The sequence below is a fragment of the Gossypium hirsutum genome, chromosome D13 (genome assembly GCF_007990345.1).
Source record: "Gossypium hirsutum isolate 1008001.06 chromosome D13, Gossypium_hirsutum_v2.1, whole genome shotgun sequence".
Classification (NCBI taxonomy): domain Eukaryota; kingdom Viridiplantae; phylum Streptophyta; class Magnoliopsida; order Malvales; family Malvaceae; genus Gossypium; species Gossypium hirsutum.
In genome coordinates, this window is record NC_053449.1 from 554,160 (window position 1) to 808,523 (window position 254,364).

The following is a 254,364-nucleotide window of genomic DNA, read 5'->3' on the forward strand; positions in this document are numbered from 1 at the left end:
CAATCTCTTTCACCCTATTGATTGATTGCTCCCTCAGCTTTTGAACAAGGTTGTGAGCAGCTCCTTTCGCGGATACCTTGAGGTGATAATACATTTCCGAGTGGCGCGTCAAAACAGACATCACCACATCGTCTATGTAATCCCAATACTTTTCGCTGAGTTTGATAGGGAGATACGATATCCTCTCGACTTTTCTCCGTAAGATACGAAGGACTGCTTCACAGGGAAGGAAGTTCGGTAGTTCGATCCCCCTAGCATCTTCCAAACCCTTGATCTCTTCTGTTAAAAAGTCTTTTGATAGATTACTTTCCTCGCAGTTGTGAAGCTCATCGGAGAACCGGTTCAGCATTTCAACAAACCGAGCAGTCCCGTGCTTCGTGTTGTCCTCGGGGTATTCATCAAATTCCCCCCTCCAAAGAAGTTTCTTCAGGGATTCTTTAGCTGCTTGAATGATCCTCATCATAGCTTGAGTGGCATCAGCAATAGAAGTTAAGGCCTTTGGCATTTTCTCTAGCTCTGAAACATTTGCATCCAGCTTTGCACTAATGTTTTTAACAATCTCTGGCAAGCACTTTGCAATTGCATTAGCTTGAATTCGGACAAGCTTTTGAGCCAAAACATGAACACCCACAATTGATTTATCAATACGTGACAAATGTGCATTAGTTTCGAACAATCTAGCCTCTTCCTTCCTTGCTTCTTCATAGGATTCATCACCAATCCGATTCCGAACACAAACATAACCAAGTCCTATATTCACATCATCTGCAGTAACCTTGTCAACAAGCCCTTCGGGGGCCCTATCTACTTTAGTAACCACGGCAAGAGTTCTCTCACCATTCTTGTCCACTTGTTGCGACATCCTAATGGATTCACAAGTTGAAAAATCAACCGTAGCCGACAGAACATTAAGGATAATGCTTTCCTTTGGTGTTATGTACTGCATGATGATGTCCCGGATCTGCTCATATATGTTGTCGGGCTGACCATGGACAGGAACTCTGGTAATTCCAGGAAGATCAACCATGGTAAGATCAGGAACCCCATCTTTTCTCACCACCAAAGTCAAAGGGATGTCAGATATGCTCTTACCCGGGCCTGCAACCTCATCAGTTGCAATGTTTATGGCTGTTGCAATCTGGGGTTCCTCCACTGGGACCGTTTTGCCATTGTACTCCAAGTAGAGCTCTAGCCCTTGCCTTGCATGGTTCTGCAACCTGATTATAAGAGGTACCCTGGTGCAAATGCCCTGGCTACGAGGAAGGTTAACACCAGCCAAGGATTCAAGAACACTAGACTTGCCTGATGACTGGTCTCCAACCACAACAATTGTGGGGAGCTGTATGCCTTCTTTCATCACCATGAGCAGCCTGAGCCTGTCGATGACATCAAGCAAAGGTCGGATTTTGTCATTGTATGATGAAATAATTGGGGCTTGGGCTGCTGCTGCTCCCACCACCTTAGGTTCTTCCATAGGAGGAGTTGCTGGTTGAGAATCTTCATAATCATTGATGACACCAATGCTCCCTGAATCAGCTTCATCATAGCTACCCATTTTTTAGAAGTCGAGACAGGATGGGAATTGGCCAAACTTGATGTTTTAGATGGTTTTTTTTGTTGGAAGTTGGAAAGCAATAAACTTGAACTAAAGTGAAGACAAATTCAATGAAGCATGTTTGGCTTTATAATGAAAATTAAAATAGGGTAAAGCACCGAAATTAGGAACAATAAAGCGATAGCATCCTATACCAAACCCCAAGAAACAAGCAAACGAAGCTACAATGGGAATGGAAAACTTTATGTTATACTTTGAATTGTAGAAAATAATGATACAAGGACAGAAGAGAGGAAACAGAACAAAATCAAATCGTGACCAACCAAAAGATGAGTGTGTCGATGACAGAAAGTTCGAAACATAAACAGCCCCACAAGTTCCTACAGGAACTAGACAGCAGAACTATATGAAACAATGTATTCACATTGAAGTTTCGGATAGATGCCACGTACAAGCCATGTTGCCATTACCTCATATGCTCTTTGTGTCAAATGAGCTCCATCCCAACTAAGCTGTTCATTAGGGTTTTCGCATACCGGTACTTTTGGATCTCCGCACCAACTTGATAAGCCAGAATTGTAGTCTTCCCCAATTCCGCAGCAAGCTTTTTGCAATGATGTTGGATCAAAACCAGATGAGATTTTTCGAAAACTCAGAACATGACTAGAACCATTCACAGTACGATCACATAAACTTATGGATGCAAATAAATCAGACTTACCAAGCAGATCAGCTTTGCTCAAAAGCCACAGGAATGCATTGTAGTAGTCACCGTAGACAACGATTACATCTGGATGTTTTTCTTTTAGCTGATCAGCAATAGCTTGTTGAAGAAGATGATTATGATAGATTGAAAAAAAGGCTTGACTTCGTCCCTTTCGTATACCTACTCTAAGACAAAAAAAAAATCATTTTATTAATTAAGCTTTTTGTTTATTAATAATTTGTTTTTTTTTCAAATTCATTAAATACAATTAAAAACATTTGGAAGAAAAATCTAATGGTAGACTAGATATAGTTAAGATAATATCTAACAGAGAGATCGATGTTCGAGTATTTGTTGAAGTTCTTACGTAACTTTTAATAATTTTACAAACGGATAGAGATAATAGTTTATTCGAACATTTATTTTTAATAGAGTGAAGAAACCCAATTATTTAATTTATGGGTAAACTACATAAAGGGTAACACAAGTATAAAAAGTTACAAAATGTTCATCTAACTATTCAATATTGTTTTTTTAGATCACCCGGCTAACGGTGGCTACTTTTAAAATTTGAATAATAGAAATTTAACCCTCAACACTTATATATTGTATCAATTTAGTCTTGATTCTAAAAAAAAAATTTAACTCTCAACATTTACACATTGTATAATTTGGTCTCTCTTTTTGTAATTTTGCTTTTCTTTGTGACATTTAGTGTTAATTTTAAAAGAATAAGAAAAGAAAAAAATATTATCTTAGATTTCTGGGTGCTCCTATTTTTTATATATTTTTAATCAAATTTAACTGATAAATTTATTTTTAACTTTTTAAGTGAAAGGGTAAAGAAAAACAAAGTTGTACTAGAAAAAAGAAGATCAAACTACCCAATGTATAAATGTTGATAGTTAATTATTTCTGGAATCAAGATTAAATTGACATAATTTATAAATATTGAGGGTTAAAGTTGATATTATGCGAATATTAAAAGTTGCCACCGATGATCAGTAACCAAAAAAGACAAAACTGAATAACTTAGTGATCATTTTGTAACTCTTCATAAATTTTAGTACAAAATTAAGTGAATGTTAACGTGTTTGAGGCAAATCTCGATGAACATGTCATGCAACGCATAGCTAAAGGGGTAGATAAGAGCTTTAGACCTCTTTTAGTTAAATGGTATCATTATGATTATAGTGCCTCTTAAATGTCAATTGTTTAATTTAGTTCCTTTCTAGCTTTTATTTAAATGGAACAATTGTAATTTAGACCCTTTTCAAATGTTTAAATTTAATTTCAGTTATTTTAACGTAAAATATTTTAGCTTTGTCCCCTATTTTTTTAATTTTATCTTGGCTCTTCATCACATAATTCATGACTGACATATATGCCATAGGTCATAAGATTGAGTCAAACTATGCAAAAACTCTTTAGTTTCACCTGTTTGAGCACTTCAAGGCGTTCTCACTCTCTAAACCCACCAAGGATCTAGACAAAGTCGGGAGACAAAACTCCGACTGGGGACAATACTGGACTTGCTTATATCTGCTTTATAGTTGTATTTGTAGCATACAATGTATATTTTGTCAAATTTGAATACTTCTTGTTTGCTTGTCTATTATTCTTTTGATAGAAGATACAACTTTCTTTATTTGTATGTCCATATAATTTGTTACATTCGATCTGTGAACCATATTTGACCTTCATATTGTCAACCATGCCACTTGTTCAATGGAAAATTACCTTTGTTGATTTGTTCTTGGTTGACATTAAGTTCAAGGTTCGAATCAGGAAAACCAATCTCTCTCCCCTTATTATATTTATGTATATACATGTATTTGACCTTCATGTTTGTTGGTGAGAAAATGGTACAGAGTAAATTGAATTTTGCTTTTTGTTTGGTGTGTTTCCTAGGGAAAGCTTTATGGAAGCCAACAAGAATGGAAATTTGGTTGATGTTGATCGGAAGGCGTTCGAAACTTGGAAAAAATGAGCGAGGAGGTATAGGTCCCTTGCTCCTCCCACTTTGTCATAACTTTTCATTGGAAGTTTTCTGTTGTAATTTTGTATTGAGTATCGTCCCGAGTATTTTCTTTAATAGGAGAGGAAACCATATGTTACTCAGCCTACATGAAGGATATGACTGAAGCGGATAAAAATATTGTAAAGGTAACTGGGATTCAGAGTTTATGGATGCTAATTTCGTATAATTTAAACTTTCTAGAGCGACCTAAATATGTTGTTGGTGTAATTGGTGAAATTGTTTGTTGTGCTTTCATAGCAATGCTGATACATTCTGAATATTTGATCATGGAACTTGTTCCGTAGATTCTTAATTCAGAACTATGAATAGGGGCATACTAAGGCATACTAAAGATGCATGATTTTGAACTCATGATCCTCTCATCTTTACATAATCTATGTTGCCACTCGGTTTTCTCCCTATCGTTGTCAATTATTGTCATCACAATTGCTTTTCAATGATTTTTTCAGTTAGAATTAGTATCTTTTCCTTGTTTTGTCCACAAAAGCAAGGATGATATATGATAGCTGTGATTTATCTGACAATTAGCTTCTCTAAATCTTTCACCCTAATCAATTGTCAAAAATTTGCTGTTCTAGTGCTTATTGGCTTCTCGTTTTTAACTTGAAAGTTAACTTATCTATTGTTCAAACATCAAAATGGAACAAAGTTTTGCATCATATTCGAAGTTATTAATGAGTTATTTTCTTTAGGTGGATGATGAGGCTGATTCAGCAATGGTTGGGAAATTTGATGAGGTTTGTATATATGTTTGGAGCACAAAAAACATAGCAAATATAGATAAATTTACGTATTGTATATCTACTTGTGCTTAAACTAAGTCATTCCCCTGCCAGTTGAGGCTCTGAAACCTTTGGGCACTGAAGTTCGAGTTTCACTATGTAAATCATGTGTTGGTTCTCCCCCAGATTTATTTTGTTTACTTAGTTAGAGTTGAGTTAGCTTCAGTGAATGTAACGATTGATTATGTTAGTTCCCCCCTCTTTTGCCACCTCTTCTTCGTTGAATTTACAGTTCTATGAAGATTATGGGTACTATGAAACATCTGATGATGATGGTGAACCATACCACTCTGGAGGATTCAAGAGCTTAAACACAACTGAACAGTAATCGAAGTCTTCCCCACATTTCAGTTCAATTACCTAACTTAACCGCAATCATATATTGTGCACAAGACCGATAAGTTATGGCTTTCATGAAGCAGGGAAACTGCTATCGAGGGCGGAACTTGAAGATGTTCTGGTTTTTGTTTCATGTCAATGGACCTTATCCAACTGGCAATGGTGGAAAAAAAAAGTTTGCCATTTTGATTCATTTGTTAAGGCAAATCATTTGGCTATTGTAAAGTAGTTATAGGGGTTTTAGCCTTCGAAGCAGATTGGTATTTGTTTTGCTATTTGGCAGTGGCAGTGGCAATGGCAATGGGGGTTTCACAGGTGAGTGGCAAGGGCTATAGAGGAAGCATCATTTTGTCTATATTTTTTTAGTTTTATGGAATTTGGTTGATGGAATAGGTGATATGTTGGGTTGGATAAAATAATCTATATTTTATTGAAGTTATGTTTGTTTTTATCTGTTAGAAAATTGAAGAATGATATTAGAAAATATTTAGTCAAATAATTTGTATTAATAATAGTTAATTATGCCTTTGTGGCTAAGCTCATGGAAATCATTTAAAAATAAAATCTAATAAATAATTAAACATATGATTTAAAATTAATAATAATAACAAAGTAATATGTACGAAATTTAAATAGGTAAATACATTTGATTAAGCTTTATGTTCTGTTCTAAATTTGGTTTCTTAATACTTCTTCTGAATAAGTTGGTGTCGAGTTGATTCATGATACCAATTTAGTCACATGGTTAAATAACTATATAGATACAAAAGTTAAATATTTAAGATGATTGATGCCTTCTGAACATAACACCATTTAAATTTATATAAATGTATGAAAATACGAAAAATACTCAATAACAATATTTATTAATAATTTAAATTTTGATTTTTTTTAGTTTTCTTTTATTCAATTGGTGTCAAGTTAAATCGTGACGCTGATTCAGTTACAATATATAGAATATGACGTGAGTGACAGACCAATTTTATTTAAAATTTTAATATAAAATAACAATAAAGGTTTGATTGAAACGGAAAAATTAAAGATTTAAGTTGCTTGATGTCTTATGTAAAGGTTTAAATCGCATCATTTGCTTATTTCCTTAAGTTTAAGTTGTTCCTTATAACTTTTATAAAAATGTGTGAAAATACAAAAACACCCTATGATAATGTTTATTAATTGTTTAAAATTTGAGTTTTTAGTACTTCTCTAATTAAATTAGTGTCGAGTTGATTCGTAACATCAACTCAATCACACTTAAATTAAAGTTTCCATACATAGAACACCAGGTGGGTGAGAGTGATAGACGAGATTTATGAAAAAAATTCATGTAAAATAACAATGAAGTTTCGGTTAAAATAATAAATTTAATTTGTAATATTTATAATGATAAATTTACACAGAATACTTGCCATTTGCATATTTTTTATAAGTTTATTTTATTTTTTAAAATAAAGTTTATATAAAGGTATGAAATGCAAAACTACCTTATAATAATATTTATTAATCGTTAAAATTTTGATTTTTTTAATACTTTGTCTAATCGAGTTGGTGTCGAGTTAGTCAATGATATAATTTAGACATATAATTAGACAACAGTGTAAAAGTGTAGATACATAGATCACAATGCGCGTGATAAGCAAATTTTATGTAAAAAAAAACTCATATAAATATTATATTAATAGATGAGAACATCTGTATTTAATAATTAGACAACAGTGTAAAAATGTAGACACATAGATTACAATGGGCGTGATAAGCAAATTTTATGTAAAAAAACTCATATAAATATTATATTAATAGATGAGAACATCAGTATTTAAAAAAAAAATCCAGAAAGCTGATTGCATACCAAGGCTTGGAACATGGCAATCATGGTACACAAAAAAGCCAAAAAAAATTTAGCAATAAGATTTCATAAAGATATAAATTGTTTACAACAGTAAATTAACACAAGAAAATAAAAATAAAACAAAGTAGAAAACTAACCCCCACCCCCAATTTGCCGTCCACAGTAGTTGTGACCTTATTATATAATCTTCAATCCTTAATAATCTATACTATATATATAGAACACAGACACTTAAAACATGCAATAAGCAAACCATGATAATGACCCAAATTTTATGTGAAAATATTAAACCAAGCAAGCATCATAAGCAACAATCCCATCCATGATCTTGGCCACACTATCTTTGGACTCCTTTAACACCTTGATGCTGTTTTTAAGCTTCTCACGCTTTGCAACAATGGCAGGAGATTCCACCAGCATCATCTTTATCCCATGTCCATCTGGTCCCATCAGCTCCTTCACAATCTCATCAATGTCATTGTGTACAAGATTATGAACATGGTATCGTAAATGCAATGCCATGGAATCAACCAATCTCACCTTAAATACCTTCCAATAAGCAACCATTCTCATCTTCAGGTCGAAAGCTTGTTGCAGGATCGAAACATCCGAGTGTTTTCTAAGATGTTCGATTTGGATTTCCCCTAAACCTTGGAGATCCACACTGCAAGGCAGCGGCCACATGTTTGTTCCAGATATTTGGTTTATGAAATGGTCTTGTTGCTTCATGAGCTTATTCCACTCCATCATGTAATCAGGGTTACATGTATAGCCTGTTAGCTTCTCCATTTCTACAATCTCTTTCACCCTATTGATTGATTGCTCCCTCAGCTTTTGAACAAGGTCGTGAGCAGCTCCTTTCGCGGATACCTTGAGGTGATAATACATTTCCGAGTGGCGCGTCAAAACAGACATCACCACATCGTCTATGTAATCCCAATACTTTTCGCTGAGTTTGATAGGGAGATACGATATCCTCTCGACTTTTCTCCGTAAGATACGAAGGAATGCTTCACAGGGAAGGAAGTTCGGTAGTTCGATCCCCCTAGCATCTTCCAAACCCTTGATCTCTTCTGTTAAAAAGTCTTTTGATAGATTACTTTCCTCGCAGTTGTGAAGCTCATCGGAGAACCGGTTCAGCATTTCAACAAACCGAGCAGTCCCGTGCTTCGTGTTGTCCTCGGGGTATTCATCAAATTCCCCCCTCCAAAGAAGTTTCTTCAGGGATTCTTTAGCTGCTTGAATGATCCTCATCATAGCTTGAGTGGCATCAGCAATAGAAGTTAAGGCCTTTGGCATTTTCTCTAGCTCTGAAACATTTGCATCCAGCTTTGCACTAATGTTTTTAACAATCTCTGGCAAGCACTTTGCAATCGCATTAGCTTGAATTCGGACAAGATTTTGAGCCAAAACATGAACCCCCACAATTGATTTATCAATACGTGACAAATGTGCATTAGTTTCGAACAATCTAGCCTCTTCCTTCCTTGCTTCTTCATAGGATTCATCACCAATCCGATTCCGAACACAAACATAACCAAGTCCTATATTCACATCATCTGCAGTAACCTTGTCAACAAGCCCTTCGGGGGCCCTATCTACTTTAGTAACCACGGCAAGAGTTCTCTCACCATTCTTGTCCACTTGTTGCGACATCCTAATGGATTCACAAGTTGAAAAATCAACCGTAGCCGACAGAACATTAAGGATAATGCTTTCCTTTGGTGTTATGTACTGCATGATGATGTCCCGGATCTGCTCATATATGTTGTCGGGCTGACCATGGACAGGAACTCTGGTAATTCCAGGAAGATCAACCATGGTAAGATCAGGAACCCCATCTTTTCTCACCACCAAAGTCAAAGGGATGTCAGATATGCTCTTACCCGGGCCTGCAACCTCATCCGTTGCAATGTTTATGGCTGTTGCAATCTGGGGTTCCTCCACTGGGACCGTTTTGCCATTGTACTCCAAGTAGAGCTCTGGCCTTGGACTTGCATGGTTCTGCAACCTGATTATGAGAGGTACCCTGGTGCAAATGCCCTGGCTACGAGGAAGGTTAACACCAGCCAAGGATTCAAGAACACTAGACTTGCCTGATGACTGGTCTCCAACCACAACAATTGTGGGGAGCTGTATGCCTTCTTTCATCACCATGAGCAGCCTGAGCCTGTCGATGACGTCAAGCAAAGGTCGGATTTTGTCATTGTATGATGAAATAATTGGGGCTTGAACTGCTGCTGCTCCCACCACCTTAGGTTCTTCCATAGAAGGAGTTGCTGGTTGAGAATCTTCATAATCATTGATGACACCAATGGTCCCTGAATCAGCTTCATCATAGCTTCCCATTTTCTAGAAGTCGAGACAGGACGGGAATTGGCCAAACTTGATGTTTTAGATGGTTTTTTTTGTTGGAAGTTGGAAAGCAATAAACTTGAACTAAAGTGAAGACAAATTCAATGAAGCATGTTTGGCTTTATAATGAAAATTAAAATAGGGTAAAGCACCAAAAATAGGAACAATAAAGCGATATCATCCGATACGATTACATCTGGAAGTTTTTCTTTTAGCTCAGCAATAGCTTGTTGAAGAAGTTGATTATGATAGATTTAAAAATTATTCAACTCCTTTAAAATTATATAATTTAATTTTGGCCTAAAAAAAAAAAAGTCTTGACTTCGTCCCTTTCGTATACCGACTCTAAGACAAAAAAAATCATTTTATTAATTAAGCTTTTTTGTTTATTAATAATTTGTTTTTTTCAAATTCATTAAATACAATTAAAAATATTTGAAAGAAAAATCTAGTCGTAGATCAGATAATTAAAATAATATCTAGCAGAGAGGTCGATGTTCGAGTATTTGTTAAAATTCTTAGGTAACTAGAGGTAATAATTTATTTGATCATTTATTTTTAATAGAGTGAGGAAACTCAATTATCTCTATTTTTAATAGAGCGATTTTTGTTTTTACATGAAGAATTTCGTGGAATTTTGTATCGTGGAAAATGGAAATCAATGGAAAAGGACGATAAGGCTGGGTTTGTCTGTCGTACGGCCTGCCTTTGTCTGAAACTTGCTTACGAAGGAGTTAGTGGGGTTATCCGCTGTGCTCAATCTTAAAAAACAATATTTAACACCTGCATTTTCCACTTATCTCAGTGATAATGCGATAATTGGAAAATTTTACAAATTTACAAAAAAAAATATAAATAAAATTATAAAAAGTATACATAATTTTGAAAATAAATGATCATTGGCTTCATTTTGATATTTTAACCTTTAATCATTTTATTTTATATAAAAAAATTAAACTGATAAAAAATTGATTTCAAATTATTTTTATTTTTATTTTTCAATTTTTAGTGTAAATATTGATTTTTGTGTAATTTTTTGTACTTCAATTGTTAAAGTATGTAGTTTGATACATAATTATTGTTGTTAATTTATGATTGCTATGAATGGGATGCATTGGGTTTGAAATATTTTAAGTAAATTATCAAATTTTATAACATTAGTTAAAATTAAAAGAATATATATTTACTCTCTTTTTTTTCTTTGGATCTTGCTTTGTGGATTAGATAACAAATATTGGTGTTTGATTATGTTTGATAATATCTACTTTTTTTTATACAATTTCTAGAAGTACTTGTAGCCCCTCTTAAGCCATAAGTAGAAGGTTAATATGCTTCAGCGCACAAAAACTTACATGTCTTCCTGCATTGGCAATTGAGTTTGTAATAGCCAATTTTTGCCCGACCCACTAAGAAAACAAACAATAAAACAAACAAAAAAATAAAGTCCCAAAATTACAACAAACAAAACCAGGCCTAAAATTAAACAAACCCAACAGGCCCAAAAATTTTAAAAAAAAACTTAGCCCAAACAGCATTAACATTTGCAGCAGAAAGGAGCAAACCCTAGCCCCCAAGCCTCCAGCGCCGCAAGAACCAAGCTCCCTCACGCACACCACCACCGCTGCTAGCCAATCGTTGGCCTTCCACGCGCGTCAGACCTCTTGCAAAGAGAAATCAATGCAAGACGGTAGAAACAATAACAAAACGACAAAAAAATATAACTTATGAGTCTTGTAACTTGGCTATAAAAGCCGAAGTATCCTCTTTGTAACTTTTTTACACACACTAGAAATCAAAAGCCGAATAGAAATCTTAAAAGGTTGACCCTTTACTATTTCTACTACGTTTTCTTGTTTTTCTTTTCTTTTCTTTATCTATTTTCTTTTATTTTATTTTTTACAAATCCATTTTAAATAATTATAATAAAAATCAAAATAAAGAAAAGGAAAGGAAAACCTTACCTGGAACCGCCGCGTGGCCCTGTTGACGGAGGTCCCTTTGCCGTCGTCGGAGTCGAGCTAAAAGGGGTGGTTAGATTCCTCCTTTTTCTTTCGGCCTCTCATCACCGGTACCGTCCACCGGACTTAAAAGGGGGTTAAAAGCCCCGTCTTTCGCCACTGCCCGTCGACCATGGCGGCAGCGCTCTCTGCTAATCAGAGAAAGTGAGGGGAGAGTAGAGAAAATGAGAGTTTTAGGGTTTTTTTTAAGTTTAAAAAAAAATTGATTTTATAAGACATTGAAAAGGCGTCGTTTCAGCAGGCCTCCCCAGGCGCCAAAACAGTGTCGTTTTGGGGAGGCCAACCTGTGACCCGACCTGCAGCCCACAGGATCCGAGTGTTTTTGCAGTGAATGGGAAAATTGTGCGCGAGGTCCCTCCATCTTGTGCCTGAAGTGCAATTTGACTCTTTTTATTTTTTTTGATTTGGGCCGCGAATTTTGTGTCTATTTCAATCTACCCTTTTGGCCATATGCGGTCTTTTGCATTGAAACGCTGCGCTCTAGGACTGGGGCATATTGCACGATCAGTCCTCCAGCCTTTAAGCGCATTCAATTTCAGCCCCCATAGCAACCTGTTTTATTTATTTGCAATTTATACCCGAATTTCGTTTCAATTTCAATTCGATCCTTAGTCATTTAGTTATTTATTTTTTAAAATAAAAGGGGGCTGTTTTATTTGATTTTTTTTTTACTTATTTAGTAGATTTCAACCCTTTTTAAGTCAGATTTATATTAGTTTATTTATTTACTTGCTTCTTATTTTCCTTTTAGGTTGGCTTGTTATTTTACTTTTTGCCCTTCTTCTTCTTCTTCTTCTTCTTCTTCTTCTTCTTCTTCTTCTTCTTATTATTATTATTATTATTATTATTATTATTATTATTATTGTTGTTGTTGTTGTGGTTATTATTATTATTATTATTATTATTATTGTTGTTGTGGTTATTATTATTATTATTATTATTATTATTATTATTATTACTACTGGCACCATTCTCATTATTGTTTATGCTTGTTAACTTTATGATTCGTTAACATTAGTGTTAGGTATGTTACATTTTATTATGAACATTACGTCATGGTTATTTAAAATGAATGTTGTACTATCATATTTAGCCATGTATAACTCCTTTTACGTATTAAACGATTTCTATAAAAAATAATAAATTAAACGTACATTTTTATCCAATTCAAAAATTTCAAAATAAGGTAATATTTAGCGTTTGAAAATTTGAGAAAACGTGCCCTAACGTGCTGGGTTTCGATTTTTCGTTCGACCAAATCACTAAATATTCTCTTAAATTTTCAAAGTACAGGTTTTGGGAACTATAAGGTAATCTTGGTTTCGAGGATTAAAATATTGTATCCTAACGTGTTGGATGTAATATTCCTTCAAAACAAGAGAATTCTAAATTTCAACCCTTGTTATTCGAGTTTTATTTTTGGATCGTATTTTAAAAAAAAACTCCTCAAAGTTTTCAATCTTCGACATTTAGACATCTATTAATTGATTAGGTACCAATTTTTGGGCGCATTGAGGGTGCTAACCCTTCCTCCTGCGTAATCAACTCCCGGACCCGATTTCTTAAAATATCGTAAACCAAAATCATTGTTTTGATAAAATCGAATTTTTTTGTTAAAACAACTATTACGAGGTGATCCGATCACATCTAAACAAAAAGGACCGGTGGCGACTCCATTTTCGTTTTCACAATTTAAATCGACCCTATTTTCAAAAAAATAGTTTCGACAATGTTTGTTTTTATCTGTTAGAAAATTCTATTAATATATTGAAGAATGATATTACAGAATATTTAGTAAAATAATTTGTATTAATAATAGTTAATTATGCCTTTGTGGCTAAGCTCATGGAAATCATTTAAAAATAAAATCTAATAAATAATTAAACATATGATTTAAAATTAATAATAATAACAAAGTAATATGTATGGAATTTAAATAGCTAAATACATTTGATTAAGATTTATGTTTTGTTCTAAATTTGGTTTCTTAATACTTCTTCTGAATAAGTTGGTATTGAGTTGATTCATGATACCAATTTAGTCGCATGGTTAAATAACTATATAGGTAAAAAGTTAAATATTTAAGATGATCGATGCCTTGTGAAAATAACACCATTTAAATTTATATAAATGCATGAAAATTACAAAAAATACTCAATAACAATATTTATTAATAATTTAAATTTTGATTTTTTTAGTTTTCTTTTATTCAATTGGTGTCAAGTTAAATCGTGACACTAACTCAGTCAGTCACACACTTAAAAAATAATATAAATACATAGAATATGACGTGAGTGGTAGACCAATTTTATGTAAAATTTTAATATAAAATAACAATAAAGGTTTGATTGAAACGGAAAAATTAAATATTTAAGTTGCTTGATGTCTTATGCAAAGGTTTAAATCGCATCATTTGCTTATTTCCCTAAGTTTAAGTTGTTCCTTATAACTTTTATAAAAATGTGTGAAAATACAAAAACACCCTATGATAATGTTTATTAATTGTTTAAAATTTGAGTTTTTAGTACTTTCTCTAATTAAATTAGTGTCGAGTTGATTCGTAACATCAACTCAATCACACTTAAATTAAAGTTTAGATGCATAGAACACCAGGTGAGTGAGAGTGATAGACGTGATTTATGAAAAAATTTCATGTAAAATAACAATAAAGTTTTGGTTAAAATAATAAATTTAATTTGTAATATTTAAAATGATAAATTTACACATAGAATACTTGCCATTTGCATATTTTTCATAAGTTTATTTTATTTTTTAAAATAAATTTTATATAAAGGTATGAAATGCAAAAGCACCTTCTAATAACATTTATTAATCGTTAAAATTTTGATTTTTAAGTACTTTGCCTAATCGAGTTGGTGTCGAGTTAGTCCATGATATAACTGATATGAGCCAAGGAGGTGACACTCAAGGGGTTATTTTTCCTTGTGGTCCAATCACTCGAAGCAGGGCACGACAATTAAAATAAAAAATGAATGCTTTTGTCCAAGACTTTGTTGCTACAAATTTAAGTCTTCATGTTCGTGAGTTGACAAATACGGGAATGCAATTCACTGGACCAATCTTGGAATAGTGAAAGCCCATAAATTGGTGGATTAATCTTTTATGTATCTTATTATTATTATTTAACTAAAACTTATGATATTTTACATGAGCATTTTTATTGGCCTAACATGCGAAAACTTGTTGAGAAAATTTGCTCTACTTGCATTACATGTAAACAAGCTAAATCCACCGTGATGCCTCATGGTCTATATACTCCTCTTCCTATTCCTAGTTCACATTGGACTGACATTTCAATGGATTTTGTAATAGGTCTACCAAGGACAAAGCGTGGACGAGATAGCATCTTTGTGGTTGTGGATCGATTTTCTAAAATGGCTCATTTCATTCCATGCCACAAGACTGATGATGCAACCCATGTTGCCGATCTATTTTTTCGTGAAGTTGTGAGATTACATGGAATCCCAAGGACTATCGTTTCCGATAGAGATGCAAAATTTCTTAGTCACTTTTGGAAGGTGTTATGGGGTAAGTTAGGTACTAAACTACTTTACTCTACTACATGCCACCCTCAAACTGATGGTCAAACCGAGGTGGTAAATCGAGTTTTGGGATCTTTGCTTAGAGCCATAATAGGTAAGAATGTTAAATCTTGGGAAGAATGGATACCCTATGTTGAGTTTGCTTATAATCGTGCTGTTCATTCTTCCACAGGTTTTACTCCTTTTGAGATTGTATATGGCTTTAATCCACTTACTGTTTTAGATTTGCTTCCTTTACCTTTAAATGAGATTGCTAATTTAGATGGTGAAAGGAAAGCTGATTTAGTGAAAGAGATCCATGAGAAGGCTCGTAAAGCCATTGAGAAAAAGAATGAGTCCAATGCACATCGAGCTAATAAAGGGCGAAAGCAAGTCTTGTTTGAACCTGGAGATTGGGTATGGGTGCATATGAGGAAGGAACGATTTCCTTCTAAGAGAAAGAATAAACTTGATGCACGAGGAGATGGACCATTCCAAGTACTCGAGAAAATAAATGACAATGCTTATCGCATTGATCTTCCTGGTGAGTATAGTGTTAGTGCTACTTTCAATGTTTCTGATCTTTCTCCTTTTGAATTTGATGTAGGTTCAGATTCAAGGACGAATCTTCTTGAAGAGGGGGAGAATGATATGAGCCAAGGAGGTGACACTCAAGGGGTTATTTTTCCTTGTGGTCCAATCACTCGAAGCAAGGCACGACAATTAAAATAAAAAATGAATGCTTTTGTCCAAGACTTTGTTGCTACAAATTTAAGTCTTCATGTTCGACGTTGACAAATACGGGAATGCAATTCACTGGACCAATTTTGGAATAGTGAAAGCCCATAAATTGGTGGATTAATCTTTTATGTATCTTATTATTATTATTTAGTTAATTTTATTGGATTATTATTTATTTATTTTCTTATATAATTTTAAAGAAATTTATTAGGATTCAATTACTATTGAAAGAGTTTTATTAGGATTCAATTACACTTGTAATTTGCCTATAAATAGGCTTACTTTCTACACATTGAAGACAGAATGAAAAAAGAGATAATTTATTTTCTTCCAAATTTGTGTGAGGCAAATTTTTGTGAGTAGAGTGATTCTTCTCTTGCTATTTAGTTTGGAGTCTGTTACTTTCGAGGGTATTTCGGAGTTACAAATATTCAAATTTCTTTCCCGTTCATCGGTGTTTCTAGAGGTTCTTCTTCTAGGGGTTTCGTAGGGAGCCGCTCAATCATTGGCGTTTTTGGTTACAAGTTAACCAAGGGTTCCATAAGGCAAATCTATCATTTTTATTATTTATTTATTATTATTTTAACTAATTTTATTTATTCTCGTTTTATTTCTAATGTTTCTCTTGTGTCTAGATCCAGGATTCCGCATCAATAACTTAGACACATAATTAGACAACAGTGTAAAAGTGTAGATACATAAATCACAATAAGCGTGATAAGTAAATTGTATGTAAAAAAACTCATATAAATATTATATTAATAGATGAGAACATCTGTATTTAAAAAAAAATCCAGAAAGATGATTGCATACCAAGGCTTGGAACATTGCAATCTTGGTACACAAAAAAGCAAAAAAAAATTAAGCAATAAGATTTCATAGAGCTATAAAATGTATACAACAGTAAATTAACACAAAAAAAAAAAAACAAAGTAGAAAACTAACCCCCACCCCCCCAATTTGCCGTCCACAGTAGTTGTGACCTTATTATATAATCTTCAATTCTTAATAATCTATACTATATATGTATAGAACACAGACACTTAAAACATGCAATAAGCAAACCATGATGATGACCCAAATTTTATGTGAAAATATTAAACCAAGCAAGCATCATAAGCAACAATCCTATCCATGATCTTGGCCACACTATCTTTGGACTCCTTTAACACCTTGATGCTGTTTTTAAGCTTCTCACGCTTTGCAACAATGGCAGGAGATTCCACCAGCATCATCTTTATCCCATGTCCATCTGGTCCCATCAGCTCCTTCACAATCTCATCAATGTCATTGTGTACAAGATTATGAACATGGTATCGTAAATGCAATGCCATGGAATCAACCAATCTCACCTTAAATACCTTCCAATAAGCAACCATTCTCATCTTCAGGTCGAAAGCTTGTTGCAGGATCGAAACATCCGAGTGTTTTCTAAGATGTTCGATTTGGATTTCCCCTAAACCTTGGAGATCCACACTGCAAGGCAGCGGCCGCATGTTTGTTCCAGATATTTGGTTTATGAAATGGTCTTGTTGCTTCATGAGCTTATTCCACTCCATCATGTAATCAGGGTTACATGTATAGCCTGTTAGCTTCTCCATTTCTACAATCTCTTTCACCCTATTGATTGATTGCTCCCTCAGCTTTTGAACAAGGTTGTGAGCAGCTCCTTTCGCGGATACCTTGAGGTGATAATACATTTCCGAGTGGCGCGTCAAAACAGACATCACCACATCGTCTATGTAATCCCAATACTTTTCGCTGAGTTTGATAGGGAGATACGATATCCTCTCGACTTTTCTCCGTAAGATACGAAGGACTGCTTCACAGGGAAGGAAGTTCGGTAGTTCGATCCCCCTAGCATCTTCCAAACCCTTGATCTCTTCTGTTAAAAAGTCTTTTGATAGATTACTTTCCTCGCAGTTGTGAAGCTCATCGGAGAACCGGTTCAGCATTTCAACAAACCGAGCAGTCCCGTGCTTCGTGTTGTCCTCGGGGTATTCATCAAATTCCCCCCTCCAAAGAAGTTTCTTCAGGGATTCTTTAGCTGCTTGAATGATCCTCATCATAGCTTGAGTGGCATCAGCAATAGAAGTTAAGGCCTTTGGCATTTTCTCTAGCTCTGAAACATTTGCATCCAGCTTTGCACTAATGTTTTTAACAATCTCTGGCAAGCACTTTGCAATTGCATTAGCTTGAATTCGGACAAGCTTTTGAGCCAAAACATGAACACCCACAATTGATTTATCAATACGTGACAAATGTGCATTAGTTTCGAACAATCTAGCCTCTTCCTTCCTTGCTTCTTCATAGGATTCATCACCAATCCGATTCCGAACACAAACATAACCAAGTCCTATATTCACATCATCTGCAGTAACCTTGTCAACAAGCCCTTCGGGGGCCCTATCTACTTTAGTAACCACGGCAAGAGTTCTCTCACCATTCTTGTCCACTTGTTGCGACATCCTAATGGATTCACAAGTTGAAAAATCAACCGTAGCCGACAGAACATTAAGGATAATGCTTTCCTTTGGTGTTATGTACTGCATGATGATGTCCCGGATCTGCTCATATATGTTGTCGGGCTGACCATGGACAGGAACTCTGGTAATTCCAGGAAGATCAACCATGGTAAGATCAGGAACCCCATCTTTTCTCACCACCAAAGTCAAAGGGATGTCAGATATGCTCTTACCCGGGCCTGCAACCTCATCAGTTGCAATGTTTATGGCTGTTGCAATCTGGGGTTCCTCCACTGGGACCGTTTTGCCATTGTACTCCAAGTAGAGCTCTAGCCCTTGCCTTGCATGGTTCTGCAACCTGATTATAAGAGGTACCCTGGTGCAAATGCCCTGGCTACGAGGAAGGTTAACACCAGCCAAGGATTCAAGAACACTAGACTTGCCTGATGACTGGTCTCCAACCACAACAATTGTGGGGAGCTGTATGCCTTCTTTCATCACCATGAGCAGCCTGAGCCTGTCGATGACATCAAGCAAAGGTCGGATTTTGTCATTGTATGATGAAATAATTGGGGCTTGGGCTGCTGCTGCTCCCACCACCTTAGGTTCTTCCATAGGAGGAGTTGCTGGTTGAGAATCTTCATAATCATTGATGACACCAATGCTCCCTGAATCAGCTTCATCATAGCTACCCATTTTTTAGAAGTCGAGACAGGATGGGAATTGGCCAAACTTGATGTTTTAGATGGTTTTTTTTGTTGGAAGTTGGAAAGCAATAAACTTGAACTAAAGTGAAGACAAATTCAATGAAGCATGTTTGGCTTTATAATGAAAATTAAAATAGGGTAAAGCAACCGAAATTAGGAACAATAAAGCGATAGCATCCTATACCAAACCCCAAGAAACAAGCAAACGAAGCTACAATGGGAATGGAAAACTTTATGTTATACTTTGAATTGTAGAAAATAATGATACAAGGACAGAAGAGAGGAAACAGAACAAAATCAAATCGTGACCAACCAAAAGATGAGTGTGTCGATGACAGAAAGTTCGAAACATAAACAGCCCCACAAGTTCCTACAGGAACTAGACAGCAGAACTATATGAAACAATGTATTCACATTGAAGTTTCGGATAGATGCCACGTACAAGCCATGTTGCCATTACCTCATATGCTCTTTGTGTCAAATGAGCTCCATCCCAACTAAGCTGTTCATTAGGGTTTCGCATACCGGTACTTTTGGATCTCCGCACCAACTTGATAAGCCAGAATTGTAGTCTTCCCCAATTCCGCAGCAAGCTTTTTGCAATGATGTTGGATCAAAACCAGATGAGATTTTTCGAAAACTCAGAACATGACTAGAACCATTCACAGTACGATCACATAAACTTATGGATGCAAATAAATCAGACTTACCAAGCAGATCAGCTTTGCTCAAAAGCCACAGGAATGCATTGTAGTAGTCACCGTAGACAACGATTACATCTGGATGTTTTTCTTTTAGCTGATCAGCAATAGCTTGTTGAAGAAGATGATTATGATAGATTGAAAAAAAGGCTTGACTTCGTCCCTTTCGTATACCTACTCTAAGACAAAAAAAAAATCATTTTATTAATTAAGCTTTTTGTTTATTAATAATTTGTTTTTTTTTCAAATTCATTAAATACAATTAAAAACATTTGGAAGAAAAATCTAATGGTAGACTAGATATAGTTAAGATAATATCTAACAGAGAGATCGATGTTCGAGTATTTGTTGAAGTTCCTACGTAACTTTTAATAATTTTACAAACGGATAGAGATAATAGTTTATTCGAACATTTATTTTTAATAGAGTGAAGAAACCCAATTATTTAATTTATGGGTAAACTACATAAAGGGTAACATAAGTATAAAAAGTTACAAAATGTTCATCTAACTATTCAATATTGTTTTTTTAGATCACCCGGCTAACGGTGGCTACTTTTAAAATTTGAATAATAGAAATTTAACCCTCAACACTTATATATTGTATCAATTTAGTCTTGATTCTAAAAAAAAAATTTAACTCTCAACATTTACACATTGTATAATTTGATCTCTCTTTTTGTAATTTTGCTTTTCTTTGTGACATTTAGTGTTAATTTTAAAAGAATAAGAAAAGAAAAAAAATATTATCTTAGATTTCTGGGTGCTCCTATTTTTATATATTTTTAATCAAATTTAACTGATAAATTTATTTTTAACTTTTTAAGTGAAAGGGTAAAGAAAAACAAAGTTGTACTAGAAAAAAGAAGATCAAACTACCCAATGTATAAATGTTGATAGTTAATTATTTCTGGAATCAAGATTAAATTGACATAATTTATAAATATTGAGGGTTAAAGTTGATATTATGCGAATATTAAAAGTTGCCACCGATGATCAGTAACCAAAAAAGACAAAACTGAATAACTTAGTGATCATTTTGTAACTCTTCATAAATTTTAGTACAAAATTAAGTGAATGTTAACGTGTTTGAGGCAAATCTCGATGAACATGTCATGCAACGCATAGCTAAAGGGGTAGATAAGAGCTTTAGACCTCTTTTAGTTAAATGGTATCATTATGATTATAGTGCCTCTTAAATGTCAATTGTTTAATTTAGTTCCTTTCTAGCTTTTATTTAAATGGAACAATTGTAATTTAGACCCTTTTCAAATGTTTAAATTTAATTTCAGTTATTTTAACGTAAAATATTTTAGCTTTGTCCCCTATTTTTTTAATTTTATCTTGGCTCTTCATCACATAATTCATGACTGACATATATGCCATAGGTCATAAGATTGAGTCAAACTATGCAAAAACTCTTTAGTTTCACCTGTTTGAGCACTTCAAGGCGTTCTCACTCTCTAAACCCACCAAGGATCTAGACAAAGTCGGGAGACAAAACTCCGACTGGGGACAATACTGGACTTGCTTATATCTGCTTTATAGTTGTATTTGTAGCATACAATGTATATTTTGTCAAATTTGAATACTTCTTGTTTGCTTGTCTATTATTCTTTTGATAGAAGATACAACTTTCTTTATTTGTATGTCCATATAATTTGTTACATTCGATCTGTGAACCATATTTGACCTTCATATTGTCAACCATGCCACTTGTTCAATGGAAAATTACCTTTGTTGATTTGTTCTTGGTTGACATTAAGTTCAAGGTTCGAATCAGGAAAACCAATCTCTCTCCCCTTATTATATTTATGTATATACATGTATTTGACCTTCATGTTTGTTGGTGAGAAAATGGTACAGAGTAAATTGAATTTTGCTTTTTGTTTGGTGTGTTTCCTAGGGAAAGCTTTATGGAAGCCAACAAGAATGGAAATTTGGTTGATGTTGATCGGAAGGCGTTCGAAACTTGGAAAAAATGAGCGAGGAGGTATAGGTCCCTTGCTCCTCCCACTTTGTCATAACTTTTCATTGGAAGTTTTCTGTTGTAATTTTGTATTGAGTATCGTCCCGAGTATTTTCTTTAATAGGAGAGGAAACCATATGTTACTCAGCCTACATGAAGGATATGACTGAAGCGGATAAAAATATTGTAAAGGTAACTGGGATTCAGAGTTTATGGATGCTAATTTCGTATAATTTAAACTTTCTAGAGCGACCTAAATATGTTGTTGGTGTAATTGGTGAAATTGTTTGTTGTGCTTTCATAGCAATGCTGATACATTCTGAATATTTGATCATGGAACTTGTTCCGTAGATTCTTAATTCAGAACTATGAATAGGGGCATACTAAGGCATACTAAAGATGCATGATTTTGAACTCATGATCCTCTCATCTTTACATAATCTATGTTGCCACTCGGTTTTCTCCCTATCGTTGTCAATTATTGTCATCACAATTGCTTTTCAATGATTTTTTCAGTTAGAATTAGTATCTTTTCCTTGTTTTGTCCACAAAAGCAAGAATGATATATGATAGCTGTGATTTATCTGACAATTAGCTTCTCTAAATCTTTCACCCTAATCAATTGTCAAAAATTTGCTGTTCTAGTGCTTATTGGCTTCTCGTTTTTAACTTGAAAGTTAACTTATCTATTGTTCAAACATCAAAATGGAACAAAGTTTTGCATCATATTCGAAGTTATTAATGAGTTATTTTCTTTAGGTGGATGATGAGGCTGATTCAGCAATGGTTGGGAAATTTGATGAGGTTTGTATATATGTTTGGAGCACAAAAAACATAGCAAATATAGATAAATTTACGTATTGTATATCTACTTGTGCTTAAACTAAGTCATTCCCCTGCCAGTTGAGGCTCTGAAACCTTTGGGCACTGAAGTTCGAGTTTCACTATGTAAATCATGTGTTGGTTCTCCCCCAGATTTATTTTGTTTACTTAGTTAGAGTTGAGTTAGCTTCAGTGAATGTAACGATTGATTATGTTAGTTCCCCCTCTTTTGCCACCTCTTCTTCGTTGAATTTACAGTTCTATGAAGATTATGGGTACTATGAAACATCTGATGATGATGGTGAACCATACCACTCTGGAGGATTCAAGAGCTTAAACACAACTGAACAGTAATCGAAGTCTTCCCCACATTTCAGTTCAATTACCTAACTTAACCGCAATCATATATTGTGCACAAGACCGATAAGTTATGGCTTTCATGAAGCAGGGAAACTGCTATCGAGGGCGGAACTTGAAGATGTTCTGGTTTTTGTTTCATGTCAATGGACCTTATCCAACTGGCAATGGTGGAAAAAAAAAGTTTGCCATTTTGATTCATTTGTTAAGGCAAATCATTTGGCTATTGTAAAGTAGTTATAGGGGTTTTAGCCTTCGAAGCAGATTGGTATTTGTTTTGCTATTTGGCAGTGGCAGTGGCAATGGCAATGGGGGTTTCACAGGTGAGTGGCAAGGGCTATAGAGGAAGCATCATTTTGTCTATATTTTTTTAGTTTTATGGAATTTGGTTGATGGAATAGGTGATATGTTGGGTTGGATAAAATAATCTATATTTTATTGAAGTTATGTTTGTTTTTATCTGTTAGAAAATTGAAGAATGATATTAGAAAATATTTAGTCAAATAATTTGTATTAATAATAGTTAATTATGCCTTTGTGGCTAAGCTCATGGAAATCATTTAAAAATAAAATCTAATAAATAATTAAACATATGATTTAAAATTAATAATAATAACAAAGTAATATGTACGAAATTTAAATAGGTAAATACATTTGATTAAGCTTTATGTTCTGTTCTAAATTTGGTTTCTTAATACTTCTTCTGAATAAGTTGGTGTCGAGTTGATTCATGATACCAATTTAGTCACATGGTTAAATAACTATATAGATACAAAAGTTAAATATTTAAGATGATTGATGCCTTCTGAACATAACACCATTTAAATTTATATAAATGTATGAAAATACGAAAAATACTCAATAACAATATTTATTAATAATTTAAATTTTGATTTTTTTTAGTTTTCTTTTATTCAATTGGTGTCAAGTTAAATCGTGACGCTGATTCAGTTACAATATATAGAATATGACGTGAGTGACAGACCAATTTTATTTAAAATTTTAATATAAAATAACAATAAAGGTTTGATTGAAACGGAAAAATTAAAGATTTAAGTTGCTTGATGTCTTATGTAAAGGTTTAAATCGCATCATTTGCTTATTTCCTTAAGTTTAAGTTGTTCCTTATAACTTTTATAAAAATGTGTGAAAATACAAAAACACCCTATGATAATGTTTATTAATTGTTTAAAATTTGAGTTTTTAGTACTTCTCTAATTAAATTAGTGTCGAGTTGATTCGTAACATCAACTCAATCACACTTAAATTAAAGTTTCCATACATAGAACACCAGGTGGGTGAGAGTGATAGACGAGATTTATGAAAAAAATTCATGTAAAATAACAATGAAGTTTCGGTTAAAATAATAAATTTAATTTGTAATATTTATAATGATAAATTTACACAGAATACTTGCCATTTGCATATTTTTTATAAGTTTATTTTATTTTTTAAAATAAAGTTTATATAAAGGTATGAAATGCAAAACTACCTTATAATAATATTTATTAATCGTTAAAATTTTGATTTTTTTAATACTTTGTCTAATCGAGTTGGTGTCGAGTTAGTCAATGATATAATTTAGACATATAATTAGACAACAGTGTAAAAGTGTAGATACATAGATCACAATGCGCGTGATAAGCAAATTTTATGTAAAAAAAAACTCATATAAATATTATATTAATAGATGAGAACATCTGTATTTAATAATTAGACAACAGTGTAAAAATGTAGACACATAGATTACAATGGGCGTGATAAGCAAATTTTATGTAAAAAAACTCATATAAATATTATATTAATAGATGAGAACATCAGTATTTAAAAAAAAAATCCAGAAAGCTGATTGCATACCAAGGCTTGGAACATGGCAATCATGGTACACAAAAAAGCCAAAAAAAATTTAGCAATAAGATTTCATAAAGATATAAATTGTTTACAACAGTAAATTAACACAAGAAAATAAAAATAAAACAAAGTAGAAAACTAACCCCCACCCCCAATTTGCCGTCCACAGTAGTTGTGACCTTATTATATAATCTTCAATCCTTAATAATCTATACTATATATATAGAACACAGACACTTAAAACATGCAATAAGCAAACCATGATAATGACCCAAATTTTATGTGAAAATATTAAACCAAGCAAGCATCATAAGCAACAATCCCATCCATGATCTTGGCCACACTATCTTTGGACTCCTTTAACACCTTGATGCTGTTTTTAAGCTTCTCACGCTTTGCAACAATGGCAGGAGATTCCACCAGCATCATCTTTATCCCATGTCCATCTGGTCCCATCAGCTCCTTCACAATCTCATCAATGTCATTGTGTACAAGATTATGAACATGGTATCGTAAATGCAATGCCATGGAATCAACCAATCTCACCTTAAATACCTTCCAATAAGCAACCATTCTCATCTTCAGGTCGAAAGCTTGTTGCAGGATCGAAACATCCGAGTGTTTTCTAAGATGTTCGATTTGGATTTCCCCTAAACCTTGGAGATCCACACTGCAAGGCAGCGGCCACATGTTTGTTCCAGATATTTGGTTTATGAAATGGTCTTGTTGCTTCATGAGCTTATTCCACTCCATCATGTAATCAGGGTTACATGTATAGCCTGTTAGCTTCTCCATTTCTACAATCTCTTTCACCCTATTGATTGATTGCTCCCTCAGCTTTTGAACAAGGTCGTGAGCAGCTCCTTTCGCGGATACCTTGAGGTGATAATACATTTCCGAGTGGCGCGTCAAAACAGACATCACCACATCGTCTATGTAATCCCAATACTTTTCGCTGAGTTTGATAGGGAGATACGATATCCTCTCGACTTTTCTCCGTAAGATACGAAGGAATGCTTCACAGGGAAGGAAGTTCGGTAGTTCGATCCCCCTAGCATCTTCCAAACCCTTGATCTCTTCTGTTAAAAAGTCTTTTGATAGATTACTTTCCTCGCAGTTGTGAAGCTCATCGGAGAACCGGTTCAGCATTTCAACAAACCGAGCAGTCCCGTGCTTCGTGTTGTCCTCGGGGTATTCATCAAATTCCCCCCTCCAAAGAAGTTTCTTCAGGGATTCTTTAGCTGCTTGAATGATCCTCATCATAGCTTGAGTGGCATCAGCAATAGAAGTTAAGGCCTTTGGCATTTTCTCTAGCTCTGAAACATTTGCATCCAGCTTTGCACTAATGTTTTTAACAATCTCTGGCAAGCACTTTGCAATCGCATTAGCTTGAATTCGGACAAGATTTTGAGCCAAAACATGAACCCCCACAATTGATTTATCAATACGTGACAAATGTGCATTAGTTTCGAACAATCTAGCCTCTTCCTTCCTTGCTTCTTCATAGGATTCATCACCAATCCGATTCCGAACACAAACATAACCAAGTCCTATATTCACATCATCTGCAGTAACCTTGTCAACAAGCCCTTCGGGGCCCTATCTACTTTAGTAACCACGGCAAGAGTTCTCTCACCATTCTTGTCCACTTGTTGCGACATCCTAATGGATTCACAAGTTGAAAAATCAACCGTAGCCGACAGAACATTAAGGATAATGCTTTCCTTTGGTGTTATGTACTGCATGATGATGTCCCGGATCTGCTCATATATGTTGTCGGGCTGACCATGGACAGGAACTCTGGTAATTCCAGGAAGATCAACCATGGTAAGATCAGGAACCCCATCTTTTCTCACCACCAAAGTCAAAGGGATGTCAGATATGCTCTTACCCGGGCCTGCAACCTCATCCGTTGCAATGTTTATGGCTGTTGCAATCTGGGGTTCCTCCACTGGGACCGTTTTGCCATTGTACTCCAAGTAGAGCTCTGGCCTTGGACTTGCATGGTTCTGCAACCTGATTATGAGAGGTACCCTGGTGCAAATGCCCTGGCTACGAGGAAGGTTAACACCAGCCAAGGATTCAAGAACACTAGACTTGCCTGATGACTGGTCTCCAACCACAACAATTGTGGGGAGCTGTATGCCTTCTTTCATCACCATGAGCAGCCTGAGCCTGTCGATGACGTCAAGCAAAGGTCGGATTTTGTCATTGTATGATGAAATAATTGGGGCTTGAACTGCTGCTGCTCCCACCACCTTAGGTTCTTCCATAGAAGGAGTTGCTGGTTGAGAATCTTCATAATCATTGATGACACCAATGGTCCCTGAATCAGCTTCATCATAGCTTCCCATTTTCTAGAAGTCGAGACAGGACGGGAATTGGCCAAACTTGATGTTTTAGATGGTTTTTTTTGTTGGAAGTTGGAAAGCAATAAACTTGAACTAAAGTGAAGACAAATTCAATGAAGCATGTTTGGCTTTATAATGAAAATTAAAATAGGGAAAAGCACCAAAAATAGGAACAATAAAGCGATAGCATCCTATACCAAACCCCAAGAAACAAGCAAAGGAAGCTATAATGGGAATGGAAAACTTTAGGTTATACTTTGAATTGTAGAAAATAATGATACAAGGACAGAAGAGAGGAAACAGAACAAAATCAAATCGTGACCGACCAAAAGATGAGTGTGTCGATGACAGAAAGTTCGAAACATAAACAGCACCACTAGTTCCTACAGGAACTAGACAGCAGAACTATATGAAACAATGTATTCACATTGAAGTTTCGGAGAGATGCCACGTACAAGCCATGTTGCCATTAACTCATATGCTCTTTGTGCCAAATGAGCTCCATCCCAACTAAGCCGTTCATTAGGGTTTTCGCATACCGGTACTTTTGGATCTCCGCACCAACTTGATAAGCCAGAATTGTAGTCCCCAATTCCGCAGCAAGCTTTTTGCAATGATGTTGGATCAAAACCTGATGAGATTTTTCGAAAACTCAGAACATGACTAGAACCATTCACAGTACGATCTCATAAACTTCTGGATGCAAATAAATCAGACTTACCAAGCAGATCAGCTTTGCTCAAAAGCCACAGGAATGCATTGTAGTAGTAACCGTAGACAACGATTACATCTTGATGTTTTTCTTTTAGCTCAGCAATAGCTTGTTGAAGAAGATGACTATGATAGATTGAAAAATTATTCTAACTCCTTTAAAATTATATATTTTAATTTTAGCCTAAAAAAAAAAATCTTGACTTGGTCCCTTTCGGGCAAATTACACATAAAAGCATTATTTTTTTAAAATTTACGGAAATAAGCTCGGTATTTTATTATTTACTGGAATGAGTCATTTTCCCCAAAATCGCGTCTACGTTAGCGCGATGTCAGGGGACGTCAGCAAATCGCGCCTCAAAAAAAAAATCTTGACTTGGTCCCTTTCGGGCAAATTACACATAAAAGCCTTTTTTTTTTAAATTTACCGAAATAGGCCCGGTATTTATTATTTACCGGAATGGGCTATTTTTCCCAAAATTGCTTCTACATCAGCGCGATGTCAAGGGACGTCAGAAAATCGCGTCCTCGTAGGCACAATTTGCTGACGTGGAAGCAAATCGCGCTAACGTGGACGCGATTTGCGCCGCACGTGAACAGTACCCTCCGGTCAAAAAATTGACCGTTTATGTTTTTTAGCTTGGAAAACTTTGAAATGCCATAACTTTTCGCTCGGTTGTTCGATTGAGATGATTTTTTTATTTCGAATAACTTTTCGAGATCTACGCGCTGACGGTTGAGACGATTGAGGCGGTTTGCCGCAGTTTTCGTCGAAAAAGATCCTTTTTTACCTCTAAATTTTTATTTTTTTCGGTTTAAAATTAAATTTTGAAACATTCAAATCATTATTTTCCTTATTTATTTGAAGTAAACACCGGATTTTTTTTACAAAATTATTGTATTATTTTTCTGATTTGACACGTGTATGGAATAGGTCCGATAAATCATTAAAACGTAAGTAATATAATTAAGATAATAACAGTATTTTTATAATATGTTAATTAATTAGTTTAGCTTAGTTGGTTAATATGCTTGCTTTTTTCCTTTAGTACCTTGGTTCAAATCTTGTTGGTAATAATTTTGAATCTTTTTTGTACTTGTTGCATTTATTTTTTTAATCAATTAACTCTTCAATATTACATTAATATATATTATTAGTACAATAATATAGACAGATTGACAATTTGAGCTACAATATTATGAATATTAACTACAATACATAATTTGAGCTACATATTACAGTAATACATATTGGGCAAAATACCAAAAAACCCTATTTTTTTAAAATTTACCGAAATGGGCCCGATATTTTATTATTTATCGAAATGGGTCATTTTCCCCGAAATCGCGTCCACGTCAGCGCGATGTCATGGGACGTGTCAGAAAATCGCGTCCTCGTAGGCGCGATTTGTGTTCACATAAGCAAAGCGCGCTGACGTGGACGCGATTTTCTAACACGTCCCCTGATATCGCGCTGACGTGGACGCGATTTAAGGGAAAATGGCCTATTCCGGTAAATAATAAAATACCGGGTCCATTTCGGTAAATTTAAAAAAAATAGGGTTTTTTTGGTATTTTACTCGTCCCTTTCGCATACCTACTCTAAGACAAAAAAATCATTTTATTTAAGCTTTTTGTTTATTAATAATTTTTTTTTCAATGTGATTCATTAAATACAATTAAAAATATTTGGAAGAGAAATCTAGTCGTAGACTAGATAGTTAAGATAATATCTAACAGAGAGGTCGATGTTCGAGTGTTTGTTGAAGTTCTTACGTAACTTTTAACAATTTTACTGATAACACTCTAGAATACGTATTTTTATATATTAATTATGTATTTATTCTAAGAATGATGCTACTAATTTGAGCTATTTATGATCTTTTATCTCATAAGGACTAAATTTGAGGTAAAAACAAAATTAATGGCCAAGAACGTGAATTTAGAGATACAATAGGCCAATGTGCTACACAAGAAAAAGTTGTTGCCAAAAGTGCAAGTGTGGAGGACACAAGGGTTGAGATGCAAAAAGAAGAGATTTTATTCTATCAGACTCTATTTTAATTATATTAGGATAATTAATATTAAGATAATTATTAAAGATTATTTAATTTTAGGATTTAATTTTATTTATCTTTATTTATCTTTAATTAAATGTATTTATCGTTTGGCAATTTAAGTAGGATTAGACTATCTCCCCTAGCACTATAAATAGGGGTGAAGTGAGTCAAAAGAGGATCCATCTTTTTTGTAAACACTCTCTCCTCAAAAGTCTAGGCTTTTGTTCTTCTCATATTTCATTTAAATAAAATCTCAATTTTTATTTATTTTCTTTTCTACCACAATCATGAGCCACTAAACCTATCTAGCCAAAGGTTGTCGAAAATCTCCAAAATAGTTTATGAGGCTTAGAATTCGTACTTAGCTTTCTCAATGAGTGTTCATCGTTTCTCTGCACTACGAGACTGACGCTTTCGTCGATGTCCCTTAAGAAGTAAGCTTTTCAATGTATGCAAAGGTGGCCACTTTGTATGTTTTGGGAAAGTTGCACAGTCGGTTTGTAAAATAGGGTAAAGCACCAAAAATAGGAACAATAAAGCGATAGCATCCTATACCAAACCCCAAGAAACAATCAAAGGAAGCTACAATGGGAATGGAAAACTTTAGGTTATACTTTGAATTGTAGAAAATACATCTTATATTCCGTATTGGATTGTAGAAAATAATGATACAAGGACAGAAGAGAGGAAACAGATCAAAATCAAATCGTGACCAACCAAAAGATGAGTGTGTGGATGACAGAAAGTTCGAAACATAAACAGCCCTACTAATTCCTACAGGAACTAGACAGCAGAACTATATGAAACAATGTATTCACATTGAAGTTTCGGATAGATGTCACGTACAAGCCATGTTGCCATTAACTCATATGCTCTTTGTGTCAAATGAACTCCATCCCAACTAAGCCGTTCATTAGGGTTTTCGCATACCGGTACTTTTGGATCTCCGCACCAACTTGATAAGCCATAATTGTAGTCTCCCCCAATTCCGCAGCAAGCCTTTTGCAATGATATTGGATCAAAACCTAATGAGATTTTTCGAAAACTCAGAACATGACTAGAACCATTCACAGTACGGTCTCATAAACTTATGGATGCAAATAAATCAGACTTACCAAGCAATCAGCTTTGCTCAAAAGCCACAGGAATGCATTGTAGTAGTCACCGTAGACAACGGTTTCATCTGGATGTTCTTCTTTTAGCTCAGCAATAGCTTGTTGAAGAAGATAATTATGATAGATTGAAAAATTATTCAACTCCTTTAAACAATGAAGTTCATCATAAGCAGTAGAATCATCTGTTTGGTATTTGGTGAGATATACAGGAAAGCAGCCTATGGGGAAGTTTCCAGGAACAACTAACCGAGTAGCACCATATCCGATAACTCTCTACACAGTGGAACTTATGAGAAACAGGGTTTCAATGATTAGAAGTGATATAATCAGATGTCTCTTGAAAGAAAACTTACTTTGGTAGCTTGTTTTATCGTTTCTACTACCTCGGGCACCATGGTCTTAACCTCTTCTATGGTTTTTCCTTGCCAAAAGGCGTAGTTATAGTCATTTCCTCCTATCTCCCCAACCATGAAAAGAGCTTTCCCATTTTTCTTGAAGCAATCTACCAAATATAACACCTCAAGTGGTTATTTGTGTTAATCCATTCTGAACATCGTTATTATACCTGATTACCTAACCAGGAGGCCTCATTAGACCAACCGCTCCATCATGGAGGTCTCGCCTGCATGATAGCTCAACCAACTAAAGACACTCATGTGCCTTGTCACACGAGCCACCACAAGGTCATATCAAGATCCACTCAGGACCTGCTCCTGTCACATCTAGTACAGGCTCTATCACTCGACCATTAAGTCTACAAGAATAATCTATCTTCAACCTCTGCTAGCAGCTCTTGACACTCACGTGTGAGCCACCTTCAACCTCTTCCACCACATCCTATATCAACAAACATATATATATGTTGTGCGGAAGCGTGTAAAAGAGTAAAATTATTGTATTAAAAAATCACACTAAGTTCAATTCCCAGGAAAGAGAGGTGGATCACAAGGATCGCTTAAGTACCAGGTCTTTCCTAGCCAGAATATCCCTCAATCGTAATTTAATAGCACAATAAATCACTATAATCACACACACAATTCATGCAGAATAATACAATAAAGAACACAAGAATTTAACGAGGTTCAGCAAATTTTGCCTACGTCCTCGGGCACTACCAAATATATTTCACTCTAAAATACAAGTGAGAATTTACAAAGAGAGAGAGAGAAAACAATGCCTTAAGTAGAGAATGGCAAGTTTGAGATACAGAATGAGAGATGGTTATGCCTATTTATAGTTGAGGTTCAGGGATCAACTTGCAAAGTCACTTTACAATTAGGGACCATATATTACAAATATCTCAGATTTTATTATGCCAATATCTCGATACCCATATCTTTGACTTTCCAATATTTGATACCCATATCTTTGACTTATTATTTGATACCCATATCTTTGATTTTCCATAAATATGGATAATTCCCAATAATCTCCACCTTGAAGATTTGATTCGAGTAATCTTATCTTCACACAATTCTCTCTGCCTTTGTCAACAACACTTGATAGTGCCTTCTTCAACTGTTAAACATGCAGAATATTGATCAAGTTCAAACAATGTTCGAACTTGATTGTTGTTACCACCTTGGTCATCATATCTGCGGGATTATCTGCAGTCTTAATCTTCTGAAGGTGAATTTTCCCCTCATCAATAATTTCCCGCACAAAGTGGAAACGTACGTCGATATGCTTTGTACGTGCATGATAGACTTGATTCTTTGCTAAATGAATAGCACTTTGACTATCACAATACACATTAATATGCTCCTGGACCAATCCCAAGGTTTTAACCATACCTTGTAACCAAATAGCTTCCTTTACAGCCTCTGTTACAGCCATGTATTCAGCTTCTGTGGTTGACAACGCAACTGTAGACTGCAGTGTAGACTTCCAACTTATTGGTCCTCCAGCAAGAGTAAACACATAACCAGTGGTTGATCTTCGTTTGTCCAAATCACCGGCATAATCAGAATCAACGTACCCAACAACACCTTTACCAAGTGTAGTATCCTGCTTGAACAGTAATCCAATATCCATGGTCTTATGAATATACCGTAGAATCCATTTCACAGCTTGCCAATGTCCTTTTCCAGGATTATGCATATACCTGCTCACTATACTAACTGCTTGTGAAATGTCGGGTCTTGTACACACCATTGCATACATCAAGCTACCTACTGCATTAGAATACGGAACTTGTAACATGTATTCTTGTTCCGTATTTGTCGAAGGAGATAGTTGAGCAGAAAGCTTGAAATGAGAAGCCAACGGAGTACTTACAGCTTTAGTCTGCTCGTTCATGCCAAACTTCTGTAGTATCTTCTTTAAATATTGCTTCTGAGATAAACTAACTCTGCCATGAGCTCTATCCCTACATATTTCCATGCCAAGGATCTTCTTAGCTTCACCTAGATCTTTCATCTCAAACTCAAGGTTGAGTTGAGTCTTCAATCTCTCAATTTCAACTTTACTCTTAGATGCTATCAACATATCATCAACATATAAGAGCAAGTATACGAAAAATCCTTCTTGTAGCTTCTGAAAATACACGCAATGATCAAATTTACTTCTTGTATACCTTTGCCCTTTCATGAACTGATCAAATCGCTTGTACCACTGCCTTGGAGATTGTTTCAATCCATAAAGCGACTTTGTCAGTTTGCAAACCCAATTTTCTTTATCAGCAACCTTGAATCCATCTGGCTAAGTCATATAGATTTCCTCTTCCAAATCACCGTGTAAAAATGCGGTCTTCACATCGAGTTGAACTAGTTCAAGATCATATTGCGCAACCAAGGCTAGCAAAATCCGAATAGACGAATACTTCACAACTGGAGAAAATACTTCATTGTAGTCTATTCCTTCTTTCTGAGCGTAACCCTTTGCTACCAATCTAGCCTTGTATCGAACTTCATTTTTATCAGGAAATCCTTCCTTCTTTGCATATACCCATTTGCATCCAATTGCCTTCTTTCCTTTAGGTAGTGTCACCAACTCCCAAGTCCTATTTTTATGAAGAGACTGCATTTCTTCATTCATAGCTTGCTTCCACTTTACACTATCAGAGTTACTTCTTGCTTCTGTGTAAGTAGAAGGAACATCATCATCTACAATTGGAAGTGCTTAGGCCACCATATCATCAAAGCGAGCAGGCATACGAATCTCTCTTCTTGGCCTTCTATATGCAATTGAATCATGTTGCTATAGAAGTTCTTGGGTCGAAACTTCTTCATCATTTGTTCCTTCAATATTAGCTGGATCATCATTAACCTTTTCAAGCTCCACCTGCTGCAAAGTGCCACTAGTTGTGTTATCCTTTTGTGAATCATTGTTCTTCATCATGGTTGATTCATCAAAAGTCACATCTCTACTGAAAATTATTTTCCTTGTATCAGGACACCAGAGACGGTATCCTTTTACTCCACCAGTTATACCCATGAATAATGCTTTCTTTGCTCTTGGGTCTAACTTAGATTCTTTTACATGATAATATGCAGTGGAACCAAAAATATGTAAAGAATCATAATCAGTAGCAGGTTTACCAGCCCACCTCTCCATAGGAGTTTTTCCATTTATTGCAGCTGATGGCAACCGATTAATTAGATGGCACGCATATGTAACTGCCTCAGCCCAAAATTCTTTGCCCAATCCAGCATTGGACAACATACATCGAACTTTCTCCAGTATAGTCCGATTCATACGTTCTGCCACCCCATTCTGTTGTGGTGTATCTCGAACAGTGAAGTGTCGTACAATACCTTCATCGTGACATACTTGTAGAAATGGATCATTCTTGTACTCAGTACCATTGTCTGATCGAAGTCGTTTGACTTTTCGACCAGCCTGGGTCTCCACCATCTTCTTCCATTTCAGAAATACATCCAAAACTTCATTTTTCCTTTTCATTAGATACACCCATACTTTTCTTGAATAATCATCAACAAAAGTAACAAAATAGTGCATACCTCCCAAAGAAGCCACTTTAGTAGGTCCCCACACATCACTGTGAACGTAGTCCAGAATTTCTTTTGTATTGTGAATTGCTGAACCAAATTTTATCCTCGTCTGCTTGCCCAGAACACAATGTTCACAGAATTCCAATTTTCAAGAATTTGCACCTTTCAACAAGCCTTGCTTCGCCAAACTCTGCAAAGCTTTTTCACCAGCATGTCCCAATCGCATATGCCATAACCTGGTAGCCTCTGAATCTGCATCTTTCGTAAAAGCTGTTGATGTTGATCCAATAACTGTACTTCCATTTAAATAGTACAGATTATTCCTTCTTGTGCCTTTCATCACCGTCAATACCCCTGCTACTACCTTTAGTAATCCATCTCTCAAAGTGATTGTGAGCCCTTTAGATTCTAGGACCCCTAATGAGATAAGATTTTTCTTCAAGCTAGGTATGTAGCGAACATCTGTCAAGACTTGAATTGAGCCGTCGTGATTCTTCAATTAGATTGTACCTACTCCCATTGTCTTACAAGCGCTATCATTGCCCATAAAAACAACTCCACCTTCTAGTTCTTTAAGACTAGAAAACCAGTCCTTATTAGGACACATATGGTAAGTACATCCCGAATCCAAAATCCACTCATCTGTATGACATGCCATTGCCATGCCAACCAAGCTAAAGTCTGACTCCTCATCATGCTCCGCTACACATGCATCAGAAATAGCTTTACCCTTTTGTAACTTAGGACAATTCTTTTTCCAATGCCCTTTCTCACGACAAAAAGCACATTCATCTTTGGCAGGTCTCCCTTTGGACTTACTCCTTCTACCAGATTTGTTGCTGCGCGAACGACTTCTTACTGTTAAGACTTCTGTAGTTGTATCTCTGTGATCTTTTTTATCTTTCTTTCGAGTCTCAGATCTATACAACGCACTACAGACTGCATCAAATGTGATTGTATCCTTCCCATGAAGCAATGTGGTGGTAAGATGATCATATTCATCAGGAAGAGAATTCAACAACAGTAATGCCTTGTCTTCATCTTCAAATTTCTCATCCAAATTTAGCAAGTCTGCTAAAATTTTATTGAATGAGTTCACATGGTCATTCATCGACATACCGGGTGCATACGTAAATCGATAAAGTTTCTTTTTCATATAAAGCCTATTTTTAAGACTTTTTGTTAGAAACTTTTCTTCCAGTGTATCCCACAACTTCTTCGCTGATGTCTCCCTCATGACAGAGTGCTTCTGCTCTTTGGCCAAACATAGGCGAATTGTTCCACATGCCTGTCTATTGATCTTGGCCCACTCCTTGTCATCCATCTTGTCAGGTTTTTCTTTAAGGGCTATATCCAGCTCTTGCTGACATAAGACATCCAGGATCTCACATTGCCACATACCAAAATTATTGGTACCATCAAATTTCTCTACTTCAAATTTCGCATTGGTCACAGTAGTCTTTGACGATGACTTTTCCATTTTTTTTCTCCTCAATCCCAACTACAGTACGTGAACAGTGCCGTGAACGATCGTATTCCCCAAGTACGAATCTAGCTCTGATACCAATTGTTGTGCGGAAGCGTGTAAAAGAGTAAAATTATTGTACTAAAAAATCACACTAAGTTCAATTCCCAGGAAAGAGAGGTGGATCACAAGGATCGCTTAAGTACCAGGTCTTTCCTAGCCAGAATATCCCTCAATCATAATTTAATAGCACAATAAATCACTACAATCACACACACAATTCATGCAGAATAATACAATAAAGAACACAAGAATTTAACGAGGTTCAGCAAATTTTGCCTACGTCCTCGGGCACTACCAAATATATTTCACTCCAAAATACAAGTGAGAATTTACAAAGAGAGAGAGAGAAAACAATGCCTTAAGTAGAGAATGGCAAGTTTGAGATACAGAATGAGAGATGGTTATGCCTATTTATAGTTGAGGTTCAGGGATCAACTTGCAAAGTCACTTTACAATTAGGGACCATATATTGCAAATATCTCAAATTTTATTATGCCAATATCTCGATACCCATATATTTGACTTTCCAATATTTGATACCCATATCTTTGACTTATTATTTGATACCCATATCTTTGATTTTCCATAAATATGGATAATTCCCAATAATATATATATAGGAAAGATGCTAACCTTTGTTACCACGACAAGTTGTATTGAAATAGCTAAACATCCAGTCAAGTTGTCTACTTAAAGATATGCTGGTAGGCACAAAGGAAACATTCCACTTGGCTAAATCTTCTGCAGACATGGCAGTAGCTCCGGCAAACGCGAAATTAAGCCCATAATCAAATAATCCATCTTTGTTTAAGTAAGGATCAAGAAAAGGAATTCCAGCAGATAGTGCTGTTCAAATGTTCAAAACACGAAACAGTAAACACACTGGTTAAAAAAAAGTTAATTAAACCAACAAAAATCAATACAAATATAATCATTAATCATCTTCCTAAACCTTTCTAGTATGGGGTTGACACTTTTTTAGAGAAAAAAGAGATTGATTCTTCTCCAAGCAATGCACCCAACGTGTATGGTCTCAGTGAAGCTTTTGATTAGAATTTAGTATTTTACCTATATAATCAATCATCAACAAACCATCGGAGCATCTCCCAGTTGCTTTCTTGAAGGTTTCTCCATATGGTAACCTTGCAAATTTTGATGAAGGGTTGTCTTGCACATCATTACCCGTATCTGCTATGGAATCCCCGAGCTGATATATGGCATCGAAATTGCAGCTGCTAAGGATATGTTGATTGTTGCATGTAACGAAGTTGAAGAAAGAGATGATAATTAGTATAGAGAACACAAAACCTGGTGGTGAAGATTTACTAGAAGCCATATATGGAGAAATGGTATTACTGGGTATTTAGCATCTAAATCTTAGCTCCCCCTAAAAAGGTATATAGTTGTGCTCCTACAGGTAGCTTTGAATCAGGGACGGCACCAAAGGGGCAGTCAAAGGCCTTAGCACCCCCCAAACGAAAAATTATTATTTTAGTCCCTTGAAATTTTTTAAATTATAAGTTAGGTAAAAATACACTTTGACCCCACAAGATGATTTTTTTTAATTTAATTCTTTTAAGATTATAAATAACAAACATATAGAAAGATAAAATTATATTTTAACCTTTTTAAAATTATATAATTTAATTTTAGCCTCAAAAATAAAGTCTTGACTTGGTCCCTTTCGTATACCTACTCTTAGACAAAAAAAAATCATTTTATTTAAGCTTTTTGTTTATTAATAATGAGTTTTTTTTCTCAATGATTCATTAAATACAATTAAAAAATATTTGGAAGAGAAATCTAGCAGTAGACTAGATAGTTAAGATGATATCTAACAGAGAGGTCGATGTACGAGTGTTTGTTGAAGCTCCTATGTAACTTTTAACAATTTTACAAACTGATAGAGGTAATGGTTTCTTTGATCATTTATTTTTAATACGAGTAAAGAAACCTAATTATTTAATTATGGGTAAAATACACAAGGAGTCACCCAACTATGAAGAGTTAAAAAAAAGACAATGGTGGTAACTTTTAAAATTAGCATAATAGCAATTTAACCCTTAACGTTTATATATTGTATCAATCTAGTCTTGATTCTATTTTTTTTAACTCTCAACATTTACACATTGTATAATTTAGTCTTTCTTTTTGTAATTTTGTTTTTCTTTGTGACATTGAGGGTTAATTTTAAAAGAAAAAGAAAAGATAAAAAGTATTATCTTGGATTTCTGGGTGCTCCTATTTTTTTTATATATTTTTAATCAAATTTAACTGATAAATTTATTTTTAACTTTTTAGTTAAAAGAGTAAAGAAAAACAAAGTTGTACAAAAAAAAAATCAAACTACGCAATGTATAAATGTTGAGAGTTAATTGTTTGAGGAAACAAGATTAAATTGACATAATTTATAAATATTAAGGGTTAAAGTTGATATTATGCTAATTTTAAAAGTTGCCATTGATGATCAGTGACCAAAAAAGACAAAAGCGAATAATTTAGTGATCATTTTGTAACTTTTTATAATTAAATGACAAAAAAATTACGTAATTTAATCTTTAATTATTTGTTTTGGACATTGATTATTTAATAACTAATAACATTCAATAATTGACGTTAAAAAATTGTTTGTATGATGAAGTCATTGTCATCACCCAAAAGATGTACATATAAAAGGAGTCACAATCGGCCTCTACCAAATTGATTTTAGAAAGTAGACGCTAACTATTTGAAATATAATTGTTGTATCTTAATTTATAAGTTATTATATTATTATATAAGCATAATTTTCTTTTGGTAGATAAAGATTATTTCTTTCTAAATAATCTTTCAAAGTTATTAAATAATCGTTGAATTTTTTTGTAATTTGGAGTACAAAATTAAGTGAATGTTAACGTGTTTGAGGCGAATCTCGATGAACATGTCATGCAAATGCAACGCATAGCTAAAGGAGTAGATAAGAGCTTTAGACCTCTTAAATGTCAGTTGTTCAATTTAGTTCCTTTCTAGCTTTTATTTAAATGGAACAATTGTAATTTACACCCTTTTCAAATGTTTAAATTTAATTTGGGTTATTCTAATGTAAAAAGTTTTAGCTTTGTCCCCTATTTTTTTTAATTTTACTCTTGGCTCTTCATCACATAATTCATGACTTCGCCTGATACTGTGAGACCCAATGTTAATATTTTAAGTATTCAAATCTCGGATCGTTTATGAACAAAATTTTGAAAGAAAGATGATGGAATATTGACCTTGTAGCTGTATAAGAGCTAGAAAGTAATATTATAAAAAGATTGGAGATTATAAGTTAAACACTTGGAATTATCGAAAAGTTGTTGCAGGAAGTTCGGTAGTTTGATCGCCTTAGCTAACCTCCAAAGATTCTTCATCAATTTAGACACCGAAATCCCCACACTGTCAGATTCGCTTTGAAAGAAGAGTATGTGAAATCCATTATACTCTAGAGCTCTCAAAGGGGCCATGCAAAGAGGCTTCGAAAGAAAATTGCATGAAGTTCCCACAATGTGTCATTGGTTTCATTATGATATTTTAACCTTTAATCATTTTATTTTATATAAAAAAATTTGAACTGATAAAAAATTGATTTCAAATTATTTCTATTTTTATTTTTCAATTTTTAGTGTCATTATTAATTTTTGTGTAATTCAATTGTTAAAGTATGTAGTTTGATACATAATTATTGTTGTTAATTTAGGATAGCCATGAATGGGATGCATTAAGTTTGAAATATTTTAAGTAAATTATCAAATTTTATAATATTAGTTAAAATTAAAAGAATATATATTTACTCCTTTTTTTTTTCTCTTTGTATCTTGATTTGTGGATTAGGTAACGAATATTGGTGTCCAATTATGTTATGATAATATATACTTTTTTTTATACAATTTCTAGAAGTACCTGTAGCCTCTCTTAAGCCATAAATAGAAGGATGATATGCTTCAGCGCACAAAAACTTACGTTTTCCTACATTAGCAATTGAGTTAAAACTCGATCGGTAAGATTTTAAAGAAAACAAAATAAATAAAAACTAATCCCCCAATTTACCGTCCACAGTAGTTCTGACATTATTATATGATCTTCAAATCTTTATAATCTATACTATATATATAGAATACAGACACTTGCAGCATGTAATAAAGCAAACCATGATGATGACCAAAATTTTATGTGAAAATATTAAACCAAGTAAGCATCATAAACAACAATCCTGTCCATGACCTTGGCCACACTATCTTTGGACTCCTTTAACACCTTGATGCTGTTTTTAAGATTCTCACGCTTTGCAAAAATGGCAGGAGATTCCACCAGCATCTTCTCCATCCCATGTCCATCTGGTCCCATCAGCTCCTTCACAATCTCATCAATGTCATTGTTTACAAGATTATGAACACAGTATTGTAAATGCAATGCCATGGAATCAACCAATCTAACTTTAAATATCTTCCAATAAGCAACTGTTCTCATCTTCAGATCGAAAGCTTGTTGCAGGATCAAAACGTTGGAGTGTTGTCTGAGATGTTCGACTTGGATTTTTCCGAAACCTTGGACTTCCCTGAGACATTGGATTTCTCTGAAACCTTGGAGATCCTCAGGGTAAGGTGGCAACATCATGTCTGTTCCAGTTATTTGGTTTATGAAATAGTCTTGTTGGTTCATGAGCTCATTCCACTCCCTCATGTAATCAGGGTTACATGTATAGCCTGTTAGTTTCTCCATTTCTACAATCTCTTTCACCCTATTGATTGATTGCTCCCTCAGCTTTTGAACAAGATTGTGAGCGGCTCCTTTCGCCGATACCTTGAGCTGATAATACATTTCCGAGTGGCGCGTCAAAACAGACGTCACCACATCGTCTATGTAATCCCAATACTTTTCGGTGAATTTGATAGGGAGATACGATATCCTCTCGACTTTTCTCCGGAAGATACGAAGGAATGCTTCACAGGGAAGGAAGTTCGGTAGTTCGATCCTCTTAGCATCTTCCAAACCCTTGATCTCTTCTGTTAAAAAGTCTTTCGACAGATTACTTTCCTCGCAGTTGTGAAGTTCATCGGAGAACCGGTTCAGCATTTCCACAAACCGAGCAGTCCCGTGCTTCGTGTTGTTCTCGGGGTATTCATCAAATTCCCCTCTCCAAAGAAGTTTCTTGAGGGATTCTTTAGCTGCTTGAATGATCCACATCATAGCTTTAGTTGCATCAGCAATTGAAGTTAAGACCTTTGGCATTTTCTCTAGCTCTGAAACATTTGCATCCAGCTTTGCACTAATGTTTTTAACAATCTCTGGAGAGCACTTTGCGATTTCATTAGCTTGAATTTGAACAAGCTTTTGAGCCAAAACATGAACACCCACAATTGATTTATCAATACATAACAAATGTGCATTAGTTTCGAACAATCTAGCCTCTTCCTTCCTTGCTTCTTCATAGGATTCATCACCAATCCGATTCCGAACACAAACATATCCAAGTCCTATATTCACATCATCTGCAGTGTTGCGCGGAAGCGTGTGAAAGAGTAAAATTATTGTACTGAAAAATCACACTAAGTTTAATTCCTAGGAAAGAGAGGTGGATCACGAGGATCGCTTACATACCAGATCTTTCCTAGCCAGAATATCCCTCTATCGTAATTTAATAGCACAATAAATCACTACAATGACACTTGCAAAATATGCAGAACAAAAAATAAAGAACACTAGAATTTTAACGAGGTTCAGCAAATTTTGCCTACGTCCTCGGGCACTACCAAATATATTTCACTCCAAAAATACAAGTGAAAGTTTACAAATAGGGAGAGAGAACAATTGCCTTAAGTAGAGAATGGCAAGTGTGGGATGAAGAAAGTAAGAAATGGTTAGGCCTATTTATAGTTGAGGTTTAAGGATCAACTTGCAATGTCCCTATACAATTAGGGACCAAAATTACAATTATCCCATGCCAACTAATCTTACTTTCTACTTTCGGTGCCTTTCGGTGCCAACTTTCTGTCACTATTCATCTTTGAAAAGTCAAAGATTGTAGGTATCCAATAATCTCCACCTTGAAGATTTGATTAGGATAATCTTATCTTCACACAATTCTTTCTACCTTTGACAACAATACTTGATAGTGCCTTCTTCAACTGTTAAACTTGCAGGATATTGATCAAGTTGAAACAATGTTCGAACTTGGTTGTTGTTACCACCTTGGTCATCATATCTGCGGGATTATCTGCAGTCTTGATCTTCTGAAGACAAATTTTCCCCTCTTCAATAATTTTCCACACAAAATGGAATCGTACGTCGATATGTTTTGTACGTGCATGATAGACTTGATTCTTTGCTAAATGAATAGCACTTTGACTATCACAATACACGTTAATATGCTCCTGAACCAACCCCAAGGTTTTAGCCATACCTTGTAACCAAATAGCCTCCTTTACAGCCTCTGTTACAGCCATGTATTCGGCTTCTGTGGTTGACAATGCAACTGTAGACTGTAGTGTAGACTTCCAACTTATTGGTCCTCCAGCAAGTGTAAACACATAACCGGTGGTTGATCTTCGCTTGTCCAAATCACCGGCATAGTCAGAATCAACGTACCCAATAACACATTTACCAAGTGTATTATCCTGCTTGAACAGTAATCCAACATCCACGGTCTTCTGAATATACCGTAGAATCCATTTCACAGCTTGCCAATGTCCTTTTCCAGGATTATGCATATACCTGCTCACTATACTAACTGCCTGTGAAATGTCGGGTCTTGTACACACCATTGCATACATCAAGCTACCCACTGCATTAGAATACGGAACTTGCAACATGTATTCTCGTTCCGTATTCGTCGAAGGAGATAGTTGTGCAGAAAGCTTGAAATGAGAAGCCAACGGGGTACTTACAGGTTTGGTCTGCTCGTTCATGCCAAACTGCTGTAGTACTTTCTTCAAATACTGCTTCTGAGACAAGCTAACTCTGCCATGAGCTCTATCTCTACATATTTCCATGCCGAGAATCTTTTTAGCTTCTCCTAGATCTTTCATCTCAAACTCGAGATTGAGTTGAGTCTTCAATCTTTCAATCTCAACTTTGCTCTTAGATGCTATTAGCATATCATCAACATATAAGAGCAAGTATATGAAAGTTCCTTCTTGTAGCTTCTGAAAATACACGCAATGATCAAATTTACTTCTTGTGTACCTTTGCCCTTTCATGAACTGATCAAATCGCTTGTACCACTGCCTCGGAGATTGCTTCAATCCATAAAGCGACTTTGTCAGTTTGCAAACCCAATTTTCTTTTCCAGCAACCTTGAATCCATCTGGCTGAGTCATATAGATTTCCTCTTCCAAATCACCGTGTAAAAACGCGGTCTTCACATCAAGCTGAACTAGTTCAAGATCATATTGCGCAACCAAGGCTAGCAAAATCCGAATAGACGAATGCTTCACAACTGGAGAAAACACTTCATTGTAGTCTATTCCTTCTTTCTGAGCATAACCCTTTGCTACCAATCTAGCCTTGTATCGAATTTCATTTTTACCAGGAAATCCTTCCTTTTTTGCATATACCCATTTGCATCCAATTGCCTTCTTTCCCTTGGGCAGTCTCACCAACTCCCAAGTCTTATTTTTATGAAGAGACTGCATTTCTTCATTCATAGCTTGCTTCCACTTTACACCATCAGAGTTACTTATTGCTTCTGTGTAAGTGGAAGGAACATCATCATCTGCAATTGGAAGTGCATAGGCCACCATATCGTCAAAGCGAGCAGGCTTACGAATCTCTCTTCTTGGCCTCCTATATGCAATTGAATCTTGTTGCTGTAGAAGTTCTTGGGTCGAAACTTCTTCATGTTCTTTCAATATTAGCTGGATCATCATTAACCTTTTCAAACTCCACCTGCTGCAAAGTACTACTGGTTTTGTCATCCTTTTGTGAATCCTCGTTCTTCATCATGGTTGATTCATCAAAAGTTACATCTCTACTGAAAACAATCTTCCTTGTATCAGGACACCAGAGACGGTATCCTTTTACACCACCAGTTATACCCATGAATAATGCTTTCTTTGCTCTTGGGTCTAACTTAGATTCTTTTACATGATAATATGCAGTGGAACCAAAAACATGTAAAGAATCATAATCAGTAGCAGGTTTACCAGTCCACATCTCCATAGGAGTTTTTTCATTTATTGCAGCTGATGGCAATCGGTTAATTAGATGGCACGCATATGTAACTGCCTCAGCCCAAAATTCCTTGCCCAATCCAGCATTGGACAACATACATCGAACTTTCTCCAGTATAGTCCGATTCATGCGTTCTGCCACCCCATTCTGCTGTGGTGTATCTTGAATAGTGAAGTGTCGCACAATGCCCTCATCTTGACATACTTGTAGAAATGGATCATTTTTGTACTCAGTACCATTATCTGATCGAAGTCGTTTGACCTTTCGACCTGTCTGAGTCTCCACCATCTTCTTCCACTTCAGAAATACATCCAAAACTTCATTTTTTCTTTTCATTAGATGCACCCATACTTTTCTTGAATAATCATCAAGAAAAGTGACAAAATAGTGCATACCTCCCAAAGAAGCCACTTTTGTAGGTCCCCACACATCACTGTGAACATAGTCCAGAATTCCTTTCGTATTGTGAATTGCTGAACCAAATTTTACCCTCGTCTGCTTGCCCAGAACACAATGTTCACAGAATTCCAATTTGCAAGAATTTTCACCTTTCAACAAGCCTTGCTTCGCCAAAGTCTGCAAAGCTTTTTCACCAGCATGTCCCAATCGTCTATGCCATAACCTGGTAGCCTCTGAATCTGCATCTTTCGCAGAAGCTGTTGATGTTGATCCAATAACTGTACTTTCATTTAAATAGTACAAGTTATTTCTTCTAGTGCTTTTCATCACCGTCAATACCCCTGCTACTACCTTTAGTAATCCATCTCTCAAAGTGATTGTGAGCCCTTTAGATTCTAGGGCCCCTAATGAGATGAGATTTTTCTTCAAGCTGGGTACATAGCGAACATCTGTCAGAACTTGGATTGAGCCGTCATGGTTCTTCAATTTGATTGTACCTACACCCATTGTCTTACAGGCACTATCATTGCCCATAAAAACAACTCCACCTTCTAGTTCTTCAAGACTAGAAAACCAGTCCTTATTAGGACACATATGGTAAGTACATCCCGAATCCAATATCCACTCATCCGTTTGACATGCCATTGCCATGCCAACCAAGCTAAAGTCTGACTCCTCATCATGCTCCGCTACACATGCATTAGAAATAGACTTGCCCTTTTGTAACTTAGGACAATTCTTTTTCCAATGCCCTTTCTCACGACAAAAGGCACATTCATCTTTGGCGGGTCTCCCTTTGGACTTACCCCTTCTACCAGGTTTGCTGCTGTGTGAACGACCTCTTACTGTTAAGACTTCTGCAGTTGTATCTCTGTGATCTCTTTATCTTTATTTCGAGTCTCAGATCTATACAACGCACTACAGACTGCATCAAATGTGATTGAATCTTTCCCATGAAGCAATGTGGTGGTAAGATGATCATATTCATCAGGAAGGCAATTCAACAACAATAATGCCTTGTCTTCATCTTCAAATTTCTCATCCAAATTTAGCAAGTCTGCTAAAATTTTATTGAATGAGTTCACATGGTCATTCATCGACATACCGGGTGCATACGTGAACCGAAAAAGTTTCTTTTTCATATAAAGCCTATTTTCAAGACTTTTCGTTAGAAACTTTTCTTCCAATGTATCCCACAGCTTCTTCGCTGATGTCTCCCTCATGACGGAGTACTTCTGCTCTTTGGCCAAACATAGGCGGATTGTACCACACGCCTGTCTATTGATCTTGGCCCACTCCTTATCATCCATCTTGTCAGGTTTTTCTTCAAGGGCTATATCCAGCTCTTGCTGACATAAGACATCCAGGATCTCACACTGCCACATACCAAAATTATTGGTACCGTCAAATTTCTCTACTTCAAATTTTGCATTTGTCACAGTAGTCCTTGCTGATGACGATGCTGCTGCCATTTTTCTCCTCAATCCCAACTACTGTATACGTGAACAGTACTGTATACGTGAATAGTGCCGTATACGTAAATAGTACTGTATACGTGAATAGTGCCGTATACGTGAATAGTGCCGTAAACGGTCGTATTCCCCAAGTACGAACCTGGCTCTGGTACCAATTGTTGCGCGGAAGCGTGTGAAAGAGTAAAATTATTGTACTGAAAAATCACACCAAGTTCAATTCCCAGGAAAGAGAGGTGGATCACGAGGATCGCTTACATACCAGATCTTTCCTAGCCAGAATATCCCTCTATCGTAATTTAATAGCACAATAAATCACTACAATGACACTTGCAAAATATGCAGAACAAAAAATAAAGAACACTAGAATTTTAACGAGGTTCAGCAAATTTTGCCTACGTCCTCGGGCACTACCAAATATATTTCACTCCAAAAATACAAGTGAAAGTTTACAAATAGGGAGAGAGAACAATTGCCTTAAGTAGAGAATGGCAAGTGTGGGATGAAGAAAGTAAGAAATGGTTAGGCCTATTTATAGTTGAGGTTTAAGGATCAACTTGCAATGTCCCTATACAATTAGGGACCAAAATTACAATTATCCCATGCCAACTAATCTTACTTTCTACTTTCGGTGCCTTTCGGTGCCAACTTTCTGCAACTATTCATCTTTGAAAAGTCAAAGATTGTAGGTATCCAATATGCAGTAACCTTGTCAACAAGCCCTTCAGGGGCCCTATCTACTTTAGTAACCACAGCAAGAGTTCTCTCACCATTCTTGTCCACTTGTTGCGACATCCGAATGGATTCACAAGTTGAAAAATCGACCGTGGCCGACAGAACATTAAGGATAATGCTTTCCTTTGGTGTTATGTACTGCATGATGATGTCCCTGATCTGCTCATATATGTTGTTAGGCTGACCATGGACAGGAACTCTGGTAATTCCAGGAAGATCAACCATGGTAAGATCAGGAACCCCATCTTTTCTCACCACTAAAGTTAAAGGGGTGTCAGATATGCTCTTACCCGGGCCCGCAATCTCATCAGTTGCGATGTTTATGGCTGTTGCAATCTGGGGTTCCTCCACTGGGACCATTTTTCCATTGTACTCCAAGTAAAGCTCTGGCCTTGGACTTGCATGGTTCTGCAACCTGATTATGAGAGGTACCCTGGTGCAAATTCCCTGGCTACGAGGAAGGTTAACGCCAGCCAAGGATTCAAGAACACTAGACTTGCCTGATGACTGGTCTCCGACCACAACAATTGTGGGGAGCTGTATGCCTTCTTTCATCACCATGAGCAGCCTGAGCCTGTCGATGACATCAAGCAAAGGTCGGATTTTGTCGTTGAATGATGAAATAATTGGGGCTTGAGCTGCTGCTGCTGTCACCACCCTAGGTTGGTCCATAGGAGGAGTTGCTGGTTGAGAATCTTCATAATCATTGATGAAACCCATGCTCCCTGAATCAGCTTCATCATAGCTACCCATTTTTTAGAAGTCGAGACAGGAGTGGGAATTGGCCAAACTTGATGTTTTAGATGGTTTTTTTGTTGGAAGTTGGAAAGCAACAAGTTTTAACTTAAGTGAAGACAAACTCAATGAAGCATGCTTGGCTTGATAATGACAATTAAAATAGGGTAAAGCACCAAAAATAGGATCAATAAGGTGATAGCATCCTATACCAAATCCCAAGAAACATTCAGAGGAAGCTACAATGGGAATGGAAACTTTATGTTATACTTTTTATTGTAGAAAATACAACTTATATTCTGTATTGGATTGTAGAGAATAGTGAAACAAGGACGCAAGAGAGGAAATAGAACAAAATCAAATCGGAACCAATCAGACGATGAGTGCGTCGATAACAGAACAAGTTCCTACAAGAACTAGATACCAAGTATATTTTTCTCTTTATTCCTTGTTTTGTGGATTATATAACGAATATTGATGTACTATATTTTTCTCTTTATTCCTTGTTTTTGGATTACTTAACGAATATTGATGTACGATATTTTTCTCTTTATTCCTTATTTTTGGATTATTTAACGAATATTGATGTACGATAATACTTTGGTATTGTTTATACGTCAAAACAAATATGATATTGGACTTCTTCCCCCAAACATTTAGACTGATCAGTTATTATTCGAAAAATTTTACCTAAATACCATATTAATAGATGAGAACATCTGTATTTAAAAATAAAAATCCAAAAAGATGATTGCATACCAAGGCATGGAACATTGGAATCTTGCTACACAAAAAAGCAAAACATGCAATAAGCAAACCATGATGATGACCCAAATTTTATGTGAAAATATTTAAATTTAATTTGGGTTATTTTACTGTAAAATATTTTAGCTTTGTCTCCTATTTTTATAATTTTATCTTAGCTTTTCATCATATAATTCATGATTTCGCCTGATATCGTGAGATTTAATGTTAATATTTTAAGTATTCAAATCTCGGATAGTTTATGAACAAAGTTTCGAAAGAAAGATGATGGAATATTGACCTTGCAGCTGTATAAGAGCTAGAAAGTAATATTATAAAAAGATTGGAGATTATAAGTTAAACACTTGGAATTATTGAAAAGTTGTTGCAGGAAGTTCGGTAGTTCGATCCCCACACTGTCGGATTCGCTTTGAGAGTATGTGAAATTCATTATACTCTAGAGCTCTCAAAGGGGACATGCAAAGAGGCTTCGAAAGAAAATTGCATGAAGTTCCTACAATGTCTCATTGGCTTCATTTAGATATTTTAATCTTTAATCATTTTATTTTATATAAAAAATTGAACTCATAAAAAATTTATTTCAAATTATTCTAATTTTTATTTTTCAATTTTTAGCGTAAATATTGATTTTTGTGTAATTTTTTGTAATTCAATTGTTAAAGTATGTAGTTTCATACATAATTATTGTTGTTTCAATTGTTAAAGTATGTAGTTTCATACATAATTATTGTTGTTAATTTAGAATAGCTATGAATGGGGGATGCATTGAGTTTGAAATATTTTAAGTAATTTATCAAATTTTATAACATTAGTTAAAATTAAAAGAATATATATTTACTCTTTCTTTTTTCTCTTTGTATCGAATATGGTGTCCGATTCTGTTTTGATAATATCTACTTTTTTTGACATAATATCTAGAAGTACCTGTAGCCCCTTTTTAAGCCATAAATAGGAGGATAATATGCTTCTGCGCACAAAAACTTATATCTTCCTACATTGACAATTAAGTTAAGACTCGATTGGCAAGATTTTAAAGAAAACAAAATAAAGAAAAACTAATCCCCCAATTTACCGTCCACAGTAGTTCTGACATTATTATATAATCTTCAATTCTTTATAATCTATGCTATATATATATAGAGTACAGACACTTGCAGCATGTAATAAAGCAAACCATGATGATGACCTAAATTTTATGTGAAAATATTAAACCAAGTAAGCATCATAAACAACAATCCTGTCCATGACCTTGGCCACACTATCTTTGGACTCCTTTAACACCTTGATGCTGTTTTTAAGCTTCTCACGCTTTGCAACAATGGCAGGAGATTCCACCAGCATCATCTTTATCCCATGTCCATCTGGTCCCATCAGCTCCTTCATAATCTCATCAATGTCATTGTGTACAAGATTATGAACATGGTATTGCAAATGCAATGCCATGGAATCAACCAATCTCACCTTAAATATCTTCCAATAAGCAACCATTCTCATCTTCAGGGCGAAAGCTTGTTGCAGGATCGAAACATTCGAGTGTTGTCTGAGATGTTCGACTTGGATTTCCCCGAAACCTTGGAGGTTCACACGGCAAGGCAGCGGCCCCATGTTTGTTCCAGATATTTGGTTTATGAAATGGTCATGTTCCTTCATGAGCTTATTCCACTCCATCATGTAATCAGGGTTACATGTATAGCCTGTTAGCTTCTCCATTTCTACTATCTCTTTCACCCTATTGATTGATTGCTCCCTCAGCTTTTGAACAAGGTTGTGAGCAGCTCCTTTCGCGAATACCTTGACGTGATAATACATTTCCCAGTGGCGCGTCAAAACAGACATCACCACATCGTCTATGTAATCCCAATACTTTTCGGTGAACTTGATAGGGAGATATGATATCCTCTCGACTTTTTTCCGTAAGATACGAAGGAATGCTTCAAAGGGAAGGAAGTTCGGTAGTTCGATCCCCTTAGCATCTTCCAAACCCTTGATCTCTTCTGTTAAAAAGTCTTTTGATAGATTACTTTCCTCGCAGTTGTGAAGCTCATCGGAGAACCGGTTCAGCATTTCGACAAACAAAGCAGTCCCGTGCTTCGTGTTGTCCTCGGGGTATTCATCAAATTCCCCCCTCCAAAGAAGCTTCTTGAGGGATTCTTTAGCTGCTTGAATGATCCTCATCATAGCTTGAGTGGCATCAGCATCAGAAGTTAAGGCCTTTGGCATTTTCTCTAGCTCTGAAACATTTGCTTCCAGCTTTGCACTAATGTTTTTAACAATCTCAGGCAAGCACTTTGCAATTTCATTAGCTTGAATTCGGACAAGCTTTTGAGCCAAAACATGAACACCCACAATTGATTTATCAATACATGACAAATGTGCATTAGTTTCGAACAATCTAGCCTCTTCCTTCCTTGCTTCTTCATAGGATTCATCACCAATCCGATTCCGAACACAAACATAACCAAGTCCTATATTCACATCATCTGCAGTAACCTTGTCAACAAGCCCTTCGGGGGCCCTATCTACTTTAGTAACCACAGCAAGAGTTCTCTCACCATTCTTGTCCACTTGTTGCGACATCCTAATGGATTCACAAGTTGAAAAATCAATCGTAGCCGACAGAACATTAAGGATAATGCTTTCCTTTGGTGTTATGTACTGCATGATGATGTCCCGGATCTGCTCATATATGTTGTCAGGCTGACCATGGACAGGAACTCTGGTAATTCCAGGAAGATCAACCATGGTAAGATCAGGAACCCCATCTTTTCTCACCACCAAAGTCAAAGGGATGTCAGATATGCTCTTACCCGGGCCTGCAATCTCATCAGTTGCAATGTTTATGGCTGTTGCAATCTGGGGTTCCTCCACTGGGACCATTTTGTCATTGTACTCCAAGTAGAGCTCTGGCCTTGGCCTTGCATGGTTCTGCAACTTGATTATGAGAGGTACCCTGGTGCAAATGCCCTGGCTACGAGGAAGGTTAACACCAGCCAAGGATTCAAGAACACTAGACTTGCCTGATGACTGGTCTCCAACCACAACAATTGTGGGGAGCTGTATGCCTTCTTTCATCACCATGAGCAGCCTGAGCCTGTCGATGACATCAAGCAAAGGTCGGATTTTGTCATTGTATGATGAAATAATTGGAGCTTGAGCTGCTGCTGCTCCCACCACATTAGGTTGTTCCATAGGAGGAGTTGCTGGTTGAGAATCTTCATAATCAATGATAACATCAATGCTCCCTGAATCAGATTCATCATCGCTACCCATTTTTTAGAAGTCGAGACAGGAGTGGGAATTGGCCAAACTTGATGTTTTTTATGGTTTTTTTGTTGGAAGTTGGAAAGCAATAAACTTAAACTAAAGTGAAGAAAAATTCAATGAAGCATATTTGGCTTTATAATGAAAATTAAAATAGGGTAAAGCACCAAAAATAGGCACAATAAAGCGATAGCATCCTATACCAAACCCCAAGAAACAATCAAAGGAAGCTACAATGGGAATGGAAAACTTTAGGTTATACTTTGAATTGTAGAAAATAATGATACTGTTAAGAAATGGCTTAAAATTGGTAGTGGATTGTTGTTGTTGGTAGTGGGTTGTTGGTGGTAGTGGATTAGTGGATGGTTGTTGGTGTCCATTTTCAACCACAAATCTTTGCCAAAGTTTTGGACAATTATGTCCTTGAACTCTCTTATAAATAGAGAGGTTCATTAGCCATATTCATCATCCCAAACCAAGAGAGAGCAAAGCTTGTTCTTTGAAAGCTAGGATTTTAGCTTTCGGATTTTCTATAGGGGTTGAGAGTTGTGAGGTTCTCGGGTTGTGTCTTGAGTGTAAAACACTTGTAATCTTCATCTTGTTATAGTGAAATTTCTTTTCGCCTCTGCCCGTGGACGTAGGCATTAAAGCCGAACCACGTAAATCCTTGTGTTCACTTTATTTTTCGTTTCGGTCAATTTACTTGTAGTCATATCTGAGTTCTCGAATCGATCCTTTCCGCAACAAATTGGTATCAGAGCGTAGTTGAAGGAGTGATAATATTTTCTGAATTGCCCTGTGACTGCAGCTTTGTCTGATCTTTCACATCAGGAAGAAAATATTATCATTCATTCAAAGGTTCCAAATTATGGCTACAAGTGTTTCATCGACTAAGTATGATGTCGAGAAATTTACCGGGAAAAATAGTTTCAGTTTATGGCGCATCAAGATGCGGGCAGTGCTGGTTCAACAAGGATTGCTAAAAGCATTGTCTGGTAAAGATAAATTACCAAGCACGCTTTCGGAAGAGCAAAAGGATGACATGCTAGAAAGAGCACATAGTGCTATTCTGCTATGTCTAGGAGATGAAGTGCTACGAGAAGTAGCGGAAGAGAAAACCGCGTCCGGTTTGTGGCTCCGGTTAGAGAGCAAGTACATGACGAAGTCATTGACGAACCGGCTCTACCTCAAGCAAAGACTCTATGCCCTGAAGATGGAGGAAGGTACACCTGTTTCCCAGCACCTGGATAAATTCAATTCCATTATCATGGATTTGAATAATATCGATAACAAAATCGATGATGAGGACCAAGCAATAATTGTTTTGTGTTCTTTGCCTCCCTCGTATGAGAATTTTGTTGATACAATGATGTACGGTCGTGATGACCTGACTCTAGAGGAGGTGAAAAATGCCTTAAGTTCCAGTGAGTTGAGGAAGAAAATCACTGGTAAGGTGGTCGAAAACAATGAAGGCGAAGGCTTGGTTGCTCGAGGAAGATCCAAGGCAAAGGGTGGAAGTTCAAGTAAAAGCCATCCTAGATCGCAGTCCAAGAAGAGAATACAGTGCTACTACTGTAAGAAGTACGGGCACATGAAGGTAGATTGTCCGAAAAGGAAGGAGAAATCAGAATCACAGGAGCAACAAAATGATCGTGCGAATGTAGCTGATGCAGATTCTTCAAGTGATGCCGAGATCGTTCTTGCAGTATCCGACTCTTACGCTGGTGGGAGATGGATTCTTGATACGGGAGCTACATTTCATATAAGTACTTCGAAAGATGCATTCTCAACATACGAGAAGCATTCTGGTTCAGTACTAATGGGAAATGACCACGCATGTCAAGTCATGGGGATTGGCACAGTTCGTATAAAGATGTTTGACGGTATTGTTAGAACTCTAACTGATGTTCGGCACATTCCAGAAATGAAGAAAAATTTGATCTCTTTGAGTACGTTGGACAAGAAAGGCTTTCGGTACTCTGCTGAAGGTGGAGTTCTCAAGGTATTCTCGGGTGCTTTGACTGTGATACGTGGTAATTTGGAGCGGGGCCTTTACTTCCTCGATGGTTCCTCGGTTACAGGTGTTGCGGGAGTGTCATCATCAGATGATCTAGATTCTGACACCACGAAGTTATGGCATATGCGGCTCGGGCATATGAGCGAGAGAGGCTTATCGGTGCTAAGCAAACGAGGATTATTGTCTGGGCAGTGTACAGGAAAGTTGAATTTCTGTGAGCACTGCGTCTTCGGTAAGCAGACTCGGGTAAAGTTCAGCACTGGGATTCACAAGACAAAAGGCACAGTGGATTACTTCCATTCTGACCTTTGGGGGCCTTCTCCGACAATTTCTAAAGGTGGTTACAGATATCTGCTTACCTTTATCGATGATTACTCGAGAAAGGTTTGGGTGTATTTTCTGAAGAGCAAGTATGAGGTTCTCATCAACTTCAAGCAATTTAAAGCTTTGATCGAAAATCAAACAGGAAAGAAGATCAAGCGATTCCGGACGGATAATGGCTTGGAGTTTTGCTCAGGTGAATTCAATGAGTTCTGCAAAAATGAAGGAATAGTGAGACACCGCACTGTTCGTCGAACACCACAACAAAATGGAGTTGCAGAACGCATGAATAGAACTCTCTTGGAGCGAGCTCGTTGCATGCGATCAAATGCTGGGCTCGGTGAAGAATTTTGGGCTGAAGCTGTTAATACTGCTTGTTATTTGGTTAACAGATCTCCGTCAACAGCTATTGAGCTGAAGACTCCTGAGGAAGTATGGTCTGGTTCTCCTGCTGATTACTCTGGTTTAAGAGTGTTTGGCTGCCCTGCGTATGCTCATGTAAATGAGGGAAAACTCAAACCGAGGGCGAAGAAATGCATATTTCTTGGATACGGCCAAGGGGTGAAAGGATACAGGTTGTGGTGTCCTGATCCGGTTTCGTCCAAGTTCATCATCAGCAGAGATGTGACTTTTGATGAGTCATCCATGCTTCGATCCACCACAAATTCCCGGGAAAAGGAGGAGTCAGATAGAATGGGAGATCACGGTGTTGAGAAGCAGGTGGAGTGTCAGGTGGACGCTCCAATTCCTACGGAAGGTACTTCAGTCCAGGATGATCAAGTTGAGGTGCAAGATTCCGATGAAGATGAGTCACCTCAAGAAAAACCATATAGCATTGCCACTGGAAGAACGAAGAGACAAATCAAACCAAATCCGCGTTACGCTAATCTGGTGTCTTTCGCGCTCAGTGTGGCGGAGTCCATTGGTATAGAACCTTCCAGTTATAATGAGGCTGTCACGTGTGATGAGTCGGCACAGTGGGCAATTGCTATGAGTGAGGAGATAGAATCTCTTCACAAGAACCATACTTGGGAGTTGGTTAAGCCGCCAAGTAACCAGAAGATAGTTGGTTGCAAATGGGTCTTCAAGAAAAAGGAAGGCATCCTAGGGGTTGAAGCAACTAGATTCAAGGCACGATTGGTTGCTAAAGGCTTCACTCAGAAAGAGGGGATTGACTACAATGAAGTTTTCTCCCCAGTCGTAAAGCATTCTTCCATTCGTGTATTACTTGCCATGGTGGCCAAGTCTGATCTAGAACTTGAGCAGCTTGACGTAAAAACGGCGTTCTTGCATGGTGAGCTCGAGGAAACAATCTACATGCGTCAACCAGAGGGTTTTACAGTTCCTGGTAAAGAAGACCATGTCTGTCTATTAAAGAAGTCTTTATATGGATTGAAACAATCCCCAAGGCAGTGGTACAAGCGGTTTGATAGCTTCATGATTCAGCATGGTTACACAAGATGTGACTATGATGCTTGTGTCTATCATCGGAAGCTCTCAGATGGTTCGCACATTTATTTGTTGCTGTATGTTGATGACATGTTAATTGCTTCCAAAAACATGTCGGAAATCAACAAGTTAAAGTCGCAGTTGAGTGGTGAGTTCGAGATGAAGGATCTGGGTGCTGCCAAGAAAATTTTGGGCATGGATATTCACAGAGATCGCAAGGCGGGCAAGCTTCGTGTGTCGCAGAAGAACTACATTGAAAAGGTTCTTCAACGCTTCGGCATGGATAAAGCGAAAACTGTGAGTACTCCGTTGGCACCACATTTCAAACTCTCTGCAGAGTTGTCACCACAATCTGATGAAGAAAAGCAGCAAATGTCTCACATTCCATACTCGAGTGCAGTTGGAAGCGTGATGTATGCAATGGTTTGCACTCGTCCAGACATTTCACATGCAGTTAGTGTGGTCAGCAGATACATGAGTTGTCCTGGCAAGGAACACTGGCAGGCCGTGAAATGGATTCTCAGGTACTTGAGAGGTTCTGCAGATTTATGCTTGGTATATGATCAGAGTGACTGCACTAGCAGTGTCACGGGCTATGTGGACTCTGATTATGCTGGAGATCTGGACAAAAGAAGATCTCTGACGGGTTATGTTTTCACTTATTCTGGAGGAGCCATTAGTTGGAAAGCTGTGTTACAGTCTACCGTAGCCTTATCTACGACTGAGGCGGAATATATGGCGTTAGCAGAAGCAGTGAAAGAAGCATTGTGGATGAAAGGTCTAGTAAGCAGTTTGGGTTTACAACAGGATTTCACTGTTGTATTTTGCGATAGCCAGAGTGCCATACATCTGACTAAAAATCAGATGTTTCATGAACGGACCAAACACATTGATGTCAGATATCATTTTGTTCGGGAACATGTTACGCAAGGTGACATTGTTATCAGCAAGGTTGCTACCGAGAAGAATCCTGCAGATATGTTAACTAAGGTGATCCCTGCATATAAGTTCAAGCATTGCTTGGACTTGATAGGTATTCGGGATTGATTAGCGCCAGAGAGGCGTTTGGAAGAGGTGATCCAGTTCGAGGAATTCACTATGATGTTCAGCTTGGTAAATTTCAAGCCAAGGTGGAGATTTGTTAAGAAATGGCTTAAAATTGGTAGTGGATTGTTGTTGTTGGTAGTGGGTTGTTGGTGGTAGTGGATTAGTGGATGGTTGTTGGTGTCCATTTTCAACCACAAATCTTTGCCAAAGTTTTGGACAATTATGTCCTTGAACTCTCTTATAAATAGAGAGGTTCATTAGCCATATTCATCATCCCAAACCAAGAGAGAGCAAAGCTTGTTCTTTGAAAGCTAGGATTTTAGCTTTCGGATTTTCTATAGGGGTTGAGAGTTGTGAGGTTCTCGGGTTGTGTCTTGAGTGTAAAACACTTGTAATCTTCATCTTGTTATAGTGAAATTTCTTTTCGCCTCTGCCCGTGGACGTAGGCATTAAAGCCGAACCACGTAAATCCTTGTGTTCACTTTATTTTTCGTTTCGGTCAATTTACTTGTAGTCATATCTGAGTTCTCGAATCGATCCTTTCCGCAACAGATACAAGGACAGAAGAGAGGAAACAGAACAAAATCAAATCGTGACCGACCAAAAGATGAGTGTGTCGATGACAGAAAGTTCGAAACATAAACAGCACCACTAGTTCCTACAGGAACTAGACAGCAGAACTATATGAAACAATGTATTCACATTGAAGTTTCGGAGAGATGCCACGTACAAGCCATGTTGCCATTAACTCATATGCTCTTTGTGTCAAATGAGCTCCATCCCAACTAAGCCGTTCATTAGGGTTTTCGCATACCGGTACTTTTGGATCTCCGCACCAACTTGATAAGCCAGAATTGTAGTCCCCAATTCCGCAGCAAGCTTTTTGCAATGATGTTGGATCAAAACCTGATGAGATTTTTCGAAAACTCAGAACATGACTAGAACCATTCACAGTACGATCTCATAAACTTCTGGATGCAAATAAATCAGACTTACCAAGCAGATCAGCTTTGCTCAAAAGCCACAGGAATGCATTGTAGTAGCAACCGTAGACAACGATTACATCTTGATGTTTTTCTTTTAGCTCAGCAATAGCTTGTTGAAGAAGATGACTATGATAGATTGAAAAATTATTCAACTCCTTTAAAATTATATATTTTAATTTTAGCCTAAAAAAAAAAAAATCTTGACTTGGTCCCTTTCGGGCAAATTACACATAAAAGCATTATTTTTTTAAAATTTACGGAAATAAGCCCGGTATTTTATTATTTACTGGAATGAGTCATTTTCCCCAAAATCGCGTCTACGTTAGCGCGATGTCAGGGGAGTCAGCAAATCGCGCCTCAAAAAAAAAATCTTGACTTGGTCCCTTTCGGGCAAATTACACATAAAAGCCTTATTTTTTTTAAATTTACCGAAATAGGCCCGGTATTTATTATTTACCGGAATGGGCTATTTTTCCCAAAATTGCTTCTACATTAGCGCGATGTCAAGGGACGTCAGAAAATCGCGTCCTCGTAGGCACAATTTGCTGACGTGGAAGCAAATCGCGCTAACGTGGACGCGATTTGCGCCGCACGTGAACAGTACCCTCCGGTCAAAAAATTGACCGTTTATGTTTTTTAGCTTGGAAAACTTTGAAATGCCATAACTTTTCGCTCGGTTGTTCGATTGAGATGATTTTTTTTATTTCGAATAACTTTTCGAGATCTACGCGCTGACGGTTGAGACGATTGAGGCGGTTTGCCGCAGTTTTCGTCGAAAAAGATCCTTTTTTACCTCTAAATTTTTATTTTTTTCGGTTTAAAATTAAATTTTGAAACATTCAAATCATTATTTTCCTTGTTTATTTGAAGTAAACACCGGATTTTTTTTACAAAATTATTGTATTATTTTTTCTGATTTGACACGTGTATGGAATAGGTCCGATAAATCATTAAAACGTAAGTAATATAATTAAGATAATAACAGTATTTTTATAATATGTTAATTAATTAGTTTAGCTTAGTTGGTTAATATGCTTGCTTTTTTCCTTTAGTACCTTGGTTCAAATCTTGTTGGTAATAATTTTGAATCTTTTTTGTACTTGTTGCATTTATTTTTTTAATCAATTAACTCTTCAATATTACATTAATATATATTATTAGTACAATAATATAGACAGATTGACAATTTGAGCTACAATATTATGAATATTAACTACAATACATAATTTGAGCTACATATTACAGTAATACATATTGGGCAAAATACCAAAAAACCCTATTTTTTTAAAATTTACCGAAATGGGCCCGATATTTTATTATTTATCGAAATGGGTCATTTTCCCCGAAATCGCGTCCACGTCAGCGCGATGTCATGGGACGTGTCAGAAAATCGCGTCCTCGTAGGCACGATTTGTGTTCACATAAGCAAAGCGCGCTGACGTGGACGCGATTTTCTAACACGTCCCCTGATATCGCGCTGACGTGGACGCGATTTAAGGGAAAATGGCCTATTCCGGTAAATAATAAAATACCGGGTCCATTTCGGTAAATTTAAAAAAATAGGGTTTTTTTGGTATTTTACTCGTCCCTTTCGCATACCTACTCTAAGACCAAAAAAAAATCATTTTATTTAAGCTTTTTGTTTATTAATAATTTTTTTTCAATGTGATTCATTAAATACAATTAAAAATATTTGGAAGAGAAATCTAGTCGTAGACTAGATAGTTAAGATAATATCTAACAGAGAGGTCGATGTTCGAGTGTTTGTTGAAGTTCTTACGTAACTTTTAACAATTTTACTGATAACACTCTAGAATACGTATTTTTATATATTAATTATGTATTTATTCTAAGAATGATGCTACTAATTTGAGCTATTTATGATCTTTTATCTCATAAGGACTAAATTTGAGGTAAAAACAAAATTAATGGCCAAGAACGTGAATTTAGAGATACAATAGGCCAATGTGCTACACAAGAAAAAGTTGTTGCCAAAAGTGCAAGTGTGGAGGACACAAGGGTTGAGATGCAAAAAGAAGAGATTTTATTCTATCAGACTCTATTTTAATTATATTAGGATAATTAATATTAAGATAATTATTAAAGATTATTTAATTTTAGGATTTAATTTTATTTATCTTTATTTATCTTTAATTAAATGTATTTATCGTTTGGCAATTTAAGTAGGATTAGACTATCTCCCCTAGCACTATAAATAGGGGTGAAGTGAGTCAAAAGAGGATCCATCTTTTTTGTAAACACTCTCTCCTCAAAAGTCTAGGCTTTTGTTCTTCTCATATTTCATTTAAATAAAATCTCAATTTTTATTTATTTTCTTTTCTACCACAATCATGAGCCACTAAACCTATCTAGCCAAAGGTTGTCGAAAATCTCCAAAATAGTTTATGAGGCTTAGAATTCGTACTTAGCTTTCTCAATGAGTGTTCATCGTTTCTCTGCACTACGAGACTGACGCTTTCGTCGATGTCCCTTAAGAAGTAAGCTTTTCAATGTATGCAAAGGTGGCCACTTTGTATGTTTTGGGAAAGTTGCACAGTCGGTTTGTAAAATAGGGTAAAGCACCAAAAATAGGAACAATAAAGCGATAGCATCCTATACCAAACCCCAAGAAACAATCAAAGGAAGCTACAATGGGAATGGAAAACTTTAGGTTATACTTTGAATTGTAGAAAATACATCTTATATTCCGTATTGGATTGTAGAAAATAATGATACAAGGACAGAAGAGAGGAAACAGATCAAAATCAAATTGTGACCATGTGACAACCCAAATTAGACCCTGGTCGGAATGTGGTTTCGAGACCACATTACCGAGCCAAAAATTTATTTTCGTGTTTTAATTGCATAAATTGTTGTGTGACAGTGAATGCATGAGAAATTAAATGCTTAATATTAGCATTAGGATTGTGAATTCATTCAAAAAGGACCTAGTTGACGAAGTTAGGAAAGATGATAGATGAATTATAAGGATTAATTAATAATAGGTTGAGGAAGCATGGTTTTGCATGTCAATTTGCCCATAAAATTTATGGTGGCCGGCCAAGGAGTGATAATGCTCCACTCATTCTAATTTAAAATGTTTCTTTGGTGAACAAATGATGGGATTAATAATAGAAAAGGGAACAAAAAAAAAATGGGTGTCATACTTGCCATCACCTAGCCGAAAAACCAAGAAAAAAGAAGGGGAGAAAGGAACTTGGGAGGGATTCGGCCATTGCTTGCCTAGGGAGAGTGTTTGATGTTGTGGCATGAAAAATGAGGGAGTTTGAATGCTTAATAAGGAGGGAAGAAGGAGTGTTCATATTTTCTTTCTTTTGCAATTGTTCTAACTAGAGGAAGAAGAGGAAGCAAGATTCGGCCAAGGTGGTCCTTTAGACCAAGGTATGTTCAATGATATTTTGGAAGCTTACCCTACCTTTGGGGTGATGAGTCTAGATTCTATCTATTCCATGGTTGGGTTTGGGGTTGTTGGAGAGTTAGGATTCGGCTAAGGAGTTTAAAAATAAAAGCTAGTTGATACCTTGATGCTATTAGCATGCTAGTTATATGGTTGTGTTAAGTTGCTTGTTATGTTAGCATGAAAGTTGAAAATTGTTAAGCTATTTTGTTGGAGGTGCCGAACTTAGGACTAGGAAGAGAATGAGTATTCGGCTAACATAGTGGAAAGGTGGTGTTGCCGATTGCTAGATTTAGACTAGGGGAGTGGCTGTAATGGGCATTAAGATGTGGGACTTAAGAAATGTAGTTATATGTGGACTTACATGATGTTACAAATAGATGTGAAAATATGCTAGATTAGGAAAACTCGATTAAGTGTTCATGAGATGAAATTAGGTGTTTAAATGATGTTATAGTTGACATTGTACATGTATACATGCATTTCGGCCATGGTCTTTGCTTGAATTTGAGATTTGTAATGTGATTTTCCTAAATTGTCTATGAATTTTTGGTTGTTGATTCCATGGTAATGGTATATTGAATCCATGAAAATTTAGTAAGGTTGCATTCGGCAACTTGCTTGGAATTAAAAATTGATGTCTAAGCTTAGGTGATTTCGATGATGATATATATATATTCATAAGTATATTTAGTTGATTCGGCTTTGGTAGTTGCATGAGGCTATTGGCCGAATATACTAACATACATATACATGTGAAATTGGATTGTAAATATTTAGCAAGGTGGTTAAACTAGTTAAATTATTGATTTAGCTCAAGGAGTTAAAGGAGGTGAATCGAGCAAAGGCAAAGAAAAGGTTATCGAGTAGCCGAGTTGGAACCGTCTTACCCAACACGAGGTAAGTCATTAAGCATGTAGTTGGTATTGTTTTAAATGGTCATAATGTTTATGTATTGATGCTGAATGGAATGAATAAATATACATATATATATGCATGTACGTATGTGATGATGAAATTGTTGAATGAAAAGAAAAGAGGTAAGATGTACTGAGTTGTTGATCTCGGCACTAAACGTGCGGGTATAACCATTTGTGACCATGAGATTGGCGCTAAGTGCGCGGGAGTAAATTGTACAGCACTAAGTGTGCGATTTGACTATGTTGCACTAAGTGTGCGAAATGAATATGATGCACTAAGTGTGCGAATTGACCATGCGGCACTAAGTGTGCGAGTCTAACTATGTAGCACTAAGTGTGCGATTTGATTACGTAGCACTAAGTGTGCGAGTTGATTATATAGCACTGAGTGTGCGGGCTCAATATACATTCGTGAATCATTATGGACACTATGTGTGCGACACTATTGAGTCGATCGCGGACAGCGGATCGGGTAAGTGTCTTGAGTACATGGCTAATAGGTGCTATGCTTATACTTGGTGTTGAGCTCGGTAAGTTGAACCTATGTGACAAATATACTTGAAGTCACGTACATAAAATTTATCATAGAATGGGTGAAAGGCCGTTTAGTTGTATGTTTGTAACGAAAATAAAATGATTTATGAAAATGCCTCGAATATCCTATTGATGAGTATGTGGATTGTGAATGCATAAATTGGTATGAAATTGAATCGATAGGTTGGAGGAACTATGGTATGGTTCGGTATGGATGGAGTAAATTGTCTCATTCCATTTTGTTTCCTCTTGTGATAATGTTATTGATGTATAGTAGTGCATTGCTTATGACTTACTGAGTTATAAACTCACCCGGTGTTTCCTTGTCACCCATTATAGGTTGCTTGGACTCATCTATTTTTGCGGGGTCGGGCCGTCATCGAAGTCATCACACCGGATAGCAAGTTTTGGTACTTTCTTCTTAGTGTGTTTAGAAGATCATTTTGGCATGTATAAGCTAGTACGTTGTGTTTGAATTATGGCATGTAAACTTTAAGCCATGCGAAAATGGCACGAATGTTCGATTGAATTGGATCAAGGGTAGGCATGAAATGGACCTAGTTACTTTCGTAACAGATGCTGGCAGCAGCAGTGTCATGAGATTGAAAAATCACTAAAAATAGTAGGAGTGGAATTAATTGATGAATAAATTATGTAATCGAAGCTCGATGAGTCTGCTTTCATGAGGAAGTAACGAAAAGATCATATGGGCAGTATATTAAGAGATAATCAGATTTTTGTGGGACAGGGCCAGAACGGTTTCTGGATTCCCTGCTCCGACTTTGGAATTTCATTAAAAATTAACCAGAGATAATTAGGGGTCGTACCATATATGTACAGATTCCTCTCTGAGTCTAGTTTTCATAGAAACAAACGGCAACAGTATTTAAGCCCTGTGCAGGGAGATATCCAAGTCGTAATGGGCAAAGGTCAGTGTAGTCGACCCCTGCAACTTGGGGGACTTTGACTAATAAACTGTACTAATTGGCCCAACCAAAAATTCTATAAAAAAATACATAGATGGGCACATGAGTCTAGTTTCTGGGAAAAATTACGAAACTGATTTTCGAGTTACGAAACTCAAGATATGATTTTTAAAACGACTAGTACACAGATTGGGCAGTGTCTGGAAAATAAATTTTGTAAGAGGTTAAAGCCAGTTAACACCTCGTGTTCGACTCCGGTGTCGGTTTCGGGTTCGGGGTGTTACAGACCAACCAAAAGATGAGTGTGTCGATGACAGAAAGTTCGAAACATAAACAGCCCCACTAATTCCTACAGGAACTAGACAGCAGAACTATATGAAACAATGTATTCTCATTGAAGTTTCGGATAGATGTCACGTACAAGCCATGTTGCCATTAACTCATATGCTCTTTGTGTCAAATGAACTCCATCCCAACTAAGCCGTTCATTAGGGTTTTCGCATACCGGTACTTTTGGATCTCCGCACCAACTTGATAAGCCATAATTGTAGTCTCCCCCAATTCCGCAGCAAGCCTTTTGCAATGATATTGGATCAAAACCTAATGAGATTTTTCGAAAACTCAGAACATGACTAGAACCATTCACAGTACGGTCTCATAAACTTATGGATGCAAATAAATCAGACTTACCAAGCAGATCAGCTTCGCTCAAAAGCCACAGGAATGCATTGTAGTAGTCACCGTAGACAACGGTTTCATCTGGATGTTCTTCTTTTAGCTCAGCAATAGCTTGTTGAAGAAGATAATTATGATAGATTGAAAAATTATTCAACTCTTTTAAACAATGAAGTTCATCATAAGCAGTAGAATCATTTGTTTGGTATTTGGTGAGATATACAGGAAAGCAGCCTATGGGGAAGTTTCCAGGAACAACTAACCGAGTAGCACCATATCCGATAACTCTCTACACAGTGGAACTTATGAGAAACAGGGTTTCAATGATTAGAAGTGATATAATCAGATGTCTCTTGAAAGGAAACTTACTTTGGTAGCTTGTTTTATCGTTTCTACTACCTCGGGCACCATGGTCTTAACCTCTTCTATGGTTTTTCCTTGCCAAAAGGCGTAGTTATAGTTTTTTCCTCCTATCTCCCCAACCATGAAAAGAGCTTTCCCATTTTTCTTGAAGCAATCTACCAAATATAACACCTCAAGTGGTTATTTGTGTTAATCCATTCTGAACATCGTTATTATACCTGATTACCTAACCAGGAGGCCTCATTAGACCAACCGCTCCATCATGGAGGTCTCGCCTGCATGATAGCTCAACCAACTAAAGACACTCATGTGCCTTGTCACACGAGCCACCACAAGGTCATATCAAGATCCACTCAGGACCTGCTCCTGTCACATCTAGTACAGGCTCTATCACTCGACCATTAAGTCTACAAGAATAATCTATCTTCAACCTCTGCTAGCAGCTCTTGACACTCACGTGTGAGCCACCTTCAACCTCTTCCACCACATCCTATATCAACAAACATATATATATATATATATAGGAAAGATGCTAACCTTTGTTACCACGACAAGTTGTATTGAAATAGCTAAACATCCAGTCAAGTTGTTGTTGAAGTCAGCTCCCATGTAGCAGCAAAGGTGGCCATGCAAGGAACGTGCTTCAACAGCAAAATTGGTGCAGCAAGCTGAAGCTATCCATTTAGTTTCCTTAATTGAATGTTTTGTATTTAGTTAGGATCAAACTTGGTTGGTAGCTGCATTTTGATGTAATTAGGTGCTGAATGACAAGTTTAGGTAGAAGTTTTTTGTTTTTCAATCAAGTTTACCAAGTTACTAGGCAATTTAGTGGTGTTAGGTATGTTATTAGGTGATTACTTGTTTGTTTTACTTGTTGACTGATATATGTAATGGCTTAATGCCTTGTTGATTGGGTTAATGAAAGATATCAGCTCATTTTTCATTCAATCTTCTTCTCTCTTTTCTGTTTTTCACTTGCTAGTTTCATCTTTCTGTTTTCTGCTTCCGAGTTTGCTTCTTCACCAAGGCTCGAGGCTTACTTCTCAAGCAAGACTAGAAATAGCTTGTTGCTGCCTCTTGCACCAACAATTGGTATCGAGAGCTCTTGTCTTAGTGGACCTGTTGCTTCAAAACAAGGAACTTGATGGCTTCTTCAGGATTTTCACCAGCAGCCCCACCAGTCTTCAATGGAGAAGGCTTTCACATATGGCTGGTCAAGATGAAGACTTACCTACAGGCCTTCGATCTGTGGGAAGTTGTCAACACAGATACTGAGCCAGCACCACTGAGGGCTAATCCCACAGTAGCTCAGATTAGGCAACATGCTGATGAGAGGACCAAAAGGCACAAAGCTATGTCCTGCATCCAGAACTGTGTGTCAGATGTCATCTTCACCAGAATCATGGCCTGTGAGACTCCAAAACAGGCCTGGGATAAGCTTAAGGAGGAGTTTCAAGGCACTGAGAGAACAAGGCAACAGCAGCTGTTAAACTTGAGAAGGGATTTCGAGAATTTGAAGATGAAGGAAGAAGAAACAGTGAAGCAGTACTCAGATAGAATTATGGCAGTGGTTAACAGCATAAGGCTCCTAGGTGAGCACTTTGATGAGGCAAGAATTGTGGAGAAAGTCCTCTCCACTTTGCCTGAGAGATATGAGGCCAAGATATCCTCCCTAGAGGACTCAAGAGACCTTGCTAGCATCTCTTTGACTGAGTTAATCAACACCTTCTATGCTCAGGAACAAAGGAGAGCTAGCAGAGCTGAAGATCACCAAGAAGGTGCATTTCAAGCCAAGGCCAGAGAAACCTCGAGCACTAATGCTCAAAGAGGCAAAAAGCCTTGGAAAAATAGGCCTAAGCCTGATGCTGCAAGATGCAATGACCAGCCCTGCAGACATTGCAAGAAGCCTGGCCATTCAGAAGACAGATGCTGGTTTAGGCCAGATGCAGTATGCCAACACTGCAAGAAGAAGGGCCATGTTGAAAGGGTCTGTAAAAACAGAAGTAAGCCAAGGCAGAATCAATTTCAGCAGTCAAAGGTTGAAGCTCGAGTAGCTGAGGACAGTAGTGACCAAGAAGAACAGGTCTTTGCTGTTTCCTGTGTAGCTTCTGAGAAGAAATGCTCTAAAGGCTGGTTGCTGGACAGTGGTTGCACTAACCACATGTCACCAGATGCCTCCTTGTTTAAAACCTTGGACAGAAGTTATAAAACCAAGGTCAAGGTTGGAAATGGTCAGTTTATAAGGGCTGAAGGAAGAGGAGAAGTGCTGATATGTACTCCCACAGGCAACAAGATCATTCCAAATGTGCTGTTGGTACCACAGATTGACAGAAACCTTCTCAGCATAGCTCAACTGCTCGAGAAAGGTTATTCTGTTGTGTTCAAGGATAAACAATGCCACATTACTGATCCAAGTGGATCAAGCCTTATGACAGTCACAATGACTGATAAATGCTTTGAGGTTCACTGGGCAAATGACTCAAACTCAGCATACACAGCCTCTGTTGAAGACTCCAAGCTTTGGCATCAAAGGCTTGGACATGCCAACTTCAGATCAATGGCTCGATTGGCCAAAGAGGGCTTGGCAGAGAACTTCATCAGCTCAGTGGAGCATGATGATGTGTGTGAAGTTTGCCAAATGGGGAAACAGGCAAGACTGCTATTTCCTACAAATTCAGCTTGGAGAGCTACTGAAAGACTGCAGCTGGTGCACTCTGATGTATGTGGCCCGATGAGGACTGAATCACTCAGTAAAAACAGGTATTTCATCCTCTTTATTGATGATCTTACAAGGTTTTGCTGGATTTTCTTTTTAAAACACAATTCTGAGGTAGCTCAAGTGTTTGTGAAGTTTAAAAATGCTGTAGAAACAGAAACAGGTTGCAAGCTGAAATCGATAAGGACTGACAATGGCACTGAGTACACTTCAGCTCAGTTTCAAGCCATTTGCAATGATGCTGGTATCAAACATCAGCTTACAAATGTCTACACACCTCAGCAGAATGGGGTAACTGAAAGAAAGAATAGAAGTCTGATAGATATGGCCAGATGTCTCCTGTTTGAAAAGAAACTGCCCAAGACCATGTGGGCTGAGGCAGTAAACACTGCTGTTTACCTTCAGAACAGGCTTCCTACCAAAGCTCTTGCATCCGAGACACCCTTCGAGGCTTGGTTCAGTTTCAAGCCTTCCCTGGCACATCTGAAGGTGTTTGGTTGCCTGTGTTATGCATAAATACCAGCAGCAAAGAGAGACAAACTCTCTAAAAGGGCTCAACCAGGTGTTCTAGTAGGCTACAGCTCAGTCAAGAAGGGCTACAGGATTTTGGATCCCTTGACAAACAAAGTCCAGGTGAGCAGAGATGTCATCTTTGATGAAAAAGCCTGCTGGAATTGGGAGAAAAATGAGCCAGAAGCAGTTTCAGAAGACCTAGTGCCTAATCAAGCTGAACTTGAGCAGCTAGGACCTGAAATGGATGTTGATGATGTGCCTGTGAGAGGCACAAGGCCCCTAGAAGATATTTATGAAAGGGCACAGGTTGCAATAGCAGAACCTAGCAGTTTTGAAGAGGCTGAGGCAGATGAAGGTTGGAAACAAGCTATGGTTGATGAAATCAACATGATTGTAAAGAATCAAACATGGGAATTGGTTGAAAAGCCTGCAAACAGAAAGACTATCGGTGTAAAATGGGTCTATCGAGTGAAGCACAATGCGGATGGAAGTTTAAATAAGTTAAAGGCCAGACTAGTTGTAAAGGGCTTCAGTCAAAGGTATGGTCTGGACTACATGGAAACATTTGCTCCAGTAGCCAGACTCGATACAATCAGATTACTGATTGCAGTTGCTGCTCAGAACCAGTGGACAATCCACCAAATGGATGTCAAGTCTGCATTCCTCAATGGATTCCTAGAAGAGGAGATATACATCGAGCAACCCCCAGGTTTTATAGTGCCTGGTAAGGAACATTTGGTGTATAGGCTAAGAAAGGCCTTGTATGGCCTAAAACAGGCCCTTCGAGCCTGGTATGCTCGAATTGACTCATATTTGGTCAGTTTGGGATTTGAAAGGAGTGCTAGTGAGCCAACACTCTATGTTAAGAGGAATGGAGCTGAAACACAGCTTATTGTATCACTATATGTTGATGATCTTCTAGTGACTGGAGGAGACAAGTTTATGATGGCTGATTTCAAAGCAAGAATGAAGAAAATGTTTGAGATGTCAGACCTGAGATTGATGACATATTTCCTAGGAATGGAAGTCAATCAAGTAGAAGGAGGAATCTTCTTGAAACAAAAGACATTTGCCTTGAAAGTGCTGGTTAAATTCTCAATGGAGAATTGTAAACCAGTGAGCACACCAATGGCTATTGGCATAAAGCTATCGAGCCAGGAGGAACATGAATCTGTCTGTGAAACAGATTACAGAAGCCTTGTTGGGTGTTTATTGTATTTGACAGCAACAAGACCTGACATTCTGTTTGCTGTGAGCATGCTATCAAGGTTCATGCACTGCTGTAACCAGCAACATTACAAGGCTGGGAAAAGGGTGCTAAGATACATCAAAAGTACCTTAAACCATGGAATACAGTTTAGAAAGGCTGAAGAGTTGAAACTGATTGGCTACACTGATAGCGATTGGGCTGGTTCAAAGGATGACATGAAGAGCACTTCTGGCTATGCTTTTACACTTGGCTCAGCTATGATTTGTTGGAGCTCAAGAAAACAAACAATGGTGGCTCAATCGACAGCAGAAGCAGAGTATGTAGCAGCTGCCAATGCTGTTAATCAAGCTATGTGGCTGAGAAAAATTTTGAGCGACTTGAATCTACAGCAGAATGAAGCAACTGTGATACATTGTGACAACAAGTCAGCAGTTGCTATTGCTAAAAATCCTGTCTTCCATGGCAGGACAAAACATTTCAACATCAAACTCCATGTGATAAGAGAAATGGAACAAGCTCGAGAGATCGAGCTAATCCATTGCAGTTCTGAAAATCAGATTGCTGATATCTTCACAAAGCCTCTTGGTGTATCAAGATTTCTAAGCCTGAAGAGGGAGCTAGGAGTCTGCTGCATAGAAGCTGAGGAGGAGTGTTGAAGTCAGCTCCCATGTAGCAGCAAAGGTGGCCATGCAAGGAACGTGCTTCAACAGCAAAATTGGTGCAGCAAGCTGAAGCTATCCATTTAGTTTCCTTAATTGAATGTTTTGTATTTAGTTAGGATCAAACTTGGTTGGTAGCTGCATTTTGATGTAATTAGGTGCTGAATGACAAGTTTAGGTAGAAGTTTTTTGTTTTTCAATCAAGTTTACCAAGTTACTAGGCAATTTAGTGGTGTTAGGTATGTTATTAGGTGATTACTTGTTTGTTTTACTTGTTGACTGATATATGTAATGGCTTAATGCCTTGTTGATTGGGTTAATGAAAGATATCAGCTCATTTTTCATTCAATCTTCTTCTCTCTTTTCTGTTTTTCACTTGCTAGTTTCATCTTTCTGTTTTCTGCTTCCGAGTTTGCTTCTTCACCAAGGCTCGAGGCTTACTTCTCAAGCAAGACTAGAAACAGCTTGTTGCTGCCTCTTGCACCAACAGTTGTCTACTTAAAGATATGCTGGTAGGCACAAAGGAAACATTCCACTTGGCTAAATCTTCTGCAGACATGGCAGTAGCTCCGGCAAACGCGAAATTAAGCCCATAATCAAATAATCCATCTTTGTTTAAGTAAGGATCAAGAAAAGGAATTCCAGCAGATAGTGCTGTTCAAATGTTCAAAACACGAAACAGTAAACACACTGGTTAAAAAAAAGTTAATTAAACCAACAAAAATCAATACAAATATAATCATTAATCATCTTCCTAAACCTTTCTAGTATGGGGTTGACACTTTTTTAGAGAAAAAAGAGATTGATTCTTCTCCAAGCAATGCACCCAACGTGTATGGTCTCAGTGAAGCTTTTGATTAGAATTTAGTATTTTACCTATATAATCAATCATCAACAAACCATCGGAGCATCTCCCAGTTGCTTTCTTGAAGGTTTCTCCATATGGTAACCTTGCAAATTTTGATAAAGGGTTGTCTTGCACATCATTACCCGTATCTGCTATGGAATCCCCGAGCTGATATATGGCATCGAAATTGCAGCTGCTAAGGATATGTTGATTGTTGCATGTAACGAAGTTGAAGAAAGAGATGATAATTAGTATAGAGAACACAAAACCTGGTGGTGAAGATTTACTAGAAGCCATATATGCAGAAATGGTATTACTGGGTATTTAGCATCTAAATCTTAGCTCCCCCTAAAAAGGTATATAGTTGTGCTCCTACAGGTAGCTTTGAATCAGGGACGGCACCAAAGGGGCAGTCAAAGGCCTTAGCACCCCCCAAACGGAAAATTATTATTTTAGTCCCTTGAAATTTTTTAAATTATAAGTTAGGTAAAAGTACACTTTGACCCCACAAGATGATTTTTTTTTAATTTAATTCTTTTAAGATTATAAATAACAAACATATAGAAAGATAAAATTATATTTTAGCCTTTTTAAAATTATATAATTTAATTTTAGCCTCAAAAATAAAGTCTTGACTTGGTCCTTTCGTATACCTACTCTTAGACAAAAAAAAATCATTTTATTTAAGCTTTTTGTTTATTAATAATGAGTTTTTTTTTTCTCAATGATTCATTAAATACAATTAAAAAATATTTGGAAGAGAAATCTAGCAGTAGACTAGATAGTTAAGATGATATCTAACAGAGAGGTCGATGTACGAGTGTTTGTTGAAGCTCCTATGTAACTTTTAACAATTTTACAAACTGATAGAGGTAATGGTTTCTTTGATCATTTATTTTTAATACGAGTAAAGAAACCTAATTATTTAATTATGGGTAAACTACACAAGGAGTCACCCAACTATGAAGAGTTAAAAAAAGACAATGGTGGTAACTTTTAAAATTAGCATAATAGCAATTTAACCCTTAACATTTATATATTGTATCAATTTAGTCTTGATTCTATTTTTTTTTTAACTCTCAACATTTACACATTGTATAATTTAGTCTTTCTTTTTGTAATTTTGTTTTTCTTTGTGACATTGAGGGTTAATTTTAAAAGAAAAAGAAAAGATAAAAAGTATTATCTTGGATTTCTGGGTGCTCCTATTTTTTTTATATATTTTTAATCAAATTGAACTGATAAATTTATTTTTAACTTTTTAGTTAAAAGAGTAAAGAAAAACAAAGTTGTACAAAAAAAAATCAAACTACGCAATGTATAAATGTTGAGAGTTAATTGTTTGAGGAAACAAGATTAAATTGACATAATTTATAAATATTAAGGGTTAAAGTTGATATTATGCTAATTTTTAAAAGTTGCCATTGATGATCAGTGACCAAAAAAGACAAAAGCGAATAATTTAGTGATCATTTTGTAACTTTTCATAATTAAATGACAAAAAAATTACGTAATTTAATCTTTAATTATTTGTTTTGGACATTGATTATTTAATAACTAATAACATTCAATAATTGACGTTAAAAAATTGTTTGTATGATGAAGTCATTGTCATCACCCAAAAGATGTACATATAAAAGGAGTCACAATCGGCCTCTACCAAATTGATTTTAGAAAGTAGACGCTAACTATTTGAAATATAATTGTTGTATCTTAATTTATAAGTTATTATATTATTATATAAGCATAATTTTCTTTTGGTAGATAAAGATTATTTCTTTCTAAATAATCTTTCAAAGTTATTAAATAATCGTTGAATTTTTTTGTAATTTGGAGTACAAAATTAAGTGAATGTTAACGTGTTTGAGGCGAATCTCGATGAACATGTCATGCAAATGCAACGCATAGCTAAAGGAGTAGATAAGAGCTTTAGACCTCTTAAATGTCAGTTGTTCAATTTAGTTCCTTTCTAGCTTTTATTTAAATGGAACAATTGTAATTTACACCCTTTTCAAATGTTTAAATTTAATTTGGGTTATTCTAATGTAAAAAGTTTTAGCTTTGTCCCCTATTTTTTTAATTTTATCTTGGCTCTTCATCACATAATTCATGACTTCGCCTGATACTGTGAGACCCAATGTTAATATTTTAAGTATTCAAATCTCGGATCGTTTATGAACAAAATTTTGAAAGAAAGATGATGGAATATTGACCTTGTAGCTGTATAAGAGCTAGAAAGTAATATTATAAAAAGATTGGAGATTATAAGTTAAACACTTGGAATTATCGAAAAGTTGTTGCAGGAAGTTCGGTAGTTTGATCGCCTTAGCTAACCTTCAAAGATTCTTCATCAATTTAGACACCGAAATCCCCACACTGTCAGATTCGCTTTGAAAGAAGAGTATGTGAAATCCATTATACTCTAGAGCTCTCAAAGGGGCCATGCAAAGAGGCTTCGAAAGAAAATTGCATGAAGTTCCCACAATGTGTCATTGGTTTCATTATGATATTTTAACCTTTAATCATTTTATTTTATATAAAAAATTTGAACTGATAAAAAATTGATTTCAAATTATTTCTATTTTTATTTTTCAATTTTTAGTGTCATTATTAATTTTTGTGTAATTCAATTGTTAAAGTATGTAGTTTGACACATAATTATTGTTGTTAATTTAGGATAGCCATGAATGGGATGCATTGAGTTTGAAATATTTTAAGTAAATTATCAAATTTTATAATATTAGTTAAAATTAAAAGAATATATATTTACTCCTTTCTTTTTTTCTCTTTGTATCTTGATTTGTGGATTAGGTAACGAATATTGGTGTCCAATTATGTTATGATAATATATACTTTTTTTTATACAATTTCTAGAAGTACTTGTAGCCTCTCTTAAGCCATAAATAGAAGGATGATATGCTTCAGCGCACAAAAACTTACGTTTTCCTACATTAGCAATTGAGTTAAAACTCGATCGGCAAAATTTTAAAGAAAACAAAATAAATAAAAACTAATCCCCCAATTTACCGTCCACAGTAGTTCTGACATTATTATATGATCTTCAAATCTTTATAATCTATACTATATATATAGAATACAAACACTTGCAGCATGTAATAAAGCAAACCATGATGATGACCTAAATTTTATGTGAAAATATTAAACCAAGTAAGCATCATAAACAACAATCCTGTCCATGACCTTGGCCACACTATCTTTGGACTCCTTTAACACCTTGATGCTGTTTTTAAGATTCTCACGCTTTGCAACAATGGCAGGAGATTCCACCAGCATCTTCTCCATCCCATGTCCATCTGGTCCCATCAGCTCCTTCACAATCTCATCAATGTCATTGTTTACAAGATTATGAACACAGTATTGTAAATGCAATGCCATGGAATCAACCAATCTAACTTTAAATATCTTCCAATAAGCAACTGTTCTCATCTTCAGATCGAAAGCTTGTTGCAGGATCAAAACGTTGGAGTGTTGTCTGAGATGTTCGACTTGGATTTTTCCGAAACCTTGGACCTCCCTGAGACCTTGGATTTCTCTGAAACCTTGGAGATCCTCAGGGTAAGGTGGCAACATCATGTCTGTTCCAGTTATTTGGTTTATGAAATAGTCTTGTTGGTTCATGAGCTCATTCCACTCCCTCATGTAATCAGGGTTACATGTATAGCCTGTTAGTTTCTCCATTTCTACAATCTCTTTCACCCTATTGATTGATTGCTCCCTCAGCTTTTGAACAAGATTGTGAGCGGCTCCTTTCGCCGATACCTTGAGCTGATAATACATTTCCGAGTGGCGCGTCAAAACAGACGTCACCACATCGTCTATGTAATCCCAATACTTTTCGGTGAATTTGATAGGGAGATACGATATCCTCTCGACTTTTCTCCGGAAGATACGAAGGAATGCTTCACAGGGAAGGAAGTTCGGTAGTTCGATCCTCTTAGCATCTTCCAAACCCTTGATCTCTTCTGTTAAAAAGTCTTTCGACAGATTACTTTCCTCGCAGTTGTGAAGTTCATCGGAGAACCGGTTCAGCATTTCCACAAACCGAGCAGTCCCGTGCTTCGTGTTGTCCTCGGGGTATTCATCAAATTCCCCTCTCCAAAGAAGTTTCTTGAGGGATTCTTTAGCTGCTTGAATGATCCACATCATAGCTTTAGTTGCATCAGCAATTGAAGTTAAGACCTTTGGCATTTTCTCTAGCTCTGAAACATTTGCATCCAGCTTTGCACTAATGTTTTTAACAATCTCTGGAGAGCACTTTGCAATTTCATTAGCTTGAATTTGAACAAGCTTTTGAGCCAAAACATGAACACCCACAATTGATTTATCAATACATGACAAATGTGCATTAGTTTCGAACAATCTAGCCTCTTCCTTCCTTGCTTCTTCATAGGATTCATCACCAATCCGATTCCGAACACAAACATATCCAAGTCCTATATTCACATCATCTGCAGTAACCTTGTCAACAAGCCCTTCAGGGGCCCTATCTACTTTAGTAACCACAGCAAGAGTTCTCTCACCATTCTTGTCCACTTGTTGCGACATCCGAATGGATTCACAAGTTGAAAAATCGACCGTGGCCGACAGAACATTAAGGATAATGCTTTCCTTTGGTGTTATGTACTGCATGATGATGTCCCTGATCTGCTCATATATGTTGTTAGGCTGACCATGGACAGGAACTCTGGTAATTCCAGGAAGATCAACCATGGTAAGATCAGGAACCCCATCTTTTCTCACCACTAAAGTTAAAGGGGTGTCAGATATGCTCTTACCCGGGCCCGCAATCTCATCAGTTGCGATGTTTATGGCTGTTGCAATCTGGGGTTCCTCCACTGGGACCATTTTGCCATTGTACTCCAAGTAAAGCTCTGGCCTTGGACTTGCATGGTTCTGCAACCTGATTATGAGAGGTACCCTGGTGCAAATTCCCTGGCTACGAGGAAGGTTAACGCCAGCCAAGGATTCAAGAACACTAGACTTGCCTGATGACTGGTCTCCGACCACAACAATTGTGGGGAGCTGTATGCCTTCTTTCATCACCATGAGCAGCCTGAGCCTGTCGATGACATCAAGCAAAGGTCGGATTTTGTCGTTGAATGATGAAATAATTGGGGCTTGAGCTGCTGCTGCTGTCACCACCCTAGGTTGGTCCATAGGAGGAGTTGCTGGTTGAGAATCTTCATAATCATTGATGAAACCCATGCTCCCTGAATCAGCTTCATCATAGCTACCCATTTTTTAGAAGTCGAGACAGGAGTGGGAATTGGCCAAACTTGATGTTTTAGATGGTTTTTTTGTTGGAAGTTGGAAAGCAACAAGTTTTAACTTAAGTGAAGACAAACTCAATGAAGCATGCTTGGCTTGATAATGACAATTAAAATAGGGTAAAGCACCAAAAATAGGATCAATAAGGTGATAGCATCCTATACCAAATCCCAAGAAACATTCAGAGGAAGCTACAATGGGAATGGAAACTTTATGTTATACTTTTTATTGTAGAAAATACAACTTATATTCTGTATTGGATTGTAGAGAATAGTGAAACAAGGACGCAAGAGAGGAAATAGAACAAAATCAAATCGGAACCAATCAGACGATGAGTGCGTCGATAACAGAACAAGTTCCTACAAGAACTAGATACCAAGTATATTTTTCTCTTTATTCCTTGTTTTGTGGATTATATAACGAATATTGATGTACTATATTTTTCTCTTTATTCCTTGTTTTTGGATTATATAACGAATATTGATGTACGATATTTTTCTCTTTATTCCTTATTTTTGGATTATTTAACGAATATTGATGTACGATAATACTTTGGTATTGTTTTTACGTCAAAACAAATATGATATTGGACTTCTTCCCCCAAACATTTAGACTGATCAGTTATTATTCGAAAAATTTTACCTAAATACCATATTAATAGATGAGAACATCTGTATTTAAAAATAAAAATCCAAAAAGATGATTGCATACCAAGGCATGGAACATTGGAATCTTGCTACACAAAAAAGCAAAACATGCAATAAGCAAACCATGATGATGACCCAAATTTTATGTGAAAATATTTAAATTTAATTTGGGTTATTTTACTGTAAAATATTTTAGCTTTGTCTCCTATTTTTATAATTTTATCTTAGCTTTTCATCATATAATTCATGATTTCGCCTGATATCGTGAGATTTAATGTTAATATTTTAAGTATTCAAATCTCGGATAGTTTATGAACAAAGTTTCGAAAGAAAGATGATGGAATATTGACCTTGCAGCTGTATAAGAGCTAGAAAGTAATATTATAAAAAGATTGGAGATTATAAGTTAAACACTTGGAATTATTGAAAAGTTGTTGCAGGAAGTTCGGTAGTTCGATCCCCACACTGTCGGATTCGCTTTGAGAGTATGTGAAATTCATTATACTCTAGAGCTCTCAAAGGGGACATGCAAAGAGGCTTCGAAAGAAATTGCATGAAGTTCCCACAATGTCTCATTGGCTTCATTTAGATATTTTAATCTTTAATCATTTTATTTTATATAAAAATTGAACTCATAAAAATTTATTTCAAATTATTCTAATTTTTATTTTTCAATTTTTAGCGTAAATATTGATTTTTGTGTAATTTTTTGTAATTCAATTGTTAAAGTATGTAGTTTCATACATAATTATTGTTGTTTCAATTGTTAAAGTATGTAGTTTCATACATAATTATTGTTGTTAATTTAGAATAGCTATGAATGGGGGATGCATTGAGTTTGAAATATTTTAAGTAATTTATCAAATTTTATAACATTAGTTAAAATTAAAAGAATATATATTTACTCTCTCTTTTTTCTCTTTGTATCGAATATGGTGTCTGATTCTGTTTTGATAATATCTGCTTTTTTTGACATAATATCTAGAAGTACCTGTAGCCCCTTTTTAAGCCATAAATAAGAGGATAATATGCTTCTGCGCACAAAAACTTATATCTTCCTACATTGACAATTAAGTTAAGACTCGATTGGCAAGATTTTAAAGAAAACAAAATAAAGAAAAACTAATCCCCCAATTTACCGTCCACAGTAGTTCTGACATTATTATATAATCTTCAATTCTTTATAATCTATGCTATATATATAGAGTACAGACACTTGCAGCATGTAATAAAGCAAACCATGATGATGACCTAAATTTTATGTGAAAATATTAAACCAAGTAAGCATCATAAACAGCAATCCTGTCCATGACCTTGGCCGCACTATCTTTGGACTCCTTTAACACATTGATGCTGTTTTTAAGCTTCTCACGCTTTGCAACAATGGCAGGAGATTCCACCAGCATCATCTTTATCCCATGTCCATCTGGTCCCATCAGCTCCTTCATAATCTCATCAGTGTCATTGTGTACAAGATTATGAACATGGTATTGCAAATGCAATGCCATGGAATCAACCAATCTCACCTTAAATATCTTCCAATAAGCAACCATTCTCATCTTCAGGGCGAAAGCTTGTTGCAGGATCGAAACATTCGAGTGTTGTCTGAGATGTTCGACTTGGATTTCCCCGAAACCTTGGAGGTTCACACAGCAAGGCAGCGGCCCCATGTTTGTTCCAGATATTTGGTTTATGAAATGGTCTTGTTCCTTCATGAGCTTATTCCACTCCATCATGTAATCAGGGTTACATGTATAGCCTGTTAGCTTCTCCATTTCTACTATCTCTTTCACCCTATTGATTGATTGCTCCCTCAGCTTTTGAACAAGGTTGTGTGCAGCTCCTTTCGCGAATACCTTGACGTGATAATACATTTCCCAGTGGCGCGTCAAAACAGACATCACCACATCGTCTATGTAATCCCAATACTTTTCGGTGAACTTGATAGGGAGATATGATATCCTCTCGACTTTTTTCCGTAAGATACGAAGGAATGCTTCAAAGGGAAGGAAGTTCGGTAGTTCGATCCCCTTAGCATCTTCCAAACCCTTGATCTCTTCTGTTAAAAAGTCTTTTGATAGATTACTTTCCTCGCAGTTGTGAAGCTCATCGGAGAACCGGTTCAGCATTTCGACAAACCGAGCAGTCCCGTGCTTCGTGTTGTCCTCGGGGTATTCATCAAATTCCCCCTCCAAAGAAGCTTCTTGAGGGATTCTTTAGCTGCTTGAATGATCCTCATCATAGCTTGAGTGGCATCAGCATCAGAAGTTAAGGCCTTTGGCATTTTCTCTAGCTCTGAAACATTTGCTTCCAGCTTTGCACTAATGTTTTTAACAATCTCAGGCAAGCACTTTGCAATTTCATTAGCTTGAATTCGGACAAGCTTTTGAGCCAAAACATGAACACCCACAATTGATTTATCAATACATGACAAATGTGCATTAGTTTCGAACAATCTAGCCTCTTCCTTCCTTGCTTCTTCATAGAGTTCATCACCAATCCGATTCCGAACACAAACATAACCAAGTCCTATATTCACATCATCTGCAGTAACCTTGTCAACAAGCCCTTCGGGGGCCCTATCTACTTTAGTAACCACAGCAAGAGTTCTCTCACCATTCTTGTCCACTTGTTGCGACATCCTAATGGATTCACAAGTTGAAAAATCAACCGTAGCCGACAGAACATTAAGGATAATGCTTTCCTTTGGTGTTATGTACTGCATGATGATGTCCCGGATCTGCTCATATATGTTGTCAGGCTGACCATGGACAGGAACTCTGGTAATTCCAGGAAGATCAACCATGGTAAGATCAGGAACCCCGTCTTTTCTCACCACCAAAGTCAAAGGGATGTCAGATATGCTCTTACCCGGGCCTGCAATCTCATCAGTTGCAATGTTTATGGCTGTTGCAATCTGGGGTTCCTCCACTGGGACCATTTTGCCATTGTACTCCAAGTAGAGCTCTGGCCTTGGCCTTGCATGGTTCTGCAACTTGATTATGAGAGGTACCCTGGTGCAAATGCCCTGGCTACGAGGAAGGTTAACACCAGCCAAGGATTCAAGAACACTAGACTTGCCTGATGACTGGTCTCCAACCACAACAATTGTGGGGAGCTGTATGCCTTCTTTCATCACCATGAGCAGCCTGAGCCTGTCGATGACATCAAGCAAAGGTCGGATTTTGTCATTGTATGATGAAATAATTGGAGCTTGAGCTGCTGCTGCTCCCACCACATTAGGTTGTTCCATAGGAGGAGTTGCTGGTTGAGAATCTTCATAATCAATGATAACATCAATGCTCCCTGAATCAGATTCATCATCGCTACCCATTTTTTAGAAGTCGAGACAGGAGTGGGAATTGGCCAAACTTGATGTTTTTTATGGTTTTTTTGTTGGAAGTTGGAAAGCAATAAACTTAAACTAAAGTGAAGAAAAATTCAATGAAGCATATTTGGCTTTATAATGAAAATTAAAATAGGGTAAAGCACCAAAAATAGGCACAATAAAGCGATAGCATCCTATACCAAACCCCAAGAAACAATCAAAGGAAGCTACAATGGGAATGGAAAACTTTAGGTTATACTTTGAATTGTAGAAAATACATCTTATATTCCGTATTGGATTGTAGAAAATAATGATACAAGGACAGAAGAGAGGAAACAGATCAAAATCAAATCGTGACCAACCAAAAGATGAGTGTGTGGATGACAGAAAGTTCGAAACATAAACAGCCCCACTAATTCCTACAGGAACTAGACAGCAGAACTATATGAAACAATGTATTCACATTGAAGTTTCGGATAGATGTCACGTACAAGCCATGTTTCCATTAACTCATATGCTCTTTGTGTCAAATGAACTCCATCCCAACTAAGCCGTTCATTAGGGTTTTCGCATACCGGTACTTTTGGATCTCCGCACCAACTTGATAAGCCATAATTGTAGTCTCCCCCAATTCCGCAGCAAGCCTTTTGCAATGATATTGGATCAAAACCTAATGAGATTTTTCGAAAACTCAGAACATGACTAGAACCATTCACAGTACGGTCTCATAAACTTATGGATGCAAATAAATCAGACTTACCAAGCAGATCAGCTTTGCTCAAAAGCCACAGGAATGCATTGTAGTAGTCACCGTAGACAACGGTTTTGTTGCGGAAAGGATCGATTCGAGAACTCCGATATGACTACAAGTAAATTGACCGGAACGAAAAAATAAAGTGAACACAAGGATTTACGTGGTTCGGCTTTAATGCCTACGTCCACGGGCAGAGGCGAAAAGAAATTTCACTATAACAAGATGAAGATTACAAGTGTTTTACACTCAAGACACAACCCGAGAACCTCACAACTCTCAACCCCTATAGAAAACCCGAAAGCTAAAATCCTAGCTTTCAAAGAACAAGCTTTGCTCTCTCTTGGTTTGGGATGATCAATATGGCTAATGAACCTCTCTATTTATAAGAGAGTTCAAGGACATAATTGTCCAAAACTTTGGCAAAGATTTGTGGTTGAAAATGGACACCAACAACCATCCACTAATCCACTACCACCAACAACCCACTACCAACAACAACAATCCACTACCAATTTTAAGCCATTTCTTAACAAATCTCCACCTTGGCTTGAAATTTACCAAGCTGAACATCATAGTGAATTCCTCGAACTGGATCACCTCTTCCAAACGCCTCTCTGGCGCTAATCAATCCCGAATACCTATCAAGTCCAAGCAATGCTTGAACTTATATGCAGGGATCACCTTAGTTAACATATCTGCAGGATTCTTCTCGGTAGCAACCTTGCTGATAACAATGTCACCTTGCGTAACATGTTCCCGAAAAAAATGATATCTGACATCAATGTGTTTGGTCCGTTCATGAAACATCTGATTTTTAGTCAGATGTATGGCACTCTGGCTATCGCAAAATACAACAGTGAAATCCTGTTGTAAACCCAAACTGCTTACTAGACCTTTCATCCACAATGCTTCTTTCACTGCTTCTGCTAACGCCATATATTCCGCCTCAGTCGTAGATAAGGCTACGGTAGACTGTAACACAGCTTTCCAACTAATGGCTCCTCCAGAATAAGTGAAAACATAACCCGTCAGAGATCTTCTTTTGTCCAGATCTCCAGCATAATCAGAGTCCACATAGCCCGTGACACTGCTAGTGCAGTCACTCTGATCATATACCAAGCATAAATCTGCAGAACCTCTCAAGTACCTGAGAATCCATTTCACGGCCTGCCAGTGTTCCTTGCCAGGACAACTCATGTATCTGCTGACCACACTAACTGCATGTGAAATGTCTGGACGAGTGCAAACCATTGCATACATCACGCTTCCAACTGCACTCGAGTATGGAATGTGAGACATTTGCTGCTTTTCTTCATCAGATTGTGGTGACAACTCTGCAGAGAGTTTGAAATGTGGTGCCAACGGAGTACTCACAGTTTTCGCTTTATCCATGCCGAAGCGTTGAAGAACCTTTTCAATGTAGTTCTTCTGCGACACACGAAGCTTGCCCGCCTTGCGATCTCTGTGAATATCCATGCCCAAAATTTTCTTGGCAGCACCCAGATCCTTCATCTCGAACTCACCACTCAACTGCGACTTTAACTTGTTGATTTCCGACATGTTTTTGGAAGCAATTAACATGTCATCAACATACAGCAACAAATAAATGTGCGAACCATCTGAGAGCTTCCGATGATAGACACAAGCATCATAGTCACATCTTGTGTAACCATGCTGAATCATGAAGCTATCAAACCGCTTGTACCACTGCCTTGGGGATTGTTTCAATCCATATAAAGACTTCTTTAATAGACAGACATGGTCTTCTTTACCAGGAACTGTAAAACCCTCTGGTTGACGCATGTAGATTGTTTCCTCGAGCTCACCATGCAAGAACGCCGTTTTTACGTCAAGCTGCTCAAGTTCTAGATCAGACTTGGCCACCATGGCAAGTAATACACGAATGGAAGAATGCTTTACGACTGGGGAGAAAACTTCATTGTAGTCAATCCCCTCTTTCTGAGTGAAGCCTTTAGCAACCAATCGTGCCTTGAATCTAGTTGCTTCAACCCCTAGGATGCCTTCCTTTTTCTTGAAGACCCATTTGCAACCAACTATCTTCTGGTTACTTGGCGGCTTAACCAACTCCCAAGTATGGTTCTTGTGAAGAGATTCTATCTTCTCACTCATAGCAATTGCCCACTGTGCCGACTCATCACACGTGACAGCCTCATTATAACTGGAAGGTTCTATACTAATGGACTCCGCCACACTGAGCGCGAAAGACACCAGATTAGCGTAACGCGGATTTGGTTTGATTTGTCTCTTCGTTCTTCCAGTGGCAATGCTATATGGTTTTTCTTGAGGTGACTCATCTTCATCGGAATCTTGCACCTCAACTTGATCATCCTGGACTGAAGTACCTTCCGTAGGAATTGGAGCGTCCACCTGACACTCCACCTGCTTCTCAACACCGTGATCTCCCATTCTATCTGACTCCTCCTTTTCCCGGGAATTTGTGGTGGATCGAAGCATGGATGACTCATCAAAAGTCACATCTCTGCTGATGATGAACTTGGACGAAACCGGATCAGGACACCACAACCTGTATCCTTTCACCCCTTGGCCGTATCCAAGAAATATGCATTTCTTCGCCCTCGGTTTGAGTTTTCCCTCATTTACATGAGCATACGCAGGGCAGCCAAACACTCTTAAACCAGAGTAATCAGCAGGAGAACCAGACCATACTTCCTCAGGAGTCTTCAGCTCAATAGCTGTTGACGGAGATCTGTTAACCAAATAACAAGCAGTATTAACAGCTTCAGCCCAAAATTCTTCACCGAGCCCAGCATTTGATCGCATGCAACGAGCTCGCTCCAAGAGAGTTCTATTCATGCGTTCTGCAACTCCATTTTGTTGTGGTGTTCGACGAACAGTGCGGTGTCTCACTATTCCTTCATTTTTGCAGAACTCATTGAATTCACCTGAGCAAAACTCCAAGCCATTATCCGTCCGGAATCGCTTGATCTTCTTTCCTGTTTGATTTTCGATCAAAGCTTTAAATTGCTTGAAGTTGATGAGAACCTCATACTTGCTCTTCAGAAAATACACCCAAACCTTTCTCGAGTAATCATCGATAAAGGTAAGCAGATATCTGTAACCACCTTTAGAAATTGTCGGAGAAGGCCCCCAAAGGTCAGAATGGAAGTAATCCACTGTGCCTTTTGTCTTGTGAATCCCAGTGCTGAACTTTACCCGAGTCTGCTTACCGAAGACGCAGTGCTCACAGAAATTCAACTTTCCTGTACACTGCCCAGACAATAATCCTCGTTTGCTTAGCACCGATAAGCCTCTCTCGCTCATATGCCCGAGCCGCATATGCCATAACTTCGTGGTGTCAGAATCTAGATCATCTGATGATGACACTCCCGCAACACCTGTAACCGAGGAACCATCGAGGAAGTAAAGGCCCCGCTCCAAATTACCACGTATCACAGTCAAAGCACCCGAGAATACCTTGAGAACTCCACCTTCAGCAGAGTACCGAAAGCCTTTCTTGTCCAACGTACTCAAAGAGATCAAATTTTTCTTCATTTCTGGAATGTGCCGAACATCAGTTAGAGTTCTAACAATACCGTCAAACATCTTTATACGAACTGTGCCAATCCCCATGACTTGACATGCGTGGTCATTTCCCATTAGTACTGAACCAGAATGCTTCTCGTATGTTGAGAATGCATCTTTCGAAGTACTTATATGAAATGTAGCTCCCGTATCAAGAATCCATCTCCCACCAGCGTAAGAGTCGGATACTGCAAGAACGATCTCGGCATCACTTGAAGAATCTGCATCAGCTACATTCGCACGATCATTTTGTTGCTCCTGTGATTCTGATTTCTCCTTCCTTTTCGGACAATCTACCTTCATGTGCCCGTACTTCTTACAGTAGTAGCACTGTATTCTCTTCTTGGACTGCGATCTAGGATGGCTTTTACTTGAACTTCCACCCTTTGCCTTGGATCTTCCTCGAGCAACCAAGCCTTCGCCTTCATTGTTTTCGACCACCTTACCAGTGATTTTCTTCCTCAACTCACTGGAACTTAAGGCATTTTTCACCTCCTCTAGAGTCAGGTCATCACGACCGTACATCATTGTATCAACAAAATTCTCATACGAGGGAGGCAAAGAACACAAAACAATTATTGCTTGGTCCTCATCATCGATTTTGTTATCGATATTATTCAAATCCATGATAATGGAATTGAATTTATCCAGGTGCTGGGAAACAGGTGTACCTTCCTCCATCTTCAGGGCATAGAGTCTTTGCTTGAGGTAGAGCCGGTTCGTCAATGACTTCGTCATGTACTTGCTCTCTAACCGGAGCCACAAACCGGACGCGGTTTTCTCATCCGCTACTTCTCGTAGCACTTCATCTCCTAGACATAGCAGAATAGCACTATGTGCTCTTTCTAGCATGTCATCCTTTTGCTCTTCCGAAAGCGTGCTTGGTAATTTATCTTTACCAGACAATGCTTTTAGCAATCCTTGTTGAACCAGCACTGCCCGCATCTTGATGCGCCATAAACTGAAACTATTTTTCCCGGTAAATTTCTCGACATCATACTTAGTCGATGAAACACTTGTAGCCATAATTTGGAACCTTTGAATGAATGATAATATTTTCTTCCTGATGTGAAAGATCAGACAAAGCTGCAGTCACAGGGCAATTCAGAAAATATTATCACTCCTTCAACTACGCTCTGGTACCAATTTGTTGCGGAAAGGATCGATTCGAGAACTCCGATATGACTACAAGTAAATTGACCGGAACGAAAAAATAAAGTGAACACAAGGATTTACGTGGTTCGGCTTTAATGCCTACGTCCACGGGCAGAGGCGAAAAGAAATTTCACTATAACAAGATGAAGATTACAAGTGTTTTACACTCAAGACACAACCCGAGAACCTCACAACTCTCAACCCCTATAGAAAACCCGAAAGCTAAAATCCTAGCTTTCAAAGAACAAGCTTTGCTCTCTCTTGGTTTGGGATGATCAATATGGCTAATGAACCTCTCTATTTATAAGAGAGTTCAAGGACATAATTGTCCAAAACTTTGGCAAAGATTTGTGGTTGAAAATGGACACCAACAACCATCCACTAATCCACTACCACCAACAACCCACTACCAACAACAACAATCCACTACCAATTTTAAGCCATTTCTTAACAGGTTTCATCTGGATGTTCTTCTTTTAGCTCAGCAATAGCTTGTTGAAGAAGATAATTATGATAGATTGAAAAATTATTCAACTCCTTTAAACAATGAAGTTCATCATAAGCAGTAGAATCATTTGTTTGGTATTTGGTGAGATATACAGGAAAGCAGCCTATGGGGAAGTTTCCAGGAACAACTAACCGAGTAGCACCATATCCGATAACTCTCTACACAGTGGAACTTATGAGAAACAGGGTTTCAATGATTAGAAGTGATATAATCAGATGTCTCTTGAAAGGAAACTTACTTTGGTAGCTTGTTTTATCGTTTCTACTACCTCGGGCACCATGGTCTTAACCTCTTCTATGGTTTTTCCTTGCCAAAAGGCGTAGTTATAGTCATTTCCTCCGATCTCCCCAACCATGAAAAGAGCTTTTCCATTTTTCTTGAAGCAATCTACCAAATATAACACCTCAAGTGGTTATTTGTGTTAATCCATTCTGAACATCGTTATTATACCTGATTACCTAACCAGGAGGCCTCATTAGACCAACCGCTCCATCATGGAGGTCTCGCCTGCATGATAGCTCAACCAACTAAAGACACTCATGTGCCTTGTCACACGAGCCACCACAAGGTCATATCAAGATCCACTCAGGACCTGCTCCTGTCACATCTAGTACAGGCTCTATCACTCGACCATTAAGTCTACAAGAATAATCTATCTTCAACCTCTGCTAGCAGCTCTTGACACTCACGTGTGAGCCACCTTCAACCTCTTCCACCACATCCTATATCAACAAACATATATATATATATATATATATAGGAAAGATGCTAACCTTTGTTACCACGACAAGTTGTATTGAAATAGCTAAACATCTAGTCAAGTTGTCTACTTAAAGATATGCTGGTAGGCACAAAGGAAACATTCCACTTGGCTAAATCTTCTGCAGACATGGCAGTAGCTCCGGCAAACGCGAAATTAAGCCCATAATCAAATAATCCATCTTTGTTTAAGTAAGGATCAAGAAAAGGAATTCCAGCAGATAGTGCTGTTCAAATGTTCAAAACACGAAACAGTAAACACACTGGTTAAAAAAAGTTAATTAAACCAACAAAAATCAATACAAATATAATCATTAATCATCTTCCTAAACCTTTCTAGTATGGGGTTGACACTTTTTTAGAGAAAAAGAGATTGATTCTTCTCCAAGCAATGCACCCAACGTGTATGGTCTCAGTGAAGCTTTTGATTAGAATTTAGTATTTTACCTATATAATCAATCATCAACAAACCATCGGAGCATCTCCCAGTTGCTTTCTTGAAGGTTTCTCCATATGGTAACCTTGCAAATTTTGATAAAGGGTTGTCTTGCACATCATTACCCGTATCTGCTATGGAATCCCCGAGCTGATATATGGCATCGAAATTGCAGCTGCTAAGGATATGTTGATTGTTGCATGTAACGAAGTTGAAGAAAGAGATGATAATTAGTATAGAGAACACAAAACCTGGTGGTGAAGATTTACTAGAAGCCATATATGCAGAAATGGTATTACTGGGTATTTAGCATCTAAATCTTAGCTCCCCCTAAAAAGGTATATAGTTGTGCTCCTACAGGTAGCTTTGAATCAGGGACGGCACCAAAGGGGCAGTCAAAGGCCTTAGCACCCCCCAAACGGAAAATTATTATTTTAGTCCCTTGAAATTTTTTAAATTATAAGTTAGGTAAAAATACACTTTGACCCCACAAGATGATTTTTTTTTAATTTAATTCTTTTAAGATTATAAATAACAAACATATAGAAAGATAAAATTATATTTTAGCCTTTTTAAAATTATATAATTTAATTTTAGCCTCAAAAATAAAGTCTTGACTTGGTCCTTTCGTATACCTACTCTTAGACAAAAAAAAAATCATTTTATTTAAGCTTTTTGTTTATTAATAATGAGTTTTTTTTTCTCAATGATTCATTAAATACAATTAAAAAATATTTGGAAGAGAAATCTAGCAGTAGACTAGATAGTTAAGATGATATCTAACAGAGAGGTCGATGTACGAGTGTTTGTTGAAGCTCCTATGTAACTTTTAACAATTTTACAAACTGATAGAGGTAATGGTTTCTTTGATCATTTATTTTAATACGAGTAAAGAAACCTAATTATTTAATTATGGGTAAACTACACAAGGAGTCACCCAACTATGAAGAGTTAAAAAAAAGACAATGGTGGTAACTTTTAAAATTAGCATAATAGCAATTTAACCCTTAACATTTATATATTGTATCAATTTAGTCTTGATTCTATTTTTTTTTTAACTCTCAACATTTACACATTGTATAATTTAGTCTTTCTTTTTGTAATTTTGTTTTTCTTTGTGACATTGAGGGTTAATTTTAAAAGAAAAAGAAAAGATAAAAAGTATTATCTTGGATTTCTGGGTGCTCCTATTTTTTTTATATATTTTTAATCAAATTGAACTGATAAATTTATTTTTAACTTTTTAGTTAAAAGAGTAAAGAAAAACAAAGTTGTACAAAAAAAAAATCAAACTACGCAATGTATAAATGTTGAGAGTTAATTGTTTGAGGAAACAAGATTAAATTGACATAATTTATAAATATTAAGGGTTAAAGTTGATATTATGCTAATTTTTAAAAGTTGCCATTGATGATCAGTGACCAAAAAAGACAAAAGCGAATAATTTAGTGATCATTTTGTAACTTTTCATAATTAAATGACAAAAAAATTACGTAATTTAATCTTTAATTATTTGTTTTGGACATTGATTATTTAATAACTAATAACATTCAATAATTGACGTTAAAAAATTGTTTGTATGATGAAGTCATTGTCATCACCCAAAAGATGTACATATAAAAGGAGTCACAATCGGCCTCTACCAAATTGATTTTAGAAAGTAGACGCTAACTATTTGAAATATAATTGTTGTATCTTAATTTATAAGTTATTATATTATTATATAAGCATAATTTTCTTTTGGTAGATAAAGATTATTTCTTTCTAAATAATCTTTCAAAGTTATTAAATAATCGTTGAATTTTTTTGTAATTTGGAGTACAAAATTAAGTGAATGTTAACGTGTTTGAGGCGAATCTCGATGAACATGTCATGCAAATGCAACGCATAGCTAAAGGAGTAGATAAGAGCTTTAGACCTCTTAAATGTCAGTTGTTCAATTTAGTTCCTTTCTAGCTTTTATTTAAATGGAACAATTGTAATTTACACCCTTTTCAAATGTTTAAATTTAATTTGGGTTATTCTAATGTAAAAAGTTTTAGCTTTGTCCCCTATTTTTTTAATTTTACTCTTGGCTCTTCATCACATAATTCATGACTTCGCCTGATACTGTGAGACCCAATGTTAATATTTTAAGTATTCAAATCTCGGATCGTTTATGAACAAAATTTTGAAAGAAAGATGATGGAATATTGACCTTGTAGCTGTATAAGAGCTAGAAAGTAATATTATAAAAAGATTGGAGATTATAAGTTAAACACTTGGAATTATCGAAAAGTTGTTGCAGGAAGTTCGGTAGTTTGATCGCCTTAGCTAACCTTCAAAGATTCTTCATCAATTTAGACACCGAAATCCCCACACTGTCAGATTCGCTTTGAAAGAAGAGTATGTGAAATCCATTATACTCTAGAGCTCTCAAAGGGGCCATGCAAAGAGGCTTCGAAAGAAAATTGCATGAAGTTCCCACAATGTGTCATTGGTTTCATTATGATATTTTAACCTTTAATCATTTTATTTTATATAAAAAATTTGAACTGATAAAAAATTGATTTCAAATTATTTCTATTTTTATTTTTCAATTTTTAGTGTCATTATTAATTTTTGTGTAATTCAATTGTTAAAGTATGTAGTTTGACACATAATTATTGTTGTTAATTTAGGATAGCCATGAATGGGATGCATTGAGTTTGAAATATTTTAAGTAAATTATCAAATTTTATAATATTAGTTAAAATTAAAAGAATATATATTTACTCCTTTCTTTTTTCTCTTTGTATCTTGATTTGTGGATTAGGTAACGAATATTGGTGTCCAATTATGTTATGATAATATATACTTTTTTTTATACAATTTCTAGAAGTACTTGTAGCCTCTCTTAAGCCATAAATAGAAGGATGATATGCTTCAGCGCACAAAAACTTACGTTTTCCTACATTAGCAATTGAGTTAAAACTCGATCGGCAAAATTTTAAAGAAAACAAAATAAATAAAAACTAATCCCCCAATTTACCGTCCACAGTAGTTCTGACATTATTATATGATCTTCAAATCTTTATAATCTATACTATATATATAGAATACAGACACTTGCAGCATGTAATAAAGCAAACCATGATGATGACCTAAATTTTATGTGAAAATATTAAACCAAGTAAGCATCATAAACAACAATCCTGTCCATGACCTTGGCCACACTATCTTTGGACTCCTTTAACACCTTGATGCTGTTTTTAAGATTCTCACGCTTTGCAACAATGGCAGGAGATTCCACCAGCATCTTCTCCATCCCATGTCCATCTGGTCCCATCAGCTCCTTCACAATCTCATCAATGTCATTGTTTACAAGATTATGAACACAGTATTGTAAATGCAATGCCATGGAATCAACCAATCTAACTTTAAATATCTTCCAATAAGCAACTGTTCTCATCTTCAGATCGAAAGCTTGTTGCAGGATCAAAACGTTGGAGTGTTGTCTGAGATGTTCGACTTGGATTTTTCCGAAACCTTGGACCTCCCTGAGACCTTGGATTTCTCTGAAACCTTGGAGATCCTCAGGGTAAGGTGGCAACATCATGTCTGTTCCAGTTATTTGGTTTATGAAATAGTCTTGTTGGTTCATGAGCTCATTCCACTCCCTCATGTAATCAGGGTTACATGTATAGCCTGTTAGTTTCTCCATTTCTACAATCTCTTTCACCCTATTGATTGATTGCTCCCTCAGCTTTTGAACAAGATTGTGAGCGGCTCCTTTCGCCGATACCTTGAGCTGATAATACATTTCCGAGTGGCGCGTCAAAACAGACGTCACCACATCGTCTATGTAATCCCAATACTTTTCGGTGAATTTGATAGGGAGATACGATATCCTCTCGACTTTTCTCCGGAAGATACGAAGGAATGCTTCACAGGGAAGGAAGTTCGGTAGTTCGATCCTCTTAGCATCTTCCAAACCCTTGATCTCTTCTGTTAAAAAGTCTTTCGACAGATTACTTTCCTCGCAGTTGTGAAGTTCATCGGAGAACCGGTTCAGCATTTCCACAAACCGAGCAGTCCCGTGCTTCGTGTTGTCCTCGGGGTATTCATCAAATTCCCCTCTCCAAAGAAGTTTCTTGAGGGATTCTTTAGCTGCTTGAATGATCCACATCATAGCTTTAGTTGCATCAGCAATTGAAGTTAAGACCTTTGGCATTTTCTCTAGCTCTGAAACATTTGCATCCAGCTTTGCACTAATGTTTTTAACAATCTCTGGAGAGCACTTTGCAATTTCATTAGCTTGAATTTGAACAAGCTTTTGAGCCAAAACATGAACACCCACAATTGATTTATCAATACATGACAAATGTGCATTAGTTTCGAACAATCTAGCCTCTTCCTTCCTTGCTTCTTCATAGGATTCATCACCAATCCGATTCCGAACACAAACATATCCAAGTCCTATATTCACATCATCTGCAGTAACCTTGTCAACAAGCCCTTCAGGGGCCCTATCTACTTTAGTAACCACAGCAAGAGTTCTCTCACCATTCTTGTCCACTTGTTGCGACATCCGAATGGATTCACAAGTTGAAAAATCGACCGTGGCCGACAGAACATTAAGGATAATGCTTTCCTTTGGTGTTATGTACTGCATGATGATGTCCCTGATCTGCTCATATATGTTGTTAGGCTGACCATGGACAGGAACTCTGGTAATTCCAGGAAGATCAACCATGGTAAGATCAGGAACCCCATCTTTTCTCACCACTAAAGTTAAAGGGGTGTCAGATATGCTCTTACCCGGGCCCGCAATCTCATCAGTTGCGATGTTTATGGCTGTTGCAATCTGGGGTTCCTCCACTGGGACCATTTTGCCATTGTACTCCAAGTAAAGCTCTGGCCTTGGACTTGCATGGTTCTGCAACCTGATTATGAGAGGTACCCTGGTGCAAATTCCCTGGCTACGAGGAAGGTTAACGCCAGCCAAGGATTCAAGAACACTAGACTTGCCTGATGACTGGTCTCCGACCACAACAATTGTGGGGAGCTGTATGCCTTCTTTCATCACCATGAGCAGCCTGAGCCTGTCGATGACATCAAGCAAAGGTCGGATTTTGTCGTTGAATGATGAAATAATTGGGGCTTGAGCTGCTGCTGCTGTCACCACCCTAGGTTGGTCCATAGGAGGAGTTGCTGGTTGAGAATCTTCATAATCATTGATGAAACCCATGCTCCCTGAATCAGCTTCATCATAGCTACCCATTTTTTAGAAGTCGAGACAGGAGTGGGAATTGGCCAAACTTTATGTTTTAGATGGTTTTTTTGTTGGAAGTTGGAAAGCAACAAGTTTTAACTTAAGTGAAGACAAACTCAATGAAGCATGCTTGGCTTGATAATGACAATTAAAATAGGGTAAAGCACCAAAAATAGGATCAATAAGGTGATAGCATCCTATACCAAATCCCAAGAAACATTCAGAGGAAGCTACAATGGGAATGGAAACTTTATGTTATACTTTTTATTGTAGAAAATACAACTTATATTCTGTATTGGATTGTAGAGAATAGTGAAACAAGGACGCAAGAGAGGAAATAGAACAAAATCAAATCGGAACCAATCAGACGATGAGTGCGTCGATAACAGAACAAGTTCCTACAAGAACTAGATACCAAGTATATTTTTCTCTTTATTCCTTGTTTTGTGGATTATATAACGAATATTGATGTACTATATTTTTCTCTTTATTCCTTGTTTTTGGATTATATAACGAATATTGATGTACGATATTTTTCTCTTTATTCCTTATTTTTGGATTATTTAACGAATATTGATGTACGATAATACTTTGGTATTGTTTTTACGTCAAAACAAATATGATATTGGACTTCTTCCCCCAAACATTTAGACTGATCAGTTATTATTCGAAAAATTTTACCTAAATACCATATTAATAGATGAGAACATCTGTATTTAAAAATAAAAATCCAAAAAGATGATTGCATACCAAGGCATGGAACATTGGAATCTTGCTACACAAAAAAGCAAAACATGCAATAAGCAAACCATGATGATGACCCAAATTTTATGTGAAAATATTTAAATTTAATTTGGGTTATTTTACTGTAAAATATTTTAGCTTTGTCTCCTATTTTTATAATTTTATCTTAGCTTTTCATCATATAATTCATGATTTCGCCTGATATCGTGAGATTTAATGTTAATATTTTAAGTATTCAAATCTCGGATAGTTTATGAACAAAGTTTCGAAAGAAAGATGATGGAATATTGACCTTGCAGCTGTATAAGAGCTAGAAAGTAATATTATAAAAAGATTGGAGATTATAAGTTAAACACTTGGAATTATTGAAAAGTTGTTGCAGGAAGTTCGGTAGTTCGATCCCCACACTGTCGGATTCGCTTTGAGAGTATGTGAAATTCATTATACTCTAGAGCTCTCAAAGGGGACATGCAAAGAGGCTTCGAAAGAAAATTGCATGAAGTTCCCACAATGTCTCATTGGCTTCATTTAGATATTTTAATCTTTAATCATTTTATTTTATATAAAAAATTGAACTCATAAAAAATTTATTTCAAATTATTCTAATTTTTATTTTTCAATTTTAGCGTAAATATTGATTTTTGTGTAATTTTTTGTAATTCAATTGTTAAAGTATGTAGTTTCATACATAATTATTGTTGTTTCAATTGTTAAAGTATGTAGTTTCATACATAATTATTGTTGTTAATTTAGAATAGCTATGAATGGGGGATGCATTGAGTTTGAAATATTTTAAGTAATTTATCAAATTTTATAACATTAGTTAAAATTAAAAGAATATATATTTACTCTCTCTTTTTTCTCTTTGTATCGAATATGGTGTCTGATTCTGTTTTGATAATATCTGCTTTTTTTGACATAATATCTAGAAGTACCTGTAGCCCCTTTTTAAGCCATAAATAAGAGGATAATATGCTTCTGCGCACAAAAACTTATATCTTCCTACATTGACAATTAAGTTAAGACTCGATTGGCAAGATTTTAAAGAAAACAAAATAAAGAAAAACTAATCCCCCAATTTACCGTCCACAGTAGTTCTGACATTATTATATAATCTTCAATTCTTTATAATCTATGCTATATATATAGAGTACAGACACTTGCAGCATGTAATAAAGCAAACCATGATGATGACCTAAATTTTATGTGAAAATATTAAACCAAGTAAGCATCATAAACAGCAATCCTGTCCATGACCTTGGCCGCACTATCTTTGGACTCCTTTAACACATTGATGCTGTTTTTAAGCTTCTCACGCTTTGCAACAATGGCAGGAGATTCCACCAGCATCATCTTTATCCCATGTCCATCTGGTCCCATCAGCTCCTTCATAATCTCATCAGTGTCATTGTGTACAAGATTATGAACATGGTATTGCAAATGCAATGCCATGGAATCAACCAATCTCACCTTAAATATCTTCCAATAAGCAACCATTCTCATCTTCAGGGCGAAAGCTTGTTGCAGGATCGAAACATTCGAGTGTTGTCTGAGATGTTCGACTTGGATTTCCCCGAAACCTTGGAGGTTCACACAGCAAGGCAGCGGCCCCATGTTTGTTCCAGATATTTGGTTTATGAAATGGTCTTGTTCCTTCATGAGCTTATTCCACTCCATCATGTAATCAGGGTTACATGTATAGCCTGTTAGCTTCTCCATTTCTACTATCTCTTTCACCCTATTGATTGATTGCTCCCTCAGCTTTTGAACAAGGTTGTGTGCAGCTCCTTTCGCGAATACCTTGACGTGATAATACATTTCCCAGTGGCGCGTCAAAACAGACATCACCACATCGTCTATGTAATCCCAATACTTTTCGGTGAACTTGATAGGGAGATATGATATCCTCTCGACTTTTTTCCGTAAGATACGAAGGAATGCTTCAAAGGGAAGGAAGTTCGGTAGTTCGATCCCCTTAGCATCTTCCAAACCCTTGATCTCTTCTGTTAAAAAGTCTTTTGATAGATTACTTTCCTCGCAGTTGTGAAGCTCATCGGAGAACCGGTTCAGCATTTCGACAAACCGAGCAGTCCCGTGCTTCGTGTTGTCCTCGGGGTATTCATCAAATTCCCCCCTCCAAAGAAGCTTCTTGAGGGATTCTTTAGCTGCTTGAATGATCCTCATCATAGCTTGAGTGGCATCAGCATCAGAAGTTAAGGCCTTTGGCATTTTCTCTAGCTCTGAAACATTTGCTTCCAGCTTTGCACTAATGTTTTTAACAATCTCAGGCAAGCACTTTGCAATTTCATTAGCTTGAATTCGGACAAGCTTTTGAGCCAAAACATGAACACCCACAATTGATTTATCAATACATGACAAATGTGCATTAGTTTCGAACAATCTAGCCTCTTCCTTCCTTGCTTCTTCATAGAGTTCATCACCAATCCGATTCCGAACACAAACATAACCAAGTCCTATATTCACATCATCTGCAGTAACCTTGTCAACAAGCCCTTCGGGGGCCCTATCTACTTTAGTAACCACAGCAAGAGTTCTCTCACCATTCTTGTCCACTTGTTGCGACATCCTAATGGATTCACAAGTTGAAAAATCAACCGTAGCCGACAGAACATTAAGGATAATGCTTTCCTTTGGTGTTATGTACTGCATGATGATGTCCCGGATCTGCTCATATATGTTGTCAGGCTGACCATGGACAGGAACTCTGGTAATTCCAGGAAGATCAACCATGGTAAGATCAGGAACCCCGTCTTTTCTCACCACCAAAGTCAAAGGGATGTCAGATATGCTCTTACCCGGGCCTGCAATCTCATCAGTTGCAATGTTTATGGCTGTTGCAATCTGGGGTTCCTCCACTGGGACCATTTTGCCATTGTACTCCAAGTAGAGCTCTGGCCTTGGCCTTGCATGGTTCTGCAACTTGATTATGAGAGGTACCCTGGTGCAAATGCCCTGGCTACGAGGAAGGTTAACACCAGCCAAGGATTCAAGAACACTAGACTTGCCTGATGACTGGTCTCCAACCACAACAATTGTGGGGAGCTGTATGCCTTCTTTCATCACCATGAGCAGCCTGAGCCTGTCGATGACATCAAGCAAAGGTCGGATTTTGTCATTGTATGATGAAATAATTGGAGCTTGAGCTGCTGCTGCTCCCACCACATTAGGTTGTTCCATAGGAGGAGTTGCTGGTTGAGAATCTTCATAATCAATGATAACATCAATGCTCCCTGAATCAGATTCATCATCGCTACCCATTTTTTAGAAGTCGAGACAGGAGTGGGAATTGGCCAAACTTGATGTTTTTTATGGTTTTTTTGTTGGAAGTTGGAAAGCAATAAACTTAAACTAAAGTGAAGAAAAATTCAATGAAGCATATTTGGCTTTATAATGAAAATTAAAATAGGGTAAAGCACCAAAAATAGGCACAATAAAGCGATAGCATCCTATACCAAACCCCAAGAAACAATCAAAGGAAGCTACAATGGGAATGGAAAACTTTAGGTTATACTTTGAATTGTAGAAAATACATCTTATATTCCGTATTGGATTGTAGAAAATAATGATACAAGGACAGAAGAGAGGAAACAGATCAAAATCAAATCGTGACCAACCAAAAGATGAGTGTGTGGATGACAGAAAGTTCGAAACATAAACAGCCCCACTAATTCCTACAGGAACTAGACAGCAGAACTATATGAAACAATGTATTCACATTGAAGTTTCGGATAGATGTCACGTACAAGCCATGTTTCCATTAACTCATATGCTCTTTGTGTCAAATGAACTCCATCCCAACTAAGCCGTTCATTAGGGTTTTCGCATCCCAACCATGAAAAGAGATTTTCCATTTTTCTTGAAGCAATCTACCAAATATAACACCTCAAGTGGTTATTTGTGTTAATCCATTCTGAACATTGTTATTATACCTGATTACCTCACCAGGAGGCCTCATTAGACCAACCGCTCCATCATGGAGGTCTCGCCTGCATGATAGCTCAACCAACTAAAGACACTCACGTGCCTTGTCACACGACCCACCACAAGGTCATATCAAGATCCACTCAGGACCTGCTCCTATCACATCTAGTAGGGGCTCCATCACTCGACCATTAAGTCTACAAGAATAATCTATCTTCAACCTCTGCTAGCAGCTCTTGACACTCACGTGTGAGCCACCTTCAACCTGTTCCACCACATCCTATATCAACAAACTTATATATATATATATATAGGAAAGATGCTAACCTTTGTTACCATGACAAGTTGTATTGAAATAGCTAAACATCCAGTCAAGTTGTCTACTTAAAGATATGCCGGTAGGCGCAAAAGAAACATTCCACTTGGCTAAATCTTCTGCAGACATGGCAGTAGCTCCGGCAAACGCGAAAGTAAGCCCATAATCAAATAATCCATCTTTGTTTAAGTAAGGATCAAGAAAAGGAATTCCAGCAGATAGTGCTGTTCAAATGTTCAAAACACGAAACAACAAACACACTGGTTAAAAAAAAAGTTAATTAAACCAACAAAAATCAATACAAATATAATCATTAATCATCTTCCTAAACCTTTCTAGTATGGGGTTCACACTTTTTTAGAGAAAAAAGCGATGGATTCTTCTCCAAGCAATGACCCCAACGTGTATGGTCTCAGTGAAGCTGTTGATTAGAAATTAGTATTTTACCTATATAATCAATTTAGTCTTTATTCTAAAAAAAAAAATTTAACTCTCAACATTTACAAATTGTATAATTTGGTCTATCTTTTTGTAGTTTTTCTTTTCTTTGTGAGAATGAAGATTAGTTTTAAAGGAATAAGAAAAGATAAAAAGTATTATCTTGGATTTCTGGGTGCTCCTATTTTTTTTATATATTTTTAATTAAATTTAGCTAATAAATTTATTTTTAGCTTTTTAGATAAAAGGGTAAAGAAAAACAAAGTTGTAAAAAAAGAATTAAATTACACAATGTGTAAATGTTGAGAGTTAATTTTTTTTAGAATCAAGACTAAATTGACATAATTTAGAAATATCGAGAGCTAAAGTTGATATTATAACTAATTTTAAAAGTTAACTGATGGTTATGACTATTTACGTAATTTAGTATTTAATTATTTGTTTTGACCATTGATTATTTAATAACTAATAACTTTCAATAATTGACATGACCAAAAAGATGTACATACAAAAATAGAGTCACAATCGGCCTCTAACAAATTGAATTTAGAAAGTAGACACCAACTATTTAAAGAGAAATTTATTTAAAATATAATTATTGTATCTTAATTTATAAATTATTATATTATTATTAAACATAATTTTTTTTAGTAGATGAAGATTAATTTTTTCTAGGTAATATTTCGAAATTATTAAATAATCGTTGAATTTTTTGACACATTTTATTGTAATTTATGGTACAAAATTAAATGAATGTTAAACGTGTTCGAGGCGAATCTCGATCAAACATGTCATGCAAGGGCAGAGCTAAAGCGGCAGGTAAGCTTTAGACCTTTAAATGGTATAATTATGATTATAGTGCCTCTTATTTGTTCAATTTAGTTCCTTTCTAGCTTTTCTTTAAATGGAATAATTATAATTTAGACTCTTTTCAAATGTTTAAATTTAGTTTGAGTTACTTCAACGCAAAATATTTTAGCTTTGCCCCCTGTTTTTTTTTTTAAATTTTATCTTAGCTCCTCATTATATAATTTCTTACTTCACCTCTGATATCGTGAGACCCAATGTTAATACTTTAAGTATTTAAATCCCTAACCGTCTGTGAACAAAGTTTTGAACGAAAGATGCAAAAGCAAATAAACCTCTCCGTTAATATTTTTCAAAATTCAAGGGTCATGGTTCAAAATTTAGGGTTTTAGATTTAGGATAAAAATAGTTACTAAAATTATGTGTCGATGACATAAAAAAATTATTAAAATATCATTAAATAATTAAAAAAGATCATAAATAATGTGGTGAGAAGAGTCCATAAATAAATTTCTCCTTTGCATGGTACTTGGGTCATCATTTATGCCGCACATCACCATTGATTACGTGTTTGATTGTCATGTCATCACAATTTATTGGCTTTAAGATTTTAGACGATATGGTAACAATTTCAAACTTAAGGTACTAATTTGACCAATAAAAAAAACTTAGGTACCAATTTTAAAAAATCTACCAAGTTCAGGCAATCAATGAAATGACGTCGTTTTGTTTCTGATTCGGGTTCCGTTCTTTCTCCTCCTTCCCCCAAAACGTGAACCGTGCAGAAATATCTAAAACCCTACTGCTACGCTCTTGGGGAAAATCCCTGAATTTGTTCCCTTGAATTCCCCAAATTACCCTTCTAAAGATGCAGAATTTCCCTTAATTGCGATGTCTTCCGACGAAATCACTCTCAACGTCTTCCAAGACGACCCGATGCGGGCCTTTAATTGCGGACCCGATACAACCGGCCGACCCGGTTCAAAAACCCGAGATCCAACTTCCTTCATAGACGATAAAATTTTCTCCTTCCCTCCTTTGCAACCTCCCGAATTCCGCTCCTCCAACATCTACGCCGCCGCGGCTGCCGCCGCTGCTGCCTCCGCAGACCGTCGTAGCTCGCCGAATCATCACCAGAGGAATTGGGGGAGTAGTCCCGGAGGTGGCTCCACTAACAGCGGTGACGATGAATTGGATGGAGACGATGTCGACGACGACGAGGAGGAAGACGAGGATGATGATGATGATCCTAACGAAAATAATATTAGTAACAAAAATCATAATATGAATATAAATAATCATATTAATAAAAATAATAATAGTGGAAACGAGACTGTAAATAATGCAGGAAGTGCAGATCCCGAAAGAATGGGAAACGGAAAAGCAAAGCATTCCTTTGGTAAGTTCTCTGTTATTTCTGTAATCAATGTCTGTTGATGTGCCTCGGCTTTGACGAGATCGTGCCGGTCAGAGTTTTATTTTACGACTCTGTCGAGCCCTTATGGGTTCACAAAGTAAGCAGGCCCTGCGAAATTGAAGAGTTCGCGCATAATTAAGCTGGAACTTGATGACTTCTTGCATATAGGTCATTTATCAGCATGATGTTATTACTTGAACTAGCTAATCCGTTGATGTGTTCATAGGCCGAGGATACATCAATGATGTTAATTTTCATTTGTTTCAATCTTTCACAAAGTTCATTGATTTCTATATAAAAAAGTAGAAGCTTTATTTATTTATCTTTTTTTTTTTTTTTATAATTGGAAAGTGGGAGGGAATGGCAGGGAACTGGTAGTGAAGGAAGGAGGAAATGGTGTGGGGCAAGGGTTGAGAGAGAGTAATAGTTATCAAAATGCGGTGACAATTGCGGATCCAGATGGAGATCTTTATTACACACAGTATTCGCACGGTGGAGAAGGGTCTGCTTCTGTTGCAGGTGCTAATGGACAGAAGGATATTATTGTGGCAGAAAATGGTGGTGGATGTGGATTTAGTGGAAGAAAAGATGTTTCGTCTTTATGCGAGTCCAGTGATCCCTTGCGAGTCATTTTCTCCGACCCCATCACGTAAGTAATTATAACTTTTAATTGTTGAAAGAATGGTTAATACATTTGTTGGATTTGATGGTTTAATGCCTTAAACGTAATGTTAACTACTAGTTCATATAGTTGTAAATTTTACTGGTTTTGTTGACTAGTGAGCTTCGGCTGCGATTTTGAGCAGGAAAGTCGATATTAGTAGTATAAGCTACCATGGAAAGTGACGCATGTGTAGGAAACAAGTAGGACTATGGAGAAATATGTTTAGCTTTCATCTGTCTCTGTATTTTTCTTCCAATGGTGCATCGATCTTTGATCCTTACATATCAAGGATTTGTTCTACTTACAGAAAGAAGGGAAAAGGAAATGTTGGAGTGATGTTTTCACTTTATTTGCATTACTTTTTAAAAATTCAGGGGAGCTCTTATGGACGATGCGATGATATTACCTTGTGGACATTCCTTCAGTGCTGCTGGATTACAGCATGTTCTTAGAATGGTGAGTTTTTTGTTAACTTATTTCTAATATTTGTTCTTTAAACATGATGCTTTGTGCTTGGAGAAGATTGTGCCATGCTTTGAACAATTAGTTTTGATTGGTCAATTGATGGTTCAAATCACTAGAAGTGATGAGTTTAACTCCAAGATAACAAATTTTATATATGTGTTCTATGCTGCCATGTATTGATCAAGTTCTTTTCCATTCTGTTTAGTACTTTCTTTTCTCAAGCAAAACAGTCGCACCACATTGCCACTTCGGTAAAGTTGGTAGATTTGTTACTAATATAACATGAATGATCACTTTTGCTTCAGGTCTTGGTTAAAGTATTATATCCTAGGTGCATTATAGATCATAGGCATGGTTCTGACCTATATAATTTTCAATCTTTTTAATCTTTATTTGCTTTTTTACTTTCACCATAACTTATAAGTCAGCCATCTCAGTGTGTGATAATCAGCTCGAAGTAATTTAGCCTGAAAATATCAGGCTTGGCATATTGGTATAATTTGAGATTGGTTACTTATGTTGAACGATTTTACATTTGGTAAGAGATCGCTTTTTATCATTTTGAAACAAATAGTATGAGCCTGTACATAAATGGATCATTCTGTAAAGTATTATTTTGTTGTCAGGACAGTTACTTTCTTTCAAATAAAATGACTATTTAGTCTTTTCACCAGTACTATAATAGCACCTGTCAAAGACGGACTGTAACATGGACTAGATGGTGTATATGGTGCTATAATTCTTATGTGAGAAATGGTATTTTCATCTATGTGTATCCATATCATTTTTCCCCTCCCTACAGTCCTTGTTCTTAAGCATTGTGTTTTGGTGAATTATGATTTATGTCAACGTTTGAACCTTTCTGCTCAACTTTTATTTGCTAGTGGAATTGCTTCAATGTCTTAACAATCTGTGAGCGGAACTTCTGTTATCTCAATCCATGACTGAAAATGTATTGCTGCTGTAGAAGCCATATAAATCCTTTGGCCTTAAGAAATATTAAGAATGACCTTTGAATCTAGTTTTGTGATTGATTGTTGGCTTTTGAAGTTTCTGCCTCCTTTATACAGTCCATTCTTAGCAAGATATTATATCCAATTTCATTTAACTGTATCATAAGGTGCCTTTGCAATTATAGTTCATTTTTATATTTATTTTTTAAATCTGTGTATTATTTATCTTGTTTTCCAGCTTATTTCAATAGCTTTTTCCTTGAACTGCATGGTCAGTTTACCCTGTCATTTGCTAACAATTGTTGCAACAGTATATTAATGTTGATATTATCAAATGCATTATCAGAAAGTTTGCTCCATTTGTTCGCAATCAGTTTCAGAGGCATCGGTGGCTCCAAATCTTTGTAAGTAATATCCGTCTGTTGCAAAATAAAATCTTTATCCCCTTTAATTTTGAATCTCAGTTATAGTTTTGTGAACTGCTATTGTAATTTGCTCAGATTTTCATGCAATGATGATATGCATAGTTAAGTTTCCTATTCATGTTGAGCACCCCCATCTCTGTGTCCCTTAAACCATTTCCCAGGTTTCTAGTTTCTATACTTCTATTTTCTCAGATATAGATTTTGGACGGTATTTGATATAAATTTTGATGAAGGGGCAAACCTGTGGTTAAATTATGATAATGCAAAAAGTTCCCATGGCCGGTGCTATGCATACCATTTTTTTCCTATACATGGATATTTATTTGTTTGTTTTGTGCTGATGTTCACGAGCAGCTCTCCGAGCTGCAGTGCAGGCATTTCGTCACGAAGAAGAACAATTCTACCGCTCACCTAAAAGGAGGAGAGATAGATTTGACCAGGTTTATCATTTTCATACCTCCTTTTATTGTTACTAGCTTTCTAAACATGTAGTTGGGGTTCGGTAAAAGTGCCATAGAGGCCTCTGTACTAGGAGTCAGATTGTATTTTGCCCCTTTTACTCTAAAAATGGGCAAATTAGTCCTTGTAAGGTTGATCAAAGAGCAAACTGATCTTTTTTGTTAAAAAATTCATGCATTTCTACTGTTAAAAACTGGCGTGGCAGACAGAATAACTAGACACGTCACATGTACCTCATGCTAACGTACAGGGAATAGTTTTTAACAATAGAAATAGATGAAATTTTTAACAGAATAGCTAGTTTGCTCTTTAATCTAATGTATAAGGACTAAATTGCTCATTTTTCTAGTAGAGGAGGCAAAATGCAATCCAACTCTTAGTATAAGGGCCTCGTGGTACTTTTACCGTTGGGGTTCCCACTTCTTTTATATCATCCCCAACTCTCCTTTTACTTCTGTGTTCATATAGGATAAGAGTAGCTATGGTGATCCAAATATCATGGATCCTCCAAGAAATAGAGGTGTTCAGTTTCCATTTGCTGTAACGGATCGGGTTATCATAAAGGTATATCTAGTGAAACCCCTCGCATTTTTTCTTGCAACTCATGTTTTTAATAGTTGAATTTCATGACCGGAGGCTGGTTGATACAGGGGAACAAGAGAACCCCACAACGTTTCGTAGGACGTGAGGCCGTTGTAACCTTGCAATGCTTGAATGGATGGTTAGTCATCACCTTATGGATTACATAGACACGGTATCTGCATTGTCGATCGATCTTGCTAACTAAATTTTCGTTTTGCAGGTATGTGGTGAAGACATTGGATAATGCAGAGAGTGTTAAATTGCAGTATCGCTCACTTGCCAAAGTTGCAGATAATACAGCCCCAAAGCCAATTACAAGCAAGATGGGACCAAACTGGTTATAGACCTGTAATTTATAAAATGGGGGCAGGTGAGTGACACTTTGTTGCTGGTGTCAGTATCAGTGTGTGCCACGGTTAGTTCAATATTTAACCCAACTCAAAATATTTTATTTTATTTTTTTTACCATTGTTATAGTGTTTCATGAAACAAGCCCCTTGTAAATTACCTTGTCACGTATTTTAAGCATAAAAATTACATGCAAAGAGTTGAACGAGCATGCTTAATCGTTTTCGTTCTATATGAATATATGTATATGTATGTTCACATCTTTGTATTTAGCCAATGCCCCCCTTGTACAATTATGAAATGTAGTACTAAATGATACTTATAAAGTGAATGGTTATTGATGCATATATTAATGTCTATATGTTAGGAAACAAGTGGTAGACATCATTTTTGAAAAAAACATCATAATGTTCTCACTTTTGACTTTTCCTTTCACTATATTTAAAAATGGACATTTATAATTCATTTTGATGGCCTGAAAATGTTTTATGAGATTTTCAATTGATTTTCATATTATTGTTAAATGATGGGGTGGAAGTGCAAAACTCGAGTCGTCTTAAGGGTTGCAACAATGGTCAGTGCCTCGGCCGACAATGCATCAAAGATGCCCTCTAGCTTGCGCGCACAGTTCACTCGCACTATACCCTTCGAATCACCCACCACAGCACCATAGGAGCTGCACGCTCCCTTGCTCTCCAAGCTGCGTCAACATTGCTCTTAAGATGTTGATCGCAGGGGCCTCCCATCTCTCGATTCTCGAACTCCTAGGTAAGAAGGGTTCATAAAGAAGATTATGAATCCTGAAGTCCTTAGAGTTCCTTGGAGTGCCTGAGCATGAATCAAAGTGTCCTAGGGAGATAGTCTTTCCATGCACGGTTTCTAAGTTCCTTGCCTCTCAAAACTGTCAAAGGACCACTAAAAAGCTAGTAAAGATATCCTTATCGAGCTTCCTCTTAGCTAAGGATGGCAATGGAGCGAGGTGAGGGCAGATGTTAAATCCATTACTATTCCATGGTTAGCACATTCTATTCCACTACCCGCCTTATTTCACTATGGATGTATAATTTTAAAAGTCACTACCATCCTCATGGATATTAGATGCATCTATCCCCGTCCTAACTTACTCCACTTCAATTTAATTTTTGCTACTTGTACTTAATATTTTCAATCTTTTGAAGTCAATTAAAATTTTAAACATAATACCAACAAGTGGTTGAGTGTAATGGCAAAGCGTATTACACTTTTAAGGGGAGAACATAAGTTCCAATCTTGGAAACAATATTGTTGGGGGAGGGGGTAGCCACTAACCCGAAGCATGAATTGTAAAATGGATATACATAATACAAAAAAATTAAACACTATGTACTTTTTTTTATAACATTTTATTATATTTTTATTCTTTTAATAGTCATATATATACAAAGATAAAATGATAATTTCATATAGTCGAGAGAGGAGGGGCAGAACAAACAATTACTATAATTGTACCATTCTCATTATCTAAAAAAAATCCACCAAACCTATCTCGCCTGCATCCACTATTTAAAAGAAAAAAAATCCACTCTACTATGAATTCAAATTTTGTTATCTCTACACATAGCAAATTCCAGCCAACTTAAAATAAAATTGTTGATTATGCAATGATGGGCTTGTAACCCAATTTAATTACTAAAAGACCCATGAACAAAATAAAGTGAAGATTACATTAAATTCATAAGGGAAAGATGTCCACAAATATATCAGCTCAACAATGTTCTACCAACCAATCAACAACAATAAGGTACCATCCAATCAAGGTTGTTTTTGGTAGAGATGTATATAAGATATTACTGCTAGCAACTTATTTGAGTTCGATTTAAAAGAAATTTTAATTCAATTAGATAATTATCAAATGAGCTTAAGCAATTCAAACAGTAAACTAAATTCGAAATTAATAATACTTAAATCATAATTGAGTATTGATCTCATATATATTCATAGCATAAAAAAAACACCCAAGGTTTAGTGATCTCAAAAGTATTTACAGCTGTGAGGTCTTTGATTCATATAACAATTTTGTACATCAATTCCCTAACTTAATCAAACATGACCTTTGTCAATTCCAATGAAAACCAAGTCTTATTTATGAACAAGAAAATTTTCAATTAAAATATAAATATGGATTCAATTCCCCCCACAAGGTCTTCAATTTCCCTGCAAAAGCCAACAATTCTTGAGCTGTGAGAAAGCACTTTCTCTAAAACTACTAACCTTCACCAAACAAAAATGGGTGCACCTTAACCCCAACCCTGAACCCACTTCACTAGTCGTCTTCAACAGATAGCAAGCTGGCGGTACTGGTTCTGATCCTGGTCCTGATCCACACCCATCATCTTCTTCTTCACTTTTACTTTGAACCACAATGCCCCATGTTCCTTCTTCAACTCCTTGTATTTGATCAACAAATATCACCCCATCGGGCATAGCTCTTTCCCCTTTCTTCCACTTCTGTTTCATCGAAACCCAGTTTTCTTCCACCGCCGTTGTTTCCATCGTGGCGTTTTCAGAGTAGACGTGGATCAAGAGTGGCGATTCGGGTAACTTTTTTACAATCTCAGCCACTGAATCTCTCATCCAGCCGTCCATTTTCTCGTACGGAATCCCCTTGCGTTTGTTCTTTGACGATGATCGTTCTGGTTGCAATGATTGGAGACTGCCACCGCCAACGGGCTTAGATGAGGGCGGCGGCGTCGTTGCAAAGATCTTGGACGTTCTCGGTTTTGAAGATGTAGGATTCGAGAGCATTAAAGACTCGCACCGTTGAAAACTGACGCTACCACAGCCGCAACCAACACTGCACACCACCGCCATTGTTGCTCTTTCTGGTTCACTGGTAATGGATTTTCGTAGCGCAAAATGAAACAACAAGAAAAGGGTCTTTAGGATTGGACGAATGATGTCTGATTGATATATACGTAAATATATGAGGACGTTAGCTTTTCTTAGTTTCCATTGGATTTGGAAGAGAATCAGTACTGGCATTGTGGTGAAGTTGATTTGCAAATGGCATTTTGGCTTTACACGTCACTTCCACAAAATTCCATTTCAAGTTTTTATTGCCTACCCCCTAACCTTATGATAATTTGGTGAAACCTATGATTTATCATAGTTTTTTTTGGGTAAATTACGTCAAATGACACTAAATTTATATTTTTGTTATTTAACTTCAAAAAGTCACAAAATAATCACTACACTATTTTAAAATTTTTATTTAAGTTATTGGGTCGAAAACTCTCATTCCCTTCTCTGTATAGTTTTATTTTAAAATTTTTATTTAAGTCATTGGGTCGAAAACTCTCATTCCCTTCTCTGCATAGTTTTAGGTTTTTTTTTTAATAAAAAAAGTCTGAATATAACAAATTTGTAAATCAAAATTCAAATAACTTTATTCCCTATCTCCGATACTGACCATTAGATCAACTTGAATCTAATGTATATTTTCCTATTTACCGATGTGTATTGATCCATCATATTGACTGTCAAATTGTCACTTGAAACTTTTTAGTTGAACTTTTAAAAAAATAAAAATTTAATAGTCGAGTGACTTGAATAAAAACTTTAGAATAATTCAGTGGCTTAAATATAATATTTAAATAATTTAATTACCATTTTATAACATTTTAAAATTGGTTACTATTTTCTTTAGCTCGATTTCTATTGGTTGATTAAATGAGAGTAGAACTTAAGCGAAATGTAGAGGATAGGTGCCTAAGTGGCAAGGGAAAGGAATTGCAGTTCTTTTGTATGATTGAAACGTTCCTTAAGAGGCGTAGTCGCATAAGACTGTATAAGAATCAGGACCGTCTACATCTTATCAAACGGTGAATAGTGGAGAATGGGAGTGTTCGTTGATGGGGTGAGAAACAGCACGTGGTTGCACGCCTATATTGCATGCGGAGTGTACGCGGGCACACGCTCCCCCCCTCTTGCCTTCACTCTCCATCAATTTTCGCCACCTCACTTCCATGTCAGCAAATTAGAGACTTTTTCTCTCTTTTTTTTATTAGTGGAATAAATTATTAAAAGAAAATTATTTTTTTGTTTTGGTAATTATATGTAGAGCTAAGGTCCAATTTCGTAATTGTACTTTAAAAATATTTAACACGATTCTTGAATTATCAATATGTGTTTTATTATGTTACTTATATTTTTATAAATATTCGATGTAGTACTTGAACTATTAATATATGTTTTATTATAGTATTTAGTGTTAATACGTTAGTGAATTGGACCACTGAACTAGCTGATGAAAATTCGAGAAAAACTAAACTTACATAAGCAAAAACATCGTGTTTTCCATTGAAGTAAATGATAATCTTCTCCAAAAAAATTAATTATGGGCATTCAAAAACGTTAGTAAAAGATAAAAAGCAACATTTATAAGTTATTTTTATATTTTTATAATTTTTGAATTTTAAAAAAAATTAACTCAAAATATCACGTCAGCCACATCATCACCAAAGGTGGCTTGCCACATAGGACAGAATAGTTGACTGTCATTTGACTGACGGATTCTCAATTGTGATCATATTTGAAAATTTTTGCCACGTTGTGGATGAGATTGCAATAAGAAAACATTAAGGGACGAAGTGAAAAAAACTCCTGAAACGTTGAGGATGAATTTTACAATTATGCCCCTTAATTAAATCAATTTTAAATCCTAACAATTAATTTATTAAGTTAAATTTTGTTAAATATTAAAAAAATAAAAATGATAAAAATTTATAATAAAATTAATCTTAAAAAGAAATTGATATAACTAGGATTCATATTTAATAATAAACAAATATTTAAATTAAATTTAAAATTTTCCTTTCTTTTAATAGAATCCATTAAGGACAACAGGCCCAAAAAAAACTCAGAGCCCAACGTTGTTTGTATGACTAGTGGATATTAGTTCGAATAAAGGGATTAAATTGGTCTCTTATTGCATAGCTTGAAATTGGTAAAAAGTCAAAAACATGGATAAATAAACTATTAAGTGAAATTACAGAAAATAATATGTACTTTTTATTTAATATTTATTTTTAAGTCTTTTACTGAGTCGATGTTACTCTTAACCGAATTATCAACTCAGTTATAACATTACAAAACTACTTCTTCTTTTAAATTATAATTAATATTATTATAGTGATTTTTTTTTCCGTACTTTTATATCATCTTTAAAGAAAACAATTACAAATTCAAATACCGAACACGTGTTAAGTATAGTATTAAAATATAAGTTCATTACCATTCCACCTATATTTATTAATGTATAAATTTTAAAAGAATTTTTTTTTAAATATAGATTTTTTTTCACCCATAGCGTAGTGGGTGTGACAAATCTAGTTTACATAAACTATTTATAGAACATTACTATCTAGAGTGGCATCTATTTAAAGATCCTGTTATAGTGGGATCCTTTTAAATAACGATTGAAATAAATAAATAAATAAATAAAGGGGAAAAAAGTAAACAACAATCTATGATTGATCATATTATGTAGGATTTGCAATGAGAAACGTGAGTTTACCTTTTAATTAAAGTATAAGTATTATATTAGTTATAGTGATCAAAGACGCCTCAGATCTCCAACCCTTTCATGTATAAATTAGTTGCAGGAACACCCAACAACTAACTCTTATCAAACAAACAACCACGAAACATGTGTTCATGATTTAGCTCTCCAGTAGCCTTGTGAACTAAAAGGGCCCAACTCGAACACACGTCCTTAACTGCGCGGGTTGTTTAAATCTGACTGTTATTTCCCTTGATGAATCCAGCCAACCACTTAATTGGACACACTAATGTGTTCTTCGATAGATCAAATACGACCGACGATCGTTTCAGTTCTTCCAACTATATGCCTATCAACACCAAATCAACAAACTTTTTTTTGACTTAGTGCCAATACAACTTTATGAGACGATGGTGTCTATCTCCTAAACCGGAGAAATAACAAATACCGAAATTAAAGTTTTTAAGTATAATTTAAGATCTCATGGCTCTCTCCCAAATTGACTAACGTATCAAATAAAAAATATAAAAGGATGAAAATAAAATTGCATAATCTTACTTGAACTCTTTAGTTTAACCTAGTATTCTAAAAATATTAAAAAGATAAAATACTAGAAAATTAAAATATTATCCTAATGGAAAACTAAAAGCATTATTTTTACAAATAAACTCCAAAATAAATCATTCCGTCAACTTGTTTTTCGACCCAAAACTTTTACGACAATCTGTATTTTCAACTCTTTTTGACATTTCGAATTTACTTTTACGCCTAATCAAAAATCAAATAATAAGCTCAAATTAATAGCATCTCATTCAAGAATTTATTAAAATTAAACATATTATCGTACACAGTATAAAGGCTTAAAACATATTTTAACTTTTTTTTTAACTTAAATATTTTATAAAAGATCTAATTATTAAATAAATAAATTTAAAACTAAAATTTAATTATGTAAATGAATTTAAAATCAATTTTTTATAGATACTTAAAACTTAAACACATAATTAAAAGTCTAGTAGCCAAAAGAAAAATAGAAGTGGGATTTCTCATGCAGTAATGAGCTTTCCCTTTTACGTACACAAGGTTTGATGGTCAATCAATTTTGTTAGGAATGCTATCATTTTCACCATTGGAGACATATTCTTTTAGTAGTACACAAAATAAACTTCCTCGCCACCGTGATAGCTTCCTTACAACTACACCTATTTAACGGTCGGGTTATTTGTTAAAACTCGAAAATTCACTTAATATTTTAAAGTATTTAGATAAAAAAAAAAAAGTTGGGTCATACCCGCCTTGCAATTGTACGTGATATCGATACCATACATGGGCTCGACCTAAACCAATTTAAGTTGACCCATGAACATCTCTACCTACAACCTGAGCTTGCAATTAGGGCTAATTGCATTAGATGTCTTCAAATTATGCTTCCCCTAAACTTCGAAACATTCTAATTGAGTTCTCAAAGTGTAGGTATTGTATCAATTAGGTTATTCTGTCAACCTAGCTATTATCCTGCCATTAAATACCAGCTCAAATATGACATGTAGCATAGTTAAAAAGCATTGATCAAATTGTTAATTCGTGTGTACATATTGCACGAACAACGTGGATATGACGTGCTAAAAAAGAACTCCTGATTTTAATGACATTGTTTGTCTTCTAACACGCAAAAATCAAATTATCCATATAATAACTGTACATATTTACAATCCAATCCACATATTTTAAATATAATCAACGTAGAACAAAATTAGTCGCTTGCAATTAAATGCACGAGGAAATGTAAACCTTTTAGTTAGAAGTGTTGAATGTTGGAGAACATGTAAGCCCCAAGTTGGGTCTACTTTGTGAACGAAATGTGTGAGCATATATCTTCTAAAGACCACTAGAAAGTGACTATTCACTAGGCTGTGACATGAGAGTCAATTGGTCCCATTTTCATTATAGATTGCAAGGAGATGTTGGTCTATTTGCAATTGGGACTAGGAGACAATCCCTTGTGAAGGGTAATAACATTGCTTCCTAACAGACAAACATTACCATAATATCTACATTGACTATTCAAGCCTTGATTAATGTTGTCCCTAGGAAAATTGCTTAGGGGCTTTAGGGTCGCACATCACATATACTATATTTAAACTCTTGATTGATTAATTCAATTAGTAAATGATTAAAATATCTTTTTATATACAAAGTAGTTTATATTATTATAAGTGTATTTTTGTATATGTTTATATAAAATTTATATTATACTATTGATTAAGTTGGTGTCACGAGTTAATCAGGTATTTTTCATATTTTTATATAAAATAAAATAAAAACTGAGATATGATGAGGTTTGAACACATAACACAATAAATTTTAAATAATTAATTTTATGGGATAAATATCAAAATTATACATGTGCTCTGTTTTAATATGCATTTCGATACATGAACTTTGATCTGGTGCAATTATATACACGAAACTTCGATTATGATTCAGATATACACATTAAATTTTGATTTTGAATCAAATGTATGCATTTAAAGAAATAAATATATCTATTTATTTCATATTGAATTAATAAAATTGTTTGTGTATGTAATATATAAATGTAAAATAGTGTTACGTCGATAATACTACTAGCAGTTTGTAAAAAATGAATCAAAATCAAAATTTCATAAACAAAATTACACAAAATCAAATAGAATTTTATATAGAACTAAAATTCATGTGTAGTAATTTATGGGTTGTTCTAGGCATTGTGTTATAAAGAGCATATATGATTAGAACTTATAATGAGATTGCTCAAAAAAAAAGAATTAATTGTTCATTAGTTGGTATAGAAATTAGCTAAGAATGATCAAATTGGAGAATATTGACTAAATCTACAACTTTACCCATAGGAGGTGTTTGGTTCATGGAACCTTACATTCTCGATGGTAATCTAAGGTTTTGGGAATGTGATTACTGTATTTGGATTTCAAACATTCTCATGAGGCAATAATCTCACAATCTCGATAGTGCTAATATTCCAGAATATACAAGTAATCTCAATATCACTTTTTCCTTAGGTAATCTTATATTCTTGCAAAATTCTTAAAATTTTAGACAATTTTAGCTTTTACTTTTATTATTTTAATTAATTTCTACCTTTTTATGTAAATAATATACAAATCCAATAAAAAGGGAACGCCGTTTTATCAACATGTTTATTATTATAATTATGATTTATAAATTTGTTTAACGTTATATGTTTATAAATTGTAATAAAAACAAGTAAAATTTTCAATAATGTGTTAAGTAATCTTACATTCCAATAATTCTATTACCAAAAGTAATCTTACATTTTTTGAATCAAATACACTCATAGTACAAGATTAATAGTGGAATTTAACCAAACGGATTAAACTGCTACCATTTGGGTTAAGATTAAAATTGACCGATTTGAAATATATAAAGCCTAAATTCATAATTTGCGCCTAATATAAGGATTAATGTTGGGGATAAACCCGTGTAAGCAATGAATAAGAAAAATAACAAATCTTATGTGGAAAAACTCCTTCGAAGATGATAAAAAACCACGGGTAAAGATAATTTCACTAAACTGGCAAAAGCGAAGAGTTCAAAAATGAAGATAAAAACCAAACTCCGAACCCGAAAATAAGAACACTCAAAACTTAAACACAAAATTCCTTGAAAGCTTGTAAAAGCTAATACTTAAATGTGTTATGGGTTAATCTTTCTAGGATAGAAAATGACCTATTTATAGGCTAAATTCGTAGGTCAAATAACCTTGAAATAATCTACAGTAATCAGAGTTCGATTAGGACAAATAATTAACATTTTTCTGGAAGAAGAAAACCGAGAAAATTGCATGCCACGTCTCCACGTCGTTTCTGCTTTTTCCCTATTTCATCGTCGTGACGTCACATGGCTCGTCGTCGCGATATCACTCTCTATTTGTATCTTAATTTCACCACAATACGAGACATACTCCACATCTAATACTAGAATTGGACCGTTGAATATAAAAATAAGTGCAAAATCAATTAAAGTAGTCATCGAATCATCAGATTATTGTCCTTTAGTGTATTAATCAACATTTGGCGATCAAATCCCATATTATGAAACTTTTTATTGCTTTTAAGTGCTTTTTAATTTTTATTTATCTTATTTCAGTATCAGATTACAACTGAAAACCACTCGACTTCATATGAAAATGATGCATAAATACAAAGGGATCATTGCATGTGCTCACTAACATGGTAGGGACCCTTAATTTGTAATCAAATCTTTTCTTTTTTTTATCACAAATCTTTAAGCTGTACTTCCTGTTTAACACATGAAGAAAATTTGGTCAAATTATGCTATTAGTATCTCTACTATATATAAGTTTTGTGTATTTAATCCATATATTATGATTTGGTCAATTTTTGTCATATAATTTTCGAATTTTGAAATTTCAGTCCCAAACCAAATAGTAATAGTTAAATTCGTTAGGTCAAATTCTGTTATTGGTCTAGTAAATTATGGATTTAGTTAATGTTCTTCAATTTGATCATTTTCAGTTAATATGCTTTTCGAACTTTACAATTCCAATCTTAACTCAGACAATAACTATTAAATCCATTAAGTAAAAAAATATGATTTTTCTGAGTATTATGTGGAAATAGCAAGTTGGCGTAGTATGTGATAATAAGTTTGTTGCATAATATTTTGAAAATAATAGATTTCAACTTACGAGCCAACCTTGCTAGTCAACCTTACGAGCCAATGACATATGCAAAGTTAAGATCTACGAGTGAACAAAATACATTCCACTCGTGCATAACATTTATCTATTGTCCAAACATGATAACTCATACCTACAAGAGCAAGACATAATTAGGTGGGCTCCAAGGAGTATGAAATCAATGCAGGGACAACATGTGACATTTCGAGAATGACCAAAAGTACCCACTTATAAACTCCACAAACATCGAAATAGAACAACGTCTCTCTCTCCTCTCGTACTCTTAGTTATCTCTCTTTGTTCTCTCAAACTCCAATCTTCTCGAAAAATTTAAATTTTGATTACCTTCAATCACTCACGACTCTCCACCCACCAAGTTATCACAAACCTTTATAATCCCAACATTATATCAACAATAAACTAAAATTAATCAAATTAAAATACAGAAACCGAATCTACAATTTACGCACATAATATAAAATTAATATCAAATTTTAACATTTTAATTAAATCATTAAAAAAACTACAAAATCTCACTATCTCAACAAAAAATCCCTCACGTTTGCCAATGATTTAATTAATAATTAATAGAGAAAAATAATTAATATTGTAGAGTGATTAATAAATTAATTTTATTAAAGTCACATTAATGATGTATTATTTAATTATTTATTATAATTGCCGACAAATTATACTTTAAGTCACCATCCATATAACTATGGACGAATCCTCAATTTTTATACTAAAAAATTTGTTGGCATGTGAAGAATATATATCTAATTATAAAATAAATATTTTATAAAGTAATGGTTGTAATATTATACTATTATAGCTACTTAATTATATTGTCAATGGTGTTCCGGTTGTGTTAATACAGTTGGGTCTAATGGTAAGGCATATTGCACTCTTAAAGAAACAACGCAGGTTTGAATTTTGGAGAGATGTTGTTAAAAAAAGACTGTCTCGAACACTAGATATAGATAATAAAATGGACATGAAAACACCAAATAAAAAAATAAAGTTGAGGTCTTGGGACTTTGTTGTGTTTTGTATTTAGTTAATTATAATTAATTGAATATGTATGATTTGTGATTTGTATCGAGATTATACTTGCAAATTCCTTCAAAAATGAAGCGAAGAGTTTTGAGGGGTCGAAATAAAATTATAAAATTTTAAGGGATTAAAAAAATCATTAAAAGAGTTCAAATTAAAATTTAGGGATCAAAAATGTAATTTTTCTATTAGCCAAAGGGTTAAAAAGGCTTAAATTTTGTACTTAATTGCTAAGAGGGGTTAAAATTGAAATTATGCGTTTAACCAAGGGGTCAAGACCCAAGTTTCGAGATAGTCAGTACTATATCGATAGACGCATCGTTTTTGTTTTTGTATCGGTATGTGTCATTGTCTGTGTACTGTCTCAATATTTTTAAATGTTTTTCATATCAATTACATACAAATATCTCTCGGTTACATACATATATATGTGCAAATATAAATCTACTAAGTCGAATAACTAAATTAAACGAATTATAGTTTATTATTAATTATAATTATAAAATAATTATTTTGAGGAGAGGTCAGACTTTTTTTAGAGAAAATTTTTTAAAGTATTGATTCGTTTGAGAGTTAACAAATCCCTCAAGTGAACTATACTTCAAAGACTTCTTCTAAGTGAGTTCGATCTCATTTCAACAAGTTGAAAATTAAAAATTAAAAATAGTTAAAATTTTACTCAAAATTTTATAATTATAATTAATTATAATTAATTAAAACGCATCAAAATTTTGATAAAAAAAATAAGACTGAATAATACGTATCCACGGATCCGGATCCGGGCCCGATATCGAAAACGACACCGACTATGATAGGGGAAGATAAATGCATGTGCAGATGGGGTCGTAAGGCGTAGCGGTTTGTGTTCTCGCGGTCTTTCACCGAAAACATTTGCATGTGCATTAACTTTGATCCTTGTAAAATTATCTTAAAAATAGATTTGTGTGGCCCTTCTTTTGCTTTTCAACGTGAGGATCGCTTGGGTAAATGTACTTGGTAGGTCACTTAATTATAGAGATAGATCAAATTAGTCCTTCTATTATTAAATAAATTGATTTAATCCTTGTATTATTAAAAAATTAAATAAAGTATTAAAACATTTAATAGAGTTATGTTTTAAAAGTTTTTTTTATGAATCTGCAGATAAAATTAGGGGCGAAGTCAAAAAAAAATTCTAAAGGAACGAAGTTAATTTGTATATTTTACGAGATAAAATAAAAATTTACTATTTTAATAGTTTATATCTTTTTATTTTTTTAAAGGGTTAAATCAAAATTGTATTATTTTAGGGGTAAATTATAAATTTAGCATATATTAATTTAAATTTTCATAATTTAGGGTCAAAAATAAGATTTCTCATTTTAGGGGAGTTTGGGACCTTGCCAACCCCCTAGGATTGTCCCTGGATGAATATTTGTTTGTTCCAATTTAGCTTTATTGGATCCTTTTTTTTAATTGTTTATGAATTAAAGTGATACATTTGATAATAAAAGGACTAATTCGATCTAATCCATATAATAGAGGGACTACATAAATGCTTTCACCAAATTGTTTCTCACTTGTTTCCTGTTCTAAGTCAACATCCCACCGCTCCCCTAAACACATACGGTTTCTATATAAACCCCTTTTCTCCCATCCCTATGTCACAAACCCATCAAAGCATTAAACACACCACCACACACCCTTTACAATGGCGCCAAAATCACCATTTTCTACAACCTCTCTTATCCTCTTCATCTTCAACTTTTACCTGAGAACCACCATTGGTGACTATGGTGGAGAATGGCAAGGTGGCCACGCCACCTTCTACGGCGGTGGTGATGCATCCGGCACAATGGGTAAGTTTTAAATGTTCCATATATTCCATACATAAAATTTTAGATGGAAGTTCCAATCTTTAAGTGAAACTGGTCATTGTACCTCAGACTGAGGTGTACACCTGAGATGTCCGGTATAACTGGCTGGTTAGTTAATTAGTCACCCTAATTTAAAAAAAAAAAGTTTGCTGCAATCTAACTCTTATTCTTACAGTGAACTAAAAGTGTTTAATGCTATTATTTGTTCAGGAGGTGCTTGTGGATATGGTAACTTATATAGCCAAGGGTTTGGCACCAACACAGCAGCACTTAGCACTGCATTGTTCAACAATGGGTTGAGCTGTGGTTCTTGTTATGAAATGAGGTGTGCTGGTGACCCTAAATGGTGCTTGCCTGCTACCATTATGGTCACTGCCACAAATTTTTGTCCCCCTAATTTTGCTTTGTCCAATGATAATGGTGGGTGGTGCAACCCTCCATCGCAACACTTTGATTTGGCCGAACCTGCTTTCTTGCAAATAGCTCAATACCGTGCTGGGATTGTACCCGTTTCATTCAGAAGGTAAAAAATAATGGTCAAATTCTATTTTCAGTCCTTTACTCAATTAACTTTGAGATTTAGTCTTTAGTCTTTACACTAAAAAGAAGTTAAAATTGGTATAATTACATCCCAGTCCTTGTACTTTTCAGCATTTTGAAATTTAGTCCATCTCTTTTAATTTTAGGAAATAAATCCCTCTACTTACTAGAAATGCCAAATTTAACTAAAAATTATCAACAACGTTATTAATTGGACTTTAATTTTTAAATTAGACAAAAAACTAAATTCCTAGAAATAAAAATAAAGGACTAAGTTTCAAAAGTTTAGAAAGTATAGGGACTTAAAAGGCATATTTAAACCTTACTTTTCAATGTACAAATCTTGTTCCAGTTATTGATATCATTTACACCTTTCATCAAAATTTACATAAATATATAATGAGATTTATTATTTCAATTTTACTTTAAAACAGAGTCCCCTGTGTAAAGAAAGGAGGAGTCCGATTCACAATCAACGGCCACTCATACTTTAACTTGGTCCTAATAACTAACGTTGGCGGCGCCGGAGATGTCCACTCGGTGTCAATCAAGGGCTCGAAAACTGGGTGGCAAGCAATGTCAAGGAATTGGGGCCAGAACTGGCAGAGCAACACCTACCTCAACGGCCAAACCCTGTCTTTCCAAGTCACCACAAGCGATGGCAAGACCCGAACCAGCTACAACGTCGTGCCGGCGAACTGGCAGTTCGGACAAACATACGAAGGTGGTCAGTTTTAGAGGTTCAGCCATTGTTAGAGTTAAAAGAGAAGCTTAGTATTGTTGCTGAGGTGGCTTATTGGCACCCGCTTAAGGCCTTCATGTATTTTTTTTACATTATTGAAGGATTGTGTGAGATATAAGTAAAGAGGGGAAAGTCCATTGTTTTTGGGTTTTGTTTAATTTTGTAGCCATTAAAGACTATGAATTAATGATTGCTTTACTTAATTCCAAAGTTACTTTATAGTTTAATAGTTTAGTTTATAGATCCCAAATTGAATCTCTAATTTAGTATTAGTATTATTGTTTGTGTAAGAGGACGTGAGTTCGAGTACGTTAAAATATATTATCCTCTTATTTAAATGTGAGAAAAGACTGTGGGTAGTTTTAAATTAATTACTTAATCTGAAATAATAATTTATTCAATTAAATAATTATTCAAAATGATTAAATTAACATTTCTCCAATCCCCATTATTTTATTTGCAATCTCAAACAAAATGTTGATATTAAATGCGATTCATTCAAATAGGAGCGAAACTATAAATTCTTTTTAATTGTTAAAAGAGTTAAAATATAATAATATTATTATTTTTATAAATGTTAAATCATAATTTTATCATTTAAAAGTCAAAGTGCAATTTCGCTGCATTAATTTGTAACTTTATAAATCTTGGAGGGTTTGAAGGGCAAAATTTAATACCAAAATTTCACCATATATTAACTCATACCAATTTTGGGGGCCAAAGAGTAAATTTACCCTAAACTCTTTGTGAGAATTATGAATTATGCTATACTATGTATAAGTCATGTATTCAACATACAAGCTCTTTAAGATGTTTGTATCATTGACTCATCAAAATATACGAGTAAATACATATGTAGTCATGTTTGCCACACCAATGAGTATCGACTTTGTTTCAACAAACCTGGCATAGGTCAATAGGTTTGTCAAAAATTTTCATCATAAATTATTTAACTAACGGTAAAAATAACTAATAATTTAGTAGCATTCTCCCTCCAGGGACGAAGCCAAAATATTTTTTTCTGGGTGGCAGAATTATATTGTATACTTTTTATGATAGTAAAAGATGCAATTTCACCATTTTAGTAGTTTATATCTTTATAATTTTTAAAGGATTAAATCACATTTTTATTATTTTTTAGAATTTTATCATTATTAATTTAAAATTTTATCAATTATAAAACACCTAAATAAAAAAAATTCATTTTAGGGGGTGTCGGGCCTGCCAGCAACCCTCACATATCAAAGGTTGAGATACATCGATCTTACTAACAATTTACCAAATACTACTCTCTCTTTTTTTTGGTAAACTATATTAGTAGTCACCCAACTATATATATTTTTTTCTTTTTTGATCATCAAACTATGAAAAGTTATAAAATGGACACTCAATTAGTAAATTCCTTTTTTTGTCACTCAACTATGAAAAGTTACAAAATGATCATTCAACTATTCAATTGCCTTTTTTGATCACAAAATTATCTTAGATTTTTTAGTGTTTCTATTTTTACGTTAACCAATTGATGACCAAAAAAGATAAAATTGAATAGTTAGGTGATATTTTGTAATTTTTTATAGTTGAGTGATCAAAACAGAAATTTACTAATAATTGGGTGACTATTTTATAACTTTTCATATCGGGATGACTAAAAAAACATAGTTGAGACTAATGTAGTTTACCTTTTTTTTTTTTTCTAGTCATTCCATTTTAATTGCAAATATATATATATATATATATAGGATCAACAAGGCAATTAACAAGTAACAATTCCAGACTTATTTACCTCAAAAAAGAACATGACTTTCTTTACATAATTAATGGTAAGGCATTCAATTTCCATAGACAAAAGTTCTAGATGATGAATACATTACAGTGTCAATGGCAATTTGTGCCTTTTGGCTTCACAAAAAACCATCCCTCCTATCTTGTTCCTCTGCTTCCTTGTTAGCAGCTTGAACTGATTTGAACCAAAGAAATGCCTGAATATGTTAAGTCACATTATTACAAGAACTTGGTTAGATTGAGTCAATAAAATTCAATTTATACATTTCATTAGTATTTCATATCAATCACTTTGAAAATGAGTTTTGTCACCAAAATCAATGAAAGGACTACTAGATTACAGGATATTCAACAAGTTCGGTATTATTCCTAGTTAAAGTTTTGTCTCTCAACTTTGAAGAGCTTGTACATAGATTGTTCCATCTGTTTAAGTACTCCCACCTTGAAAACCCAGAAATGTTCTTGATAGAGTCATGAAGAGTAATTTAACAAATTATTGGTTAACATGTGGTAACTCATTACCAAGGGCAAAGTATCTCAGGGGTTGAAATTAAATTATAATTTTTACGATAATAAAAATGTAACTTCACCATTTTAATAGTCTATATCTTTATATTTTTAAAAAAATTAAATCAAATTTTATCATTTTTAGTCTGCTAAAATGCAATTTTACATTTTTTAATTTAAAATTTTAAAAAATTTTACAAAAAATCCATTTTAGGAAGACCGAGACCCTACCAATCCTCCCTAACTACGCCCCTGACCATATAGAACATGAGTTCAGAATGTAGTCACACCGGACATGGTCTTAAAAATTATGGGTTCGAAAAGATTTAAATATTTAATATTGTACTCGAATGAATGAAATGGTTAATCATTCGAGTTAAACATTAAACATATGAACTCCTAAAACCAAAATGGAATACAATTCCATATTCGAAAACATTGATCTCAACGCCAGAAAAAGTAGAGAAACAAACTCACCGAAGTGGGGATTCCGGAAAATGCGAAGAAACCAAGCAGGGGCGCATAGAAAATGCTGTCTGAGTTCAAAACTCCAAAAACAGGCCTTTGGTTGATATACTCAAAAATAGAACCAACCTGCAGGATGAAGAAGAAAAAGGTTTAGCCATCTTATATTCTAGTGTCTCAAGCCGCTCGGACTTTCATTTTTCTTTTAGTATGGATCTGACACTTATGTCAGACACAATATTATCTTCAAAGAATTTCAAATTCATAAAACGATAGTCGATCGAGTCTTAGTTCGATTAGTATTGATATTGTTGACTATATAAAAAGTCGTTGGATCGAACAAGCTAAATATTAATTCATCCTAAAAATTAATAATTCAATTTAATACATTTTAGCCTCTTTGTTAGATTAAAAAAAATTATAACTTTGACCCTCTCAAATATTAAAAATTTAATTTAAACCATTTTAAAACAAAATTTTAGCTTTTAAATCTTGAATTTTATAATTTAATCTAGTCTAAAACCATTATCTAAGCACATCCACCATCTTAAATTTTAGTTAACTTTTTCGATTAAAAGATTACGTAATTAGTAAAAACCAGCGCGAAGCATTAGTAATTGAGTAAAGAAGACTTGAACATACCGCAGCAATGGCGGTCACCGCTGAAGCAAGCAAGTAAACGAAGAAAGGAACCTCAAAACTCTGCTGTGCTGTGGAACTCTTGCCTTCACCTTGAGCCCAAGGTGGAGGCTCGTCGGAATCGGGTTTAGCCCAAGAAGGTATACTTTCTTCGGACTTACTTGAATCGGCTGAACCTTCGGTTGCATTAAGCTGCACAAGCAAACCGCCACGGGATAACCTTTTGTTCCGATTCAGAAACCTGTCTCTAACGCTTAAAAACAATGGGGGAGATGATGATTCGTTTTCTCTTATGGGAAACCCGCGGACTAGAATTGAATTACAGGGAGACAATAAGGTCGTAACCACCATAGCGATCTCTTCCCTCTTAATCCTTGTTCTATTATTTCGATTTTGCTGCTGGAGACGACAAAAATAAACGTAATTAATAGAGGAGATAACTCAAAATCTGATGACCCAAAGTAGAAACCGATCTTCAAATTAAGTTTAGGGTTTCAAAAATTACCTTACTGGTCGGCAAGGGACTGGAGAAGGAGGACAGGGATAGGGAGGAAATATTTCAAAGGGATAATAAAATAGGCGGGGATGTGTGGAGATGGTTGAGACTTGAGAGTAGATTGGGAATTTTCAAAAGGAAAGGTCAAATTGATTATTAGTCCCTACCTTTTTGTAATTCTAAAATTTTAGTCCTAACCTAAGCTAAAACAGTTAAATTGGTTAGGTCAATAGTAGCAAAATCTGATATTTAAATATAATTAATATTTAACTAATTATTTTATATTAATTTATATTTAGGGATTTTTTTCATATTCATATTTATATTGGATTATTTTGTATTTGTTGCTTTTTGAGTAATTATTAAGTAAATCGAGATTAACATCAGACTTAATTAGACTTGCATTTGGGTTAGGCGATTTAGCTCAGCCCAAAGGTTCGTTCGAAAAGTAAAAATATTTCGGTAAAAATATAGGTCCGAAAATGGACTTAGGTGAAAAGTGGTAAGGTCATTTTTTAGCCCGGCCAAGCTTGAATTTTTAAAAAAATTATTACTTTGTTATTGTTTTGTTACTAATTCAATATTGCATTACTACTTTTTTTAATTTTTATGTAAAAAATAAATAATTTTTTATAAAATAGATAAATCGAACTGAGCTTAAGTTTTAACATTTTTATTCTAATTAAAGTTAAAAAAATTTAACCTAATTTTTAAACCGAACCAAATCTAAACATATCAATCGGGTTTAGAATTTTGTTAACCCCACATGGAGAACTCTGGGTACATTACTATTTCTGTTTTTTATAAACAAAAATAGATGATTAGCACTTCGATTCTCTCCAGAGGTGGCCGAGGAATAAGGTTCCTACCATTTCATCGCCATTTAATTCCTGCTACTACTACCTGTTCCACTACTACACTTGCCACTCTTTCCTCCCACCCAAACCCCACTTCTTTCAAAATCGCCACTAAAAACCCCGCTTCTTTCCAAAACATCGTGAAATCCTCGTCACCAGTTCCTGGGATTGTTGGGTTTTCAATGATGGCGTCTGCAACTGCTGGAGAAGATGGTCATTTCAAGTTGTCTGAAACCAGTGTGCTTAAAATCAACAAGGGTGATATTACTAAGTGGTTTATTGATGGCTCCTCTGATGCTATTGTTAGTCCTTTCTCTTTAATCTTTAGTTTCTTTCTGTTACAATTGTTTCTGGGTTTTTGATGATTTGTTTTTGTTTATATTTTGTTTATCGTATTTGAAGTATGTTTGTTTATGGAATTAGTGATCCAAATCTCTGTTTAAGTAGGATAATTGATTAATGTTATGGGCAAATGGAAGGATTGTTGAGTTGGATTTTAAAAAATGGAAGGATTTCTTTAAATCATAACATTTTTTCGGGATTTGTCTCTTTACTCCGTTGAGAGAGCTCCAGTGGGGTCACAAAATAGGAGTGTTTCGGGGTGCCTGAATAGGTGAACATGGCAAACGGAAGAGTTTGCACGTGGTCTGACTCAACCCTGTGTAGGAGAACCATGGCAAACTGAAGGTCTGACTCGATTTTATGACCTATGGCATATAAGTTATTGATGAGGGAGTATGATGAGCTCGTAGTGCTCTAGGTAGAGCCGAGGCATGTCAACAAAAATTATGTGTTCTTTATGGATGTGCCACGTGTTGCTTGAACAAGCAAAAATCATCGTCGCTAAAGAGCGAGTGCATAGCCCCCTCAAGATCCTCTATATGGTAGAGGCCTTGAGTTTGAGCCTTGCCGTGAGCTCGCTCTTCAGCGACTATAGCTTTTGCCTGTTCAGGCAATACAAGGCACATCAACATCATGCTATATATATATGTACGTATTGATGGCTATATTTCTTTGATGGGATTCTATGTACATTGATTAAAATCAAGCACGGTTTCTGATGATAATCACCTGCAGGTTAATCCAGCAAACCCGAGAATGCTCGGAGGTGGTGGCGCTGATGGAGGTATTCTACCTCTGCAAATTTTTCTTCTCCTCATTTTGAACTTTGTTGATGTCTTAGAAAACTGAACTTATAATGACCATTGATGAATTTTACTAGCCATACATAGAGCTGCTGGCCCAGAACTTAAAGAAGCATGCTATAAGGTACCAGAAGTCCAACCTGGTGTTCGTTGTCCCACCGGAGAAGCAAGGATTACCCCGTAAGTTCTTCGGTTTTTACTGCCGGTTCATCTGAATGTTTGCACATTAACATACTAACATGTTGAGATTATGCAGAGGATTTAAACTGCCTGCATCTCATGTGATTCACACTGTTGGACCGATTTATGATTCCGACAAGGACCCTAAAGGCTCACTGAGAAATGCATACAAGTATGCTATGATGCTCCTTTTACACCATTCAATTTGTAGTTTAAGTTTATCATTCTCAATAAGATTTCCTCTTGAAATTGTTGCAGAAATTGCTTAACCGTGGCTAAAGAGAACAACATTAAATACATCGCATTTCCTTCCATATCTTGCGGTGTATACGGGTAAGTAATGCAATAGAACCACCAAAGGATTTTGTGGAAAGTTGGCTAAATTATATCTGTTGATAACATGTTCTTTAAGGATTCGTTTTCAATTTGTGATATTTGGATGTAAAAGTACCATGGAGACCCTTGTACCAGGAGTTAATTTGCATTTTGCCCATTGTGTAACTTTTTGGAATTGGTTTTGACAAAGATCATGAACTCATAGACATAGTAGAAATGTTTTTGATCTTTTCACTTTCGGTCATGGAAGACCGTTCTTTTCTGTCAAATTCATTGTTGTTTAAGTAACAAATCCATACTGTGTTCATGGATTTCTTTATTTTTCTACCTTAGATTTTTTTTTTTCTTTTCTGAAAAATTTCCAGGTACCCTTATGAGGAAGCAGCTACAGTTGCTTTATCTACTATCAAAGAATTTGCCAATGACATTAAAGAGGTAAGTTCCCTTTTCAATGTATTTTGAGTGTCCTTGGTGGAGGCTTATATATTCATACTCATTTTTCAAATATGTGTCGAATACGGATATTTCGAGAAAAATAAAGAGTTGGTATTTGCAGGTGCACTTTGTTCTATTTGCTGATGATATATACGATATTTGGACGAAAAAAGCAAAGGAATTGCTCTAGGTTTAGTGCATGCTAGGAACTAGAATTGAGAACTTCTTCATGCTTGAGGGTGTATTGGATAATAAATGTACCTGAATTGGCATGGACCAATTAACTTTCTGTTGGATTATGTATTGTGAGGAATGCATAGATGCCATATGCCAATGTGCTTAAATCTGGATTTTATATATGTTTGGTGCAGTTTTGTTTTTATAAAATAATCTCATTATAGGTTTTGATTATATTTGTTCTTTTTGGCAATGTCTAGAATTACCCATAGCCCCTCTTCAAGGATAATGCGCTTCAGCACATTTGAACTCACGTCCTCCAATATTGATAATAATGCCCATGCTCATCGAGCTAAGACTCAATCGATATGTTCAGTGCAGTTTTGAAGTATTACAAATTGTTGCTATGATGTGTTAAATTTTTTGAAATTTTTATTTTCTTAAAGAACTTGTGTTGAACGTGTAGAAATTCAATTCCGAACATATTAACACTTAGGATGGTAAGTTGATTTATGATATGATACACACTCAAGAGGGCATGAAACAATCATAGATATACTATGCTTGCGGACATTTTGAAATTTTCAAAAATTTATTCTCTTTACTATTTAAATTTTAAAATCTAAGTCTAATTATTAATCTATTAAATTTTTAGTGTGTCAATTTTTAAATAAAAAATATTATGTAATGTAACTAAAAAATGACATTGTAGTGACCCTAAATTTAACAAAATGATTTTAACAATGTCAATAGTTGAATTTGAATTTTAAAATTTGAAAAGTAAAGAGATTAAATTCCTAAAAATAGAAGTGTAGGGATTAAATTTCAAATTTACAAAGAGTACATAGACTTGTGGCATATTTTAATATAAAAACTATGTAATTTTGTTAAAATTAGTATAATTAATTTATAATAAAACTATGTAAGTTAATTAATTATTTAATAGGTCAAATGAAAAATTATTTTTTTCAATAAAAGTTTTCAGTTTATTTAAATGAAATTAATTAAATAACATATATGTTATAAAATTAAAATACTATTATTACTATATAAAAATAAATTTTTAAACTTAAAATAATGTACAATCGTGTTTGGAATTTGTTTGTAATTATCCATTTAATTATTTCAATGCTTAACTTTGAGAGTGTAATTAGAGTGCTTCAATTACACGAAACTTACTAATTAATTAATTATTCAAATATGAAACATGTATAATTACGATAATTTACATCCCAATCCAATTGCTAGAATACTTTTCAAATCGTACCTACACTTTTTGTAAAATAAAAGATACATTTTTGATAAATTAAAGTAAAAGAACTAATGTATTAATTTCCTAAAGTAGAGGGATGAAATTTTAATTATTGAAGCCCATGTGTTGGCCTGATAGTCCGGGTGTTCACCATCTCAAGTGTGCTTTGAGTTCGAGTCGCACTAGTCGTTTAGGGCTTTGCCCTCCTCCTGTAATTCACAAAAAAAATTATTTATTTGATTATTATTGGTCTAATAGTTGAATCGATTAAACTAATAGAATCTAAAACCACTAGTGTAACTAGTTCAACCATTAGTTTGATTATTATAACATTTTATAGGACACTCTAAAAAGTATAAAATATTATCACTCGAAAATTTAAATAATTTTTAAAATTTTTCTAATGATGTTATGACACGATCTCAAAGTGTCACGTCATCCAACAATATTTTTAAAAGTTATCAAATTTTTTTAGTGATAAAAATAAATCTAATTGCTAAATTCAAGAACGAAAGTAAGGAAAAAATTACATATACCTGATTAGACCTCTTTGTCAAGTTAAAGGGCCAAAATATAAATTATCCCATCTATCAATGAGTTAGGGTTCCAACACTACAGTCGCCCAAGTATAAAACCATATTTTTCCCCAAAATTTTATTCTTTCTCTCACAAGCCAGAAACCCTCGTTATTAATCGGCGGAAGCAGATAGCCTCTAGCCATGGTCAGATCTTCTTTTCCTCTCCACTTTGGCTTCTTGGTCTTCATCAAAACTTAATCTTTTTCACAAATTTGTTAACTCTGATTATATCTTTTATTGTTTTGCAGACTTTCAAGCGTAGGAATGGTGGCCGCAACAAGCATGGCCGTGGCCATGTCAAATTCATCCGCTGTTCTAACTGTGGCAAATGCTGCCCCAAGGTATTTCAAATTTCACAATCTGTGTTTTTCCTCAGCCGATTCTTTCGCCTCTTCTTTTAATTTATGCTGAATTATTGGGTTTGTTTTTGGAATATAAAAGGATAAGTCAATTAAGAGGTTTCTTGTGAGGAACATTGTGGAACAAGCTGCTGTTAGAGATGTCCAAGAAGCCTGCGTTTATGACAGTAAAGTTTTTTTCTTCATTTATTTAATTTCTTAATTATAGTCGAATTTTTTCGTTCTTGTAATCATTGCCTTGGTTAATTATGTGTAGCTTATACTTTGCCTAAGCTGTATGTTAAGATGCAATACTGTGTCTCGTGTGCGATCCACTCCCACGTTGTGAGAGTCCGATCCCGCACCGATAGGAGGAAACGTGATCCACCCGCCCGCTTCATCAGACGCAGGGTACGTGTCTTTTATAACCAGTGATTCAATGCTTTTCTTGTGTTGCTATGAAGTATTTCAATGATCCATGTTTGATGTGAATATTGATTTGAGTTCTATAAATGTTTTTGTTTAAAGGTATGATTTTTGTTACCATTAGAATTGTTCTTTGCTTTCTATGATGTATAGGATGATATTACGGTATTTTGTTAATTCTCCATGTATGCTTAATAGCCGTTTGAATCACTTTTTCAATTGCCTTTTTTGGTGTCTTATTAAGGTAAAAGTACTATAGAGGCCCTGTACTATGAGTCGGCTTGTATTTTGCCCCTTCTACTTTAGATTAAAGAGCAAATTGGTCCTTATCATAAAATTTTTATCCATTTTAGTTTCTAAAAATTGCTCCTTGTACCTCAACATGAGGTACATGTTGCATGTCGTATGTCACTATCTAGCACTAGTTTTTAACAGTACTAATGGATGAAATTTTTAATAGAAATGACCAATATGCTCTTTGACCTAATACACAGGGACTAATTTGCGCATTTTTTAGTACAGGGGACAATGTAATTTGACTTCAAATACAGGGGCTTCCATGATACTTTTACCGTCTTATTGAGCATTATGGATAGAAAATACCTTGAATCTATAATATTTGATATATGGAAGTCGTCAATAAGACTAGTAGAATTTGGTATTATTTTGCTAATTATGATCCGTCACCATCATTAGGATGATTCCCTTTTCCGTGTTATGCATGATGCAATTCTTTAGTGACTTATGGCTGCCTCTTATGCAAAATTTTAATTGCTCCCAGGATGTGAGAGTCCCTTGTATAGTTATTAGACATTTATACCAGACAATTGTTTGTCATTGTGTTGCGTCTCATTTTAGATATGACACTAAAAAATGGAATGCAAACACGACATGAATAAACGTGTCAAAACTAACAGGCTCGGTTCTTTGATCGCTTTGGGATGATAATGTAACTAAGATAGTGATTGATGGTCATCATGTAGCAGTACTTTGCATCTTTTGAGGGACCTGTCTGCCCCTTTAGCTGAAATTTTAAAGTGCTCGAGGGATGAACTGGTCCCTCATATCTAACATATCCATCTGATCACTTTGTCAGTTGCCTTTCCCAGTGGCATGCTGATCATTGTAAGATGGAAAATGTTATGTATATGCATAAAGAATTTAGCTGACTCTTGAATTGAATTATTTGCTTTACGAAGTTATTTTATTTTCTAAAATAAGGAATAATGTGTAAAAATACCATTTAGATCCTTGTACTATGAGTCGGATTCCAAATCGTAATTAAAGCTTTTCTTTTCTTGTTTCTTAAAATTTTGCTTGCAATCAAGAGCTTGATTAATTATATATTAAATTTTCAGGATGATATGCCAAAGCCTGGTCAGCCTGGTCAAGCACCACGTCCAGGTGTTGCAGTTCCTGCTCGTGCTTAAGGCCTGTGAAAGCTTTTAAGATAAATTTTCTATATTCTTATTTTGGTTTTAAATGGTTGCATTAATTTTAAGAACATGGAGACATGTAGGAAGGTTTTGATTGCTTCAAAGTTTAATACCATTTGATACCTTTTTATTGTTATTTTGGAAGCCTTGAATGGTTGAGATTTGAGAATACTTGTTCATAAAACTGTTGCTTTTGCTTCTACTTATTTCTCATTATTTTGCATAAAATTTAAAAAATTTATTAAATATATTTTTTCATAATTTTTATTTCATCCACATCATGTATTATAAATTTGGTTATATATTAATATTTTATTGAATTAGTATAACATCAATTAATTTTGTTAAATAATGACCAAATTCTTGAAATTATTTTTATCATTTTATAAGGGTAAATTATATTGGTAGTTACATAACTATCGGCAAGTATTTTTTGTTGGTGATCTAATTATTCTATTTTTTTTTATTTTGTCACTAACCGTTAAATGGCCGTGATAGTTTCTAAAATTGATATAATATCAACTTTAACAATTAACATTTATGTATTGTGTTAATTTATTTTGATTTTAAAAAATTTAATCATTAACATTTATACATTAAAAATTCAAGATAATAATCTTTAGTTTTCTTTCAATTTTTTAAAATCACTTTGAATGTCACAAAGAAAAATAAAATTATACAATTAAAATTTTTAATATCAAGATTAAATTGACACGATATATAAATATTGAAGATTAAAGTTATTATTATATCAATTTTAAAAACTATTAAATTATTTTCCTATTATACACAAGGATTTAAGTAGTAACATATCTATTAAAATTCGATCTGAATAAAACCAACAAATAAAATTAAGTAGAGTCTCCTCAAAATTCAGGACCTCGTCTTTACCAACCGAACCAAGTTTAGTCTGGCTATAACCCATTCAATCGGCAGTTGAACCGTGATCGGACACGCCATGTTGTGAAGTGTCAGAACCCAAACATACCACAAACTTGGATCACGACATGTTTTTCAAAAGTTATTTTTTTCAGTACGTGGCTGACATGCATTACGCCATATCCCCTCAAACCCCATATATATACGTATGCATTTTATAGAGTTGCACCTAGAAACAAGTAGAAGCAAAAGCAACAATGGCTCAAGCAACTTTCACAGCCGAAGATCAAAAGATTGAGTCTTTTAGGTTACTAAGTGGCCACACAATCCCTGCAATTGGGTTAGGCACTTGGAGATCCGGTTCACAAGCGGATAACTCCGTCAAGATCGCCCTTCTTGAGGTACTTATATATGCTTGTACTTTGTTTCAAGTATCTTTGTATATATTTGTCTTTGGGAGCTAAATTATATTTTTATTATTTAACTAAATTTATAATTTTAAAATTTTTGAAGGATTAAAATGATAATTATTTTGAGGAGTCAAGGCCCCTGCGTTTCCTCTTGGCGCCGTCCCTGTTCTTTGTATTAAATTTTCATTAACATTACACAATGGTTGCAGGGTGGTTATAGACATATAGATACAGCTTGGGAATACGGTGTTCAAGAAAGTGTATGTATCTCTTTCTCCCCCAACACTATGAAAGTTGTAAATTTTCAATTTTCTTTAAACAATAATTTTATAGTCCATTAAAAATTTTCATTTTATTTATCAGGTTGGCCATGGAGTCAAAGCAGCAATACATGCAGGAGTAGAAAGAAGGGATCTTTTCATTACATCCAAGCTATGGTGCACCGAGTTGAGTCCAGAACGAGTTCGACCTGCTTTATTGAACACTCTCCAACAACTCCAACTTGAATACCTTGATCTTTACCTGGTAATCTGATCAAAGTATCATTTACATCAACATGTTGGATGATGAAATGCCTGAAAGATTTTTCATTACAGATACATTGGCCATTTAGGCTAGCAGATGGAGCAAGCAGACCACCTAAACCAGGTGACGTACAAGAAATGGACATGGAAGGTGTTTGGAGAGAAATGGAGGGACTTGTAAAAGACAAGCTGGTTAGAGACATTGGTGTGTGTAATTTTACATTGAAGAAGATGAACAAGTTGCTTGGTTTTGCTGAAACTATGCCATCTGTTTGTCAAATGGAAATGCATCCTGGTTGGAGGAATGATAAGATGTTGGAAGCTTGTAAACAGAATGGCATCCATGTCACTGTAAGATCTGATTTATCATATCATATATTTGGAATGAATAAATTAATCATTGGATATTCATGATGATGATGATGGGTTTGCAGGCATATTCACCACTTGGTTCACAAGAAGGTGGTAGAGACCTAATCCATGATGAAACAGTGGATAGAATAGCAAAGAAGCTGAACAAAACCCCAGGACAAGTTCTGGTAAAATGGGCTATACAAAGGGGAACCAGTGTCGTACCCAAATCAAACAACCCTGATAGGATCAAAGAAAACATTAAGGTGTTTGGGTGGGAATTGCCACAAGAGGATTTTCAAGCTCTTTGTAACATCCCTGATCAGGTAATAATAACAATACATATATCAGTTTAGTTTTGTAATAATTAAAACTTGGTTTGCATGTTGATTGATGGAAGGGTTTTGTTTTGTTTTGTGGCTTTTTTTTTTTTGCAGAAGAGAGTGTTGCACGGAGAACAGTTGTTTGTGAACAAGAATGCAGGGCCTTTAAGAAGTGTGGCTGATGTATGGGATCATGAAGATTAGTAATAATATAATCCCATTTTACAATGTTGATGTTCTTATCAATGAATACGACGATGATGATGATGATGGTTCCATGTGTGTTTGTAGTGATGATGATATGTAACCAAAAGTAGTTAGATTTGAAATAAAAATAAAAAAATCCTGTTTGAGAAAAAAAGTCTGATTTATAATACACAAAGCAAGGAATATAGGAAAACAAAAACTAAAACATATACTTTTAGTATCAGCTAATATTCTCTTACTTAGAGTACACTCAAACCCATTGCATCCCATTCTTAGTAATTATAAAGAAGAAACATATATAGGTATAGGCAACCCACCGTTGAAGTAAAGTACCACAGCAAGTTCAAACAGACTCCTACAAATAAACATTTGGAATCTCTCCCTTCTAATTTTCTGCTTTCTTTGAGTTATTCAATTTCAATTTTTCTTTCTCTACCACTTCGAAAGAGACAGAGAGGAAGCAGAAATGGAAGAGCTAAAGAACTATGGGCATCAACATCCACTGTTGATGTTAAATGAAGAGCAGTTGCTTGGCAATGGCAATGGAGTTGTTGATTGCTCAAGGTGTGGGGAGAAGGTGTCAGCTCCCTGTTTTAGCTGTGTGGACTGCTGTGGGTTTTACCTCCACAAGACATGTGCCGAGGCACCTTTGGAGCTTAATCATCCTTTTCACAGCCACCATCCTCTCCTGCTTCTGCAGAATCCACCATCTTCTTACACAAGGTGCGTTTGCGATTTCTGTGATGAAACATGTGAGAAATTCATTTACCATTGCTCTTGTGGCTTGTACTTTCATATTAAATGTGCTTTGTTTACATTTAATATTGCTGAAAGAAATTTGAAAGAGCTTGATCATGTTGCCCTTGAGGATCCATCGTTTTCCTCTAAAAACGATGGTGGAAACCTGGGTAAGTGCTTTGTGTGCTGGGAACCATTAGCAATGTATACATACTTCTCTCTTGGTTGTGGGTTTAATTTGCATAAGAAGTGTGCTGAGCTTCCTCTCAAAATGGATCATTTGTGCCATCGCAAACATCCTCTTGTTTTGCAATTTAATAGTGAACGGCGTGCTTGCAAAGTATGCCAAGTAACTCAACGAACAGGATTTGTGTATGGTTGTTCACCTTGTGAGTTGGCTATTCACATTGATTGTGCGTCGCCATTACCAGTTATCGAAGATCATCAACACCCATTCACCTTATTTTGGAGACAAAATCCATTCATTTGTGATGCTTGTGGAACTGAAGGACATCATGTTGCATTTACATGTGGTACGTGCAGTATTATGGTCCATAAAAAATGCATTTCATTGCCACGCATTATCCAACACGCGTGCCATGTCCATCGTGTTTTTCACACGTTTTTCATTCACAAGGAATATTTTGAAAGTTTGAATTGCATATTGTGCCATGAAGTTGTCGATACGGAGCACGGTAGTTACTTCTGTGCAGATTGCAATGTTATATTCCACGTGAATTGTGCATTGGAAGAAAAGGCGTGCTATTGCATAGTTTCACAGGAAAATGAAGATGACAAGTCTCTTGATATACCTGTTAACTCCATCACTAAGGTTCTTGAGACGAATGATGCTGGAGAAGCCACAGTAATAGAACATTGCAAGCATAAGCACTACTTGATGTTAAGTGACAAAATCAGCGAGCATGGTGATAAATGTTGTGATGGGTGCTTGTTATTGATCTCCGCTAAGTTCTACCATTGCTTGCGGTGTGATTTCTTTCTTCATAAATCTTGTGCTGAATTACCTAAGAAGAAGCTTTTTCCGAAACATAGTTGTTATGGAAAGCCTTTTTCTGGACCAAAACCCTTCATCCTTACTTCAGACTGCATGTTCAAATGTGTTCTATGCAGGTACCTTTCTAATGGATTTTCTTATGAATGTAATGAATGTGGAGATCAAATCTGCCTTCGATGTCCTGATCTAATTCTCCAAGATGCTGTAAATATTTCAGGGCATAAACACCCTCTTCTTTTCTATTATGGTAATTATGAGGGGCAGTGTAGTTCTTGTGGGAGGGATCTGAGCTATGGCGCAAGTCGTTGTAAGGATTGTAATTTTCATTTATGCCATTTGTGTTTTCTACGACCAACTAGAGTTAGACACAAATGCGATCAACATATTCTTGCACTCACTTATGACAAGGTTAATGATTATGCAAAATATCATTATTGTGACATTTGTGAGAAAGAAAGAGATCCAAAGCACTGGTTTTACCATTGTGAAACTTGTGACACTTCTGTTCACGTGGATTGCGTTCTTGGAAAATATTCATTCATCAAACTCGGGAGCACCTACAATAAGGGAAACCATGAACACCCTCTCACTTTTGTCAAGAAGATTCATTACTATCCTGAATGTGTTGAATGTAATAAGCCCTGTGAAGATCTTTCTCTTGAATGTGCAGAACAAGGATGTAATTATATTGCTCATTGGAAATGCAGAAATCGGTGGTACTAAAAATTGCGGCTTCAATTTCAGAATAAGACAATGTGTGGTTGTTGTTAATGATTGTAACTTTTTAATTGTATGTTTAAACAGTGTAATGTATTTAGATTTGAATTATAAATATATGAGAGTAAAATTGATATGATTTGCTTATATTTTCTTTAATTTTCATATATTAATTTTGTCGCATGCTAACTAAAATCATAAAAATCCTTAGAGTCCATGAATAATTAGTCCTTATGGGCTACCTTCCATACTTATACAAGTTGAATATAGTTAGATATAAAAAAAAATTGTTTACACTGGAAATTTTGTTTAGAATCGATGTAAAATATTTTCATTAATTTGACAAATTTTTTGAAAAATATTTCATAAAAAATATTTTCAAAGAAACAAATATATATTTCAATGAATAAATGGTTGATTCATAAGAAGAATATGGACCTTAATTAAATGATACAATTTAATTTTAGTCTTTTTAAAATATTAAAAATTCAATTTAATTCTTTTTCATTTTTAATCCTTTCAAAAGTTTAATATTTATTTTAATGCAAGAACTTTAGCTTTAACCTCTCAAAAATTCTCTTAATTCTCTTAATTTCAAACCGTGAATACTTTGAGATAAGAGATGAAAATGAGTGCCAATTTTCTTTTAATTAAATACCAAAAATTGTAAAAAAAAATGAAAGATAAAGAAGGGATAATATAATTTTTGACCCCTAAACGTTCACTTTGGTATCTGTACTTTTTTGTGTTCACTTTGGCAGGGGCGAATCTAGAAATTTTTTTAACAAGGGGCAAAATTAATTATAATTTTTTCATAGATAAAAAATAAGTTTATTATGTATTAATTTATAATTTCATGATTTTTTTAGGAATTAAACATAATTTTTTTCATTTTTTGGGGGCTAAAGAGAAATTTTACTATATATTAATTTATAATTTATTTACCTATAAAAGGATTGAAATGATTTTTTTTTCATTTTGGGGCCAAAATAAAATTTTACTACACATTAATTTTAAGAGTGTCAAATTTAGTATTTTAATAACCAAGATCACCGATTCTCAATTCAATCAGTACAACCGTTGGACCAATAATAATTTAATAAATAATTAAAATTCATAAAATGCTCAAAGACCAAGTTTAAGAATCAAAATGAATTTAGTTGTCAAATTCAAAGACTAAAGTAAAAAAAGTACAAGTATCAAAGAAAATTTAATTATTAAGTTTAAGGGCAAAAAACTATATTATCCCAATAAAGAAAGGTAGATAGATTGGTGGGAAGATCTGATTGGGACCGCAATGACCGTAATTTTACTATATAAAATTTTATAGTTTAATGGTTTTTAAAGGGGTTGAAATGTAATTTTTCATTTTTTTGGGGGCGCCTAGGGTACTACTTACCCCTTTCCATTAACCCCTAGTTGTATTAAAAAAAGTAAAATTCTACTATTAATCCATGTACTCTAAGTAAGTTTTGGATTTAGTCCCTATATTTTAACTTATCAATTTTAGTTCCTTTACTTTTAGAATTGGTCAACTTTAGTCTATGTACTTTCTATATTTTGAAATGTCAGTTCTGATCCAAGCAGTATTAGTTAAATCCATGTTGGTTATATTTTGTCATTAGTCCTATACTATAGTTAAAGTTATAAATTTAGTCCATATTCTCCAATTAGATCATTTTTAATCCTATACTTCTCGTATTTCAAAATTTTAGTATCGACTCCATTAATGGAATTTTTTATAAATAATATTTGAAAATAACAAGCTAACATGACATGATACATTTGATAATATGTTTGCCACATAAGATTTTCTGAAAAATAACATAACTAAACTTAATGAATTTAACAGCTACAATTTGGATAATTAAGACTAAAATTTTAAAATTCGAAAAATAAAGGGACAAAATATCAAATTATAGTGATACAATTCACAACTTATACATAATATAAGGACTAATTGTAAAATATAACAAAAAAACTAAATTACAATAAACTCCCCAAAATAACAAAAACGCAATAAAAATGTATGAATATTTCAAAATTTATACATAAGGTGTAAAAATTCTATATATTACCTTAAATAATAACAAATACAACCTTTGGTAATTGTTTATTCCAGACATTTATACTAGACAATAAAGAATGTGAGAGTCCCTCGTATAAGGTGTTAGACATTTATACCTGTTGGAACATTAGCAGCAGCAAAAGAAGAGAATAGAGAGCACAGAACAATGAAGCAAGATGCAAGAAGTATTTTTACTTGCTCACAAATGTGCAGCAAGGGAGCTTATGGCTGATAGTTCATTTTGCTCATTCATTCAACTAGAAAAACAATACATTTATAGTCAATACATCACCAAATACTACCTACTACCACTAAGTAGCCTAGTAACTTGATAAAAATTACTTATACACATGAACAAGCCACCTAAACTAGTCATTCAACACCTAATGCATCAAGTTGTCATCAACTTGTTCATTTTCAACTAGTTTGATTAACAAACAAACTAAAGAGAAAACCTTGCTGTTACAGCAAGCATATGTGCTACAATATGTTTACAAGCTGCATGCACTTCAACCAAAAATGTAACAACAGCATGGTTGGCCAATTTTTAACACTCCTCCTTGGACTCCATGCTGTAAATACCATTTTGGAACTTGGCAGTCCTTAGATGCTTTGTTTCAAGCTAGCTCTACTCAAGCAATTCATTTTCAACCTTGGCTTCATTCTCAACCAAATCTGACTTACACACTTGACTATCCTAGTCTTTTGTGCCAAAGATTTGTTCATCAAATGGAGTATTCTCCTTTTTCACAGCCTTGGTTGATAACTTGCCTTGTTTCATTGTTCATTATAGTCTTGTTCCTTCTTGCACAAACGTTTCATGAGTATAGTTTGCTTGCCTTCAGTCTGCTTTGGCTTGCACCTACTCGAGCTTGCATTTAAATCGTTCGCCACTTCGGCTTGTAATTCGACAGGCTCACGCTTTGACAGGCTCGCACTTTGCTTACTGTCTTCAACAGGCTCGCAACTTTACAACTCGCATTGAGCTTCCACATGTTGCTAAGTTCACACATTTGACAGACTCGCATATTGGCATATTGTCTTTAGTTGGTGTTTTCAACAGGTTCACAACTATACAGGGCTCTCATTGCTGAGCTCATAGCTCGCCTTCTCGCTAATCCTGCAGCTTTGACATCTTGCTAAGCTTGCAGCTTGCACATTTTTGCTGAACTTGCAGCTTGCACATTGGAAAGCTCACATACTTTCCTTGAAACTCCTCCTTCACCTTATTCAAGCTTATTTGAGGGTCTCACATTGTTGTCTTCTCTACAAGCAGTCCTTAATGACATGCTTGTGCTTTGACATCTTCTTTCTTACTGTTGTTGTCTTCTCTACAAGCAGTCTTTAATGACATGCTTGTGTTTTGACAGCTTCTTTCTTTTTAACAAACAGCGAAAGTAAAATCAATGGCCCTCTAAAACCTGGCTCTGATACTAATTGTTGAAACATTGGCAACAGCAAAAGAAGGGAACAAAGAGCATAGAACAATGAAGCAAGATGCAAGAAGTATTTTTACTTGCTCACAAATGTGTACCAAGGGAACTTATGGCTGATAGCTCATTTTGCTCATTCATTCAACTAGAAAAACAATAAATTTATAGTCAAATACATCACCAAATATTACCTACTACCACTAAGTAGCCTAGTAACTTGATAAACATTGCTTGTACACATAAACAAGCCACCTAAACTAGTCATTCAACACCTAATGCATTAAGTTGTCATCAACTTGTTCATTTTCAACTAGTTTGGTTAACAAAGAAACTAAAAAGAAAACCTTGTTGTTGCAGCAAGCATATGTGCTGCAGTATGTTTACAAGCTGCATGCACTTCAACCAAAAATATAACAGCAGCATGGTTGGCCAATTTCAACAATACTAGACAATTGTTTGTCATTGTTTTGCGTCTCATTTTAGACATGACACAAAAAAATGGAATGCAAACACGACATGAATAAACGTGTCAAAACTAACAGGCTCGGTTATTTTATCGCTTTGGGATAGTAGATATGTCTTAGAACTAATGTAACTAAGATAGTAATTGATGGTTATCACATAGCAGTACTTTGCACCTTTTGAGGGACCTATCTGCCCCTTTAGCTAAAATTTTAAAGTGCTCGAGGGATGAACTGGTCCCTCATATCTAACATCCATCTGATCACTTTGTCAGTTGCCTTTCCCAGTGGCATGCTGATCATTATAAGATGGAAAATGTTTTGTATATGCATAAAGAATTTAGCTGGCTCTTGAATTGAATTATTTGCTTTACAAAGTTATTTTATTTTCTAAAATAAGGAATAATGTGTAAAAATATCATTTACATCCTTGTACTATAAACATGTATACAGGAGGATTTAAGTCAGAGTATTCTGTATTATAAGTATAAATTATAAACATATTTAAATAATCAAAAATATCAAATTATTAAAATTTAATCTGAATACGAATTTATACAATTCGAGTAAAACCAACAAATTAAATTAAGCAGAGTCTCCTCAAAATTCTGGACCTCGTCTTTACCAACCGAACCGAGTTTCGTCTGGCTATAACCCATTCAATCGGCAGTTGAACCGTGATCGGACACGCCATGTTGTGAAGTGTCAGAACCCAAACATACCACAAACTTTGATCACGACATGTTTTTCAAAAGTTTTATTTTTCTTTACGTGGCTGACATGCATTACGCCATGTACCCCTCAGACCCCATATATATACGTATGCATTTTATAGAGTTGCACCTAGAAACAAGTAGAAGCAAAAGCAACAATGGCTCAAGCAACTTTCATGGCTGAAGATCAAAAGATTGAGTCTTTTAGGTTACCAAGTGGCCACACAATCCCTGCAATTGGGTTAGGCACTTGGAGATCCGGTTCACAAGCCGATAACTCCGTCAAGATCGCCATTCTTGAGGTACTTATATATGCTGGTACTTTGTTTCAAGTATCTTTGTATATATTTCTCTTTGGGAGCTAAATTTATAATTTTAAAAATTTTGAAGGATTAAAATGATAATTATTTTGAGGAGTCAAGGCCCCTGCGTTTCCTCTTGGCGCCGTCCCTGTTCTTTGTATTAAATTTTCATCAACATTTCACATTAATGGTTGCAGGGTGGTTATAGACATATAGATACAGCTTGGGAATATGGTGTTCAAGAAAGTGTTGTTGGTTTTTAACTTAGCAACAAAGTTCAAAAACGATCAAAACAATTGTTTAAGTGTTTGAAAGCTTAAAAACAGAAGCAAAACTAGCTGAAAAATGAATGAACAAAGTATTTTTTTCATTACCCGAATAAGAACATAGTTGCTTACATAAATAGATCAAAAATACATAGAAAGAAAACAAAGTTTACTTGTGCAAGTAACTAAAGGTTTACATCAACTTAATAATAACCTAAAAAAGCTACAAAATCAGCTAAGCACACAATTAATCTTAGCTGACCAAAGCATAAAATGATTACAACTTTAACTATCAAAAGTCAACAAAATAAAAACATGTTGATGTCGAATTGCACCATGGACACTAGCATGCATCGACTGGATTTTTGGTTCTCTTCATGCAACGTACACTTTGCATGGTTTTTTGTATGTAGCTGCTGTTGTTGCCACCTTTGAACCCTCGCAAACCCCGATCTTATCCTTCAAATACTCAAATCTCGAAGTAACCAATGGTTTGGTCAACAAATCATCAAGTTGATCTCTCGAGCAACAGTGAACCAAGTTTACCTCTTTGGACATTTCAGCTTCTCTCACAAAATGATATTTAATTTTAAAATGCTTGGTCTTACCATGAAAGACCGGATTTTTAAAAATGGCAACAGCAGATTGATTGTCAACCTTAGTCACTGTGGCCTCTTTTTGATTAGCATTCAAATCGCATAACATTTTCCTAAGCCAAATGGCTTGATTCACAGCAGAAGCAGCTGCAATATACTCAGCTTCAGCAGTGGATTGAGCTACTGTCTGTTGCTTCTTCGAGCTCCAGCAAAAAAACCTAAACCAAGGGTGAAGAAGTAACCTGATGTACTCTTCATGTCATCAGCTGAGCCAGCCCAGTCACTGTTTGAATATCCCACCAATTTCAACTCCTCAGCTCTTTCAAACTTCACTCTACAATTCAAAGTCCCTTTGACATACCTTAAGACCCTTTTTGCTACTTTAAAGTAAGGAACAGTACAACAATGCATGAATCTCGATAGAAGACCAACAGCATGCATGATGTCTGGCCTAGTTGCAGTCAAGTAGAGAAGGCAACCAACCAGGCTTCTGTAATTCTTTTCATCCACTCGATTTTCATCACCTAGGCTAGTGAGTTTTTCTCCTAATGCCACAGGAGTGCTAGCAGGATTGCAGTTTGACATGCAAAACTTGCTCAAAACCTTTCATGCAAAAGCCTTCTGGCTTATGAAGATGCCTTGCTCGTTCTGGTTCACTTCCATGCCAAGGAAGTATGTCATCAAGCCAAGATTAGTCATCTCGAACACACTTTGCATTTACTTCTTGAAGGTCCCAATTAGTTCACTTTTGCAACCAGTGACTAACAAATCATCCACATACAAGGATACGATCAACATGGTCTCTTCTTCATTCTTTTTGACATAGAGAGTAGGTTCACTAATGCTCTTGATGAACCCGAGCTTTGTCAAGTAGGCATCTATTCGATCATACCAGGCTCTTGGAGCCTGTTTCAGGCCATATAGGGCCTTCTTGAGCTTGTAGACTTTTTGTTCCTCTCCATGAACCTCGAACCCTTCAGGTTGCTCTACAAAGATTTCCTCTATGAGGAATCCATTCAAAAAAGCTGATTTGACATCCAGTTGATGCACCTGCCATTGTTTGTGAGCTGCTAAGGCAAACAACATCCTTATAGTGTCAAGCCTTGCAATAGGAGCAAAAGTTTCAAAGAAATTGACTCCTTGCTGTTGGCTATACCCTTTCACAACTAATCTGGCTTTGTGTTTGTTCAGTGATCTATCTGCATTGTTCTTGATCTTGAACACCCATTTTACTCCAATGATCTTCCTATTTTTTGGCCTATCAACCAGCTCCCAGGTGTCATTCTTTTGGATCATCCTTAGTTCAGCTTCCATAGCTTCTTGCCAGCACCTTTCTTTTGCAGCTTCATTGTAGCAGGATGGCTCAACCATGGTCACAGCATATCTCTCATAGATGTCTGCCAATGTCCTAGTGCCTCTGACAGGTGTATCATCATAATCATCCATAGCTTCACCTTCAAACTCAGCTTGTTGTAGATCAAAGTCCTGCAAGTCTTCTTCAACTAAGCTTGCATCCGTCCCATTCCACTTCCAATAGCTTCCTTTATTGAACTTGACATCTCTGCTCACAATTACCCTTTTGGTAGATGGATCAAAGATCCTATAACCCTTCTTTACATTGCTGTAGCCAATAAACACTCCTGGTATGAACTTTTTCTCCAGCTTAGTTCTCTTCTCTGCTGGAACCAATGCATAACACAGGCATCCAAACACCTTCAGGTGTGACACAACTGGTTTCTGTCCAAACTAGGCTTCAAAGGGTGTTTTACCCTTAACTGCTTTGGTTGGCAATCTATTCAGCAAGTAAACAGATGTGTTTACTACTTCTGCCCAAAAGTTGTTAGGCATTTTGGCCTTAAACAGAAGGCATCTAACCATATCGAGAACAGTTCTGTTTCTCCTCTCACAAACACCATTTTGCTGTGGTGTGTAGATAGTGGTCAATTGATGTAGGATGCCAGCATCATCACAAATCTTCTGGAACCTCTGAGACACATACTCAGCTCCATTGTCTGACCTTATACTTTTAAGCTTGCAGTTAGCTTGATTTTTTGCCAAAGCTTTGAACTTGCAAAAGAAGTCAGTAACATCTGACTTATGTTTTAGAAAGCTTACCCAGCAAAACCTTGTGTCGTCATCAATGAACAAGACAAAGTACCTGCAGCCATTTAGTGAGCTGGTCTTTATTGGTCCACAGATGTCTGTATGAACCAACTAAAGTTTCTCCTGGCCTCTCCATGCCTTGTTGACTGGAAAAGGCAGTCTGGTTTGCTTGCCAAGCTGACAGACTTCACATATTTCTTTCTTTGGCTCGAACTTGGCCATTTCTTCAACCAAATTCAGTTTTTGCATTTGCCCGAGTGAGTTGTAGTTCACATGCCCCATTCTTTTATGCCACAAGCTTGCCTCATCAGTCTGAACTGCATATGCTCTTGCTTGTAACTGATTCACATCCACATTGAAAGTTCTGTCTTGCATAGCTACTGTTGCTAACACTTGGTCAGTAGCATCTTTGATTATACAAGTTTGCCTTCAAACAGGAGAGAATAACCCTTCTCCAGTAGCTGACCAACACTCAACAAATTTTGGTCAATGTCAGGTTTATAAAGAACTTTAGAGATAGTTTTAATACCTGACTTGGTGCAAATCACTGCCTTGCCCTTGCCTTTGGCCTTGAGAAGCTCACTATTTCCAATTCTGACATCGGACTCAAAACAGGTGTCAAGCTCATTGAACATGCTTTCATCTGAAGCCATATGATGAGTGCATCCACTATCGATCAGCCAAATCTTGCTGACTTTGCTCGAGCTTGCAAAGCAGGAGGCTGTGAAGACATGTTCTTCCCGTGCCTCGATGTCCTTAGCAGCTTGAGCTTGACTCTGATGCTGTGACTGAGCTTTTGGTTTGTTCTTACACACTTTTTCAATATGGCCTAGTTGTTTGCAGCCTCTACACTGAATATCAGGCCTGTACCAGCAATATTTCTCAAGGTGAGTTGTTTTTTTGCAATGAGCACAAGGTGGAAACTTCTTCTTGACAGCTTCCTTCTTCCATCTTTCTTTCTTTTCTAACCAATGCTTCTTGCCTTTGTGATTTAAGCTCGAACTCAAGCTCTCTCTGCTCCTAGCATGAAAAGCACCCTCAAAATACTCCTCCATTCTGTTTGCTCTTCTTTGCTCTTGTACATAGAGAGCATTTATCAGCTCTATCAAGGGAATGGCTGATAAGTCCCTCGAGTCCTCCAAGGAAGAAATCTTTGATTCATACTTCTCTGGCAGGGTTGTTATGACTTTTTCCACTACCCTCTGATCACTGAAGTCATCCCCAAGCAGTCTTATGTTGTTGACAGTAGCCATAATTCTGTCAGTATACTGGTTGATGGTTTCTGAGTCTTTCCTTCTCAGATTCTCAAAATCCCTTCTCAAGTTGATAAGTTGCTGCTGCCTGGTTTTGTCTGAACCTTGAAACTCCTCCTTGAGTTTATCCCAGGCCTTATTTGGAGAGTCACAGGCCATTATCCTTGTGAATATTACATCTGTAACTCCACTTTGTAGGCATGACATAGCTTTGTACTTCTTTGCACAGTCTTCATTGTGCTGCCTTATTTGAGCTATCGTTGGATTAACTCTCAAAGGTGGTGGTTCTGCATCATTTTAAACAACATTCCACAGGTCATGTACCTGTAGATATGTTTTCATTTTTACAACCCATATGTTGTAGCTTTCACCAGTAAACACATGTGGGGGTGGTGGTGAAAAGCTCATCTTCACGCAGCTTCTAAACACTGAGCAACAAAGATAGCTCCTGTTTCTTTTCGTTCAAGCACTTAGCCTCAACAAACACAACACACAGCAAAAGGCTCTCAAAGACAACAGGCTCTCGATACTATTTGTTGGTTTTTAACTTAGCAACAAGGTTCAAAAACGATCAAAACAATTGTTTAAGTGTTTGAAAGCTTAAAAACAGAAGCAAAACTAGCTGAAAAATGAATGAACAAAGTGTTTTTTTCATTACCCGAATAAGAACATAGTTGCTTACATAAATAGATCAAAAATACATAGAAAGAAAAAAAAGCTTACTTGTGCAAGTAACTAAAGGTTTACATCAACTTAATAATAACCTAAAAAAGCTACAAAATCAGCTAAGCACACAATTAATCTTAGCTGACCAAAGCATAAAATGATTACAACTTTAACTATCAAAAGTCAACAAAATAAAAACATGTTGATGTCGAATTGCACCATGGACACTAGCATGCATCGACTGGATTTTTGGTTCTCTTCATGCAACGTACACTTTGCATGGTTTTTTGCATGTAGCTACTATTGTTGCCACCTTCGAACAAGTGTATGTATCTCTTTCTCCCCCAACACTATGAAAGTTGTAAATTTTCAATTTTAGTTAAACAATAATTTTATATTCCATTAAAAATTTTCATTTTATTTATCAGGTTGGCCATGGAGTCAAAGCAGCAATACATGCAGGAGTAGAAAGAAGGGATCTTTTCATTACATCCAAGCTATGGTGCACCGAGTTGAGTCCAGAACGAGTTCGACCTGCTTTATTGAACACTCTCCAACAACTCCAACTTGAATACCTTGATCTTTACCTGGTAATCTGATCAAAATATCATTTACATCGACATGTTCGATGATGAAATGCCTGAAAGATTTTTCATTATAGATACATTGGCTATTTAGGCTAGCAGATGGAGCAAGCAGACCACCTAAACCAGGTGACGTACAAGAAATGGACATGGAAGGTGTTTGTAGAGAAATGGAGGGACTTATAAAAGACAAGCTGGTTAGAGACATTGGTGTGTGTAATTTTACATTGAAGAAGATGAACAAGTTGCTTGGTCTTGCTGAAACTATGCCATCTATTTGTCAAATGGAAATGCATCCTGGTTGGAGGAATGATAAGATGTTGGAAGCTTGTAAACAGAATGGCATCCATGTCACTGTAAGATCTGATTTACCATATCATACATTTGGAATGAATAAATTAATCATTGGATATTCATGATGATGATGATGGATTTGCAGGCATATTCACCACTTGGTTCACAAGAAGGTGGTAGAGACCTAATCCATGATGAAACAGTGGATAGAATAGCAAAGAAGCTGAACAAAACCCCAGGACAAGTGCTGGTAAAATGGGCTATACAAAGGGGAACCAGTGTCATACCCAAATCAAACAACCCTGATAGGATCAAAGAAAACATTAAGGTGTTTGGGTGGGAATTGCCACAAGAGGATTTTCAAGCTCTTTGTAACATCCCTGATTAGGTAATAATAACAATACATATATCAGTTTTGTTTTGTAATAATTAAAACTAGGTTTGCAGGTTGATTGATGAAAGGGTTGTTTTTGTTTCTTCTTTTTGCAGAAGAGAGTGTTGCACGGAGAACAATTGTTTGTGAACAAGAACGCAGGGCCTTTAAGAAGTGTGGCTGATGTATGGGATCATGAAGATTAGTAATAATATAATCCCATTTTACAATGTTGATGTGCTTATCAATGAATACGACGACGACGATGATGATGATTCCATGTGTGTTTGTAGTGATGATGATATGTAACCAAAAGTACTTAGATTTGAAATAAAAATAAATAAATCCTGTTTGAGAAAAAAAGTCTGATTTATAATACACAAAGCAAGGAATATGGGAAAACAGAGAGTAAAACATATATTTTTAGTATCAGCTAATGTTCTCTTACTTAGAGTACACTCAAACCCATTGCATCCCATTCTTAGTAATTATAAAGAAGAAACATATATAGGTATAGGCAACCCACCGTTGAAGCAAAGTACCATAGCAAGTTCAAAGAGACTCCTACAAATAAACATTTGGAATCTCTCCCTTCTAATTTTCTGCTTTCTTTGAGTTATTCAATTTCAATTTTTCTTTCTCTACCACATCGAAAAAGACAGAGAGGAAGGAGAAATGGAAGAGCTAAAGAACTATGGGCATCAACATCCACTGTTGACGTTAAATGAAGAGCAGTTGCTTGGCAATGGCAATGGAGTTGTTGATTGCTCAAGGTGTGGGGAGAAGGTGTCAGCTCCATGTTTTCGCTATGTGGAGTGCTGTGGGTTTTACCTCCACAAGACGTGTGCCCAGGCACCTTTGGAGCTTAATCATCCTTTTCATCGCCACCATCCTCTCGTGCTTTTGCAGAATCCACCATCTTCTTACACAGGGTGCGTTTGTGATTTCTGTGATAAAACATGTGAGAAATTCATTTACCATTGCTCTTGTGGCTTGGACTTTCATATTAAATATGCTTTGTTTACATTTAATATTGCTGAAGGAAATTTGAAAGAGCTTGAGCATGTTGCCCTTGAGGATCCATCGTTTTCCTCTAAAAACGATGGTGGAAACCTGGGTAAGTGCTTTGTGTGCTGGGAACCATTAGCAATGTATACATACTTCTCTCTTGATTGTGGGTTTAATTTGCATAAGAAGTGTGCTGAGCTTCCTCTCAAAATGGATCATTTGTGTCATCGCAAACATCCTCTTGTTTTGCAATTTAATAGTGAACGGCGTGCTTGCAAAGTATGCCAAGTAACTCAACAAAGAGGATTTGTGTATGGTTGTTCACCTTGTGATTTGGCTATTCACATTGATTGTGCGTCGCCATTACCAGTTATCGAAGATCATCAACACCCATTCACCTTATTTTGGAGACAAAACCCATTCATTTGTGATGCTTGTGGAACTGAAGGACTGTTAAATTTCAAGAATACTGAATAAAACTTCATCTATCATTTCTTCTTGTATATCATCTCATGGAAAGTATGTATGTATATATACAGTAAGTCAACAGCAGTTAGAACTGCCCTTACCTAACTAACTGTTAACCACTAACCAACACTTCTTTATCTCCTAATATTCCTCATACTCATCCATTCCCTGACTAACTAAAATCCCCCTAGTTTGTGTTAACCACTCGAAGTAAATCCCGAAATCGGTTAAACCCTGAGGCTGACAAAGGCTTTGTTAGTATGTCTGCTAGCTGATGGGTCCCTGGGACATGACCAACTTGAACAACTCCAGCAGCCACATTTTCTCTAACAAAGAAAATGTCTAGCTCCACATGCTTGAACTTGGAGTGCATGACTGGATTTCCTGCAACTACTATTGCTGCTGAACTATCACACCAAATTAGTGCCTTTGGTAAGCTTGGAACACGCAATTCAGTCAGTAGGGATTGTATCCACGTCATTTCAGCGGTGACATGTGCAACACTCCTGTATTCCGCCTCTGCTGTGGAACGAGACACAACGTGTTGCTTTTTCGAGCTCCATGAGACCGGATTTCCTCCAAGAAAGATACAATACCCCGAGGTGGACCTTCGATCGTCAACGTCTGATCCCCAACTCGCATCTAAATAACCTTCAAGAAGGAATTTGGAAGCTCGAGTAAACTGTAATCCGTAATTCATTGTTCCTTGTAAATACCGTAGTATCCTCTTGACTGCTTTGAGGTGACCGGTTAGTGGTTTGTGCATGAATTGGCACACCTTGTTGACTGAATAGGCAATGTCAGGCCTGGTGATCACGATATATTGTAAGGCTCCTACGATGCTTCGATACTGATGTTCATCTTCAAGGGGGCTTCCTTCCTCAGCAGTAAGACGATTATTTGCAACCATTGGTGTTGGGAGAGCATTGGATCTGTCCATAGCTACTTTTTGGAGCAAGCCTCTAATGTATTTAGTTTGAGACAAAACTATCCCACTCGACGTGTGCTTGACTTCAATACCAAGGAAATAGCTCAACTGGCCAAGGTCCTTCAATGCAAACTGACCATCAAGTGTCTTGACAAACTTATCAATTTCCTGTGAGTCACTGCCTGTAACGATGATGTCATCGACATACACTAAAACGTACAACAATGCATCCTCACGATGTCGAATGAAGAGCGAGTTATCCGCTTTGGAAGTGTCGAACCCCATGGTCACCAAAAAATCCCTTAGTTTTTGAAACCAGGCTCGTGGAGCCTGTTTGAGACCATAGAGAGCCTTCTTTAACTTGCAGACCAGAGGCTCTCCATGTAAGCCATACTGTTCAAAACCTGGTGGCTGTGACATATAGATCTCCTCGCTCAAGTCTCCATTAAGAAAGGCATTGTTTATGTCAACTTGTCGAAGAGACCACTGGTGAGAGACGGCCAGGGCGAGGACGACTCTAATTGTAGTGGGTTTGACGACGGGACTGAAAGTGTCTTGAAAGTCAACACCGGCTTCTTGGAGGTACCCTTTGACCACGAGTCTGCCCTTGTATCTAGTAACAGACCCATCTGCATGCCTTTTAATACGGAAGAGCCATTTACATCCAACGGCTCGTCGACCTTCAGGTAAACCAACTAGCTCCCAGGTGTGATTGGAAATCAAGGCATTGTACTCTTCCTCGGCTGCCGTAGTCCAAGCTGGACTCTGAAACGCCTCATGAATGGTGGTAGGTTCAACTTCATCTACGACTGAAGCCAGCACTTTAGGTCGAAAAATCCCATTTTTCGAACGTGTCTGCATGGGGTGATGATTGACTCGGAGATAGGTCAGAGTTATCAGGTGGACCATTTGTGTCTGTAAGATTGGGTTGAGACTGGCCAGGAGAGATGCCTATGGTAGACGGGCTAGCTGATGCCCGCGTCATAGCAGGAACATGCGAACCACCAGCTGAAACTATTGGGAGAACAGACCGATGAGGCACCGTCCGCGAACTTTGTGATACTGCCTTAGTTTGGAACCCATCTTTGAAAGGGAATTTTTCCTCGTCAAAAATTACATGTCGAGACACAAACATGTTGCCATCTTCTGCGAGACATCGATAGCCCTTGGTATTAGGAACACTCCCAAGGAATACACATTGTTGAGACCAAAAACTCAGCTTGTGAGGCTGAAAAGGCCTGAGATTTGGGAAGCACGCACACCCAAAGACCCTTAAAAGCTCATAGCTCGGTTTGACTTTGTGGAGAACCTCATAGGGACTAGTCTGTCCGAGGACCGGAGTTGGTAGTCGATTGGTTAGGTGAACAGCATGCATAACAGCATAAAACCAAAACTTCAACGGTAGACTTGCATGAGCTAAGAGAGACAAAGCCATATCAATAAGCTGTCGATGTTTTCTCTCAGCAACCCCATTTTGCTCCGAAGTGTAGGGGCACACAATCCTGTGTTGGACACCAAGAGAGGACAACTCACGAGCTAGTACTCGATACTCACCACCACCATCAGTTTGTAGCATTTTAATAGACCTATCAAATTGCACTTTAACCAGCTGATAGAAATCTCTAAAACACCGAGCCACTTCCGATTTGTTTTGAAGAAAATAGACCCAGGTAAATCTGCTATGCATGTCCACAAACGAAACGTAAAAACGAAAGCCATTGGAAGGTAACCATGCAGGGCCCCATACATCAGATACAACGAGTTCAAAAGAAGAGGAATACATTGTTTTAGATGCTGTAAACGGAAGTTTGTGAGCTTTACCTAGTTGGCAAGCTGTACACATATGTTGAACACAGTTCTTTTTAACTGGAATATTACAAGTTTTTAAAACTCGTTTAAGAACCTCAGTAAACGGGTGACCTAATCTGTCATGCCACAACGAAGAAGGTGCACACTGAACAGAATTGGCAGTATTCAATATAGTTGAATTTGACTCTGGAGATTTAGCACCTGAAGCTGACACAGGCTTTGCGAACCGAAACTTGTAAAGGCCATCATGCATGCAGCCCTCGAGAAGCGTCTTCCCTGTCTGAACATCCTTCACAAAACATAGAACAGGGTGAAATTCAAAATAAACATTGTTATCTCTAGCAAATTGACCCACAGACATTAGATTTTTGCACACTGCAGGGACATGCAGTACGTTCTGAAGCTTTAGGAGTCGGGTTCCAGTTGAAAGAACAGTTGAACCAACATGAGCAATAGGCACCGAATCACCATTACCCATGGTGACACAACTCTTACCTGTATATGAAGAGGGAGCCGCAAGATTAGACACCTCTGGTGTTATATGGTTCGTCGCTCCAGAATCGGGGTACCAGATAGAACTACTTTGTGAAGAAGGATGAGGAGGACAAGAACCAGATGAAGGCTGACGATTTGTGTGACAGCAGTGAGACATCGCTTGACATGTTGGAGCAGCTGGCACACAACTGGAAGCGTGCAACTGATGACAATTAACTTGAACCGTACCAGCTCCTGCATTCCCAGAAAACGACTCATCAAATCTATGGTAACATGTTTGAACCATGTGGCCTATCTTCCCACACAACTAGCATTGCGGCCTCGAACGTGACCATCCTCGTCCATTTCTCCGAAAACGACCACGAGACCACCCACGGCCCTGTCCTCTATCATTCTGCTTGGAGTCTTGAGAATACTTAGCAGAGTCTGCTGATTGTTTACCCGTATCATCGCTATTTCGCTGATGAGTTGCCAAATTTGCTTGACATGGGGTGTCTTTTAACAGCTCTAACTGACGTACTTCACAGTCAAGTAACAATTCACTCAACAAATCAAGAGATAATAGAGTTGCAGTAGCTAGAACTCTAATGGAATCAAATTCAACAGAAAGTCCAGCCAATATAACACTCACTTGTTCCTGTTCGGATATAAAGCTCCCAGCCGCAGTCAAATCATCACTGAGTTGCTTAACTTTCGACATATACTCTTTAATAGAAAGATTGGACTTCTTGAGAGAGTATAAAGCATGCCGCATGCTCAAGATTTTTATGTTTGATTTAGCACTAAATTTCCTTTCAATGGCATTCCACAGATCACAACTAGTTTTTGCCGTTGTAAGATGAGCCAAAATATCATCCGTAATAGTAGATAAAAGCCAAGAGGCAAGAAATTTATCTTGCTTTCGATGAACGATGAAATCTTGATTCGCAATTTGTTGACCATCAGGACCATCAATAAACTGAGGAGGGGAGGAAGTGGTACCTAGTACATATCCTTCAAGTCCATACCCTTCAAGAATCAGCAAGAGTTGATGTTTCCACAAAAGGTAGTTGTGTGACGCAAGCTTTATTGTATCATGCTTGGAGAAATAGTGCACTTTAGTCGAGCCTTGAGCACCATTACCTTGTGAGTGTTCAGCTTCTCTAGTGTTGGACGAGTGACGGGGAGTATCACCTGCTGCATCAGTGGCCATGAGGCACCCTTTTTTTTCTTTCAGAAAATCAGCAAGATTAACCTGGCTCTTGATACCATGTTAAATTTCAAGAATACTGAATAAAACTTCATCTATCATTTCTTATTGTATATCATCTCATGCAAAGTACGTATGTATATATACAGTAAGTCAACAGCAGTTACAACTGCCCTTACCTAACTAACTGTTAACAACTAACCAACACTTCTTTAAGGACATCATGTTGCATTTACATGTGGTACGTGCAGTATTATGGTCCATAAAAAATGCATTTCATTGCCACGCATTATCCGACACTATCTTCATATCCATCGTCTTTTTCACAAGTATTTCATTCATAAGGAATATTTTGATAGTTTGAAACTTTGAATTGCTTATGGTGTCATGAAGTTGTTGATAGAGTACGGTAGTTACTTCGGTGCAGATTGCAATGTTATATTCCATGTGAATTGTGCATTGCACGGAAAGGGGTGGTATTGCATAGTTTCACAGGAAAATGAAGATGACAAGTCTCTTGATATACCTGTTAACTCCATCACTAAGGTTCTTGAGAGGAATGATGCTGGACAGGCCACAGTAATAGAACATTGCGAGCATAAGCACTACTTGATGTTAAGTGACCAAATCAGCGAGCATGGTGATAAATGTTGTGATGGGTGCTTGTTATTGATCTCCGCTAAGTTCTACCATTTCTTGCGGTGTGATTTCTTTCTTCATAAATCTTGTGCTGAATTACCTAAGAAGAAACTTTTTCCCTATCATTTTTGTTATGGAAAGCCTTTTTCCGGACCAAAACCCTTCATCCTTACTTCAGACTGCATGTTCAAATGTGAGCAATGCAGGTACCTTTTTAATGGATTTTCTTATAAATGTAATGAATGTGGAATTCACATGTGCCTTGGATGTTTTGTTCTATGTCTCCAAGATGCTGTAAAAATTCCAGGGCATAAACACCCTCTTCTTTACTATTATGATTATGAGGAGCACTGTAGTGGTTGTGGGGAGGATATCATTAGCACATTTGGTTGTAAGGATTGCAATTTTAATTTATGCAATCGGTGTGTTACGCAACCAACTAGAGTTAGACACAAATGCGATGAACATATTCTTGCACTCACTTATGACAAGGTTAATGATTATGCAAAATATCATTATTGTGACATTTGTGAGAAAGAAAGGGATGCAAAGCGCTGGTTTTATCATTGTGAAACTTGTGACACTTCTGTTCACGTGAATTGCGTTCTTGGAGAATATTCATTCATCAAACTCGGGAGCACCTACAATGAGGGAAACCATGAGCACCCTCTCACTTTTGTCAAGAAGATTCATTACTATCCTGAATGTGTTGAATGTGGTGAGCCTTGTGAAGATCTTTCTCTTAAATGTGCAGAACCAGGATGTAACTATATTGCTCATTGGGAATGCAGAAAATTAGAAATCGATGAATACTAAAAATTACGGCTTCAGTTTCAGAATAAGACAGTGTGTGGTTGTTGTTAATGGTTGCTACTATGTAATGTATTTAGATTGAATTGTAAATATATGTGAATAAAATTGATATGATTTGCTTATATTTTCTTTAACTTTCATATATTAAATTTGTTGCATGCTAACTAAAATCATAATAATCCTTATCCATGAATAATTAGTCCTTATGTGCGACCTTCCATATTTATATAAGTTGAATATAGTTAGATATAAAAAAATTTGTTTACACTGGAAATTTTGTTTAGAATCGATGTAAAATATTTTTATTAATTTAATAAATTTTTTGAAAATATTTCATAAAAAATAATTTCAAAGAAACAAATATATATTTCAATGAAAAAAGGGTTGATTTATAAGAAGAATATGGACCTTGATTAAATGGTACAATTTAATTTTAGTCTTTCTAAAATATTAAAAATTAAATTTAATTCTTTTTTGTTAAATGAAAGTTTTTCATTTTTGATCCTTTCAAAAGTTTAATATTTATTTTAATGCAAGAATTTTAGCTTTAACCTCTTAAAAATTCTCTTAATTCTCTTAATTTCAAACCGTGAATACCTTGAGATAAGAGATGAAAATGAGCGCCAATTTTCTCTTAATTAAATACCAAAAATTATAAAAAAAAATAGAAAATAAAAATGAAAGATAGAGAAGGGATAATATAATTTTTGACCCCTAAACGTTCACTTTGGTATCTGTACTTTTTTTTGTTCACTTTGGCAGGGGCGAATCTAGAAATTTTTTTAACAAGGGTCGAAATTAATTATAATTTTTTCATAGATAAAAAATAAGTTTATTATGTATTAATTTATAATTTCATGATTTTTTTAAGGAATTAAACATAATTTTTTTATTTTTTGGGGGCTAAAGAGAAATTTTACTATATATTAATTTATAATTTCTTTACCTATAAAAGGACTGAAATGAATTTTTTTCATTTTGGGGTCCAAAATAAAATGTTATTACATATTAATTTTAAGAGTGTCAAATTTAGTGTTTTAATAACTGATATCATCGAATCTCAATTCAATCAGTACAACCGTTGGACCAATAATAATTTAATAAATAATTTAGATTAGAGGCGTATTGGATTAGAGGTGTATTGGGATTAGAGGTGTATTGGATTAGAGGTGTAATAGCTAATCCACTGTTTGGTTGAATGTAATGGAATAGAGGCGTAATAGTAATCTTGTGTTTGGTTGAATGGAATAGAGGTGTAATAGCATAATAGAAAAAACTAAAATGACTAGAATACCCTTAGCATAAATTTGTTTTGGTAAATGATTATTGTTATTGTTATTTAAATTATAATAAGATTTTTATTATCAATAATAAATAATTTAATCATATTTAAACATAATTATTATTAAATATATTTTAATTAAAATATATAATTTAATAAAATTCTTAATAATTAATATTCTTATATTAATTTACTGAAATCATAATATATGATACTGTAAAATATAAATTAACATAATTATTATTAAATATATTTTAATTAAAATATATAATTTAATGAAATTCTTAATAATTAATATTCTTATATTAATTTACTCAAATCATAATATATGATACTGTAAAATATAAATTAACATAATTATTATTAAATATATTTTAATTAAAATATATAATTTAATAAAATTCTTAATAATTAATATTCTTATATTAATTTACTCAAATCATAATATATGATACTGTAAAATATAAATTAACATAATTATTATTAAATATATTTTAATTAAACTATATAATTTAAAAAAATTCTTAATAATTAATATTCTTATATTAATTTACTCAAATCATAATATATGATACTGTAAAATATAAATTAACATAATTATTATTAAATATATTTTAATTAAACTATATAATTTAATGAAATTCTTAATAATTAATATTCTTATATTAATTTACTCAAATCATAATATATGATACTGTAAAATATAAATTAACATAATTATTATTAAATATATTTTAATTAAACTATATAATTTAAAAAAATTCTTAATAATTAATATTCTTATATTAATTTACTCAAATCATAATATATGATACTGTAAAATATAAATTAACATAATTATTATTAAATATATTTTAATTAAACTATATAATTTAAAAAAATTCTTAATAATTAATATTCTTATATTAATTTACTCAAATCATAATATATGATACTGTAAAATATAAATTAACATAATTATTATTAAATATATTTTAATTAAACTATATAATTTAAAAAAATTCTTAATAATTAATATTCTTATATTAATTTACTCAAATCATAATATATGATACTGTAAAATATAAATTAACATAATTATTATTAAATATATTTTAATTAAACTATATAATTTAAAAAATTCTTAATAATTAATATTCTTATATTAATTTACTCAAATCATAATATATGATACTGTAAAATATAAATTAACATAATTATTATTAAATATATTTTAATTAAACTATATAATTTAAAAAAATTCTTAATAATTAATATTCTTATATTAATTTACTCAAATCATAATATATGATACTGTAAAATATAAATTAACATAATTATTATTAAATATATTTTAATTAAACTATATAATTTAAAAAAATTCTTAATAATTAATATTCTTATATTAATTTACTCAAATCATAATATATGATACTGTAAAATATAAATTAACATAATTATTATTAAATATATTTTAATTAAACTATATAATTTAAAAAAATTCTTAATAATTAATATTCTTATATTAATTTACTCAAATCATAATATATGATACTGTAAAATATAAATTAACATAATTATTATTAAATATATAACTTGAAAATTATATTCTGCATAAACATAATTAACTTATACTAAGAAAAAGTTAGATGAAAATGAAATTGTACATCATAATCAATATGTTCAAAAGTTTTACAACATCAAAAAGTTTGAACATTGATATTTAATGGTGAGAAAGAAATCTTCTGACCCATTCCAATCGGGCAACAGAAGGTAAACTGAAGAAAACGATCATTTGAGTTGGATGATCGGGAATTTTACTCAAAGCATCATACCGCTGATCGTCGGTTAAACCTTCAATTGACCATAAGGCTGAATATAAATTTGAAGCTTTCTCTTCCATCTTTTCTTCAGACTTCTGCTGAACTACCACCTCGGAGGCAATACTCATACTGATTCTATCGCCAACGGCCTGGATTTTTTCCCCCAACAAGGTGGCAGCCTCCTCAAATGAAGCATACACATTATCACGAGCATCATATTTCTTTTTTCTCTTGTTTGAAGATGAGGAACCCCCTTGATCTCTATCTCCTCACGGATCCATACCGGAAACATCCATGTCGTCTAAAGAGACGTCAGCTTCGCAGTCATAGAATGTGTTTCTCTCTTCATTCATATCTGTAGTACGATCATCCTCAGCATGTATTTCTTCAAGAACATCAGCAGCTGTTTGAGCGTCTTTCCCAGTCGCCCGATCTCTTGCGTATATGGCAGTAAGCTGGTTGTAGTAAGGGAAAGAACGATGTCTGAACTGAGAGGCTTCTTTGTGACTCTGAAAAAAACGAGGAAATCATATTAGTTATAAGTTTTGTAAAAAAGCAAATAAATACTTGAAATACATTTTACCTTAACATAGGATTCCCAAACTGCATCTTCAGCAACAACGAGCTGCCTATGCTCGTCCCAACCAAAACCGCTGTTGTTTTGACCATTAAGCATGTCGTAGACGACTGACCATTCCCTTTTTAAGCACCTAATCCGAGATTCAATATTTGGTCTCGCCTTCAACATTGCTCCTGGTAAAGCCTTTTCTAGCATTTTCTCTAGCTCGTTCAAATAACCGGCTTTGAATCCGGTATCAGCATTAAATGTTCCTACATTGTGCAAATCCACCATGCAAGAAACCAAGGCTGCATCCTCTTCTGGAACCCATTTTCTCTTGCTTCCTCGAGAAGCTTGAGAAGAAGCACCCGTTGGTGGAACACCTGACATATTGTTCTTAAGAAAAAAAACAAATTAACATTATTTACTATTTTGAATATCATGAATCAAAAGGTGAACAATTTATAATATTATATCGGTAGTTCAATACTAAATTTAAATTTATAACACATGCTGAATGAAAAGATAATTAGATTATAATTCAACAAAGTTTAGTACAATACAGAATTTTAATCAAAGACCACCAAAGTTTCATAAACTAGATACATAAAATAACATCAACTTATCAATTCAAACTCAATTTGTCCCTAAACCTAACTAATTTCTAGATGTTTGCCATTCATCGAACATTTGGTTGGCTAGTTCCATCCTCCAAGTTCCATCCTTGGTCTATAAGTCTGTAGGCTAAGGCTGGCACCCATTCTAAATAAGAACCAAATCGCAATGCTACAGATTTCCAACCATATTGTCAATGCAAGACCAATTCTTTTACGCCTCACACTTTGTGCAATTAAAGGCAGACGGGCCATTACTGCAACATATTAAAATTAGAACACACTATCAATGAATTGAAGTTGCAATTACACATTATCAAATAAAAATAAACAATACAAATTTAGAACACACGAAGCAAACCAATTTTCTACTAAATGATATCGTTGCAACAAAGTTACAGATTTTGGTATGGTAATTAAGGTATCAAAACTTGTTTATTTTGTAAAGCAACAAATTTTTATACTAAAGTTTCCTTATTTTAATTATTAAAAATGGGTTCAATAAAATATTAAAGTCCTTATTTTAATTATTGATGTAATTATTTAAAATCAAATGAATCAACTAAAAATTTACTAATAATCGAGTGCTTATTTATATAACTTTACTAATATATGTTAATAGACTTCAAATATTTTATTTTCATATGGAAATATAGGTCTTCTTTTGCACTTTTTAAAAACTGTTCAAAGAAATTTAAAAAAAACAACCAATTTACTCGTACCTCATATTAGAAAGGACCTTTATAATACTTTTAGTAAAACTTCAACATTCTCGAAGATAAATAAAAATATACTTGAGTTGAATTCAAATAGTTATAAGTTTAAATCGAAATAAACTCCTCGATGTTCGACACAAGCAGTTTATAATCAGTTTATAAATTTTTAGCACCGAAATTCGACCGATTTTAATTGGTGTAAATGAAAACATATCATCAATCACATGTTTTGATTTAATCTCCATTTTTGCAAATCAGAAAAATCCAATTTTTTTTAAGATGATAATAATTATTATTATCTTAATTCACTTAACTCAATTTACTATCAATTATTATTAATAGTGAATTATCAACCAAACGGTTTTATCACGTGTATCTCATGTATCTTAGAAAACAAACAATGAACATGTCCTGCAAGTAACTCGTTATCGTCACTAGCATATCCATTTTCATTTTCAACTGAGAAAGAAATCAAGAACATATTGTGCAAATTGTTTTCATATTCTACTGACTAACATAAACAAATCAACACAATTTCCAGCAGACAATCAAAACAATTTCCAGCAGCCAATCATACCAATTTCCAGCAGACAATCAAAACAATTTCAGAACAAATCAAGACCAATATCAAAACAAATGCAACAATTTCCAGTTTCATCTTCTAGTCACTAACAAATCAATACAAATCAATAACATTGTCCAGCAGACTATCAAAACAATTTCCAGAACAAACCAACCAAAATTGCAATCGCCTATAAATTCTTCAAATATGAAGCAAGCAATTTCATATTTCCAGTCAAACAGGCTGAATTTGAATAGAAAACCATGGTCACACACATTATTTGGGGTCCACTATCATCTCTTTTTATGGCAAGAGACAACCTATTGTGCCACGATCAAGCACAAAGGCCGAATACAGGGCAATAGCAACGGAAGCACGAGATGTACATATGGTAAGTATAGTATAATTGAAATGTCTAAAGCAGCATGTTACTATGCAGTTAAGTTGTATTGCAACAACCAATTGGTAATACAACTAGACCCTAATCTAGCTTTTGATGCATTGATACACGAATGTAGAATGTAAACATGCACTATCACTATACTCATGAGAAAATACTTAATGATGAAATTAAGATAAAACACATTTGATATAAAAATCAAGTCGCCATTTTATTTATCACTCAAATCAATGGATACAAACTTGAAGAATTTCGTAAGCAACTTAAAATGACCTCAAAATACAATTGTAGTACAAGAGCAAAGGGATTGAAGGGGAGTGTTGTCATCATCACTGGCTCTCTATCTCTCTCTACATGCAAATTTTATCATCACATAGTCTATTCATCCAGCATAAAAATCATGATTCAATAAATTGTATGCTTTCTTATCGTTTCTTATAGATTAAAGGTAATATAGAATAATAATGCTTTATAATATTTCTTTCATATAGCACTGTCAAGATCATCCTTAATCAAGATTTAATCAGACAATAGCAAAAATCGATGAAATTATTCCCACCACTGTATCTTCCTGTGCTAAATGATGAAGAACATAATAAACGGAATCAATGACAACAGAGACTGAGATAACAAATAAAGTTTCAATCATATACATGCACAACAGATGAAGATAAACATCTCTATTACTTCAATGTCATACGATGACTCAAAGGGAAATAAACAGAAATTTGAAATAAACAGCAATAGAAACATGCAATCCGGGAAACTAACTTGTACTGACTTGATCGGGGCAGAGATATATGAAGAACAACCTGTAATCAGAAAAGGGGAAACCAATTAGGTTAACAGTGCAATAATCGATGAAGAAGTCACTGCACTAACAAGGCAGTGATTCGAATCTGCTAACATGCAGAAAAAAGCTAAAGACACTACAAGGCAGCCATTGATACTAAGAACATGTTTGCTTGATCTTCTTTATTACCCTTTCAGATCTTCTTTATTTCATTGGATCAACAGTTTGCTTGATAGTATTTCACCAGAGAATGAGCGCTGAGTTATGGGAATGTTTCCCACTATTTTGACTTCTTTTTTCACATTTACTTATTGCTACTGTTTTATACTTTACCTCTGTTGTTTTGCATCAAACCATGAAATTAAAAAAATGGGACTGGACTAATTCACTGGGTTGGTCCAATCAGTTGCTCATTTAGTTTGGTGATCATGTAAGAACCAGATTTTAAATTAACCTATTAAAAATCAAATTGAATCAGTAAAAAGTATATTTTATATATTCTTCCAATTTTTTTATTGAAGAAGATAACCCACTGTTATATTTCAACTCATACTTCATCAGAGTTCAAAAGATCACACCAATTTTATACAGCTTTTCACTACCACTCTCATTCGATTATACATATTTGCACCAATATCAACTTATAAAATTAAATTAAATAGTTGGGACCCTAACTTCCATGCAAGAAAACATTCATAAAACTAAGGCATAGATTCCTTTGTTACACTAATTACAGAGAGAAAAAGAGAGTTAGAAAAGAAAAGAAAAGAAAAGAAAAAAGAGAGTTGAAGCGTATTACAGTGATTCCATTCCTTTACCTTTCAGTTGCAGAAACCTGAAGACCCACCAACTGAGAGCAATCGGAGTGACAGAGAGAACAAGAAAAAAAAAAGGTCGACTGGTTGAGAAGGGAATCGAAAGAGTGGCAGAGAGAAAAAGAAAAGAAAAGAAAAGGAGGGAGCAATTTGGCAGAAAAGAGGCGTAATGGAGTGGGAGCAAATCGGAAGAAAAGAAAAGCAAAGAAACAAGGAAGGAAATCGGATGAAGGAACAGAAGAGAAACAAAGGGGATCGGGGGAGGGTAAATCAGGGAGGTGATGCTGAATCGGTAGCTAATCTGGGCAAAAGGGGGAATAGAAATCGATGGTTTTCACCGATTAGGAAGGTAACGGATTAGGTGCATTTTACTAATACACCAAACCAAACGACGTAATACACCCGGATTAGGTGGGGCCCACCGATTAGGGGTGTATTGGCTTTGCCAATGCACCAAACCAAACATGTTTAAGGTGTTTGGGTGGGAATTGCCACAAGAGGATTTTCAAGCTCTTTGTAACATCCCTGATCAGGTAATAATAACAATACAATTATCAGTTTAGTTTTGTAATAATTAAAACTAAGTTTGCAGGTTGATTGATGAAAGGGTTTTTTTTTTTTTGGCAGAAGAGAGTGTTGCATGGAGAACAATTGTTTGTGAACAAGAATGCAGGGCCTTTAAGAAGTGTGGCTGATGTATGGGATCATGAAGATTAGTAATAATATAATCCCATTATACAATGTTGATGTTCTTATCAATAAATACGACGATGATGATGATGATGATGATGATGATGATGATGATGATGATGATGATGATTCCACGTGTGTTTGTAGTATTGATGATATGTAACCAAAAGTACTTAGATTTGAAATAAAACTAAATAAATCCTGTTTGAGAAAAAAAAGTCTGATTTATAAGAAGAACTAAAAATTCAATTTAATTCTTTTTTATTTTATGTTAAATGAATTTTTTTTAACGAGATGAAAATAAGCACTAATTTTCTCATAATTAAATACTATTTTTTTAAAAAAATAGAAATTAAAAATGAAAGATATAGAATGTATAATATAATTTTTGACCTTTAATTTATTATGTATTAATTTATAATTCTATCATTTAAAAGAGTAAATTAATTTTTTTTTCATCTAAAAATTTACTTTATATTAATTATAATATCAAAGCTCATCCGATATCAACATTCATCGTCTAATACACAAGCAAGGAATATAGGAAAACAAAAAGTAAAACATATACTTTTAGTATCAGCTAATATTCTCTTATTTAGAGTACACTCAAACCCACTGCATCCCATTCTTAGTAATTATAAAGAAGAAACATACATAGGTATAGGCAACCCACCGTTGAAGCAAAGTACCATAGCAAGTTCAAAGAGACTCCTACAAGTAAACATTTGGAATCTCTCCCTTCTAATTTTCTGCTTTCTTTGAGTTATTCAATTTCAATTTTTCTTTCTCTACCACATCGAAAGAGGCAGAGAGGAAGGAGAAATGGAAGAGCTAAAGAACTATGGGCATCAACATCCACTGTTGATGTTAAATGAAGAGCAGTTGCTTGGCAATGGCAATGGAGTTGTTGATTGCTCAAGGTGTGGGGGGAAGGTGTCAGCTCCATGTTTTAGCTGTGTGGACTGCTGTGGGTTTTACCTCCACAAAACATGTGCCGAGGCACCTTTAGAGCTTAATCATCCTTTTCATCGTCACCATCCTCTCGTGCTTTTGCAGAATCCACCATCTTCTTACACAAGGTCCGTTTGTGATTTCTGTGATGAAACATGTGAGAAATTCATTTACCATTGCTCTTGTGGCTTGGACTTTCATATTAAATGTGCTTTGTTTACATTTAATATTGCTGAAAGAAATTTGAAAGAGCTTGAGCATGTTGCCCTTGAGGATCCATCGTTTTCCTCTGAAAACGATGGTGGAAACCTGTGTAAGTGCTTTGTGTGCTGGGAACCATTAGCAATGTATACATACTTCTCTCTTGATTGTGGGTTTAATTTGCATAAGAAGTGTGCTGAGCTTCCTCTCAAAATGGATCATTTGTGTCATCGCAAACATCCTCTTGTTTTGCAATTTAATAGTGAACGGCGTGCTTGCAAAGTATGCCAAGTAACTCAACGAAGAGGATTTGTGTATGGTTGTTCACCTTGTGAGTTGGCTATTCACATTGATTGTGCATCGCCATTACCAGTTATCGAAGATAAAAATCATCAACACCCATTCACCTTGTTTTGGAGACAAAATCCATTCATTTGTGATGCTTGTGGAACTGGAGGACATCATGTTGCATATACATGTGGTACTTGCAGTATTATGGTCCATAAAAAATGCATTTCATTGCCACGCATTATCCGACACTCGTATCATATCCATCGTCTTTTTCACAAGTATCTCATTCATAAGGAATATTTTGAAAGTTTGAATTGCGTATGGTGTCATGAAGTTGTTGATACAGAGTACGGTAGTTACTTCTGTGTAGATTGCAATGTTATATTCCATGTGAATTGTGCATTGCACGGAAAGGGGTGGTATTGCATAGTTTCACAGGAAAATGAAGATGACAAGTCTCTTGATATACCTGTTAACTCCATCACTAAGGTTCTTGAGAGGAATGATGCTGGAGAAGCCACAGTAATAGAACATTGCAAGCATAAGCACTACTTGATGTTAAGTGACAAAATGAGAGAGCATGGCGATAAATGTTGTGATGGGTGCTTGTTATTGATCTCCGCTAAGTTCTACCATTGCTTGCGGTGTGATTTCTTTCTTCATAAATCTTGTGCTGAATTACCTAAGAAGAAGCTTTTTCCGAAACATAGTTGTTATGGAAAGCCTTTTTCTGGACCAAAACCCTTCATCCTTACTTCAGACTGCATGTTCAAATGTGTTCTATGCAGGTACCTTTCTAATGGGTTTTCTTATAAATGTAATGAATGTGGAATTCACACGTGCCTTCGATGTCCTGATCTAATTCTCCAAGATGCTGTAAAAATTCCAGGGCATAAACACCCTCTTCTTTTCTATTATGATTATGAGCGGCAGTGTAGTGCTTGTGGGGGGGTATCTTTGGCGCAAATCGCTATAAGGATTGCAATTTTAATTTATGCGTTTGCTGTGTTAAACGACCCACTAGAGTTAGACACAAATGCGATGAACATATTCTTGCACTCACTTATGACAAGATTAATGATTATGCAAAATATCATTATTGTGACATTTGTGAGAAAAAAAGGATCCAAAGCACTGGTTTTACCATTGTGAAACTTGTGACATTTCTGTTCACGTGGATTGCGTTATTGGAAAATATTCATTCATCAAACTCGGGAGCACCTACAATGAGGGAAACCATGAACACCCTCTCACTTTTGTCAATAAGATTCATTACTATCTTGAATGTGTTGAATGTGGTGAGCCTTGTGAAGATCTTTCTCTTGAATGTGCAGAATTAGGCTGTAACTATATTGCTCATTGTAAATGCATAAAACCAGCAATCAATGATAGATACTGAAAATTGCGGCTTTAGTTTCAGAATAAGACAGTGTGTGGTTGTTGTTAATGGTTGCTACTATGTAATGTATTTAGATTTGAATTGTAAATATATGAGAATAAAATTGATATGATTTGTTTATATCTTCTTTAATTTTCATGTATTTATTTTGTCGCATGCTAACTAAAATCATAATAATCATTAGATTCCATGAAAAATTAGTCCTTATGTGCTACCTTCCATATTTATATAAGTTTGAATATAGTTAGATATAAAAAAAATTGTTTACAATCCATTGGTTTCACTGGAAATTTTGTTTAGAATCGATATAAAATATTTTCATTGATTTGACAAATTTTGAAAATATTTCATAAAAAATATTTTCAAAGAAACAAATATATATTTCAATGAATAAAGGGTTGATTTATAAGAAGAATATGGACCTTGATTAAATGGTACAATTTAATTTTAGTCTTTTTAAAATATTAAAAATTCAATTTTAAATTGTTTTTGTTAAATGAATTTTTTTCATTTTTGATCTTTTCAAAAGTTTAATATTTATTTTAATGCAAGAATTTTAGCTTTAACCTCTCAAAATTTCTCTTAATTCTCTTAATTTCAAACCGTGAATATCTTGAGATAAGAGATGAAAATGAGAGCCAATTTTCTCTTAATTAAATACTAAAAATTGTAAAAAAAATTGAAAATAAAAATGAAAGATAAAGAAGGGATAATATAATTTTTGACTTTTAAACATTCAGTTTGGTATCTGTTCTTTTTTTTTCACTTTGGCAGGGACGAATCTAGAAATTTTTTTAATAAGAGGTAAAATTAATTATAATTTTTCCATAAATAAAAAATAAGTTTATTATGTATTAATTTATAATTTCATGGTTTTTTAAGGAATTAAACATAATTTTTTTCATTTTTAGGGGGCTAAAGAGAAATTTTACTATATATTAATCTATAATTTCTTTATTTATAAAATGACTGAAATGAATTTTTTCGTTTTGGCGGCCAAAATAAAATTTTACTACACATTAATTTTATGAGTGTTAAATTCAGTGTTTTAATAACCGAGATCACCGATTCTCAATTCGATTAGTACAATCGTTGGACCAATAATAATCTAATAAATAATTAAAATTCATAAAATGCTCAAGTACCAAGTTTAAGGATCAAAATGAATTTAGTTATCAAATTCAAAGACCAAAGTAAAAAAAAATACAAGTATCAAAGAAAATTTAATTATAAACTGTAAGGGCCAAAAACTATATTATCCCAATAAAGAAAGGTAGATAGATTGGTGTGAAGATCTGATGGGGACCGCAATGACCTTTTTTTTACCAAGAAAAATAGGTATAGACCATTTGCACCCATTTTTTGAGACCTTTTTGGTGGAATGGTCATAAAAAGACTTTGGCCATTCAGATAAAATTCACTCTATTTTTTTGTTTGATACAAAAAATTGATTTTATTTTAGTGCAACTTCAAAATTTGAATTATATTAATCGATTGAGTTTTAACTTGATTGGTACGGATATTGTTTCCAATGTAGGAGGACAGGGTTCAAGTGCGTTGAAGCGCATTATCCTCATATTTATGGGTTGAGAAGGGCTATAGGTAGTTCTAGGCATTGTGGCAAAAGGAGCAAAGCAGATATAATCAAAACATTTAATGAGATTGTTAAAAAAATATTCAAATTATATTAATAATTTTATTTGATTTTTGGAAATATTTTTTATTTGAAAAACCAGTTTTCAAGAAAATGAAAATGAAAATAGTCTTTATTTATTGAAATCAAACTGAGCCTAAATTCACAATATCACACTTTAGTGTTTTATCATTAAGTTTTGAGGAGATTTAATTAAGTTATTTTAAAATCAGGAATTTAAAGAGAATTTTCAAAAAATTTGAAGGGTCTTAATTAAAAGTTTTAAAATTTTTTAAGGGTATAATGAAAATTTTCCTAATTTATATATTTACAAAAACTTGCTTATAACCAGCGAACATGAAAAAGGAAGCACATATAAATTTATCTTGAAATGGATTAAATAGAAAATTTTTTTACTTTGGTGGCCAAAGTGTAATTTTACTATATAAAAATTTATAATTTAATTGTTTTTAAAGGGGTTGAAATATAATTTTTCATTTTTTTGGGGGCGCCTAGGGCACTACTTACCCCTTTGCATTCACCCCTAGTTGTATTAAAAAAAAGTAAAATTCTGCTATTAGTACATGCACTCTAAGTAAGTTATAGATTTAGTCCCTGTATTTTAACTTATCAATTTTAGTTCCTTTACTTTTAGAATTGGTCAACTTTAGTCAATGTACTTTCTATATTTTGAAATGTGTCCTGACCCAAACGGTATTAGTTAAATCCATGTTGGTTATATTTTGCTATTAGTCCTATACTATACGCAAAGTTATAAATTTAGTTCATATTCTCCAATTAGATCCTTTTTAATCCTATACTTCTCGAATTTTAAAATTTTAGTATTGACTCCATTAACGGAATTTTTTATAAATAATATTTGAAAATAACAAGCTAACATGACATGATACATATGATAATATGTTTGCCACATAAGATTTTCTGAAAAATAACATAACTAAACTTAATGAATTTAACAGCTACAGTTTGGATAATTAAGACTAAAATTTTAAAATTCGAAAAATAAAGGGACAAAAATACCAAATTATAGTGATACAATCCACAACTTATACATAATCTAGGGACTAATAGTAAAATATAACCAAAAAACTAAATTACAATAAACCCCCTAAAATAACTAAAACACAATAAAAATGTATGAATATTTCAAAATTTATATTCTATATATTACCTTAAATAATAACAAATACAACCTTTGGTAATTGTTTTCTGCAAAAAAATTATGTGAATATATATTTATTGCGAAAAATCATAAAAAAAAAATCAGACATACTCTGATTCTGTAATAATTGTATGTACATTATATAACCATAAAAACTAACTGATCTAAATATTGGGAAAAATATTTTTTAAAAAATCTATACCAAAAAATGAAGAACAAATTCATATAAGTGGCAGCTAATTGTTGATGTTGTTGATTCCTTTGCTAGGTGCAGAAGGTGGTATCGGTGCTCCCTTGGGAAGCATGCTGAAGATCGTCGGACCATATTTTCCGGCGAGTCTTTGAGTCGGAGACTTAAGGATTCCGACGTGGGGTTTCTTCATGGGAACCATATGATCACATGGCTGAGGTTGAGTCTCAGGGTGTTGTTTCGACACGTCGAGAACGACGTCGGTTTTGTGTTCTTCGACTTCGACGAGATCGGCTAAAGCAAGGTCCAAGGTTGTCTCCGTGGTGGACGGCGGCGAGTCGCTCAAGAGCCTGGCGGAAGATGGCGATGTAAAGGTGGTGAAGATGAAGAATAAGAGGAGCACGGCGGCGAGGTGTTGGGATTTATAGAAGGTAGCCATTAATGGACAGTTGTCGGAGGATTAATTTGAATGTTTTCTTGGGTTTAAAGGGCTTCCCTTTTACGATTAATTTGAAAGGTTTTGAGGGTTTATATAACACATGAAATGGGAAATCGTTGTTTTTAGAGTTGACAAAGTCTGTTCGGGTTCCGAGAAAATTATGGCAAGTACACGCGCTTGACATTTCTTTCATTTTCTTGTTAAGCAAGTCACCTCATTTGCTAATTTTTTTTTCTTTGGTTAATTCAAATGAAGGCACTTGTACTAAGAGTTGAATTGCATTTTGCCTTACTAAAAAAAGGGACAAATTAATCTGGTCATTCTGTTATAATTTCCTTACATTTGTACCATTAAAATTACAAATGGCAGGTCACATGTCACTATTCAATTATTCCATCATAACACTATTTTTTTAGTAGTACAAATTGATGAAAATTTTAACATAAAGGATTAGTTTACTCTTCAGTCTAACGTACAAGGATTAATTTGCTCAGTTTTTTACTGGAGGGGCAAAATGCAATCTGGCTCTTAAATAGGGGCCTCCATGGTACTTTTACTTTACAAAGTATTAATATATATCTTGTCACAATCAATTTTTTCTGTCAACTTAGCTATTAGCTTGGGTGTTAATTGCTAGTTTAAATCTTACGTAGAGTTTATATCGAAACATGTGAATTAAATTATAAATATTTTTGCGCCTACTATATAAATAATTTGGATATGATATGTTAAAAAAATAACTTTATTAAATTTATTAATATTGCATTTTTTAACTTGTTATATCTAAGTTGCTTACATAGTATATAATCAAATTAAAACCTGGAGAGTAAACAATATCTGACACCTTGAAGATGATAAAAGTACCATGGAGGTCCTTTTATTAAGAGTTAGATTGCATTTTACCCGTTTTTACTCAAAAAATGAGTAAATTAGTCATTGTATATCATATTAAAGAGCAAACTGGTCATTTCTATTAAAAAATCCATCCATTTCTATTTTTAAAAACTAGCATGATTGACAGAAAAACCAAATAGTTACACGTGATATACCATGTATACCTCATTCTGACATATAGAGACCCGTTTTAATTGAAAATACACCCTTCAACAAATATAAACTTATTCTAATTTGACTTTTAACAATAATTTTTTTTAGATTAATTTTAAATTAAGACTTCATTAGAAACCCTAATTTAAAAAATGGTATTAATATTTTTATAAGGCACTACTTGGTTGACATTTATTATGGAGTCAAAAAAAGCAAGTTCAAGGTAGTAGACCCGTTGTTAATTGGAAACTAATTGGCGGAAGTACACGGCGCGTGGAAAAAATGAGAGTGGGGAAAGTAAGAAGAAGTAGAAGAGATAGGAAGACCGTAAGGGAAGACGTCAGCGGTTGACTAATGAAAAACACGCCAGGTTTGGTCCAACCTGGGACTCTCAATGCTACGCGTTCCACACTGACTTGTCGCCCACGCTACCCGGAACACTTCCTAGTACTTTGCCACTACTTACATTTGAATTTCCACCGACAACTATGACTAGAGGTTGGTCCGAGGTCAAAATTTCAATTCCAAGTTCATTTTCGATCTGACCTAGCTTGCTTACTTTTTTTTTTCAAAATTAATAAAACTAATTGGTATTTTATATGTTTTTATAATTAAATTTAATTTTTAAAATATTTTTTATCATTTAAATTGAATTTGAATTGAGTCTAGCTAACTGGAGACGTAAAAATATTGTCCAAACTCAACTCAAGTTGAGCCAGACAAATTACTTCGCCTTTGGATTGGTCTAACTACAATTAATTGGCTCTAGTCTAGACTACACTAGTTTGATAATGTTAGAGGGGATTATGGTCCGCATTGGGACAAGTTCGAGCTCAATTTATGTATGATATTACTACACTTTATATTTGTTTAAGTTTGATTTGACTTAAAATATGAGTATAAAATTTTATCTAAGTTTATCTATATTTATAATGTTCATGTAGTATTGTATTATTATATATATAATTTATTGTGATATAAATGACATAATATATAAAATAAAATAAAAGTATATTACAAAAGTATAAAACGACTGAGTTGGGCTAGAGTTTTAACTGTTGAAGCTCAAGCTTGAACCATATTTTAAACAAGCTTAACTTTTTTACCCAAGTCCATTTTTCAAGCCTTGTATTTTTGTCTAAGCCTTCCCATGTTTCAGGTGGGCTTTTGGGCTTGAGCAAATAGCCCAACCCATAAATAGGTTCAAGTAAGGCTCATCAACCACAGGCTTTGAAGTCGGATTATTAGTCCAAATCCAAAGATCGACTTAATACTTGAAATGGTTTGGATAAAATACTAGACTTGAAATTATATTTGGACAAAGAAATATTATGGCTGTTTAAAATATGAGTTAGCTTCGGGCTCCAATATTCAAAGCCTAAATTTGGCTCAATCTGATCTATTTTCACGTATATAAAATATTATGTAATATGTATTAGATAAAATACTAAATATATTACATTATAATGTAAATCTTGAAAAATATATTAGAAATTTGATAAAAGGATAAAATTACTAAATACTAAAAAAAATAATATGAAGGTATAAACAAACTCGATTCAATCATTTATAAATATAAGTGAGTTTAGTAAATTTTGAGAAACCCATTATCGAGCTTGAAAAATCGAACTAAATATAACCGATCCAGTCCATGAGCACCTCAAATCAATTATGATCTAAAGCTTGTTAATCAAAACAATGTTATTTTTAGGTCCAACTTCACTGAAGTTTTTATTTATTTATTGATACAATATTAAGGGTAGGAGATAGAGATAAAACGGTTTGAATCCGTACCAAACAAGTCTTTGACAATAATTTTAACCACCGTTCTATATAAAATAAGACGAAATTTTTATTTATTTAAATATTTAAAAGAATATTTATTTCATGAAGAATTTGAAAAGCTCCTTCATATACATTTAAGTAATTTAAAAGCCTCCACATACATTGTAAATATAAATTTTGGGTTAGAAAGCATCATCAATGTTAAATTTAGAGATGACAAGGGAGCGAGATGGCCAGATGATGTTAAATTCATCATCTCTTCATAGTTGACGTGTTCTACTCCATCACTTGCCTCGCTTAATTATGAACGTATAATTGTGAAAACCACTATCACCTTCATGGCTTGGGTGCATCCGTCCTCATCTCACACCACTTTGCTTCAATTTAATTTTTGCTACTTACTCATCTTTAATATTTTTAATTTTTTTTAAAGTCAAGTAAAATTTAAACATAATTATTTTAAAAAATTAAACATATATAAAATATACATTTTTTTATAATACATTTTGTTAGCAAAAAAGGGCGTTGGTAAGAGTAGAAACAACACAACGAAATTAGTGCCTAAGTTGACGGGCACTTCTTGGCAGCTCAACATCAAAATCACAATCCATAGCCCTCTCCAACCTATAAATAGGAGGATAATGCGCTTCAGCGCACTCGAACACACGTCCCTCTTGTATTGACAACAATACCCATACCAATCGAACTAATACATAATCGACTAATTTTATTATCTTTAATTAAATCAAGAATTTGTTGATTAATTTAGAGTTACCTAAAAATAGATAATGCAAACACACGAGAAAGAAAATGAAGAAAAAGAATAGGACATTGGATAAGCTTACCACCAACCTTGTTAAATATCCAGTCACCGCCACGGCTAAAACTGTGTAATAAGATAGAATTATTTATTTATTTACAAAATTAAAACCGCATTAATGTCAAAGGCTTATTTCCAATTTCTTGCCCATCCAGTGTAATAAAGGTAAGAAATTATTACCAGTTAAAAAGCACTTAGCGATAACATACAAGAATTAATGAGAAGATTGAGTAAAATACAAAACAATCAATCTTATCCATATACCATTTTCTTTATTTTTTTTTGTTGAATTCCGCGGCCGATAGTAATGACTAATCTCTTTGATTGCTCTCTAAAGAAGTATCTGGTTGGTCATGAAATGTGCTCTATTCGCAAGGGTGGGGATTGAATTCCAACCTCATAGTTAAGGGATGAGGTGATCAGTATGTTGTTCCAATAGGGTCGGAAGCGTGTAAATTATTGTACTAAAAAATCACACAAAGTTCAATTCCCAGGGAAGAGAGGTGGATCACATGGATCTCTTAAATACCAAGTCTTTCCTTAGACAGAATATCTCTTCTATAGTAATTTAATAGCACAATTAAATACTACTATTATACCCTCAAATATTGAAAGAAAAATAGGACAAGAAAGAACACAAGAGATTTAACGAGGTTCGGTAAATTATACCTACGTCCTCGGGCACTAACACCAGATGATAACTTTACTATCTCCAAAATATTACAAACAAATAGAATTCCTTAAGAATTCTCAAATGGGAGAAGAGAGAAAACTAAGAGAGAAAGATTGGTTGGGATGGTTGAAATGAAAAATGAAAAGGCCTATTTATAGTTGAGGTTCAGGGACTAACTTGCAAATGGCCTAAAAAATTAGGGACCAAAATTGCAATTATCCCATTCAACTTTTCAACATTCGGTGCAACTTGCTCAACCTTTTTAACAAGTTGCTTCCTACCTTTGTTGACTTTTCAACAATCTCCACCTTGAAGATTTGATTAGGATAATCACATCTTCACATACTTCCTTCAACTCCCCAAATTCGATAAAGCTATCTTTTGTAGTGCCTCCAAATGCGCTCTCGAGCGCCATACACCTAAAGGTGCTCAAATTCTCAGGATGTTAATCAAGTTCAAACAATGATTAAACTTGATTGTTGTTACCACCTTGGTCATCATATCTGCGGGATTATCTGCTGTCGGAATCTTCTGAAGTAGAATTTTTCCTTTTTCAAAGACTTCCCGCACAAAGTGATATCTTACGTCGATATGCTTGGTTCTTGAATGATAGACTTGATTTTTCGCTAAATGAATAGCACTCTGACTGTCACAATATAGACTAATGTGACTTTGAACAACTCCCAAGTCTTTCAATAATCCATTAAGCCAAATAGCCTCCTTAACAGCTTCTGTAACTGCCATATATTCTGCCTCTGTAGTAGACACAGCTACTGTAGACTGTAAGGTAGACTTCCAACTCACTGGGGCTTTCGCAAGAGTAAACAGATACCCCGTAGTTGAACGACGTTTATCTAAATCACCAGCAAAGTCGGAATCAACATATCCAACTACAAACTGACCAAGTGCTTCATCCTGTTCAAAAATTAAACCAACATCTACGGTTTTTCGAAGATACCGTAGAATCCATTTCACAGCTTGCCAATGTCCTTTTCCAGGATCATGCATATACCTGCTCACAACTCCAACAGCTTGTGAAATGTCAGGCCTCGTACACACCATCGCATACATCAAACTCCCAACTGCATTAGCATATGGGACTTTTGCCATATATTCTCTTTCTTCTTCAGTTTTCGGAGATAATTGAGCACTAAGTTTCAAATGAGAAGCAAGTGGGGTACTTACATGTTTTGTGTTTTCATTTACACCAAAACATTGTAATACCTTTTTCAGATATTGCTTCTGATTCAAACAAAGCTTGCCTCTCTGTCTATCTCTACTTATCTCCATGCCGAGAATCTTCTTGGCCTCACCTAGATCTTTCATCTCGAACTCTTGATTCAACTGAGCCTTCAGCTTATCTATCTCATTTTGGCTCTTCGAAGCGATTAACATATCATCAACATACAAGAGTAGATAAATGAAAGATCCGTCATGCAGCTTCTGCAAATACACACAATTGTCATATTTGCTTCTTGTGTACTTCTGCCTTCTCATAAAGCTATCAAATCGCTTGTACCACTGCCTCGGGGATTGCTTCAATCCATATAGCGATTTGTTAAGCTTACAAACCCAATTTCTACCACCAGCATCTGTGTATCCTTCTGGCTGAGTCATATAGATCTCCTCTTCTAACTCACCATGCAAGAAAGCCGTCTTAACATCAAGTTGAGCTAGCTCCAAATTCAACTGTGCTACCAAGGCCAACAAAATTCTAATGGAGGAATGCTTCACAACAGGGGAAAATACATCATTGTAGTCAATTCCCTCCTTCTGAGCGTAGCCTTTAGCTACCAATCTTGCCTTGTAGCGAATATCCTTCTTGCTAGGAGATCCATCTTTCTTTGCGAATACCCACTTGCATCCGATTGCCCTTTTACCTTTCGGTAATTGCGCCAACTCCCAAGTATTGTTCTTCCGGAGAGACTGCATTTCTTCATCCATGGCGCTTTTCCATTTATCACTTTCTAAGCTTTGCATTGCTTCTTGATAAGTGATAGGAATATCATCAACAACGGGAAAGGCGTAGGCCACCATATCAGTAAATCGAGCAGGTTTACGAATTTCTCTCCGTGGCCTTGCAACTGCAACTGGTTCTGGTGTACTTAGTGGTTCTTGGGTCAGAACCTCTTCAACCTCTAATTCCTCCATTGTGGCTGGAGAATTAGACTTATTAACTGGGCAAATCCCCATCTGCTCAAACTCCACCTGTTTTGGAGTACACTCCACCTGCTGTGGAGTATTGCTCGTCTGAATATCTTTATCTGCTACCTTTTTCAATGTGGCAGATTCATCAAAGGTAACATCTCTGCTACAGATCATTTTCTTTGTGCTTAAGCACCAAAGACGAAATCCCTTCACTCCAGAAGTGATTCCCATAAAGAGAGCTTTCTTTGCCCTCGGATCTAACTTTGACTCCTTCACATGGTAATATGCAGTGGATCCAAACACATGTAAGGAATCATAATCTGTAGCCGGTTTTCCAGACCATACCTCCATAGGAGTTTTTCTTTCTAATGCAGATGATGGCAAACGATTAACAAGATGGCCAGCGTATGTCACAGCCTCAGCCCAAAATTGCTTGCCCAACCCAGCATTGGACAACATACATCGAACTTTCTCCAGCAATGTTCGATTCATACGCTCTGCCACTCCATTCTGTTGTGGTGTATCCCTAACTGTGAAGTGTCGAACAATACCATACTCTTGGCACACATCGAAGAACGGATCACTTTTATATTCCCCTCCATTGTCCGTCCTAAGCCGCTTGATTTTCTTGCCAGTCTGGTTTTCGATCATAGTTTTCCATTTAAGAAAAACTCCAAGCACTTCATCTTTAGTTTTCATGGTATACACCCAAACTCTTCTGGAAAAGTCATCAACAAAAGTAACAAAGTAGTGTTTTCCTCCCAACGAAGGTGTTTTGGAAGGCCCCCACACATCTGAGTGAATATATTCCAAAATACCTTTTGTATTATGGATAGCAGTGCCGAATTTCACTCTCTTTTGCTTTCCCAGAACACAATGCTCACAAAATTTTAATTTGCAAGCCTTTGCACCTTTCAACAATCCTTGCTTTGCCAGAATTTGCAAGGATTTTTCGCTGGCATGTCCCAACTTCATATGCCACAACTGCATTGAGTCCAAGTCTTTGTTACCGGAAGCTGCAGCGACTGCTCCAATAACTGTACTACCTTGGTAGTAATACAAGTTATTTTTCCTGATGCCCTTCAATATCACAAGTGCACCAGATGTCACTTTCAAAATCCCATCTCTCATAGTAACAACTGAACCATTGGATTCCAAGGCTCCCAATGAGATGGGATTTTTCTTCAAACTGGGCACGTACCGAACATCAGTCAGAACTCTGGTTGATCCATCTTGATTCTTTAATTGGATTGAACCTATCCCAACAGTTTTACAGGCATTGTCATTGCCCATATAAACAACTCCTCCATTTAGTTATACTAAATCAGAGAACCACTCCCGGTTAGGGGACATATGATAGGTACAACCCGAATCCAATATCCACTCATCTGAATGGAGTGACGATGATGATGCAACCAGTGATAGTTCAGAGTCACTAGTATCATGCTTAGCAACACAAGCATCTACAGCAGCTTTTCCCTTATTCTTCAGCTTTGGACAATTTTTCTTCCAGTGGCCTTTCTCATGACAAAAAGCACATTCATCTTTCCCGAGTCTGGACTTTGACTTTGATCTCCCCTTTTGAGTTTTCTTCCGAGTGTATGAACGACCTCGGACTACTAAAGCTTCTGTATCTCTGATTGAGTTTTTCTGTTTGTCCTTCTTTCTCTGTTCATAACTGTATAAGGCCGCACAGACTTCGCTCAGAGATATATCACTCCTGCCATGAAGTAGAGTAGTTTCTAGGAACTCAAACTCCTCAGGAAGTGACCCCAACAGCATCAAAGCCAAATCTTCATCTTTGAATGTCTCATCCATATTCAGCAAATCAGTGACTAACTGATTAAATTTGGTGATGTGATCATTCATTGTGGTACTTGGGACGTATGTGAAGCGAAACAGTCTTTTCTTCAAGTGGAGCTTATTTTGACTGTTTTTCTTCAAAAATTTTTCTTCAAGTGCCACCCACAACTTATTTGCAGAAGTCTCCTTTGAAAAAGCATACCTCTGCTCTCGAGAAAGGCATGATCGAATTGTGCCACATGCCAACCGATTGATCGCCTTCCAATCTTTCTCCTGTACATCATCTGGTTTCTCTTCATCAATGGCAATGTCTAGACCCTGCTGAAAAAGGGCATCTAGAACCTCACTTTGCCACATACCAAAATGGCCCGTGCCATCAAAGATCTCCACGGCCAATCTTGCATTTGCAATTGTCGGTCTTGTCCACATGGACGATGTTGAAGCTCCTACACCGACCGTTTTTTCCATAATCTTTCAATATACCTAAGGAAATCTTTTCTGATGTGGAAGATCAGTTTAAACTGCAACCACAGAGCATACTACGATTAACCTTCGGCTCTTGATACCACTTGTTGTTCCAATAGGGTCGGAAGCGTGTAAATTATTGTACTAAAAAATCACACAAAGTTCAATTCCCAGGGAAGAGAGGTGGATCACATGGATCTCTTAAATACCAAGTCTTTCCTTAGACAGAATATCCCTTCTATAGTAATTTAATAGCACAATTAAATACTACTATTATACCCTCAAATATTGAAAGAAAAATAGGACAAGAAAGAACACAAGAGATTTAACGAGGTTCGGTAAATCATACCTACGTCCTCGGGCACTAACACCAGATGATAACTTTACTATCTCCAAAATATTACAAACAAATAGAATTCCTTAAGAATTCTCAAATGGGAGAAGAGAGAAAACTAAGAGAGAAAGATTGGTTGGGATGGTTGAAATGAAAAATGAAAAGGCCTATTTATAGTTGAGGTTCAGGGACTAACTTGCAAATGGCCTAAAAAATTAGGGACCAAAATTGCAATTATCCCATTCAACTTTTCAACATTCGGTGCAACTTGCTCAACCTTTTTAACAAGTTGCTTCCTACCTTTGTTGACTTTTCAACACAGTAATCACCGCATCACAACTTATAGTTGATTAGTATACCTTTCCAACATGTTTAATGTAAACTAAAAATTCTTTTCCCATCTTTTTTTTTCTCCTTTTTTCTGAATTAGTTTTAAATTATTATTTTTCATCAAAAACACTATCAAAACTCAGTATTTGTCTCATTCTTTGATCTTCACATGAATATTGTATTTTTGAGAAATTGAGAACCTTGTTTTGTTAATATGAGTTCACGTCAAATTTCATTCATGTACTTCTACGTATGGTTTATTTGTGCTTCTTTTTTCAGTTTCTTGTGCATGAAAAAGGATTGCTATTAGTTGTGTATAAAGTTGTTTAAATTTGTGTGTTTAGTCAAAGGGCGAGAAACCAATGGCATTTTATCATAATAAAAAAGCCAAAAGTTTAATTACCAAACTAGGACGTAGACAATAGTTTAATGACCATTTTCGTACTTTACTTTTATTTTATCATAATAAATATGCACAGATACGAGAGTGATACAACATAAAACCAGCTTTCAAACTATAAAGTTTTTCTTTTTTTGACCTTTTGATTTGGTTAGACGATTCAAGATTTTAATTAGTAAAAATATTTTATCGGCCTCTCTCAATTTTGATATTGAGCAAATTGATCTTTCTCAGGAAAATTGAAGTAATTTAATCCATGTTCATTTCAAAAATGAACGACTAAGGATTAATTTAGTTACGATGTTAATGTTTTTAATGTTCTTTTTGTCAATTGTACATAATTTTGATTGATATGATGATAAATTTAGTCCTTGATGTTTATATAGTCTGCATAAATGTTATAGGCTAATTTTGTTAAATTAGGATTAAATTGATAGAATATGGAAATTTTGTGGGTTAAATTTATTAAATCAAGACCAATTGACAAAATGTGTACTTTAAGAACTCAAATTTCTTTATGAGAATAGACTTTCTCAAGCGTTGAAGCATCAACCAAGAACGGAGACATCCTTTAAACAAACCTTAAATAGGAAGGTCATGGTCATGAAAGTCATCTAAATAAGGAGATTCAAAATTTCCTTTGGTTGAAATCGAAATAGGTTAGACGAAAAAATTGATGACCATTTATCAAATGTTTTAATTTAAATTTTATGGAAATAAGTTAGGATTTAGGGTACGAAATGTATCCGTTTTGGGTTAAATGAAAAGAGTTAACATTCCAATTGAAGTTCTTGCACTTGATGACCAATTGGGGACATACATTATTCACATGCAATCAAATGGGTAGTTCTCAAATCTAAAGGAGATTCAAGACCTTGCTAAGAATATGGTCGATCCAAAAAAGAACATTGTTTATCTTTTGGTACGTGGCTTGATTAAGCTTATATTGATTTTTTGAGTTATCATAAGTGTGTAAAAAGTATTTTCCGCAATGAAAATTGTGAAAGATCATTTGAGGAATTGGAATGGAGATTAATAAATGAATGGTTGTTTTGTTACATAAATCGAGAAATAACAACATTAACTAGAAGAAAATAATCCAATCCAATGGTTTCAACGCATGAGAAAGCGTCATAGACAAAGAGTACGACTTATTGAAATTTATTTTATGTAATTTTTCTTTTAGTTACCATTTTAACTATCCTACAGTTAATTATATTATACACTAGTTTATCAAGTGTTAACATTATGCATTAGTTCTTTTAAAAAATATATGTTACTCATTAATTTAAAAAATTTGACCCCACAATCTAAATTTCTTGATTTTTGACAATTGTGTGAAATATGATTGTTAATGTTCTAAATGCAGAGGAGTTTTTTTTATATAATTCTTACTACTCCTCATAATCCTCAAACTCTTAAACTAGAAGATAATACACGTTTGAGCACTCTTGAACCCATGTAGATCGACAATATGAAGTAGGGGTGGGCATTTTTCAATTTTAATTGAATTAACTGAGCGAACCAAATTAACCAGTTAATCGATCGTCCATTGAATCTAAATCAGTCAGGGTTGATTAAAGATTTTTAAATTTTCGATCATCGGTTAATTCAATTCAAAATCGAGGAATTAACCAAAATTATTAATAATATACTATATGCATAATATATTAGATAAGTCCAATGCATCATATAAACCTAAAATATAAAAAAATAATTAATATATATTCTTATAATGTGATTAAAAACCTATTATGAAAACAAAAATCATTTGAAAAATAAAATAAAACTAGAAATAAACAAAAAGTAAAAAAAAACATATAAAATGTTAATTAATTTAGTTAATGGCCTGAATTAACAGAAATTATTTTGATTAATTAATAGGTTTCTAAAAGAATTTAGTTCAATTAATAATTTGAGTTTTAAAAATTTTGATTAATTCGAATAATGATAATTTAATCCGAGTATTAATTAAATCCAGTGTTTCAATACCTCTAATATGAAATTATGGATACTTTGGGAGAGGAGGAATTAGGCCCAAATATATTGATTGAAAGTCAAATAAATATGGTTCATTAGTGGATTGTTTGTTGTATGCAATTCTATATGGTGATTTGGCATGGTAGGCTAAAATGTTGGTAGAGCTGTCTTAATTTGATTGGTATTGTTATCAATGTTGGAGGATATAGATTCGAGCGCGTTGAAGCACATTATTCTCTGATTTATGAGTTGAGGAGGAATTATGGATAGTTTTAACATTATGTCAAAAAGAGCAGATATAATCATAACCTATATTGAAATTATTCAAAAAAATGAAAATTAATTTAATAGATGATAACACTATTTTTTAATAGAGAAAAATTGATTTAGATGATGGGATAATGACGTTGGTCAATTGTTATTTATTTGAATTGGTGGGTCAATTAGGAAGTCTATTCTTCACCTACCCAAACGGGGAGAAACAGACCGACTTAAATCAAATTTCCTTAAATTATTTTCCAAAAGAAAAAGGTAAAAATATTAAAATAGTCACTTTTGTTTGTTTCAAGTTACATTTTAGTCACTTATGCTGAAATGTTATGTTTTAGTGACTCGCGTTATTGTTTTGTTACAAAATGGTCACTTTGTCATTAAGATCAGTTACCTCCAAAACGGAAGTGCAACATGACAGTTACAATGAGTTTTAAGTGCAAAGTGAATGTCCAGTCAAGTAAATTAATTGATTTTTTAATTAAATAACTTTAAATAATTAAAAATTTTAAATTAATTATAGGAAAATGTTAATTTGATTTCCTGAAATAATCAAAACCAATGCATCACATTAATACTTGAACAGCTGGAAAAAGGAAAAGAACTCTTGGTCTCCTTTTTCTTTTAGCTTTCATTTTCATTTTGACTGAAAAAACTATCCATTTTCATAGTCATCTTTGTTGAATCGAAATAGTAGAAATCAAATTAAGTGTTCCATCAAACAATTAGATTTTTTATTCAAAATGGAAGAACAAAAGATTTATTCAATAGAGGGTCCAAGCATGGATTACAGTAAGTAATTGATTTTTTATTCTTTACCTGGATTTTGGGTTCAAATATTATGGGTTTTCTTTTTGCAAAAAAGGTGTTCTTATCTTTTCATATTTTTTTGTATATGTGACAGACAAAAATGATATGCATCATCTTTGCTTATTTGTGTATTGTGGGCAACCACAATAGCAAGCAATTATAAATGTTGGTGTGTCCATTTTTTCTTCTTCTCTGCTCCTCTTCTTTGATGGTAACAAAAAAAAATCCAATTGTTACTTCTATTTAAACAGTAAAAAATTGAGTTTTAAGGCAAAACTTTGTATTCTATTTTCATAATTTTTTTTAAACTTTTCTCATCTTAGTTGGACATCCATATTGGCATTGAAAGTCCATTTTAACTATCATGTCAGACTATCGTTTGGGAGATAACAGATCTTAACGGCAGAGTGACCATTTCGTTAAATTACCCCAAAAGAAAATCAAGTTTCGTTAAATTATTAATAATTATAATGAGTCAAGCCTCACTATTAATGCCTCTAATTCGCTGCATTAAAGCTCACAATACTTCCTACTTACTGGTTAATTTTAAAGCTTTCCTCTTTGCATGTCTTCAACGTACTCCATTTATACACTTTCATAAGCAAAAACGTACCATCGTACCCATTATTTATATACCTATATATAAAAGGAAGGCCGTTGTCGTCGTCGTCGTCATCATCGTTATCATACACGTGTTGGATTCTAATTTTTTTATTATAAAATAATAGTAAGATTTCAATTTACTACTTTATTATGTTTATATTTGAGATTTAATTTTTATATTTTAATTTGACATAATTGGTATATGAATTACTTTAATTTTTATAAACCCTTCTAATATCTAAATTAATCCCCGTCCCCACTAGCTATATTCTTATGCTAGGTAAGTTGGGGAAGTCACCACAAACAAACCTATCAGGTTGATTAGGCATTGGGTTTATTTCTATCTTAGCCGCAAATTAACTTGTTCGTCAACACTATTAAAGTTAATCCTAATATATTCAATCTAGATCTAAACCTTAATTTTTTTTCTTCCAAGATAAATCAAGACTATTAATTTAACACAACTTGGTGATCAAACAAGCACAAGAATGAATAAATAATTAACAAAAATCGGAAAAATTGAAGAGAAAATAATTAATCAACTAAAAAAATCCATCATTGTTCAAAGAAATAAAATTTAGTTCATAATTATTTGAAAAAAAAACAACACAAAAAGTTGTTCAACGAAGTCTTTTTGTCACAAATTTAAGGAGTGTCTTCGCTTCAAATTTTGCGTTGTTATAGTGTTGTAAGGCGTAAGAGTGTCGAGGTTCAAATTTAAGGAGCCAATTTGGATGACATTGGTCAAATGTTGTCAGGAATTCTTCCCGATGTATCTTCTATGAAATCTACAGATCCTCTTAAAATCGTGTCTGGACAAGGGCCATGCATCACCCGTTTCATGTGGTGGTCAGTTGGTCTAGCAAGGGCTCAGCTTATATTTTATTAAATTAATTATAAAGATTATATTTATGATAACTTTTTAAGATTATTTACAAATATTATATTTAACACCTATGTTAAATAAATTACTATTGCATGTGTTTGGGTAACCGAAAGGTGCAAAGCATTTGGATTAGAAATCCTGTGGGAGGCAAAAGCCACCTTTTAAGCTTAAGGGGATGAAATTAAAAAGATTAAGAAAAGCAAAAGTGATTGAAGAAAAAAAAAGAGATGGTGAATTGGGAAGAGACAAATAAACATATGGTAATGCTGAGTAGGTGATCCTATGGCCCATTTAGCCTTTTGATAACTTTCTTGGTTATCTTATTATAATATGCATGTATGTATGTGTGTGTTTCCTTTGATCTTATCCTTCAATTACCACTAACTTTTTCAAAGATTGCAATGAATTGCTACTATAAATTTTATAATGCCCATGAAAAAGTTACTTCTAATCTTTCTTTAATTAATGGAATGGTGAAATTTTGAATTTACGTCGATTAAGTCTTAGTTTGACTGACATGAGTATTGTTATCAATACAGGAGGACATGTGTTCGAGTGTGCTGAAGCACATTATCCTCCTATTTATGGGTTGGATAGGGTCTATGAGTAGTTCTAGACATTGTGTCAAAAAGAGCATATATGATCAGAACTTATAATGAGATTGTTAAAAAAAAGTGAATTTAAGTTTGACTTCGGAAGATGATATTGTTAGGAGGAGTAATCATGAACTTTGAAAGAATTAATTTTCATCAACTGTAAAATAAATATGAAAGATATTTTGATCATACAAAAATTTATGTTCACATTTTCAGTTGAAATCAGTTTTAGTTTCGATATCTTACTTCTTATCCCCAAGGGCAGCGGAAAGAGGGTAGATAGGTAGGTGCCTTGACCCCCTTAAAATTGGAAAATTGCATTTCCTCCTTTTAAAAAATTTAAATTTATAAGTTAGTAATGGTAAAATTGTACTTTGGCCCCCCAAAATATTAAAATTTTGATTTAGTCCTTTAAAAAGTTATAAAGATATTAACTAATACAGTGATGAAATTGCTTTTAACTCTTATTAAAATTTATAACTTAATTCCAGCCCTCCAAAATTGTTTTCTAAATTTGCTCCTACTTAATCTTTTTTAAAAAATTATTGTAATTTTTTATGCAATTTTTTTAAATTCAAAAACCTTCGTATCTTTTTGTATATTAATTAATATTTTAACAATTCAACTGTTGAATTTCAATATAATTGTACTTGTCATACATACAAAATTTTGAATCGATTCGATATTTCTGTCATGTCAATCTAACAAACTGTATATATTAATATTTATTAAATGGTTGAAAGTTTTTTTTACATAAAGCAAACAGTTAAAAAAATTTAGTTTACGTCAAATTTGACATGCATGATCTATGCAAATAAAATATAAAATATAACAATTAAATCGTTAAAATATTAATCATACAAAAAAGATACGAAATGATATTTTTTATTAAATATTAAATAACTAAATGAACATATCCAATTAACAAAGCAAAACTTTAGAAAAATCAAAAATAAATATCAAACCAGAAAGGTCTTAGTGACTCTCAGAGAATCCACATGGCACTAAATTTATTAAAAGTAGTCTAATTAATGTTTATAAGATTTGGTATAATTTTAGGGTTGAGATCTCTCTTTTTTTAATCCCTTACTTTTTTTAAAGTTTTTAATTTAGTATTTTTTTAATATACTAACCACTACCATTCATATGTTATAAGATTCATCTTTAAATTAGTTAAATTAATTTAATCGAGTTATTCGATTTTTTAATAAATTCAAGTCAAATTGATTATAACTCGATTTATTCTAGTAACTCAAATAATAAATTTATGTAAATACTCCTTAGGTCTTTGATAGTTCGAAAATGTGCAAGTTGGTTCCTCTAAAAGTTACAAAAATACAAAATATTTATAAAATATTTTTCCAAAATTTTATAAATATATATTGAAAAAATGAAAAATTTATTTAAAAAATTACTAGAAAATATTTAAAATATATAAAAGACTAAATTATAATTTTCTTAAAAAATATTCTAAACTGATAAATATGAGGCCTTAAACAAGTAAATTATCAAATCAAGTTTATCATACTAATTTTTTCTACTTCTTCTTCCAAGTGCAGGATAACCCCAAGGGGTTGTGGGTTTTTTTCTTCCAATTGGAGCCCTCCCTTCACCACCCTATGGGAATGGTTTACAGGGTTCATAACTACTCATCTTACTACAGGACGCTTACCTAGCCAACATTTAGATCTGATTCTACCCAAACTTTTTTAGTTCACCCCAACATTCCCCACCTGTCCGACTGTTGCTGAGCAGTTTTTGGATATCAAACGGACCTCCTTAGTAGGTAATTTTAATGTGGCCGATTTCCCCTCCTTCGCAATCAGTTTCGCAACAGCACCCGCTGCTCTAGCTAATTGTTCTCTTATTTTGTTTTAAAAGACTTTTCAAATATATATGGTATTTTGTTTTACCCGACTCGACTTGAATCTCATTTAACTTAACTTGATTGAGATAAAATAAGATTTGAAATTTAATTTTTGTTATCATGCTAAATTTGTTTCTATTTTGGCATCCAAAATTAGGTAAAATGTTTTTTTTCTCATAAATCATAACATAGTTTATGGTCCTTTAAAAAAAACATAGTTTATGTTTTCCCCCTTTTAACTTTTGCTTAAATTATTCTTTGTCCTTTGTAAGATTTTCAACAATGACTTTTTTTTCTCCTACAATTTAGGCTCGCCTATGTTGCCCTTTATTTTATTATATTTCACTTGTGATGTTTTCAATTTTTTTATACAATTACAATATCAGAATGGGAAAGGATTGTTGAAATAGTGATGCCACGTCAATTGTATCCCTTTTTTCAATAGTTTAATGTCAAATCAACATTTTCATTCTGAAAAAAATCAAATCCAAATGAAAATCTTGAAATTTAGGATGAAACTGATGTGGCATTAAACTATTGGAAAATGATAATATCAATGTTTCATACAATCCTTTCTCTATCAGAATTTGAACTTCAATTCTTTAGGTGTCAACTAGAGAGCCTCATTCTATGCTTTGAAAAGTAATAACGAGTTGTCTACAATGAAGCATTCAAATTTTATGATTGAAATTGAATTTGGATAAGCAAAATTCTATTAACAAGCAAGGTCAGCGATAGGAGGGCTGGTAAGGGCTTTGACCCCTTCAAATGAAAAATTACATGTTAGTTCATAGTAAATTCTTACTTTTCCCCCAAATGATAAAATTTTAATTTAATCCTTTAACAATTATAAACTATAAGCTAATAGAACTGTTAAATTACATTTCAGCCCTCATAAAAATATGTAACTTAATTTCGACCCCTAAATATTTGTTTTGGTTTCACCTCTGTTAACATAGCCATATTGGAAGTCACTACTTCTACAAACTTAATCTTTTCACCTTTTACACGTAAACCTCAAAAGTTGTCAATGGAAATAAAGTATTTTCAACTAAATAGCTAATCAAGTGATGAAGTTTCATTCCCTTGATTAGCTTTTTAAACCATTTCATTTTAGGTAAGTAGATGGGTTTAATTTTCTAAAGTTGTAATTGAAATATTTGGGATTTTCCTTTTTCCTTTGGGAATCATTTACATTTTCTTATCCTTTTCTTTTCTTTGCAAGTGGGAAGGCTCCACTTCTTGAATCCTTTTGGAATGGATGTCATGAATGGAGACTTATGTTTGTAGTAATTGATTGCTTGCTTTTAACTTGTCAAACTTTTGGCCCTTTTTAGAAAATATCACATTGTTCTGTGTCTTTAATGGACTCGTCCTTGATTTTCTGCAACCACAATGCTAAGTTCTATATATATTGTCATCTACATGAGGGATTAGATATTCAAAAATTGTAGGTATCATGGTTAGGAAAGTATATCAATGAGTCTAGTTCATGCCTTGAATGAACAAATAATCAATTGCAAAGGCTTCAAACCTTTCTTTGTGTATATTATACGTTGATAATGGCAGTAGGAATGATTGCATAGCAATAGGAAAGAAAAATAATAACACACGGATTTTACGTGGAAAATCTTTATCAGGAAAAACCATGGGTAGAGGAGGAAAAATTCACTAATGTTGAAAAACAACCATATAAGAGGTTTTCTGCTACACACGTTTTAAGGGTTAAACAACCCTTTTATAATCTACATCTAATCCCCACAGATCCTCAATACTTTTTTACCTATAAATATCTAGATTTTAGGTTGATCCCAATGTTTCAAATTTTCAAAATTTTCTAATTGGATCCTCAAAGTATTAATATCATATCAGCGAAGTTTTTCCATCAGCCTAGTCATTAGCTTAGATGTTTAATGCTAGCTCAAATTTGGCATAGCATATATTTAAAAACATGTAGGTCAAATTGTAAGCAAATGTCTACAAACACATGAATAACTTGAATTTGACAAGTTTAAAAGTAAACCTCCTCATTTTAATGGCATTGCCTTTGCTTTTAACACTTCTTGTTAAAGCCGTCCATCTGATAAGTGATAACACGCGTGTTTACAACTTGGTACGCATGTTTCATAAATATTTCATGTTGGATTTGAATTGGCATTTGGCACCCTAAACTGTAGTCTAGGCTAATGAAAAAACTTGATTGATATAATACTAATACTTTGAAGACTCAAATAAAAAGTTTTGAAATTTAAGGACCAATTTAAAGTCTGAATAGGGACATTTGATGAAATTTTATTATTATTATTTTCAAGTAAATGTGATAATATTGAAAGTATTATTCCATAAGAAGCTTATGCAATTGTGCTTTTAGTTTAATTTTTAATGAAAAACTTCCTTAATTATGTGTTACAAAATAAGTGATTTTGAATAAATGTTACTGTTATTCACAACAAAGGGACCAACCATATAATAAGGTTGCCAAATCTATACTACATATATAGCTTTGATGATTAAGGCAATATTCCCTGTCTTAAGTAGTAAAATGTTTACATTTTTTTATTAATTTAGCTTTTAATCTTTTAAAAAGAACTAATTTTGACCGTTAACTTTTTAAAAAGAGTAGAATTAATTTTTTTTTTGTAATGAAAATATTGATTAAAAATATTAAATTTTTAAACATAGTAGCCTGAATAGTAATCTACGTGTACTTTATGTTTTTTTTTGAATTTTTTTATTTTTATAAATTTTAAATTATTTGTTGACCTAACCGTATCTACATGTCAGCATGAAATACATGTGAACTGCCACACCAGTTGCCATGCCAACATTTTTTAGTCTATATTTTTCGTTAAAAAAAAACAATTTGTCTCTTTTTCTGAAAAATTGGTTAACTTTAACTTAAAAAAAATAAAGATTAAGGGTGGATTTGGATGGGCAGTGCGTTTTCCTGCGGTTAGTGTAAAAACAACGGTGGCGATGAGATAAGATACTGTAACGATACTGTAGCGTAAGATAAAAAGTAAGCTAAACACAATGCGCAGCACCCCACTGCCAATCCAAACCTACTCTAAACTTTTAAAAGAAAATTGTAAATATGAAGAATTAAATTTACGAGGAATAGGTTGTGCAACCATTTTTGAAAGCCTCAATAAACATATAGGACTGAAAGACAACCAAAATAAGGAGACATTAGAGATAGAGATTATGATTAGTTTTGTCACGCCTGCAGCCAGTTTTATCCTATTTTGCCATGCATATCAGCTTTTTAAGCACCATATATATATACATATATAATGATGTTATCTATATAGCTTTTTGTTTTTAGTAATAGTTATATATCAAATTTGATATCTCTCTGAAGTTAAATTTTGAATAATTCCTAATTAAAATGGACTAAAACGGTTATTTTACCCTTTAGTTAAAGGAGTACCAAGATTACTGTTTAACCTTTTAACTATACCTCTAGTCATTGATGGGAAGTATGCTACTACTTGAGTTAGCTCTAGTTTATGGAATCGATTCAAACTCTTCAATTTATCATGATTTTTTTTTCAAACATTGTGAAATGCTCTCACTCTATTAATCAATTGAGATTTTTGGTAAATTTAGAAGATAAAAACTCGATCGAGAACAATACCGAATTATTGAAAGTAGATTTACAAAATGGGATATGTCAAGTCATTTTTCTCGTGTGTTCTTGAGGTGCACTTATCATGTCATGGATGTGCTGTAGTCAAAAGACAACAAGCACTCATGAGTCATGATAGTAGGCATATGTGATAATCTTCTTCACATAAACTAAATAAATACAATTTCACATTTACCAAAAAAAATTAAAAAATAGGGTAAATTACACTCGAAGTTATTAAACTATTAATAAATTTACATTTTGGTTATATAATTTCAAAAATTATAAAATAATCATTAAACCATTCAGAAGTTTTTATTTGATTCACCGAGTTGTTAAGTTTTATTAATAAAAAAACACCTAGCAAACAAGCTCCAATTGACGATTCAACAAGTAGAAGAAAATACATTATATCAAAATCAATCTGATGATCAATGTTGAATATCGTTGTTTGGATTTTGATTCACACATTCGTTATGTTCAATGCTGTTTCATGAAAAGAAGCTGAACTATAGAAGAGAAAATGAGGGGGAGCTTTCAATTGATGTAGACGGTGCAAAACAAAGAAGGTTGACTTAAATGAAAACTTTCGAATAGTTTGGTGACTAATTTGAAATTTACTAATAATTTAATAACCGTGAGTGTAATTTACCCAAAAACAAAAAAGCAAAAGTGATACAAAATTCAAATTGATCTTTTTATCATTCCATACTCCGACCCTACTTCTTTTCATGAATTCAAAACAAATACTATTTTATAATCTTCATTAACCATAATCATGAACCTCTCCACCAAGCAATGGTGTGTGCTCCTTATAAAGTCACTGAGTTGGGTATATATATATATATATCTCAACTTTCTTCAAAAGCTTGTGAAAATTATGGCGATGAAAGAGCTCAAAAAACCCAGTTTTTTGCTGGGTTTTGCATTGTTATTGCTTCTATTGATGATGATGATAAGCTCACAATCCATGGCAGATGCTGAGATGATGAAGGTGAAACCCACAAAAGCAAGAACAAGAAAGGTATTGGAGATGGAGCAAGATTACCCAGGTGAAGTGCCAAGCATCCCAAGTGATTATGATTACAATGATTTCTATAGAAGGCAAGGTGATGTTCCAAGCCCAGGAATTGGTCATTGATATATATATATATATAGATATATATATGTATATGTAAAGGGTACTGCCATGCATGATTTTCTTCTAATTCATATATATGGTTTATTTATAGATTTTTGTTTTAATCATGTCACATCAGTGAAACATTAGTGAAATTTGAAGTGATATATATTATGTGTATGTATAGGGATTATTGTAATTGAATATGCATGCTTTTATGATGGATACATTAATGTGATTTGTGAGGGTGAATGGAATAAATTTGTGGTGAATAGTGGGTTTATCTGGTTTGTATTATATATATATATATTGATACACAATATCAACAGAAATCAAGAATGAGTGATGTATACTCTCTTGTGGGGGATGATTGAGACCCTATTTTCGATCTTTTTTGCTCTATTTCTTTTCCCATTTCCTCTTATTTCATTTTCGTTGATATCGTGTATCAACAATATCAATGATTTTTTATATATAGTTTGATTAAGTTAATCAACTCAAATCAAGCCTATTAAGTCCTTTTTCCCTTGTTTCAATGGGTTGCTAAAAAAATTAACCTAAAATTATAATTTTTTTTAATTTGTTAATATAAGAAAAATATAAAATCCCTTAATTGAAAAATAAGAGGAATTTTTTGGGAATATGAAAAAAGTTTAAATTTTACTATTAGTCCCTATATTTTACGAAAGTTCTGAATTTAGTTCTTATATTTTTCGAATCTTGAAATTTTAGTCCTAACCTAAACAGTAGTAGTTAAATTCAATTACTAGTATTGTACTATGTGTATAGTTGAAGATTTGGTTCATATTCTCTAATTGGATCATTCTAAGTCCTTATACTTGTTGTGTTATGAAATTTCAACCTTGAACACAAATCACAGTGGTTAATCCATTAACTGAATTTTTAGTAAGTAATATATGGAAATAACAAATTGACATAGCATTACACATGATAATATATGTTTGGAGTATCATAGTTTAGAAATAACACGACTTAATGAATTTAATAGTTATCGTTTGGTGGGGACTGAAATTTCAAAAACTGAAAAGTACATAGTCAAATTAAAATATATGAATTAAATTTATAACTTTCGCAAAGTATAGGGACTAATATATGAATAAAGAGCAACTTTACCTTTTGTCTCTTGAGCGGCAAAAAGACAGTTCCTAAGGACTATAATGCAAAAGAAAATGAAAAGTTGGGTAGGATTTTGATTTGACTTTAGTGGGAATATAGTCAATATTATTGTAACATATTAACGGTTTTGATGGTGTGTTCAAATCAGTGCCACATCTCTGCACTTGGTTAGTTGTTGAGTTGTCACTAGTATGCATTATTAATAATTTCACAAGTAAAGTTATCTATTTCTACTATTAAAAATTAGTCTTTGTATGTCGATATGAGGTAAACATGGTATGCCATGTGTAACTGTCTAGTTATTCCGTTAGCCATACCAGTTGTTAGCATTAGAAATAAATAAAAATTTTAACTGAAATGATTAGTGTGCTCTCTAATTTAATGTATAGGGACTATTTGCTCATTTTTTGAGTAAATGGGTAAAATACAATCTGATTCCTAGTAAAAAAACTTTCATGATACTTTTACTTGAATTTACATTGTTAGAAGAGATTGATTATAAAAAAAATGTATAATATATTTTTATAATTTATATAAGGAATAAAGTAACATTTAATCTTAAAATTTGATATTTATGATAATTTTAATATTTTTGTTTTTTTTATCTTAAATATTTTATATAATTTTTTAGCATTTCCGTCGTATTTTAATATTTTAAAAACATGTATAATTTCTTGAGATTTTTATATAATCCCTAAAAGACAATTAAGTTCTTCTAAAATAATTAAAAATTAATTAAGCCATTTACGTCAATTGTCGTGCCACCTGCTCGACACTCGCCATGTTAACATTAACAGTTTGTCAGGAGTCTTAACGGAAATGACAATTTCAAAAGTTCAATTAATTATTACTTTTGTATTAAGAATTCAATTGATCGCACTTTTCAACCAAAACTTAATTGATTTTAGAATTTATTTTCGAGCCCATGACAAAATAAAAGCATTAAAGAAAATGTTTTCATACCGGGCCAAACCCAATTGTCAGCCCATTTTATTTTTTAAAAATTAATAAAAATATATATTTTTTATAATTAAATTATAATGCGAACTCTTATAATGAACATGATAAAATATTTGTGATTAAATAATGCAAGTTTCACCTCATTATTTATTATTATCCCTCCACTCACAATACATTATTTATTATTAAATTATTTTAATATATTTATCATTTAATTGAAAAATATTTTATTAAAAATATGTACTTTTAGATGGTAAATAAATTTAAAAATTAATTAAATTGATAGTTAAATCGAAATTTTAATTTTATATTTTTTTTTGAAAAAATAATGATTTTTCAATCCAACCGATCCGAGTATGGCTTGATGGTTTGGCTGTAAAAAGATCGTTGAAAATTAAACACAGTGGAATGTCCTCTAGCCCATCTTCCTTCTTCATTACGTGGGCCAAGCTCCACCAATATTTGGACTGTTATAAACATGGTTACCCTCAGGCCCTCGCTTGCCGAAATGGCGGGAAGAACTGGCGGGAAAACCCACCTACCTTCTCCCTTTTAACGCGGGAACTGAGAATCCCTCAAGCCAATCGGCCAAACAGAGAGAGTGAGAGATAGAGAGATGGGAGGTCCACCGTACGATTGCTTGGCGAATCCCCTAGGAGCCGTCCGATTAGCATTCGAGAAGGCAATAGGGTCAGAATTGGAGACTCCTTCGACCCATCCCTCCGCCTTTAACGGCAAAGATTGGGGTGCCCTTGAACTCTTCCGCCACTTCCTCTTCCAAGAATCAGGGCTTTCCCAGGTTCCCATCCTTAATCCCAAAACATTAAGATGGGTTCAACCCAACAGTCTTGTCCGTTACCGTGGTATGATCCAAGACATGTTGGGAAATGAATTCTATGCCGGCGCTTACAAGGATGGAAATTTATGGCGGACCAACAAATTCATGGATGTTTCTCAATACCCAATGGGTTCCTCTCCTGATATGTGTATTTGGGAACGCCGCTTGCTCTACTGTGTTCCTGTTAGTTCTCTTCTACTTTTAACTTTTTTAGGGTTTTGGGTTTTAGGGATTAGTGTTTAAATGTTGATCAATTGATGGAAAAATCATGGTTTAAAGTTGTTTTATACTCCATTGTTGCATTGTTCACTAGTTGTGATTTTAATCCTTTCTTCAGGTCCCAGGACAGAATTCATGGACTGAACCTTCTAGTGAAATGGAACCTAATTGGTCATCTCAAACCAGGGAGAAGCGGCGTAGGATGGATGACGAAGATAATGATCCCATGGATTTGGTTGGTCTTGCTACCTCTACCGTTTATATACATATATAAATATGTATGTATGTTCTTTTCATTGTTTCTCATTGTTTTAACTTGTGTTACTTGGACTTGGTTTTGAGTGTCGTGTTCAGGTATGTATATGGTCATTGACGAAGCAGGAAGTTTATTTTTGGAGGTTCAAAATTAAATTATAAAATTTTAAAGGGGTCAAAGTACAATTTTATCTTTGTATATGCTTGTTTTTTTTAGAATTTAAGGGATTAAACTATAAATTTTTCATCTTTGGAGAGGGGGTAAAGTGTATTTTTACCATTAAAATAACTTATAATTTTAATGGTTCAAGTGACTAAAATAATAATTTTCCATTTGGGAGGAGGGGCAGGGCCCCTGCCTTCCCCCCCTTGACGCTGTCCCTATATCAGGCACATGAATGGTTAGACTTTTCTAAGGTTTTCCATGTTTGGAAATCCTTGGAGTACATATCTCGATGTCAATGATTCGGACAATAGAGTCTAAGCAACATAGCTTGACACAATCATAAGAATAGGCTAGTTTCTATACTATGTGTTCTGAAAATGAGGTGATGATCTTGCCTATAATTTGTGTTTGTTTTTGCCCTAAACTAGTTAGCATTTTGGTTATATACTTGGTTAGGTGAAAATGTTTCTAGTGAAGGGTATGGTATGTTTAAGTCAAGTTGTTTGGTTAGAACATTTAGAACTCCTCAAGAACAATGCCTAGTTATTTGGTTCCTTTAGTACTGGGTTTTAATGTATTTGTAGTTTGCCTACCTAAACATGGATGCTGTATATTTCAGGTTCCTGATGATGAGATTAAAAGCTCTCCAATTACCAAGAAGATGGTAAGAAACCCAAATATTTAGTTCCATTGTTGTCGATATCCAATAAATACTTTAGCTTTTATGATCGAAGACTGTGGTATGATGTTTGATTTTTGGTTGATCATATGAGCTTAAAGATCACTGCATTCAACGGTATACTGCGTTGTCATTATTGTTGTAGTTGGAGCAGTATGTCTTCTTGGTCCCTTGCTAATTGCCATGGATGATCCCATGAAATTCACATGTTTTTACTGAGCATTCGAGAACGTTCTCAAACCTTAGTGAATATTCCCTTATCTTAACTTGTTTTTCACATTGTTACACAATTTGCTTTTAGGGATTTTTGCAATGTTGAAACATACAAATTTCTTTTACCGGAATTGAGTGGTTGAAAGAAAATGGAATAGAATATGAGGTTTTGCCTTTTTGTCTTGTGCTTGACATTAGTTTGTGACATCAGCATATTAAGTGTCTTTGAATTAGACTAAATTTGTGGCTTCAATTACCACATTTAGTAAAACTAGAACTGGAGGCCGAATTTCACATTTCTCAGGAGTACGAGGAGTGTTTTGGGATTGTCAGTTGAATTTTGCTTCTTGTCCCTTTTTCTTAATGTTATCTTGCATGCCATTTCAGAAGGACGATTGTACTTACCAGATTTTTTTTTCCATTTTTTTTAGAGAGAAGATGGACTTCCTTCCCCTTCACAATCCAGGGATACTAAAACTACAAGCTCTTCTTCTATCACAAGTACATTTCAATCTGTTGACGAAGATAACCTTCCTTGCCTAGTCAAGGTAAACCCCTTCATATCATATTTTTCCATTATACGTCCAGATCTACCGAAATGGTCTATAAATGAATGTTTTTATTCTTCCCTTTTCAACCAAGTTTGATTATTTTCTGTTCTGATAATGCAGATATATGATTCTCCAGAATCAGAATTGAAGCTGAATGATGTTTTTGAATTTATTGGGGTCCTCACTTTTGATTCAGAGCTTGCAGTTGAGAAAGATGACAATGATGAGTTATCAAATAGTTTCTATGATGATGCCCTGGTCCATTTGCCCCCTAATAAGGTATTTATCTGCTTCTAGCTGTTAAATATTTGTGGCTTCATTATCAGCACAGGTTGTTTTGGGATCAGTTAAAATTTTTTTGGTAATGAAACTGAAGTTTTTTGGACGAATTTATTGCATAAAATGACTACTAAAATGAACAATTGTTGGGATATTTGTATCTTGACATGCTGTACAAGTTAATGATGCCTTTTTGTAATAAATTGGTTTGATTTCTGGTCTTGTTCGGTCTTCCCACTCGTTCCTGTTGCAGGTCCCTCGCTTGCACTGTCTTATACATAGGAAGCTTGCAGTGCAGGACTTTCTGCCAGGTTCCCCAATAATAGAGGTAAATTATAGGAGAAATTTATTGATCATGCACTTTCCCTCACGCTGACTAGTTGTAGTTCAGTCGTCTATTGGTTTCTCATGTGCTTTTAATCTTCATTCTTACAGCCAAAGCCACATTTGGTGAAAGAGACAAGGGAAGCTCTGTTCAGGCATCTTACGGCTGTTCTTGGAAATGATGAGGTAGCTGCTCATTTCGTGTTGTTGCATCTTCTGTCCAAGGTAAAAATCTTATGTTTTGTTGAAAACTATTACTTTCAACTCCCATCTTAGATTGCGAGAAAGTGATAAGATTGGTTGTGCAGGTTCATGCTCGAGTAGATGATGTTGCAGTGGGGAAGCTGTCACTCAATCTAACAGGTTTAAACAAAGAAAGTGTATCTGTGTTTGGTACTCGACTTAGTGATACATTCAAAAACCTCCTACCATTCACGAATTGCATGCCTCTCACACTGGAATATCTGAACATTGCCTCGCTTGCCCCGAAAAAGGATTATCAAGCCAACAGGTATCCCTTTTATTCATATCCCTGCAACTAGGGAAAGTTAATGCCTGCAAGCATTAAGAAAGCATCTAGTAACCATCAAATTTTCAATATTTATATTAGCTTCACTTTGTGTTTTAGATTGGTTCCTGGCGTTCTTCAGCTACCCGAGGGCTCACACTTGATGGTAGACGAGACCCGACTAGAATCAGGAAGCCTCAATTCTACTGGAATTGAGAATACAAAGTTGCTGAAAAATCTCATCGAGTTTCAAAAAGTAAGTTGCCACTTTGTTTATTGGAAAATGTGTGCATGTTAGGTTTTGATTTTGTTCTATATATTGGAAGTATACCGGAGTAATACTGGTCTGATCTCAGTTTGAAGTGACTAAAAATTGAAATATGCGTGTTTCAGGTGGAGTATGACTTTCAATACTATAAAGTGGAAATGGCAACGGATGTCCAGTTACTTATCTTCTCGGAGGGGAAATCTAATATTGTTCCTGCTGATGTTATTGTACCTTTTCAACCTTCTTGTCTTGAATCCACTGAAATGCCAGTTGCTGAGGCACTAGAAGCTTGGAGATGGTACTTGGCTACTGTTAGATCATTACCACATTCCATTGGATCAGAAATACAGAAGGTATGACTTGGTTTTGTGCATTTGTCGGCTGAACACTTGCATTGCCCTTTCTTATGGATGTGTGGCTTGCAGGTGGTAGAAGATGATTTGGTTGCAGCAAGACAAATGGATCGGAGCTTGGGAAGTCGAGATTTTAGCAGGTAAGTAACAAAGCTTTGATCATGCTGTATTAGCAGCAGACATTATACGTTTTGATGTTGCATTGAACTTAAAAATGAGTTGAATATATTTATGATATGTAGATGGTTGACGATGGCTCGGCTCATATCGTCAAGTTTCGGAGAAACCAGTTTGTCAAAGGAACATTGGGAAATGGCCAAAGAAATGGAGAGGCTAAGGAGGGAGAGACTGAAATAGAATCCGAAAGTCCACAAGATTTTGAAGCTTTGGTATTTGGTAAATGATTGTTGTCCCAAAGGGTGATGAAAAAAGCAAAAACCAAAATAGCAAACATGGGGATTGTGATGTATGAATGTTGCCCATCACCACTCTTAAATATAATATATCATCGAATTTCTTATGTATTCTAATTGCTGCCAAAGTTGAACTCAACTTCTTGTGGAAATACAATGCAATCCGAGTCTAAATCCAGTTCATTTTACTGGCAATTGCAGACAAGTGATTCCTCATCTGCAACATCCCAAAATTTTATTGTCATTTTTCTGTCCCTGTGATTTACTCTCTCCTAAAAATAACTCATTTCCTTAATTAAAGTTAAAAAAATCTTCGATTTTGGGGTAGTGACGGATAGGAGAAGAGCCCTCTTTAGCTCTCCCTAGTCAATTCTCACCTAGGGGATTCCTTCACAATTGTAAAATAGTACAATCTGCTTTGAATTTCCACTTTAAAAGAATTAATTATACAAGTTATAACTTTTTGCAGGAAAAGTTTATTGAATTAGTTTCAACTTTATTTAATTAATAAACGAAAATCAGATCCACCATAACCAAAATATCAGGTTTGATGCAATTTAATATGTATCAGTTCAAATTAAAAATTATAAATATCCATTTCCCTTTTTAATTCAAAATTTTAGGTTATTTTCTCTTTTATATTTTTAGATATAATTTTCTAACAATAAAATTATTTATGAATGGTTAGTAAAATTAAAAATATATAGGTAATAATAAATTTGACATTTAGTATTTACATTTTTTTTCAAATTGGTCTTTTTTATTTTTTAAGTTAAATTTAGTGTTAAATTGTTATTTTTAATAAAAATATTAAAATTTTAAATATCACAATTTATATGTATTTTATATTAATTTTTATGATTTATATATATATATATTTGAATTTTTAAATATTTTTTAATATTAACAGGTTAAAAAGTCAGTCAATTAGAAGCAAAAAATTTCACTATAGGCCGAAAAGGCAAAAACACGCACCCAGGACAACAGGAATAGAATTTTGGTGAGAGCAACTGAGAGTCACTTCAGGTACGAATCTTTACTTCAACTTTGTCTTTTCCTTTTCATGTCCTTTTTAGTTTTCTGATCTATGCTTATCTACTTCTATTTCAGTGGGTTTTTTTTTGTTTTTTGGGTTTTCAACTTTAGAACAAGTTTATCTTTGCTTTTTTCATCTCTTTTTTAGTTTTCAGATCACTGCTTCTTTTTCTATTTCAGCGGGTTTTTTTGTTTTTTGGGTTTTCAACTTTAGAACAAGTTTGTCTTTGCCTTTTTCATCTCTGTTTTAGTTTTCAGATCACTGCTTCTTTACTTATTTTTCAGTGGGGTTTAATGTCAGAACTCGGTCTGGTGCTTTTTGTTTTAGTGTCATTCATCTTACACTCTTTTCCTATTTATATACATATATATTTTAATGAATTAGGGTCTTCCTCGTATTATAGATGAAAGTTTATTCTTAATAGTACTTTGGGTATGCGGTAAATATTTTTGTTTTGGGAGTAAATTTTGGTACAGAAATTGCATATTAGTCCAACTTCAGCTGTGTATTCAATTGAATGTGTTTCCATCTTTTTAGTATGTTGCTTATGGATTCCTCGACGAAGATATCTTTCAATCGTTGCATTAGAGATGGAGATTTGATTATTGTATATGAGAGGCATGATACTATGAAAGCTGTTAAAGTGTGTGAGAATTCGATTCTTCAAAATCGTTTCGGTGTATTTAAACATTCAGATTGGATCGGGAAGCCATTTGGTTCCAAAGTTTTCAGCAACAAAGGTGGATTCGTTTACCTATTGGCTCCGACACCGGAGTTATGGACTTTGGTTCTTAGTCATAGGACTCAGATTCTTTATATTGCGGATATTAGCTTTGTGATTATGTACTTGGAAGTAGTTCCGGGTTGTTTGGTTCTTGAATCTGGGACCGGTAGTGGCTCATTAACAACATCGTTTGCAAGGGCTGTGGCTCCAACGGGACATGTGTATACCTTTGATTTCCATGAACAGAGGGCTGCCTCAGCTAGGTAAGTCTTAATGTTTATCGTTTGCAAAAGTGCATTGTGATGAAATATGATATAGTAACTGCTTAGGTTGAACTTGAATTCTGGGTTATCTCGAGTTGATGTCTTCATAGATCTAAATTTTGTTGCCGTGATATTTAATTGTCTCTAATTGTCTCGGTTTACAGATCTTTATTAGTTTCATTGTTGAGTGCATTGTTATGAAATTTTGGTTTCAAAGATTCGAGTCATGAAATATGATTTTAGTAACTGCTTAGGTTGAGCTTGAATTCTAGGTAGATTTCAGAAGTCTGTTTAGGTTCATGTATTCTTTGATCGACATTCTGTTGCTTTCATGGAACCTTGCTTAGGACTCATTTATGATGCATATTTTATCCCATTATATGGTTTCTGTTTGTCTAATTGATAATAGAAAGATCCAAGGATGGTTGTTTTTTTTTTCTTTGATTCTTCTATGTGTTGGTTTGCAAAAGAAGGAATGTTTTACGATTTTTCACTCCTTCAACAGAGAGGATTTCGAGAGGACTGGAATAAACACTTTAATCACTGTGGGAGTCCGAGATATTCAGGGTGAGGGATTTCCTGATCAGTTTTTTGGGTTGGCTGATTCCGTATTTTTGGACCTCCCGCAACCTTGGCTAGCCATTCCTTCAGCTCGAAACATGTTGAAGCAAGATGGAACTCTGTGTTCCTTCTCACCGTGCATTGAACAAGTGCAACGTTCATGTGAAATTCTTAGATCTGGCTTTACAGGTAACATATTAGAAACGAGTTGTCCTATCTTGTTCAAGCAGTTTTTTTTTTAAAAGCATCATGAACTTTGATTGTAATATGCACAGATATACGGACCTTTGAAATACTGCTCCGAACGTATGAAGTCCATGAATGGAAAATGGATCACTCGAAGGTCGATGATGGTAATTCCACTGCGTGCCCTCCACGCAAGAGGAGGCAGCCTTCAAGGGAAGCAAGTGTGGGGGACAATGCAAGTTCTCCGGTGATCATGGCCCGGCCATCTGCTGAAACTCGAGGGCATACTGGATATTTGACATTCGCCAGGAAGTCATTAAACTTCCATTGTTAACCAAATAGGGTTTTATTGAACTTCCATTGTTAACTAAACAGGGTTTTATTATATACACATGCATAATTGTGCCTGCTGAATTAGCTTTAAGTTTAATCCACATTAATCTCACTCAGATAGGTCTAATTTATCCCACATGAATTAACAACTCTTGCTAAAAAGTAAAAACAATGCAGAGAAAGATGTAGAAAATTTTCAAACAGTTTGTTATGTCTATTATTAAGTGCAGCTGCTCTACTAACAAATTTCATCTCTCAAGTAAGATCTTGGTCAGAGACCTAAGACTTCATATTTCTGATGCACTGAAAACCAGTTAAATAGGCATCAAGTTGGGGAACTTTAAACAGGCCCCGTTGAGATTCCAAGCAATGCATTTCACAAGGTTTTCCCTATTCAAGAGCGTACTTCATTGATCATCGATGAAAGCCCACATGTCGGCTTTCGTTATTGAAGTTATCAGCAAGGCCATAAAACATACAATGCACACTATCATGAAATACCTATATCAACTATAACTTCTTTATTTAGCCTGGAGGCCAGCTCATTTGGCGCCCTCCAAGGAGGTGGACATGAATGTGATACACAGATTGACCTGCAATACAACACAACGTATTATATGAAAAACATTCATATATGATCAAATTAAAATATATGAATTAAATGATTTTGAAGCTTTGGTATTTGGTAAATGATTGTTGCCCCAAAGGGTGATGAAAAAAGCAAAAACCAAAATAGCAAACATGGGGATTGTGATGTATGAATGTTGCCCATCACCACTCTTAAATATAATATATCATTGAATTTCATATGTATTCTAATTGCTGCCAAACTTCTTGTGGAAATACAATGCAATCCGAATCTAAATCCAGTTCATTTTACTGGCAATTGCAGACAAGTGATTCCTTAGCTGCAACATCAAAGACCAAATTTTTTTTTTTCATTGTTCTGTCCCTGTAATTTTTGCTGGGAACTGGTGCAACCCATTTTAAAGAAGACACCGAAAAGCAGGCAGGCCACATTTAAACCCCATTTTAAAACAGTAATGATAGGCTCCACTAAAAGATATAAACATTGAATCTTTCAAATACTAAGACTAAGTTTATTATTACACTTAGCACTCATGAAGAGACCTTGTCTTTAATAATTCATGGGAATGATAAAATAAATGTAGGAGAATCTAATGAAAAGAAATAATGAAGATTATTTAATCAATTAATTTTTAAGTTAATTTCTTTTAGTAAGTGAAATAAATTTCGAATTTAATCAAATTAAATTATAAGAATTTGAGCAAAATCAAATTAGAAAATTATATATATTTGAAAACCGTCAAGTAAAATAAATTAAATTTTAATTTTAAAATTGAATAATTTGATTTAATTAACTCAATTTAAAAAAAAATCAATTTTACATGCATAAGATGAGGTGATAAAAGGTTGGTTTTGTTTGAATTTGTGGCCTTCCTTTCATAGCTTTGCAGTTGCAGCCAACTATCCTCTTTACTTTTACAGATATTAGGGGGGTTTGCAAAAGCAGTACCCTATTCGGTAGGTTACTTCTTGTCCAAGTTTGGGCTCTAATAATTCTCCTCCACTTGCACATTGTTTCATCTGTTCAATTCTATCCATTTTGTTTTATACCAACAAGTATGTTGTCGCTTGTCCTGTCTCACGTAAGATCAAATGCAATACGGATGGCTAAACATTCTGAATTCCATGGTTTTGATTTCATCCAACCCCATTGGCATATATATATATTATTAAGTTGATATCATTTTTACCAATTGAGTCTTAGTTTAATTGGTATGAGTATTATTGTCAATATAGAAGGACATAGGTTTGAGTGCGATAAAGCACATTATCCTCATATTAATGAATTATATTCCCTCCCTTCTCACCATCCAATCACCACCAAAGTCCAATCACACAAGTTTCAAAATTTTCCTCTACATAATCTATGGAAACCTGTTTGAAGTTATTTTTCTTTTTAACATTTTTGAGTTATTTTTCTTTTCACATTGAGTTCTTTATCGCTCTTGAAGTTTTTGCTTGATCAAAAAAAATGAAAACTAGTATAAAAATACCAATCGACTACACAATCTCAAAAAAAAAAAAAAAAAAAAAGGAAAGTTGCATGCAGAGGGAGGGGAGGCAGGCAGTCACTTCTAACCCCTCTTAAAACAAATTTTAAACTTCATCCCTGGCAACGAGTTTAATAGAGTAGAAGTGTAGGCTCCGATGTAAGTGGTTCGATACATTTGGAGCCATCATCTTCTAATCTTTGAACTTATTTGATGGCTCGACAACCTTGATCATACCTGTGAGTGCATCTAAAGTAACTCCTGTTTTTAATTGAAGCATTAGGAGTTAGTGAACTTCCTTTAATGTGGGATGCGCTTTGTCTTGATTAAGACATGTCGCAAGATATTTCCACAAGCATTGAGTTTTTGCCACTTTACTATTTCTTTTCTTACTAAAAATTGTTTCTTTCACTCCATTTATGTACTTACAAGACAAGATATATTAAGACTTTGTTTACAATCTGTAGAGTTACTGACAATTATGAGATATCTAAAAAATTAATTTAATATTTCTTATAAAATTTTGAAACTTTAAATCTTAAAATATAGAGAGTTAACATTTAAACTACAAACTTTCTTATTAAGAACGGATAATTATCTGATATGCAAGATGTAAAATTTTTGGTGAATTACAAGAAGAAGGTAAAATCTTAACAGCAACACGACTAACACGACTCGAATCCAAGCCACACCTGAAACGGTAAGCACCCTAACCATTACGCCAGCATACAGAGTTCAAGAGGTGAATTTTTTAATTCCACACGTGATTTTAAAAATGAGTCATATGTCTTTAATTGATATTTAAAATAAATAATGAATTAAAACAACTTTACCATTAATATATCAAATAATAATCCTTAAAAAATAGTAATAAATATATATAAAAAAAATCACCCATGCTAACTTCTTTTTTAACATTAATCTTATTATAGGTTCTTAACATATCTACTCTTTTGTGCCTTGAAGTGTTCTTGATGTGTATATATAACAAGGAAAAAGTTTGAGACTGTTTATAGCCGTGGGGATAATTTCTTGTCGTTGGAAGCATTACAGGCAGACTTGTATTGATACAACTCATAAGATGTATGGGTAGACGTAGACTTGTATTGATACAATGCACATGATGTATAGGTAGAGGTCCCCCAGAGTTTCACAATTATTCTTATTGACTTAGTTGTAACGATATAGCTAGATTATAGGGTATCGATACTACATCCTAGACTTATATAAAATAAGTTTAAAACATTTAAAAACATTTTGGATTGACTCAAAGAATATAGATAAATTAAATCACATTTAAAACATGTTTTTAAGTACTTTTACAAGTCTTTGAAATGCTTTAAAAATGTTTAACAAAATTTTCAATAATTATTTTCTCCAGATGACTTAGGAAATATAAATATAAATTTATCTTAAATATTGTTATAGCAAAAGCTTGGAACATCAAAACTAACATCAACGTGCAACGCGGTTGGCATATCTAATTGCTGAATTATGCTCTGAACTCGAACACAAATCTATAGTATGATAGCCATCCATATTCTCCAAATCTATCGTAATTCCATCAATGTGAAGGTACTCTAATCATTTCATAATAATTACTTGATTCCAATCTAATACAAAAAAATTGTCAACATAATATATTCATTGAACTCGAGATTTATAAATGTTGAGATATCCCTAAAAACACATTATTTTAAGAGGTACTTATGTTAATAAATAATAATAAATGGGTAAACTATACCCAAGGTCACTAAACTATTAGTAAGTTTATGTGTTGATCATTTAACTTTAAAAAATTACAAAATAATCATTAAACTACTTAAAAAAATTATTTAAGTCATTGGGTTGTCAATAAAAATTTTCAAATAATGCAGTAACATTTTATAATTTTTGACACTGATTGACTATGATATAAATTTACTAATAATGTCGCGATATTCAATAAAATTCATCTTTAAAAAAATTACTATTTTCAAATAAAAAAAAACCCAAAAATGAAATACAAATTCACGAACTCCCATGAGATGACATAGAAAAAGGTTGGTTCATATCCTTTAAACTTGTGGCTTTCCTTTCACAACCTTCAATAATTTCTTCATTTCCCCTTTTCATACGTTTCCATTTCATAGCTTTTGTTTTAGGAAAAAAAATTCAGGAAAGCACTATCCTATTCTTTGTGCTCCTTTGTACAAGTTTGAGCATGCTTTGATTAGATTCGATTTAGGAAAATCTTTTATTTTAGGGTGGAGCTATTGTCAACACCTCTAGTTCCGCTCTGGGTCCACTCATATTTAAAGATAGCATCAGGCGGGCTAATAAGGACCTATTTCCTTAAAATGAAAAATTACACTTTTACCTATTCGAAATCAATAAAATTATAAGTTAGTATATGATAAAATTGTACTTTTTAATTTAGTCAAATTTATAATTAACTCAAATTTTAAAAATTAGAAATCCATGTTAATTCGAATGAATATTCACATCTTTTCACATATTTGATAAAATAATTTTGAACTTGGATGAATGAATCGATGTTTAAACCGGTCTAATTCAGCCATCCTCCATCAACATGCAAGCAATGTTTGATCTGTTCAGATAGTACTATATTGGTTTCTTATGAACAATTGTCTCTTGTCTTGTCCCTAGCAACTTGTAATGCCAAATGAACATTGAATCAATGCATTTAGAACACCTCTGACCCACATCATTTGTTTCTCCATTAATGTTCTTGCACGTTAAAGTTTGAAAGTTAATGTTTGTCGGGCGGCAACAGCTTTAATTGAATTCAAGCATTTTTTAGGCTGTTCAAATCCAACATATTATGTTTCGATTGAAAAATCTTTGGATTGCTTTTATCTTTTTAAGTCTCTATATTTTTCTCGATTGAAACTTAATTCGATTAGTATGGGTATTATTGTCAATATAGAAAGATTTAGATTTGAGTACGATGAAACGCATTAATTACCCTCCTATATATGAAATAGAGAGGGATTATGAATAGTTCAAGGCATTATTAAAAAAAAAGTATCGTTTTTAATATCATCATAATAAAATTCAAAAAACAATTGTTGAGGTAAAACAAAAATCATGACTCACACGATGATAAAGTGTTAAAAAGTCGTTAAATCAAGTGGTGGGGTACGGTCTTACACCTTATCAAGCACAAATGTTCATAGTTCTTTGATAGGTGGTCGTACACTAGGCACAAATACTTCTGCTCTATTAAACCCGTTGCCAGGGATGAAGCTAAAAAATTGCTTTAAGAGGGGCTAGAAATGACTGCTTGCCTCCCCTCCTTTTGCTTGAGTTCTCATCAGAATTAAGAGACAAAACCCCAACTAAGAGCAAAATTGATTTGTTGATGAGTCTGTTGATTTCAGACAAACGGCATTTTGAGTCGGAAATCCCTCAACAAGAATGATCTTTATTTGATTACATGGAATATGAAAAGAGGCATAGTTACAACACACACTCATCACTTCCATCAAATTCAAACCCATTCACAAAATCCATTTCGAAATTTCGAAACTTAATTCCAGTGCAAGAATACACATTCGAGATCATCACATCAGGCTCAGAGCAGTATTCAAACTCCATAAAATCCTTCCACATGGCTGAATCCAAGTCCGTAACATCGTCCGGCGTCCCAGACATCTCTTCCTTCGTTTCCTGCTTTACGACCGGAGTTGTCGGGGCCAAATTAGAACGTCGATCATCGTGCCGTTCAATCGGGGCCATGCAAGTTCCCCTAAATTCAGAATCTGACATGATCCAAGGAGCCTTGAACGAATGATTCTTGCAAGTGTGGGCTCCAATGTAAGTGGTTCGATACATTTGGGAACCATCCTCTTCTAATCTTTGAACTTGTTTGATGGCTCGACAACCTTGATCATACTTGTGAGTGCATCTAAAGTAACTCCTGTTTTTAATTGGAGCAAAAAGAGTTAGTGAACTTCCTTTAATGTGGGATGTGCTTTGTCTTGATTAAGACGTGTCACATGATATTTCCACAAGCATTGAGTTTTTGCCACTTTTCCATTTCTTTTCTTACTAAACTGTTTCTTTCACTCCATTTATTTACTTACAAGACAAGATATATTGGGACTTTGTTTACAATATCTAGAGTTACAGACAATTATGAGATATCTAAAAATTTAATTTAATATTTTTTATAAAATTTTGAAACTTTAAATCTTAAAACCTAAATAATTTTTACATTTACTCTTTCTTATTAAGAAGGATAATTATATGATATACCAAAAGTGAATTTTTTGGTGAATTACAAGAAGAGGATAAAGTCCTAACAACAGCACTACTAGTGTGACTCAAACTCAGGATACACTTGAGACAATGAACACCCTAATTATTTGGCCAACACATGGGGTTCGGGAGGTGAAATTTTTAATTCCATAAGTGATTTTAAAAAGCAGCCATATGTCCTTAATTGATATTTAAAATAAATAATGAACTAAAATAATTTTACCATTAATATATCAAATAATAATCCTTAAAATAATAGTAGTTATAATGAAAAATATAAAAAAAATCACCCATGCTAATATTTTTTTAACATTAATCTCATTAGAAATTCTTATCATATTTGTTATTTTTTGATACAATGCCTAAAACTACCCATAGTCTCTTCCCAACCATTAAATAGGAGGATAATATGCTGAAGCGTAATCAAACTTACATCCTCTTGACAACAATACCAATATCAATTAAATTAAGACTAAATAGATAATTTTTTTAATCAATTTTTTTAATTATACGTGTTGAAATGAAATCTCAAACTCCAAGAATGCGAATGATTTAAAAGAAAAAAAAATTATATTTTTAAAATAAATATCGTTATTACATTTTTTTAAAAAACAAACCACCCATTGTAATATTTTTTTTATATACCCTCAAAGCATCAATTATAAATTTCATCATTACAAATCCTAACTTTTTAACTGTCGGTGCATTTGTTTCATTAATTACAAAACAAAACAGAGAAATAAAATGAATAAAATAAAAATAAAAATAATATAATATATTACCTTGGGTGTTTAGAATTGAGGATATCTTTTTGTCCATATTTCCTCCAACCATGACCATCTTGCGTTGTATCTGAAACAACTGTCCGTGCTTGTTCTGCCCTCCTGCAATAAGCCCCATTTCCATTACAATCCATGTAAGAAATTACAATCCAACATTTAAAAACATTAACAAAGGAAACTAATGTATATATACTTTCTCTTGTAACAGCCTCTCTTGCCCTTAGGTCTCGGCCGGCGGCTCTCACTACAATCTTCAGACTTTACCAGTTGGTCATCGTTAGAACCTGTTTGGTTGTGGGAAGAAGAAACATTAACTGATGTTAACTCAGCAAGTGTTTGGTTGAAAGATGACAAGATCTTGTCTACAAGCTGATCTTTAGTTGATGAGAGATGATGTTCAGTTTGTTGTTGTTGAGAAGGGTTGTAATTGTTGTTGTTGAGAAGGATTTGAAGCTGGTTGGCATAATCTTGGCCTTCAACAAGTTGTTTTATCACCTTTTTCTTCTTCTTGGTTGATAAATTTTCTGACCAAGCTGAAAGTGTACCCATGGTTTGGTTTTTTTCTTGGTCTTTTTTGCTGCTATGAATGCAGTAAATGCATGTGTTTATGTATATATGCAAGATATCAAGAAAATGGAGATAAGGAAGGAAATGAAAGGGGGAGGAAAATGTGAGGAATGAGGGGAGAAATTGATGAGAACTTACTTTAAATGGTGACAAAAAGTAAAGGTGACGTTTATGCATGATGGAAGCATGATCTCAACATCTCCCCACTTTTCTTTTGTTAATCTTGGTGTAGGGATTTCTTACGATAAAATTCGAGATTTCTTTTAATTGAATATTAAAAGTTAAATTGATGGTTCAATTATTTAAATTTTTTTATAAAATTTTGGACTTTTAAAATGATTGTAGTATGATCTTTTATGATCGTATCGTTTATACTAATTGAAAGTTTTCATTCAGTTTTGAATGTTACGAACTTGTGAACCAAAATTCAAACAACATCCTTTTCCAATTTTCGATACTAATCGTCATATCAACTTGGATTTAAAATATATATTTCTACTTGTTATTGAGTACTGATCAATCGTACCAATCATTGAATCGTCTTAGAGCTTGTTAGTTAGACTTTAAAAAAAATTTTAACAGCCCAATGATTTAAATAAAAACTTTCACATAATTTAAAGACCATTTTATAACTTTTTGAAGTTGAGTAACTAAAACGTAAATTTACTAATAATTTAATGACTTTGGGTGCAATTTATCTTTGTACTATTAAAATGAATCAAATAAGGTCAAGTTTCAATATAGTTAACATTTGCTGTTTAAAATTTGTTATTTATTGTTTAACGGAGTTAATATTTTTAAAATATTTTTTATATAATAGATTATTTTTATGGTTCGACGACCTTTGAATCAAAATCAAATCAAATTCTCAAGCAAACATCTCACCTTTAAGATCAAATTTCAAAAATCCTTGAAACAAATCATATACTTCCAATATCAAGTATAAATGACCTTTCGATCGAACCAAAAAGAAGAACCAAAAGAATTTTGTTTATGGTCAAGAAATATTTAGAGAAAAGGAAAACAACGTGCTTGTTTTATGAGTCGAAGCCATCGTTTGAACTTTAGAAAGAGTGAAGAAAAGAAGTATTTTATGTATGAAAATTTCAAGTTGGGTCAAAGATTCTTCCTTTATTTCCTATTGTAAAAAACCAGTTGTTTCAAAGAGAAAAGAAGACAGAAAGTGACCAATGAATGAAACTGGTCCTGCATCTCGTTGTAGTAAAATATTGGAAAATAAAAGCATCTCCAACTAATATTTTAATTATTTTTTAAACATCAAATTGGAAGATATTTTTATTAAATAATATAAAAATAATTAAATAATAATAATATAAGCATCACATCAATGATTCAATATAAAATCGCTATAATTTTTTAACTCAATGATAAGAGTTTCATGTTACAATTTATCAAAAAAAAAATTAATGAATTTAGAACACTTTGGAGGAGCGGTATGTTTACCTGTGATTAGTGTAAACACAGTAATGATGGTGAGATTAGATACTATAACGCGTGACAAAAATAAAGTTAAACGCATATCCAAAGTCACCTTTAGTTTAAGTTATTATATATATATTGGAAATGTCAACCCTAACTAGTTGCAGTAACATATTATCGATGACTACTTTTAGTCATAATTGCTATTGTTTGTAAAACAGTAGATGGATTAGATCTTGAGGAAATCAAACATTTAATTAATTTTTAAGAGAATTATTTATAAAAAAATTATTAAAATAATAATTATTTATAATAATTAGTAATTCGATAGTTTTTCTTTATAATAATTAATGCTAATAATTCATTTTTGAGATCATTATTATTTTTGTTATGCCTTCTTTCGACTTTGGATACGTGACAAAACAACAGGACATTTGAGGAATATCTCTTCGATTAGTGTCGATCGACTAGTCACCAAGAGATAAAGTGGCTTAGAAGGCTTGGTTCTAGTCGACCTTCCTTTTTCTTTGAAAGAGTCCTAGTCGATCATCCTTGCGAGATAGTCACTTACTTTCTACGAAAAGTTTTCGTTTGGCACCTACTCTTCTGTTTTGAACAAGACTCTTTAGGCCACCAAACCCCCCGTGGGTCTAACCACTTTGAAAGGGTCCTAGTCGATCATCCTTGCAAGATAGTCACTTCCTTTTTCTTTGATAGAATGCATTCCATTACAAAGATACTTACAAGTTCACCTCGTTAGTACCACCAAACACAGAACCTCCTCTATATGTAGCCACCATATTGCTCTCATATCTTTCCTTTGCATTCTCAACCCCTTTGCTTAATTCCTAGCACTCTCCGCTCTCACTAGGTGAACTGGCCAATTCCATTAGCACCACCACATCCTCCTACGTATCTCGTCCCTTGTTGATCCCAACATTAAAAATTTTAAATTTCAAGACAAGGTGATATCTGTGAGATGAAAGAATGTTTTAATTTCAATTTTATAACCTAATATGTTATTGGATTAGAAATTTATTTAAAGGCAATAATAATAATTAAAAATCTTATCACTTGCGTATGCATGGAAAGTACATATTTAAAACATGAAGGTTAGTTTAAAAATAAAATACAATAAAAATAAAATGCACCTCGAATTATATAAATTATTTTAATTATAAAAAGATATTTTTGCAATTTTCTTAACCGAATTGATGTTTCATTAACTCGTGACACCAATTTAATTAAAAACTTAAATAATAATATAAATAATAACAACGACAACAAATCCTTAAATATTAGTATCATTTTCCTAAGTAGTGGAATATTTTTAATTTTTACTCAAATAATTGTTTGATATATATATATTAATACAAGTTAAAAAATCGAAAATCGATCCGAGGTGTTTGGGATATAAATTAATACAAGTTAAAAAATCGTAGTTAACTGAATTAAATTGAATTCTATTTTTATTTAATTTAAATTTTTTATGATGTTAAACAAATATTTTACATTTAAAATAATAAGAATAGCTTAGAATTTCTCTATAAAAATATTTTTCAAAAACAATCATATAAGAGTTATTGATTAATTTTTATTGACATGAATAATTATTAACTTTTTAGAAATATTTATGAAAGGACTTTGATATTTCGTCAAATAATCTAAAAAAAGTCATAAAAAGTTTAATTTTCAAAATAAGCGCAAAAAATCAAAACCCAAAATTAGTATGGAAAAATTGAAAACCGAATTGAATTAAATTATTAAAGATGGTTAAAAATTTCAAAATACTCAGACTGAATTAAACCGAACTCACCCTTAACTATTAATAATTAAATAAGTATTTAATTAATAATTTATTTATATAAATTAATTTACGACAACTTTCAATAACTTCTTAATCTAACAAAAACATTATATTATGAGACATAAGAGCTCGGATTCAATACCGAGCAATCTTATGCCCCATCCGAGTTATCAAAAAAGAAAAAAACGCAGATATAATTGTAATTTGTAAGAAACATTTAAAAATAATTTTTAATTTTTTAATATAATTTAATATTTAATTTAGGCCTATATACGTATGGGACTTTCCCTTTTACGTGGGTACTGCACAAATGGGCTTAAAATGAATTTTGATGCTTATTTTACCCAATACACCTAACACTATAACCATTATACATTGCACAGCATGTCAACAGTGGATGCTAAGGTGTAGATATGCTTATTCACCACGAGGTGGGGTGTGATGCTTGTTCACTTCATTTTATAATTATGTAATCGGAATTGTTTTTCTTCATGTTAAGGTGTAGATATACTTATCATGAGCAATCGTTTATATGAGAACACTCGTGATAAGAGAATTATCATTGTTGTCGGTGATAGATACCCTAATTACAATGAAAAATATCTGTTAAACCACGAAGATGCTAGAGTTGAATTAGGTTGGATGGGTTGTATAAAATTTTAAACTGTTCGTAATAACTTTTATATGATTTTGGGTTTTTCTTTAGGCGAAATGAGATTTGTTTTATTTTTCTTTTTTATATTAATTCAACTCTTACAAGGACTAAATTTTGATAAATTAAAAGTAAACAGAGTAATATTTGAACTTTTATAAAGTAGAGGGGCAAAAATCAGAATTAAACCTCAGAAAAGGATTGAAGAGGTGAGGAGAGCTAATATCGACCGTGGATGAGAAGTGAGAAAACAATCGGAGGGTTCCAAACAATTGCTTATATATAGAAAGAGAAAATAAAAAACATTGAAAATGGCGCATTAAATCAATCAAGAACATTCCACCTGTTAGATAGCAAATAGAATCGAAAGTACGAGAATTCTGTCGCAATTTGTTCTTTAAAAAGGTCAGGCTTTCGAAATCGGATTTGAAAGGGATCAAAGAAATGGCAGGGGACGGTTCCATGTTCAAGTTTCTCAAGCCTAGGCTCCGTCCACAGCCTATTGACATCCAGGCCGCCGCCGCGTGGGGCGTCGCTGCCACCACCACCGCTCTCTGGCTCATACAGGTAAATTTCTTTCTTTTGAACGGTTATTATTGTATTAGATTAGATCCATATGAAAATCTTTTTTGATTTGTTATTTTAAAAATTCTGCCTTGGAATAGATCTTTGATTCAATTGATGTTAATGATATGTTATTTAGTTTTTGGCCTATTAACCTTTAATTTCTTAAGACTAGTATCATCTTTGAATGTAGGGTTCAAATCATTATTATGGCTATGCCGATATATAAATTGTTTAATTATGGTTTTAGCCCTTCTACTATGTTGAAATTTAAATCTTAGTGCTCTATTTTTGTAGAATTTTATCCCTCTCTACGTTTATGCTATTATTTGTAGCTCCGTACTGATAGCACTATTAGTTGCTGCTGTTAAAGTGATCATGTGAAAGTAGAGAGATTGAATCTTAATTTTCAGCATAATTAGGACACTAAAACCATAATTATACCCTATTAATAAGAAATTTTGGATTTTCCTGTGGAACATAGAGACTCAAAAACTTGCATGAAAGAGTTGGTCCTTGGAAATGGTTCCAAAATAGGGGATTTCAAGTGGGATAACATTAATCAAATTAGGGGCAAAACCAAATTTTTTTTTAAAGATGGTCAGAATTAAGTTTTATACTTTTATAATAGCTAAAGTGCAATTTCACAATGTTAATAGTTTATATCTTTATAAATTTTCAAAGATTAATTGAAAATTTTATCATTTTTTGGGGACCAAATATAATTTTACCATTTACTAAATTAAAATATTGTAAAACTTAAAAGGACCAGAGGTAAAATTTTACATTTTAGAGGCAGGCCCCTGTCAGCACCTGGCGCCGCCTCTGAATCAAATGATAAGAAAATAAAATCACCTTTGTATTTTTGGAGTATTTAAAACATAGACAGGAACTTGTGAAGCTTTGAATGTGGATATGATTTTTCATCAGGGTGTTATTGCAATTGATTAGAGCACAGATTCTCCTTTATGATCATGTTTTGATTCAGAATGATTTAACATCATCATTTACGTATTGCTCATTATTGTTTTTTAGAGGACTGAACTGCTTTTGTTTATCAATTAATGGATTCTTAACAGTTATTTTTTAGGAATAATATGATTCTTGGGCCCTAAACTTGACAATTAGATTCATTTTGGTCCCTGAACTTCGGTTCTGTTAAAATTTGATGATGTGATCAGTATTCTTGAAACATGGCTAGAGGGTTGGTTGGATCGATTGTAATATTAGTCTAAACAAAGGAATTGAATCAATTGAATTGAAAACTTCTCAATTTGAAAAACTAAAAAACTGAAACAAAAACCAGTAGTTTATCAGATTGAACAGGTTTAGTAATTGTTGGCGTAGCAATTGAATCGATCAAATTGATTGAATCGGGAATTATTAGTTTGACCGGTTCAACCAATAGTTCGATTATTAGAACATTGCATGTGACATTCTGAAGTTGTGCGAGTGTCACTTCACCAAACTTTTATAGTTTTCAAGTTTCAGGATCAAAATGAATCTATTTGTGAAATCCAAATACCAACGTAGACCCAGTTGCCAAGTTCAAACACTAAAAATTATATTACCTCTATTTTTAATTTGTTGATAAGGTTTTGATTGAATACTGATAATTGTTTTCCTTTCATTAGGGATTACAGTTGTTGATGAGTTTTTGAATGATTAGCTAATGTATTTGGTATTTACTTTTTCTATTTTTCCTTTTGCCAGCCATTTGATTGGTTGAAGAAGACCTTTTTGGAGAAACCAGAGTCGGAAGAGAGGTGAATGTCTCTTTAAATTCTTAGAACGCTTCGAGATTTTGTTTATATTGTCTACGAGAGAATGATGAAAAGAGTGAAACTTGAATGATGATAATAATGTAGTATAACTTTGTGGTTTATTGATATGAGAATATGGTCTCTTTTGGCATCAGTTCCTTGAAGATGAGTACATTTGAAAGAGCTTTATAGTTTTCCCAAACTTGACAATTTTTATTATTGGTACTCGTTAGTTTCTAAATTTGGTAACTTTTTTAATTATAGTTTCTGCGATGACTTATCACTTTGAGATTATCTCACGTCATCATTTAATTTTTATGTTGGTATAATATCAGAATGTTGCATCATCACATTGGCCAAAGTCACGAAATATTATCATTGATCAAAAGAAAATTTAGAGATTAAATTAAAATATATTGTCAAATTCAAGAATTAAAATATTATTTAAATCTGAATCTATTATTTGTAAAAAAAAATTATATATTCATTAATTGCATAAATCTATTATGAATGATAATTAAAATATTCAAATAGAAATAATATTTGAAATTTTTATATCTGAATCCTCGTGTGATTCCTATTTGTTGTCGCTTGTTGCAACCCAAAATAAACCATAGAGCAAGAACACAAACTTTGAAAGTGGTTGGATTCCAATTTAATTTTTTTATTTATTAATTAAATTTAATCTTCAATCTTTTAGAAATGATAAATCATTTTTCAATGAAAATATTGAAAAAAATATTTATTTTTTAATTATATTAACATGACAGTTCGCATGATAATTCACGTCTATTTTATATGTCACGTTAAAAGTAATTTAAAAATTATAAAATATTTAAAAGAAAATAAGTTAAAATATTTATATAACGAGTCAAAAAAAAAATCATATAAGTACACTAGATTATAATGCGGAATTATCATATTTAAATATTTAAATATTTAAATATTTACTTGACATTTCCATTAAAAACAAATACAAATAAACCTTAAGAGCTTTTAACTACTTATTATTTCAATAAAGAATAGTTAGTAGAAAAGGTAACACAAAACCAATAAAAAGCAAATGAAACAAAAGCAACATTTAGAAACCTTAAAAAGGGCAGCAAAAGACCAAAACTCGTCTTCAACATGGTCAAAACCATTATGCAAGTGCTGTCTGTGAGGGGATCATCCAATCCCAATGTAACCCAAAAACTTGTTTCTAACTGTTGCGCGGAAGCGTGTGAAAGAGTAAAATTATTGTACTGAAAAATCACACTAAGTTCAATTCCCAGGAAAGAGAGGTGGATCACGAGGATCGCTTACATACCAGATCTTTCCTAGCCAGAATATCCCTCTATCGTAATTTAATAGCACAATAAATCACTACAATGACACTTGCAAAATATGCAGAACAAAAATAAAGAACACTAGAATTTTAACGAGGTTCAGCAAATTTTGCCTACGTCCTCGGGCACTACCAAATATATTTCACTCCAAAAATACAAGTGAAAATTTACAAATAGGGAGAGAGAACAATTGCCTTAAGTAGAGAATGGCAAGTGTGGGATGAAGAAAGTAAGAGATGGTTAGGCCTATTTATAGTTGAGGTTTAAGGATCAACTTGCAATGTCCCTATACAATTAGGGACCAAAATTGCAATTATCCCATGCCAACTTTTAACCCAACTTGCCAACCAATCTTACTTTCTACTTTCGGTGCCTTTCGGTGCCAACTTTCTGCCACTATTCATCTTTGAAAAGTCAAAGATTGTAGGTATCCAATAATCTCCACCTTGAAGATTTGATTAGGATAATCTTATCTTCACACAATTTTTTCTTCCTTTGACAACAATACTTGATAGTGCCTTCTTCAACTGTTAAACTTGCAGGATATTGATCAAGTTCAAACAATGTTCGAACTTGGTTGTTGTTACCACCTTGGTCATCATATCTGCGGGATTATCTGCAGTCTTGATCTTCTGAAGACAAATTTTCCCCTCTTCAATAATTTCCCGCACAAAATGGAATCGTACGTCGATATGTTTTGTACGTGCATGATAGACTTGATTCTTTGCTAAATGAATAGCACTTTGACTATCACAATACACGTTAATATGCTCCTGAACCAACCCCAAGGTTTTAGCCATACCTTGTAACCAAATAGCCTCCTTTACAGCCTCTGTTACAGCCATGTACTCGGCTTCTGTGGTTGACAATGTAACTGTAGACTGTAGTGTAGACTTCCAACTTATTGGTCCTCCAGCAAGTGTAAACACATAACCGGTGGTTGATCTTCGCTTGTCCAAATCACCGGCATAGTCAGAATCAACATACCCAATAACACCTTTACCAAGTGTATTATCCTGCTTGAACAGTAATCCAACATCCACGGTTTTCTGAATATACCGTAGAATCCATTTCACAGCTTGCCAATGTCCTTTTCCAGGATTATGCATATACCTGCTCACTATACTAACTGCTTGTGAAATGTCGGGTCTTGTACACACCATTGCATACATCAAGCTACCCACTGCATTAGAATACGGAACTTGCAACATGTATTCTCGTTCCATATTCGTCGAAGGAGATAGTTGTGCAGAAAGCTTGAAATGAGAAGCCAACGGGGTACTTACAGGTTTGGTATGCTCGTTCATACCAAACTGCTGTAGTACTTTCTTCAAATACTACTTCTGAGACAAACTAACTCTGCCATGAACTCTATCTCTACATATTTCCATGCCAAGAATCTTCTTAGCTTCACCTAGATCTTTCATCTCAAACTCGAGATTGAGTTGAGTCTTCAATCTCTCAATCTCAACTTTGCTCTTAGATGCTATCAGCATATCATCAACATATAAGAGCAAGTATATGAAAGTTCCTTCTTGTAGCTTCTGAAAATATACGCAATGATCAAATTTACTTCTTGTGTACCTTTGCCCTTTCATGAACTGATCAAATCGCTTGTACCACTGCCTCGGAGATTGTTTCAATCCATAAAGCGACTTTGTCAGTTTGCAAACCCAATTTTCTTTATCAGCAACATTGAATCCATCAGGCTGAGTCATATAGATTTCCTCTTCCAAATCACCGTGTAAAAATGATGTCTTCACATCAAGCTGAACTAGTTCAAGATCGTATTGCGCAATCAAGGCTAGTAAAATTCGAATAGACGAATGCTTCACAACTGGAGAAAACACTTCATTGTAGTCTATTCCTTCTTTCTGAGCGTAACCCTTTGCTACCAATCTAGCCTTGTATCGAATTTCATTTTTACCAGGAAATCCTTCCTTCTTTGCATATACCCATTTGCATCCAATTGCCTTCTTTCCCTTGGGCAGTCTCACCAACTCCCAAGTCCTATTTTTATGAAGAGACTGCATTTCTTCATTCATAGCTTGCTTCCACTTTACACCATCAGAGTTACTTATTGCTTCTGTGTAAGTGGAAGGAACATCATCATCTGCAATTGGAAGTGCATAGGCCACCATATCATCAAAGCGAGCAGGCTTACGAATCTCTCTTCTTGGCCTCCTATATGCAATTGAATCTTGTTGCTGTAGAAGTTTTTGGGTCGAAACTTCTTCATCATTTGTTCTTTCAATATTAGCTGGATCATCATTAACCTTTTCAAACTCCACCTGCTGCAAAGTACTACTGGTTTTGTCATCCTTTTGTGAATCCTCGTTCTTCATCATGGTTGATTCATCAAAAGTTACATCTCTACTGAAAACAATCTTCCTTGTATCAGGACACCAGAGACGGTATCCTTTTACACCACCAGTTATACCCATGAATAATGCTTTCTTTGCTCTTGGGTCTAACTTAGATTCTTTTACATGATAATATGCAGTGGAACCAAAAACATGTAAAGAATCATAATCAGTAGCAGGTTTACCAGTCCACATCTCCATAGGAGTTTTTCCATTTATTGCAGCTGATGGCAATCGGTTAATTAGATGGCACGCATATGTAACTGCCTCAGCCCAAAATTCCTTGCCCAATCCAGCATTGGACAACATACATCGAACTTTCTCCAGTATAGTCCGATTCATGCGTTCTGCCACCCCATTCTGCTGTGGTGTATCTCGAACAGTGAAGTGTCGCACAATGCCCTCATCTTGACATACTTGTAGAAATGGATCATTTTTGTACTCAGTACCATTATCTGATCGAAGTCGTTTGACCTTTCGACCTGTCTGAGTCTCCACCATCTTCTTCCACTTCAGAAATGCATCCAAAACTTCATTTTTTCTTTTCATTAGATACACCCATACTTTTCTTGAATAATCATCAAGAAAAGTGACAAAATAGTGCATACCTCCCAAAGAAGCCACTTTGGTAGGTCCCCACACATCACTGTGAACATAGTCCAGAATTCCTTTCGTATTGTGAATTGCTGAACCAAATTTTACCCTCGTCTGCTTGCCCAGAACACAATGTTCACAGAATTCCAATTTGCAAGAATTTGCACCTTTCAACAAGCCTTGCTTCGCCAAAGTCTGCAAAGCTTTTTCACCAACATGTCCCAATCGCCTATGCCATAACCTGGTAGCCTCTGAATCTGCATCTTTCGCAGAAGCTGTTGATGTTGATCCAATAACTGTACTTCCATTTAAATAGTACAAGTTATTTCTTCTAGTGCCTTTCATCACCGTCAATACCCCAGCTACTACCTTTAGTAATCCATCTCTCAAAGTGATTGTGAGCCCTTTAGATTCTAGGGCCCCTAATGAGATGTGATTTTTCTTCAAGCTAGGTACGTAGCGAACATCTGTCAAGACTTGGATTGAGCCGTCGTGATTCTTCAATTGGACTGTACCCACTCCCATTGTCTTACAAGCACTATCATTGCCCATAAGAACAATTCCACCTTCTAGCTCTTTAAGACTAGAAAACCAGTCCTTATTAGGACACATATGGTAAGTACATCCTGAATCCAAAATCCACTCATCCGTTTGACATGCCATTGCCATGCCAACCAAGCTAAAGTCTGACTCCTCATCATGCTCCGCTACACATGCATTAGAAATAGCCTTGCCCTTTTGTAGCTTAGGACAATTCTTTTTCCAATGCCCTTTCTCACGACAAAAGGCACATTCATCTTTGGCGGGTCTCCCTTTGGACTTACCCCTTCTACCAGGTTTGCTGCTGTGTGAACGACCTCTTACTGTTAAGACTTCTGCAGTTGTATCTCTGTGATCTCTTTTATCTTTCTTTCGAGTCTCAGATCTATACAACGCACTACAGACTGCATCAAATGTGATCGTGTCCTTCCCATGAAGCAATGTGGTGGTAAGATGATCATATTCATCAGGAAGGGAATTCAACAACAATAATGCCTTGTCTTCATCTTCAAATTTCTCATCCAAATTTAGCAAGTCTGCTAAAATTTTATTGAATGAGTTCACATGGTCATTCATCGACATACCGGGTGCATACGTGAATCGATAAAGTTTCTTTTTCATATAAAGCCTATTTTCAAGACTTTTCGTTAGAAACTTTTCTTCCAATGTATCCCACAGCTTCTTCGCTGATGTCTCCCTCATGACGGAGTACTTTTGCTCTTTGGCCAAACATAGGCGGATTGTTCCACACGCCTGTCTATTGATCTTGGCCCACTCCTTGTCATCCATCTTGTCAGGTTTTTCTTCAAGGGCTATATCCAGCTCTTGCTGACATAAGACATCCAGGATCTCACACTGCCACATACCAAAATTATTGGTACCGTCAAATTTCTCTACTTTAAATTTTGCATTTGTCACAGTAGTCCTTGCTGATGACGATGCTGCTGCCATTTTTCTCCTCAATCCCAACTACTGTATACGTGAACAGTACTGTATACGTGAATAGTGACGTATACGTGAATAGTACCGTATACGTAAATAGTGCCGTATACGTGAATAGTACCGTAAACGGTCGTATTCCCCAAGTACGAACCTGGCTCTGATACCAATTGTTGCGCGGAAGCGTGTGAAAGAGTAAAATTATTGTACTGAAAAATCACACTAAGTTCAATTCCCAGGAAAGAGAGGTGGATCACGAGGATCGCTTACATACCAGATCTTTCCTAGCCAGAATATCCCTCTATCGTAATTTAATAGCACAATAAATCACTACAATGACACTTGCAAAATATGCAGAACAAAAATAAAGAACACTAGAATTTTAACGAGGTTCAGCAAATTTTGCCTACGTCCTCGGGCACTACCAAATATATTTCACTCCAAAAATACAAGTGAAAGTTTACAAATAGGGAGAGAGAACAATTGCCTTAAATAGAGAATGGCAAGTGTGGGATGAAGAAAGTAAGAGATGGTTAGGCCTATTTATAGTTGAGGTTTAAGGATCAACTTGCAATGTCCCTATACAATTAGGGACCAAAATTGCAATTATCCCATGCCAACTTTTAACCCAACTTGCCAACCAATCTTACTTTCTACTTTCGGTGCCTTTCGGTGCCAACTTTCTGCCACTATTCATCTTTGAAAAGTCAAAGATTGTAGGTATCCAATACTAACAATAGGAAGAAACAAGGGTTCATTTTTTGTCTTCATGTTTCTATCTATCTATCTATCTATGATTTGACATTTTCATTACAGAACAACCCAAACTGGTTGTTTTGAAGCACAAATCTGTTCTTGAATGACTACAGTTTTCAACATGCTGGCCGCATCACTGCAGGCCTCGACTTCACTTGGTCGACGTTCCTGCTACCGACTGGTTCGTAAGGAATGATATGAATCCCGTTTCGAAGCGAAAACGTAAGTACCTTTAAACAAGCACCACATCTTAGCTGATGGAACCTCTTTTCGGAAAGTTGAAAATCAGTAGGTAACTCCAATGGTTTGAAGCAATGATAACATGTTACGAAAGGCGCTCCACCGGCCATGGCCCAACAATGTCGCTTAACTGAATTATGTTTCTCCTTCGGGTACCTCTTAGACTTGTGATCACCAGATATAAATTTGTGGCTCCAACGAGAAAAATCAGACTCGAAATATCTTTGGGGACTAGAGGGGTAATAGTTGTTGCAATTATAACAACTATGACCGGAGTGATGTCTATAAAATCCCCGGTTATGTGGAAACATCGGAGGAGGCAACTGTTCTGATCTTGGCCATGCTCGAGGATAAAAATTTTCTTCCTCAGGATAGGAATATGTAGGAAAATGCTTTTGCCTACAAGGTATATCAATGGAAGCCCTTCCTCGAGATATTCTTCCGTTTAGATTGCATGTTTTGCTAATTTGATCCTGCAGTTCGTGCACCATTCGTAACAGTTTCATGTTCTCGTGTTCACGGTACTCCTGGAACTCATCGTGTGAAGGGCCAGCGTTTTCGTAAGCCCTTTGAGAGAAAGGTATTTGAGACCGATATTCATCTCTCACTCGTTTGGTCTGGTTTCTGGGAAGACGCTGATGCATTGCAGGTTCTAAGGCTTCATCTCGATGCCATTTGCTGGATTTCGTAGTGCCATAACGCTTCTTAGCGGATAAATTTAACGAGCGGTTTCTTGCATTACAAGTCATCAAGCCATTGGCAAGCATTTTATCCCTTTTTAGCGTTTCTTCTGGAACAAGGAATTGATCATCCATTCCATCATATGAAGACATACTACCATCATAAGCATGAGAGGTTCTTGTGGCAGTGGATTCAAGATCTGGATCACTGAGCTCCGAACTAGGGCTGAAATAATCCAGGGTTCCGAGAGAATCTATAGAGCTTACATGGTCAAAACCTCGATGTTCACTTCTCCAAGGTTGCTCCATATGTTCATTAGGAGAAGAGAAAAAATTATCTGATGAAGTGACTTCCCCTGCTGCTTCTCGTGCAGCACACAGGTCGTCAAAGCTCGATCCTCGGATGTTGGAAGAGGTCTTGTTAGTAGTCTTCAATTCCAAATATGCACCTTCTAACCGCAATGTCTTGTTGTTTTCCTCTGCTTCAATAGAAACTTTGCAATGTTCCGAAGGTTCCAACTGCAACCATCTGCTTCCATTTTGCAGCCCTTCATTCGGTCCATTTTCATCGAGCTTTTCACGTTTATAATCGGTATCACCGGACTTATTTTGATCATTATAATGCCCTCCAATGGATAAGTTCTCATCAATTTTCCCACTTCGAGAGCCAATTTCACGACTCAAGTGAACCTCTTGAGGAGACGAGCTGCGAGATTCTCCATCTTCAGACACTTGAACCAATATATCCGAACCAGCAGCTGGTGTTTCTTGCAAGAAGGACTTGTTTTCAACAATACCTTTTCGGTTTTTGGCTGCAAACACGAAGAAACTAAAATAAGGAGCAAAATCAGGAAGGTAATCCTCCATTATCCATGAAAGATAGCCTAGCTATATAAGCCTCTCATTAATGTTTAACCATTCTGCGTAAGTGATATACATCAAAGCTAAAGTTGAACCTCGAGAGCACGAGTCCAAGTTGAGATTCAAATACGAGCATTTGTGAGTTCCATATTCCGAAAGATACTTACCTGCAAGAATCGTATCGCATCCTCCGCACTTATATACGGGAACATCTTCTACTTCAGGAAGAAGCAACCGACATTTTGGACATCTAACTAATCGAACTCTAGGAGCTGTTCCTATAGCCATATTGCTCCAGATAACTATTACTTCTGCAACAATCAACTGTGCTTTTGCAATAACAATAATCTCCCGCAGTCTGCAAGCGGAAGAAAACAATAAAACTTTACATGTATGCCGACCAGATGAAACATAATGGAACATGTTCAAAGTCATTTCTCAAAAGGGTTTTAGCTGCAATTGCCATACAAATGAGCGAGAAGAACAAATGGAAATAAAATCATGGATCTATGACTTTAATGATTAACCAAAAAGGAAAAACAAAGCAAAACAAAACACCCATCAATTCTAACATGCATAGTATAATGCTCATATTAACAGCAGCTAGAAAAAAAAATCATGGAAAGAGGTAAAAAGATGGAGATTGAGAGAGTCAACAATAATAACCTTTAGATTCAGATGAAAAGGGCTAACCCAAAATGGGTAGAAAGAGTGTTAGTTTGAAGGCATTAAAGGAAGAAGGTGGGAAGGAAATGAGTAGGGAAATGGAAACAGTGTGTGTATGTCTGTCTATCTGTACATATGGAGGTGGTCTTTGAGGTCTTCAGTTTTACATGGAAGGAAAAGGAAAAAAGAAAGTTAAAGGTATTTGGTGTTTGGGTCTTAATTTCTTGATATTTACGGAAAAGGTTAGTAGATTGAGGGTGAGAGAACCATTTATGGTTGTGTCTGGTTTTTTCCACTGGTCTGAAGTCTGAACAATGAAGATGGGAGGGAAAGTGACACTGAACGTGGGATGTGGTGTTGGTTTTGTCTTTATACGTGGCTACTTTTCATACCTCTCTTGTCTTTAGTATATTTGAAAGACAAAAAATCACTCCCGTTTAATTAATAACGCGTAATTAATTTGTTGGTAAATTGCAACAAAAGTCACTATAAACTATTACTAAATTTATGTTTTGGTCATTCACCTTTAAAAAGTTACAAAATAGTCATTGGACTATTAAAAAAAATTATTTAAGTCATTGGACTGTTAAGGTTTTGTTTTTTTGTTTTCAATTCAGCTAGCGAGCTCTAAGTAACTATTCTATAATCAATAGGTCGATCAATATCCAACGACAAGTAGAACATACCTTACCTTAGATCCAAGTTGATCTGACGTTCCGTATTAGAGATCAGATAAGAAAATTGTTTGGATTTTAGTTCACAAGTTCGTGATGTTCAAAATTGTTTCATGAAAAAAAATAAATTGTAGAAGAGAAGAGAAGAGAAATGAGAATTTTCGATTAGTGCAAGCGGTGCGAACTGAAAAGACCATACAATATCAATTTTAATAGTTCAGGGACTTAAATGAAAACTTTTGAATAATTTAGTGATCATTAGTAATGTTTTTTTGAAGCATGGATTTTTTGAATCAACTCATTATGAATTTAAAATAATTTAAATTTTATTAATTTTTTAATTACAATAACAGAGCCTGAACAAGAAACGCAACTTGAATCTATGCTACACCTGAAATAGTGAACATTTTTTACTATCAAGCAATCACATGAGGTTCAAATTTTAATTTTTTTAAATTCAAATTATTTTTATTTTATGTGAATTCGAATTTGAATTAAATATATTTGAATTATTATTTTTTTATAATTAAATAAATTGAAAATTTGAAGTCAGGTCAAATTGACCGACCAAATTTATTACTGCATTATTTTCCTTTTTTTTTTTTGGTAGTAGTCCTTTTTGGTTTATGAATACTTTTCGAAATTTGCGGCTTGCGTTGCGCTCTCACGTTAAATGTATAAACGAATTGCCGTTTTAAGAGTCAATTTTAATTTTAATTTTTATATTTTTTCACACTGAGTTTATAGTTTATATTCGAGATTTGTGACTATCATTTTAACTTGAATCTAGTTTCTTCCTTTAAGAGTGTAATGTATTTTACCATTACACCCAACCACTTGTTGGGAAAAAGTACGATAAAAACTCATAAAATGGACAAATTAATCAATGTACATTAACTCAAAAGCAAATCTGTCATTCTATTTAAAACTCCATCTATTTCTAATACTAAAAATTGGTCTTTGTATATCAAAATGAAACACACATAGCACACAATGTATAACTATTTAGTTATTTAATCAGCAACGTCAGTTTTTAATAGTAAAAATAGATGAAATTTTTAATAAAAAAAGATTAGTTTGCTCTCAGATCTAATGTACAGGGGATAATTTACTCATTTTTTGATAAATGAGATAAAATGCAATCTTACTCTTAATATAAAAACTTTTATGATACTTTTACCCCTATGGAACAATAAGTTGAAACATAATGTGATATCCAAAAAAATTAAATATTTAACCATTTATATAAGACAATCAACAATAATTGATGATTAGTGTTTTTGGATGTTATGCTTTGTGGAATGTGATTATCGAGAGAGTTATTTTACATTATTTAGTATACATCATAAAATATTGATTAAAATTTCGAGAAAATTACATTAATACATTTGGTTTAGAATTTATGAAATTACTTTTATTAAATAAAATAAAATATTTATATATAATAATAACTTTTTAATATTAACAATTATTATTAAATAGTTCATAATAATAATTAAAAATATCATTTTAATTAACAACAAAAACATTTAAATTGTTAGAGTCTCTTTCAACATTTTCTTTATTTTCTTTCATGTAAAACTTTTTTTAGAAAGTTTAAATTTTCAAATTTTCTTAAAAAAGTAATTAATAAAATATATATTTTTCTATCATGCTCAATTCATGTTTCACGTTATATTTATATTATTTTCTTGAATTATTATGTTATGCACTCATAGTTGTGGTGCAGCTTTTAAAAAAAATGCCATATATTTTATTTATTATTAAATATAAATTAAGGATTTTTGAGAAAATTTAAACTTTATCCATTCATGAAATTAAAAAATGTATATTATCAAAAAACAAATTGATCATTTCTGTTAAAAATTTCGTCTATTTATATGGTTAAAAATCAACATAGTTGACAAAATAACCATAAAGTAACGCGTGGTATATCTCAAATTGATGTACACAGACCATGTTTTAACAGTAAAATTGGATACAAAGTTTAGCAGAAGGGTTACTTTGCTTTTTGATATAAGGTATAAAGAATATTTTGCCCTTCTTTTAGTAAACGGTGTAAAATGCAATCTAGCTACTTTTACTTTTTATAGGATTTGAATCAGACCAGACCAACTAAAGTACCTATTCAAAGAATGGCTTTAAATTTATTAGAGCAAGAATCGATGCAAATTAATTAAACCGGCTAAAAAGCTGATTGAACAAAATTTTTTATTTTCAATATTTTTTAAAATTTTAATAATTTTTTATTCAAATTGATTGAATCGACTAAACCGATAATCTAACCAATTCCGGCACAGATTGAATTCATTTGTTACCGTTGGAAATCCATTCCCCCACCAATCTCCACCATCATGTAACACATAATATAAATTTAAAATTAAATAATCACAATAAATTATGAAACATATGAGAGATTATTTGAGATATGATTAAAAATATATGAAAAACAATTAAAACATGTCATGTCTTAAAATAATATGCGTACACACTAAAAAAAACATTATTAGTATGTAAAGTTTAATATAAATTTAAAAATATGATTATTTTAGATTCTTTTATTTCAAAATTTTGAAATAATAATTATCTTTATATTTTCCTTGTTTTTATTTTATTTTATTTTATTTAAACAATATCATTATAGGTCCTAATCATATCTACTCTTTTTTGAAATATCAAATTTAAACATTTTTACCCTGTCGATTTTGAAATATTAAATTTAAATATTTGTACCCTGTCGAAGTAAGGAATCATGGCATGTATGTTTGGAATAGATTATCAGAACATGGAGTGTGAATCAATCCCATGTTTGAATTGAAATTGAAATACTGATGCAAGTTCTTCTCTTCTGAATCAGATGATGCCTAGAATTACGCATAGTCTCTCCTCAACCCATAAATAGGAGGACAATGCGCTTCAGTGCACCCAAACTCACATTCTCCTCTATTGACCATAATGCCCATACCAATTAAGCTAATACTCAATCGGTAATTTCTTTGTTATAATTGAACGAATTTAAAAAAAAAAAATCAACCAATTATAATTCTACATGTGTGATGTATTAACAAAAAATAGTTAAAACCTCTCACTTTTGAATTGTAATTTTTTATAAAATTTTTCAACCAGAATTAATAATTACAAATACTAAAATTAAGTTAGTTGAATTGACTTATTGGTAAAATATTTGTTTTATTCAACTAAAGTTATGCATTTTTATGAGAGTTAAAATGTAATTTCATCCTTATATTGGTTTATATCTTGACAGTTTCCAAAAGGACTAAATTGAAATTCTAACATTTTTGTGAGGCTAAACCATAATTTTATCATATATTAACTTAATATTTTATAAAATTCAGGAGATTAAAGCAACAATTAGAAAGATATAAATCCCAACGTGTTTAAGCACATATTTTTTCTTTAGTTTAAAATTTTGAAAAAATTATAAATAAAAAGTTAATTATATTATACTATAAAGTTTAGTCTTTGTCATAAATTATTCAACTTTTGCAGCCGACAATATAAAGAAAAAATTTGTTCCTCCAACAATCACTTTCTTTTATAATTAGAAAATTGAATTTTGATTTTCAAAGCCCTTAATATTTCAAACAAGTTGGTGGAAATTTCCAAATCATCCCTTTATTATAAAGATTTGTTTGATTTAGTCTCTATATTATTAAATGAGTTGATTTAGTCCATGTAATATTAAAAACTATCAAATAAGGGAAAATTGGAAAATACTTAACATTTACTATATAAAAAAAAATGTCATTTATTGTTTCGTATTTTTAAATTTTTTACGGTTTTGTAAATGAAATCTTGTGTTTTGAAAAAAAAATATTTTCAAGATATTTTTTTATATTGTTAACTTTGTTACAAATTAGACAGACTTGAATTTTTTTGATGGTATAGAGACTAAATTTATTTAATAATAGAAATTTTAATTTGGTCCAGTCCCTATAATACAAGGAGCTCACGGAGCAAACACAATAAATTTGATGCTAACCTATGAAGTTTTGAAAATTAAAGTATGCAATTATAAAATGATACATGCCTAGTTGACTATGTCAAAATGGAAAGTAAATGGGATAAATCTCAAAATTATACATACATGAACTTTGATTCAATATGCAGTTGTATACATCAACTTTATTTTGGTGCAATTATAGACGTGAAATGCTAACTGTGGTTCAAATGTATATTTAAAACTTTAATTTTGATTTAATCATACACATTTAAAGAAATAAATACATAATTTATTTTTATAATAATTATTTATGTATGCAGTATATAAACATAAAATGATGTTATATCAGTAATCATGTTAATAATTTACAAGAATTGGATCAAATTAAAATTTCATGTATATGATTGCACATTAAACCATAGTTCATATATAATTTTGAAATTTATCCATAAATAAATGAGTTAAATTTTTAATTGGATTCAACCTCTCTTTTGCGCATATTATAATTTATTCATGGAGCTTCACAAAAAAGCATAATCGTAATCAAAATCAAGATTATGGAGTTTAAAATGATAAAGCTTTTTGAAAATCGTGATATTTTAGATTTAAATTTAGTAGGTTTCATGATAATAACTTGATTAGAAATTTTCAGTTGGAATAATTTGTCCACTTCAATTGTACAAACTATTAAAAAAACCATAAATATAAAAATATATATTCAACCATAAATTTGTATTGATTCATAGATCAATCGATCCAACTATTTATTTCCAACTGACACCTCAATTAGAAGTGTCCATCAGCCGTGCAGTATGCATGGGTATCTGCACAGCTCACTCCCGATCAAGCAAGCATCGAATTCTTCGAAACCGTGCAGCATTTGTAAGGAGACATTTTTTCAAAGTGAGGCATAAGAACATTCGGATTCTTTGTGGTCCCTCAAATCTCCATGCAAGCAACCATAAAGGATCATGTTGGTTCCAAGAGATCTTCCTTAGTTCGTTATATGCACTCTTAACAGTGAAGTCACCATCAAATGATTGCGAAGTAGGTCCCAATTCCATGAGTTGTCATCCATCATATAGTGTGCACAACACCGCTAAGTTATACCTTCATGAAGCAGGGAAAGCGCTATCGAGGGCGGAACTTGAAGGTGTTCTGGTTTTTGTTGAACCTTTTTTGTTTCATGTCAATGGGACCTTATCCAATTGGGAATGGTGGGAAAACAAAGTTTGCCATTTTGATCCATTTGTAAAGGCAAATCACTTGGCAGTGGGGATTTCGCAGTTGAGTGGCAAGGGCTACAGAACTTTTATTTATAGTTGAGATTCGAAGATTCAACAATATAATAATATTAAATTTTATATTTTTGAAACTTTAAAATATGTAGTAGTTTATCTATATTGAAATTTTGAGAGTTAATGATATTTGTGAAAATTGTCATTGTTGAGAAATTTAAATTCTTGGTGTTATTTTGTTGGGTTGAAGTTATTGATGTTAGATGTATGTATGTGTGTGTTGTATGGTAGATATTGTATATGGTTGATATTTTAAGTTCTATGGAATCTGGCTCTTTTTGAAGTAAAAGATTGAGGTCAATTTGTTGAGTTGAAATATGTAAGAGATGGCATTTGAAATTTATGATTCCTATTTGTGGAGCAAGATGAATGTATGATTTGGTTAAGGTTGAATGCCTTTGTATGTGATGTTTGAAATGTGGTGCTAATGAGGGCTATGTTGGTTAGGTTCTTTGATTGTATGAAATTGACATGTTTTGACTTGTTTTGAGGTGTATTTGATGACATTTATGGAGTGGTTATAGGCTTGGTTTGGTAGCCAAGGTAGGTGTGAAATTTGCCTTGTTTTGGAAGCAAAAATTGGTGTACATGGCCAGGGATACAGGCTGTACAAGGCCTACCCACACGGCCATGTGTCTTAATGATTTTAGATGTAGGGCACACATGATCTAAGACACAACCAGTGACATGGTCTTGTGACCCAACAAAAAATGCACACACTAGCAGTCACACGGTCATGTGACCTTAATTTGAATATACACACGGGCAGACACACGGTCGTGTGTCTCAACTTTGAATGTCTACACGGTTTGGGCTGTTACACACAACCATGTGTCCTTTATTTTCAAAATTTTGATCTTTTTCCTAACTTTTCCGTTTCGTTTCAAATTGACCCCAGAATGTTTCCAATTTATTTTTAGGGCCCGTAAACTTAGTTTAAGGCCTGTAAGTGTATGTTTATTGTGAATTGATTGTGATTTGATTAATTGTAATTATATGGAATAATTGCTTTTAAGTAGTGTTAAATGTTTGAAATGTTATCGTAATACTCCGTGACTTCAATTCGGCGGCAGACACTGGTTAGGGGTGTTAATTTTAAATTGTCTTTTATAAATTTTATATAAATGGATGAAAAATACAAAAAGAAACACTCTATAATAATATTTATTAATCATTAAAACTTAGTTTTTTAATACTTTTCTTGATCGAGTTAGTGTCGAGCTAACTCATGATACAGTCTAAATTCATGACACCAATTCAATCATACACTTAAATAATAGTATAAATGTTATTGTTTATGAAAAGATCAAAATATCAATGTTGAATCCCAAAATGAAATCAACGGTTAAGATTTGAAATATAAGTAGAGATGGCAATGGAGTGGGGCAGAATGGTTTTTTGTCCATGTTAGTACAAATCTTCGGTGAAGAAAATCTCGAACACACGAACGAAACTTGAACAGAAAAAGAAGAAATAGGACAAGGCTCCAAGGCGTGTATCAAGTTACTATCTTTAAGGTTATATTCGCCCCCACCTATTTTCGGTGTGCAAATGAGTTCCAAACAAATTAACCTCGAGGATACAATGAAGCCAATGACTATTTGCGTTTTGCATTGACGAGAATAGCCCACTACACACTGAGCAATGTATGACAAGAAACTCAATTTCTATAAAGGATTTTTGCAGTAATACTTTATAAAATAATCTAATAATATTAGAAAATGAAGGAAGGAAAGAAAGAATATTATAATTTGTTAGTGTGTTTTCCAAATGAAATCCCATTCCAATTTATAGGAATTTTCATGTCTCTTCATAAAGACATCTTTCATCAATAGGTTTCTTTCTGAATACTAATGTCTTTAAAATAAACACGTGATTATTCATTTAATATTATAACTATTCAAATAATATTATTTAAATAGTTATAATTCTTTTTCAAAAAATCAAATAATATAACTTTTGATTAATTACACTCATTTATTTATAGTTAGTGGAACACTATTGTAGAAGCCCAATTTCGCCCGGCCCAAACAACAAACAGCAAACACAAATAATGGGCCCAAATACCAAACCCACTACAACACCATCCCAAAACCCATCAAAACCAATACAAACCAAACTATTAACAAACCCAAAACAAATAGCCCAACAAGCCCAAACCCAATCTACCTAACCCTAGCCCATTTGCAGAAAAGAAAAAGAAACAGCAGCAACCCTAGGTGTGCCGCACCTAGGGCCTTCGTCCACCTGCTCTGCCACTTGCGCCGCGCACGTCCCGTCACCCAACTGCTCACCTGCAAAACAGAGCAAACACGCAAAGAAACAGGCAACACAAAAGAGGAGCAAATATTTTTCTATTTTGATTTTCGGATATAAAGCCGAAAGAGGTGGTAAAAAAAAAAGGGGGAGGAGAAAACCGATCTGGAGGTTTTGTAAAAAAGGGAGTCTCTTCCTCGTTTTTTTTACAAGCATTATTTAGAAATAAAAAGAACAAAAAGAAACAGATTTAAAACAAAAACATTCAAGGTGACCTTTCTTTTTCTTTTTTTATACGCACTTATTTTTTCATTTTATTTTATTTTCTCTCCTTAAAAAAATATATATTAGTACAAGAGTATTTAAATAAAAAAATAAAATTTTTACCTTTTTTTGAAATTTCCGGCCACCGTACACGGTGGCCGGCGCGACACCGGCTCTGCGGCGACGTGGCGGCCCTGTTCGCCGATTTCTGGGCTCTGGCCGGAGGAGGGGAGAGAGTTTCTGGTGTTTTTCTTTGGGAAGAAAGAAAAAAATGAAAAATATGAAAAAAATTTGGCTTTTATAGCCTTTGCAAAACGGCGCCGTTTTGGGAGGGTCAGGTAAGCCCCAAAACGACGTCGTTTTGGGCTCCTGACCCGACGTTCGACCCGCTCCAGGCCAAGATCGGCGTGTTTTTGAGCGGAAGGGCTAATTGCGCTTTAAGCCCTTCCGCTTTAAAATGATTTTGCAATCAAGTTCTCTTTTGTTTTAATTTCGCACTGTAATCTATATTTCTTTATAATCTGGTCCACCATGAAGCTCTGCGTTTAGGAGGGGCGGGATTATTTCCCATTTGGTCCCTCCTTGTCATTCGCCCCTTCATTGTGGTCCTTCCCCTTTATTTTATTTATGATTTAGCCCCGAATTTCGTTTTAAATTTTAGTTTAGTCCTTTTGTTAGTTTGTTTATTTTCTTAATAAATTTCATATTATTATTGTTATTATTATTATTATTATTTTTATTATTATTGCTTTTATATATATATGTATATATATTTTTTATATACTTATATACATACCTACATTTTTTATGTATATTGTATAATTTTTGTACATATCTATATATGTATTTTATTTTCATATATATATATATATTTACATATTCTTTATTTTTTAAAATATGTATTTTATTTAAGTATTTTATTTTATGATTCATATATATATATACATACCTATATGTATATACTTTTCATATTTTAATTTACATACGTATATGTATATACTTACTTATATATATCTATATAATAATTTTAAAATATGTAGATATGTTTTTATATTTTATATATATATATGTATACACGTGAATACATTTACATAATATGTTTATACATACATAGTTCTTCTTTTTTTTACATAAATATATAAAGTATACATATATATACTTACATATGTTTTCATATTTTTATAGCTTTATTTATTTTATTCCTTATTATCCTTGTTTACTTAGTGTTCATTTATTTATTTATTTATATGTCCATAATTTTCTTTTAATGTTTTAATTTTTCTTATTTTTTACTTGTTATTGTATATACATGAATGATTTGTTTTTGCTCACATTATTTTTTTATTCACATCATCATGTTTATTATTCCATCATGCATATAAATATCATATTTCAAAAAAGGGAAAATATTTCTAATTGAGGCAATATTTAGCGTTTGGAAATTCGAGAAAACATGCCCTAAGGTGCTGGGTGTCGATTTTTCTCGTTCAACCAACTAGCTAAATATCCTTTCAAAATTACAAAATAAGGCAATGTTTTGCGTTTGGAAATTCGAGAAACATGCCCTAAGGTGCTGGGTGTCGATTTTTCTCGTTCAACCAAATAGCTAAATATCCTTTCAAAAATTACAAAATAAGGCAATGTTTTGCATTTGAAAATTCGAGGAACGTGCTCTAAGATGCTGGGTTTCGATTTCTCGTTTAACCAAATTGCCAAATATCCTCTTGAATTTTAATCCATGCCATTCGAGTTTTTTTTTTAAGGATCGTATTTTAAATTTCTTTAAAGTTTTCAGTTTTTCGACATTAAGACATTAAGTAATCAACTAGGTACCAATTTTGGGCGTATCGAGGGTGCTAATCCTTCCTCGTGCGTAACCGACTCCCGAACCCGTTTTTTCTGAATTTCGTGGACCAAACTTGTTGTTTTAATAAAATCAAACCTTTTATTAAAAACAACCACTTTTCGAGGTGATCCAATCACACCTTATAAAAAAGGATTGGTGGCGACTCCCGTTTTCGTTTCATTTTTTAAAACCCAAGTCGACCCCGTTTTCCATCCAAAAAATGGTGTCAACAGCTATAAATATTTGAAAATGTTCCAAAAGTCCACCCGAATCGATATACCTCTAACATAATCCGACTTTGATCCAACTCAATTAAATATTAATTTACTTATCTTGAACTTGACTCGAAAAATCAGAGTTATACCCTATTTCGATCGATATACCAATACTTTTAATTGTTCTTATATATTTTTATTAAAATAGAATAATAGTTTTAAAGTTTTTAATGATAACATTACTTCTTCTTTTTTTGCAGTTATAGTTATGGTAGGGAAAATATTTTTATAATTATCATATATTATAATCTAATATTATATATAAATGGTTATTTTGGAAATTACGGGGCAAATTTTTCTAAATTGGAGAAAGAATTGTATGAAATTGTGATTCTACGTTATCTATATCCTTTTCTAATACGAAAATGACAAATCAGAATTTAAGATTTAATCCATGTACTTTAAAAGTTAAAATTTCAATGATCCTACTTCTACGATTTAAAAATTCTAGTCCAATTATTATTATTTGTATTTTTTTGTCAAAAAATTCAAGTTAACATCATATGAAATGTTATATGATGCCAAATTGGAAGATTTTGATGGAAATTATTAACAATGTTAAAGACTGGAATGAAAATTTTAAATCAGAAATGTAAGATGACTAAATTCCAAATTTTATCTAAGTCAAAGGGACTAACAACATATTTTCACAACTAATTTAGGTTTTAGACTAAGCAAATTTTCATTTCCAACTATATTCAACTTGTATAAATATGGAAGCTAGCATATAAGGATAATGACTTTTCATGGAATCTAAGGACAAAAAATAATAAACATACTAGCATGTAAGAAAAAGAAGAAATAAGCAAATCATATAAATTTTATTATCATATATTTACAGTTCAAACCTCACAATTTTCAACCTTAAAACATTACATTTGATTAAACACAAAATTAAAAAATATCAAGCTTTAAGAATAACCACACACTTTTTTTGTGAAACTGAAGCCGCAATTTTCAGCATCTACCACGGATTGCTGATTTTCTGCATTCCCAATGAGCAATATACTTGCATCCTGGTTCCGCACATTCAAGAGAAAGATCTTCACAAGACTTACCACATTCAACACATTCAGGGTAGTAAGGAAATTTCTTGACAAAAGTGAGAGGGTGTGGATGGTCTCCCTCATTGTAGGTGCTCCCGAGTTTGATCAATGGATATTTTCCAAGAACGCAGTCCACGTGAGCAGAAGTGTCACAAGTTTCACAATGATAAAACCAGTTCTTTGAATCCTTGTTTTCCTCACAAATGTCACAATAATGATATTCTAGATAATCATTAACCTTGTCATAAGTGAGTGCAAGAATATGTTGATCGCATTTGTGTCTAACTCTAGTTGGTCGTAAAATACACAAATTGCATAAATGAAAATTACAATCCTTGCAACGAAATGCGCAAGAGATATCCGTCCCACAACCACTACACTGCTCCTCATAATCATAATAGAAAAGAAGAGGGTGTTTATGCCCTGGAATTTTTACATCATTTTGGAGAGTTGCACATTGAACGCACCTGTGAATTCCACATTCATTACATTTATAAGAAAATCCATTAGAAAGGTACCCGCATATATCACATTCGAACATGCAGTCTGAAGTAAGGATGAAGGATTTTGATCCAGAAAAAGGCTTTCCAACACAACGATGATCCAAAATAAGGTCCATCTTAGGTAATTCAGCACAAGATTTATGAAGAAAGAAATCACACCGCATGCAATGGTAGAACTTAGCGGAGATCAATAACAAGCACCCATCACAACATTTATCACCATGCTCGCTGATTTTGTCACTTAACATCAAGTAGTGCCTATGCTTGCAATGTTCTATGAGTGTGGCTTCTCCAGCATCATTCGTCTCAAGAACCTTAGTGATGGAGTTAACAGGTATATCAAGAGACTTGTCATCTTCATTTTCCTGTGATACTATGCAATACCACTCCTTTTCTTTTAATGCACAATTCACATGGAATATAACATTACAATCTGCACAGAAGTAACTACCGTACTCTGTATCGACAACTTCATGGCACCATATGCAATTCAAACTTTCAGAATATTCCTTGTGAATGAAATACGTGTGAAAAACACGATGGACATGGTACACGTGTCGGATAATGCGTGGCAATGAAATGCATTTTTTATGGACCATAATACTGCATGTACAACATTCATAGGCAACATGATGTCCTTCGGTGCCACAAGCATCACAAATGAATGGAATTTGTCTCCAAAACAAGGTGAATGGGTGTTGATGACTTTTATCTTCAATAACTGGTAATGGCGATAAACAATCAATGTGAATAGCCAAATTACAAGTTGAACAACCATACAGAAAGCCTCTTTGTTGGGTTACTTGGCATATCTTGCAAGAAAGCCGTTCACTATTAAATTGCAGAAGAAGAGGATGTTTGCGATGGCACACATGACCCATTTTGGGTGGAAGCTCAGCACATTTCTTATGCAAATTAAACCCACAATCAAGAGAGAAGTATGTATCAATTGCTAATGGTTCCCAACACGCAAAGCACTTACCCAGGTTTCCACCATCGTTTTTAGAGGAAAACGATGGATCCTCAAGGGCCACATGCTCAAGCTCTTTCAAATTTCTTTCAGCAATATTAAATGTAAACAAAGCACATTTAATATGAAAGTCCAAGCCACAAGAGCAATGGTAAATGAATTTCTCACATGCTTCGTTACAGAAATCGCAAACGCACCTTGTGTCAGAAGTGTAAGGTGGATTCTGCAGAAGCAGGAGAGGATGGTGGCGGTGAAAAGGATGATTAAGCTCCAAAGGTGCCTCGGCACATGTCCTGTGGAGGTAAAACCCACAGCACTCCACACAGCTAAAACATGGAGCTGACACCTTCTCCCCACACCTTGAGCAATCAACAACTCCATTGCCATTGCCAAGCAACTGCTCTTCATTTAACATCAACAGTGGATGTTGATGCCCGTAGTTCTTTAGCTCTTCCATTTCTCCTTCCTCTCCGTATCTTTCGATGTGGTAGAGAAAGAAAAATTGAAATTGAATAACTCAAAGAAAGCAGAAAATTAGAAGGAGAGATTCCAAATGTTTATTTGTAGGAGTCTCTTTGAACTTGCTATGGTACTTTGCTTCGACGGTGGGTTGCCTATACCTATATATGTTTCTTCTTTATAATTACTATGAATGGGATGCAATGGGTTTGAGTGTACTCTAAGTAAATTATCAATTTTTTGTTGGTTATGGGTCCCACTATGTGGGAAACTCATATTTTCTGCCACAATATTTTGCCTTCCTTTTCTTTTGGTTTTGTCAAAAGCCAATTTTTTTGGCTTATTAACGTGGGAGTGGGCAGAAATTTCAGCAGAGAGCTAAAAAAAAAATAGAGAGAAAGAGAATAGAAAAATCAGTTTTTCAAGCTTGGTGCAGCAGTGATCAACTCTTCGATCGAAAGTCCATCCGTGGTTCGATTGAGCTGATTTTTGGACAGAAGCTAGGTGATAAGGTGTTCTTGACTTTGTACGGTCGGATTTTTCATCCGAGTCTTGTAGCGTCGGAAATACCCATTTTTCAGCAGCTACGTTTTTTGGTGATGTTCTCTCATTTTTCTCTCTTTTGCTAAAGATTACATGTTGTTAGCCTTGTCGGAGTTGAATGCTTGTTGTAGGCTTGATATTGTGATCTTGTAGTCGAACATTTGATGATAGTAGAGCTCTTTATCGGACTCTAAAGTCCCGTGGTTTTTACCCTTGATTTAAATGGGTTTTCCACGTAAAAATATCGGTGTCTCTATTTATTTTTGTTGTGGTTGCATTAGTTGATTTGTGGTTGATTAAGGCTGCTAGAGAACATATCTTGTGCTATTGTGCTTGCCATAATTTTTGACAGGAGTTATAAGGAGAGAAAGAACACCGGTTGTGCTTTCACTTTGTTTCGGTTGTTCGGTTTCTTCCCAACAAACTGGTACCAGAGCTTGGTTATTGTGTCAGATAATTATGAAAATTAATACGAGCAAGATGATTATGTTGAATGGCACAAATTATCAACTTTGGCGGAATAAAATGAAGGACTTGTTGTTTGTGAAGGCTTTGCATCTTCCGGTCTTTACTACTCAAAAACCCGATTCGAAAAGTGATGAAGAATGGGAATTTGAGCATCAACAAGTGTGTGGCTTTATTCGGCAATTTGTTGAAGAAAATGTTTACAATCACATTGATCAGGAGACACATGCTCGAACATTGTGGGAGAAGCTTGAAAGCTTGTATGCTTCGAGGTCGGGCAATAACAAGTTATTTTTGCTGAAGAAAATGATGGCGCTGAAATATAAAGAAGGAATGTCTATAGCTGACCATGTTAGTGAATTTCAGAGTATGATGAATCAGTTGCTTGGTATGGGTGTCAAATTTGATGACGAGATTTTAGGACTTTGGTTGCTTGCTACTCTACCAGACTCTTGGGAGACCTTTCGAGTCTCACTCATTAATTCTGCCCCACAGGGTATTATTATTTTGGGTTTGGCTAAGAGTGGTGTGTCGAATGAAGAGGTTAGAAGAAGATCTCAGGGTTCTACATCACAGTCCGAGGTGTTGGTTATCGAGAACAGGGGGAGAAACAGAGACAAAGATGGAAAGGGTAGAGATAAAAGCCGAAGCAAGTCAAGATCGAGATACAAGAATCTTGAGTGTCATCATTGTGGTAAGAAAGGTCATATCAAGAAATATTGCTTCAAATGGAAGAAAGAGAACAAAGGTGGTGGTGATAAACACGACCGGAATGACGATGAAAAATCCGAGCGTGTTGCTACTGTTACTCGTGAAGATTTGTTAGTTATTTGTGATGAGAATTTGGTCAACCTAGCATGCGACGAGACTAGTTGGGTGATTGATACTGGTGCATCACTTCATGTCACGTCGAGGAAGGAATTCTTCACATCTTATACTCCTGGTGATTTTGGGATATTGAAGATGGGTAATGATGGTTTGGTTTCGGTTATTGGTATGGGAGATGTTAGCTTGGTAAGTAACAATGGAACAAAGTTAACTCTCAAGGATGTCAGACATGCACCGGATGTCCGTTTGAATTTAATTTCTGCAGGAAAACTTGATGATGAGGGATTCTGTAACACCTTCAGTGAAGGGCAGTGGAAGCTGACTAAAGGCTCCTTGGTTGTGGCTCGAGGAAAGAAGAGCTCAAATTTGTACTTGATGCAAGCTTTGACTTCTCGAGAGACGGTGAATGTGACACTGAATGACAACTCAACTGAGTTGTGGCATAAACGACTCAGTCACATGAGTGAGAAGGGGCTTAGCTGTTTAGCGAAGAAGAATTAACTTTCGGGTTTAAAGAATGCTACACTGAAGAATTGTGCTCATTGTCTAGCAGGAAAGCAGAAAAGAGTTTCATTTAGAAGCCATCCTCCTCATAGGAAATCAAAGTTGCTAGAGTTGGTCCATTCAGATGTTTGTGGTCCGATAAAAGTAAGATCACATGGTGGTGCACTTTACTTTGTGACTTTCATTGATGATTGTTCAAGAAAGCTATGGGTTTACACTTTGAAGTCTAAAAATCAAGTCTTTGAGGTGTTTAAGCAGTTTCAAGCATCAGTTGAAAGGGAAACTGGGAAGAAGTTGAAGTGCATTCGTACTGATAATGGTGGCGAGTACACAGGGTCGTTTCATGAGTATTGTCTGCGACAGGGAATCAGACATCAGAGAACACCACCAAAGACTCCACAGTTAAATGGGTTAGCTGAAAGAATGAACCGAACATTGATTGAGAGAGTCAGATGTTTGTTGTCAGATGCAAAGTTACCAAGATCATTTTGGGCTGAAGCTTTGAATACAGTGACACATGTGATAAATCTGTCTCCTAGTGTTCCTTTGAAAGGTGATGTGCCAGATAGAGTTTGGTTTGGTAAAGACGTGTCATATGATCACCTACGTGTGTTCGGTTGTAAAGCATTTGTTCATGTTCCAAAGGATGAAAGATCCAAGTTGGATGCCAAGGCTCGACAATGCATTTTTATTGGTTATGGTCTAGATGGTGAGTTTGGTTATATACTCTATGATCCAGTTCAGAAGAAACTCGTGAGAATGAGAGATGTTGTCTTCATTGAGGATCAGACCATTGATGACATTGATAAGACGGAGAAAGTGGATTCACAAGGTAGTGGTGACTTGATCGATGTGAATCCGGTTCCCCTAGACTCTTCACCAGATCCTATCCAGGATGATGTGCATGGTGATGTTAGTGGTAACCATCAGACTATAGGTGACTTTGATACTCCCATGGATGATGTTGTGAATGATCAACAACAAGCACCTATAGCTCCACCAGCAGTTCCACTTCGAAGGTCTTCCAGAGATCGACGATCTTCTGTCAGGTATTCTCCTGATGAATATGTTCTTTTGACTGACGGGGGAGAACCTGAATGTTATGAAGAGGCTATGGAGAGTGAATGCAAAGATCAGTGGGTTGAAGCGATGAAAGACGAACTTCAATCCTTGCATGAGAACCATACTTTTGAATTGGTGAAACTGCCTAAGGGCAAAAGAGCTTTGAAGAATCGGTGGGTTTACAGGTTGAAGCAAGAAGAGAAGTCTTCATCTCCACGATACAAAGCTAGATTGGTCGTCAAGGGTTATACTCAGAAAAAGGGGGTTGATTTTGAAGAAATATTTTCTCCGGTTGTGAAGATGTCCTCTATCAGAACTATACTGAGTTTGGCAGCTTGTTATGACCTAGAGGTTGAACAAATGGATGTGAAAACTGCTTTTCTTCATGGTGACTTGGAAGAAGAGCTTTACATGGAGCAGCCAGAGGGTTTTGTTGCACAAGGGAAAGAGGAAAGTTTGAAGCATGTTGTTTGACCTCCGGCATGGAGGCATTCCCCACATAGTTGGAGGGGGAGATTTGTTGGGTATGGGTCCCACTATGTGGGAAACCCATATTTTCTGCCACAATGTTTTGCCTTCCTTTTCTTTTGGTTTTGTCAAAAGCCAATTTTTTTGGCTTATTAACGTGGGAGTGGGCAGAAATTTCAGCAGAGAGCTAAAAAAAAAATAGAGAGAAAGAGAATAGAAAAATCAGTTTTTCAAGCTTGGTGCAGCAGTGATCAACTCTTCGATCGAAAGTCCATCCGTGGTTCGATTGAGCTGATTTTTGGACAGCAGCTAGGTGATAAGGTGTTCTTGACTTTGTACGGTCGGATTTTTCATCTGAGTCTTGTAGCGTCAGAAATACTCATTTTTCAGCAGCTACATTTTTTGGTGATGTTCTCTCATTTTTCTCTCTTTTGCTAAAGATTACATGTTGTTAGCCTTGTCGGAGTTGAATGCTTGTTGTAGGCTTGATATTGTGATCTTGTAGTCGAACATTTGATGATAGTAGAGCTCTTTATCGGACTCTAAAGTCCCTTGGTTTTTACCCTTGATTTAAAGGGGTTTTCCACGTAAAAATATCGGTGTCTCTATTTATTTTTGTTGTGGTTGCATTAGTTGATTTGTGGTTGATTAAGGCTGCTAGAGAACATATCTTGTGCTATTGTGCTTACCATAATTTTTGACAGGAGTTATAAGGAGAGAAAGAACACCGGTTGTGCTTTCGCTTTGTTTCGGTTGTTCGGTTTCTTCCCAACATTTTTTTCCTTTATTCTTTGCTTTGTGGATTAACTAATTTTGTGGATTAGATAATGAATATTCTGATACTGTTTGTGTGTAAAAAAAATAAGATGATATGATGAAAGGTATATTTACAGGTTACGAATTTTTCAACTGAGAATGATATCAAACAATCAAATTATTCTAAAAAAATTGAATTAAACCATTTATCTAATCGAAAATTAAAAACCTATTTAATTTATTTTGGTGATTAGAATAAAAAAATTTGAACAAAGCTAGATAGATTAATTATACAATTACCGAGCCACCAATCGGCTCTCTTAGGATAATCTGTTACAGAAATTACTCTAACTCCCTTGGTATTTGCTCAACCACTTCAATCCTGATGGGGTCATCGTTCATTAAAGTAACCATATAATTAGACGTGAATGAGACATCTTTATTATAGGAATGATCCACATTCATTGTCCTGCAGTACAAACTGAATCTACAAGCTAATGATAGAAACATAAACCAAAATATATAGTACATTGTTTGATTAAAATTGAAAACATGGTTCATATTTGTCCATTGCAATGTTCAGATGTTCAATAACATGCAAAAGATATATATATATTTAGTCTAATGACAGCTTCAAGTTTATCTAAGCAAATACACATATATCACCCAAAACTTCCCACAGAAACTCAAATTTAAGTACTAACAAGTTCATAAAACAAGTTAAACGAAAGATTACATCAAGGGAAAAAGACATTCAAGACAAGTAACTATACCGATACTTGTATTTAATCGAACTCACAAAGCGATAACCGCGTGTCGTTTGTGCTTGAGGAATGTCTGAAACTCTTTATAACCACTCCTGTAATGGTCCAGACTGAAAGTAAGCTGTCTTATTACCTCTCTTTTCTCTTCAGATACATCTAAGATCATGTTCCTTTGCTTATCCACTTCCTTCTCAAGGTCCTTTATCTTCAATTTCAACTCATCTTCTAGATTCTTTGTTAGCTGCATATGTTCCTTGCTTAATTGTTGTAAATGGTCCTCCATTTGTCTGATCTGTAAATCACGAGAACGAACCTCGGCCACGAGATTGTTTACTGTTGCAGTAACACAATCTTTGTCTGTCATAAGCATATCATATTTCAATTTCATTTTGTCAAGGTTCTTATTCAAAGCGTCTATGTGTATACCTTTCTCATTAAGTTCTGTCTTCAATTGATTGATCTGACCTTATAAGTTTGTTTCTTGTACAACAAGCAAGCTTTCGATTTCCCATTTTTTGGTCTCACGTTGCCTTATTTTTTCCTCCAATACACTTCCAAGCAGGGAAAGAGCTATCGAGGGCGGAACTTGAAGGTGTTCTGGTTTTTGTTGAACCTTTTTTGTTTCATGCCAATGGGACCTTATCCAATTGGCAATGGTGGGAAAACAAAGTTTGCCATTTTGATCCATTTGTAAAGGCAAGTCACTTGGCAGTGGGGGTTTCGCAGTTGAGTGGCAAGGGCTACAGAACTTTTATTTATAGTTGAGCTCCGTAGATTCAACAATACAACAATATTAAATTTTATATTTATGGAACTTTAAAATCATGTAGTAGTTTATTTATGTTGAAAATTTGAGAGTTAATGATATTTGTGAAAATTGTCATTGTTGAGAAATTTAGATTCTTGGTGTTATTTTGTTGGGTTGAAGTTATTGATGTTAGATGTATGTATGTGTGTGTTGTATGGTAGATATTGTATATGGTTGATATTTTAAGTTCTATGGAATCTGGCTCTTTTTGAAGTAAATGATTGAGGTCAATTTGTTGAGTTGAAATATGTAGGATATGGCATTTGAATTTTATGATTCCTATTTGTGGAGCAAGATAAATGTATGATTTGGTTAAGGTTGCTTGCCTTTGTATGTGATGTTTGAAATGTGGTGCTAATGAGGGCTATGTTGGTTAGGTTCTTATATTGTATGAAATTGAAATGTTTTGACTTGTTTTGAGGTGTATTTGATGACATTTTTAGAGTGGTTATAGGCTTGGTTTGGTAGCCAAGATAGGTTTGAAATTTGCCTTGTTTTGGAAGCAAAAATTGGTGCACATGGTCAGGGATACAGGCTATACATGGTCTACCCTCGGTCCCATACGGCCGTGTGTCCTAATGATTTTAGGTGCAGGGCACACACGGTCTAAGACACAACCAGCGACATGGTCGTGTGACCCAAAAACAAATACACACACGGGCAGTCACACGGCCATGTGACCTTAATTTGAATATACACATGGGTGGGCAGACAGTCGTGTATCTCGACTTTGAATGTCCACACAGTCTAGGCTATTACACACGGCCATGTGTCCCTTGTTTTAAAAATTTTCATCTTTTTTCCTAACTTTTCCGTTTTGTTCCAAATTGACCCTAGAATGTTTCTAATTTACTTTTAGGGCTCCGTAAACTCAGTTTAAGGCCTGTAAATGTATGTTTATTGTGAATTGATTGTGATTTGATTAATTGTAATTATATTGAATAATTGTTTTTAAGTAGTGTTAAATGTTTGAAATGTTATAGTAATACTCCATGACTTTAATTCAGCGACAGACACTGGTTCAGGGCGTTAAGTTTAAATTATCTTTTATAAATTTTATATAAATGCATGAAAAATACAAAAAGAAACACTCTATAATAATATTTATTAATCATTAAAACTTAGTTTTTTAATATACTTTTCTTGATCGAGTTAGTGTCGAGCTAACTCATGATACTGTCTAAATTCATGACGCCAATTCAATCATACACTTAAATAATAGTAAAAATGTTATTATTTATGAAAAGATCAAAATATCAATGTTGAATCCCAAAATGAAATCAGCAATTAAGATTTGAAATATAAGTAGAGATGGTAATGGAGTGGGGCAGAATGGTTTTTTGTCCACCTGAACCGATATACCTCTAACATAATCCGACTTTGATCCAACTCAAAATTAAATATTAATTTACTTATCTTGAACCTTACTCGAAAAATTAAAGTTATACCCTATTTCGATCAATATACCAATACTTTTAATTGTTTTTATATGTTTTTATTAAAATAGAATAATAGTTTTAAAGTTTTTAACGACAACATTACTTTTTTTTTGTAGTTATAGTTATGGTAGGGAAAATATTTTTATAATTATCATATATTATAATCTAATATTATATATAAATGTTTATTTTGGTAATTACGGGGCAAATTTTTCTAAATCGGAGAAAGAATTATATGAAATTGTGATTCCACGTTATCTGTATCATTTTCTAATACGAAAATGACAAATCAGAATTTAAGATTTAATCCATGTACTTTAAAAGTTAAAATTTCAATTATCCTACTTCTACGATTTAAAAATTCTAGTCCAATTATTATTATTTGTAATTTTTTGTCAAAAAAATCAACTTAACATCATATGAAATGTTATATGATGGCAGTCTAATCAGCATGCCAAATTGGAAGATTTTGATGGAAATTATTAACAATGTTAAAGATTAGAATGAAAATTTTAAATCAGAAAAGTAATATGACTAAATTTTAAATTTTATCTAAGCCAAAGGGACTAGCAACATATTTTCACAAAAGAAATTGATAGACTAATTAATTTAGGTTTTAGACTAAGCAAAATTGTCATTTCCAACTATATTCAACTTGTATAAATACGGAAGCTAATAACTTTTCATGGAATCTAAGGACAAAAAATAATTAACATACTGCATGTAAGAAAAAGAAGAAATAAGCAAATCATATAAATTTTATTATCATATATTTACAGTTCAAACCTCACAATTTTCAGCCTTAAAACATTACATTGATTAAACATACAATTAAAAAGTATCAAGCTTTAAGAACAACCACACTTTTTTTTTTGGTGAAACTGAAGCCTCAATTTTCAGCACCTACCACGGATGGTTGATTTTCTGCATTCCCAATAAGCAATATACTTGCATCCTAGTTCTGCACATTCAATAAAAATATATTTACAAGGCTTACTACATTCAACACATTCAGGATAGTAAGGAAAGTTCTTGACAAAGTGAGAGGGTGTGGATGGTCTCCCTCATTGTAGGTGCTCCCGAGTTTGATGAATGGATATTTTCTAAGAACGCAATCTACATGAGCAGAAGTGTCACAAGTTTCACAATGATAAAACCAATTCTTTGAATCCCTTTTTTTCCTCACAAATGTCACAATAATGATATTTTGTATAATCATTAATCTTGTGATAAGTGAGGTTAAGAGGATGATCATCGCAATTGTGTCCGATTCTAGTTGGTCGCATAACACAATGAAGGCATAAACCAAAGTTACAATCTTTACAACCATATGTGTTACTGAGATCCGTCCCACAACCACTACACTGCTCCTCGAAATGATAATAATCATAATAGAAAAGAAGAGGGTGTTTATGCCCTGGAATTTTTAGATCTTATTGGAGAGTTGCACACCGAACGCACGTGTGAATTCCACATTCATTACATTTATAAGAAAATCCATTAGAAAGGTAGCTGCATTGATCAGATTCGAACATGCAGTCTGAAGTAAGGATGAAGGGTTTTGATCCAGAAAAAATAGATGCATATAGTCTATACCTTTTTTTCTTGGTAAAAAAAGGTCATTGCGGTCCCAATCAGATATACCTTTCTTTATTGGGATAATATAGTTTTTGGCCCTTAAACTTAATAATTAAATTTTCTTTGATACTTGTATTTTTTTTACTTTCGTCTTTGAATTTGATAACTAAATTCATTTTGATCCTTAAACTTGGTACTGGAGCATTTTATGAATTTTAATTATTTATTAAATTATTATTGGTCCAACAGTTGTACTGATCGAATTGAGAATCGGTGATCTCGGTTATTAAAACACTAAATTTGACACTCTTAAAATTAATGTGTAGTTAAATTTTATTTTGACCCCCAAAATGAAAAAAAAATCATTTCAGTCCTTTTATAAATAAAGAAATTATAAATCAATATATAGTAAAATTTCTCTTTAGCCCCCTAAAAATGAAAAAAATTATGTTTAATTGCTTAAAAATCATGAAATTATAAATTAATACATAATAAACTTATTTTTTATCTATGAAAAAATTGTAATTAATTTCGCCCCTTGTTAAAAAAATTTCTAGATTCGCCCCTGCCAAAGTGAATGTTTAGGGGTCAAAAATTATATTATCCCTTCTTTATCTTTCATTTTTATTTTCCATTTTTTTTTACAATTTTTGGTATTTAATTAAGAGAAAATTGGCCCTCATTTTCATCTCTTATCTCAAGGTATTCACGGTTAAAAATTAAGAGAATTAAGAGAATTTTTGAGAGGTTAAAGCTAAAATTCTTGCATTAAAATAAATATTAAACTTTTGAAAGGATCAAAAATGAAAAACTTTCATTTAACAAAAACAATTTAAAAAGAATTAAATTGAATTTTTAATATTTTAGAAAGACTAAAATTAAATTGTATCATTTAATCAAGGTTCATATTCTTCTTATAAACCAACCCTTTATTTATTGAAATATATATTTGTTTCTCTGAAAATATTTCATAAAAAATCTTGTGAAACAAATGGATTGTAAACATTTTTTTTATATCTAACTATATCCAACTTATATAAATATGGAAGGTAGCACATAAGGACTAATTATTCATGGAATCTAAGGATTTTTATGATTTTAGTTAGCATGCAACAAATTTAATATATGAAAATTAAAGAAGATATAAGTAAATCATATCAATTTTATTCTCATAAATTTACAATTCAAATCTAAATACATTATATTGTTTAGACACATAATTAATAAGTAGCAACCATTAACAACAACCACACACTATCTTATTCTGAAATTGAAGTCGCAATTTTCAGTATTTACCACCGATATCTGCATTTCCAATGAGCAATATAGTTACATCCTAGTTCTGCACATTCAAGAGAAAGATCTTCACAGGGCTCACCACATTTAGCACATTCAGGATAGTAATGAATCTTCTTGACAAAAGTGAGAGGGTGTTCATGGTTTCCCTCATTGTAGGTGCTCCCGAGTCTGATGAATGAGACATATAATTAAAGTAACCATATAATTAGACGTGAATGAGACATCTTTATTATAGGAATGATCCACATTCATTGTCCTGCAGTACAAACTGAATCTACAAGCTAATGATAGAAACATAAACCAAAATATATAGTACATTGTTTGATTAAAATTGAAAACATGGTTCATATTTGTCCATTGCAATGTTCAGATGTTCAATAACATGCAAAAGATATATATATAGTCTAATGACAGCTTCAAGTTTATCTAAGCAAATACACATATATCACCCAAAACTTCCCACAGAAACTCAAATTTAAGTACTAATAAGTTCATAAAACAAGTTAAACGAAAGATTACATCAAGGGAAAAAGACAATCAGGACATGTAACTATACCGATACTCATATTTAATCAAACTCACAAAGCGATAACCGCGTGTCGTTTGTGCTTGAGGAATGTCTGAAACTCTTTATAACCACTCCTGTAATGGTCCAGACTGAAAGTAAGATGTCTTATTACCTTTCTTTTCTCTTCAGACACATCTAAGATCATGCTCCTTTGCTTATCCACTTCCTTCTCAAGGTCCTTTATCTTCAATTTCAACTCATCTTCTAGATTCTTTGTTAGCTGCATATGTTCCTTGCTTAATTGTTGTAAATGGTCCTCCATTTGTCTGATCTGTAAATCACGAGAACGAACCTCGGCCACGAGATTGTTTACTGTTGCAGTAACACAATCTTTGTCTTTCATAAGCATATCATATTTCAATTTCATTTTGTCAAGGTTCTTATTCAAAGCTTCTATCTGTATACCTTTCTCATTAAGTTCTGTCTTCAATTGATTGATCTGACCTTGTAAGTTGGTTTCTTGTACAGCAAGCAAGCTTTCGATAACTGGTAATGGCGACACACAATCAATGTGAATAGCCAACTCACAAGGTGAACAACCATACAAATATCCTCTTCCTTGAGTTGCTTGGCATATTTTGCAAGCACGCCGTTCACTATTAAATTGCAAAACAAGAGGATGTTTGCGATGACACGAATGATCCATTTTGAGAGGAAGCTCAGCACACCTCTTATGCAATTTAAACCCACAATCAAGAAAGAAGTATGTATACATTGCTAATGGTTCCCAGCACACAAAGCACTTACCCAGGTTTCCATCATCGTTTTTAGAGGAAAACGATGGATCCTCAAGGGCCACATGCTCAAGCTCTTTCAAATTTCTTTCAGCAATATTAAATGTAAACAAAGCACATTTAATATGAAAGTCCAAGCCACAAGAGCAATGGTAAATGAATTTCTCACATGCTTCGTTACAGAAATCGCAAACGCACCATGTGTAAGGAGTGTAAGGTGGATTGTTGAAGTCAACCCCCATGCAGCAGCCAAGGTGACCATGCAAGGTGGCCATGCAGGGATCGTGCTTTAACAGCAAACCGAAACTGCATTGTTTCATTTGGTTACTCAAATGAATATTTTGTATTTTAGTTTGTTTTGAACTAAGTTGGTAACTGTATTTTGATGTAATTAGGTGCTGAATGACAAGTTTAGGTAGAAGTTTATGTTTTCAATCAAGTTTACCAAGTTACTAGGCAATTTAGTGGTGTTAGGTATGTTATTAGGTGGCAACTTGTTTGTTTTGCTGTTGTTATCTCATATATGTATTGGTATTATGGCTTGTAAAAATGTTAATGAAAATTCAGCTCATTTTCATTCAATTTCATCTCTTTCTTTTCTGTTCTCCATTGCAAAATTTCTTTCTTCTTCTTCAATAGTTTATTCAGCAAGGCTCGACACTTGCTGTGCAAGCAAGCTGAAACCATCTTGCTATTACCTCTTGCACCAACAATTGGTATCTAGAGCCGTTGTCTTAGTGGACCTGTTGCTTCAAACCAAGGAACCTGATGGCTTCTTCAGGATTTTCACCAGCAACCCCACCAGTCTTCAATGGAGAAAGCTTTCACATATGGCTGGTAAAGATGAAGACTTACCTGCAGGCCTTTGATCTGTGGAAAGTTGTTAACACAGATGCTGAGCCAGCACCACTGAGGGCTAATCCCACAGTAGCTCAGATCAGACAACATGCTGATGAGAGGACCAAAAGGCACAAAGCCATGTCCTGCATTCAGAACTGTGTATCAGATGTCATCTTTACCAAAATTATGGCCTGTGAGACTCCAAAACAGGCCTGGGACAAGCTTAAGGAGGAGTTTCAAGGCACTGAGAGGACAAGGCAACAACAGCTGTTGAATTTGAGAAGGGATTTCGAGAATCTGAAGATGAAGGAAGAAGAAACAGTGAAGCAGTATTCAGATAGAATTATGGCAGTGGTTAACAGTATAAGGCTCCTAGGTGAGCACTTTGATGAGGCAAGAATTGTGGAGAAAGTCCTCTCCACTTTGCCTGAGAAATATGAAGCAAAGATATCCTCCCTAGAGGACTCAAGAGACCTTGCTAGCATCTCTTTGACTGAGTTAATCAACACCTTCTATGCTCAGGAACAAAAGAGAGCTAGCAGAGCTGAAGATCACCAAGAAGGTGCATTTCAAGCCAAGACCAGAGAAGCCTCGAGCACCAATGCTCAAAGTGGCAAAAAGCCTTGGAAAAGCAGGCCTAAGCCTGATGCTGCAAGGAGCAATGACCAGCCCTGCAGATATTGCAAGAAGCTAGGCCATCCAGAAGACAGATGTTAGTTCAGGCCAGAAGCAGTATGCCAGCACTGCAAGAAGAAGGGCCATGTTGAAAGGGTTTGCAAAAATAGAACCAAGCCAAGGCAGAGCCAATTTCAACAACCAAAGGTTGAAGCTCGAGTAGCTGAGGACAGTAGTGACCAAGAGGAGCAGGTCTTTGCTGTTTCTTGCTTAACTGCTGAGAAGAAATCTTCAAAAGGTTGGCTATTGGACAGTGGTTGCGCTAACCACATGTCACCAGATGCCTCCTTGTTTAAAACCTTGGATAGAGTTGCAAAACCAAGGTCAAGGTTGGAAATGGCCAGTTTATAAAGGCTGAAGGAAGAGGAGAGGTGCTGATATGTACTCCTACAGGTAACAAGGTCATACCAAATGTGCTTTTGGTGCCTGAGATTGACAGAAACCTTCTCAGCATAGCCCAATTGCTTGAGAAAGGTTATTCTGTTGTATTCAAGGATAAACAGTGCCACATTGCAGATCTAAGTGGATCAAGCCTTATGACAGTCACAATAACTGATAAATGCTTTGAGGTTCATTGGTCAAATGACTCAAAGTCAGCATATACAGCCTCTATAGATGACTCCAAACTCTGGCATAGAAGGCTTGGACATGCCAACTTCAGGTCAATGGGTCGAATGGCCAGTGAGGGCTTGGCTGAGAACTTCACCAACTCAGTGGAGTATGATGATGTGTGTGAGGTCTGCCAGATGGGGAAACAGGCAAGATTGCCATTTTCTACAAATGCAGCATGGAGAGCTACTGAAAGACTGCAGCTGGTGCACTCTGATGTATGTGGCCCGATGAGGACTGAATCACTCAGCAAAAACAGGTATTTCATCCTCTTCATTGATGATTTTACAAGGTTTTGCTGGATTTTCTTCTTAAAACATAAGTCTGAGGTAGCTCAAGTGTTTGTGAAGTTTAAAACTGCTGTAGAAACAGAAACAGGTTGCAAGCTGAAATCGATAAGGTCAGACAATGGCACTGAGTACACTTCAGCTCAGTTTCAAGCCATTTGCAAGGATGCTGGCATCAAACACCAGCTTACAAATGTCTACACACCTCAGCAGAATGGGGTATCTGAAAGAAAGAACAGAAGTCTGATGGACATGGCTAGGTGCCTGTTGTTTGAGAAGAAACTGCCCAAAGCCATGTGGGCTGAGGCAATGAACACTGCTGTTTACCTACAGAACAGACTTCCAACCAAAGCTCTTACTCACAAGACACCTTTTGAGGCATGGTTTGGTTTCAAACCTTCATTGGCTCATCTAAAGGTGTTTGGTTGCTTGTGTTATACACAGATACCAACAGTAAAGAGGGATAAGCTATCAAAGAGAGCTCAGGCTGGCATCCTAGTTGGCTATAGCTTAGTCAAAAAAGGATATCGGATCCTGGACCCCTTGACAAGTAAAATTCAAGTGAGTAGGGATGTGATTTTTGATGAAAAGGCATGCTGGAATTGGGATAAGAATTCACCAGAAGCTGAGGTAAATGAAATGGTGCCTAACCAAGCTGAACTTGAGCAACTTTGTCCTGAAGTGGACTTTGATAATGTGCCTGTAAGAGGCACAAGGCTCTTGGATGAAATTTATGAAAGAGCACCGGTTGCCAAAGTTGAACCTACCTGTTTTGAAGAAGCTGAGACAGATGAAGGTTGGAAGCAAGCAATGGCAAAAGAGATCAGCATGATTGAGAAGAATCAGACTTGGGAACTGGTTGAAAAACCTGTCAACAGAAGGATCATTGGAGTAAAATGGGTTTATCGAGTCAAGCACAATGCAGATGGAAGCTTAAACAAACTGAAAGCTAGACTGGTTGTAAAAGGCTTCAGTCAAAAATATGGTTTGGACTACATGGAAACATTTGCTCCAGTAGCCAGACTTGATACAATCAGATTACTTGTGGCTCTTGCTGCTCAAAACCAGTGGTCAATTCACCAGATGGATGTAAAGTCTACATTTCTCAATGGCTTTCTGGAAGAGGAGATATATATTGAACAACCTCCAGGTTTTGTAATGCCTAGTAGAGAACACTTGGTATACAGGCTCAAAAAGGCCTTGTATGGCCTAAAACAGGCTCATAGAGCCTGGTATGCTCGAATTGATTCATACCTGATCAGCTTAGGATTCGAAAGAAGTTCTAGTGAACCAACTCTTTATGTTAAGAAGAATCAAGCAGAAACACAGCTTATTGTGTCTCTTTATGTGGATGATCTCCTTGTGACAGGAGGAGACAAGACTATGTTAGAAGATCTCAAAGGAAAAATGAAGGAGATGTTCGAGATGTCAGATTTGGGGTTGATGACTTATTTCCTTGGAATGGAGATACAACAAGCTGATCAAGGGATCTTTTTGGGACAAAAGGCATTTGCTTTGAAAGTTTTATCCAAGTTTTCAATGCAAAATTGCAAGCCAACATGCACACCTATGGCAGTTGGCATAAAACTGTTGAGCCAAGAAGAACATGAGCCTGTCAATGAATCATTTTATAGGAGCCTTGTTGGTTGTTTGCTGTATTTAACAGCAACAAGACCTGACATTCTGTTTGCTGTGAGCATGCTCTCAAGGTTCATGCACTGCTGTAACCAGCAACATTACAAGGCTGGGAAAAGGGTGCTAAGATACATCAAAGGTACCTTAAACCATGGAATACAGTTTAGAAGGGCTGAAGAGTTGAAACTGATTGGCTACACTGATAGCGATTGGGCTGGTTCAAAGGATGACATGAAGAGCACTTCTGGCTATGCTTTTACACTTGGCTTAGCTATGATATGTTGGAGCTCAATAAAACAAACAATGGTGGCTTAATCGACAGCAGAAGCAGAGTATGTAGCAGCTGCCAATGCTGTTAATCAAGCTATGTGGCTGAGAAAAATTTTGAGCGATTTGAATCTACAGCAGAATGAAGCAACTGTGATACATTGTGACAACAAGTCAGCAGTTGCTATTGCTAAAAATCATGTCTTCCATGGCAGGACAAAACATTTCAACATTAAACTCCATGTGATAAGAGAAATGGAACAAGCTCGAGAGATCGAGCTAATTCATTGCAGCTTAGAAGGTCAGATCGCCGATATCTTCACAAAATCACTTGGTACATCGAGATTTCTAAACCTAAGGAAGCAACTAGGAGTCTGCTGCATAGAAGCTGAGGAGGAGTGTTGAAGTCAACTCCCATGCAGCAGCCAAGGTGACCATGCAAGGTGGCCATGCAGGGATCGTGCTTTAACAGCAAACCGAAACTGCATTGTTTCATTTGGTTACTCAAATGAACATTTTGTATTTTAGTTTGTTTTGAACTAAGTTGGTAACTGTATTTTGATGTAATTAGGTGCTGAATGACAAGTTTAGGTAGAAGTTTATGTTTTCAATCAAGTTTACCAAGTTACTAGGCAATTTAGTGGTGTTAGGTATGTTATTAGGTGGCAACTTGTTTGTTTTGCTGTTGTTATCTCATATATGTATTGGTATTATGGCTTGTAAAAATGTTAATGAAAATTCAGCTCATTTTCATTCAATTTCATCTCTTTCTTTTCTGTTCTCCATTGCAAAATTTCTTTCTTCTTCTTCAATAGTTTATTCAGCAAGGCTCGACACTTGCTGTGCAAGCAAGCTGAAACCATCTTGCTATTACCTCTTGCACCAACATGGATTCTGCAGAAGCAGGAGAGGATGGTGGCGATGAAAAGGATGATTAAGCTCCAAAGGTGCCTCGGCACATGTCTTGTGGAGGTAAAACCCACAGCACTCCACACAGCTAAAACATGGAGCTGACACCTTCTCCCCACACCTTGAGCAATCAACAACTCCATTGCCATTGCCAAGCAACTGCTCTTCATTTAACATCAACAGTGGATGTTGATGCTCATAGTTCTTTAGCTCTTCCATTTCTCCTTCCTCTCCGTCTCTTTCGATGTGGTAGAGAAAGAAAAATTGAAATTGAATAACTCAAAGAAAGCAGAAAATTAGAAGGGAGAGGTTCCAAATGTTTATTTGTAGGAATCTCTTTGAACTTGCTATGGTACTTTGCTTCAACAGTGGGTTGCCTATACCTATATATGTTTGATCTTCTTTATAATTACTATGAATGGGATGCAATGGGTTTGAGTGTACTCTAAGTAAATTATCAATTTTTTTCCTTTATTCTTTGCTTTGTGGATTAACTAATTTTGTGGATTAGATAACGAATATTCTGATATTGTTTGTGTGCCAAAAAAAACAAGATGATATGATGAAAGGTATTTTTACAGGTTACGAATTTTTCAACTGAGAATGATATCAAACAATCAAATTATTCTAAAAAAATTGAATTAAATCATTTATCTAATCGAAAATTAAAAACCTATTTAATTTATTCTGGTGATTAGAATAAAAAAAATTTGAACAAAGCTAGATAGATTAATTATACAATTACCGAGCCACCAATAGGCTCTCTTAGGACAATGTGTTACAGAAATTACTCTAACTCCCTTGGTATTTGCTCAACCACTTCAATCCCAATGGGGTCATCGTTCATTAAACTAACCATATAATTAGATGTGAATGAGACATCTTTATTATAGGAATGATCCACATTCACTGTCCTGTAGTACAAACTGAATCTACAAGCTAACGATAGAAACATAAACCAAAATATATAGTACATTGTTTGATTAAAATTGAAAACATGGTTCATATTTGTCCATTGCAATGTTCAGATGTTCAATAACATGCAAAAGAGATATATAGTCTAATGACAGCTTCAAGTTTATCTAAGCAAATACACATATATCAACCAAAACTTCCCACAGAAACTCAAATTTAAGTACTAATAAGTTCATAAAACAAGTTAAACGAAAGATTACATCAAGGGAAAAAGACAATCCAGCCAAGTAACTATACCGATACTCATATTTAATCGAACTCATAAAGCGATAACCGCTTGTCGTTTGTGCTTGAGGAATGTCTGAAGCTCTTTATAACCACTCCTGTAATGGTCCAGACTGAATGTAAGCTGTCTTATTACCTCTCTTTTCTCTTCTGACACATCTAAGATCATGTTCCTTTGCTTATCCACTTCCTTCTCAAGGTCCTTTATCTTCAATTTCAACTCATCTTCTAGATTCTTTGTTAGCTGCATATGTTCCTTGCTTAATTGTTGTAAATAGTCCTCCATTTGTCTGATCTGTAAATCACGA

The 254,364-nt window shown here is 34.6% G+C and overlaps 29 protein-coding genes, 2 long non-coding RNA genes, 2 other non-coding genes and 2 pseudogenes across 45 annotated transcripts in view; 15 read left to right on the forward strand and 20 right to left on the reverse strand.

Moving 5' to 3' along the window:
* LOC107935544 (dynamin-related protein 4C) overlaps positions 1–2,447 on the reverse strand; it is a 3,191-nt gene extending 744 nt beyond the window's left edge. The window contains exons 1-2 of one of the 2 annotated variants that reach the window (XM_016868170.2): positions 2,277–2,447; positions 1–2,159 (exon numbers count right to left, since the gene is read on the reverse strand). The exon at positions 1–2,159 is cut by the window's left edge and continues 744 nt beyond it. In XM_016868170.2, coding sequence (XP_016723659.2) covers positions 1–1,555 — 1,555 coding nt within the window. In that variant the 5' untranslated portion in view covers positions 1,556–2,159; positions 2,277–2,447. The remainder of the gene's footprint in view (positions 2,160–2,276) is intronic. The other variant, XM_041109826.1, reaches the window with a different exon arrangement.
* A 4,873-nt stretch (positions 2,448–7,320) lies between these two features.
* On the reverse strand, positions 7,321–9,884 carry LOC107935545 (dynamin-related protein 4C). Its single transcript, XM_041109827.1, has 2 exons — positions 7,813–9,884; positions 7,321–7,728 (listed from the first exon to the last, which is right to left on the reverse strand). Exons 1-2 carry the CDS (start codon positions 9,619–9,621, stop codon positions 7,558–7,560), a joined length of 1,980 nt encoding a protein of 659 aa, XP_040965761.1. The 5' UTR covers positions 9,622–9,884; the 3' UTR covers positions 7,321–7,557.
* Positions 9,885–16,789: 6,905 nt separating this feature from the next.
* On the reverse strand, positions 16,790–19,983 carry LOC121225505 (dynamin-related protein 4C). 2 transcript variants are annotated; one of them, XM_041109828.1, is made up of 2 exons: positions 19,811–19,983; positions 16,790–19,693 (listed from the first exon to the last, which is right to left on the reverse strand). In XM_041109828.1, the coding sequence occupies exon 2, from the start codon at positions 19,087–19,089 to the stop codon at positions 17,026–17,028; it is 2,064 nt and encodes a 687-aa protein (XP_040965762.1). In that variant the 5' UTR covers positions 19,090–19,693; positions 19,811–19,983; the 3' UTR covers positions 16,790–17,025. The 2 variants fall into 2 exon arrangements, with proteins under 2 accessions (XP_040965762.1, XP_040965763.1); XM_041109829.1 differs by lacking the exon at positions 19,811–19,983 and having other exon boundaries at positions 16,790–17,196; positions 17,281–19,606.
* Positions 19,984–21,843: 1,860 nt separating this feature from the next.
* Positions 21,844–23,475, forward strand: LOC121225506 (uncharacterized). Its single transcript, XR_005923383.1, has 3 exons — positions 21,844–21,961; positions 22,529–22,573; positions 22,850–23,475. It is a non-coding gene; the product is annotated as an uncharacterized lncRNA (long non-coding RNA).
* Positions 23,476–24,853: 1,378 nt separating this feature from the next.
* LOC121225507 (dynamin-related protein 4C-like) lies at positions 24,854–28,008 on the reverse strand (annotated as a pseudogene).
* LOC107944367 (GDSL esterase/lipase At5g03980) lies at positions 27,543–37,853 on the reverse strand. Its single transcript, XM_041109772.1, has 7 exons — positions 37,586–37,853; positions 37,151–37,363; positions 31,390–31,562; positions 31,037–31,309; positions 30,852–30,946; positions 27,872–27,987; positions 27,543–27,781 (listed from the first exon to the last, which is right to left on the reverse strand). The coding sequence occupies exons 1-7, from the start codon at positions 37,851–37,853 to the stop codon at positions 27,543–27,545; spliced, it is 1,377 nt and encodes a 458-aa protein (XP_040965706.1).
* Positions 37,854–40,577: 2,724 nt separating this feature from the next.
* Positions 40,578–48,373, reverse strand: LOC107944369 (dynamin-related protein 4C). Its single transcript, XM_041109831.1, has 2 exons — positions 47,282–48,373; positions 40,578–42,032 (listed from the first exon to the last, which is right to left on the reverse strand). The coding sequence occupies exons 1-2, from the start codon at positions 48,061–48,063 to the stop codon at positions 40,715–40,717; spliced, it is 2,100 nt and encodes a 699-aa protein (XP_040965765.1). The 5' UTR covers positions 48,064–48,373; the 3' UTR covers positions 40,578–40,714.
* Positions 48,374–49,855: 1,482 nt separating this feature from the next.
* On the reverse strand, positions 49,856–58,021 carry LOC121225508 (dynamin-related protein 4C). Its single transcript, XM_041109830.1, has 3 exons — positions 57,902–58,021; positions 57,636–57,811; positions 49,856–52,052 (listed from the first exon to the last, which is right to left on the reverse strand). The coding sequence occupies exons 2-3, from the start codon at positions 57,640–57,642 to the stop codon at positions 50,017–50,019; spliced, it is 2,043 nt and encodes a 680-aa protein (XP_040965764.1). The 5' UTR covers positions 57,643–57,811; positions 57,902–58,021; the 3' UTR covers positions 49,856–50,016.
* On the reverse strand, positions 57,671–64,775 carry LOC121225455 (GDSL esterase/lipase At5g03980-like). The gene is made up of 4 exons (XM_041109773.1): positions 64,764–64,775; positions 64,380–64,653; positions 64,111–64,289; positions 57,671–57,811 (listed from the first exon to the last, which is right to left on the reverse strand). The coding sequence occupies exons 1-4, from the start codon at positions 64,773–64,775 to the stop codon at positions 57,671–57,673; spliced, it is 606 nt and encodes a 201-aa protein (XP_040965707.1).
* Positions 64,776–70,279: 5,504 nt separating this feature from the next.
* Positions 70,280–71,022, reverse strand: LOC121225456 (acetylajmalan esterase-like). The gene is made up of 2 exons (XM_041109774.1): positions 70,702–71,022; positions 70,280–70,479 (listed from the first exon to the last, which is right to left on the reverse strand). The coding sequence occupies exons 1-2, from the start codon at positions 70,967–70,969 to the stop codon at positions 70,280–70,282; spliced, it is 468 nt and encodes a 155-aa protein (XP_040965708.1). The 5' UTR covers positions 70,970–71,022.
* Positions 71,023–73,678: 2,656 nt separating this feature from the next.
* On the reverse strand, positions 73,679–76,155 carry LOC121225510 (dynamin-related protein 4C). Its single transcript, XM_041109832.1, has one exon. It carries the CDS (start codon positions 75,929–75,931, stop codon positions 73,832–73,834), a length of 2,100 nt encoding a protein of 699 aa, XP_040965766.1. The 5' UTR covers positions 75,932–76,155; the 3' UTR covers positions 73,679–73,831.
* A 1,565-nt stretch (positions 76,156–77,720) lies between these two features.
* LOC107940465 (dynamin-related protein 4C-like) lies at positions 77,721–79,960 on the reverse strand (annotated as a pseudogene).
* Positions 79,961–80,048: 88 nt separating this feature from the next.
* On the reverse strand, positions 80,049–87,437 carry LOC107940469 (acetylajmalan esterase). Its single transcript, XM_041109775.1, has 5 exons — positions 87,124–87,437; positions 86,733–86,903; positions 86,156–86,304; positions 85,862–86,075; positions 80,049–80,606 (listed from the first exon to the last, which is right to left on the reverse strand). The coding sequence occupies exons 1-5, from the start codon at positions 87,389–87,391 to the stop codon at positions 80,365–80,367; spliced, it is 1,044 nt and encodes a 347-aa protein (XP_040965709.1). The 5' UTR covers positions 87,392–87,437; the 3' UTR covers positions 80,049–80,364.
* Positions 87,438–90,117: 2,680 nt separating this feature from the next.
* LOC121225511 (dynamin-related protein 4C) lies at positions 90,118–92,599 on the reverse strand. The gene has a single exon (XM_041109833.1). The coding sequence runs from the start codon at positions 92,352–92,354 to the stop codon at positions 90,255–90,257; it is 2,100 nt and encodes a 699-aa protein (XP_040965767.1). The 5' UTR covers positions 92,355–92,599; the 3' UTR covers positions 90,118–90,254.
* Positions 92,600–94,145: 1,546 nt separating this feature from the next.
* On the reverse strand, positions 94,146–96,913 carry LOC121225512 (dynamin-related protein 4C). The gene has a single exon (XM_041109834.1). The coding sequence runs from the start codon at positions 96,366–96,368 to the stop codon at positions 94,305–94,307; it is 2,064 nt and encodes a 687-aa protein (XP_040965768.1). The 5' UTR covers positions 96,369–96,913; the 3' UTR covers positions 94,146–94,304.
* A 2,393-nt stretch (positions 96,914–99,306) lies between these two features.
* Positions 99,307–104,250, forward strand: LOC107940486 (U-box domain-containing protein 62). Its single transcript, XM_016873918.2, has 8 exons — positions 99,307–99,991; positions 100,361–100,658; positions 101,048–101,129; positions 102,438–102,495; positions 102,871–102,956; positions 103,444–103,539; positions 103,626–103,696; positions 103,778–104,250. Exons 1-8 carry the CDS (start codon positions 99,484–99,486, stop codon positions 103,899–103,901), a joined length of 1,323 nt encoding a protein of 440 aa, XP_016729407.1. The 5' UTR covers positions 99,307–99,483; the 3' UTR covers positions 103,902–104,250.
* A 1,595-nt stretch (positions 104,251–105,845) lies between these two features.
* On the reverse strand, positions 105,846–106,997 carry LOC107940461 (uncharacterized). The gene has a single exon (XM_016873892.2). It carries the CDS (start codon positions 106,924–106,926, stop codon positions 106,090–106,092), a length of 837 nt encoding a protein of 278 aa, XP_016729381.1. The 5' UTR covers positions 106,927–106,997; the 3' UTR covers positions 105,846–106,089.
* Positions 106,998–116,778: 9,781 nt separating this feature from the next.
* On the forward strand, positions 116,779–118,558 carry LOC107940483 (expansin-A8). The gene is made up of 3 exons (XM_016873913.2): positions 116,779–117,055; positions 117,284–117,596; positions 118,048–118,558. The coding sequence occupies exons 1-3, from the start codon at positions 116,908–116,910 to the stop codon at positions 118,349–118,351; spliced, it is 765 nt and encodes a 254-aa protein (XP_016729402.1). The 5' UTR covers positions 116,779–116,907; the 3' UTR covers positions 118,352–118,558.
* A 1,550-nt stretch (positions 118,559–120,108) lies between these two features.
* LOC107940481 (uncharacterized) lies at positions 120,109–122,390 on the reverse strand. Of its 2 annotated transcripts, none has more exons than XM_016873911.2 (4): positions 122,254–122,390; positions 121,752–122,144; positions 121,122–121,238; positions 120,109–120,334 (listed from the first exon to the last, which is right to left on the reverse strand). In XM_016873911.2, the coding sequence occupies exons 2-4, from the start codon at positions 122,097–122,099 to the stop codon at positions 120,257–120,259; spliced, it is 543 nt and encodes a 180-aa protein (XP_016729400.1). In that variant the 5' UTR covers positions 122,100–122,144; positions 122,254–122,390; the 3' UTR covers positions 120,109–120,256. The 2 variants fall into 2 exon arrangements, with proteins under 2 accessions (XP_016729400.1, XP_016729399.1); XM_016873910.2 differs by having other exon boundaries at positions 121,752–122,147; positions 122,254–122,369.
* Positions 122,391–122,966: 576 nt separating this feature from the next.
* Positions 122,967–125,608, forward strand: LOC107940480 (macro domain-containing protein VPA0103). Its single transcript, XM_016873909.2, has 7 exons — positions 122,967–123,403; positions 124,179–124,227; positions 124,324–124,426; positions 124,503–124,598; positions 124,685–124,759; positions 125,128–125,197; positions 125,319–125,608. Exons 1-7 carry the CDS (start codon positions 123,062–123,064, stop codon positions 125,385–125,387), a joined length of 804 nt encoding a protein of 267 aa, XP_016729398.1. The 5' UTR covers positions 122,967–123,061; the 3' UTR covers positions 125,388–125,608.
* Positions 125,609–127,193: 1,585 nt separating this feature from the next.
* LOC107940479 (40S ribosomal protein S26-3) lies at positions 127,194–129,540 on the forward strand. The gene is made up of 5 exons (XM_016873908.2): positions 127,194–127,348; positions 127,453–127,545; positions 127,646–127,730; positions 127,820–127,953; positions 129,327–129,540. The coding sequence occupies exons 1-5, from the start codon at positions 127,346–127,348 to the stop codon at positions 129,396–129,398; spliced, it is 387 nt and encodes a 128-aa protein (XP_016729397.1). The 5' UTR covers positions 127,194–127,345; the 3' UTR covers positions 129,399–129,540.
* LOC121226048 (small nucleolar RNA snoR99) lies at positions 129,006–129,109 on the forward strand. The gene has a single exon (XR_005923945.1). It is a non-coding gene; the product is annotated as a small nucleolar RNA snoR99 (small nucleolar RNA).
* Positions 129,541–130,278: 738 nt separating the features above from the next.
* Positions 130,279–132,252, forward strand: LOC107940476 (aldose reductase). 2 transcript variants are annotated; one of them, XM_041109835.1, is made up of 6 exons: positions 130,279–130,684; positions 130,903–130,953; positions 131,057–131,218; positions 131,290–131,568; positions 131,652–131,894; positions 131,976–132,252. In XM_041109835.1, the coding sequence occupies exons 1-6, from the start codon at positions 130,541–130,543 to the stop codon at positions 132,093–132,095; spliced, it is 999 nt and encodes a 332-aa protein (XP_040965769.1). In that variant the 5' UTR covers positions 130,279–130,540; the 3' UTR covers positions 132,096–132,252. The 2 variants fall into 2 exon arrangements, with proteins under 2 accessions (XP_040965769.1, XP_016729394.1); XM_016873905.2 differs by having other exon boundaries at positions 130,350–130,684; positions 132,006–132,252.
* Positions 132,253–132,564: 312 nt separating this feature from the next.
* On the forward strand, positions 132,565–134,715 carry LOC107940475 (uncharacterized). The gene is made up of 2 exons (XM_041109776.1): positions 132,565–133,369; positions 133,514–134,715. Exons 1-2 carry the CDS (start codon positions 132,565–132,567, stop codon positions 134,572–134,574), a joined length of 1,866 nt encoding a protein of 621 aa, XP_040965710.1. The 3' UTR covers positions 134,575–134,715.
* Positions 134,716–138,748: 4,033 nt separating this feature from the next.
* Positions 138,749–138,850, forward strand: LOC121226049 (small nucleolar RNA snoR99). Its single transcript, XR_005923946.1, has one exon. It is a non-coding gene; the product is annotated as a small nucleolar RNA snoR99 (small nucleolar RNA).
* A 510-nt stretch (positions 138,851–139,360) lies between these two features.
* On the forward strand, positions 139,361–161,350 carry LOC107940477 (aldose reductase). Of its 5 annotated transcripts, none has more exons than XM_041109837.1 (8): positions 139,404–139,545; positions 139,634–139,820; positions 144,323–144,754; positions 144,858–145,019; positions 145,091–145,369; positions 145,453–145,635; positions 161,046–161,105; positions 161,200–161,350. In XM_041109837.1, exons 3-8 carry the CDS (start codon positions 144,587–144,589, stop codon positions 161,287–161,289), a joined length of 942 nt encoding a protein of 313 aa, XP_040965771.1. In that variant the 5' UTR covers positions 139,404–139,545; positions 139,634–139,820; positions 144,323–144,586; the 3' UTR covers positions 161,290–161,350. The 5 variants fall into 5 exon arrangements, with proteins under 5 accessions (XP_016729395.1, XP_040965770.1, XP_040965773.1 ...); XM_041109838.1 differs by having other exon boundaries at positions 139,451–139,545; positions 139,743–139,820; XM_041109836.1 differs by lacking the exon at positions 144,323–144,754 and having other exon boundaries at positions 139,365–139,545; positions 139,743–139,793.
* A 576-nt stretch (positions 161,351–161,926) lies between these two features.
* LOC107940473 (uncharacterized) lies at positions 161,927–164,224 on the forward strand. Its single transcript, XM_041109840.1, has 2 exons — positions 161,927–163,493; positions 163,595–164,224. The coding sequence occupies exons 1-2, from the start codon at positions 162,085–162,087 to the stop codon at positions 163,599–163,601; spliced, it is 1,416 nt and encodes a 471-aa protein (XP_040965774.1). The 5' UTR covers positions 161,927–162,084; the 3' UTR covers positions 163,602–164,224.
* Positions 164,225–166,900: 2,676 nt separating this feature from the next.
* On the reverse strand, positions 166,901–167,635 carry LOC107940466 (uncharacterized). Its single transcript, XM_016873895.2, has one exon. It carries the CDS (start codon positions 167,547–167,549, stop codon positions 167,157–167,159), a length of 393 nt encoding a protein of 130 aa, XP_016729384.1. The 5' UTR covers positions 167,550–167,635; the 3' UTR covers positions 166,901–167,156.
* A 21,239-nt stretch (positions 167,636–188,874) lies between these two features.
* LOC107940472 (precursor of CEP15) lies at positions 188,875–189,135 on the forward strand. Its single transcript, XM_016873901.1, has one exon. It carries the CDS (start codon positions 188,875–188,877, stop codon positions 189,133–189,135), a length of 261 nt encoding a protein of 86 aa, XP_016729390.1.
* Positions 189,136–191,718: 2,583 nt separating this feature from the next.
* On the forward strand, positions 191,719–200,192 carry LOC107940484 (mini-chromosome maintenance complex-binding protein). 3 transcript variants are annotated; one of them, XR_001695459.2, is made up of 13 exons: positions 191,719–192,232; positions 192,387–192,503; positions 193,309–193,353; positions 194,013–194,129; positions 194,253–194,411; positions 194,665–194,739; positions 194,847–194,960; positions 195,044–195,246; positions 195,364–195,499; positions 195,637–195,864; positions 195,937–196,004; positions 196,107–196,283; positions 200,089–200,192. XR_001695459.2 is itself a non-coding variant. In XM_016873915.2 (12 exons), the coding sequence occupies exons 1-12, from the start codon at positions 192,099–192,101 to the stop codon at positions 196,219–196,221; spliced, it is 1,554 nt and encodes a 517-aa protein (XP_016729404.2). In that variant the 5' UTR covers positions 191,719–192,098; the 3' UTR covers positions 196,222–196,465. The 3 variants fall into 3 exon arrangements, 2 of the variants coding, with proteins under 2 accessions (XP_016729404.2, XP_016729403.2); XM_016873915.2 differs by lacking the exon at positions 200,089–200,192 and having other exon boundaries at positions 192,387–192,546; positions 196,107–196,465; XM_016873914.2 differs by lacking the exon at positions 200,089–200,192 and having other exon boundaries at positions 196,107–196,465.
* On the forward strand, positions 197,155–199,461 carry LOC107940485 (tRNA (adenine(58)-N(1))-methyltransferase catalytic subunit TRMT61A). 2 transcript variants are annotated; one of them, XM_016873917.2, is made up of 4 exons: positions 197,155–197,303; positions 197,851–198,300; positions 198,806–199,050; positions 199,137–199,461. In XM_016873917.2, the coding sequence occupies exons 2-4, from the start codon at positions 197,852–197,854 to the stop codon at positions 199,379–199,381; spliced, it is 939 nt and encodes a 312-aa protein (XP_016729406.1). In that variant the 5' UTR covers positions 197,155–197,303; position 197,851; the 3' UTR covers positions 199,382–199,461. The 2 variants fall into 2 exon arrangements, with proteins under 2 accessions (XP_016729406.1, XP_040965775.1); XM_041109841.1 differs by having other exon boundaries at positions 197,214–198,300.
* A 4,703-nt stretch (positions 200,193–204,895) lies between the features above and the next one.
* LOC107940464 (probable WRKY transcription factor 54) lies at positions 204,896–207,072 on the reverse strand. Its single transcript, NM_001327435.1, is given in 3 exon segments — positions 204,896–205,380; positions 206,504–206,605; positions 206,697–207,072. Coding segments are annotated over 3 exon segments (918 nt in total). The 5' UTR covers positions 207,053–207,072; the 3' UTR covers positions 204,896–204,920.
* Positions 207,073–211,244: 4,172 nt separating this feature from the next.
* LOC107940467 (uncharacterized) lies at positions 211,245–213,447 on the forward strand. Its single transcript, XR_001695458.2, has 2 exons — positions 211,245–211,536; positions 213,247–213,447. It is a non-coding gene; the product is annotated as an uncharacterized lncRNA (long non-coding RNA).
* An 829-nt stretch (positions 213,448–214,276) lies between these two features.
* LOC121203099 (protein ENHANCED DISEASE RESISTANCE 4) lies at positions 214,277–222,605 on the reverse strand. Of its 2 annotated transcripts, XM_041109843.1 has the most exons (4): positions 222,264–222,605; positions 221,765–221,955; positions 219,795–221,548; positions 214,277–214,501 (listed from the first exon to the last, which is right to left on the reverse strand). In XM_041109843.1, exons 2-3 carry the CDS (start codon positions 221,883–221,885, stop codon positions 219,933–219,935), a joined length of 1,737 nt encoding a protein of 578 aa, XP_040965777.1. In that variant the 5' UTR covers positions 221,886–221,955; positions 222,264–222,605; the 3' UTR covers positions 214,277–214,501; positions 219,795–219,932. The 2 variants fall into 2 exon arrangements, with proteins under 2 accessions (XP_040965777.1, XP_040965776.1); XM_041109842.1 differs by lacking the exon at positions 222,264–222,605 and having other exon boundaries at positions 221,765–222,254.
* Positions 222,606–230,374: 7,769 nt separating this feature from the next.
* Positions 230,375–235,816, reverse strand: LOC107940471 (uncharacterized). Its single transcript, XM_016873900.2, has 2 exons — positions 233,809–235,816; positions 230,375–230,493 (listed from the first exon to the last, which is right to left on the reverse strand). The coding sequence occupies exons 1-2, from the start codon at positions 235,814–235,816 to the stop codon at positions 230,375–230,377; spliced, it is 2,127 nt and encodes a 708-aa protein (XP_016729389.2).
* Positions 235,817–254,364: the final 18,548 nt, after the last annotated feature.

Coding starts and splice junctions, on each gene's coding strand:
- LOC107935545 (XM_041109827.1), bottom strand. CDS start 9,621: ATGGGAAGCTATGATGAAGCTGATTCAGGGACCATTGGTGTCATCAAT. Junction 7,729..7,812: donor CTTATTGGAAGGTATTTAAG/GTGAGATTGGTT, acceptor GAGATTGTGAAG/GAGCTGATGGGACCAGATGG.
- LOC121225505 (XM_041109828.1), bottom strand. CDS start 19,089: ATGGGTAGCTATGATGAAGCTGATTCAGGGAGCATTGGTGTCATCAAT.
- LOC107944367 (XM_041109772.1), bottom strand. CDS start 37,853: ATGGCTTCTAGTAAATCTTCACCACCAGGTTTTGTGTTCTCTATACTA. Junction 30,947..31,036: donor TGAGCAAAGCTGATTGCTTG/GTAAGTCTGATT, acceptor AAATCTCATTAG/GTTTTGATCCAATATCATTG. Junction 27,782..27,871: donor GAGCAAAGCTGATCTGCTTG/GTAAGTCTGATT, acceptor AAATCTCATCAG/GTTTTGATCCAACATCATTG.
- LOC107944369 (XM_041109831.1), bottom strand. CDS start 48,063: ATGGGTAGCTATGATGAAGCTGATTCAGGGAGCATGGGTTTCATCAAT. Junction 42,033..47,281: donor GAAGGGCTTGTTGACAAGGT/TACTGCATATTG, acceptor GCTTCCGCGCAA/CACTGCAGATGATGTGAATA.
- LOC121225455 (XM_041109773.1), bottom strand. Junction 64,290..64,379: donor GAGCGAAGCTGATCTGCTTG/GTAAGTCTGATT, acceptor AAATCTCATTAG/GTTTTGATCCAATATCATTG. Junction 57,812..64,110: donor AGTTAATGGCAACATGGCTT/GTACGTGACATC, acceptor AAATCTCATCAG/GTTTTGATCCAACATCATTG.
- LOC121225456 (XM_041109774.1), bottom strand. CDS start 70,969: ATGGCTTCTAGTAAATCTTCACCACCAGGTTTTGTGTTCTCTATACTA. Junction 70,480..70,701: donor GTTGATGATTGATTATATAG/GTAAAATACTAA, acceptor ACATTTGAACAG/CACTATCTGCTGGAATTCCT.
- LOC121225510 (XM_041109832.1), bottom strand. CDS start 75,931: ATGGGTAGCTATGATGAAGCTGATTCAGGGAGCATGGGTTTCATCAAT.
- LOC107940469 (XM_041109775.1), bottom strand. CDS start 87,391: ATGGCTTCTAGTAAATCTTCACCACCAGGTTTTGTGTTCTCTATACTA. Junction 86,305..86,732: donor TTTAAGTAGACAACTTGACT/AGATGTTTAGCT, acceptor TATATTTGGTAG/ATTGCTTCAAGAAAAATGGA. Junction 86,076..86,155: donor CGATAAAACAAGCTACCAAA/GTAAGTTTCCTT, acceptor TCCACTGTGTAG/AGAGTTATCGGATATGGTGC.
- LOC121225511 (XM_041109833.1), bottom strand. CDS start 92,354: ATGGGTAGCTATGATGAAGCTGATTCAGGGAGCATGGGTTTCATCAAT.
- LOC121225512 (XM_041109834.1), bottom strand. CDS start 96,368: ATGGGTAGCGATGATGAATCTGATTCAGGGAGCATTGATGTTATCATT.
- LOC107940486 (XM_016873918.2), top strand. CDS start 99,484: ATGTCTTCCGACGAAATCACTCTCAACGTCTTCCAAGACGACCCGATG. Junction 99,992..100,360: donor AAAAGCAAAGCATTCCTTTG/GTAAGTTCTCTG, acceptor ATAATTGGAAAG/TGGGAGGGAATGGCAGGGAA. Junction 103,697..103,777: donor TTGCAATGCTTGAATGGATG/GTTAGTCATCAC, acceptor TTCGTTTTGCAG/GTATGTGGTGAAGACATTGG.
- LOC107940461 (XM_016873892.2), bottom strand. CDS start 106,926: ATGCCAGTACTGATTCTCTTCCAAATCCAATGGAAACTAAGAAAAGCT.
- LOC107940483 (XM_016873913.2), top strand. CDS start 116,908: ATGGCGCCAAAATCACCATTTTCTACAACCTCTCTTATCCTCTTCATC. Junction 117,056..117,283: donor TGATGCATCCGGCACAATGG/GTAAGTTTTAAA, acceptor TTATTTGTTCAG/GAGGTGCTTGTGGATATGGT. Junction 117,597..118,047: donor GTACCCGTTTCATTCAGAAG/GTAAAAAATAAT, acceptor ACTTTAAAACAG/AGTCCCCTGTGTAAAGAAAG.
- LOC107940481 (XM_016873911.2), bottom strand. CDS start 122,099: ATGGTGGTTACGACCTTATTGTCTCCCTGTAATTCAATTCTAGTCCGC. Junction 121,239..121,751: donor CGGTGACCGCCATTGCTGCG/GTATGTTCAAGT, acceptor TTCATCCTGCAG/GTTGGTTCTATTTTTGAGTA. Junction 120,335..121,121: donor TTTCCGGAATCCCCACTTCG/GTGAGTTTGTTT, acceptor TAACATATTCAG/GCATTTCTTTGGTTCAAATC.
- LOC107940480 (XM_016873909.2), top strand. CDS start 123,062: ATGATTAGCACTTCGATTCTCTCCAGAGGTGGCCGAGGAATAAGGTTC. Junction 124,599..124,684: donor TCACTGAGAAATGCATACAA/GTATGCTATGAT, acceptor AAATTGTTGCAG/AAATTGCTTAACCGTGGCTA. Junction 124,760..125,127: donor ATATCTTGCGGTGTATACGG/GTAAGTAATGCA, acceptor AAAAATTTCCAG/GTACCCTTATGAGGAAGCAG.
- LOC107940479 (XM_016873908.2), top strand. Junction 127,731..127,819: donor AGAAGCCTGCGTTTATGACA/GTAAAGTTTTTT, acceptor AATTATGTGTAG/CTTATACTTTGCCTAAGCTG. Junction 127,954..129,326: donor CCCGCTTCATCAGACGCAGG/GTACGTGTCTTT, acceptor TTAAATTTTCAG/GATGATATGCCAAAGCCTGG.
- LOC107940476 (XM_041109835.1), top strand. CDS start 130,541: ATGGCTCAAGCAACTTTCACAGCCGAAGATCAAAAGATTGAGTCTTTT. Junction 130,685..130,902: donor TCAAGATCGCCCTTCTTGAG/GTACTTATATAT, acceptor CAATGGTTGCAG/GGTGGTTATAGACATATAGA. Junction 131,569..131,651: donor AGAATGGCATCCATGTCACT/GTAAGATCTGAT, acceptor ATGGGTTTGCAG/GCATATTCACCACTTGGTTC.
- LOC107940475 (XM_041109776.1), top strand. CDS start 132,565: ATGGAAGAGCTAAAGAACTATGGGCATCAACATCCACTGTTGATGTTA. Junction 133,370..133,513: donor TCATGTTGCATTTACATGTG/GTACGTGCAGTA, acceptor TGTGCCATGAAG/TTGTCGATACGGAGCACGGT.
- LOC107940477 (XM_041109836.1), top strand. CDS start 139,402: ATGGCTCAAGCAACTTTCATGGCTGAAGATCAAAAGATTGAGTCTTTT. Junction 139,546..139,742: donor TCAAGATCGCCATTCTTGAG/GTACTTATATAT, acceptor TAATGGTTGCAG/GGTGGTTATAGACATATAGA. Junction 145,020..145,090: donor AATACCTTGATCTTTACCTG/GTAATCTGATCA, acceptor TTTTCATTATAG/ATACATTGGCTATTTAGGCT.
- LOC107940473 (XM_041109840.1), top strand. CDS start 162,085: ATGGAAGAGCTAAAGAACTATGGGCATCAACATCCACTGTTGATGTTA.
- LOC107940466 (XM_016873895.2), bottom strand. CDS start 167,549: ATGGCTACCTTCTATAAATCCCAACACCTCGCCGCCGTGCTCCTCTTA.
- LOC107940472 (XM_016873901.1), top strand. CDS start 188,875: ATGGCGATGAAAGAGCTCAAAAAACCCAGTTTTTTGCTGGGTTTTGCA.
- LOC107940484 (XM_016873914.2), top strand. CDS start 191,828: ATGGGAGGTCCACCGTACGATTGCTTGGCGAATCCCCTAGGAGCCGTC. Junction 192,233..192,386: donor GCTTGCTCTACTGTGTTCCT/GTTAGTTCTCTT, acceptor TCCTTTCTTCAG/GTCCCAGGACAGAATTCATG. Junction 194,961..195,043: donor TGTTGCATCTTCTGTCCAAG/GTAAAAATCTTA, acceptor TTGGTTGTGCAG/GTTCATGCTCGAGTAGATGA.
- LOC107940485 (XM_041109841.1), top strand. CDS start 197,831: ATGTGTTTCCATCTTTTTAGTATGTTGCTTATGGATTCCTCGACGAAG. Junction 198,301..198,805: donor CAGAGGGCTGCCTCAGCTAG/GTAAGTCTTAAT, acceptor CTCCTTCAACAG/AGAGGATTTCGAGAGGACTG. Junction 199,051..199,136: donor TCTTAGATCTGGCTTTACAG/GTAACATATTAG, acceptor TAATATGCACAG/ATATACGGACCTTTGAAATA.
- LOC121203099 (XM_041109842.1), bottom strand. CDS start 222,032: ATGACTTTGAACATGTTCCATTATGTTTCATCTGGTCGGCATACATGT. Junction 221,549..221,764: donor ATGCGATACGATTCTTGCAG/GTAAGTATCTTT, acceptor TCGTGTTTGCAG/CCAAAAACCGAAAAGGTATT.
- LOC107940471 (XM_016873900.2), bottom strand. CDS start 235,816: ATGGAAGAGCTAAAGAACTACGGGCATCAACATCCACTGTTGATGTTA. Junction 230,494..233,808: donor CAGAAAATCAGCAATCCGTG/GTAGATGCTGAA, acceptor TCTGTTTTGCAG/GTGAGCAGTTGGGTGACGGG.